The sequence below is a fragment of the Catharus ustulatus genome, chromosome 13, assembly GCF_009819885.2.
Source record: "Catharus ustulatus isolate bCatUst1 chromosome 13, bCatUst1.pri.v2, whole genome shotgun sequence".
NCBI classification, from domain to species: Eukaryota; Metazoa; Chordata; class Aves; order Passeriformes; family Turdidae; genus Catharus; species Catharus ustulatus.
The window spans coordinates 2,194,877-2,473,521 of NC_046233.1; the positions used below are offsets into that span (position 1 = coordinate 2,194,877).

The window sequence follows — 278,645 nt, forward strand, 5'->3', positions numbered from 1 at the left end:
TTTAATGGCAAAATCACCCTTCAGTGTTGTAATAACTTGTTTTTCTCAGGTCTGATTGTGTCACTTCACAAACAGCTGCCAGTTCCAACTCAAAAAACACCAAGTCTGCTGTAACTTATGGGTAAAAACTACAGGGTAAAAAACCCACAGCACCAGGCTACATCATCCAAATTTGCCACAGCAGGATCCTTCACCTATTTTCAGAAACATTTAGTTTTATTTTTTCCTCTCCATCTGACCCTTGCAGCTCAGCATTGGTAATTAGCCCCCTGCTTCTCCCGTAGCTACTAAAAACCAGGGAAAAATAAATGTTTCCATTTGAAACCATTATTGCAAAAGCACTGCCGTGGAACGCTGAGACTCACTCCTGATGGAAGGGAGATTTTCATAAAATGACACTCAGGCATTTGGGGGTTAGCCTTCAGAATTAAGAACAGTATATTTTCTTTTCTTTTTTCTTTTTTTTTTAATGAAAACTTGAGGCAGTGCCATTTCTGTGCTTCAGAGTCTGAACTCAGCTGTTAAAATCTCAGCTTGAGGTGCTTTCATCCTAAAATCCCTAAAAGAAACCTCTCCAATTTGAAATAATAAAAATTACTATCAATGCAAGCAACGAGAAAGTCTTTAGGAACATCATCTCTTCTGCAATGGTACCCAAAGGAAATGGTGTTTATATGGAAGAATGGTCAAACAGTGATTTTCTTTTTAAAATTGTTACTGCAGGAGATCTGCAAAACAATTTCCCATCACACGTGGTCCTAACAGTGCTTGGAGATTTTTGAAGCAGCTCCCTCCCCAAAATACCCTTCCAATTATTCCAACTGCGCCTCTCAGCTCAAGCTCAAAGTTTTAGGATCCAGGAAAAGGCTGGATCAGCTTTCTGCAGACAGATCCAATCAAGCTGAGATTTCATTTTATCATTAAATATCCAAATCAAAGCAGAACTTGCCTCACAGGAAGCATTGCACCTTGCTAGCTCTGAATCTGCCACCCTGCCTCTCGTTCAATCTATGGATTTAAATTTAAATCCTATTTTCTTCCTTCTGCAAGGAGCATATTAGAACAGATGTTATTGACTGAGATCCTAATCCTACAATGGCACTGTGGCCAACTCATCCAATTTTCTTATGAAATTTGATGGTTTTCTTTAAGCTTCAGCTGCTGGTATCAACCACTTGTTTAAGGAGCTCAGCCTTTCTTTCATTTCAAGGGGATTTCTGACAGGCAGGACTGAGAGCTGGGCTTCACACTGAAGGTTTGAAAAGCTCCACGTGTCCAAATATCAAAATCATTGCCTGTTTTGGGTAGTAACTGTGATTTTTTAATGCTTTCACCGTGGGGTGTGTTCAGTGCTTGCTGAGGAGCCCAGCACAGCCCTGACAGCCAAAGATGGGTTTAATTCTTGGAGGAGACTGAAACAACAACCAGAAAATCATGATGGAGCAATTCTCCAGTGAGGAAAGGCTGGCACAGCTGGCATTGTTCACCTGCACAGGAGAAGCTTTGGGCTGAGCTCAGGGTGGCCTGGAAAGGGACACAGGAAAGATGGAGAGAGAGAATTGAGAAGGGATGGAGGGACAGGACACAGGGAATGGCTTCAGACTGACAGAGAGTGGGTTTGGATGGGATTTTGGGCAGGAATTGTTCCCTGGCAGGGTGGGCAGGGCTGGCACAAGTGCCCAGAGCAGCTGTGGCTGCCCCTGGATCCCTGGAATACCCAAGGCCAGGCTGGACATTGGGGATGGGACACCCTGGGACTGTGGAAGTGTCCCTGCCATGGAACTGGAATGGGCTTTAAGGTCCCTCCCAACCCAAACAATGCCACAATCCCATAATTTTCCAGTTTCCATGGCTTAGCTTGAAGACTCCAGTCCCCCCATTTCTCTATTCTTCACTTTAGAGGATCAGAGACAAACCAGAACCAACATCTGTGTGTGTGTTTTATCCAGTTCCCCTTTTCCCATAAAGGTTTTATTTACTCCACTCCTGACTCTTTGCCTCAGAAACTCTCCTCAACTTTGACTTTTCTTGCAGCACAAAGGCAGCAGGAGAGCCCCTAAAGACATCATCAAAATCTTTATTTCCATGCCTCCCAAAGCCCCTGGAAATAGATAGTACACATCATTGTAAATAGTATTTCTCTTAATGCAATGATCTCGTTCTAATCTTGCAGTGGTGTGAATACGCTTAGAGAGATGGATGCTAAATAAATTAAAATGAGCTAAGAGAAGATGCTTCATAACCCTGGAAATATTGCAAGCATTATTTAAAGTAGTTAATATTTTTACTGCCTCGTGAATGCTAATCTCTGAGAAATCTCAGGTACCAAATATAGTTTTAATTCTCAATTTTAGTTCTCACAAACTGGAACTGTAAATTAATTTCAACACTATAAAAAGTAATAGAGACGTTTATTTTCTTAAGCAATCTGCCTCATTCAGCTGCAGACTGGATCTGAATTAATGGTCCTGGCATGCTGAATACAAAATCAGTGATAATGTGAAATGCACCTAATGATAATATCTGCTGCAAGAGTTATAATGCTGGGGTCCACATTTTCTCTCATTAATCCTCTCCATTACTATTAAAAAAAATGATACTGAGCATCCTCTCTGGCACTTGAGTGCTTTTATGTGTTTTTGGGTTTTTTTATAAGAAGTGTTTTGTTTTGCAGGATGAACATAACCCAAGTGTGCTTCAATCTTTTGGGGATGTTTTAAGTGTAGAATTAAGGTGCCTGTTGCATTTCCATAATCCAATGTCAGGAAAAGACAAAACTTTGGAGAAGTCACTGGATGTGACTCCAAAGTTCAGCCTGGAGAAAGAAAAGGAGTTGCCAAACACATTCTTTTACTCAGGAAAATTGGAAAGAGCAGGGATCCACAGCAAAGCCTCAGTGACAGCACCCACCTTCCCTGTCCCAAAAACTCCTTGGGCTACAGACAGGGTTTACATGGATCTGCAGAATGTTTGAGGATGGGCCAGACAAGAGGTGAGAAACATGAGGAGACTGAAAATGTGCTCAGGAAAGGAAGTGAAGAGAATGAGAGGCTGTGGGAAATACATGGGAAGAAAAAGTGGCTGGCAGCGATCCTGTTGTGCACCAGAAACCAAATAAAACCTTTTATTTCCTCTATTCTATTCTATTCTATTCTATTCTATTCTATTCTATTCTGTTCTATTCTATTCTATTCTATTCTATTCTATTCTATTCTATTCTATTCTATTCTATTCTATTCTATTCCATTCATATCTCTATTCTATTCTATTCTATTCTATTCTATTCTATTCTATTCTATTCTATTCTATTCTATTCTATTCTATTCTTTTTGTCTTATATTTCCTGTGAATGATAGGACATTACCAAAGAGTTTGAGTGCTTGTTTTCTGCCCCTAGCAGGAGCACAAAGCTTCCACTGTCCCTTGGAATGGAATGTTTATTGGAGATTATGTTTATTAATGAGTTTTTCTGCAATCCTGGGGTTTATCCCAATGGACAGTGTCCAGGTGGGCTTGGGAGATGTTGGACCTTGCAGACCTGGTGGAGGGGTGGGATCAGAGCCCAGATCCCCCCAGGATGGGCTCAGTCCATGGTGCCTCTCCATCCCCCTCGTGCTCCAGGGTTATTTGGGAGCTCTTCCAAAGCCAGGCTGTGAATAACTCAGTGCTTGTGGCATTAAACAAAACTCAGAGCAAATAGCCAAGCAAGAACAAACTTCTGCTCCGGCATGAGCAGTGAGCTGCTCTAGGCTGAGATGTGCAGAAGATCCCAGGGTCACTGAGGCTGGAAAAGCCCCCCAGGGTCACCCAGTCCAGCCTGTGCCCAATCCTTGGGCTCTGAGTGCAGGAATTCCTTGGACACCTGCAGGGATGGGCACTCCAAACTCCTTGCAGTGCCTGAACACCCTTTCCATGGGAAATCCCTGCTGGTGTCCAACCTGAGCCTCCCCTGGTGCAGCCTGGGGCCATTTCCCCTTATCCTGACCCTGTTCCCTGAGAGCAGAGACTAATCCTCATTTTCTTGAATTTTTTTCTTGCTGTGGGAGCAACTGATAGCCCAGAAAAAATCCAGGGATGATGCTGGGGACAGACTGGGTTGGAGGTGGGGACAGCTCCTGATGCAGTGCCTAGAACACAGTGCCTTCCAAGGGTTTTGTACCTTTTGTGGTGAAAGTGAAATGTTTTGTGCTCAGCAGCGTTTATTTTGTTTTCTTTCCTTTGGTCTAACGAGCCCGAGTCAGGAAACCATGCAGGGAAAATCAGTATGCAGAGTGTAAGCATCAATTTAAATCTACAAAGTTGCAGTGGGCTATATAAAGATTTATTAATCAAAACATTTGCAAAATATTGACTGTGAGTGTATGCTGTGAGGCCTGAGAGATCATCTGCAAAGCAAAGCTTGAATTAATCACTTCTTCTCAACCATTAATCTTTAAAGAATTAAAAAATTATGTAGCAGATATTTGTGAACTAATTTCATTCTCTAATTTCAAATTATTTTCTCTCAACAGTTGTCGTGTAGAGGGAGGAAACAACAGCTCAGAGCAATCAGGTAAATTTTGGCTCCCAGAAGGTTCTTGTTGGATCCTACCCATCCTGAGGGGACAAATCCAGAGCCCAAATTCCTGAGACACAAAGCACAACCACAGCATCACACCAAGAGCATTTTGGTGCCTCTTTTGGCTTGAACAGCTCTGGAAAACACAGATCTGGGGAAATCTGGTCAGAAGAATTTGGCAACCTCTGTTGGTTGCAAAAATAGATGTATTACAAGGAAAAACCAGAAGAAAATGTGGTTTGGTTGGAGAAAAAAGCCCTCATGTTTCACCAATGGATTCACAGTCATCATCCTGCCCACTCTGAATGATGCTGAGAGCTTTGCCAGCCAGTGGGAATCACAGTGGTTTAAACCCAAAGCTAGAATTTGGGCTGGGCTCTTTAATTCCCTGAAATGCCCAGGTAGGTACCAGCAAAGCCCAGAGTGCCCATGAATCAATAAATGCTGGCAGGCTTATTTTACTGAAAGTTCTGAAGTGCCACAAAGCAGCCCTGTTGTAGTTGATGGTTTTAATTTAAAGAAAGTAATCAATTTGTAGGGCTGGCATGATGGGGAGCAATGGCCATGATTTTATTTCAGATGTTTCTCTGAGTGGGTTTATGAAGATGTTTTATAAACAAGGCTTGAAAGTGCAAGGCATGTTGTTATTTTATTTCCTCCAACAGCTAATAAGTGAGAGAGGCAGGGCTGTATTTATAGCAGGATGGGTTTATGGAGGAAATCTTGCAGTGGAGGAAGGAACAAACATCCCCTAATGCAGAGGGATGATTGGGAGCTCCTGCTTAGGAATGTGGTGCCAGAGCTGAATTAGAAAAATTATTCTGGGCCCTGCCTGCTAGTGCAGGATCCTCCTGTGATTCCCTTTCTCAGGCACGAGGGAAAATCAGAAATGTGCTGCTGTTTTCATCACACAGCTGCCTATTTCCTGCTCCTCATGTGTATATGCACATTTCTGAGTTTGCATATATCTCTATTTCATATATATATATATATGAAAGATCACTTATTTACCAAGTTTATTTTTAATTTTATGTTTTTATTCTGAATTTCCTTTTTGCTGAGTGTACTCACTGCCCTGTGTGGGCAGAGCTGGAGGTGGCTGTGCCCCACAGCTTGCCCCAGAGCTGTGCATTCATTCCCTGGGGACAGAAATTCCTCCTGAGCAGAGCACTGGGAATGAAAATCCATAATCCCAGACCATCCCCTGCTTTAAATCCATTGCTTGGTGGAATAAACTTCACTTTTTGCCAAAATTACAACAACAGAGCACAGTTCTCTCTTCTAACTTGTGATGCTGGGATATTGGGAGAGAGGTCTGTGCATATCAAATAGGAGAAAAGGTTTAGTTAACAACTCAGAATTTAAGAGAAATTTTAAAAGCCTTGTGAAACTAAATGGCCTGGAAGAACTTTTCTGTTAGAATTTCTGAGCTGCAGCAGTGTGGGTTTCATGATGTTTTCTGTAGTAGCTTTTTATCAATGCATGCTAATTTTATTTTACATATTTCACTAGAAAATGCAAACACACAAATATGTAAATATTAAAAACATTAATGTAGCAATACTGACTTGTGAGCAGAAAGCAGCACAGATGACTTGAAATAAAAATGTTTCACCCTCTAGACAGGGAGTTGGGATATTTGAAGGGCTGGGGGGAGGATGGAGCTCTGCACCCTGGTACTTGTTAAAAACTGGAATTTCCTTGGCCTGATGGAGCAGCTCCACCAGGAGAGCAGCTCAGAGCTGATGTGATTTAACAGCCAAAAGCTCCTCACTTGGGGCTGGACTTAGCCCAGGCTGGGTCATTCCAGAGGGGTTAAGCCTTGGAACTTCTTTCCTCTGCTCTGCAGCAGCATTTGTCTCCTACTTTTCTCTGCTGGAAGCAGGAATACAAAAAAAAGAAAAAAAAAGTAGTACTTCTAGCTCAGCCAGTGGATGATTTTTATCAGCTCATTTTAGTCAATAAAGAAAGAAGTCAATCACTCCTGGAAAATAGCACTTTCCAGTGCTGTATAAACCTGGCCACTACAATTGCAGAATAAATCAATAACTGCATTAATCAATACGATGTAAACTGCTGATCTCTGTGGATAAATTGTACTGGTGTAAGAAGGCTTTCAAATAAATTCTAAACCCACTCAAACTGCACAGGCTTTGAATCTGCTGAGGGCACTGGGACCCAGGGAAGATTTGTGCTGTTTCTCTGTTAAAGTCCCTGGGACAGCAGGGCTGCAGGATAATGTAATTAAATCATGGTAGCAGTGCTCCCCCAGACCACTGAGAGCTCCAGGAGAGATCCCTTCACTCAAATTTGCCAGGAAAAGGAGATTTCAGGGTGGAAAGGGTGGGCAGGGCTGGCACAGCTGTGGATCCCTGGATCCCTGGAATTATCCAAGGCCAGGTTGGACATTGGGACAGTGGGAGGTGTCCCTGCCATGGATGGGTGGCTCTGGGTGGGATTTAAGATCCCTCCAACCCAAACCATTGCATGATTTCCATGTTTTTCTGTGATTCTAAGAACAGCACAGAGAAGGGAAGGCTGCTCCTGACAGCCCCAAGAGCTGCAGGAGGTTTGGCCTCTCAATTTTTTATAAAACCCTGCATTCAAGCACCACAGTTTTTATTTTACTTCTTACCAGTAACCCAAAGCAAGGCTACTGGCAGAGCTTTGGATGCTTTATAAGGGGAAAAATTGGATTATAGGTGAGGGGATGGGAGCCAAGGGGCAGAGTGGTTGGAGCAGAGGGATGGCACTGGGAATGTGGCTGGAAAACACAAGGAGACAAACAGGCACATGAATGAGGAAAGTTTGTGTTGGACATTTCACTGAAGGCAATCTGGAATAAACAACTGTTAGGAGGTGATGACTCAAGTTCAACAATTCCATTTATCTTATTGAACACACCTTACCAAAAAAACTTCTGCTCTTCTGGGATCCCTCAGCATTTCAGAATTAATCCAGTTCATTCCACAAAGATGACAAACATTTTGTAGCTGCTTTTCACTACTGAAATATATTGGTGTCTATAAAATAGGTTAAGAAACAATGCACAGCAGTATGATTAATATGACATTTTAATTGCTACATCAGACCTATTTTCAAGTATTTAGTGCTAGGAACTGACAAAAGAAGTTCCCAATAAAAAGGCCTGAATGATTGAAGCTATTTAGAAACCCTCATTGTACTGTGCTGTCAAAATGTCCAACTGACCTTTTCCTCATGGTAAATTTTTCCAAGGAAGATTTTATACAGGCTATTTTAATAATGCTGATCCCCACCCTCTCCCCCAGTTTTTAGATTAGATAATGGTCAGAGCGAGAGAAATGTCAAATCCTTTCCTAGACTCTGGATTTGGCCAGGGGCATTCAATGTGAAGTCTGTGGAAGCTAATTTAAATTTTGAGGTGGGTATTTCTGAATGCATCATTTGCCATTATTTTATATTTTCGGTTCAGAGCCATCCTGGAAGTGTTGTCCCTCCCATCAATTCAGAGAGGAGCAGAAGGAAGATATGGAAAATAGCTCAGGGGAGAGGGGCTGGGATAGTCCTTGGCAGGAGCAATGCACAGAGAGTGCTGGGAGAGATCATCATCCTCTGGGGACAAGTGTGAGTGCCACCAGACCCCAACCCACCCATTGCAGGGCCAGCCTGGACAGGGCTTGGGGCTCCCTGGGACAGTGGAAGGTGTCCAGGGGTGGCACTGGGTGCTCTTTAAGGTCCCTCCCAACCCAAACCATTCTGGGATTCTGTGCTTCCATGACATTGTGGTTGCACCTATAGAGGCATCCCAAAAAAATTCCTCATTTTTGGGAGCACTGAGATGCAGCAACATCCAGGGCAATTTTGGGGGATGGTGTTTTGGAAATAGTGCTGGAGGGCAATAAATACATTGGTTTATCCCAGCTCTGACATCTTTTGAGCAGGGAAGGCAAACACGTTGGTTTATTCAAGTTCTCACATTTTTGTGCCCCCTGAGCAGACAAAAATCCATGGAGGGGGGCACAGAGGGAGCCAGGATCCCCTGACACCACCCAGAGCACCCCAGAGCAGATTAATCCTCCCTCCTGTGGGCCCTGCAAACCACTGAGGGGAATTCTGCACGGCTGAGGCACAGGCAGAAATTAATAAAACCTTTTTTGCACATTTACAACACATTTGTTCATGGCTGTGATTTAGAGCTCGGTGTCAAGGCGTCACCAGGGCTGCATTCCAACAACCCACAGAAAACAAGGAGTTTCTGCACTCCAGGATAATGTTGATTTAGGGGCTGCTACAATAACACACATGGGCTATTTTATTTCATTTCTTGGCATTCCTATTCAAAAATTGCCCTATAAAGAAGGGAGAAGATGTTAAATAAAGTTTAAATGCTCGTAAATCACAAAGAAACATTGTGCTTGGAGTGAACAGAAACATTTGGAGAGGCTCAAAATTGCTTTTTTCATGGAGAAATATTTTGTTGATGTGTTAAATTCAAAATGAAAATCCCTGACTGTGAGTCTCTTTCATGTTGTGCTACTTTGCTTAGGTTATCAAAAGAAAATAGGTATTATTTTTTTCAACTGTCTGAAAACTTTGGCTGGTCTGTGATTTTCTCTAAAATCTGCTAAGTCTGGGCCCAAAATTCCCTTTACTGAGCACCTTTAAATAGGGTTTTCAATTCAGGTTCTTGGCTGTTAAAAACCAGGAGCACTGCAGAGTTTTTCTGTTGTTTTCATTTCAACTCTGATTTTAGGGGATTTGTGCTGTTCCTATTTCCAAAGTTTTTCCTGCAACTCTAAGTGACAAAATTCTTTTTTGACCCTTTCTCTTTTCTTTTTAATGAAAGCTGCCAGCCATGTGAACTCTTTCCATTCCAGCATCAGCTGCTTTAATAACATTTCCACATAAAAAGAGCTGGACTTGCAGTGCTTTGGGCTGCTCAGACTCAATTTGTCCTGGTGAAACACAAAAAAAAAAAAAAAATGGGGAGCTGGAGAGGAGAAAATGAACCTGCACAAGTTCTGCAGTGATTTAGGGAGGATGGGAGGAGCTGGATTTCAAGTTATTCTCCTTTGGCTGCTTAGTTCTGCTCCTGAGGCAGAATATTCACCCTGGAATGTCCAGCTCCAAGGGAATTCTGCAAGGGAACAGAGTCATTCATAATCCTGGGGTTCCTCACTTGTCCCTTTTTTAAAAGAGCTGCTGCCATGGCAGTGACAAAATGGAGAAATGCTGAGCTTGAGGATCCCGATTTGGATCTTTACAGCAAGAAAAGAACATCAGTGCTGCACAAAGACCAGCAGAAATCTGAAGTGACTCATTGTTTACTCCCACCACAAAGAAAAATGTTTTTACTTCATTAAGGTATTATCAGGATTTTTAATAGCATGTTCATTTCTTTCTGAACCATTCTCCTCTTCTGAAAGCTGTGCTAAACCTCTTCCTAATAACTGCTGTGATTAGGAACTTTGTAGAAATCCCAGAGGACAGAATTCTAAAAGTGACATTTTATTTCCAGAGCCTCCCTGTAATTAAACATCTCTCAGACCTTCTATGGAGCTGTAACTGCTCTGCAGAAAATCTCTTTTCACTTGAATAAAAAGATGTTTTGGGTAAAGTCAGCAAAGAATCACATTTATGTTATGAAGTGGAAGAATTTCAGATTCAGTTTAATGAAGGGAAATAAAAGGTACCTGTTGTTTAATGGGCACAGAAGGGCTGGGAGGGAGCAGAGGTGCTGCTGGACACCTGCTGGGAAGGGATGATGCAAAAAGCTCTTCCAAAACCAAATGGGAGTGACCTCTATAAAGTATTTTATCAAACTGAGTGTGGGGTTATTAAATATCACCAGCTGTAGGAGATCTTTAATGTCCCTTTCAGCCCAAACCATTCCCTGATTCTGTGAAGAGCAATTTTCTTGGACACCAATCTCTACCATGTGGTTTTGCAATTATTTTCTGATTTTTTAGTTCATTTTCTGCCAGACCAGCCCGTGGCCTCTGTGAGGAATCAGAGAAAGGTTTGGCTTGGCAGGGACCTTGAGGAGGTACCCAAGTTTTGGAGCATCCTCTGTGAATTCCCACTCCCCCATGGATAACAAACAGGGTTTAATGGGATCTTTGAAGGATTTCCATGCACAACTGAATTTCTTTTACTCATTCATGTGCTGACACATCCTCACCCCCTTTCCAACAGTGCCCTTTTTTTAAAAAATATTTGGGGTATTTGGTTATCTTGCAGTTATAAATATTCACAAAGATGGCACAACATGGATGTGACAGTGGGGAAAAAAAAAAATAAACTTCAGAGCAAAGTGAGAAGGAAGAAAAGATTTCCCGATAATGACACCAGGAAAAAAAAATCCTTTTATCAGATGTAGTTCAAGCTGGCAATAGAGTGGCTTCAAGTGTTGAGCTGCATCTCCTGACTTGAAAGCCAAGCTCTGGTGTTTAATTTGTCATTCTGAAGACTCAGGAGATGGAAGGGCTTAATTAGCTGCTTTTATTTCTATTTCAAGACTATGAAAATCAATGTTCTTCTCATTTACCTGCACACCCAACCCACAGATGAACCTACACTTTCAAGCCACAGCAAAGAATAACAAAATCAGGAGAGAAAAAGTGATCCTGCCTAATGACAGATTTCAATCTTCCCTCACAAAATATTCAGTATTCAGGTTTGTTGACCAGAACATCAGAACATGGAAAATCCTTTAAAAGGGATTTGAAAATATGTAAAGTAGCTGATGGAACAAAAGGTGCTGCTGTCTCAGGTCTGGTTCAAGGCTTGCTGATGCCACCAAAAGGTTGTTTGTTTTTTTTTTAAATAGAATTCACTGGGCTTTGTGTTGGCCCATAGGAGACTCCTTTTATTTAAGTTCCCTTTTTCTGCAGAAAATAGAATAGGACATCTTGAATAATGTGTTTAATGACCTCTCCTCTAATACAGACAAGTGCAAAAAGTAAACAAATAGCTTTTATTTAATTGAAAGTGAGTTTTTTTCAGCAGGATACATTGAAGAACATGAGATAAATAATATCCACACCACAAGAGTTTCAAACTTCTTCTCCCCTCCCTGACAGCAGCTTGCACAGGTTGGCATTCCATTAAAATGATGCTCCAACTACTTGGAAAAAATGTGAGGCCACCCACGTGTCAATCCCAAATTAGGTTGGCACCACTCTGTTTAATTAATGCATGTTGATTTATCTGTTCATTTCCAAGCCTATTTTTAAAAATTCATGGAATATTGACACCTAACATTTTCTTAATGACAGACCACTTCTGCCTTCCTCCCCTCCCCAGTGCTGCTTTTTCTGTGTTGTTGGTTCTGGTGAAGGATTAAAATAAAATCTACACTTTTTATTTTTGAAAGTCCATGGCAGGGCATTGGTGGAACCAGCAAGGAAAAGGGTTTAGAAGAACAGAACTCAACAGCAGGATCCCAGATGTCAATGTATGATTTATCCTTTGGGATAATTTCATTGCTCCAGAACTTAAACCTGTGAAAACATAAACAGACAGAGGTGAATCTGTGTCAAAAAATAGTTTTTCTTTACATTTTAGCTTAACAGCAATTTCAGTTCTGTTTTCAAGGTGAAACATATCCACAAATGTTATTTCTGTTTATTTGTTCATTAAGTTGTAGTGGCCATTTTGTGGAGTAGGGTTTTGGATCAACATCCCACCTTTCCTGCGAGTATCTTCTTTAACAGGGTTTTGACTATTTTGTTACCAAACAAACTATGATATATAAATATAAAAATGCTTTTTTTCCCCATGAATAATAAGTTGTTTGGTATTTTTATTTATTTTATTTTATTTTTTTTTCTGCACCATGGGCCACCCCAGCCCAGCCATGGCACAGGGCTGAGATCTCTGTCCCAGCAGAATCTCCAGAGCAAATTTGGGGTCACATCATGTGTAAGAACTTTGACTTTCCCAAGAAATCTTATTCCTGTGTCCTTCCCTGAGCTCTGCATGCCAGGGCAGTGGAGACCTGCACTAAAAATGAGGTGTGGAGCAAAACACTTTCTCCTCTAATGAATGTGAGAATATCAGAGACAAATTTACAGGAGCCAGCACCAAACAGCTCCAGGAGGGAGGACACCTATGGCAAGGGAGAAGCTGGGAATCTGTTGTGCTTAGAGGCACAGATTTCTTCTTATGCAACAGCATTCAGAGGGGGGGGAACAAAATCTCTCACTTACTGGATATTTTTGGAATCCTGATTTCCTCACTGCTGCTGCCATCGCCACCATCGCTGACGGTTCTTATCTCGATGAGATAATCTTCTTCAAACGGGACCAGAAGTTCAGCTGAAGTGTTGTTTGTCTCCAGGATATGGGCTTTGCTGTGCCTGTTCTGTCTGTACAGAATCTAAGGGATTGGGAAATTCATTTCATTTTAATGGATTTTTTTTTGGGGGGGGTGCTGACAGATTCTTCTCTTGTGCCCCAGAGTTTTCAGAGCACTCTCAACATTATGCAGGGTGTTAAAAGCAATTTAAAACAGGGGAATAAATCCTGATTTTGGGGTGGGTACCACAGCAGGTGGTTTCCTAGAACCCAAGGATAACCAAATAATTCTCCGCTGCAACCAAATGTTAAAATAAATTTGTATTTCCTTTAAAAGTAGATTTATGGGAGTGCTTTTTGGTTCATTCACATAGATCTTGGTGTGAGTATCTTCCAGTCTCTTTTTTAAAGGTACACTTATGAACTGCCTGAGAGTGAGAATGTTTTAAATGTGGTTTATGACTGCCTTTAATGCTTAAAAGACTGTTCTCTATTTCTTATATATTTGTGAAACTCCTTCCCTGGAGGTGTGAAAGCAAGAAACTTTAGGTAAATAAGATTACAAGGGACAAGAATTACTGGGGACAGAAAATCCCTCTGTTGGGATAAAGAATGAATATTTGTACAAACATCAGCCAAAAATCCCAATAAATCCAGAAAATTCAGTGTTCCAGGTAATGAACATTCACCTTCTACCAAACCTCTGTACCTGTACTGTAACCAAATTTCTGAATACTGAGATAAAGAAATAACTTACTTTGTAGCCCAACACCTCAGACTCATTCTCCATTGTTTTCACATGCTCCCAGTTCAGGCAGATTTTGGAATTTGTCAGCTTCCAGGCAATGTTCGCTGGAGGTTGACTTGGTGCTTTAAAAAAAAAAAAATTAAAAAAAATTAAAAAGGGTAATGATAATAATGAGATAAACTGAATATTAATTTTCATGGTATAGTTGAGTGAGCTGCTGATATGGGAGCAGCAAATGCTTGGGTGATTCAAACCTAAAAGAGGAAAAAAAAAAAAAAATTTCCAGTCCATCATTGGTCTGGTATTAGTCAGAATAAAAATCTATTCATAGCACAGAACCTCTTACTGTGAGACTTCATTTGCAAAATTAGGCACAGCCTGACAGTGTCTGACAGCTCAAGTTATATTTGAGAGATTTTGTGGAAGGAAAATGTTGTTCCTCTCAGTATTTCCATGTCCTAGAGGATGTTTTGCTGTCTGGATCTCAGAAAAAGCCAAAACTGAGAGCAAACTACAGAAGCCAAGATTTCCATCAGCCAGGACAGGTTCCAAAGAGCTGCACATGAAAGTCTCCATGTGATCCACCATGAAACATTGTAGGATTTTAGAAATTCTCGTCACAATAGGCTGAGAGCAGCTTTTTCAAAGGCTTTTTTATGCCTAAGTGTGAGCACTTTGAAAATTTGCCTACGAGTGAGTGGAACTGAATCCTGTGTGAACATGTGAGGGTGGAGTTGTGCCTTTGAACTGGAGCTCAGATTCAGGCCAGCACATTCTCTCCTGCTCCATGCACATCCTCCCAGGCCCTGCTGGGTGGTACCACAGGAAAGATGGACTGAAACAGGTAAAAATGAGGAAAGATTTGGAGGAACACATTCCAGCCCTGTTTAACTCTGTGATCCTTCTCTTCCCTTCTATGTGTTGGTGATTGATGGATGTCATTTGGAAGGAACAGTTGATTTGGTGACAATTTCTTTCATTTCTCACAGAGATTAAACAATGTTTTATCTCTAATGTTTCATATCCATCTGCCTCATGGCTTTGGAGAAGTTTAATCCATCCCTCTGGTGGGGAATGAGGTGTTGGTGGAGCTCCCAGGTGAATATCCAGGGATGTCCTTCCATCAGCCACACTGTCAGTGTTGGACAAGATTCATTTCATTATGGAACATTTATCTCCTCTCACATACATCAAACTGAAAATTTACTTAAATATGGCTTGAAAGCTCTTTGCTGCTTTTAGGAAACATTTTATGTAAGGAATTGGATAACAAAATAGTCACAAGAGGCAAAGCATGTCAAATACTTCATTGGCTGTGCACTCTGAAGAGGTTTGAAATCACTCAGAAATGGGTGAATTACCGCCTTGTCCAAAGCTTTTTGACACAGAAACTTAAAGTCATCTTGATTCATGATCTTGGGGCTGGAAACACACCACAGGAGGATTTGCAAAACAAAATTATCTGGGGTTATTTTCAGCCAGAAACCAGATTAAGTGGTAAGAGCATCCACAGGAAAATCTTCAAACAAAATCAAGCAGTTCCAGTTTAAGATTGGCAGATTATTTCCTCAATTAATTTCTTGTAATCAACACACTTAAGAATAATAGAAATCCTAAATATCTGCTCAGGTTTACTGAGGAGCTGCTGTTATTGTCATGGTTTAGGTAACACTTGGCTTTGTTGCTGCACTGAGCTGAGGTCCAGCCATGCAAGTATTTCTAATATATATGTGTAATATTGATATATTCTGTGTGTATATGTATCTATTTGTAAGGGAAAAAGAAGGAGAAGATGAAAAAATAAAAAGAAAAGGAAGAGGAAGAGGAAATTCTGAAATCCATGCCATGTAATTAAAGAAGAGAACATTCCTTATGGAGCCTTGTCCATGGTTTGAGAATATCAATTCCAGTTTTAACTTAAACCAGGATGTCACCTTTGACCCTACATCGATCTTAGAGAAGAAGACTTCAATCAGAATTGCACCTCTTTGGCAGCAGGATCATTTCAGCTTTGCTGAGTCCCTGCAATAATGGGATGAGCTGCAGGAACCCTGGATGCTGAGCAGCAAGACAGAGTTATTACTTTGGAGCTCCATCTCCTGCTCCAGATGCACATTGTTTATATTCTCTTGACATATTGTCTCTTCTCTTATTGCAAGAGCTTGCATCTTCCACAGACAGAGCTTGAAATTTTAATCTATATATTTAAATATTAAAAAGGTTATTTTGACTTTAATTTTTAAATGAGCCATTAGCACAATCCTGAATTTGACAGAAGATAAAGTAGATGTAAAACAAAAGCAAATTTATTCCTTCTGTGTTTTGTCATTTGACTGCCATGTCTTTAACTTGTCTTTCATATTGATGCACATAGGAACAGAGGGAAGAATTACCAGAGATGAATCTATTTTCCATTTAAAAATGGACTACAAGAAAAGTTGTGGAATCACAGAATGGTTTGGGTTGGAATAGCACTTAAATTTAATTTAATTCAGCCCCCTGCCATGGGCACAGACACCTTCCACCATCCCAGGCTTCTCCAAGCCTTGTCCAACCTGGTCTTGGACACTCCCAGGGATGGGTCCTGTTTGAGCCCTTCAGAAATATCTTCTCTGGCTTTATTTTTGATTGTTTTATTTACAATAAATACTGGTTTTGTGGCAATTAAAAATCAGTTAACTCATTCTGCAAGTTGTTCCTATCTTGCACTTGGAGTGCAACATGGAACAGCATATGAGAAAAGAGAGAAACTGCTGAAACTCAGGAGAAATATTTCCCTTTTATGCTAAAGGGCAGATACTGGGAAAATAGAGTCTGAGGTAAACAAATCAGCAGGGAGCTTTACTTTTAGTATTAAATAAAAAAATAAATAAAAATTGCATTTATATTTATGCATCCCTTACACTGCCCTCTGCAGTGCAAAGTTCAGAGGCCTCAAAACCCCTGTGTATTTGGTGCATTCAACATCTTCCTCTAAAACCCCCAAACCAACTCAGCCTCACCCCAAAATCTCTTGTTTGACCTGTGGGACATTCTTCCTCTATTGACTCTGCATCTCCAAAATCCCCTGAAAGCAGAGGGCTGCTGTCCCAAGGGAAACAGAAATCCTTCCTCATGGGCTCTGGACAAGAGGAAGTTTCTCAGTGACAGATTTTGTTGTCTGATTTATGAAGAAATTCAGGATTTAGGGGTTTTTTTTTTTCTATTGAAGCATTAGACACGGTGAGCTGGATTGTGCCTGTCCCAGCTGGGAATTTGGAACACTTGTTGTACCAAATCCAATACTCACGGGATTTTTTGGTGGTGACATTCACCGGGGTGCTGGAGGGCCCTGTCCCCGCAGTGTTGTAGGCTCGCACTGTTGCAAAATACACGGTGTTGGCTCTCAGGCCTGTGATGTTCTTGGCTGTCACATTGCCACTGACTCTGACCTTCCCAGCTGTGCTTTCCTTGGGATCATCTATCCAATATAAAATCTAAAAAGCGAGAACAAAGAACAGGCAATTCATTGTGTTCCAGAAATTAGAGGCTTGGCTGGGAAGCAGACATGCTGACAAGGAATATTTCGAGGAATACAGGATTTTTTTTTGTACTCCCATCTAGCAGGATGTAAACCCAGGCATGAATATTTATAGAGAAGCAATAACATTTCAGAGACTGAATCCCAATTAAGGAACTAAATGAAATCCTTAAATTTACAGATGTCCAGAAGGAAACCTTTGATAAGGTAAGGAATGATAAAAGCTTTGTTGGTTTTATGGTTGAACACAATGAAAGAAAACCTTAGGAGATACATTTATTTCAACCATCTAAAAGGTTTTTAATTATTTTGTATCCTGGCTCTAGTTTTGTTTCAGTGACACCTATTTAGACCTGCTGGTTTTTTAAGTGAGTAATTGATTTAGGAAGGTTTGTGGACTTCACATGACTCTTATTACCTCCATTTGTACATTGCAATGATAGAGCAAAATTTAAAGTATTTTTGACTTGTTTTCCTCTTATCTACAAATTAAAAAAAAAAAAAAAAAAAAAAAAAAGATATTGCTTCACTGTGCAAGTAAAATGACCAGGAATGATAGCTGACATTACTTAATCCTAAAATCACAGAATCATTTAGGTTGGGAAATATCTTTAAGTCCAACCACTAACTCATCAATGCCAAGGCCAGCACTAAACCACGTCCCCAAGTGCCACATCCACATGGCTTTTAAATCCCTACAGGGATGGAGGCGCCACCACTGCCCTCTTCAAATGCTTGAGTTAATGCTTGGACCTGATGGTCTTAAAGGTCTTTTCCAGCCTAAATGATTTTATGATTCTAAAGGGAGAGAGAAGTTAAAAGCCTTTCAATGCATCACAGCACAAGCTCAGGGTAGAACATTTATCCTGCCCTGTTCTGTCAGCAGTGCCACGTGTGCCTGTCCCCAAATCTGAGCCCAAAAACCCTGGGAAGGAGCTGCAGTTCTGGGCTGTAAATCCTCCTGATGACCTCGGGTGGGTTTCTGTTGATGAGAGCAGGGTGGGAGTGCCACGCTCTGCTGCCGTGGTTCAGTGGGAGAGGAAACACAAAGCCAAAAGGGTTCTGGATGGGAAAGGGACATCTCCAAGTGTCAGAGCCCCTCACCTCATAGCCCAGAGCCTCATCTCATAGCCCGGGGCCTCATCTCATAGCCCAGGGCCTCACCTCATAGCCCAGGCCCTCACCTCATAGCCCAGAGCCTCACCTTGTAGCCCAGGGCCTCACCTGGTAGCCCAGGGCCTCACCTCATAGCCCAGGCCCTCACCTCATAGCCCAGGGCCTCACCTCATAGCCCAGGGCTTCATCTCATAGCCCAGGGCCTCACCTCATAGCCCAGGGCCTCACCTCATAGCCCAGGGCCTAACCTGGTAGCCCAGGGCCTCACCTCATAGCCCAGGACCTCATCTCATAGCCCAGGGCCTCATCTCATAGCCCAGGGCCTAACCTGGTAGCCCAGCCCGTCACCTGGTAGCCCAGCCCCTCACCTGGTAGCCCAGGGCTCACCTGGTAGCCCAGCCCCTCACCTGGTAGCCCAGGGCTCACTTCACATCCCAGCCCCTCCCCTGGTAGCCCAGGGCTCACCTCGTAGCCCAGGGCCTCATCTCATAGCCCAGGGCCTCACCTTGTAGCCCAGGGCCTCACCTCATAGCCCAGGGCCTCACCTCGTAGCCCAGCCCTTCACCTCACATCCCAGCCCCTCCCCTGGTAGCCCAGGGCTCACCTCGTAGCCCAGCACCCTGCCCGTGTGGCGGTTCCAGGGGATGGGCAGCCAGGACACTTGCACCGCCGCCGCCGACACGCTCAGCGCCGAGGCTCCGGCCGGGGCCATCTGTGGCTCTGGGACAGGAGAGCAGAGCTGGGACACGGTGTGGGCACGGGGCAGGGCAGGGGAGCAGCAGGGAGAGCCCCTGGGGTGGCCATGAGCTTTACTCTCCACTTATGGTGGAACGCCAGCAAAGCCTTCTTTTCAAAATGAGTCATTCCCCGTCTGCTGGAGCAGATTTTTGGGGATTGGCTGCACTGAGTGGTCTGGGGAGCCAAACCCTCTGAGAGCAACACCTTTGAGTGTCTCCCAGTTTTCCCAACACACTCAGCAAGAGCATCCTGGGGACAAAGTGTCCCTCTGCTGAAAATCATTCTGAAAACTTTGCCCCTTGCTATTTTTACTTCAGTTTCCCATCTCCAGACATGAGTCTGTTATAAATATCCAATGAGCAGGTTTGAGCAGGGTCCTTAAAAGCCCTGAGAGGTCTGCCAGCTCACATCAGTCACCTCTTGCTGCTACACACCCCTTACTACCAGGAGTAACTTGTGTTACCATCCTCTCCTGAGTAGATGATGGAAATGGAGCTCAGGGTCCCTTCTCCTTCGTTGTTGTAGACACCAACTTTGACCTCGAAAGGAGAGAGGGGTGTGATACTCTCATTCCTATAAACGTATTTGCTGGATTCCACCGAGGCCACCACAGCTTTGGTCCAGGTTGTTGAGCCAAGGGGACGGAACATGACGATGTAGCCAAAACCTTCCCCGTTCTGGAGCTCTTCTGACACAGGCTGTGGTGACAAGGCAGTCAATAAAGGTTTGCATGTACCCACAGTTTTAATTGAATCTTCATTCCCTGACTATATTTTAGTGGTATTGATTTAGTTGGCTGTGCCTTGGAGAAGATAATAATGTTTGCCCCATCCGTCAATGTAATATTGAAATAAAAATCAAAATAATAAATCTATCAGGGCAATCAATTCGGAAACTAAAGATCTGATCAGCTCCATTAAAGTTGTCTCTTTCAGGCATGAAGTCTGCAAAATTAAAAGCATTTCACTCAGTACAAGTTGTAGCTTGTAGTTTGTTTTTTTTTTTTTCCCAAAGGGGCATAGGAATGCTAATTTTAAATAAATGATTTTAAAGGAAAAAATGAGTTGGGAAGGAACAAATGTACACAAAGAAATGTGTGTCAGCTGTATAATTGCCTGCCTCTGAGTACAGTACTGATGTACTTTTTTTCAGCAAGGAGAAAGCCTCAAGTGCATGAACATATTCTTATTTAAGTTCTCAGAACAGAAATGTTCCTGCAAGTCAACATGGCAAAATTAATGTTTCTATTAATAAAAACTCATGTCAAGATACGTATGAAAGGCTCAAACTGAAAAGGCAATTACAGTAACACCGTGTCCAGCATGAAGTTTGGTTTTTCATGGGATAAAAATACTTCTACATTCTCAAAGCAAGAGGACATTTATGAAACAAAAACAGGATTAAATGGAGAAAGAAAGTGTTTTTCAGTAAAATTGCATTTCTTTCAGAGGCTTGCATCAAAGGAAGGAGCATGGAAAATTAGACATGGAAATGGAAAAGGGACACAAAAAGGGTCAGGACCTGAGTCCTGGCTTCAACCTCTCCTCCTTCAAACTTGGGAGCACAGTGTGAGACAATAGAGGAGAATCTGGGAACACTTCAGAAGATTTCAGGGCACTTATGTTATATTTATGATAAATTCCTTCTAATTCTAATCATAAAAATAAAGATAATAAGCCTGGCCTGGCATTTTGAACCCTTGTCTTTTCTTCAGTGCTTTACAAACACCCAATATTCCCCTGTCCACCTCTTTTCCAGTCCTGAGAGAGTTAAATGTGAGAGATGATGGCTCACTGGGGATTTATAGGAGTTCAAGCTACTTTCTAGAGCATTTAATTTGTTTTTGAGGCTTCTGTGACCTCAGATTTAATCAAGACACTTAGTGGGTTCATCACAGAAAGCCGCAGAGTCGTGTTCAGTGTTGTTAGCTGGCCATAATTAGGATTTCTTCTGATTGTTTTTTGGGATGCACCATGGAGTCCAACAGGATAATTTGATTGAGATATCTCAGGTTGTTTTCTATTTTCATGTTCTTCTGCTCCCAATGAAACAAAAGAGGGAAAGGTGTAGATGGAAAGTCGAATTTGCAGCGTGGGGAGGGGAAAACATCAGCGGGTTTATTTATCTAGTGGGGATTCTTTTTTTTTTTTGACCTGATTTTTCATTTTTTGACCAAGCAACTGCCCCATCACTTCCCAGGCTTTGCCAGAGCTGCCTGCCTTCATCCCAGAGTCTGTGGGAAGTTGCTGGGAGGCTGGAAATGAGGTTCCTTCCCACAGCACTCACACTCTACTCTCTGAAATGACCTGCACTCACCCTTTGCAACTTGTCTGGCATTAACTGCTCTGAAAATGTGTATTCTCTGCTCTTGCTGGAGTGCTGGAGAATTAAAGGGCTCATCTCCTTTAACGCATAATAGGATATGTCTTGTCAGCACAGTGTTCCAGAATGGAAAACATGTAAACAAAAGTAGGAAAAATGTAAATGCAGAAAATGGCCAAGCAGATTAGTGTGTTAAGCACCTCCTGTACAATGGAGATAAGAGGGTTATGCAGACTTCTAAACATCTTTACAACACGCCTCTTAAACTGTTTATTTTTATAAATTGTTCCCTACAACACAGAAAACTTGCTGTATATCTTACAGGCTGTTTGCTCTCCACATCCAGGGTGAAATCCAGGCTCAACCAAAGCTGGTGACCAAAAGCCTTTGGATTTCAGCAGGGCTGTGATTTCACCCATCCCCGTTAGACCTCAATCAGAGGCGAATTGAGCTCAGAATTACCTCCCAGGTGATGACCAGCTCCGAGCGGCTCCCTCCTCCTCCGCTGATGTTCGTTGGGGCCACCACAGGAACTGGAGAAGAAAAAGTGTTGGTGCTTCCATCTGCTTCCCCAGGGCTCAGTCCAGGGGTCTGTTCAGTGCCTGTATGGCTGATGTGGGATCAGGGCACCCTCAGGAGTTCAGATGCACCCACTGGGGTGGGAGTGTGCATCTGCTGGAGGGCTCTGCAGAGGGATCTGCGCAGGCTGGACCCTTGGGCTGGGCTCAGTGGTGTGAGGTTCAACAAGGGGAAGGGTAAGGTCCTGCTCTTGTGTCACAACAGCTCCATGGAGCACTCCAAGATGGGGGAAGAGTGGTTGGGAGGTGGCCCAGCAACAAAGGACCTGGCGGTGCTGGTGACAGCTACAGGTGTGCCCAGGTGGGCAAGAAGGACGAGGTCACCTGGCCTGGGTCAGCAATAGCCACAGGAGCAGGGCAGGGATTGTCCCCCTGCGCTGGGCACTGCTGAGGCCACACCTCGAGTGCTGTGTCCAGTTCTGGACAAAGCTGTGATTGGCCAAAGCTCAGACTCACTGATCCTGGAGCCTTTCCAAGAGGGTGATCCGAGCATTTCCTACCTCACCTGCAGCCATTCCACCCTCAGCAGGTGGAACAGGGGTTACACTGCACAGCAGCCTGTTTGAAATGAGCTGAAATGATGTTTACACGTTTTCTAAGGCTGAAGCCATAGATGCATTTGATACATCAGTAACCTGGTTCAAAAAATTAATTAAAGAACTGGGAGCATCAAGTATCTGACATTATTATGCCTCATCAACTAATTGGCAAAATGATGTTCCATTCAGACTGTAGCTGCAACACTACTGATTTACTAATTATGCATTTGTTCAGTAAACATGTTGTTGGAGCAATATATTAATTTTTTTAATTGGTTGTATGCTTTTCTTAGAAAATTCAAAACTCACAATTTGCTTTTCTCCTTCTCCCAAGATTGGAAGTGTCCAAAAGTTGTTTGATTAGAGCTGGATTTTCCAGCATTCCACAGGTGTGTGGCACAGAGGCAGAGGATTGAGATCAGGGAGCTTTGTTGAGGTTGAAGGGGCTCATGGTGGAGAGGCAAAGAAAATATTAGCATTTACTGCCTCTTGCTTTATATTTCTTCTTTAAGGTCCCTTTCAACCCAAACCATTCTATGGTTCTATGATGTAACGTTCTTTTTCAGTTGCTGGAGAAGAGTAAGGGAAGAGGACATCCCTGGAATGGGCAGGTACAGAAACCCTCTACAGGACATCTGCTGGTGCCATCTCCAAACCCTGCCTTCACAAATTTCAACATTGTTTTGTCATTGTCTTCATTCAGCTGTCTGGAAAGATGGTGTGTAGGGTGAGGAATGGATGGGATGTTTACATCTCAGAAGCTTTTTTTTTTTTGAGAGATTTTGGGCAAGTTTTGCCATATCTGCTTGTCCTTCCCATTAATCCAGCACGCGGGGTGCCAATAAAAGTGCTTAAAGTTCACAAAAAATTATGTCAACCCATAATAATTTCCAGATTCTAGTCCACCTATAAATATTTATCTGATTTCATCCTCTAGAATTTCAGGATAATTTTGCTGTGCAGCCTTAAGAGTGAGTGCAAGTGCAAGGAGCCCGGGCTCTTCTGGAGGGTTTGACAGAGCTGTTCATTTTTGTCACCCACAATCAATGTCTTTGGGCACATCAGAGGCAAATGATCTCAGACTGACAAAAACTGCATGGAAATGGCAAAACAAACTTTCAAGCCTGGTGTTTCAGTGTTTCATGAACCAAGAGATGCTCAATTAGCTCATGTGTTAAATGTGTTTGGTACTTACTACATTTGCACGGTGAAAATTTTGTGCTGCAGCTCAGCAGAGCCTCAACTGGGTCAGAGTTGAGAAACAGATGAAAATTTACAGCTGAGTGCACCAACAGAGGCTCAATTAATTCTCAGCTCCATTTTAATGAAATGAACAGTGGCTCATTTGCATCCACAAATCTACTAATGCTCAGATTTCAGCTGGCAAAATAGTTATTACAAGCAGCAGAGCTCAAATTCACCCTTTCCTGGCCAGGTATTTGCTGTCCACCCTGCCCTGCTGATTACAGTTTCCTATTCTGATTTAAAAATTAGGATAAAGTTGGTATTTTCCCACTGCACTGGAACAGGAATTATACAGCAGTGAAGGAGTTAAGCAGCTAAAACCTGAAGTGAGTTTTCTGTCTCTTTTGTTAAACTTCAGACACAGCTACACTGTAAGGAAATAATCTTCCTTGTGTTATTGCCATGATAAATAACAATAATTTTATTGTTTCTTTCTCCTCGTCGCCCCAGTCTGGTGAATCCCTCTAACAAATAAATAAATAAAAGTTTTAAAAGATGAAAGCTTTCACTGCCTGTCTGGTATTAAATATCCCACTTTACAAAGCCCCACGGTGGTAACAGCAACAAAAACCTTCTCAAGATTAATTCAGTCTTTGTGATCAATCATGCAATGGAGAATATTCATTTGAGATATTCTACTGGGAAATTTTAAAAATCTGATCTCCTCTGGAAGGTGCTGGGAGTTGGAACTAGATGATCTTTAAGGTCCCTACAAATCCAAACCATTCTGGGATTCTATTCCCAGAAACAAATGGATTCCATGTTCTAAAAGAAATGTATTTTCTTCTGTATAATGTGCAATACTGTATTTTGAGTTCTGTCCTGAAATGCAGCTGGCCAAACTTCAGAGCTTGGTAAATGAGATAAACAGAGAAGACAAAGTGGATTGTAAAAGCTGCTTCCATTTTACTGCTTTCCATCCTATAAACACTGATTTTATAGGTGGGAGAGAGTTGATAAGCAGGGGGCTGGGAGGAACATAAAACAAACCAAAGGTTTGGGCTGCAAATAAATGGTGCCAAACTGAGCAGGTCAAAGGGCTGGCAGTGTTGGTCACGCAAGAATGAGGCAGCTTCCCATGAGGTTCCAAGATCCCAGGAGATAAAAGAGTAAAGGTCAGACAGACAGACAGACAGACAGACAGAAAGGGTTCCACTCTGGAGTCAGTAGAAGCTGTTGGTTTCACTGGGCTTTGGATACTGCCATTTATTTCCTCCAATATCTGAAGTTAAAATTATCTTATTCCTCCTGATACTCAGGTATCAAACACCTCTGCAGCCAAGGGACTTTCAGAGAGTGGAATTATCATTTCAAGAGCAAGTCCCTGAGCAGGGTAAAAACTTGGATTTAACTGGGGGAACAACAATTTTTCTCCCCAGTTGCTTGAGTGAAAGGTTGGTTGGGACACACCAAAGCGAGGAACATAGGTTATCTCCTGCTTTTATCATGGAATGCCAGAATGGTTTGGGTTGGGACCTTGAAGGCCGTGGGCAGGGACACCTTCCACTATCCCAGGTGCTCCAAGCCCCATCTGCCGGCTGGGAACCAAGAAAGCAGCCAGGATTTTTCTCAGGCTGCTCGAGCTTTGCTCTCAGGCTTCTCAAGGATGAGAACTCAAAACAAAGATTAAACATGTACCTGACTCTATTCACAGAGTGTGTTTCCAAAGGGGTGTCCACTCCTCTGCACAATGAACTGTCTGTAAATTGTTTTGCACCATGTATACTATTTAAACCTATGACTTCCTTGAATAAATGCTCTTTCTTGCTCTTGTAAGAGAGTGCCATGTTACTGTGACCATCACCACTCTAGGAACCACACACAGTAACACCCATCCAGTGACGTGTCCATGTGGAACACATTGATTCCCTGCCTGTGCAACCGAGCCAACAACCCTGTAGGAATGAGTGGCTCTGCTGCAGTGACATTCCAAGAGTTGAGAGCTGGGAACAGTGTCAGAAGCAAGGCCTTACCTGCAGCTTTGGTTCTCAGCAGAGCCGAGGGGCTGCTGGGCTCCCCGATCCCAACGCTGTTGCTGGCCACCACCCGGAACTCGTACTCAACCCAGGGGCTCAGATCCACCACGGTGGCCCTGTGAGTCCTGCCATTAATGACCTCGGGAGCTGGAGGCAAACATGACACCAACAATGGATTTTTGAGGTAATTGGTGATATGACAAAATAGAAAATCCGAGGCAAGTCTCAAATTGCTCACCTGTGGCCACCGCCTGCCATCCCACCGAGAAGGGAGTCCTGGTCTGGACACTGTAGATCTGCACTGGGCTGTTGTTATCTGCTCCAGGCTTCCAGGATAGCCCAGCAGTCGTGCTAGAAACATGTTCAACTTTAACATCTTCTGGTGGACCTGGGGGGCCTGACACGATCAGCATTTTCAGAGGAAGGCATTGGGAAGAGAAGATTCACGCTGGAATGGGTTGGGCAACTCTTACTTTGTCAAGGCAGAGGAATTATTCATGAAGCTGCAGTGTCATAAAAGCTGCACAATCCCTAAATGATGGCTCCATGCCTGGATTACATTTTTATGAGTCAGGAAAATTAATGTCTTGATGTTGCTAACATGGAAACTACAAACAAAGGAATGATTTCTTTTTTTGTGTCTGACAAAGAAAGGCACCCAATGCTGTCTTGTGTTGAACCATTGAACATTCTGAGAATTCCTACTGAATTCAATCAAAACTGAGGTTCACTAAGAATGCAGGATGGTGCACTACACAGATTTCTGATTTCTCTTAGGGTTTACAGATCTGCTCCCATGACAGCATTTCCTCACTGCTGGCAGTAAAAAGCTGAGTTAGAAAATATTATTTCATATTATCTCCAAATAGGGGAAAGGAATGAGGTCTTTTGATTTTCCCAGCCTGCACAGTGACCCAGAGATGCCTGAAGGAAATAACAACACTGCTGAGATTAGAAGATTTCCCTCAGATCTGTGTGGCCCAAATTTTTTGCCAAAGAGAGCAGGGCAGAACTGCAGAGGTTTCCCTGGGCTGGCAGAGCACCAGGATCATGCTGGCCACAATTTTGGGGCTTAGAGTAAAAGAAAGAAAACATTTCACTATTGAGATATGGAATTGACATCCTAGGAACCATTTAAACAACAGCTGATGTTAAGAATTCCTAATTCCTCTAGAAGATGTGTGTGTCTCCCTCGCAGACATACCTCTCACAATTACATCTGCTGCTGCAGATTGACTGTCCAAAGAAGTTTGCACCATGCACGTGTATTTCCCAGAATGATGCAGCTGAATATTTCTTATCATCAAATCCCCAGCAGATTCCTGGAGAGACAAAAAAAAATTAAAAAACCAAACAACACAAAACTAATCACTCACAACATGCTTTCCATACTGGGCATTTTTATAAATTGCTCAATATTAATAAAAAATTCAGCTTTTAAATTAAAATATTCATAGCTATCATCAGTTTCTTTCATGGGGACATTTTTATTATGGCTTCACAAATAACTCAAGTGCCTTTATGAAATTTAGGGAAGAAAAATAAATGGTTGCAGCCCTTGTAAAGAAACAGTGATTTGCCAGGCATCTCAACAGAATTATGATAAACATTTGCATCATGTAAAGACTGTGGCAGGGTTTCACTGAGGAGTTTGGGAAACTCACCCTTCCAATCCTTTCAAAGTGATGGATTCCTCTGCTGAAATCAATTCTCTGGCCATTGAATGACCAGGAGAACAGCACGTCCAGGGAGGGGTCGTGGGACACCTGGCATGGCAGGACAATGCTCTCTCCAACTGTGGCATCTGTGTCACAGGGGGGAATAGTGATCACAGTCCTTTCTGAGGAGACAGAAAAATGAGATCTTTTTAATTAAAATGCTTATAAAAATAGCAGTTATTGTACCATTTGGGAAATTATTTCAAATTGGTCCAAATGCTCTGTAATAAAGGGAATTCTCTCTAATGTAGTGGCAGCACCAGCCCCACGACCATGTTGTGTGCCTGAGAGTGAGCAGATGTGAGAGGAACACCCTCAATTAATTTATATTTGTATTTATATTTATATTTGTACATGTATTTGCAGTTATATTTATATTTGTATTTTTATTTAATTATTTATACTAGGAACACCCTAAATTAGTTTATATATTTTTTATTTTTATATTTATTTATTTTTATTTTTATTTTTATTTTTATTTTTTATTTTTATTTTTGTTTTTATTTTTGTTTTTATTTTTATATTATTTATATAAGGAACACCCTAAATCGTATTACTTCATAAAACCCATAATCAATAGTTATGATTTCAGTCAAAGGTACAGATTCCTCTTAAAATCATGCTTGTGGTTCTTCAAACTTGAAGAATTCTCTCCAAAAACTGGAGGAAAAGCAAAATTGCTGTTCATCTCCACTTACTTTAGGCATCAACATGTTTAATCTACATTAATGTCAGTGGTACTTTACCCCACAGCACTACCCAAGTTGCATCTTCAAAGAAGTTCCCAGGCAGGAAAATTATTTATTTGATAATTTTTAACCCATGAGATGGAGACCCAAACTTGCAGCTCTTCTGAAGGGAAGGAAATGGGTTTCTGTGGCTCCAGTTCTGTTGATGTGAGTGGCAGACAGATTAGAGATAACAACCACCTTGTTGTGAGCAATTCCCTTGAATAAAGCTTTTGTGCATGGAAGTGTTATCAAGTGGTGAGGACTTAGACACATGTAGAAAATGAGAGCAGAATCTCTTCAACAATATTAATGTGATCTAAAAATAATGGGGGAGGAGGAGAAGGAAACGTGCATGAGCTGGGTTAGCTCAATGCTCATCACAGCTTCACTCCAGAATTTAAGTGATTCTTAAATCACAGAGTTCTGGAATGGTTTGGGTTGGAAGGGACCTTAAATCCCACCCAGAGCCACCCCTGCCATGGCAGGGACACCTCCCACTGTCCCAGGCTGCTCCTGGCCTTGGACACTGCTTTCAGCATCAGAAACCTCCTTTACTATTGGCCTGAACCTGTTTATCTCCACCAAATAAATATTGAAAACTGTCCTTTTGGGAATTACACTGGGTTTGGGCATGAGGTGTGTTTTTTAGTAGTGATAACAAAAAATAAATGAATTTATTATGGTATTCCCATCCTTTTGCACATCTTGTTGTATCCTCCTCATCCCCACTAATGCAGAATGTTCACTTGGGTGATATCTTTTAAATTCTTTTATGGGCTTGTGCTCAAAACTTCTACCTCAAATACTTTTAAAAGCTTCTTAAAGGCTCTTGGTTCTGCCTTATCCATCTATCTTGCTTAGCAAACATGCATTATATGGCAAACCCCATTCCAGAGGAGAAAAGAGGGGAGATGTGAGTGCTGGAGGTGTAATAAAGACTTCTCCCACAAAAAATAAACAACTCAATGAGCAGCAATAAACTTAATTTGCACATTAGCTATGCTTTCCCAAGTTCTGACATTTCAGTTGAAAATAATGCTGAAGCAATGAGGCCTATAATTGAACAGCCCAAACTTCTCCAGAGGGGAAACAAAAACAAATGTTCCCTGCAAACAAGATCATTTTTATACCATGTTGTTACTCGGTGCTTTAATAAACTTCATAAATGCCAAACGCAATAATTTTTTTCCCATGTTTTAATGGGGTTTTCCCGTATTGCCACAATGTCTGGGACATGTGAAAGGGGGCAGGAGCTTGATGAAGTCAGAGCTGCTGGAACCCTGAATTCTTGGTGTTCTGTTGCTGGCTGTGCTGCAGCACCAGCTCAGGCCACACTTGGAGCTGTATCAGTGCTAATTGCTAATTGCTCTGTCAGAGAGTGAATATTAAAAAGATTTTTTTGCCAGATGCAAAGTTAAGGAGGAGGTCACACTGCAGGCTACAGAAACCATTCTGATAGTGCTGAAAAAAAGAGTTACAAAATCAGAAAAATCAGAGAATCTTGGGTTGGAAGGGTCTTTAAAGCTCCACAAAAGAAGGAAATTCTGAAATACCTTTCACAATCAGGTTCCCTGAGTTCCTGGCAGTTCCAAACTGGTTTGTGGCTACACAGGTGTAAACCCCAGCATCCACCCTGGAGATGTTGGAGATCCTGAGGCTGCCATCCTCCAGGAGCATCACCCTGGGGGAACACAAACAAAATGGAATCCCAGAACCCCAGAATGGTTTGGGTTTTTGTTAAAGCTCATCCCACACCCTGCTGTGGACTGGGACACCTTTCACCATCCCCAAACTCCATCCAACCTGGCTTGGAAACTTCCAGGGACGGGGAATCCACAGCTTTCCTGGGCAACAATAGAAAAACAAATAAAACAGACTTCTGGCAGAGGAATAGTAACAGAAAGGCAGTGCTACTTTTAATATTTAAATGTTTCCATTCTGGTTTTTCTCTTCTACAGCAAACTGAATGTGTGTTAACCAATTTTCACCTCTACTGCTTAGCAATTTCTATATTAGAAATGTTTTATTGGGGATCATTCACTTTTCCAGGTGACTTTCTTACAGCAAAATCTGGAAACTCAAGAAAAAGTCGAAAAACTCAACTTGCTACTTATTTGTGTTCTATTTTACTGGGGTTTTTTTTGTTTGTTTTTTTTTTTAACAGATCCCAGTGCTCCTAAGCCAAGCTGAGGTCATGTGTGAGCCCAGCTGCCTGTGGAGCTCTGTCAGGATTATTAAAAGATATTATCAGCCTGGCTGAGATGCTCAAATGCCACCTCACGAGCTAAGGAGCCAAATCAAATCCATCACTGTCTCACAGGGCCCTCAAACCACCCTGGAGTCCCTGAGTTGTTTATACCAGTTTGCAAAGGATTGGGGAAATTGCACTTAATGGTAATTTCAGGACCACTCCTGGGTTTTATGGACAAAACTAATTTTTAGGCTTGTTAATATTTTTTTTTTAATCTTAATGAGGTGCTTTGGGATGTAAGTCAGGACAAGGATTGGATATTATTTCCTTGGATAAGCCCTCACTCTGTGCCTGGCACCCTTCTGCTGTCACATACAAGGCCAGGACTTCAGGATTCTACAGAATCACACAGAACACACATCTAAAAGTGGAGGATTTTCAAATCAAAGCTGAACTAGCAATGAACTTTAGCACAGAAATTATTATTCTGTAATATTTTTTTTTTTTTTTTTCCCAGTTCTTCAACTTCCACCTGCTGTACCTGGTAAATGTGGGACTTGAAAACGGTTTTTTTTTTCTGAGTTTAGAAGAAAATGTAAGACATTAAGGTCCTGGAAGTTTCATAAAAATGGGGTCACGGTCTCTATGTACATCTCCTCTTGCCACTAAGCTCAGTCTTCAATAGGCTTCAGAGAATCTGTACCCAAATGCCACATTTCCTTACACAAAAAAAAATTCAGTGTAAGCCACAACTCCACAGGAAACCAGGCTCCATTCATTCACAGCAGCACTGCATCATTTTTTACATCCCTCATTTAATTGACATTTAACTCTGATACAAGGCTCCTTTCATAAAATAGAAAATATCTAATTCATGCATCACAGCTTGGGTATTTAATATTTATTACTAACAACATAAGATTGGGTGATGTACTGAATTATTAAAGGAAATGAACAATCACAAGAGCAGAAGCTGGAGCTGGCAGTAGCATCAGAACCATTAAACACACAAAAAAAACCCATCACAGTGTGTTTCTGTTTGCCATTCTGGCATTTGTACATTTGTAACTGCAAGTGGAACACGCATCAGACCCCGTCCTGCTCCTGTCACACCCTCCCAGCATCTCAGCTGGGAAGGAGAGGCACTAAAATTGGATTTATGGTGATCTTCTCACTCCTACCCCCCTAATTTCATGTGTCCCACATTCATCTGAGCTTTCCCTGCACACAGATCTGCTCCTGAGCAGGGCAAGGTGGGTTCAGGGCTGAGCAGAGATGTCCCTGTGGTGCTGGGCACACTTCATGGGGAAGGGATTCAGTGAAAAATCTTTGTTTCCTTGGCAATGATCACCAGGTGCTGCAGCACTCTGGGTTTGCCACTCGTGGTACAGTGAGGAAACAGGTTCAGGTTTAATAATCCATGGTTCTGAACCACAGCAGAGCACAACAGGGAGAAGCAAAGTCCCCTCCTCAATACAGTGATGTACCAGCTGAAGGATGTTTTTTGGATAAGGAAGGATGAATGGTTGTACCAGGGGAGGGTCAGGTTGGATTTTTGGGAAGGGTTCTTCCCCCAGAGGGTGCTGGCACTGCCCAGGCTCCCCAGGGAATGGGAACATTCCCGAGGCTGCCACAGCTCCAGGAGAGTTTGGAAAATCCTCCCAGGGATGTCCAGGGTGGGATTTGGGGTGTTTGTGCAGGGCAGGGGGTGGATCTTGGCACCTGAGGCAGCGTTTCTGATCCTTGTGGGTCCCTTCCAGCTCAGGATATTCCATGAATCTGTGATCCCAGGAGCTAAGCTGGTGTCACCCCTGTGCATCAACACAGGAGCCCTGGGTCCTCTCCCTCTGTGTGGGGACACACCTGTGACTGCTCCAAAGGCAGCTTTGAACATGAAGAAACATTTCCAAGTATTCCCCTTATGCCTCTGCAATATTTTTGGCATTAATGATGCGTTTCCTCCCATCAGCTTCCACCAACTACCAGACAAAGTGATAAAACAGGGGATGCAAGTGGCTGGGTAACACATGGTGTCCATCAAACAGTATCCAAAGAGATTCCAGTGTGAATCAGCAAACATTCATCAATTTGGTACCTGAATAATAATTCATAACAAGCCACCTCAGTGCCTTTCTCTCCATCAAATATTGATGACCTGTTACTTTTACTGCAGTTGCACCTACAGGTTTTTCGGTGCAAATTAAAATCCAGAAGTGGCATGAAGCAAAAAAAAAAATAAAAAAGAAAATCTCCATCCACAAAGGCTTCAATGTAGGTAAATACACAAGGAAAAAAAACAGTCTGTAAAATACAGAATAGCAACGGGGAGAAGCTTTGAAAGCTCAATCTTAACCTCTGTGGATTGTGGTTACAGCTTTTTCACTGAAGTTTGGTCATGCCTCAGATTTTTCATCCCTGTATTCTTCAGGATGAATTGAGACCTTGATAATTCCCATCTCTCTCATTTAGCAACTAAGAGGGGTTTGTACCCACTCAGGAGCTGACAGTGTCACGTTTGATCTGAAGAAAAGCTGTTCTGAAACAATATTTCAATGGGTGGGCAGGCTGAGGATGGAATGGCTCTTTCAATGGATCAAAACAGAGCTCAGCAGAGAGAAAATCTGCTAAATAAAAGCTCCTGAGCTGTTTGAAACAGGTCAGGCTACCTAACAACAATTAGAGCGAGCAGTAAATAAGATACTCAGGCAGAATTTGTGTAAGAGACAAAGGACTCCAGAGTGGTTTAGTGGGGAAGGGAATTTAAAAAAGGAGAAATTTCCAGCTGTCCTGAAGTCATTGTCAGGAGAGGGATGGGAAGACAGCAGAAAATCAAGATGATGTGTTTCAAATGCAAGAAGAGAAACAACAATGCCCTGTGAAATGGTGCCCCAGGTGCCAAGAACAGCAAAGGTGCCCTGAACTCCCCAGAGGCACAGCTCTGTGCCCTGGCTGGGTCCAGAGGGGCTGCACTTGGTCCTCTCCCATTTCTCTCTCAAAGCAGGGAGCTGTGATGCACAAGGCAATGGGAATATTGCCTTTAGTGGGCTCGGGATCAAGCTCTGACAAATGGCTTAAAAAGAAGCTGTGAAAGGCACGTCTCACCTGCTGAAAGGCTCGCTGGAAACCATTCCTTTTCACAACATTTGAGGCTGTGTGAAGGCTATAGATAATAATTCTTAGCAGCTGCACCACAAGACAAGGCAGTTCCAAGTGCTGTGATGAGACAGAAAAGTTTAACTTGTCCAACACAATGCAAGGAGAATATTTTGTCTGCCAGGAAAGCTGGACTTCTCTCAATAAGTAAATAAGTGCCTGTCAAAGGACCAAGAGCACAAGATCTGAAGCAGATCTGATAAATGCAGTGCTGTGGAAGGAGGAGGAGAAGGAAGGACTCAGGACCCAGATGTTCATAAAACTTTGAGCAGCAAGGGATTGCTTAAGCACAGGCCTAACTTTAGGCTCGCATCTCCAACTTACAGAATGCTTAAATCCTGATCAGATCCTGCTGCCTCCAGATGAAAATCCCGTTCCTATTCATGCAAACTAGGAATACTCAGAAATATTATTGCACATAGAATCATGGAATGGGTTTGGTTGGGTTGAGTTGGGTTGGGTTTGGTTGGGTTGGGTTGGGTTGGATTGTGTTGGAAGGGGTTTTAAACACCCAATTCCATGGCCAGGGACACCTTCTAACATCCCAGGCTGCTCCAAGCTCCATCCAGCCTGGCTTTGGGCACTGCCAGGGATCCAGGGGCAGCCACAGCTGCTCTGAGCACCCTGTGCCACTGTTTTGTCACAGCAATGTAAAATATTTCTTCCTCATTCCTAATCTAACATGATCCTCTTTAACTTTAAAGCCATCAGATATAAATATTGAAGTTCCCCTCTGAGTGAGTCCATCAGATGAGATGAGCACCATGTGCAGGAAGGGAAAACAAACATTTCTGCTGGAGGCAGAGCTCCGTGTGATGTTCAAAAAGAAGAGTTTGCAAAGTTTGTGCAGGAGCCACGAGGCTGTGGGGAAGAGGTGAGAGCTCATTAAAATTGTCACACATACTTTTTAAGTAAAGAACTTGAGAAATCAAGCAGGGATGATAGGTACAGCTTTTAATTAACCAGGCCAAACAAACCAGCTCCGAACGTGTTGTCTCATGTGAACAAAAGATTGTTGATGGCTATTTGCTTTGATCTTAAGAGCATGAAAGAATAATATGTATTTAACAAGGCTGATAGAAGAAATAAAATCTGAGAAAAGAAAGAGGTGTCAAGTCATTAGATTTAAAAGTGCAGAGCTTTGTGCACAGCTGCATTGTTCAGCCAGTGTGTTTTGTGGGAGGGGGGGATGTTAATTCATGGATATGAAATGCACAGATTCAAACACCAAAGGGCTTTGAAATCCCCATCAAAATCTTGAGCTGGCTCAGTGTAAAACTGGGTGAATTCTGCAGGTTTCAGCACTGCCAGAAGGGCAGCTCTCCCTTCAAGGGTGTAATTCTTCTCCAAATAAAGTAACCCTGATACTTCATAAAGATTCCCTCTCCTTGTCTCCTGTCTGCCTCTAACATCTGACACCTCCCAGAGTTACTGAAGCCTCATCAGGCTCTGTGCTGATAAAAAGGGAGGAATCTGGATCTGATGAAATCAGAGGCAAAGTAATTTTTATTATCTGAGAAATCCGATTTGAAACCATGTCTGCCCAGCCTCCCTTTGCTGCTCAGGCACAAACCCCTCTTCATTTCCAGGCTGTGCAAAGATATATTGTTTATAAATTTCTCCAGACATGCTGCCAGACACTGAGACAATATCTGACTCCTCTAATTTTACCAAGATTGAGGAGCAGGAGAGGCTGCATTAAAAACTACAAAGGGAAGTGAGTGAGGGGCAGAAAGATGAGCACAACTCTCGGGTGACTGGGAATTAGCAGTGATTTATGCAGATGGAAATGTGAGCAAAGTTTGGCTGAGTGAATGACTTGTCCCTGCTGCTGACAGCCCTGGTATTTTTGAAAAGGTCCCACTGAATCCCATCTGAGATCTGACTGTCTGTATCATATGTTAATGATCTTTGTACCTGTTTATTCTATTCTGAGCATAATTTGTATGCTAATGGTGTTGCCATTTAATAAACTGTGCTTAAAAGATTTTCCTTATCTGCATGCTGATATAAATGAGCTTCAGGGTTGACTGACAATTAACTGGAAATCAAATAAATGCCATTATAATATTTTAACTATTTGGATCAAAACAAAATTACACAATCCAGCTGAATAGTCTTATTAAAATATTGCAGAAAAAAATATTATTAGAAATTGCAAAACGTGATGCTACAACTCTTCCATCCTATTTCTTAATATTCTATTTCTTAAAATTCTCCTCACTTCCTAAAAATAGAATTATTTTTGCATCAAATCCCTGCAATTGGGACCACAAATATTTATTTATGCAAATATATACAGCCATCCAAACTGAGCTATACTCCATCCTAGAGATTCCAGAGAAAACACAGGATTTTCAGGAGCTGCTACTGCCTTTAACACAAAATAGCAAAAATTGTTTTACCCTGTCTGTAACGCACTCAAGGATTAAATGTGAGGCAGATGTTCCTCTGTGATGGCCAAAGAAAAAAGTGACAAAAACACCCTGTGCCCAAATGTCTCGTGGAGATACATCCCAGAACTGGCAGCCAGGGAACACTGGGCAACAGCACCTCTGTGTGTATGGCAAAGAAAAGCAGAAAAGGAACAGAACTGCCAAATGAAACAGCTGCCAACTTCTTTATCCTCCAAGTTCTGCTGGTTTTATGAAATCTTTGTAGCTCCACCACATCAGACAAAAGCTCTTTCAGCACAGGATGGCATGGCCACACTGCCACTATTCTAATCCCAGCATTAATCATCATTTTTATGATCCAGACACTATCAGGAGCTCTGACTCAGCCCTTCACACAACTAAATTCACTCCAGATGTAGAACTAAGCCCTTAATATGGGATTTAGCAGAATTTAAGCAGTACAGAAGGCCCTGAGTTGCCCTCTGTGTGGGAGTTTCATTCACTTGCAGGAAGCTGCTTCCCTCTCTGCTTGTCAGAACACATTTCAGAGGCACAAGAGCAATAAAACCTGCTGGGAACCTTAGAGAATTCTGTCCAGACACCAAGCAGCTGACACCAGCATGGCCTTGGTTGGATTTCAGAAACCCTGGAATGGAATCAGAGACCAAATAACCCCAAAAATAGAACCAGAGAATGCCAGGATGGTTTGGAGTGGAAGGAAACTCAAAGCTGATCCCACTCCACCCCCTGCCATGGGCAGGGATAATTTCCACTGCCTCAGGTTGCTCCAATCCCCATCCAGCCAAGGTCTCATCACCTCTAATTTCTTGTGCTGTTTGGACCTGCACAAGCTGGACAATCCTCCTGGGCTGGTGAATTTGAGCCCAGTTTGAGTGACAATGCTGGGGGCTGGGTGTGGTTCACTGAGGCTCCAGTCCCACATCCCTGCTCCAAATAGCACAGAGCAGAGGAAGTTTCTGTCTTTTTGATGTGTTAGTCACATTCTGTCACTTGTTTGTCCCTTCAGCTTTTCCTTTCCTTTTCCAGATTTCCCTTTCACTGAAAATCTGAGATTTTTAGCTCTTGTGGAAAAGGAGCAGCATTCCTCTGTCCCAAAATCCCATGGCTAAACCAGAGCTGTTTGTGGCCTCCTAAAATCTTTCATGGCCGAGGATCAGCCACGTTTCCAATGTGCTCTCACTCACATGAACATTCCCACTCCAAATGGTCCCAGAAATCCCTCCCTGGAAGATTCTTTGCTCATCATGCCTGGAAATTGCCACAATTGTCCTGTGCAGGGCCAGCACTTGGACCTTGATGCTCCTCATGGATCCTTTCCAATCTGGACACTCTGTGATTGCTTTTTAATCAATCTGACTTTATATCACCTCTCCAACACACCTTGATCTATTCCCTCTAAGGTTACACCTGCTCTGAGAACTCTCTGGGGACCAGAATCTTTGATTTGGTGCCTGTGCAGCAAATTTGGAGTAGATTTTCCAAATTTAGTGAAGGTTTTTCAAATCTGATGCATGCTTTCCAAATTTGGTGCAGGTTTTCCAAATTTAGTGAAGGTTTTTCAAATTTGGTGCAGGTTTTCCAAATTTGGGCCATGTTTTCTAAATCTGGAGCTGGCTTTACAAATTCAGTGAATTTTTTTGAATCTGATATATGTTTTCCAATTTCGGACCATGTTTTCCAAATTTAGTGCATGCTTTCCAAATCTGGTGCAGGTTTTCCAAATTTAGGACTTGTTTTCTAAATTTGTAGCAGGTTTTCTAAATTTGGTGCATGCTTTCCAAATTTGGGAGATATTTTCCAATCTTGGTGCATGTTTTCCAAATTTGCTGCATGCTTTCCGAATCTGATGCATGCTTTCCAAATTTACTGCATGTTTTCTAAATTTTATGCAGTTTTCCAAATTTGGTGCCTATTTTCCAAATCTGGTGCATGTTTTCCACATTTGGAGCATGTTTTCCACCCACATTGGCATTTTGGATGCTGCAGCAATGCTCCCAGCAGCAGCAATGTGCATGGCAGCACATTGGACTGGAAGAGAAGCACTCAAGGTTGCATCCTCTCATTACTTTTTTTTTTCCCCTGCAAGCTTCTAACTAGGAATCCTGATTCCCAGCCTGCTCTGTGGAAAATTGCAGTGAGAATATCTGGATTTGGATGGAGCCCTGAACACCCAGCAGGAAATGTGCAGGGAGCAGGGACAGGCAGGAGCACTCAGTGGGGTTTGGATTATTGCAATTCCTGGGGCAGGGAGGAGTGCCAGATTTCCTGCAGGACAGCCCCTTGGAAAGGCTCCCCTGGACAAGGCTGCTGTGACTTGAGTGGGAACAATTTCAAATTGCATTAGAGAGGTGTCCTGCAGAGGGGAGCTGTAATAAATCCTTCTCTTTTTTCACGTGAGAACATCTGCTTCATTTATTTCCTCCATGTTCAAATTATCTGGTGTGCTAAACCCTGGCACTGAGCACTCAGCAGTACAGGGTGGAATTGGGTTTATTGGCTTGTGAAGCTCTCCAGGAAGAGAGAAAAGAAAGGAAAAGCCCTTTTTTGCTGTTTTTTTCCTGCACCAAAATCCTCTGGCTGCTGCCTGGGTCAGGTAGCAATGGGGGTCCCCTCCTGCCTCCTCCTGCAGTGCCTTGACTTCAAATGGAAACAAAACAGAGACACAAGAAAGGGAAAAAACAAAGGAAAATGAGATAAAGAAGGAAAAATAAGGCATTTCTTTTTTTCTTCCCATCACCTGTGCTCGTTCTTCCTTCTCCTTATCTCCCTCCTCATCTTTCAGTGAAGTTTTCAATTCCCCTGCCTCCATCCTCAGAGTGGGGAACAAGAACAAGATACCCAGAAAGGTGAAGAAGGAAAGGCTGAAGGTACTTCAGGAGAGTTTGGGGTGTTTGCTGACAGCCCTGTGGCTGTAAAAATTCCCTGAGGCCAATATCAGCCTTTGGTGATTCCTGTGGGCACTGCTGTGATGTTCCTGTTCAGGGGGCAGCTCTGGAAAATTCCTACAACCAACACCAAAACCAGACAAACCCCAAACCAGACAAACTTCCCTGCTGAGAGCAAATAAATCCTCAGTGAACACATTGGAGCTGCCTCTCCCAGTTCTCTGCAGTTCCCTTCTCTTTTCTCTCTGAAACCAGGAGCACTGTGGTGCCAGCATTGGATATTTTTAGTTATAAAATTCTTGCTGCAGCTCTCAGCATTCCCTGAGGAGTGGTGTGGTGGTGGGGTTTGTCTGGTTAGCACCAAATGTGCTGTGACTGGGGCTCCAGAGATAAAAACCACTTGTAAACAGCAACCCCAGGACTTGTGGGAGTTTTCATGTCTTAAAGAGTAACTTCAGACCAAACTCTGAAAGCAGGGGGTAAATCTGTGCTTTTGGTTCCTGTCAATCTGTTTGTAAGCAAGGAAAGGGGCTGAAGTGATTAATCAAATTTAGCAGAGGTGGAATCAATCCCATTGGTTCTCCAGGCAAAAGTGGGATTTCATCAACAGATAAGCTTCATTTGTATTCGTGTTGACTTTCAGCAGTGGTGGCTGAGATAGCTGGAATTGCTCTGATTGCTGATGCCCACACTTCAAGTGCCCTATTTAAATACTAAAATAGGAAATGAACTTCTTTACAAGCACACAGACACTGATAAGATAGAAGGGTTAAGGCATCTCATCAAAGTTATGCAAAGCTCCTCGTGGTAGAGGAGCAAGGAGGATAAAAACAGACACACACTTAATCCAGGCTTCAAAAACCAGCCTTAAAAAATAAAATAATAGCAAAATTAATATCCCATTGCTATTCACCCAGCTGCATTGCTGTAGAAAGCTGGGGATAGAATAGTAAGTTCTGGAATATCTTAAGAAAAATAGATTTTATATGGAACTTGGTACCTGTTAAAATACCTGGGGTGTTTTATGTACAAGTGAGGAAAGCAGGGTGGTTTGTGGCACTAAGCAGCCTGACAAGCAGAACTCCTCTTTGCCTGTGCTACTCATCTGCTTTGACTTCAAGGCAGCTGAAGAGTTTTTTTCAGGCACTGTGGATGGGTTTCATTCCCTCAGCTTTACTCATCTAAGTTTGGTGTCTCATTTGAGAGGGAGGCACCTGCCAAGAACAAGTAAATAACTCCCTTAGGCTGCATATTGACTTCAGCTAAAGAATAGTCAAGTGCCATCAATCTCCTCCTTTGTTAGCAGACTTGTGCAAATTTCTGAATTTTCTGTCCATTTGGTCTTGATTCCTCCCCAAGCAGATTTTTTTTTTTATTTTCAAGGATAACGGATATTGTGAAGCTGAACCAACAGCGTTGACATTCTGGTAATTGAAATGTTTCCCTGAAGTTTGCTGAACTGTCCTGACACATTTCTGCTCAAATCGCTTGGAGCTGAGACTCATTGTTTCACAGACAATGCATTTTGTGTGCTGTATTTGATCAGGGGATGGAGGGAGGACTTCTCCTGTTCACCAAACCATCCCAGGAGAAGCTGGGCTGGGAGGGATCAAAAGCATCAGAGTCCAACCCCAACAATCCCCCCTGAGCATCCCAAAATTCCTGGAGCTCTGGCAGCCTCAGGGCTGTGCCCATTCCCTGGGGAGCCTGGGGGAAGAACCTTTCCCAAAAATCCATCCCAAACCTGCCCTGGAACATCTCCAGCTGTTCCCTGTCACAGAGAACAGAGATTGGAGCTGCTGACTTTTGATCTCCCTGTTTGTCTAATTCCATCCACAGACACAAAACAATCTAAAAATAACAACAACAAAAAAAAGTTTAAATGTGTTAAAATGCTGGTGGTTTTGGAATGTGGCTGTGAGAGTGGAGGAGCAGAAGGGAAGCACAGGCTGGGGGTGGCCCAGGGGGCTCAGAGGGCGGTGGGAGAGCAGATCCTAAGGAAACCTGCAGGGTCCTGGTGTTCCCTGGCAGCAGGAGAACCCCTGGGCTCCCAGGGGCAGCTCCAAGAGCTCAGCACTTCCCAGGTAATCCCCCCACCCAGCCACAAGCTCTGCTCTGCTCTCTCTCCCCAGTGTTGATGAAGAACAGCTTCCCACCTCGTGGTTTCTCACATTTCCTCTGAGCAATGGTAATAACCTGAGTGCAAACCACCAAAACCAGGTGTGCCACAGGACACAGCATTCACAGCTTTATTTATGGCAGAGGATCCCTCCCCATCCCTCCCATATCTGGGACTGAACTGCATCCTACAAGCAAGACTTGGATCCAACAAGTATTGAGCATATTTTATGATCTCTAAATGTACTTCTTTCCTGGGCCCCCAAAAACAATTTAAATTATGAATATTTGCTTATTACTGATTATTAATGCATGGAAAGTGCTGTATATGACTAATGCATTCTTCCAGCCTACCTCATTTCTCAGTTTTCCCTCAGCTCTGCTCATTGAAATTCCGAGTGAAGTGAATCCCATATGTTTCCATGCATTCAGTGCAGTGCTTGGGGATGCTCAGCCCAGGCTGGGGGAATAGCACCTCTCTCTGGCAAAGCAAAACCAGGCCCAATTCCCTTTCATTAAAATGCTTCCATCAAAAGGAATTTTTATAAAATAAGTTCTCAATGTGCGTCTCAAATCTGAATTCACTGAAGGCACAAAGAGACGTTTGTGATGAGGTCGGTGTCTAGACTTGGAAATTTGTTTTATTTAATATATGAATTGCTCCTTTCTTCTTGTTTCCTCAGTTGGATACAAGGGGACAGAAGTGAGAAGTGAGATGAAGAAAACTCCTGCTGCCTGCACTGAGGATGTGACACACATGGAAATGGCTGGGATCTGTGTCAGGCTCCACGGGGAGGGAGTTTGGAGCATAAAGCTTGGGTTTGGTTTTTGGTTAGCAGTGTTTCACTGCTACACTGAGCTCAAACCCACAGCACATGCACAGAAAAGTCTTTTATTCCTTGGAGAAGTGGCACTGCTCCCCAAACCCCATTGCTCCAGATTTTGACCCATAGAAGAAGGAAAATTGCCCAAGAGAGCACCTGGAGCTGAACTGGTGGATAGCACATGAGGAGGGAGCAGGGAAAACCAGCCAGGATGAGCCAGCTGTGGGATTCCCTCTGGATTCCTGCAGCTGAGAACCTCGAATTCCCTCTCTCAGACACCAGCAGCATCCAGGACCATGGATAAATCCCATTGCTCAGTGCCTAAGCCCTGCCAGCAAGGGTGGAATGGAGTGATTTCTGAAAATCTGGAAGGGAAAAACCCAATGGAGAGGGCTGGGAACAATAAACAGATCTGGTACTAGCATGTTCAGGCTTTATTTCATCATCTAATGAAAAAAAAATATAATTTGGCATTTTCTGCAGGATTTACATGTGTGCTTCAAGTGCAATAAAGTGTTTTACAGAAATGAGAGCAGAGAAGCTGCTGAAGAGCTGAGCTGTGGGTTTGAGCCACAGAAAGGATGGGAAAGACAAGTGGGGCTGGAGGAAACCCTGCCCTGAAAAGGGGGCTGGGGGCTGAGGAACCTCCCTGCTGAACCTTGGCAAGAGATGCAGAAAATTACCCTTCAAAAAATTCTAAGATATCTTTCAGATATCAGGGGCCCAAGTACTGCAGTTTTGTAAACTTTAAAATAACCTCAAGAACTCAGAGGAAGTCCAATTATAAATATTGAATTGTGCATCCATTAAAATGATAAATCTAATAATTAGTGGTCCTATTTAGCACACTTCTCTTTACACACTTACAGACTAAATTTAATACAAAAGGAAATTCTCTCGTGGTATCAAAAGTTCAGCTGATCAGAGAGAGTGATTACCACATATTCAGGATATCAGGAATAAAAAGTGAAAGAAAAAAGGTGAAAAGGAATATTCTTTCCCCTTTGGGCAGAATAGGTCTGGCTTCACTATTTCTTTAACAAAAGATTAAATTTATCTAAACAATTTAAAAGCAGCTGTGTGATCTGACTTATTTAGGAATGAGCCCATCACAGTCTGGCTGACAGAACTGGACAGGATTGGTATTTCCGTTTTTTTAGCAGCTATAGCCCTACAAAATATTTTTAAAAAGGCAAATGAAAGAGCCCATAAAGGTTATAATTGCAGCACGATAAATGGGAGCAGAAATAAGACTGTGTCAGGGTTTAACATATCTGTGGAGAAAGTCAGACTGTGTTCTCTCTCTTTTTATGTGTAATTCCAGCACTTTAATTAGCCATGTACTTACAGCCACACAAACCCTTATTTCATTTTGTTTTCTGTCAGCGAGATCTCTGGACTAACACTGGACTGATGATTTATTCCCCATCCTTTTAAACCACGGCATCAGCCAGTTTGTCATTTAATAATCAAACAGCCTCATAAATTCCACTTTGCAGCACTGGCCACTCTGGCAATAATGTGCATGCAGAGAGTTTAAACTCTGTCTCCTTTGTAAATCCTGCTCCTGTTATTTGCTCCTGCCCAGCAGCAGGAGCCTTCTGGGACAGTCAGAAATTACAGTGTGCTCAGAATTATTGTTAGTAAATTAATACAGAAGCACAAGTAAATACTGGACGGGGTGTGTAAATATTTCTTTTATCAGTAAATCAGGTGGGGAATATCAGAGTTGTGGAACCTCAAGATCCAGGCTTAGTTCAGCCTCTGGAACAGGCAATAAAACCAAAATACAATCAGAAGACAAATAAAGGTTTGGTTAAACACTGGTTAGAAAAGTATTTTTTATCGTGAGCAGTTAAAATGAAAATAAAATTGCCACTTCTAAAAGGGGGAAAAGTCAGTGGGAAGCTCTCTGTGGCCATGGGATGGATTGCTCACCCAAATTTCTCTGTTCCATTGCCTGCACCTGTGTAAAATTCTCAGATTTGCACCTTCTTCCATGAATACTCCAGTGATTTATGTCTATTGTGCATCCCTGCAGTGTGCCATAGGAAACAGTGTGGCACAGTTTGGGATAATGTTCTAAAGAATTATCATCATTTTAAGTCAGATGTGACCCAGAGCAACTTCCTTGAGCAAGTGGTCCTGTGTGAAAATCTGTGCTCAGTTTCCAGATTTTTATGAATTACTGATTATGGATTTCAAAGGCTGACAACAGAATGTGACAAAAGAGGGTTGCTGTTATATTTGTGAGTTGAAAGATGCTGAGAAGGACTCTCAGACATTCCCAGCACTTCTGAAAACACTGCTGCCCATTTCATCCATCTGTCTCCATTTGTGTATGGAAATATCCTCAGGGCTGTTTGTTGCATACAATATCCCTCATTTCTCTCAGTAAGACCCTTTGAATTTAATATTCCACCACTGAATTACCATTGGTGTGGAATTTTACAATGATGGAAAAGCCTGAGCTGGGAGCTCTCATTTCTATTCCTCCTTCAGATCCTACATTCAAAGATCTTTCTGCTATACACACACATCTGTGAGACCTTCCTGTCAAATCCTTATCCTTCCCAACACCCATGGAACCCCACAGCCACTCCAAACACACAAAAAAATCCATCAATGCAGTGCCAGAAGCAACCCTGAGCCAGCTGTGCTTCAATGAGCTCTAAATGATGTTAAAATAGAGAAAATTCAGTGACCCAGGCTGGTGCTGCCCGTACCTTTTGTTCTGGGGCAGAACCTCCGAGCCCTTTCTCCAGGAAACAACAGCTCTGGGAGATGCACTGGGTTTACAACCAATTGTAACTTCCCCTCCAACCTGAACAACAGACAGCTTCTTCACAGGATTCCTGGAAAAATCAGGGGCTGCAGCTAAGGGAGAAGGGAGAAGGAAGAAGAGTCGTTACTAAATGAACTTGCCAAATTCTTCTCTTTGACTTCAGACAGAGAGTCTGAAAAACCAATTTTGGTTTTTAGATTTCTTCAGAAGTAAATCTAAATCTAGCATTAAAAATTTATCAACTACCAAAGAATTCTACTTCCAAAGCTGTCTACCTAGAGCTGTGTGCTCTGACAAATTTTCCTGAGGAATTCTGGGGACTGGGAGAACTGGTCTATCCCTGCTGGAAGACAAGATTCCTGTGCAGGATAAACTTCACACTCCTGATCCAGCCACACATATTCACCTGTAGAGTATTCTGTCACATGCACAGTTCTTCTGGCCTTCTTTTCATAGACCTACCCTGCTTTCTGAAAATATATTCATTTTTCCAGCAGCTTATATGAAAATTCACCCTTGGAGAAGGAGAAAGCACAAGACTTTGGGTGCTCCTGAAGTCTGTGTTTTCTGGTTTCACTGATATTTGGCTGTTGAGCAAACTCTACATTTTAAAGTCTAGAACAAAATATTTTTTATAATATATGAGCAAATTCCATTCATGTTCATCTCTGGTTATCATTAATGAGATTCCTATTCCATATTATTTGTTTATGTCCATATTTGCCATATGCTCTTTGTTTATAGCTCAAACTCTTTCTCCTGCTTTCTGAAATAACTTTAAAAACCTGCAGAATAACTATTAATAACTCAAACTAAGCAAGAAACAGCATTCATTAAACAGGTGTATATGTGATAATAAAAAAAGACCACACATGGATTAGATTCTTCCCCCAAACAAGCCATGAAATTAAACTAAAAAAACACATTTCCACGTGGATGAAAACCAAAGAAAAATCAGGTTTGAACTGCCAGGTTTCATCTTCTTTTTTCTTAAATTCAGTTTTTTGTCCATGAGTCCTTTTTACTGGTGCTTGCACATTTTAGTGACATTTACTCACCAATCACCCTCAGCTCAGCATTGGCATAAATGGTGTCATATTTATTTTCTGCCACGCACTGATAGAGGCCTGAGTCTGACAGATTCAACATGGGGATGAGCAGAGTCCCATTTTCTATTTGAATTCTTTCCTGATAAGAGAAAAAACAAGGAAAAACACTGACAGAGCCGATGAGTGAACAAATAAAAGTTTTTTTTTTTTAGTACAGCGCTGATGCACCTGATGAGGATTCAGAAGCAGAAATGTTTTCTTGGGAGCAATGGGGACGGATACATCAGGAATGGGATGTGCACCTCACTGTGTGGTGGTGATGTTATTTCTGGACCTCTGAGCTCTTCCAGCTTTTCAGGAAATCCAGACATGCTGCAGTAGTGGCTTTGGGCAGGTTTGTCCAGGTTTTCCATGCACTGCTGAGCTGGGGATGTGTTTATCCTTCTCCACAAAGGATAACCTGAGGGAGTGCCCTGCGTGGAGCATCTTCCAGCTGGATCCTGACAGGATCTCATCCCTGGCTGGTGCAGCATCACTCCATCATCCCATCGGATTAATATCAGATAAAAATCACATAAATCTGGTGCTGATAATCCCAGGAGATCAGAAAAGCTCCACAGGAGATAGAGGTGCTCCAATAACAGAAACATTTTGAACATCATCACAGCCTTAGTCACAGAAAAATGGAAAAGCTCCACTGGAAAAGCTCCACTGAAAGGCAACACTTAAATTCTGCTTGGAAAGCCCCAGGCAGCTGCTCAGAGCACAGAGAGAGTGTTTCCCTCCAGGTCTGGATTTCTACACACACCAACTTTCTTCAGCAATTCTGCTGAAATAGAGGAAGCTGCTCTGTGTGTATATTTGGACCAGAGCTTGGAATTCAGTGTATTAAAGGAAGTTTTACTTGCTCTGCTTTGGAAAGCAGAAAAAAGCCTGTTTCATGCTGCAATCATAACTTAAAGCTAAATATCTTGTGATTTTACAATTACTACCCTCTGGAGACAATAATAGCTGCACTGCAAAGTGGAGCACTGAGGAGGAGAAAAAAAAACATTCCCCCAAACAGATGAGTTTGGAAGATACCCACGGGGAATATAAATACTGTCACCAAGTGCAGTCTTGAACAAGAGATATCACTGGGAGGATGCTGCTGCTCATTTAGCCTGGCTCTCCTGCCTCTGGAGCAGGAATGGAAGAGTTTGGAGTGCACAGTCAGGGGATGCACTCCAGTGCTTGATGAACAGCCACAAGCATCTCAAATGTGTTTGTGAAGTGCTAAACGTCTGTCAGAGAATCCTAGAATGGGTTGGAGGGATCATAAAGCTTATCCTCTTCCACCCCCTGCCATGGGATCACCTCCCACTGTCCCAGGTGCTCCAGCCCCAAAGTCCAACCTGGCCTGGGACATTCCAGGGGTTGCTCTGGGCACCTGTGCCAGCCCTGCCCACCCTCCCAGAGAACAATTCCTGCCCTAAATCCCATCCAAACCCACTCTCTGTCAGTCTGAAGCCATTCCCTGTGTCCTGTCCCTCCATCCCTTCTCAATTCTCTCTCTCCATCTTTCCTGTGTCCCTTTCCAGGCCACCCTGAGCTCAGCCCAAAGCTTCTCCTGTGCAGGTGAACAATGCCAGCTGTGCCAGCCTTTCCTCCCAGCAGAGCTGCTCCATCCTCTGCTCACCCTGGAGCCTCCTCTGGGCTCTCTGCAGCAGCTCCAGCTCCTCCTGTGCTGGGCAGGGCTGGGGCAGCTCTGCAGGTGGGGTCTCACCTGAGAGGGGCACAATCCCCCTTTCCTGCTGAGGGGCTCTGGGGTCAGCACACACATCCTGGACGTGTTTTCCAACATCCCAGCTTTTCCTTGGAGGTCTCCCAACCACAAACTGGCCCAGCCCAAGCTTGTTCAGCTTAGAAATGTGATGGGAGCACAGCCTGGGGCTGCCAGGCTGGTGTGTGGCAAACTAATTAACAGCATTACATTACATTACATTACTTAGCCACTGATCATTTTTTCCGAGGCACTCGCTACAGATATCTTTTGCATACTTAGTTTTACCTCCGGGCTGTTTGCTATCCTCTCAATGCATTCTATTTTTACAAACATCCTTTGAATACAAAACCCCTCTCTGAAGCCAGGCTCGTGTCCCATCCTTATCCCAAATTCCCCACTGTTCCCTGCCGGCCCTTTTGAGCCATGCAGACAAAGGGAAGAATAAAGCACACGGTGTACAGGAGCAGGCAGAAAGCAGGGATGGCCAGCCAGGTGCTCGGGCTGAGAGGTTTGACAAAGAGGAGACAATCAGAACCAGCCCCAGGGTGAAAAGCATCTGGATGTTTTTCTTCCTGGGAGAACCCTGACATGCAGGGCGCTGCGACAAACTGAATATTTTATTACATCTCCCTTGTACTTTCCCCTCCAAAGTGTCCATTCTGTCCATTGAGCAATAACATCCAGCACTTTGTTGCCTGAAGAATTGCATTTACAGCTCACTGTAAGTGCTGTGAAAATGCTGGTTGAAAATGTGTCTGTCAAGTGTTTCATTCCTCTTTATTGAAACGGTGCAATCCAAGAGTGACAGACTCTAAATATTGCTGCCTTCCAAGAGGGAGAAACAAGATAATCTTGCTCAGAAAAAGGTGACAATGACTACAATGAGCAGGTTCAGAAAAATTGCAGTCCTGGTAAATTCTGACTATTTTCCCCAGATGCAGGTTGGGTCTGTTTAGAACTGATCCAGCAGAAAATTATATAGAAGATTGGAGCCCACTCCAACTACTTTAAATAAGTACAACTAAATCAAATAAATGCTGGTTCTGCAGCCCAGCAGGTGCTAATTTAGCCCATATGTTTTGGAAATTCTCCTGTATGTGCTCTTGCTAGGCAGGAATTAATCACAGAATTCTTTTTTTTCCCATCCAAGTTAAAATGCCTCGCAGATGAGCCTCTGTGTGCCCCAGAGATGCTGGATAGATGCTCCATAAAAAAAAAAAAAAAAAAAAAAGGAAATTTGGCCTCAGCACCTCCCTCTTCCTTTCCACTTGGTCCTCTCAAGTGACATTTTGCACTTACCCAGCTCTTCCTTTTACCTTTACATGGCTTTCTTTGGGTTATCCTTCTACAAAGCACAGAAAATACTTCCCTCAAAATTAGCTGATTAATTAAGGTAAAGGATTATTCAGCAGGAGAGCAACCCCTCTGAACAGACCCACCCTGCTCTGATTTGGAGCAGGAACAGAAGAAAAGGGCAATTCAACGCTGAGCATTTTGCAATTCCAGCTCTGGAATCCTCTTCCAGTCCTTTGGCCTCCTACCAGCTCCCCAAACTGCAGATTATGGCTACAAATGTATTTAGTGTTTCTTTCACCAATTATAATTTATATTTTTATGCCCTTCTATCCCTGCAGCCATATCTTGTAGCAATTGGATAATTCACATGAAGAAATTGGTGTTTTTCTCTCTCTCTAAACTCCAATTTCATACATTTCCAATAAAGATGAAGTCCAAGAATTCAGGCTCTGTGTTGCAAAGAGTTTGCTCTATTATATTTATTTTGATTTATTAATCTTTACCCATTTTTTAAAATGTAATGAATATATTGTGAAGTTAATATAATGACTAAATAGTAGGGAAAAAAATAAAAAAAAAAACAACAAAAAGATGAGGAAGAAATCAAAATCTTACCTCTGACATGAGGGGCTGGCCATTTTTTAACCAGCTGTAGGAAGGGCTTGGTTTTCCTCTTGCCTTACATTCCCAAAATAAACTGTCATAGAGAGACAGAAAGGCATTTTGGATTTTTTTATCCCATTCAGGGGGTGCTGAAAAGAATATTGAAAGCATTTTAAACAAAAATTATTTTGCTTGAGGTATGCTGCCATTAATTAATGATCTGAGCAGGGCTAATTAATATCTGTTCAACACATTTCTATTGTACTGCAAGTGAATTCTGTACAGCAATTCCCTGGCATGAAACTTCGGGGCAAGCTTGGGAAGATGTTAGAAATCAAGTGGTTCATGGGTAGGGAGTCTGGTTGAGATTTCATCTGTTTTTGTGGCCCAAATGTTCAGAAATGGTGATTTTGGAAGCCTGAAATCCAGGAAAGCAGCAGGACAGCGAAATTCTGCAAAGTATTTATCTGAAGAATTCCCTGGGGAGTAAAAGCAGAATTTGCAGGGATCACCCAGGAGCTCTGTACCCAGCTGAGCCCAAGGACTGAGCTGAGCAGGTGACATTGTCACCTTGGGGCAGGTGACATTTAGAGCAGTGTCAGGATGGAGGTGACACCTGGGCAGAACAAATCACATCTCACCCAGGGCAGGGACACCTCCCATGCCCCAGGCTGCCTCAATTCCAACCCTGGGCACTGCCAGGGATCCAGGGCAGCCACAGCAGCTCTGGGAATTCCATCCCCACCCTCCCCACCTCCCAAAATCCCACCCAGCCCTGCCCTCTGGCAGTGGGAGCCATTCCCTGTGTCCTGACCTTCCATCCCTTATCCAAAATCCCTTCTGAGCCCCTTTAGGTGCTCAAAGCTCCTCTAAGGAGAGTCCACCCTGCTTAAAAACATTTCTAATTACTGTAATTTTTGCTGCTCTCAGGGCCTGAAGCCTGGGCTGGAGGGATCACACACCAAGCAGGGTCCAGGAATGAATCCCTGTTTTTTGGGGACAACCTTCATCCAGAAGAAAATCCCCCAGAGAAGAGAAAAGGAGCAAGAGGAAATCAATTACAGAGATAATTCACCAGCACACTCCTAATATGACAAAAAAACCTCATGCCAAGGCTTCGTGAGTGCTGTTTATACATTGCACTATGAACAGCTATTAATTAATGTACAAAGCACAGTTAATAAGCACATTGTTTTAGATTGAATTAACTGATCATAATTTTATAATTGCCTGTGCTGTTATCAATCACAGCCAGGTAATCTACTGAACTTAATTTTAATGAAACTGCTTGATTGACGTGGTGAAAAGAAAAAAAAAAAAAACCAAAACATAGTGAGCAATGAGAGCAAAAACGACCCCCTGAAAGTGAGGAAATAATGAAATATTTAAACCAGCAGCAGACTGTTCTATTCCTGGCATATATCTTGATATTGGCCATGGCTGCAGGAGCCTGGTAGCTTATCAGCAAAGTCTGCATCTCTTCATTAGAAGAGATTTACTTAAAAAAAAAAGGAAAATACTTGCCAGAGTCTTCTCAACAGATGTTAACTGCAGGTTCAGTCTCGCTTGCTGTGATTTTTTTTTCTCCTTACTGTTATGTTTCTTTTTTTTAGAATTTTTTTTGTTTTCTCCTTTGAAAGATTTATGAGGTAAAGAAAAGATCTCTCCTCTTATTCCTGTCAGAATGTGTTTCTTTCCCTGGGTGTTAACAATTCCACTAAAGAGCCATAATTCACCCTGGCTCTGAGGGACCATCCTGTGCCTGGAAGCAATGCAGGGAGGGACAGGGAAGGGAGAACATTCCCAGATTCCAGATTATTCCACACTTTTAGCCAGGCTGGAAGGAGAGGCAGGAATGGGATGAGCTCCCCCTGCTTTGTCCTCATCTGTTTGTGGAACAGAGGAAATCACTGAATCCTTCCCTGCCTTAGTGCTCCTCACTCATGTTCAGGGATTCCTCTTGGCCTTTCCTCAACAGTTCCACCTTCCCACACTCCCAATCCCAGCTCTGATGGAAAATATCTTTATTTGCTGAGGCTCCAGCTCAGTGAGGGTCACTGAGAGCTCCCCATCACTTTTTAATCAGCTGAACTTTCAACCTGCAGGGAGGGGCTGAGAGATTTCATCTGCACAATACAGCTGAACATCATCATTAAAAAATCAAAATTCAATTAATCTGCTTACCATAGACGAATAATTGACCTCTTGCAATGTTTATTCCTCGAGTGTTTCCTGCCATGCACTCGTAGGAACCTTCATCTTCCTGCTCAACGTTGGGGATTTCCAGAACTCCTCTGGTCCCATTGAGTTGGATTTTCTTTGCCAAGGAGGTTCCATCAGATCTCTTCCAGCTAATACTTGGGACAGGACTAAAGAATTGAAATGATTGGGGAAAAAGACACAGTATTGGTTACAGCAGAGGAAAAAGAATGTAAAATCCTTTCTTGAGAGCAGCAATATTTTAAAAGAATAAATAATTTCTAAGCATGACATACAGAGGTTCATATTAGACTGAGATTTTACAGCATGTCCAATTTATTTAGGAGCACAGGTCCAAAGTGGGATGAAATTCTCAGTCAATTCTATGATTTTTCCTTAGGCCAATTTGCATTTTCCCCTTAGTAACTCTTGCTTGGGGCTCAAACTTGTTTTTAAACCCTGTGACACTGAAGCAATGACATTGAAAGTCCACATAAACACCACAGAAATACTGAATTATTGACTGGTCCTCCCAGCAAACAAATTCCCTGTAGCACTAAAGGTATTTTCATACCCCAAAATAGGAAATATTGGCCAAGATTTCAAAAGATCTAAAAATACCAATAAATCTAAATATAAAAAATGGGAGCCAAGGTAGAAGAGAGCAGACAGAGAATTGAGTGAGGAAAGAACAAAACATTGAGGCTGGAAGGAGATAGGGATAAAAAAGGAATATTTATTTTTTTCATGTTTTTGAAGCTTTCTATCATTTTCATTTATATTTGGATCAATGTATCCCATAGAACACAAAACAGTGAAGTGTGAAGGCAGCTATAAATACAGCTTGGATTTCTGGTAATATCACAAACCATAGGAGCCTCACTTTCATGATCTATTATGTCACCAAAACACTTTGAAATATTAATAGTCATGGATTTCACAGTTGTTTGTTGTTTCTGCAAACTGAAGTAAGTTGCTTTTTCTAACAAATTCAGTTTTGAGCTTTTTACAGAGGCTTTTGCTAAGTGCTGACTTCTTTTCCACTGGAAGCAGCATCCACAGCAGCTGAAAACACAACTTTTATGGAAATTACCAGTCCTTGTTTCCAATCTCCAAGGTCTCTGCCTGCAGGGCTGACTTAGGAAGGATTTATTCCTTTTTAGCAGAGACTCTAACTGTTCACACCTGAAATTATTCAAGTTCAAGTCCTTGTTTATTGAACAAAGAAATCAAGTCACAAATACAGAATGGATTAATTTCTTAATAATTCAGAAAGTTTGGGTCTTATTTCTGCATTTTGAGTCCGTGTGTCTGTGATGTTCACCCTCCCCTCTAAACAACAAGAACCAGGATTTGGGAGAAATGTGATTCTCTGAACAATTTCCTACAAATGGGAGTGACTGGGACATGTCAGATATTATTAACCAATGAAAGGGCTGCAAAATAAATTTGACATTTTATTCTTCTTTTCCCCAATTTGGTTCAAGTTGTAAAAAATTCCAAATCTTTCTGGACAACTGCCACCACCACCTTTATGACCTGTCCTTTCCAACAAGACCTGAAGCCATTGCAGATGTTGTTTAACACCATTCCTTCTAGGGAATTTATACAGGTTTGTTTTTCCTGAGTGAATGGTTAAAAGGTGCTGTCTCCTCCAGAAACCCTGGCACAGAATCACAGCATCATTGAGGCTGGAAAAGCCCTCCAAGATCACCAAGTGGAACTTCCACCTGCTCAGCAAACCATCCCAGGATCCACATCCACCACATCCCCTCGTGGTACCTCCACCACATCCCTGGGCAGCTCTTCCCAAAGTTTCTCACTTTTTCTATGAACCAATTTTTCTTAAAATGAAATCCAAACCCAGCTTGAGGCATTTTCATGTCAGAAGAGCCCATCCCCACCTGGCTCAGGCTCCCTTCAGGTGTTTGGACACAGCAATGATGCTCCCAAATTCTTTCCTCCAGACTAACCTTGCACGTCAGCATTCCTGCAGGATTTCTCCATAGCAAGTTAGTTTCAGTTATTTATTCTGGTATTTATTCAGTTATTTATTCAGTTATTTATTCAGGTGTTTATTCAGGTATTTATTCAGGTATTATTTATTCAGGTATTATAAAGCAAGGTGCTTTCAGCTGTTTAAAGGAGCACAGCTCTAGTGCAGACCAGGCTGGCTCAGGACTGCCATGCTCCAGGCAGGAAAGGAGCCAGGGGAGCTCCCCAGCCTGGTTTGGGTTTGATCCACAGGAAGGAGAGCACGGTTGGCTCTTCAAATCCCAAATCCTCCTGCATATTCAACACTGGGTGAGCAGCAACTGTGCAACAGCAGAACGCCAGCAGCGTTTAACTGCTTGCTTTAAGGGCATCTCTTCTGCATTTAATTTTTTTTTGTTTGTTTTTTTTAATAACAAAGAGATTAAAGGGAACCAACAGCCATATGGGGGAAGGAAACAATAATTAAATGCATTCTGACACCTGAAAGAGCTTCATCTCCATATTTCCTATTCCCTCAGCCATTTGTTCTCTCTCAGTGCTGGCTGTTCATGGACGAGGGAATTCTGTGCTGACACCAAGGGCAGAGAGAAAAGGCCCCTCCTGTCAACTTGGCCAAGGTTTGAGCAGAAAGTTCTCCCCTGTTCTCCTTCTCCACTTGTAATCACATCCTTGGGGATGTTTCAAGGCAAGCTGAGCTCATTTTTGGCCAAACATGAGGGTGTTTGAAACTCACTCCTGATGTCAGCTGAGCAGGAGGACAGAGAAAGGAGCTCATCAGCTTTGGTGTGGGTAAAGACAATAAAGAGTTAACAGCCCTTGGTTCTCCTGCCAGGAGCCTGGATTTTATCAGGAGAAGGAATTCCTGTGTCAGACAGCAGCTCCACCTGAGCTACAGGCACAGGAGCAGAATCTGGGAGGATCCATAACTCAGCCAGTTCCATGGGATGGACCTTCCTGGAGAATATCTGCATTTCTTCATTGATACCTCATTGAATTCCCAGCATCTTCAGTCACTGTATTTTGCTGAAAATAGGATTTTTTTTTATGGTTTCACTTTTTTCTGCTGCTAGTTTCCATCTTTATAACCAAATCTCTTAACAGCAGCTCTTACTCAGGTCATGTGAAGCCTTTCAAAGTTTAAAAAAAATAAAACCAGTTTGATTAAATTGGGTTTTGGAACAAATAATCTCTTTAGAAATTGATGCTTTAAGGACTGAAACTTTCTTTTAGATGTAGGTAACTTTGTATAAAACCTAGTCCAATAAATACAGCCTTGTGAATGTTTGTGGGATTATTTTGCATGTTCATATTCCTTGGAATGCAGCTTTGGGGTGGCCCTGCCTCTCATGGGTTTTCCTGCCATTCAGTCCCTTCCAATAACCAGATTAAAAACAATAACTGCTTAGGCCTAAAAAGTTTTGGAATTCATAAAGAAACAATGAGTGCACTTCCCAAATTTATTACACTTCATGGACAAAGTCTGGCTCTCCTGAGTAAATAAGAAAACAGTGCATAAATATGAGAGTGTCTTAGTACATAAATCTGTAGTTTATTTGAAACCTTCAGAGCATCCAGGAGCACTAATTTAATTTATATTCCACCATACAGGCAGCAGAATCACAAAACCATAAGTTACTAACTGGGAAAGAAAAGGAGATGGAAAATATTTTGTGGTGGGTGACAAGTTCTTGTCACGGCGAGCGCAGAATTAATTTGTCTGCAGAATTAGAACCCACACCAGGAGGGAGGCTTCACCTATTTCAGCAAAGATGATGCATTGGGACCGTGCCTCATCTTTTGTCCTGTGCATCTGGGGGCCCTTCCAAGGGGAATCCAATCTGCATTTGGGATAATGAAGCCCGTGGTTTGTTAGACAAATGAGCCCGAGCTGGCTCGGAAAGCCGCGTCACCGCTGACACCAGGAAGAATTGGATCTGAGGAGCACCATAATTAAAGTATTTAATTTTGGATCCTCCTGATGGATTACCTGAAAACAGCGATTTTTCTGCAGGGTGTTGAGTCTCACTGTCCTGGAGGCACAACCTGGACTGTGGGAGAGGAGATCTCTCATCCCTGGAAGGAAAATCCCTGCTCTGATCAGCGATGGGGGCTGGCAGCTTCACCTGGGGTGCCAAAAGTCATCCCCACATCTGGGATTTCTGTAACTGACCTTTCAAAGCCTCCTACTTAAACAACTTGAGAATGTGCCGGAGGTGAAGCCTGGGATTTTTATGTAAATGTAGTAAAAATGGTTATTTTGGAGGTGTGGGATTATCTACTTATTCCAAGGGCTGCTAGAAAAAATCCTTCTGTGAATACATTTAGAGGAATAGGTGGGATCTTCCCATGAAAAATGAATATTCTGGGGTGAAAGAAATCCTGGTTTATGTTATTCACATATGCTTTTTACAACCTCAGCTGGCAACAGCCCATCTGCAGGGATTGTGAACTGATTATTTCCCTTTCTTTGAGAAGGGAATGAAGAAAAATATAAACCACAGACAGAGTTTAATAAATATGTGCAGCAGACATGGAAACCACTTTGCTTGTTTTCATTCCAGGGATTATTCTTATTTGTGCAACAGAAAAAGAAAAAAAAAAAGTTATTTTGAGAGAAATCTACAGAAAGCAGCACAGTGTAACTCAGCTGAACATAATTCTTTCCATGGTGCTCAATCCCCTGAAAGACAGGGAACAATAATTTGGATATATGGCATGATTAATAGAGCTTGATCCAAACCAGGACTTTTAATCCTGGCATAATATTAAATACTGTCATTGTAATGAATATTGGTGCAGAACACAAAGTCTCATCTCTTCTATTAAACTGCCACAAGCTGCAGGATTTGAAATAGTGGAGCCACTATTTCATATTTCAGTTTTCCCTCCTTCAAAGGATTGAGTATAAGGTGCAGTTTTTTGCCTGTTTAGATTCATCAGAGAGCTGCACTTTTCCTTGTATTTCCATCACAGCAAGCACAAATTTGCTTTTCAAAATCTTCCATTTGTGGTGTCTGCTCTATAAAATAAGGTTCAAAGTCAAGGACTGGCCTGAGATCCTTTGTCCATTTGGGATCCATCCCTCCAAACCCTCTTTGCAGGGAGAAATTCTTATTTAACCCCTTATTTTCCTCAGAGCAAGAAGAATTTCTGGAGCTGGCAGATGATTTGTAGAAATCAGCAGTGATATTTTAATGTGAAGTGCAAAAAGAGCTTTGCAGCAGTTCTATGTGGAATGTACCTACCCCAGGGTGCCCTACAGGAGCACATTTGGGTGACTTTGAGCTCCCCCATATTAAAAAAGGCATTTTTAAGACATTTTAAACCTAGTTCTAACCTCAGCCATGAGTAGCTGTGTTTGAACTGTGGAGGTGCCTTTTGAGCCAGGCCCAATTGGTGTGATTTGCTGTTCCACACAGAAAAAAAAGAGATGCTATTTCTCTAAATACCACAAAACTACTTTCATTTAAGACTTTTTGCAGACCAAAACCCCAGCAGGTTGCCTATGATCTGCCTCCAGCGTGAAAGATTTCTGTTATTCACAGTGCCCAGGCAGCAGCGGCCTAACAGTGTGAATATAGAAAATTATGGATAATGGGAAAGCAGTTCTGAAACCCGAGCGAGATAATAACCACCGGTGCTTGTGGCAGATCAGAGGTACAGCTCAACAAATGCTGGGCTGAATTGATTTTAACATAAACAGACAATAGCAGGGGCCAGGGTTTTAGTGGAATTTGGGAAGCTGAAGGTGCTGCTGCATTTAGATGGTTCTGCCTGCAGCTGTAAACAGCTGGAGGCAGGAAACTTCCAGCTTTTCACAATGCCACTAATCACCTGCATGCCTCCAGAAATCTGGCCTTATCTCATAAGTTAAGAGTGTTTCACCTGCAATCTGTGGTTTGCTGTATTCACATCTAAGTGCCAGCTCTGAAATAAAGTTTTTTTCACTGATGGACATGTTGGTGAAAAGGTGGTTTAAGGCTCTGTTTTGGGAGAAAAAAAACAACAACACAGACTGAAACCTGTGCAGTTCTGTACAAGACATTGAACTTCTGAAAATAGAATTTAAGAGGAGAAATTCTGAGCAATTCTCCAGTATCACCCTGCAAGGACCTTGCTCCCAAGCATCACCTCCAGCAGGGGTGCACAGCAGCAGTGTGTGTGGAAAATGGATTTTGGCCCGTGGATCCCTGGTATTTAGGCAGGATAACTCCAGGGAAGTCTGGCAGCTCTGATTTCAGCTGCAGGCCTGCACATGAAGGAGAAAATCTACATTAAAGCTGCATTAACCCTCTCAGCCATTCCTAAGCACTGCATAGAAGGGTCTCCCTGAGGGATCTCATTATCCATTCATCCTTTCAGTCCCCTTTATTCTCCTTAAAATGCTCTTAAAATGGCAAAATCTGTTCCTCACATCAACATGACCCATCCTCATCCCTTCACTGAGATGTCAGTGCTTTGTACATCTCATTTCCTGGCTTTTCTCTATCATTGTTCAGTGCTTTCCATGCAACAGATGGAAATAAGAAATGACAACTTGAGATGTAAAGCCTGCACAGACTAGCACACAATTAAGGAGTTATTTAAAGAGAAGTAGCTTGACAGTATTTGGGAAAGAAAATCAGCTTTACCAAGAGTGCTAAAGTCTGGTAGTGCTTTTTGGCCAAAAAAAAGTGCATATACCTTTAATAAAAATTAGCTCTAGTATTAGTTTGTATAGAAATCTCATCTGAAAGGCAAGGCCATTTCAATCTTATTAACTTTTTATTTGCTTTATTTTTCTACTTGCCAGCATAGGTTCCAGAGGAACATTTGATTAATTTGTGCTGTCTGCAAGTCAGGCTTTTAACCTCTGGGAAAGCTCTAAACACTTTAAAAGCTTGCAGCCTTAAAATGGATTGTCAAAGTGAACTTCAACTAAATAGAGGTCAACAATCTAAGGGTTATTTGGGCTTTTCCAGGGAAAATGATGCTCATTGGAAGGACTGGGGTTTGTGGGTTGGTTACAGTGATTCAGTCCCTGAATGCAGAGCAGCTGCCTGAGCCAGCACTGCAGCTGGGAACAGCCACAGCAGTGCAAGAAAAAACATGGAAAAATGCAGGAAAATGGGGTTTTGGAAGGACTGCTGCTGGAGCTTCCCAGGGCTCCTCATTGCTTTTCAAACAGAACCTGATTCCCTACGTTTGATTTTTAATGATGGGAGAGCCCAGAGGAGGCTCCAGGGTGAGCAGAGGATGGAGCAGCTCTGCTGGGAGGAAAGGCTGGCACAGCTGGCATTGTTCACTTGCACAGGAGAAGCTTTGGGCTGAGCTCAGGGTGGCCTGGAAAGGGACACAGGAAAGATGGAGAGAGAGAATTGAGAAGGGATGGAGGGACAGGACACAGGGAATGGCTTCAGACTGACAGAGAGTGGGTTTGGATGGGATTTTGGGCAGGAATTGTTCCCTGGCAGGGTGGGCAGGGCTGGCACAGGTGCCCAGAGCAGCTGTGGCTGCCCCTGGATCCCTGGAATTGTCCAGGGCCAGCTTGGACAGGGCTTGGAGACACCTGGGACAGTGGAATGTGTTCTTGCTGAGGGCAGGGGGTTGAAATTTGATGAACTGGCTGAGCTTTAAGGTCCTTTCCAACCCAACCCAGTCTGTGATTCTGTGATGTCACACAAATAAAAAAAACCAAAATCATTCCTACTGTGCTGTCAGGTGTGAGTGTGCAGTTACACTGAGCACTGTCCCCTGGAGTCAGGTCTCATCTCAGAGTCAAAACCACTCTCTAGGAAGAAAATCTTTGTTCCAGTTTTCCCCTCTCCCCACATTCCCCCCTACTTTGAGCTGCACCTAAGTGAGCTTCAGATACAGCACAGAGTTCTCTCTCATCTCCTTGGGAACACATGGCACAGAAACAATCAAAGCAAGGTCAAGAAAGCCATAAGATTCACAAATCCTGCTCTGACCAGAATGATTCTAACAGGAATTATTATTCTAACACGGAAAGGAGCAGTGTTAAGCCCCACATTTAACAAAAACAAAGCTCTTACTTTCCCAGGGCAAAGCATTCCAGTCTGACAGAGGAGCCCTTGGCTGCGTAGGTTGTTTCTGGAAAACGCACCTCAATCTTTGGCTCATACTCCCCCATCACACCTGTGGAAGATCAAAACATCTCAGTCCAGCTTGTACAACACAACTTCAGGGTGAAAGGAAAGGTGGCAGAACCACTCCAGAGCCTCATGTGTGAGCAGCACATGATGGAGCAGGTTTAACCTCCTGGGTGGAGTTCAACCCTGGGCTGAGAATTCTGTGAAATCTCTCCATTTAGGAGTTGAAGAGGGTGACTTTATACAAGTTTTACATCACAAGTCTGCTGTGCATCAAGGTTTTTGAGATAATTTTGGGTTCACATCTCTTATCAAGCAAAGTTTTTGCCACTAGTCACTCTCAGGGCACTGCGTTGATCCTATGTGCAAGAAAATTAGAGATTTCCATGTCCAAACTGCTTGCAAAACACTTAAAATTTCTTTAAAATATTCAAATATGAGCTGCAGACTTGAGGAAGGCCAATGTAATTAGATGAAATTATCATATTTGAAAATCTGGCTGAACATCTGATAAATCTCAGATAATCCAGTATTAATTTAGGGCATTTAATTTTGCAGCAGGTTTGGGATTGATTTAGGAAAAGAAACTTCTAGCTGAACTTCTTAAATATCTTTTTATGTGTCTGACAGTGAAACTCATTCCAGCCACAGGGATGAACATAAATCAGATATTTTCCTGATTTGCCCCAGAAAATGAACCAATTTTGTTTTATATTTAGCAGGCATCTGGATAATATTGCACATGCAACTTCCACTGCTGCCCCAGAGGCTGCCAGTGCTGGAGCCAATCCAGAGGCCACCAGAGAGAATGGGAGAAGATAAAGACACTGATAGAAGGAGTCTGAGAAAAGGAATAGCATGATGGAAAGGCAAAAAGGAATCAGAAAAGATATTAAGCATTTGCAATCAGAGTTGGTGCCAAATTATCAATGCTGGAGCTGAGGAAGTGCAGGTTTGCTTTGTGGGATCTGCTGATGTTATTGAGCATCACAGCCTCGCAGTGAAAGCGTTTTTCCTGTTTATCCTCCAAACCCAACTCTGCACAGACTTTTGTCACTGATTGTCACCACTGCTCACAAAACAAACTTTGTGTACAGATTTGTGTACTTTTCCCCATGAGCATTTAATTACAAATGTTACCAGGAAGGTGTTTGAATGGAAGCAGCTCTCTGGATTTGATATTTGAGCTATACTTAGATGACAAATTTGGAAAGATTTGTTGGATTTAAACCTTAACATGGGCACAAGATGGAAAATATTAGTGTTCCACATGACATTCTCTTGTTGTTCAGTGACATTGAGAACTTTGTGTGTTCATCTCATCCCTGTCCCTGACAGCTCAAAGGTCACTGATGCCTTAGGAGTTTAACTTTTATATTTTCATGTATTTGTAATCCTGCAGTTCTTCAGTGTATAACTGCAAACTCCACATTCAGTGTTGGTGCTGCTCTCCCATTTTGGGCAGACACAACAATTCCTCTCCAGGCTGGGAATCAAGGACACCTCACTGCCTCAGGCCCCCAGAGATGGAAACAAAAGTGAATTTGGGGGAGCAAACTTGGGGTAAATGACTTCATTACCTGGAGCTGTAATTGGAAGATTAACCCCCAAAATGAAAATGATAAACTTATAAAAGTGTGAAAAATTGGGGTCCATTTTGGGTGTAGCACATGGGGGGCTTTGTCTGCCCTAAATGTACCTAGAGGCCCTTCAATAAATAGAACAGCTTTTTATTCCCTTAATTCTGTCTGTTTTAAGTAGCCCCAAAGTCATCACCACAGCAGGGCCGTGTCCTGATTCACAACCTTCCCTGGGGCAGCTTTCTCTCCATGGGGGTGAGCTCCCAGCCCCTGGAGCAGGAGCAGTGGGGTGTTCTGGAGCAGTGGGGTGTTTGTTCTGGAGCAGTGGGGTGCTCTGGAGCAGTAGGGTGTTCAGGAGCAGTGGGGTGTTCAGGAGCAGTGGGGTGTTGTGGAGCAGTGGGGTGTTCTGGAGCAGTGGGGTGTTGAGGAGCAGTGGGGTGCTCAGGAGCAGTGGGGTGTTTGTTCTGGAGCAGTGGGGTGTTTGTTCAGGAGCAGTGGGGTGCTCTGGAGCAGTGGGGTGCTCAGGAGCACTGGGGTGTTGTGGAGCAGTGGGGTGTTTGTTCTGAAGCAGTGGGGTGCTCAGGAGCAGTGGGGTGCTCTGGCCCAGCCCAGCCCTGCCTGGACTCACCATCCCCTCGCAGGGTGAGCGCAGTGGGTGGCCCCCAGACGCGGCGCCGCGCCCCGGCGCTGCTCACGGCACAGGTGTAATTCCCAACGTCCCACGGCTCCACCTTGGCCAGGTACAGGTTTCCCGTGGCCTGGGACACGAAGCGCCGGCTGTCCTCCTGGAGATCCAGGGTGCTGTTGTTGAAGATCCACGTGTAGGACAAGGCTGGAAAACACCAGACACGCGTCAGGCATCCCTTCCAGAATGCGCTCATGGAGAGCTGTGGGCCACAGAGGGTTAATGAATAAATATTTCTGAAAGGAATCCTATCAAGGCTGTTGGCCTGGAGACCAAGAAGAGAAGAAGAAGAAGAAGAAGGAGATAAATGGGAAAGAAAACCTGCAGTTGGGAAAAGTATTTTTAGAAAAGTTTTGTGAAAAACACAGGTGGAGATGTTCTTACACCAATGAATGTTATGTTGATTTTTTGCAACCAATGAACAAAATATAAACTTTGTAGAGGGTATAAACGACAGTGTACTGTTGTAATAATTGGGATTTTAGCCTTCTGAAATGTGGTGTGTCCTTTCATATGTCACATGCACCCCAACAGCAACACCCACTCCCCAGCAGGAACAACGAGGGAAAACCACTGCAGGGAAAACCACAAATTAGCACAGGACACATTGCTCAAGTTTTCAACTCATTTCAAGCCACTTCAGGAGGTCACAGCAGTTTCTGTCCCATTTTCCTGCTTAGCCTGCTCCTGGGCAGGAATGGCAGCGCTGCAGTGGCGTGGGAAAGCTGCTTTAGTAAATAATTTCTGTTTCTGGCACTTTCTCTCTGAAAATTCAGAGGGCAAACTGCTGCTTGGTGCTACAGCTCCTTTCTTCACTGTCAATATTGGGAAAATAAACTGGTTACATGCAGCTTGATCACTGGATTTTCATGGAGTATTTCATGGAGTATTTTGGAGACCACTTAAAATTTGCACATTTAATAATGAACATCTCCTTATCTTCCATACTTCTTGCCCCATTCTCACTTCCTGCCCCTTTTCTGCCCCCTTTTTCCACATGGTGCTCCACAATGCAAATCTTGATAATGTAGATCTATAAGACCAGGCAACTTAAAACTGAATTATTTGACCAGCCCACCCTGGAAAAACAGATATCCTTAGGAGTTTAATATTTTCTGGTTTTGGCAAAGACTTTTGGGCCAAGGCTTGGTCACTGAGGAGCAGGTTCAGCTCTGATCCCCTCGTGTGGGGTCACCCAGGGTGTCCTGCCAGCCCCTCTCTGCAGCTGCTCCACACCCCACAGCAGGAGCAGGACTCAAACCCTGTCTTTTACAAGCCACAGTAAATCAGAACTTCCCAAATCTACCAGTTTAGCTCCCCTTAATTAAATGCATAATTCATAAGCTAACAGTGTTCTGCCAACAGCTTCATTTTTACACATTTCCCCCATCAACAACCCCATTCCAAAAAGATTATTTACGTTGCTTTCCCCCCTCAGCTCCAGCTTGGGAGCAGTATGGTAATAAGTCTGCAAACTCCAGTAGTTTTGTGGAGTTTTATGTTATCAGCTTCCAGCATTTTAGGACTCTCATTAGAAATGATGCATCTCCAGGGAGCAATCAATGACACTTTCTATACTTGGCTAAATCCTGCAACAGGCTCCGTTTTACTGCAGATAATGCGAAACTTTCCCGTGCTCTGCAGTAAACCTGGGAGATGCAGCAATTAATTCTCAGTGTTGCACAAGGTCCATGTGCTCACCCACAAGATTAAAGCCCCATGTTGGCACCTTTACCTGCCCATGGACTTTGAGGTGCCTTAAAGCATCTCTTCCCTGAGGAAAATCTGGGGATGGAGGGGTTTTCCTACGGGAAGGATCAGAAATGAGGGATGCAGCCGTGACGTGATCTGTCTTGCAGAGATGCACAGACTGTTTCCCTGTCTCAGGCACAGCTTTTGCTGACTGCAGACTGTCTGGGCAAGCAGACCAAAGTGTGCAAAATTCTGATTCCAATTCGTTTTTTGGAGGTTTCTAAGCTGCGAGATGGGGACTCTACAGAAAATGCTGAAGATTTGCAAAGTAAGTATTTTAATCTACACTCAATTAAATGTTATCCATATATTTGTGGGAGAAATGTCTTGAATCTGCCCTCTCCCCAGATTTCCCAAAGCACTGAGGGCTGGTACCCCATTGTGCTTTTCCTGCCAGCTGGAATTCTTGCTTTCCTCCTTACTCAGACCTGCACCAAGGCACCTCTGGGCAATAAAACCTCTCTGAGTGGCTGAAGCTGACATTTGGATGCCCAGATTTCCATGCCAGGCCAGTGTATCCAAGAGAATCTGGAAATAATTTAAAGAATGAGTAATAGGAAAAAACAGTTTGGAATTTCTCTGCCAAAGTTCTGGTGGTGGCAATTACAGAGCTGAAAAAAGCCCTGACCCCCTCTAAGGGCATCCCTGTACCTGCCAAGACTCCAAAAGGATTCCCAGGAAGGATCTTTAAAACATTTTATGGCATGGAACCAAAATCCAGACTCCAGCCATGGAGCTGAATTCTCAGAATAAAGACAGAATTCTTCTCAGAAATAAAACAGAATAAAATAAAACTCTATTAAAGCCAACTTTGTGCTACACAGACATTCTCCAGGAGGTCAATCTGTGAATTAATTAATCACTAAAAGAGAACCAGACCTTTTCTGTCCTGATTCCTGTTCTCAGGGGGCTCCAGCTGACTTCATTCTCTGAAGTTTCTCCCTGTCTGCTCCCCACCATTGCTTCAGGGACTATTGATGAATTTTCCCATTAACTGGGAACGAGCACAGGCCCCTCTTAGTCATATTGAAATCCCTTTTCCCCCCAGTATGAGGGATATAAACACCCCCCCTCTCCTAACTGCAGGTTCATCATCACCCATCTCCAGGCCATCCTTGCCTAGAGCCTAATCCAGCTCCACTAAACTCTGTAGAAACCCTAATTTTAATTGACTTCAGTGGGAGCTGGATGAAATCTCAAGAGGAAAGAGCCAAACTTTGGAGATTGAACTTTTTTCATGCTTTTAAGGCATAATACCAGCAATCTATTCCCTTACTCAGTATCTTTTCTTGGCAAGTTGCTACAGCAACAGGTAATAGAGTAGAAAATACAGAACTGTGTTATGAAATATTCCATTTTGGGTCACTTGGCATAAAACAGATGAGCAGATCCACTGAATGAGTCAAAAAAAGGAGCAAAAGCCCTTTGCTCTCACTTTTCTGGCAAAGCAGGAGTTATTTTATAGTGCTGCAATATTAGGGTGTGTTTTTTAATCCAAGGGAAGTGATTGTGGTGTCTCTTCTCACCCCAGAGACCCCAAAAGCTGCTCAATCCACTTCACCTTCCAGGTGGGCAATTCCTGAGCTTGGCCAGGCTGGAGAGCATCTCCCACCTCTGCCAGTCCTGAGAGTTTTCCTTCAGAGTTTGGCTGGGAAAGAGGAGCAGCTGCTAACCATCCCTGGAGTACTGCTCTGGGGAACTGAACAGTTTGAATTGAAATCTGCAAAACTGGAGCTGCCCCAAAAGCCATTTGTATTGTCATTGATAGAAAAGGTCAGGGTGAGAAAGACTCACCTTACTTCCTCCTTCTAGGACCCCTCCCCACAAAAACGACCCCAGACTTAATTCAAGGAGCCAACCATGCTGCTTAATTGCCATTCCAGCTAATTACCATGGGCAGTGGGGATGGGAGGGGCTGGTGTTATGAATATGGATTTGTTTGAACCTTTTGTCAATAAACAGACTCTGTGACCAGCTGTGATTGTGCAGTGTGTGTTAGAGGGTTACCTCACACTGCTGCCCAGTGCTGAATAAACATTCACTTTGGAACTTTAAATTGTTAGAGAGGCTTTGGTCTGTCACAGCTGAGTATTGGTATTAGACCAATATTCATATTTTGGTAAAGTAAGTGCTTCCCTCCAAAGCAAATCCAAAACAAATCCAAAGCCAATCCAAAGCAAGGCTGCTGGGTGTGCAGCACAGCAGCTCCAGGCTGGGCTCAGAGAGGGGCTCTCCCTCCCTCTGGAGCTGTGGGAAAGCTGGATTAAAGATTCCCAGGAGCAGAGAAAAAGGGACTCTCAGAGAGAGTCACTTCAAACCCTCCCTTTCTGATCGTGCACTTTCTCAAGTGCAGCATTTAATAGGAAATGCAGAAATCCAAGATCATCTCATCCCATCCTCTGCTTCACATTTCACCTCCTTCTCCAGCCTTCTGTAGTTCGAGAATTAGGAATTTTTACCCCTGCAGAGCAGGTCCACAGGGCTCCTCCATCCTTAGGGGTGTTTTGGGGTTAATTCAGCCTCCCTGCAGCAATGTCAGCAGGAGGAAAGCCCAGAGCCTCCGTCCCACTCCCAGCCCTGGCAGCTCTTCCTCATAAATAAATGCAAATGCAGAGTGATCCTGCTGCTCCTAACAAGATTAGCAACTTCCTTAAAGCTCTGCAGGGAGCCAGCTCGGAGGAAACAGCCTTTAGATCAGGCTTCACTTCTAAGGAAATAAATGAGCAACAGTCCACCCCACAGTCCTGTGTCAAGTATTACCATTTAGGCAGCAGCTTCTTCAGCACAGGCAGGTCAAGCTCATGTGTAGCTGCAGAAATTAAAGCTTCTCCCAACTTCCTCCCTCCATGCCTTTCCCCACCTCACAGCTCTCTATAAACTGCTTTTTTTCACTAGTAAAAGATGACTCTGTGTTGATTACACGGGGAAAAAGGCTGCCCTAGAGAACTGAAGGCAGAGATGGGGTGAGGTTCAGGAAAAAGCTCAGCTCACCTGATCCCCCTGCCCTGCTGAGCCTCAGGAAACACAGAGGGATGGCAGAGCTGAGCTGTGCAAGGGGTGGTAATGAGAATCATAAATAACAACAGAGACACCAGTGCAGAAATTAGTGAGCAGGGGCAGGCTGAGGGAATGAAGGGTTTGGGGTGGGTCAGGTAACCTGGGGAGCCCTGCTCCTGCTTTAAAAACTAATTGCAGGCTGTGATTTATTTTTGTCTGTTAACTGTAATTTTTAATGTCCTAATTGATCCAAGATATAAACTTGGGTGGGTGTTTTTTTTTTTCTTTCATGGTTGTGTTTGATCAATCCTGAAAGTCCTAATATTAGTTCACAGCAATAGGGAATTCTCTTTTTGTTCTCTGAGATGGTTTAATGCTGATGTGAAAGCTGCTGGAGCAGGTTTTTGTACATTTGTTTGTTTGCTTGGTGGGGTTTGTTTGTTTGCTTTTGGTTTATAGCTGACTAATATATTTTTGTCCTCTATTTAAATGAATCACTCCTTTCTCTTGTACAAAAATAGGTTAGCAGTGTTCTCAGTTATTAAACCAGTACACAAAAAATGAAGCAGCACATCTTTTCTTGTCAACTGTATTGGAAAATTAAGTTTAATTCCAATTGAGCTCTAAATATTTTAAATATTTTGACCATGGACTAACACTTTTGCTGTCTGATAAGCAGCTGAGTGTCCTGATAGCTCTACAGAGTTTTCTGTGAGCAATTTTAACTCCAGTGCTGGGGTGTAGGACCAGACAAACTTTGCAAAGTTTGAGGGGCAGAAAGAGAAGTGAGATGCTTCCCTAGAGACCACGGGTGGCAGAAACATTTCTGCAGCTCTCATTCCATCTTCTCCATGTTCTATGGGAGGAATTGAATTAATGAACCCTCCTTGTTTTCCATTCTATTATTTCTATTCCTCTTCTTGTATTGTTATCCTGACTTTTAGAGGTTGGCAGGAGGTTTTACCCAGTGCTTCCTGTTTCAAATTTCCTATATTAATAGCAGCTGCTTCAAACAACTGCTGTACAGAGGGTTCCTGTCCTCCTTCAAGTCATTACATCACAGGAAAGGCAACTCTTTCCCTGCTGGTAGGGCTTATCTTCCAAATTCCTTGACATCTCTCTAATTCCTGACACATTTAAAGTGCTGCACAGAACTCTTGTGATGTGAGCTGGGAGCACAGTTTGTAATCCTTCCTCCTGTAGGCATTGTGAGGTGGAGGCAAGGGTTTCAATTTAAAAAGACCTAAATATACAATCCTTTGCCACAAAAACAACTTCCCAAGCATTTTCAAATAGTCTCTGACTTCTCGTGGCTCACACCATGTACTTCATCCCCGTGGTACATAATTGTGGATCCTAAACAGAATGCTTAGGGATGACAAAAGGACTCAGGCTCTGTTCTCTGGGGACTTGTTATGGCAGGGAATGGATTTTCCAGGCTGGTCCCAGCCCCAGCTGCAGGAACACTCTGGGAAAGGCTCTGCTCGTGGATACCATTTTGTCAGTTCAATTAATCTGGGGGGAACTCACCTGGCAACTCTTTATTTGTCCTGAATGTTTTCTTCTCCTCCTTCCTATTTGTCAAATCATAATTTTACCCTGCAGCAGGAGGGAAATAGATAGTTCACTGGCTGCAGGATGGATGTGTTGTCTTTCTGCCTGTCCCACTGATCCATTTGAGGAACTCTTTGAAGCCTTTCGTGCCCTTAAGGAGCAGGTTTCACTTCGTCTCCTTGATTATATCCTCCTTTCACATGGCTGTAAACACCCAGTGAGCTGACACTTCCTCCTAAAGGACTGGAGGGGTTCCCATTGATTGATGGGTTTTTCTCCCTCTCTGAAATACTGCATCCTCTTCCTACATCACTATTTACCTTCTCCTGGGAGCTTGGCTTATAACTCTGTTTCTTTAAGAAGGATTGAGGATTGCTGGGAGCAGGGAAACTGCAGCTCCTGTGGATGTGTGGCCAAGAGCAGGATGTGAGTCATCCAAGAGCTGCTCAGTCTTTAAGTCCAGAACAAGACAATTTGGTAACTATGTCATTGATATTTCCCCTCTATTAATAAATATTTGCTTTACCCGGGCAAAATTTTCACCTGGATTTATCCCACGCAGAAAGGAAGATCCCTAAGGGGTTTTATGGTGAGTACCCCCAAATAATTCATCAGAAAACTCCTTTTCACTCCCCATATGAAGCTCTGACAATTACTATGATCTAGGCAGTTCCCCTCCCCAGAACCCCCTTTCACTCTAAATTATTCTCTGATTATCAGGAAGGAATAAAAGCAGGGACTCAAGAGCAGAAGCCAAACTTTCACGACAAATCCAAAGTGTGAGATGCAGGATTCGAATGAGGGCACTGCAGCAGCAAGAACTAAAAGGGAAGGAGCCACTCCAGGCAGACCTGGAGCAGTTTTGGTGTAGGAGGAATTGCTGAGGGCTGCTTTTCTGCCATTCCACCAGGACCAAAGCTCTGGGATAACCAGGAATGCCAGCAGAGAGTCTTGGAGACCTTGCTGCATCCCAAGGAACGACAGCTTCTACTCCCTAACAAAATAATAAAAAAACAGCCCTAAAAAAATGTCTTTTGAAGAACCAAAACCCAAATTTGCTGCAAGCCCAGGTAATTGATGCACAAGCAAATTCCAGTGCCAATCCCACAGGGATCTGTGCTTCTCCTGAGGCTGTCCCCATCGTACCTCCGTGGTGGGGGGGAGTTCCACAGAGCAGGACCACTCCTTGTCCTTCTCTCACTGACACCGGGCTCCTCGCTCTCGTCTCGAAGTTCTCCAGGTCTTGAGGGAGAAGGAGAAAACAAGGCCTGGTTATTTTCCATCAGATTGATTCCTGACTGCATCCCAATTTATCATCTCCAATCTATTAACTCAAGAACAGTCACGTCTTGGACAGCAGAATTTAATTTCATTGAGAAATTGTATGCAAAAATAGCTCTTCCAACCTGGCATCATGGAATTACAGGAGCATTACAGATCTCCCAAAGACCTCCCAGATCATCCAGTCCAACCATCCTGAGTCCTTTGGCATTCACAAAATATTTATTCCTACAGCAGTTCCACTGCAGCTCTGGGAATTTGCATTTACAATTTATATTTGCAAAGCCAGTCTATTATTCCACAACTTTTTCCAGCATCATATTTTTGGAACTTGCAAGACTTAAATCTACATGAGTTGGGGAAAGGAAAAAAAAAATGCATTTTTTAGTGTTTCCTTTTCTATAGAAATAGAGAACAGCTGTGTTCTATATATACAAGTGATAATTAAAGATCAGCAGGACTCCCACAGAGTGTAGGTTTAAATAATGATAAAAATATGTTGTTTTCTTTAAGATTCTGGTCTGGCCTAAACTGGCTGCAGTGCTTGGATATGTGTTGATTGCCATGAGCTTTTTTGAAGGGGAAGAAGAGGAGACTTTCAGTGGGAAATTTGTCCATGCCCATCTCCCACAGGTGATTTTTATGGCTCTTTATGTCTATTTTTCACCACATCTAGCACCACACTCAATCTGCTGCTTCCTCATGTTTCACTGAGATGTTGAAGAATTATCAGCCTGATTCCAGTTAATTCAATTACAAAACATGACACAGTCAATGTGCTTTAAAAAAAAAAAAAAATTACTTTTTTGATCCAGCTCTCATCCTAATGAGAAGCCTTCCCATTTTCTCAGAGCCATTTGGGAAATGATTGCTCAAACCACATTCAAAATACGCTGTAATACAATAAATATCAGCTTCCCCTTAAACCTCTTTATACCACAGAGCTGTAAACTGCCTGCCCTAAGCTCATTTTATTTACCTTGCTACAGATTCTTGTTTCAAACAATTGTTCCATTTTTCATCAGCTGAACACCAACCTGAGCCAGAGTTCAATAGAGAGAAACAGCCCTCGTTGGTCAGAGCAATAACGATTACTACCTGTACAGCCTCAGCTATTTATGTCAATATATCAATTTTCTCCCCCTTAGCTGAACTTTACACAGTTAATTTTTCTTTTCCTCCTCTTCATCTCCTGGATATTGGTCTCCTATGAAGACATTGTCTGCTCAGAGGGGGCTGGATTGAATTAAGCACCTGTAGCACCTCCTCGTGCTGTCATAGCACAATGGATGGGGCCTGTCAATACACAGGGAAAAGGTTTTAAACTCTGATGTTCTTTTAATTGCCTGCTGGCTTCAGCTCTGCCTTGGATTATGGGTAGTCCAAGGAGGGAGAAAACACAGGAAAGGCCAAGAAAAATAGAAAAAAAAAAATTTAGTTGTATTCAATCTTGTAATTCTGAAGAAAAGACAAAATAGTAGATGGGTGCAATATGATTAATTAGAGTCCAGTCTCTGAATTTGTGGATTTATTTACTCGCTTTGAAAAGTCCATCTGAGAAAATTTACCCCCTTTTCTTTCTTTCCTGAAAATTGTTTTCTGAGAAGAAAAAGTCCAGCACCAAATATTTGTGTGGAAAAGTGGTCCCTGGAATTCCTGTCAAGATTTGCTTGGGATGCCTGGTCTGAGGCTTTGTGCCCTGGGACAAGAGGAAAAAATTCCCTTATTTATTTATTTATTTAATGCTAGAAAGGTGCAAAAATTCAGATTTTTTTTTAGGATTCAGGCACTAACAACAAAAATTATCACAGTTCCCTTTCCTATCTCTTTCCCTCAGCTGCTAATACGAAACAAACTGCAATTTCTACTTAATAATGGAGTTAGCTCCCCCAAAAAAAAACCTCTGGGGCAGAATGGAAAAGTAATTTTTCCCAATATTTTCACTGTGGGAAATCAGCTCTAAGTTGTTGGTTTTTTTTTTTGTTTTGTTTTGTTTTTTGTTTTTTGTTTTTTTTTTTTCTGGGAACAGAATTTCAGTTTTTATGAGAAAGGAAGCGCAGTGCAGCAGCAGGAAAAGGTTTTCCTGACAATTGAGAATTAACTGCATAATACCTTGCTCTGAAATGGGAATGGATTTTGGGGAGTAATGAGCTGCTAGTAGCAATTTTTAGTTTAATGACACAATATGTCATGTTATCAGTTTTACTCTCGTTTTAGGTGCTGTGTCACCTGTCCATGTCTCTCCATTAAAACCATGACAGGAGTCCCTGACTTGAATAATTAAAAGCAGGAGGATGAGATGTCTTGGGGACCCAGTGTTTATAGGGAGCAGGGACATTTTTGGCTGTGTAATGGAATTATGGAGTGGTTTGGGTTGGGAGGGACCTTGAAGCTCATCCAGCCCCACCCTGGGACAATTCCTCCCCACCCTCCCAGGGAAACAATTTTTTCCCAACATCCCATCTAAACCCACTCCCTTTCAGTTGAATCCATGTGTGGAAGAAGCTGGCTGTGCCTTTTCAATCTCCACTTTTCACCCTTGAGGATCAAAATCCGTTGGCAGGAGTTTGGGCTCTCTGCTGGCGTGTTTGTACTTTTGTTACACAAAGCAACTCGGATTTTCCAGTGTGCAAGAGATTTCCATCCCTTTATGCTTATTAATCATAGGTATAAAAAAGCAGCTGTGGAGGCACATAAATCATCATTTAATCTCTTCATCTCACCCATGACAGGGACAAATCTGCAATGTCCTTATTTAACCCATTTTTTAAAGACCTTTAGGAAAAGACATTTTCTTTAAAGGATCCATTCCACTGCTTAACTCTGAGATCTACATCACTCTGCATCCTTTAGAAACTCTCACCTCCCCAAAATTTCACAGGCCAAACCAGAAATGATCTTTTGCTTTGATTGGTTTTGATAGATAATTGCACAAAGTGAATTTATTCGGTGCCTCTCTCTGTAATAAAGAATCATTGAAGAACAAAAGAACCCCAAATCTCTGAAAGAGCAAACCAAGGCAAAATAGATGAAGAGAATTCATTACTAGAGTTGGTGCTGCTTCTGTTTTCATCCTTATTTGACTCTTCCTCCAGGCAGGCAGCATCTCCCATGGAATATTGTGACACCTCATTCAAATGGGTTCAAAAATGAGCTATAAAATAATCTACTTTTGCTTTGCAGTCCAGGTGGATGACAGAGGGAAGAGGTGGCCCCTCAGAAATGATGTTTGTCTTTGCCACAAAGATTTCTCCATCTATTTCCCAACCTATGGGATTTTATTTTCAATGATTTATTGCAATTTGAAATGTGTTAAGTGTATGTATGTATATATATATAGAAGGAAAAAAAATTACCTGAGGATAAAAATACAGATATTCTACTTTGTTCTCGTTATTCTGAAATTCTGGCTGCTGTCAAAACCCCTTCTCCTTGCCCTGGGTGTTCATTTACACCGAGAGAGCACAAGCACTGTGTTCTTCCAGCTCCTGTTCCCTAGCACAGCTCTATAACGTAACATGACATAACCTAATAAAGCAGAATGTTGCTTGTCAAAAAGAGTATCAACTAAGAAGGCTAAGATCAGGTGTTTGGCACACATTTAGACTGCTAATATGCACTTAGGAATAAGATGACTATTTAACAGATGGTATATTTGCTAACTTCAGTGTTTCTGCAGAGATCTATAAATAAATTATCACCTAGTTCCTACATAATTCCTTTCATTCTTTGTCTGTATTTATCTCACTTGAAGAACAACGAGTTCCCTCACACTCCATTGCTCTCTCAGCTGCGAGTTCTAACAAAAAAATCACTTTTTTTTTTCCCTGGATCTGTGCATGTTGGCAGACTGCTCTTGGTGGACCACGATTAATCAGTTGGATGTGATAATGAGGTCGTGGAGGCCAAGCAAGATGCTCAGATGCACAAGTGCTCCTTCCCAGGGAGGAGTGGGGATGCATGGACTCAGCGTGGGGCTGGGAAAGTGGCAGAGCTCACAACACCCCAACATATGGCATTGTGTGGGGTGCACTTAGGGAATGGCACTTAGGGAATGGCACTGATTTCTCCATGCTGCTGGATCACACAAACCTGGGGTTTTGAGTGATGGAGTTCAAATCACAAGTGTGTGGTTAAACAGAAGTGTGTGATTTCACATGGTGAAGGGTTTTAAAATTTAGGTTTTTATAATATAGAGATAGGTATGGACAAGATGGAGAATTTTGGGTGGTGTCTCTTTGGGTGCTCATCTTCCTCCTTCTTCATGGTTTCAGGTTGTAATTTCTGGTTGGAAGGGGCCCTAAAGCCCATCCTGTTCCACTCCCTTCACCTTGGATCAGGATGCTCCATTTGCTGACTGCCCATTAATATATTTATTCTAATTTCCCCACCATCTATTACCCACACATCTGGGCTTTTTGTTTGCTTTATTTTAATATAAAAGTGCCTTAGAGGTGGTAGAGTATCAGATTTAACTAAACAACAGAGTGAGAGGTCAGTTTTCCTGGGATTAGGGATCTGCTTCTTAAAAATGTTGGATAGGAACAAAAACTGAATCACAGAGAGCAACTCACTCATTTCAACCTCCCAATCATTGGAAATTCCTGAATGGGCTCAGGGACATTCCACCCAAACCCATCCATTCCAAACCAGTCCATCTGAAGAAGGAGAATAGAACTTCTCCAAGGAAACCAAGGAAACTTGGGAGTTTTAATATATGAAATTGTTACAGACAATTAGAGAAACTCCAATTTATCACCTTGCATAATTACCACAGCTCATCTGAATTAATGTGATTTCATGCTTTCTTGAACTTTTGATTTTTTTTTCCCCCTCATAAATGTTTTGTCATTACATAATCCCAAATATAATGGTTGTAATTACTTGGTATTGAAATGTGCAATGAATGTTAAGGCATGAGGAGTAAGAGCTCCTTACAAATTAGCCACGCTCCTGAGGACAAATCAATACAATTCCTCACATTTCCATGTGCCTGTGTCAAATTGTGATAGATCACTTCTGTTCCCTTTTTTCCCTGTGTCTCTTTCTGCCTGTGATGTATTGCAATAGCAGAGGTGGTCCTGCAGTGCTGCAGCACAGCAGGAATTTCCTCACAGGGAAATGGGGTACAAAGGACAAGCTCAGCACTTTTGCAAGGAAACTCCTGGTTATGATTTGTTGGGAGTATTTCCAGAACCTGTAAATACTAATAATTAGTTACCTTCCTTTGCTGTGGCTGTAATAAATTAGGGTCCTCATTTGGGTCTGAATTTGGAGCCTGAATCAGAGAATTTAGGTCTGTTAAAACTACAAGTAATAAACATGAAGACTATGGGATATTTTAAATTCTCTCAAATTCTGGATAGCCCCATACTTCCAGATTTTTTTTTTTTTTTCTTCTCTCACATAAAGGAACTCCCAAAATATTTGGGGTTAAAGCCCTTTTAGCTGCAGGCTGTGCCTATCCAGACCACCCCAGACCCCTCCTGGACATCACTCACTGTTTTTGCTTCTCTTCAGTATTTTTGGACTGAATTGCCTCGCAGGAGATGAGCTCCAATCCCTGCAGCCTGGATACTACAGGGTGTGTTATGGAGATATCCTTCTTTCTCCAAGTGTCTCCCAAAGGAATGGCTAATCTCCTTCCCTGCAACTTCCACTGCAAAGTAAACTCTCTTTTTCAGCTTTCCAAACTGCACTAAACTTGCTGAACAAACCCTCTGACAGTTCCTTTGTCTTGATAATACTGTCAATGCATTAATCTTTTCCCGTTAGCATCTAATCTCAATTTTTTAAATGTTCTAATTGATTTTCTATGAATTCAATTCTGAGATTAAGAGCGGTGTTATCTCTAATTAAGGTGTCTGAAAGCTGCTTAGTATTTCCCATTTCCTGCCTTTGAAATACTTGGATTTTCTCCTCAGCACCTGCTGAGTTCTCCTGCTCCATTTGAAGCACTCCTGAGCATTTTACACCTCAGGTCTGGAAGATTTGGAGCTGAGTCAGCCTGGGGCAGCCTGGGCAATGTCCCAATGTCTCCTTTCAACAGGACAGGTTAAAAATTCCCTGGAATTTTGTTCTCACTGCATCCCAGAGTGGGTAAAAGGAAAGATTCCTGTCCCCCAAAACTCCCTGATGGAATTGCTTGTCAAAAAGAGAAGGAAAACCTCAATCACTGGGTCCTGTCCTTTTTCAAAGCTATGTAATCATCCAAAGACCTTCATCAGTGCTTCCTTCTTTAATTAAATTACTTTGGAGCTTCCAAGGGAAAGGAGCTGTAATTTACACTTCAGGATGCAACACAGGCCCTGGGTCCTCAATTCGGCTTAAAAGATCTGAATGGCCAATCCAGGCACTAATTTTCGAGGTGGGGAGCAATAATTTCTGCCACAGCCTGATTGTCTTATTCAATTAAAGAGAGAAAATGCCCTTTACGAAGTAATATCAAGCTTCTCTAGAGGAAAAAAGTGGAAGGTCACAATTAAATTAAAGAGGGAGGGTGAGGTGAGGGGGGGAAAGAGCCTGAGCTGGCTTGATTTTTGTTCATGCACCAACAAACCCAGAGCACAGAAAACATGTGCAAGGAGCTGTAGAGCTGGTCTGCATCTGGCCTTTGTTATTTTCCCCCTGCTTTTACAGAGTTAGCAGCATGAAATATTAAATTTCTCTTTGGAGCTGAGCACAGGACTTGCTCTGAGCAGTGAGTGTTGGCACAGCCTCGGGGCTCCTGCTCCAGAGCCCATCTGCAGGACAGAGGAGCTGCCCCTCTCCCAGGGAGGGGCACTCTGGGAGTATTTGTTTAATATTTTATATTCCTCGACGGTTTTCTCACTTGTCAGGCACAGTTCATTTGTCACCTGTCATCACCAGAGTCACTTTGCTGTCTGCAGGAGTTTTCTCCAGATTGGAGACGGATTTCTCTTGCTGGCTGAACCTCAAGGGTTGGGTTTGTCCCTGCCACAGCTGCACTGGGCTAGCACAGGAGATGGCCCTGGCTGCTGTGGCAAATGTCCTTTTGGCAGGGGTTAATTCTCATCCAAACCCTCTTCTCCTTCAGATTTCCCACTGCTCTCCATGTTTGTAACTGCGTGGAGATGGTTCAGGAGCTTCTCCCTCCCTGGCTGTTGGGGACACGTGGCTGTGCCCTGGTCCTGCAGGAAGGACCTGGTGCATCCCTGTCCTGGGCTCTGATGGATGCACTTCAGGCCACTAATGCTTTTTTCTACCAACAAAATAATAATCCAGGCTCATACATTCAATAAAAGTGGCAAGGAAGAGAGGAAAAACTTCAAAGAAGAAAGAACTCTCACACACTGCTGACAGCATCCTGTTTCCTTCCCAAATTCCTGCCAAGCCCTTTGGAATCTCGATCCAGCTCAGAATTCTTGTGGAATTACCCTGAGTTACCCCCAGCTCCTTCTTTACCTGCCTCATTCCAGCTGCAAAGCCCTCAAAGGATTCCTTCCAATGGGAATGTCAGGATTTACCCCAGTGATTGGTATGGGGGATTTTGGGATGTGAATCTTGTCTGGGATTTCGGGTGCAGGTTACATTATTTGTTCTTGCTGTAGCATTTAGAAATGGATGTTTACAGCTCAGTGCATTCTCTGTGCCAGATGTGCTTTTCCTGTTGAGAAAAGCAACGCCTGTGACCTCATTCCTTCACTCCATGAAAAGTCCAAATGTTACACACTGTTCCTCCTCCAATATCAGTTACAGAACAAAGTTTATTTGCTACCTTAAAACATTAAACAGGATCAACCTTCACTGCAAAAAGAACTGATCAATTAATTTAGTTATTTTTATTTATTCCAAATATTTTGTTTTTTCCCTTGCAAACCTCCACCATAACTTTTTTGTCATGCCAGAAAAACCAAGAATCTCATGTGAACATCATGGATATTTCACTCAATAATTTATTGGAATTTACATCATCTTCTCTGTAATGAAAGGAGAGCAGATAAAATAGCAAATCACCCAGACTGCAAACAGAGACTGGTTTTGTCCTTCCCAAGTATTAAATTTTATCAATCAGAATCTATCAGCTCCAGGACCTGTGGATGCTTTGTTTCCCCACCATATCTCAATCACATATATTGCTTTTCCAATACAACTGGCAAGGGGTTGATTTAGGATAAACACTTTTAAAGGACCTAAAGAAGAGTAAGTAATATAGAACTAAAAGATAATCTTCAAATACTTCTGTGTTCCCTATTACTACATTATCTGCCTGATTCACTGCCTGTAATGCTGCTTACAACCTCTCTGCAATGTAGATCTCTGCTTCACAGATAAAAAAACTCCTTTTATAATAAAAGTCTAAGGAACTAACCTGGAATAAAGCAGCTTTAACCAAGTGCTGATAGAGCAGAGTGGTTGAGCACTCTGAGAGATGTTTAAACCATTGGAGGGGCAGAAAAGTGGAATTTCTGATGTGCCTGGTCTGTTACTACATAAAATAAGCAGGGAGTGTTGCTCCCATCAGCTTCAGGATGTGTTTAACAGGAGGGAGGAGGCTGTGACAGCACTTGGTGTCAGTGGACATCACACAGAATGCAGAGGAGACTGAAAGAGGGAAGGATGGAGAAAGCAAATCCCCTTCCTCATGGAGATAAACCCATATGGTTTTAGGATTCCAGGCTGTTCTTTGTGTCTTCAGGAGATTTGCATAATCCTATTCTTGTGATATCAGAGCTTTAAAATAGAAGTTCTGTTCTCACCCTGCCTCGTCCTGTCAGCAAGCAGGTGAAAAACCCTGCCAGGCTTCCTGTTCATCACTGCTGAGGGGTGGCTCCTGCTTTTCCTGCAGCCTGTGAGAGGCTCTGTGTGCACAGAACCCTGCGAAGAAATCATCACTGGGAAGCTCAGTGTGGGGGGATGAGATGAGTGAGGTGAAATTGCATCTTTAGAGGCTTCTCTGCATGTGTTCTTCTCAAAGTGGCCCTGAAGGATGGCCAGTGCCCCAGTTTGGGGTGGGTAGAGCAGGACTGTGACCCTCTAGAGACCCTTCCCTGCTGGAACCAGCCCAGAGGGGGCTGATCCCAGGGCTGGAGCACCTCTCCTGTGAGCACAGCTGGGAGAATGGGGGCTCTTATTCCTGGAAATGTCATATCCCTTACAACAATGGCTCTCACCAGGTTTTTCCTGAGTTTCTGAAGTAAAGGACAAAAAAGAAAACATGCCTGAGGCTGCTGGGTGTGCTGCATGGAGAGCATCCATTAAGCAGAGGCCTTGGTGTGGTCTCCTGCCACGGGAGCTGCTGCAGAGAGCTGGAGCATTGGCACAGAGTGTCCATAACAATCAGAAGTGATAAATGAAAGTTCTCTTTCTTTTCACTCCAAGCAGCATTTTGACAAAACACAGGGTTTATTTGCTGTAACTCATTCTGCTGAGCAGCTGGCCCTCAGCTCCCCACACCAGGGAGAGTGGCTGCTGCTGCTGCAGTGATATTGGATTCTACCTGTGCTTAGAAGTCCAAAAGACAATTTGGAGCTGTGAGGCTGTTTAGTGACATATGGAAGAGATGACAGCAGCACTTCCATCCTCCAGGCAGCATCGATCCACAGCAGTGTTCCCACTGCAGGCTGGGTGTGCTCCTCCTCACTGCAGGGAAGGTGCTGCAGGGTCACTAGAGGGCTGGGCTGAGTTTTATGGGGAGAATTTTATGGCTGATTCTCCACATATCTGCTGTGAGATGTGTTTCTGCATCAGAGGAAGGTGTTCCTGCCTGTGGATGTGGGGTTGGGGTGAGATGAGCTTTAAGGTCCCTCCCAAACCATTCCAGGATTATATGAAAAATCACCTTTTAAAACAGAGAGGGGTCAGTGCATTACCCAGTGCAGGGCAGAGAGTGGAGCTGGAATGAGGATAGAGACTGAGAGATTTGGGATTATTCAGCCTGGAGAGGAGAAGCTTTTAGGTAACTTCACTGTGGCCTTCCAGGGCCTGAAAGAGCTACAAGAGAGAGAATATGGAAAGGTCCTGGAGGGACAAAACAGGGGAATGGCTTCAAACTGACAGAGGGTCAGATGGGGTATTGGGAATAAATTCCTCCCAGTGAGGGTGGGGAGGCTTTCCTTGGATCCCTGGAATTGTCCAGGGTCAGACTGGACAGGACTTGGAGCAGCCTGGGACAGTGAAGGTGGCAGAGAGGGAACTGGATGATCTTTAACATCCTTTCCAACCAGACCATTCCACGATTCTCTCTGGATATTGACAAGTCTGTGGCTTTACCTGGTACGTCCCTAAAGAGGAAAATGGAATTTAGCAAAGCAAGTCTCAAACTTTTGGGGCTGTATTTTTGGTGATGACCTTTTCCTGAGCTCTTCCTCCCTCCTGCTCCTCAGTTATCAGCTGCTCATCCCTGAGTGCCTGCACTGAGCAGGTCATGGTTCCTTTGGAGGAAGAAAGGCCCTGCCAGAATTCCTGCAATCCAGCTGCCAGGGAGCCTGATCAGTATTCCAGCCCTCATGTGCTGTGATGAATTAACAATCAGCTTAAAGACCCAGAGAGCTTTACTCCAGGTAGTAGTTACAACAGCTAGCACACCTTTTAATCAAATACAATTGTTACACAGGGATTTCTGGACACACACAGCACCACAACACAACCCAGCCAGAAGTGCAGGTGCCATTTAGCCTTAAATTCATGCATGTCCAGACTTTGCAAATTCAGCCTATCTGATCCAAGCCTATTGATTTTTCCATTTTCTGTTTGAAAGCATACACTGCCAGTGAAAAGGGTTATGACATCCTGAGGCTGCTGGATTGCTTTGTGATGTTTCTGTAATTTGTGTGCACTCGAAAGTAAATAACACGATGAAGTAATCAGATGAGAAGTGGGTTTTCAGCTGGCTGAGCATCTCCCAGCCCCTCCAACAGGGCTCTGCCAAAGCCCAGCCTGCCACCACCCAGCAAATATTAAAGGGGTCTGATTGGGTTTCATCTGTTCCTCCTTGAAATGGTTAAATGCCAATGATGGGTTGTTATTCCTGTGCTTCAGAATGGCACAAAACCCAGTCCAGCAGGAATCGTTGCCTCTAATTTGTTATTTCAGCCAAACTGTGTCTTCTGTCTCTGACAAAATGCACGTGGAAGCTCCTGGGAGCTGCAGATTTCGTTCCAGGTGCTCCAGCCACGCTCAGCCCCACTGCTGGGAGCACTGGCCAAGGATGGGGAAACGCTGCTGAGAATGAGCACCAAGCAAAACCCCACCCTGAAAACCAGGAGAAGGTGGTTGGAGCCCAAAAACCCCAAGGAGAAATCCTGCCTGGGTCTGTAGCATTGTAAGGAATTTTGAAATATGGGGTCTGATGGCTGCACTGGGTCCTCTCCTGTGTGGCTCAGGGCAAAGTGACCAATTCTAGGCACGAAATTTGATTGTTGTCATTGTTTCTCAGAGTTTCAGGTCTGAGAAAGCTGCAAGCATCATGACTTTTATCATCAAGGGTAGAATAACTTGACTAAGAATCTGATTTAAGATCCCTAAGAAACAAAATGCTTTCAATTTATACTGAATTTTCTGAGTTTATGCCCTGAATAATTATGAATTAGGTTCACATTTGATTATTTTTCATTGTGAAGTCCTTTTTTATTCTAGTTTGTTTAATTTTCACTTCTGATTTCTCCTGCATATCCCTTAATGCCTCTGCTATAGATGTGTTTGAGAACTAAAAGAACAAGTAACAGGCCTGGACAGGCTGTTTCATGCAGCCTGTTATGGGGATTTCCCTCAAGACCAGTTGTTTGCACACAGTTATTTTTGCTTAAAACTGAGGAAATAATTAAAGCAAATCCCCTGTGTGCCTTAGGAGAAACTTCTGGTTGAAGCCATACTGAAGCAGTTTTCCCTAGCAGGTTTTTAGTTTGTCTTTTTTTTTAAGGCATGAAACGCCTCAAATAAAAATGCCTTAGGAAAAATTTCATCACTGGAAGAGTGGCCAAACCTTGGAACTGGCTGCTCGTGGAAGTGGTGGAGTCTCCATCCCTGGAAGTGTTCAAAAAATGAGAAATGTGGCATTTTGTGATGTTTTTATGAGCAGGGGCTGGAACTGATGATCTCAAAGGTCTATTCTAGCCCTGTTAATTCTGTGATTTTGTGATTCAAGATGGAAAAGAACTCCAGCCTGTGACCTAACACCACCTCATGGCTGCACCATGGCTCTGAGTGCCTCATCCAGGCTCTTTTAAACACTTATGAAGAACATTTTCCCAAAGTCCAGCCTAAACTTCCCCTGGTGCAGCTTAAATCTGTGTCCTGTGCTGATTCTGTGAGTCTAAGCTGTGGAAAAGCTGAAGGAAAAGCTCTCAGGTCCTCATCTCTTCCTTCAAACCTCAGGGCTGCTTCCAAGCTGAACTTCCCAAGCCTTGGACTCCCTTTAGGCTGAGCTCAAGAGCTCCAGGTGACCTTGTGCTGGATGTCACCACTGCCCTGGAAGGGGAGGGACAGGACATTGATGCCTGGAGGAGAGGCAGAGTTACAGGAATAAAGCAAGGATTTATTAAAACTTTTCAAAGGATTCACCTTGGGCAGTGCCAGAGCCTGGCCATGGCTGCACCCAGGATGGACCCTGAGTCAGGAGTTTCACACTTTTATCAGTTCTGTTCCATTCCCATTTTGGGTTCATTGTCCCATTCCAGCCCCAGGCTCTGCAGTCCCACCCTCCCAGATTCTCTCCTCCATTCCCTGTTTGCACTTTTTGGGGCTGGAGCTGCAGAGTGTCCTTGGTTCTGGGCTGAGAAAGGATTGTTGTGTGTGCCTGAGCTGGGAGAGAGCCTGGAACACTTTGTGTGGAGTTCAGAGTCACCAATGCAGTGCAGAATCTGGGAAATATGAAATCTAAAATTGAGGCATCACCATGACTCCAGCCTGGACAAGGACCCTGCTCCAAGGCCTGACACCAAAACTTCACAACAACTTCCACCTCAACAACTCCAGCAAAACACTGCTCCACATGTGCTGCTGGCAGGGCAGCAGGAGGTGTGCAGGATTTGTAGGGAGCTTTCAGGTTTATTTATGACAAAACAAGCCTTGTGCAGGAAGTGGGGATGCCAAGGGCCTGCCATCCTCGTGTCCCACTAATGCATTCATGTTCTCCCTCTCCCTGATGCTGTCTCTCATTTTCAGCTTGTAGCTTTAATAATCTATGCCACTGCCTTCTGTACAATATTCCTCCTGCAGCTTTCCTTTGACAGCTCTGGTTTTAACAGAGGATAAGCACCGAACTCCAGCTGAATCTGAAGACATATTTCTAATCTCATCCCGCATTTATTTTCCTTCTCGGAGAACTTTCTATCTTGAACGGAGCAAAAAAGTATTTTTCACATATTAAGTTGACAAGTTGGATAGGTGTCTGGAGGTACCATTAATTCAAACTCCAACTCAGAGTTAGTTACCTTGTGGTAAAGAGACAAATACACACAAACCCTGGTAGCTGGATAATAGGTTTGATTCAATTCTTTATCAGGGAGATTGCAATAATGTGCCAGGCATTCCAGTCCAGGGAAGAATCCCATTTTGTGAGGTGCTGAATGAAAATGTCATAACAGCAACGTGCCTGCCTGCCTGGATTTTAAGATATAGCCTGAAGTATTGGTTGAAACAAAGGAGTAAATTGGATGGCAACATGAAAATAAGAAACAAGGAAATGTTGACTGTGAAATAAGTGTTTCAAGGTAATTTGTTCCACTATTCTCATCAGGTCCTTGTGACGTTTGCCATGTACTGTGGGGTTTTTTTCCCTATTGTAAGACAACTTAAAACTCCCAGTTCTGCAGTGATGCCACTAAATTGAAGCATTTTCCTGTAAATTTGTGCTTGTCAGTGTAAATAACAGCCTTTGATTTGTCTGTCCTCTCTCTTCTCCATGGGGAAGGATGTAAATATCTGTCACCACTCCTGGCAAAGTGGTGTAGTGCTTGCTGATGGGATAAATTGAGCATTCTGTGCTGCTGTTAGGGCTGGGGAAAAACCAGAGCCTGCTCTGGGATCTGCTGCCTGCAGGAGCTTTGGGGAGTGTTTGGGTGGGGAAATAAAGCTTAAATAAAGGAACTGCTTGGTAGAAAATGCTGAATAATCACCAGAGCCTTCTATCTTTCACAGATATTCTGTTTTTCCTTTCTCCCCCTTGCTTCTTTTTTTTTTTTTCCAAATTTTTTTTTTTTTTTAATATCTATTTTATTCCTTCATTTAAGGACATTCACTTTCCTCAGGTTTTTTCTCAGCTCCCTTCCTGGCCTGCCTTGGTTCCTCAGGGATTACAGACTCCATGGGCAATTCTGAGGTGGCTGTCTATTCCTGCTCCTTTCTAAAATGGAATTTGTTCTGTCACTAAACAACTTTCACCTTCAAATATGAAAAAAAAAAAATTCCACAGGGGAAGTCTGGCTTGAAAAAAAATGTTTCAGCAGAAACAAGTGGTAAAATAATGAATCAATTTTTTTATTCTTTTTACATTTGACCAGCTCTTGGAAATCAAAGGTGTTTGAGAAATTCAGGGTAAAACATTATTAAATGAGGTACCAGTGATACACCTTTTGATCAGCTCTGCTGAAAGAGACTCTGTGAACCAGCCTGACCTCTGATGTCTCCTTTGTGTAACCCCTGTGACACCAGGTTTGCTCTGAGAAATGGAACAAGATTAATAATTAATCCGTTTGCTGGTGTCTGAAATGGTGACACAAGGTTGGCTTTAGTCACATGTTTTATTAATGAGCTTTGAAAACAATTGCTTTCTCCCAGCAACAGACTGCTCTGAGCTTTAGACTGAAAAAAAATAATAAAAAAGAAGGGCTGGAGGGAATATCTGGAGTTTTTTGGTTGTCACTGTTGTTCTCCCCCCTCCCCAGGGCATTCACAGAACTCGGTCACCGTGTCCAAACCTTGTGAAAAAGGTTGTGAAGTTGTGAAGGAGTGAAACAGGGAGCAAAGATGAAATAAATTTTAAATCATCTCAAGACAGACAACGTGCTCGACCTGAGGGAGCTGAAATGTGAAATATTTCAGAGAGCAGCTCACACTTTTCCACATTGTGTGAGGAAAAAAAGTGTTTCTTTGGTAATGTAAAAACCAAAAAATCTGTGTGCCAATTAGGGGAACAATATTTTTGTGTCTCAATTGGACCTCATTAGCTACAGAAAACTCAAAGCCTGAATTTTTTGCAACAATTTCCCCCCAGCTACCTGTGGGATAACAACAAAACCACTGTCCTGAAAAGTGAAAACACCTTTGTTAAGTGAAGATAATTGTGCTCATCTTCCTTGACCTTTCAATTTCCTGATTTTTATTCTGGCTCCCAAGGGCAGCAGCCATCAGATGTCTGGTTTTGTTATTAATATTTACTAGGAACATTTTGATTTTTTTTAGGAATAAGCAGTGCTGAAGGAAGTCAAACCTTTTGGACAGACTCCCCAATGACCCTTTAATTACCCAATAAATTACAGTCCATGTGCAGAATTAATAGGAAAATAATGCTCTAATAAATATGATCTTCCCAACTTACATGCAAATTGAAGCTTTGCCTTCCTGCTCAGAATTGTTCCAAATGAATTTGTGGCCAAACACTGGTATGTTCCAATATCCTGATTTTTATGTGGGTTATTGATTGCCAAGCTGCCTCCAACCAACCTGTAGTGATAACTCATGGTAAGATCAATATCTGTGCCATTTTGCTTCCACCTTTGAGGGGAAAAAAATCAAATTATGCTTATAATTTACAGAGCCTATTCATATTTATCTTAAATAGTGTGCTGTAGCATACCTGTAATGATAAAAATGTAGTTAAATATCACAAAATTACATCATTTTTCACACACGACTGCTTCTTACATCAATCTTAATGATAGCAATAATGGTATTCTTTGGAAAATCTTTACTTGAGTCACCAGTGTTCACCCAAATGTCCACAAAAAGTAATTATAACTTATTCACACAAAGTTACCCATTCACTCAGGAGGGGGTTTACACCTTGTCTACAGCTGCATTATTTTCTATAATATGAATGATGCCTGAATGTGCTTTACAGTCCTGGCAAATGATTAATCATGAATTTGGCAACAGGAATGCTTTGGAGATGTAGATCAGGAAGGATTGCACTTCAGAGGGCAGAACAAAAGCTGAGAAGGAAATTTTCCCACAACAAGTCTGGGACTGATCACTCCATGATGAGAACGCTGCTGTTTGAAATCATCATTTGTCCCTGTTAGCCCACTAAGCAGAAAATGGATTGTGTCTGCAACATTACCCAGCTGTTTACAGATGTCAAAATACAATTTCTCTTCCAAAGAAAATAAATATTATGTGTTTCAGGGAAGGAATTTTTGTGGCTTTGCCATTATCCATGCTAGGGTTGAATTTTCCTTGCTCATGTGAGGGCCAAAGGAAGGATAAAGGACTCAGCCACTGAGGCTGCATGTTTGGGGTTTGGTAATGCCACGTTTTAGGTGGTGGCAATCCTAAAACTGCACCACCAGCTGTGTTCTTCTCCTGATTTTATGTCAGAGCCACCTCCTCAGCCTTTATCCGTTCTGTTGATCTCTGGGTGTGATTCCAAGCCCTCCATGGGATGGGAGGTCCATACAAAAAATGCCAGTGGCTCACTCTGGGTTCCAAACCAAGGGGAATAATTTCCTGGACTCCCTCCATGGGATGGAAGGTCCATACAAAAAATGTCAGTGGCTCACTTTGGGTTCTAAACCAGGGCAATCATCTCCTGGATTCCCTCCATGGGATGGAAGGTTCATACAGAAATACCCAGTGGCTCACTCTGGGTTCCAAACCAACGGGAATAATCTCCTGAATTCCCTCTATGGGATAGAATGTTCATACAAAAATTCCCAGTGGCTCACTCTGGTTTCCAAACCAAGGGGAATAATTTCCTGGATTCCCTCTATGGGATGGAAGGTTCATACAAAAATTCCCAGTGGCTCACTCTGGGTTCCAAACCACGGGCAATCATCTCCTGGATTCCCTCCATGGGATGGGAGGTTCATACAAAAATTCCCAGTGGCTCACTCTGGTTTCCAAACCAAGGCAATCATCTCCTGGAGGATCACAGCACCACAATTATCCATTCCTGCTTATTTGCACAGTTCCTGGCAGTGAGGGCATTTCCCCAGCTAACAATAGAAGCAAACTCACACTTTATCCCTGGACTCAGAGCTCAGGATTTTGTCCTTGCCCTCCCAGGGCTCTCCCCACACACCCACACTGCTCAGGAGCTGGTTTTGTGCTGGAGGATTTCCACCCTGGGCTCTGAAATGCAATTCTGGGCTCCAAGGGGAAGCTCCACAAGTGCAGGGAAAGCCCAACCCTGACCTTCAAGGGAACACTTGTGGTTTTGAACAACAACAACTGATTAAATATGGAATCAATAGAATTCTGTGAGCACATTCTAATAACATGAAATAATTTCTTTGTGTTGCTGTCTCCCCTTTCATCCACACTTAACTCTCAGGAATTGTTCCTGCAAATTCCAGCTGATTTTTGGTGGTTTTGTACCTCTCCTCAATTCCTTTTGAATGTTTGCTTTAGCTGGTCTAGGTTTTGCTGTTATTTTTGAGAATTAGCATTAGCATTTTGCCATATTTCAGGATTTGCATATGCTCCAAGTTGTCTAAAGCTTTCCATTTTCTAATCTAAGATATTCTGGTATTTAATTTGCCAGTTCTCTTTAATTTCAGAATCAATCACTGAAATAACTGCTGTCATCATTGCATGGCTCCCAATTAAGATCTATAATTGTTTTTCCAAACAAATGCGAAGACATTGGCTTAGTTGCTGCAAATGAATTCTTCACAGTATCCCCATAATCATTCTAATCACCATGGTACAATGATTATTAAACTTTGCATATAGATCAGGGGTTCAGCTCCTGGTGTGGGCTTTTTCCCTAATTAATATGTTTACATCACTGAAGGAAGCAAATTAATGAATTCATGTGGTAGACAATGATTTAATGGCTTTGTGTCTTCTGCAGTGTATTAATACACAGAAATCTGGATAATTATTTTAGGGAGTTTTTAACATAAGCCCATTAAGGCAGAGATCATCTATGTATTTTTGTGATTTTTTTTTTCATGCAACCATTGGAAAATATTTTTCTTCAATTATGGGAAATACATCCTGGATTTTTTTTTTCCCACCAATTGTTTCAGAACCTAAACTTTAAAAAATTTGCTATATTCTGATGCTGAATTGATCAGTTCCCCAGGAGCCCAAGGACTGTGAGTGGGTTTATGCCCACGTGGTTTAATAAATTATCTTTTCAGCCTGCTGCTACAATAAAAATATCAATATTTTTATGACTTCATTGTGCTCTATATTTCTTAGAATATTTGCATTCAAATGGAAATGTCCTGCCAAGCCACCTGAGGCTTTCTTGTAATTGGGGAAAGGATTTGCCAAACCACCCTTCTTGTACAACATTTCCAGAGAAGAAAAAGGGAAGTTTAAAAATTCTTTCCTGTGAAACAAGACAGCAGAGGGTGAAGGAATTTTTAATCCCACCCCACTTTGGAGGCAGAATCTGCACTAAGCCAAGAACATCCCAGGGAACAAGGACATGAGAGCAGGGCTGCAATTCCTTCGTCAAGGGTGGATTTTTGGGATTACTGGGAATTGTTCTCTAGCTTGATGCAATGATTATGAACATATTTGTCATTTGCAATCCTTGTAGCCTTTGTGCTCTGTTCCCTCCCTTTCATTTGTGTGTTCCAGTTATCCTCGTGCTGCTTGGATTTGGATTGGATTTGAATCTCTTTATCTCCTTTTGGTGCAGCACTCTGTGTTGGGCTGAAATATTAAAATGTTGTTCTAACAAATGCTGCTTATGCTGCCCTTGGGTTTATTTATTTATTGGTTCCATTGTCTCCTCTCTGAGAGGATTATTGAGGGGAAAACACCCTCAATTTCCAGCTTGTGTAAAAAAGAGAGCACCTGAAACCAAGCAAAAAATGTCAAAACACTGCTGGAAACACTGCAGGGTGTTCATGGATAGGCTGGAAGTAAAAAAAAAAAAAAAAAAAAAAAAAAAAAAAAAAAAGTAAAATTCATTTGTGATAAACCCTCTGGTGACTACAACCAAAAAAGCTGAAGTACCAAAATTTATAACTGTACTTTGAAAATTTGTCTTTGTTTACCACTGACATCACACCAGGAAACACCTGGAATAATGTACCTGACATTACAGATAATCCTGACTTTAAAAAAAAAAAGACACAAGAGATAAAATTATATTTATCAGAACATTTATATAGATTTCTTAATGGTTTCAGAGATGCTTCCATCCATATTTTTGTTTCCAGTGTAATCTGTGCTCTCTGCTACTTCCAAAGGGAAAATTGTGTCTCATTTTTATTGCTCAGCCCTTCCACCTACAGTTCTACACAATTCTTGCACTGTGCTTCTCAGACAAGCAATATTTTGAGGAGGAATTGCAAAAAATTATCACTTTATTTGACAAGTCTATAAGAATAAAAGAGTACCTTGTAAAATAAAACTTCTAGGGAATGCTAAGCATTTTTTATTTCAAGAAAAGACATTTATCAGCATATTTTTGATGTAAAAAAAATGCTAAATAGCAAATTAACTCGTATCTAACTTTCTTCCTGTTGGAGTGGTTCTGTATTTCTGAATCAAAGAGAAACCTCCAGCAGTCCTTGCTGTTCTTTGCCATCACTCAGCAAAGGAGATGATTAAAATTTCATACTGGGCTTGATTTATCTAAAATTGTTGGAACTTTAAATATATGGGCTCAATCCTTATCTGACAAAGCCAGCATTAGCTGTAGTGAAATCAAAGTGAAAATTTCCTGTTCCCTCTAAATTGTGGTGTAATTGCAGCAGTGATTGTCTGATAACTTTTAATTGACCTCAGGGCTCCAGGATCCAGCCCCAGATGTTGATCTCGTGTCCCTGGAGCCACTGAGGCTTTGGGGAAAAAATGAGAATGGTGAAAAAAAAAAAACCCAGGGGATTTAATTAATGGGTGGGTAGAAAAAAATAAAGATAAAATATGGATGTGGAATGTGGGATGGGGGAGACTGCCCAGATCTCCTGCCTGGTGGGAGCTGCTGCCTCTGCTCCTTGTGGATGTGGGGAGCCCATGGGGGATGCAAGAGTCCAGGACTTTTGTATTGAGCTGCTTAAATATGAGACAGAAGGGTGGAAAGACTTGAAATTGGCTTGGAAAATACAGGAGGGTTTCTACTCATAGGGGGAGAAGCTGCACTGAGAAAAGGAAATTGAGGGTTCCTTTCATAAAGGAAATTAAAGAAATTAAGGGTTCCTTTCAGCACTCAGTGTCTGGGGACAAATCAGGCCATGATTCTCAGATATTTTCCAGGGAAGGCTGTGGTGGGAGCAGTTAAAATCTCTTCAATAAATATTCTCTAGGAATTTGATAGGACATGATTTTCTTTCATACCTTGCATGAATGATTTATTTTTTATATAAAATTTTCCTTTACCTCAACCATTACTTTCCCTATTATTTTCCTGAAGAAAGCACAGTGTCTTTTTTTGGTTCTTTTTTTTGGTTTTTTGGTTTTTTTCCTAGATTCCCAGCTTTTCCTCTTATCCAACTTGGATTTCCAGATCCTTGGGGCAACAAGTTCTCCTGGAAATGATGAGCCCACAGTTACCTAATAAACAAAAACCCCTCTGTATGAATTTATTGAGTGACTCTTGCAAGGTACTGGAGCTGTTTCTCTAAACAAGCACCATAAATATGCACAGGAAATGCTGGAATTAGAAAAGGGGAAGGATGTTGTTCTTCTGCTTTCCAAGCATTTATTAATGTATGGAAAGTTTTATCAAGTACAGATGCTCAGTGCTTCCATTTCCCCATTTTTCACAGCTATTCTGTGGATTCACAATTAATTCTGTATATTTTTAAATACTTTGGGGATGACTTTCAATTATTTTCTTTTCCCGTGTTAATTTTCTTTACAGCAAAGCAACAAAAATATTTTTCCTTCATTCCTCAAATTTACTCTAAGCTTTGTATATTCCTGCTGTGAGCACTCAACACATTTTGGGGTGTTTATTTCTGGTGGTGCAGTGACTAAAACACAACTCAGAGAATCCCATGAGACAGAATTTCCCCCAGGCTGATTCACCTGTAGTATGGCAGTGGATATCCTTTGGCTGTGCAGTTCAGGAGGATCTCTGCATTTGCTGAGCCCATGGAATAAGTGATATCATATGGCTCTTGGATAAAAATAGGCCCATGGAGGGTTTCCTCCCCTGTGAAAGAAAAACAAGAATTTAAGATTAGATGTCTTCAGCATGTCCTTCCACATAAAATTGTCCTTTGGAGTCCTTTGCTTTCAGCTGCAAGTTAAGATCTGCTATTATATTCAACAGAGAAGCCACCTCCAGACATTGGACTATTAAGGAGGAAATATTTCAAGGCTGATTGATAATAAAATCGCAGAGCTCAGGTGCTGCTGATTTATTTTGCAGGTGACAGTGAAGCTTCTTTGCATATTGCCCATGGAAGCTCTGTGGCAGCTGTTAAATGTGCCCATGCCCCTCATCCCTGGGCTGTGGAAAGGATGGCAGCAGGAAAGGATGGAATTGTGGGGTTAATTGTGGAATTGTGGGACTGTGGAATTGTGGAACTGTGGAATTGTGGAATTGTGGAATTGTGGATTTGTGGAATGGGGGAATTGTGGGACTGTGGAATTGTGGAATTGTGGAATTGTAGAATTGTGGAATTGTGCAGTTGTGGAATTGTGGAATTGTGGAATTGTGGAATTGTAGAATTGTGCAGTTGTGGAATTGTGGAACTGTGGAATTGTGGAACTGTGGAATTGTGGGACTGTGGAATTGTGGAATTGTGCAGTTGTGGAATTGTGGAATTGTGGAACTGTGGAATTGTGCAATTGTGCAATTGTGGAATTGTGCAGTTATGGAATTGTGGAATTGAGCAGTTGTGGAATTGTGGAACTGTGGAATTGTGGAATTGTGGAATTCTGGAATTCTGGAATTGTGGAATCGTGCAATTGTGCAATTGTGGAACTGTGGAATTGTGCAGTTGTGGAATTGTGGAATTCTGAAATTCTGGAATTGTGGAACTGTGGAATTGTAGAACTGTGCAGTTGTAGAATTGTGGAACTGTGGAATTGTGTTTGGTGCTCCCTGGTCACAGCACAGTCCAAGGCAATCATTCACCTCCTTCCTGAGATAATATTTTTGTATATTTTATGTGCACTTTTTATATACTGGCCTGGGTTGTTGATGGGGTTTTTGCTTGCTTGGTTTTTTTGGTGTTTTGGGGTTTTTCCCTCTCTCCTTTTTCAATCCTTTTAAAACAGGAGTAGCATTACATAATCAACCTTTATTTCCTACCCAAAGTGAAATGATTGAGTGCAAGGCAAACCAGAACTGTTCTGTATTTTATGGTGATCTTCCTTGTTCTGGGGAGGAGTGGACAAGAAAATTTGTTCAGAAAACCATGAGGGCAAGGCAGAGCAGCTCTCTGGGATGGTGCCTGGCTCTGTTTAAATAATCCTTGTTTCTTGTCCTGCCACTCTTCTGGGTTTAGTCCCTTGACAAATTTGAAGACTTCATTTTTCACTGTTTCTACAATTGACCCTTTGACTTGTCTTTTCTTTGGGAGGAATTTTCTTCCCTTCTGGGTTCATTTCCTCAGTCCTTGTTACCTTCCCAGAACTGCCAGAGAGTTTTTCTGAAGCCACAAAATGACCCAGGGATCACTGTTCTGCATTTTAAATCCCTGTACCTGCCTGGACCAGTGGTGAACTACCTGATGTACATAAAAACCCCCAATTCACCTCATCAAAATGTAAATATTTTGGTAAACCTGTGATTCATTTCCCATGTTTTTTCTAAATGGAATTTAGACTCATTTGTCTTTTGCAGACTATTGAATATCTTAATTTTACATCCCCTTCCCATGTCCTTAATGCAGCAGGGCCTTCAGGTGTAGAATAAGAACACAATATTTTACTCCTTTCCAGTGGGCATGTCACAGTCCCTGTCACAAAAATACTGCCCATGAATTTTAGTAAAGGCAGCTTCTTGCTGTTGTTTTGTTTTCTCTTTAATATCCTTTCCTTGCTGGCTGATCTGCAGCAGAGAATAACATCAAATTTGTGAGAAATGATGTGCACTCTCAGAGCCAATGGTGTCCTAGGAGTCCATCTCTTATTTATAGAAAAGGTCAGGCTGGTCATTTCTAATTTCCTGATGCATCCTTTTGTGTTTCCTATAGAGAATGACCATATATTTCTTCTCCATCCTCCAGGTTCAATGCAATCACCATGATTTCTCCAGAGATACACATGACAAATGCATTTTCGTGGGGCTGTTTGCTTTTGTTAAGATTTAAATAGTTCAGATTCTTTTTTAAAAAATCAATTGGAATATGAAAATTTGATTAAATGTATTGTTTCTGTACATAAAAATGGTGTGTGAATCCTCAGCATGGTGCTGGAAAGGAAATACAAACCCTTGTTATGGAATGTTTGATAAGAAGTTAAAATGTATTTCTTTATGATGCCAAATCAGTTTGATCTCCATAAAGACCATAATTATGGCAGCCTGAATTCAAAGCTAAAGCAGGAAAATGAATCATCATTCCTTCTTTCATTACATGATATTGTCTTCAGCCAACCCAGGGATTTACACAGTGCTAATGGAAGAGGAGAACCCTGGATTTTCCATAATTAGGGAAGGAGCAGGGAGGGTCCCAGTGCTTCCCAGTCACTGCTTTATGGGCTGGGGGTGGGTCTGTCACACCCTGATGCTCCTGTCAAATGGAGTTAAAGAGGCTTTACTCAGCCATAATAAATATTCAAATATTTATGCTCCAGACAAAGGGCAAGAAGCACAAATCTGGAGTTCACACTTAATCAGTTTAATTTCCAGCCAAGTCCTGCTCCTGACTCTGGCTGGCCTCAGATTCAGCTCCTTGTGAGGTCTCTGCCCAGCTGGAAATGCAGAAAACATTCCAAGAGCAGTTCAGGCTGGCCCAGGCCCAGGCTGGGATGTGAGTGTGGATAAACCAGGAGCCCAATATTGTAAATTAGATGAATTTTATCCCTTTGCTATACAGATCTTCCTTCCCATTAGGATTTTTTGCAAAGTGGAAGTGGAATTACCATCACTCCAAGCTGCTTGGTGACAGCAGATAAAATCTGTTTGGTGAAACTCAGCAGTGGCCCAGAAATATTGTGATTTATTTGCAAGGAAAGAGTTTAGGTTTGCCTGGGAGAAAAACCAAATTCCAGAGGATTCACTGCTCCAGGAGCAGGGATGGGGAATTCTGGTGGCTGGGAGCACAGAGAAGCTGTGGCTGCCCCTGGAGCCCTGGAAATTTCCAAGATTTGGAGAAGATTTTGGATCCTTACGAAAGATCATGAGAAGCTTCCAAATGCAAAACTGCCATAATTCACATCAGCAAACCAGATAAGGAGGAATTTATCCAGGCTATTAAGTTGCAGGAAGGCTGTAAATTCCAGGGGTAGTGAGTTTCTAATGAATCTTCCTTAATGTGCCTTAGATGGAGCTTCATATCTGATCCAAAACATTAATATGACTTTATGGGCCAAAGCTGACACCTGATTAAGAGGCGTCTTTTAAATCAGTGTGATAGTAAAACACCTGCCAGCTCCACAAAAGGGATGGGACAGGTGAATCAGACACTTCCCCCTTCTAATGACAGCAGAAAAATCAACTTACTCAAAATCTGTCTAATTTTTCAGCTGAAGACAATGGGTGATTTTTAATTGGAAGATGGGGAGTTTATGGGCCCACAGATTTTTAAATGCCATGGAGTGTTTCCCTGCAGAGACCACTAAGGATGGGATTTTGTCAGAAGCAGAATGAAATTATCATTTCTCTCCTCAAAGGTCTGGACCAGGGAGCTCACAGTCTTTAAAAGGAGCCTGACAGATGCAAAATCAGAGGTAAGGGATGAGACACTGCTTGTACCACCAAGTAACACCCATCCCTTCCAGGAGTCGGATTTTACACTGCAAGAGAAGATGGGAAAAGAGGAGGCAGGAAAATGGCCATGAAAAATTTCAATTTCTGTGGAAAGCAAAGCACTTGTCAGGAGCACAGGCAGGATTCCCTCTGTCCCCCCAGCTCTCTGAGAGTGGAGCAGCCACACACACAAAGGCAGGTCTGATCTCACAGGTTTGAGCAGGAAGAAGCAACCCAAGACCTGCAGGATTTTCCCAACTTTGATGTGTTTTCTCCCTTCAGATGCTGCTGTGCAGAGCTCCAGAGACTCAGGGCTCCTTTCAAGTCCCAGCTTCTGTTGAAAGAGTCAAATTGGGAGAACTGGTGGAATTCCACAGTGTCTCTTAGCAGACACCAAAGCAGGGAGCAGTTTATCTCCCTGTGATGTTGGGACAGTGATGAAGCACAGGGGGAAAGTCCTGGCACTGCTGAAGTCAGAAAAACTCTCAGTAGTGATGGGGAATTTGGCACTCGGGGTTCATGGATGAAAATGTCTTTAAAAACACAGCCAAGAGTGCTAGGCTTCCCTTTCACAGAATCCTGGGTTGATTGCAGAAGGAAAGCTTCCAAAGCAACAAACTCCACATCCTCAAGTGTCACATCCACACCTTTTTTGAACCCTTCCAATGCTGGTGACGCCTCCATGCCCTGGGCAGCCTGGTCCAATCCTTTGGAGCCCTTTCCATAGAGAAATTTCCTCTAACAGCCAATCCAAACCTCTCCTGGTTCAACTTGAGGTCATTCCATCTGGGAAAATTGTGCCCCTTCCTTGAGATTTGAAAAATGGTGAGGGCAAGCAGATGGAAGGAGGCTCAGGGGGAATTTGGCATTTCCCAGGAGCTGGCACTCCAAGTGTCCCCTCCTTTGTCCCCTTGTCCCACATGTGATGGATGGATGCTGCCTGAGCCCCACTCTTGATTGGAGTTTGGAGCTATAACTTTTATTTAATCAGGGCTCCTCCAGCCCTAACTGGCACAAAAAATTGGAAATTTTTTCAGTAAGTTGGTTCTGCACCCTGTCAATTTTATTCCTTGAGAAATGAGTCAAACATCCCAATATTTTTCCTGTAATTTAAACAGGATCTCTGTGGTGGGGCAGGTAGGGTGAGCTGAGGCTGGTGTGGCAAACAACATGTTCAGGTTCTGCACTGGCTGCAGTTTTCCTTGGGTGTGAAAACAAACAATCAAGCTATAAAATACAAATTTAATTCCTAATATAACTGTTATTGTCAGAACCTAGCATAGAAAATTAGGGTGTAATATATCACAGGTGATAATTAAGGAAGGATAATGCAAAAACTGTCATAGTCATGAGAATTATGAGCCTTTTTCAATTAAATATATATAGTGACAAAAGATTTTGTCAAAATGGGATACTCCCAACATTTTTTTAAAGTTCTATAATAACCAGTATTGCTTCAACACTTTCTAGGAATATATTTGTGTAGCAGTGAATTTATTACCCATCTAACAGATACACACATTCTAATCTCAAAATAATTTAGGATGGATCCCTAAATGCCAAAATATGACATTTTCTCCTGGCATCACCCAGTACAGCAATCAAACCTCAGATTTGTGCTCCATACAAACCCCCAAATATTCCCTGAAGATTCCAGAGTAGGAGTTCAAGTTGCAGAGAAGGAAAATTGCTCCTAATGGATGGGTTGTGGAGAGCATTCAGTGGAGCTGCACTGATTTAAGCTTTCGGCTGGAGATGAGCACAGATTTATGAACAATTCATTGTGGGGATGTGTGGAAAGATGCTCCAGCAGAGGGGCCATAAATACACAATGTGTCACCTGTATTAATAATGGAATATTTTACTGGAAAATAAACAAACCTGTGAGCAACAGTGCTGAAATTCCTCCCTGGGCCTGACTTTTTTTGGCTTTACAAAAAGACTTTGTGCTATTGTGGGAGGTGTAGATGAGTGAAGAGGTGAAAATCTCCTTTTCATCAGCGTGGGTGATTTGTTTGGTGTCATGAACTTGGGCATGTCCTTCAGATGGAGAGCTCTGGTGGGACAGACATAAATTATGGAGACAGATATCCCTGATGGGGTTGGAGGGATGTGCCTTTCTGATGGATACCAATCCTGACATGCCCCCTTCTCAAGGAAACTTCATCAGGTTTTTGTGTTACTGGGCAAGATGAATAAATAATAATGAACCTTTTCCAATCTAGTGCATGGCCATTTTGTTCACTGTAATTTCAGTTCTAAGGGAGCCCCAGATCCAATGACACATTCTGTTTGCTGCATTGTACTCCTGTAATATTCATTTGGCACTGCTGCCAAGCTGACTGAAGGCTTAATTCAATAATTTATACTACAGGAAAAGATAACAGCTATATCATTTAATATCCTGCCACTTAAATAAAGCCAGCACTTTGTTTCTCTCAAACTTTTCTCTGTGCTTTGCTCTCTCAGAGGATGGGGAGTAACTAAGCTCAGATGATTTTTATCACTGGAATTTTGTGTGATGACTCCCAAATTCCATTGATAGATTGTGGGAGAGACATGGATTTCTGGACATTAAATTAATACAATTATGCAGAAGTTGATTTATTGTTTAAATTTAGTTTTAATTATATACTTTAAGACTACTATTTATGTGATTACATATTATTTGATTGGAGATTTTTTTTTTTTTTTATAATGCATTTTGTACAAGGCCCCCACGTATTCTGATTGGTTACTGTTTAGGTTTTTGTTATTTACTTTTAATTTAGTTTTTTTAATTTTGGCATCCTGGGGTTTTTTTGTTGTTTTGTTTTTTGTGGATTTTTTGGGTTTTTTTTGTTTGTTTGGTTGTTTTGTTTTGGTTTGTTTGTTTTTTGTTTTTGTTTTTTTTTAATTTAGTATAGTTTATGTTTTAGTAACTTTGAAGGGTCTCAAAACAACTTACAGAAAAATTCTCCAAAACTGTCTCCCCCCTGCACCTGCTATAAATATGATTCTAAACCAAGAAATACACAAAAACAGCCAAGCATGAGAAAGTACAGCACAGTACAGGGAAAAGCATCTAAATAGCAAAATATGAAGAACAATAACTAAATAGAGATTGGTTGGTGCACACAACCCAAACCATGGCCTGGACTTGCCCAGACACATCCAAGGCCCAGACTTGCCCAATATTAGTACAATAATATCAATGTCTTATCAATGTGAGAGAGCAAAACATTGACTTGAATAAGCACAAAACAACACAAGAAACTTCAGTTCTGCTTATACAGAACAAGAGGGAAAAATACAGGAATTTGGGGAAAATTCAGACCCATTTGGGGAAATTTCAGACCCATTTGTGTCTTTGGAGCCCTGCACTCCCACCCAGACTCTGGGGACAAGGGAGAATTTCTGCACTCAAAGATCCAGCCCCAATGGAATGGAGAGAATCATGGAAAAGTTCACAAATACTTTGAATTTACTACAGCAGAGATTCACCTTGGTTTCAAGAGGCCACACTTGGTAATTCCCATTTATGCCCAATAGGAAAATTGTGTTAATGTGAACTTGTATTTTGGTTCTGCAACACTGAGAGCCCCAGACCTTGCAGAAATCCAAATACAATCTCCATTCTACAGCACTGTAATGCAGGTGGGTGTTTAAACTGCTTGTACAAGTTATTTAAATTTGGTTTATTTGTTTTGAATAACTGGAACAAAATGGCTCCTTCCCAGATGCTTGTTTTTCTCACTAGGGCTGAAGTGAGAGGCATGAATTAAACCAGCCAGGAATTAGCTGTAAGACCCTGCCATCAGCAATGATTTTAAAGGTTTATATCCTGTGATAACACTTAGAAATAATTGAGATCATGAAGATAATAGAAAAACCATGTGGAGACCATTTATTTTTGTAGCCCAAATTACTGCCACGGCAAAAATTCCTCGGGACACAGAAAGATCTGATCTAGAAATTTCAGGCTGCCACCTACTTCTTGCTTTCAGATGATTGATAGCTCAGGAAGAAAATCTTGGGATATAAATCATCTCAAGCAATGATCCAGGCAAGATTAAAAAACTCTTTATTTTCTTACATATAATTGAAGAGGAATGCAAGGGATATTTAAAACATTTTAAACCTAAGGCAGGTCCTGATTTAAATTAGATTAATCAGGCAGAATATTATCAAAATATTTATTATGTTGACTGACTGCTTTGCATGCATTTGTCATCACAGTGCTGGCATCCATTTGAAGGACTAAAACTAAATTTGGAACTTAAACTTTTAGGGGGAAAATGGTCTTTCTTAACCAAAAATCAGGTCACAAAATGGACAATTGGCCAGTGAAGATCTGCCTGAGATAAATCAGACCTGGTGTAGCTTTGTTGTGGCTGTTTGGGTATGAATTTTCCTGGCCAGCAGCACCTGCAGATGTTCCTCATCTTGAAGATATTTATGTTTAATTCTTATTTTGGCATCCTGGGTGAAAAAATAAATAAATAAAAAAAAAATCCCAACTATCATGAGCTGCAGAAGGGAAATAGAGATTTAAACAGCAAAATGTAGTTGGGATTTCACAGGCCATGGTTTTATCCTTTGATTCCTGCATTCCAGAAACCTGCTAAAAACGGAGGTACAATCACTCCCCAGGAAAAGGCAGCATCATCCTCTGCTGTGGAAAATATCAGGCAAGGAAAATATAATTAGCATTGTATATTCTGTTATTGTGTCTAGCACGCTGAAAGCTCCCAGGCACTTTCAAAATAAATAGAATAAACAGAGATGAATGAAACTGAACTCTGCTAAATATCATCAATGAGGATCTGCTTTATTACTGGCAATTAAGAAGGGAAAGTCAAAACACAAGCTCTCATTATCACTCATTGATTAAAACCCAGTTAGAACATTGCAGTCCCGAGCAGCCCACTGCTCTGCTCAGAAAACAGCACAATATTTCAGAAATAATTAGGAACACGGAGTTAGTGATCAGCCTTAATGTTCCCCAATAAAATTGCCAAAGCAAATGATTATGGATCAGCCAAAAGACACTATTTGAAGCCATCATCTTTTGTGGCTGTTTAATACCTCCATGATGATCTTTTCTTTTTTTTTTTTTTTTTTTGAGCAAAAGCAAATGAAGTTAAAATCCTTCCAGTGATGGCACCCTGGAATTTAGCAGAAGTCATAAACATAACTTTGCAAATGCTCTTTTTTTTTGGGTAAATGACTGCCAGCCATTGAGTTGCTCAGGCAATTTTAGTCTCTGCTTTCTATTTTAAAGGAGCTAATATCAACATTTCTGATGTAGAGCAAGCTGGGAATGTCTCACTGTTAAAATGACTGTGCTTTTCCATTCAAGGAAAAATGACCTTTACCTGATGTATTCTTTAAAAAAAAGAAAAAAAAAAAGACACTATAAACAACAAAACCCAGCTGAAAGGAGATGGGAAATGCAGGCTTTACCTATTCTATCATAATTTTTTTTTTTTTTTTACAAACCCATTTTTTTCCAGCTGGGATTTACATTGATCCCTCTACACTTTGGTTTCTACCCTTGCCCATTATTTCAATTCAAGTCCCTGGTTTTTAAAAAGCTCTAAAAAAATAATTTATGTCTTTTTACCCACCTGGAAACACTGGAGAGTGCAGGAGAAAAAGTGAGTCCAGGTTTAGGACTTCTCAGTCCATTGAGTGCTCTGTGATTTTGTAGAATTTTGCTGCTTGGGTTGGAAACAGAAATAAAAACCAGACGATCTACACTCAGAACGGCCTGATGGGAGCTTTAGCACCGGGCCAATAATGAAATGCAGGGAAAACATTTCATATCTATTACTTTGGGGTAATTTTTCTCTAATCCAAAAATCACAAAACCACTGTAATTCTGCGGAAATCTCCCATACTTGGCTGGCATATTTTCCCCAGCTCTAGGAGGAACTGATAACAGGCTGCTGAATTACTGCTTAATAAAGCACTAAATGAGTGCCATCCAAGATAACGGGGCATTAAATGACGGCTATTCAGGGAAAAAGTAGAAGTGCAGAGAGAAATGCAGGAGGACTCTTTGCATAGAGGGAAATTGGATTAGTCATCTCATCTCTGCCAGTGGTGGAATTCAAACTGCAGCAGATTGGGGAAAAAAAAATTAAAAAAAAATAAAATAAAAAAGGGGAAGTGTTTTGATGCCAAAGAAAGGAGGACACTCGATGTAGGGGCTGCTTGTCATCCCCTGAGCTGGGACAGAATGTTTAAATGGTGGGGAAATGTGAGCAGTGAAATGGAATAAATGCAAAGACAAAATAAAATAAAATGCAAATAAGGAATAAAAAATAATAATAATAATAATATATGGAAGAGATTACAAAGCAAAAGAAATAAAGATATATAGAGGTGGTAGAGAATTTCAGTATGTGAAGACAGAAGGGCAGTGTTGAATTCAGACTGGATCAAGGAATCACTGAACACAGAATGGGTTGGAAGGACCTTAAATCCCATCCTGTCCCACCCCTGCCATGGCAGGGACACCTCCAGTGCCCCAGGCTGCTCCAAACCAATGTCCAACCTGGCCTTGGGCACTTCCCATGGGATTTCAGAGCTGAGACACCTCCAATGCCCCAGCCTGCTCCAAACCAATGTCCAACCTGGCCTTGGGCACTTCCCATGGGATTTCAGAGCTGAGACACCTCCAGTTCCCCAGGCTGCTCCAACCCTGTCCAACCTGGCCTTGGGCACTTCCCATGGGATTTCAGAGCTGAAGTGCCACTCCTCCCCTAGGGATGAAACCCTGCAGACAGCACAGAGGGGTGTGAGGAGCTGCCCTGTCCCTGCCATCCATCAGAGCCTGGTGCCATCCATCTCCAGCAGGACGTGTCCCACAAGGCTGCTGAGAACACATTTGCTTGACTTGTGCTCCTTGGGAAATTGTCTCCTCCTGACTGATGGTCGCCGTGCCCACGGCGCAGCATCTCCAGCAGAGTTATGACAAATCTGCTCAAGGCCATATTTCTGGGCACTGACATAATCAGTGATGGATTCAGCTCTAATTTCAGGAGATTTAGGCTGCAGGGTTTTAAAGCACAGAGAGGAGGGGGCTCCGTGCTCCCCCTCCTCAATAATTGCATCCGACTGAATTTACAGCACGTCCTGGCTCACCACATTCATTTTCTGCCTGTTTGTGTTTTCACTTCCCTAATAGCTTAAAAACTATGCAGACATTTGGGTAAAATGTCAGTGCAATACAATAAATGTTTCTTTGATTATTTTGACTGGCAGTGGACATCCACCTTTGGGCTGCCAACAATTCTCTTGTCTCAATTTCTCCTATAAATTAGTTGTGTATATGCACAAGCACTTTACTCATATCAAACTGGGACTGAAATCTTGATTCAGGTTTGGTTTCCTTAAAGTTTGCATGTTGATCATGTGGTTCAGATTTTTATTCAAAACTCTAACCCAAGTTATTTCAAGGCACAAAATGCGAATCAGGCTGGATTCTGTTCATAGGATTTTGTTCTTTTCCATACAAATTCTAAGTGCTCACCTTTCAGGTCACTCTTAATCTGTAAATGTTTACTTTAAGTGAAGAATGGGCATTTCTCTGGGAAGGAGAGGTTTAATAATACTTAGATATTTCTGCTCTTAGTTTTGTGTGATTACACTTACATCTCTGAAGAAAAGACATTGTTGCTCCCTGCCAGTGAGCACTGAAAGTCAGTGGCATCACTGGCAATAAAACCATTTTAATTTGCAGTCAGGCTGGTGGGATATTAATGAGGTTTACCTTTCTTTAAGGCAAATTTGTGGAGTACATGAGCAGCACCATTTTAATTGCAGCACCAGATAATTCTGTGTATCGCCAACTTATCTCCTGGAGACGCTGGGGGTTAATTGAGTGAATAAAATAAATGTAGACTAATTAGAAGATGACAAGTTATAGCTGATAAGGTCACTTGTCAGGCAAATATGAATTCAGTATCTATTGCATTAATGGTTACATTTTCTCTGGCCTAGAGCAAACTATTTGTGTTTTGCAAACTCACAAATGTACAAGGAAGACACAGAGAAATATCTTTTATTTCTGCCATATTCAGTGCAAATCAGAATAAATCTGAATAGAAAGAGCAATTGGAGGTATCACATTATACTCTGATTTAAGTTGCATTATACCATCAGTGATTTTAGCAGCTTTAGACTAGTATGACTGAAATATGAATCTGACTAATGCTCAGTAAGTTACTAGAGATTAACCCCTACAGTTTTGTTGACATTGTATTGATACTCATTTTTTTTTTATAAGCTGTAGGAAAAGTAATAAATCATCAGGAACGATTTGGCATAAGTGTATGAAGTGAGACAACGTTAGAGGATGAAGAAATTGCATTCCATAAATCACACTGGGGCTGGGGGGAAAGGCCTTCTGAGCCAAAGTTTGGGTGGATTTTACTCTGAAGTGCTCTGCATTTTCCAGGGTGAGCTCAGGGCTCTGGGACAGAGCCTGGCCAAGGTTTGGGAGGGAGGAGTGGCAGCCTGGTATCTGCTGGGCAGTGACACAAAACCAACCCCAGCGTGGGCACCCAGCGATTCCACAAAGGACAAATCAGTCCCAAGGCACAAAATGCTCTGAATTCATCACAGGTTTCATTTTCCCAAACATTCTCCCAAATGATAATGGGCTTTACATCCCCTTTTAAGGAAATTCTGTGGCAAACAACCCACCCAGACTGGAGATCAAAGCACAGAAATAACCTGCCATGGAATTAATCTTCCTAAATGACCTTCCCTGGGATTCAGGGATGCTGCCCTGGATCCCTGGAGTGTCCAAGGCTGGACACTGGGGCTGGAGCAGCCTGGGACAGTGTGAGGTGTCCCTGCCATGGCAGGGAGTGGCTCTGGATGGGTTTAAAATCTCTCCCAACCCAAAGCATTCCATCACTCTGTGATTCCATGACCAGAGAAAGGTGCAGCTGCTGCAGGTGTGTGCAGAACAGCTGCAGCACAAACATCTGCACCTTTTACACCTTTTCTTGCACTCCCCTAAAATGGCTGCAGAAAGAATTGCACAGAAATAAACCCTTTTTCCCCCTGCTTTTCCTCAAGCTGCTGCAATATTCAGGATATGTCAAGGTTCTGTCCCTGAGACTGAGTCCTGCTAATGCCACACACACCCTGGCCATTAATGTGGATTTTCACCCGTGACCTTTGTGTGTCTCCTGTTTATCTGGCAACCAGAGTGAGCAAAGTTCCCAGGCAAATAACCAAGTGATGTTGCTTCTCCAGAGGAAATATTAGCCCAGCAAACAGTGTGACAGATCTGATCTCACAGATGTTCTGTGCAGAGAAGACAATTTAAAGCTGCGGCGATTTCCTTGCTGATACCTTGAAGAGTTGGAATTTTTCAGTCATCTTTCACTTCTACCTCAGAACCCTCCTGCTATTGTGCTTGGGAGCATTGAGGACAATTATTCTGTTTCTAAGGAGCTCGGGGGCTGCAGTGAAAGGTGCATTTGTCATTAAAATATCTTTGTCCATTTTCTTTTTCATTCCCACCAAGAGCAGCTCCCACCACGGCAAAGCTCAAAGGAGTTTGATTAAAATCCTGATTTCTAAGTTGAAATGAATGAGTTACAGGTAATTAGAGCAGGCTGAAAAGCAGGACGATGATGTTTGGAGCTAAACAATGTCACACACAGTGCCTTAATTAGCAGCAAAAGTGATTTAGCAAAGTAATATTCTAATTCCAATCCAATGGCTACAAATTATTAATAACAATAAGCATGGAATAACCAAGATCCACTAACAATGAGATGCAATATCTGTCACAGGAAAATATAGGGTCCCTTTCATAATGAGATTGTAATTAGAATAGAACAATAAAGCAGATATTAATATTGAGCACAGGACAAAATTCTGGTTACGCTGTGCAGAAGGGGAAAAGTGCTGGCACTAAAATTCTACAAGGGCCCAAAAATCAAATATACCAAAATAACACTGCTTTTAATTTTTAATTCTTTTTAAGAGTTTGATCCTAAATATTAATGGAGTAATAGAGAAAATTAAAATTAAAAAAAAATATTAAAAAGCTCTTTGTGTATTTTTTTGCTTTGTTTTGTTGTGGTTTTTGTTTGTATGTTTGTTTTGGGTTTTTTTGTTTTTTGTATTTTTTATTCTTGTTTTTTTAGGTTTTTTGTTTTGTTTTGTTTTTGGGGGTGTTTTTTGGGGGGTTTTTTTTGGTGGTGTTTTTTTTTTTTTTTTTTTTTTTTTCTGCCAGGACCCCAGAGGAGACAACACCGATTTTTGAAACCCCCAATTGGAGTGGGATTGTGGCAGCAAGGTTTCCCCAGGAATGCCAAGTAGGTGTGAATGCCGTGAATTCCAAGAAGTTTTCAATGTTAATTCCTGCTCAACACAAAACACACACATAAACAGCGATCAATAGGCGCTAAATGAAAAAGAAGTCGCCAATCAATAACCCCAGACGTTTTATTTTCCAGCTTCTGCAAACAATGGGAGGGATGAGTAGCCTGTGATTGCGGGGAAGTCACAGATATTGCTGCAGCACTTCAAAGTTTGTGAGCAAGGTCTTCACCCGTGTCAGGGTGTGCAGAGTTTTATTAAACAGCAGGGGAGTCAAAATAAAGGAGAGTTAATTTTTTTCTTATTTTAATTTTTTTTTCATTTTTTCTTTTCTTTTTTTTTTTTTTTTTCATTTTCAAGGTCTGAATTCTGGAAATTTGTTATTTATTTATTTATTTATTCTCATTTCTGCTAGTGGAAAATTCGACTTCAGCTGTTTTTCTCTCTGTTTCATGTAGGATGTAGATAATCCTTGAGGTCCCTTCCAACCCAAACCCTTCAGTGATTCCATGATTTTATGGCCATCATTGCCTCCACAATTAAATTTAGGATTTCAAGTGTCAGTTTTTTAATAAAAAGGGAGTGGATTTGGCTCTTAAACTCCAAAACATCCGTGTTGGTAACTCTGAAATGGGAAATCTCAAAATTCTGGGCAACCTGTGCCAGGGCCTCAAACATTTTTAGGGAACAATTTATCTCTAAAATCTCATCTAAACCTACTCTTTGTTTAAGTAATTACGTAAAACCAGAAGAAATCCTTGAAAATGTTGTGCTCCAATAAACTGTTTAAGTAATATATTATTGTGCCTTCTTAAGTTTAATTCCTTTCTACTTAAATTTGCCATTGTTGACAATAGAAAATGCTCAAAATATTTGAAGTGCTTAATCACCTGCTAATTTCAACTTCTTGGCAGTGATAATAAAGTAAAATTGAATTGTCTTTGAAGCTGTTGCAACAAAAAAAGTGAAAAAAAATCACTTCAAAAGTATCAGGATGTTATTTTACAAAGTTAATGAGCCTTTTGTGCTGGGAGATGAAATGGTTTGATATGAAACAGGAAATCATGTAAAATTTAAATAAAAGGGGAAAAAATAATGTAAAGTAACTAATTGAAAAGATTGGGAAGCAATAATTATTTAAACCAGCATAAAAACAGAAAAGGCCTTTCAGACTGGAGAATTTAGCCACTAGAGCCAGAGAGAAAACCTAAAAGTCTGGTGGATGCACACCCATGAATCCCAGCATCTCCACAGGAGCTGTAAATAACATTTCCTGACAGTGAAATCAATGCAGCTCCAATCTCAAAGTGCACCCTCAAAGCAGCCCCTGAGCTCCACCACGTCTGGGCACTCAGGGCAACCCCAAAAAGGTTTTTTTGTACTGAGAGATGAAGCACAATGAGGGGAATTCTTCTGTAGAGTGAGGCTAGCCCGTGGTGGGGAATATTAAACAGAATTCCCCAGGTTTGGGGTGGTGTGGAGTCCTTGGGGAATGTGAGAGTGGCTCTGGTGTCCCCCAGGGCACAGATTTGAGGTGGGTTTGTGCAAAAGGAACCACCTCAAGTGAGGCTGGATAAAGCTGTTCATGTTAAACTCCTTGTGTTCTCCTGATTCACAACCTCTCCTATGTTTCATCATTTTTCTTTAAATTCTAAACTGCCAGATTTTCGTTAAGGTATGGGTTAAGGATTTAATTACTGGATTGTGGACTACACAAACAGCTTTATCCAGCCCCACTTGAGGTGGTTCCCTTTGCAGGTTTATGTTTGGAAACCCTCAAACTCTTTCACATTCCCTAAATGCAATAATGCATCTCCAGGGCATGGGGCTCCTTTTTCAGGCTTTTTTGCACCAGGGATGGTTGTGGTTCCCTAATGCTGAACCTCCTGGCTCCCCACAGCATGGAAACAAAAGTTTTCAAACATCACTGCTGCCTCTCCTGGGAAGTCACTGTAGCATCAGCCATGTGCTGCCACAGCCTTTAAAATCCAGTTTTTATTTCCCAAACCATGAAAACCTCCATGCTAAGGGACACCTAATTATTATTATCAGGGTCTGACTCATCCAAATGCCTCTGGTTGTTCAGGGAAGCCTTAACATTTCCAGGCTGGACTAGTTCATCTCCACATTTTGCTGTTAGAAATAGCAAAGATGTCACTTGTCTTAAAATATATGGTCTGCTGTTCCATCCCTAAAGGTGCTGTTATGCCAACAATAAATCTGTGAGACACTGCAGGCAGAGTGTGGGCTGTGATGTATTCAATATTCATCCTGCTGTGACCCAGAGGAGGATCAGGACACTTTACATCAGGAAAAGTCTCTCTCTAATTTAGCAGTTTCAAAGTGATGGGTCAGAAATCCAGCCTGGGAGGTTGTGGTTGCATCTCCAATTGATTTGGAGGCAAGAAGCCAAAGGGCTCTGTAAAAATACAGTTGATGCCTCACTTCCAAAATGCAGGCCAGACTGGCTTGGGCTGTTTCTCTTGTCCACAGCCTGATAGAATTCATTGCCATTCTGCTTTTTCCTTGTCTTTAATCCTGGAAATCCCCTTTGCTTCCACGGTGGGGACAAGACCACCAGCAGGACAGGGGACAGTGACAAAGGCCACCTCTCTGTGCCTCTGAAGGGATTTATTTGAAGGGAATCAAACAGCTGCCATTTCCCTTGAGGAATGGGAGGGACAAAACATTTGGATCAGGAGGAAGACACTTGAAATAATCAGAAGGTAATTCCTTATTGACAGAGGAGAGAATGGAGGGACCAGAGACAGAGAGGAGGAAATTTCCTCCAACCTGATGGAAAACCTGACCTGGCATCCACACCCAAGCAACAGCCTGAGGTGCATCTGATGGGCACTAAGGACAGAAATAGGATATTAAAAATTAAAAATAAAATTTTCCCTCGTTAAAATATTCTTGGCAACCTGCTCCAGAGGAAGCAGCTCAATCCAGGAGCAGCCATAGGAAGAAAATGTGAGAGAGTTTTGGTGAGCAGAGACAATTATTTCATTTTATTCAGCACTTTGGACAGGTCTGTTCATTACAACTTCCCAAAATCCTGTCTACATCTTTAATCCAGAAAGTGAAGGCTCTTTCTTAACTTGTTCATATCAAATAATGTTTAAATTTCAACGGTGTCAGGAGATGGTTGTTGTACATCCCTATAGCAAGTACACAGAATTTAAAGTAATGATCTCTGAGTTTATCTTCATCACCCTTCTTGCCTCTGGTGCTCTGCTTAGATCAGATTATCTCATTTAAATAGCAATGGGCTAGGAAAAAAAAAATCTAATCTGCTCCCTCGCTGTGTCACTGTGCATGCATTACTTTATTTTATTTTGTCCCCTAAGGCACTGCAAGAAAACCCTAAAGACCCTCGTTGAGACACATAAAAAAGCTCTGCTGGAAAATAAGAGTTGGAGAGAACATTATTCTTGCCACGATTTTTGCCTATAAAGAGAATATAGAGGGCAGTTTGATTTTTGAGTAATTGAATTGCCATTTTGAGGGGTAATAATATACAGCTCTTCCGCACAGCACATTTAATCCTGAGATTTAAAATTAATTTAGAGGTCAAAATCATTTTCATTCTACATGTCAGGTAGAAGTGAGGTAGAAACAAGGAGGAAATGAGTGACCAATGCCATCCAACATGAATTAACTTTCCATCCCCAGCTCACAAAACTGCTCAGCACCAGGACTGGGTCCTCATCTTCCTCATTTCTGTGATTGCTGAATTGATGAGAGCTTTCCATGTGATAAAGCAGAGAAGTTTTGCCATAAGTGCAGCTTGCCTGTTACCATCAGGAGTGTTTCAGAATGTCATGGAGTGAAAATCAGCTCAGCTCTGCTGAAATCAATGGAGCTCATTAATACCCAGGTATAAATAAACTTATCCCAGAGAAGTCAGGGGAGCTTTTGCTGCTCCTTTAATTGAGAGCAGGACAAAGGGGCTGTTGTGAGCTACTCTTGGTGCCTGGCAATGTGGAACATTCACATTTTTAGCTGTTTTTAAGTCTAAAAGCTGAACGTGTTCACCTAAAACTGAGCTCCCAGTACCTTTAAACTCAGGTTTAAAGCCTGGGACTGGGCTTGTTAAAGATGATCCTCTGGCAAAAATGGTGAAGATGACAAAAAGTTTCGAGAAGTAAAGCCTGGGGGAAAGAAAGAAGGAAAGAAAGGAGAAAAGAAAGGAAGGAAGGAAGGAAGGAAGGAAGGAAGGAAGGAAGGAAGGAAGGAAGGAAGGAAGGAAGGAAGGAAGGAAGGAAGGAAAAGAAAGAAAAAGAAAGAAAGAAAGAAAGAAAGAAAGAAAGGAAGGAAGAAAGAAAAAGAAAGAAAGAAAGAAAGAAAAAGAAAGAAAGAAAGAAAGAAAGAAAGAAAGAAAGAAGGAAAGAAGGAAAGAAAGAAGGAAAGAAAGAAGGAAAGAAAGAAAAAAAGAGGAAAATGTTCTTTTTGGAGATTTTTGAAATCCCCACAAGAATATCTTGTTCCTAACACAGCTGACCTTCACCTCCAGCAGTTCAGACTCCAGGACCACCAACTATTTCCCAAGAAACCAAGGAATTACAAGGGAATCCAGAGCTCTGAAAGGCTGGTGCAAGTGCTTTACTCAGAGTAGTAAGGAAGGGAATGATCTGTGAGAGGTACCCAAGGGGGCAGTGGGGAATTAAAGGGAAGATTTGGGTCCTAAACACAGGATTGTTGAGATTAGTTCAGCAAAGCTGGGTTTAAATGAGCAACTGCTCACTTGAAATATTTTATATATCACAATATTTTATATATTCCATGTTTTTTGGTCCTTAACATGCTGGTTGTTTGTTACTGAAATAGCAACTTTGTATTGATTTAACAGAAAGTCTGATCCTAAGATTTTTTTTTATCCTGAGGTTTACATTTCACATTTAGATAAAATAGCTTTGAGTTTCATTTAAATTGTATTTTAAAATGCTACTGAAGTCTGCCCTGTGCTCTGTTTCTTCACTTCAAACAGCTGCTGACTCATGCACTACATAATTAATTTAAGTATCATTTGAGGTTACTTTAATACAATTTCCTTGTAAGTACATGAGTAATATCCTGGCTATTTAGAGTTCAATACATTAATTGGAGACAAAAGTCAGTTGTCATGGTTTCTATCACAGCCAAGTGTGAGGGGTCAGTCCATCCCCAAATTCATTACAACCTCAGAGAGTTCAGCTCCCATTCAGTGCCTGTTAGGAGATGAGGCTGTAATGAACCACACGAGTTAATCCCATTTTTATGGCTTTATGAAGCAGGATTGTCAAGTTATATGCTTTTAATTAGAAGAAAGGTTCAGGGCTGGAATGAACTCAGAATACCAAACCCTCACTGTGAGCAATGCCCAGCCAGGCAGAAAAGAACATTTTACCTCACAATATGTTACAAACTGTTGATATTTTAATTAAGCACGAGGGATACTCAGGAAGGAGAAGGAGGGGATGCAATCCTGCTTCCTCCAACCCCACTTTGGCCAGGATGCCCAGGGTGGGATGAGGGTCCATCATCCCTCCAGCAGGAGCAAAGGAGGAATTATTGCATTTGCTTTGGCCTCTAAGCAAGATTTTCTTTCCCTTTTTTGTGTATTTATAGTGATAGTCCTTATGATTCTCACCCATTTTTGGACTTCATAAATAAATACTCTCATTTTCCTTTCAGTTCACAGTGATTTAAAGACACTTCACTCATATGGAAGCACTTGAAGGGTGAGAGATGAAATGTGGAATCAAACCCATTAAATCAGTGCTCCCAAACTGGTCTGGATTTCAATCCAGCCTCATTTGCTGATCGTGGGGCCAAGAAATGTTTTCATGGTGTTGTCACCCAAGTACCAATTGTTTTTCTTTCTCACTGTTACAGCTTGGACTATTTTTTTAAGCTGTTACCTGGATTCCAGCTCTTTTATGATCTTGAAAAGTGTTTTCCTGGTTCAAAGGCAGCACCTGGAGTTGTTTAAAATTAAAGTGTGTCCTAATGAAAAGCTCCTTAGTCACTTGTTCATAGAAAAAAGAGCTGTTAATTTTGGTAATTGCTTCTTCCTTCTCCAAGAATGATGACACTGATAGAGATTTATCAATCACAAACACTAATAGTGGAACATTTTACCTGTGCTGCAGCTCATGAATGGCAGCAGACTTATTAGTTTCCATAGCAACACCATCTCCACTTTCCAAGGTCAAAAATTCCTCCCATCCAATCAGTGGAAGAAAGTAAAGTGTGTCTTCCTGTGACTACCTGGATGTTCTGCAAAAAACAGGAAGAGATATTGGGCAATTAAAGCACAGAATCCAAAGAAACATCCCAAATTTCCCCAGGTACGTCCTACTGCACCATTTGGGGACTCAGACACTACAAATGATATAGGATAGCATCATCTTGGCACAAAAATAATTCCAAAACAACACAAAGTTGGAATGAAAATCCAATAATGTTGGGGTTCCTCCCATCCTCTCCACGTGGCACAGAGATCTCTTGGCTGGGAGGGCGTTTCTCCAAGTAGGAAAGAAAAAATCTGCCTGTTCCCTGTGCCAGACAGTGCTGGGATGGAAGAAAAGGTGTTTGGAACAGTGAGCTTTTCCCAGCTCCTAAGTGTTCAGATATTTCTTGTTCCATCACAGGGAGCCACTCTGGAGCCAGGCTGGGACAGCTGGGGGTGATCACCTGGGGAGGAAAAGCTCCAGGAAGAGCTCAGAGCCCTGCCAGGACCTGGGGGTGCTCACCTGGGGAGGAGAAGGATCCAGGGAGAGCTCAGAGCCCTGCCAGGACCTGAAGGGGCTCCAGGAGAGCTGCAGAGGGACTGGGGACAAGGGATGGAGGGACAGGACACAGGGAATGGCTTCAGACTGACAGAGGGCAGGGATGGATGAGATTTTGGGATGGAATTCCCAGAGCATCCCCTGGATCCCTGGCAGTGCTCAAGCCCAGGTTGGACATTGGGGACAGTGGAAGTGTCCCTGCCCAGGGGATGAGACAATCTTCAAAGTCCCTTCCAACCCAAGAAATGTCATAATTCTACAATCTCATCTCTAAATTCACTTTGGAAATCTTGGTGTGCTGGGTTTCCTGCAGGAGTTAAAACTCCAGAGCAGTGCTCAGGGGAACCTCTGGTCTGGGACAGTGGAGGTGTCCCTGCCATGGCAGGGCTGGAATGGATCTTTAAGGTTTCTCCCAACCCAAACCAGTCTGGAATTCCAGGATTCCACAGTGAAACCCAGCCAGAATCCTTTGGAAAGTGCTGTAACATCAGCAGGTCCTGATGCAAAATGATTGATCTCCCACGGGAGGAGAAGGGATCACAATGTCACACACACCCTGTGTAAAAAGAAAAAAAACCAACAAAACCTTTTCTGTGTGAAATTTTATCCTTCAGAAATGAACCATCCGCCTGTGAGGATTTACATAACAATTTCCTCTAATTTCCTTTGACATTTCAGTCAACAGATGATGAATTAAGCCAGGAAAAAGTATCTGTTTGGCCTATACTCCCAAAGGGCACACGAGTGATTTACTGCTGGGGATCAGTTCATAAAGCAGCTGAAACCAGAAATCACTTAATAAAATGAGTTTACAAAATTGTAAAATCATTCCAAACCTTTTAAGTGCTGAAAATTTTCCACTGAGAAATTACAATTATGAGCCACACTTATGGATCCATATTCTCTTCTCACTCGTCTCATTTTTCACAGCAGTGTGAAAAAACTCACCCAGGGTTGCCCTGGAACTTATTGCTGATAGGAGTGAGAGAGATGGGTTTTTTTTAGAAAATTAAGAAATCCAAATCTCCTGGAAGCCATCCCACTTCTCTAAGAGACTTAATTTTGTTAATATTTTCTATAAACTGCACCTAAAAATTGCAGGTGGTCTCAGGGGAGACACTTAAAAACCCGAGGAATGATCAAAACTTGACAAGCTTCTAAGTTGTGGGAAAAAAGGATGGAAAAACCCCAGAGTTTCTTTTAGCCTTTCATGATGTCCTACTTCGCACACAGCTGTGATCTGCTGAAGAACATTTGCAAAATTTATAAGTGTTTGAAAGGAAAAGGATTAAAACCACTAAATTATAATTCTGTCCAAGTAGAAACAGAGAAAGATGAGCTGGGTTGTGCCTTTACACATCAACCCTGCCCCAAGCTGCAGTGACTGCACCTGAATACCCTCAATCAATATTTCCTTTATTTTTTTAATATTTTTGGGTGCTTTTTCAGTGCTTTACCTTCAGTTCAGGTTCCCCTCCAGCCCCTCCTTTAAGCACCTGTCCATACTGAAGGTAGGCATTGATTATTTGTGCTTCAGTGGAAAACAACCTGGTGCTTTTCCTTATTGAATCACATCATATTTATTTCACAGCCTTTCTCCTGCTTGTCAATATTTGTCTCGAAGCTCGTGTACATATCTGTGGTATCTGAGACACAAAAAAATAAAAATAATAAAAAAACCAACAAAACTTTAAATTTGTTTTCCTGTGTCCTTCCTGAACAGAAAGCATCCCTTCAGATTAAAAACCATAAGTTAGGATTTTAATTAATTACTTAGATGTCATGGTACTCCTGTGCTAATTTTTGACTTTGCCTGTCCCAGTTTTAGCTTTTTCCCCTGGAGATTCTCCAGGCAGCCAGGACCTGTGTGCAGCAGGGTGAGGAGGCTCCAATTGTCCATTTGCTGACAAATCGTCCTGGTGGATGCCAAGCTGGCTGTCAGCAGATAACAACCAGCGTTTGTCTGCAATTTATCCCCTTTTGCTGAAGCTATTGCTGCGAATTTTGCACATTCCCAGGTGTTGGTTTTTCTGTTTGGATTCCCTTCCCCTGCTGGGTATTTTTCTGTGCTTGTTTTTTTGGACAGGAAGCACTTCCCAGTGCTGGTCCCACCCAGCTCCTTTTCCTCAAAATCTCTCAAATACATCCAGTTTCTGGTCCTTCCACATTGGCTGTGTGAGTTATTTAGTGAAGAAACCTCTCCTAAAGGTGCAAGAGTTGACAAAGAAAATTGGGAACGGACTTAGACCATTCTAGAGTTATTCACGTGCTTCCTGATATTGCAAACAAAAATTATTCCAAACAAAAAACAGCCAATAAAGACCCAATAACTGGCCAGACCCTGCCTTTTCCAAGAGAAGAGATAATTTTTTTTTTTTTTTCCAAGGAAATTTCCTTCTGAAACCCTCCCTGCTTTCTATTCTCCTCTCTTTGGGTTATGGGTGAATCTTTTGGATCCCTGAAACAAGAACCTGCAGCTGCCAATATCCAGAATACACAACCCAAACTCTTTGTGTTCATACAAGGTATTGATCAATCCTCAGAACTGTAATTCTTCTGCTCCTAGGACTGCAAATTATGGTGCATTACTGTAAACACACACACACATATTTCCTTAAAGTTACCCAGCTGTTTTACTCCCTTCCCTTTGACAAACACAAGGACTGAACTGGTGAGCAGGCACTTAATAATTTTTACAACATCTTTCCAACAGCAGCTTCCATGGGATTATTTACTGTCAAACTAAATCAAGAATAAATGAAAAAACTGAAATATTTATAGCATAAGAAAAATCTGGTTCAGACCAGAAATCCCAGACTGGCATTAAATCAAGAAATGTAACAAGATAAATTCTGCCATCATACCCTTTGTTTTCTGGATGTGCTGCTATCACTTATTCTAATTGTTATGCCACAGTTTGAGCAGAGAGATGGATGGAAAACAAAATATGTTAAATATGATCATGGGGGAAACATTACATTTCCCCCTAAAATCCTGATTGCATGTCCATTTGTCAGCAGGATGTAATTTATACAAATATGTTTGTTACAGAAGTAGGCAACATCATTTTTTGTTGTTTTCCCATTAGAGAAAACAAGTGCATAGGAAGGAACTCGGTCCTCAGATATTTTATATTTGTCATTTTCTCTTCTTATCGGTGGGGGGAAGGAGAAATATCTGCTCCTGAGACATCCAAATGTGTGGGACACCCAGGGATGTACAGGAGTGAATAAATGGAAAAAAAGGGGGATAAAATACCCAGGGTGGATGAGCTGTGCAGCACCTGCTTCTCCTTGCAGACACTCTGGGAAATATCACTGGAAAGAAAATACACAAAGATGGTGCTGCCATCAAACATTCCCTCCTGGCCACCTGGGAGATTGAAAAATTCAGGTTAAAAGTGGGATTGGAGTGTTGACTTGGCATTTAGCACACGGAGGGGAAGGCTGGCTTGTTGTGTGGCTGAAGGCTGCAGTGGTACAGATGTTTTCCTTGGAATTTAGAGGGGAATAGGCTGTGGATTCATTCATTAATTAAAAAAAAAAAAAAAATCTGACATATGTTTAACACAATTAAAGTAAGGGTCCATGTCTTGTTCTTTATTGAGCCCAGCCTGTTGCCAAGGCTTTGGTTTTCAAGACCCTTAATTTCTACAACCACTTATTTTTTGAGCAACTAAACATCTACAAGACCAAATCTGTGACAAAAGACAAAACACTCTTCTGGTGTCATCTGAATTCTCATGGAAATAGTCCCCATTTCCCACCTCTGCCACAGTTTTCTGTTAGGTTTTCTGAAAGTAAAAGTTGGTTCAGGTGGTGATGTGACATTGTGGGGTAAAACCTGTCAGGCCCAGGGAATGATGAGATTTTGCTCTCAGCTAAATTCCAGCAAATTGACATTTTTACCCATGGCAAAATGTAGCTGTGCTTGCAGAAACAGCAACTTTTTGACCTGATGGAAGAAAGAAAATGTTTAAGAACAGGGATTTGGGGCCAGATTCCCCAGTGGTGCTGCACTGGTTTATTGGTGCCAGAACCCATGGAATGAGACCTGCAGGTGTGGGAGAAGAAAGGAATGGAAATGTGCAGAGAAAGGCTCAACCCAGGCAGAGCATGCACAGCCTCCTCATTCTGCAGCCTCAGCTTTCCCTCCCACCAGCTTCCACACATCTATATTATCTTTAGAATTTGGCCTTCCACCTTTTTTTTTTTTATTTTTTTATCCCTCATGTGCCAGGAAACGAGCGGAGTCTGTCACAGCCAGGCTTGCATTCCTGGCACACCATTGCTCCTGATCTCTCTTTTGTCTCCTGAGCTCCTGATTCCAAGGCATCTAATGTGAATTTTCTCATGAATGCCAATGATATACAGCTACATTTTTCTTTTCAAACTTTTTACCCCTGAGGCGCTTTCTGCACTCAAACTATTTTCCAGATATCCATAACAGAGTGAATAGCAAACACTTGCAACTACCAGAAAGGAGCAGGAGCCACCAGTTTTCCAGGCTGCAACAAGATTTACGTATGCTGTTGGAGTACTTGCTGCTTATTTAGAATTATTGAACCATATTTTGAGGGAGAAAAGCACCCCGTGCTATTTAACAAAGGTTTCCGATACTGATCACTCCTATTTTTCCTCTTTCACAAAAGGACTTGGCTTTTCATTTGGTTTTCACTCCTGACTGCTATTGCTTACTTTTCCTAGGGAAAAGGAAAATATTGTGGCTCATTTGCAATTCAAATTCAGTGCATAAAGCCTTCGGGGAGGGTTTAAATCTTGTGTTTTCAAAACATTTTCCTAAATCCGAGCAAACAGCTCGTTGTGTTTCAGGTGACATTGAGATCCCACGTGGTGGGACACCACAGAGACTTTTGTTGTCTTAAACTCCCCAAATTAAGATATTTGAGGAGAGATGGGATGGGCTGGACTCTGATGAAATCTCACTGCCCATCCCAGATGGACTCAGCAGCACTGAAATGGCCCTGGCACAGGGAATTTGTGGATGCCCAGCTCTGGAATGTCCAAGGACAGGTTGGATATTGGGCTGGATATTGGAGGTGTCCCTGCCATGGCTGGGGGGCCACTGGGTGATTTTTAGAGTCCTTTCCAACCCAAACCATTCCACAATTCTAAGCATCCTTGTAAGGATTCACACTTTCTTTAACAATCAAGTACAGGACACAGTAGGATTTAAAAAAATAATAATAATAATTTTTTTTTATTATTTTTCCCCCCACATTTTTATTTTCACAGTAACACTTAGGCAGCTTAAAGCAGGATGCTGAGAGAGAAACCCTCCTCTGCCATCAGGGCACTGCAGAAGTGTCCATGTGCTTCAGGATCCCACTGGAATGGCTGGAAAGCTCCCTGGGAGTGCCACTCTTTCCTTCACTGTTCCATCAGGATGGGAACTGGTTCAGAGCAGCAGCCAAACTTTGTGGGGCATTCCCAGCTGGAAATAACCCTGTCTCTGCAGGCAGTCAGAGAATTTGCTGTATTTATCCCAAAGACTGAAAGATGGAAACCCCAGTGGGTTGTGCTGTTGACAAACCAGCATTAAAATGTCTTTCATCAGTTTAAATTACAATGAATTTAACAGAGTGAAACCAATCCCAGTCCTGGTGCTGAACCCAGGTGCAGTTATCTCATACAACCACTTTTGGAGCTGCATTTTGACACCCTTTTAAAAAATTTATACACTGTGCAATGCCAGGAATCAGCCTGAAGGGGCTGATTGCTCATTCTTTGGCTAGAACAGTGCTGCTCTCATTTAAATTCCTAAATATGTGGGAATGGACCTCCAGCACCTGTGTGAAATCTGTCCTGGAAGTGTTGGTGGGATGAAAACATCAGTCCAGTCCTCTGAATCTGGGGGGACTACAGAAGAGAATGGGAATTAGAATTTAGAAGTTTTCATCATAAAGATAATTTCCAACAACAAGAATATTCTCTCCTAATCATTTAATACAGTCTGCAGCAATTACTGAGCAAACATTGAGATGGAAAAAGCCTGATAAAAAGGCTTCCAAGGCCTGGCTGAAATGTAAGTGTGGATCAATTTTCAATTCAATACATTATGAAATGTAGTTTTTGAAGAGATCTGAAGGTGTTAAATTTACCAAATCTGACAATGCCACTTAAAAACCAATTATCACATTTCTTCTAACACATTCACAAACACTAAAGCTGCAGGTCTTGGTGGCACCCAAACCCTGGGAATGAAGAGCACACATTGTTCTTCCCAGGTAAAAAGTTTAATATCCACTTCATATCTATGAGTAAGAGCTGAAGAAAACCTCCTTCCAGATATTATCAGTGTAATAATGATATAAGAATTGATGCTGTTTCAACTGAAGGCAGCAGCAAAGTTCTCATTTCTTCAGTAAAAAGAGGATCAAAATTAGAATATCATCAAAAGACAGTGTGCAGGTTTCTTCAAAGACACAGAGGTTAATAAAGGAATTGTTGATAAACTTTTACAATGATATCTTAAGACTTCATCTCTTTCAAGATCTCATGCAGCAGTTGTTTCTCTATGAGCCTGGTATCCCAGCAATGCTTTCATTTCTGCCACCCTAAAGTCCCTTATTGGGTGTTTGCAGTTTAATCTTTTGCTTCTTCACATTCAATATCCCAGATCTTTTCATTAAAATCCATATTAAAGGCATTGTGATATCTTTATGGAGCTCTCCTTTCCAATAAAACAACATCTTTAGTATTTATTATTTTGCTGCTGCATTCCTTACACATCTGGTCCTCCAGCTGCTGGCTTCCACAACACTTTTACAAATAAGAAAAGGCAATTTCTTTGCACTCTGGACACAGAGAATCCACCAAATTTTATCCCCAGAGGGAATGTGGAGCGGAGCAAAACATCCCTGGAGTTTTGGAGTTGGAGCAGTGCTCTTTGGAACCAGGAGCTTCAGGGCTTGGACCAACACCTGCAGAAGGGGAGCAGGGCATCCACCTGCCACTCTGCCTCAGAAATTTCTGGATCAGGGGCTAAGATTTGCAAAAATCCAAAAAAAATTATAGATGAGAAACTGAAGCTAATTTTAGAGAAGAACCTGGAAATCTGCCAGATTATTAACAACTGGCTCTCAGCCTGTCAGGAAGCATTAATAGCACCATGAAAGGAAATTATGAACTGTAGATTTCCCCCGAGAGCTGTCAGGAAATATTTGGATTTTTTAATAGCCCTATACTGCAGTGCAGCAATAAATGAAGTGGCCAGGACTAGTCCTGGGCTGACCTGGGTGGCCACAGATTTAAACCACGATTAGGTGGAATTCTAAACAACATAAATAGGAACAAGCAAGGCTGCAATTCCAGGGTGACTTTCAGATTAGCTGAACCATCCATGACCATTATTTTTGGCCAAGATGAAGCCTGTAATCATTTTATTTGCATTTGTGCATGCAGGGGTGTCAGGAGGGAAAGTTAATTTCAAGGCTTATTGTTTAACAAGTAAATGATTCAGTGTGAAATGAGGATCCATCCCATTCCCTTCTTCCTTGGTGATGCTGTTGCTATCATTTAGAATCTCTTGGATAATGAGGAGAAGGGAGAAAATAATCAGTTGGTTTCTGGATGAAATTGGACTTAATTCAGCATAATCTATATATTTTAAGATTGGGGATACAGCCAAGTGGAATAATCAGTGCAGTAAACAGATTGCTTTAATGTCTAGACAGGTTTCAAGATGATCTGGAGATGGGAAGAGGAATACAAATGATTTATTTCTGCTGGTGGAATGCAGGAGAGGAAGAGGAGGGAGTCCTTTAAACAGCCAAGGGGAAAAGCTGGAATTTCCACTGCCCTCCACTAAAACTATTGAGTCATTATATTAACTATTAGCTATCTTAACTATAAAACTATTGAGTTATTATATTAACTATTAGCTATCTTAACTATAAAACTATTGAGTTATTATATTAACTATATTAACTATGCAACTATTGAGTTATTTATATTAAATAGCCATGTCTTTCTTTAACAACTTAACTCTAGCCACTGTTTTGATTTTGAGATGATGGCTGTGTTTCAAGTCAGGGAATAACTTATAGACTTGTTTTGTATTTAAACTGGCAATTTGAGAAGAAAACTTGATTATGAGCTGTGTATTTGAGTATATTGGAGAAGAACATGTCAATGTGAGCTAAACAGAGAATGACTTTAGAGATTCATTTTATTACAGAGAATGTTTTGGTTGCATTTAAAACAAGACTTATCTATTTTTCCCTTTTTATACATTAAATATGTTTTTATTTTTGCTCCAATTTCCATGTGAACATCTAAATTCCCTCAAAGCCACTTCAAAATCAGTTCACATGACACAGATAATTGCATCAAGTTTTTTGAAAATCATGATGCAATCCTAGGCCTAAATGAATTGATTTGTGATTATTTGTTGTTTATTAATTAATTTCCTCTGCAGTTCATGCTCTTTCCTATGAGCTGTTTTTACCAGTGGGTAAAAGAAAGAGATAGAGAGAAACATGAATCCATTTTATGACTTTAATTACTATTAGAGTCCTGCTTTGCACATGGCAGATGATTTGTTAGAAATTGATTTTATTCCTGGATAATTGCCCTGCACTCCAAACAAGTCACACTTGCAGGGATTGATGCATTTACATCTGCTGGATGTGCTGCAGACAATTCCTACAAACTCAGAACAGGTTAGAAAAGCAAAATGTTAGCTGGAATAGTAATCAGGATTTAGGAATGTTTTCCTTTCCTGGGTACACTAAAGAACTTGAACTTGCTATTCTGGAGATGTTCTGGGTTTTTAGCAGGTAAACAGGGTTGGCTACTCCAGGGTGAGAGTAAGAGAACTTTGACCTTCATGGAAAAATGCAAATTTGCACCAGCTGGGAGCCAGGACCAAATATATTTGGAAGAAGAACTCTTTAAATTTATCTGGTTTGTGATAAGAATAATAATTTTACTTAGAGTCTCCTAATACACAGAGAGGTATATTTAGGATGCACTTATTTATGTATGCAGTTATTTAAAATAAATCAATGCTAAAATTCAAAAATGTGAAGGGCAGTGAAAGGCCAGGACTGGATATAAATATTTAGCAAGAGATTTTTCCTGGCAGTGCATTTTTTTTTTCAAGAGGTAAAACTTCCTTTTCATTTGTGCTTTGTTTCCTCATCCATTAAACAGGACATGGAAATCTAACAGGACTTTCACCTGTTGTTTCACCTCTTTTATCCCCTTCTACTCAGTGCTTTCATTTCCACTCTCTTTATCCAAAATGTGTTGTTGGGAATCACAGAGAATAATTGAGAGGAGACAATGCCAAGCAATCTGTTACCATACAGAAAATAAAAAGTGAATTAAGCACTGCTGTCTCACCAAGGCCATTCTGAGGAGAACTCACTTGGTCAAGCCCTGATGCAAATGGTTTTGCTGATTAAGTGCCGAAATTACAATGGAGTGCTGGGAATTATTCCCATCCCTCACCACCCCATGAGCACCTTTTAGGTTTGTGTGTCTGGCTCAAAAAAATAGATAAAACATAAAATAAAGGTCGTATCTGCTCCAAAGTTTTGCTCCTTTGCTGTGAAATTACAGCAGGAAAAATGATGTTGTGTACAGGTCAGAGGATAGTGCAAAGAGAAAAGTTGTATTAGAGAAAGAACAACTTAGTCATGAGCACAAGGAACTGCAGGGAATTTCCTCACTAGGGTGGGGATCCTTCATCCTCAGAGCTTTTCCAGGGCAAACTCACAATTCCCAGAGAAACCTCCAGAGTGAAAAATTCTCAGGGTTTCAATATTGTTATTGTGCCAACCAAAGGGAGCTGGTGAAAATCCACCTCCATGTTTGGCTGCTTTTCCTCCCCTTTTCATCCTCTGCTCTGTGTTTTCCATTCCACTTTTACATCCTGTTTCTGTGCACTTCCCAAGCAGTTCCTGCATCCTTAATCCATCCCTGGCTGTGTTGTTGTGGTGGCACAAAAAGTGAAATTTCTCTGGTTTCATTCCTGCATCCCATTGTTTGTTGTAAACTCTTACAGTTGTTGGATCAGCAGAATTTAATATCAAAATCTGTCTTTCCATACCAAGGGGATCTTTCCCCATCCTCTTATCATTCCTTCCTCCCTTATCAAAAGCAACTTTGGAGTTTCTACTAAAGCACATTTTCACCAAACCTCTTACAAAGGTTGCCCTTTGTTTTAACCCAAAACCACTACATTTGCAACATGAAAAAACCCAAAATTCTGTTCCAAGAAATTCGTGAGTGCATTCGCTCTCAAGGAATCCCACTTTCATTTTCCACATCAATACAAACAAAACGAGTCAGCATCCCAAATTCCCCTTTCATTTTTGAGGGTGCCCAAGATGAATTGCCTTCAAAACTGGAGGCTGGCAATTTAACACTGCTAAAATTCCAGAGGAAAACAAGGATTTATTCAAGGAAAACATTGAATTTAAGGGGTCTTTGGAATTTAAGCTCCTGTTTCAGGCTCTGTCTAATGCCAGGTTTGTGGAATGGCTGCTCCATAGCAGAAATTGATAATTTACATTTTCAGGTTCATTCTTTGCTATAGGATCACTCTCATATCAACTGCAAGAGATGGATTTAGGTGTTTTGCTGAATTTGGGCTACATATTAAAAGGAAAAAAAAAATAAATCCTTTGGGTTTGATTGGTAAACCTGAACAGTGAAACCCCCATGGTTACATCTTTCCTCCCCCTTTGGTGTTTCCATGGGACAAAGATCTGAAATATTTAATATTGAAGTCATTCTTTAACCACTCAGGAAGCTGTGCTGGTTATGTCCCATTCCAGGAAGGTTCAGACCAGTTTCACACCAGTTCAGAGCCACCTTTGGAGCCTTGGCCAGCCCCAACCTGGTGCTTGCCCTGGGCTATCAAATCCATCCCAACAACTGCAGAAAAAACATTGTCAGAGCCTCATTTTCAGCCTCACATCCCTGCAAAGCTGTTCCATCAACGAGTTTCTACACATTTCCTTGGAACTGCAGTGCTAAAACCCCAAAATAGAGTTTCTCTAATGGGCTTAAAAGTGCTTCTGGTTTTGAGGCAGAGATTTTGAGGAGGATACCAAAGTGAAGTGTCTGCACTTTGTCAAGCTCATCACACCTTCCCTGGAGTTCTGCTCTTAATAATGCAGATTGTTTCCTGGGATACTGCAGCTCTTCCCCAACTTCTTGTCATGCCCGTGTCTGATTGTGCTCATAAATTCCTCTAATAACTCCTCTGGTGTCACTCTGTGTCACTCTGAGCCCTGGCTCGCTCCCTCTCTCGCAGCCCAGCCTCTCTTACAGGTTCAGCAGGAGTTTAGGAGATTGAGTGGAGATGATAAGAAGGAGATGGCCTCGCTTTTCAGTCTTAAAAACATCCATTTACTGGTGCTGATCTGAATAATGGACTATTTCTCTTTTTTGCTTGACACATAAAACAATGTTGTTACCTCACAGTGACACAAATCCATTTTTTTTCCCACCAGTTCTATGCTAAGAGCAGCACACAAATTGTTTCTATTCCTCTCTTGGTCTGCTCCTCTCACAAAAATCTGTCATCCTTTAAGGGAAATGGCAAGTTTGGGGTCTGAAGGGATCTGCCTTTAGCTTTTCTTTCTTTAATAGGCAAATCAGTCCTCATCAGAGTGCAAGTTCATCACCAGGCATTTCAATCCCTGCACCCAGGCAAATCTCTCAGCCACAATTGCATTGTGTGGAGGGGAAATCACCCAGGAATTAATGGAGATAATAAACAGCATGCAAGGGCTGAGCCAGGCCTGGGAAAGGGAAGCACATCCTACTGATTTCAGATTTAAGAAAGATTTAAATCAGCTTTCCAAAGACTTGGAGCTTCACTTAACTCGTGACACAGCCTCAAATAAGCTCTTACTCTGTGTGTGTCTCCAGGTCAGTCTCTCATACCTCAAGCGGAACCCACTGAGTAAAAGCTCCTTTTATGTTTGTGTGTCTGGCTCAAAAAATAGATAAAACATAAAAAAGAAAGGTCGTATCTGCTCCAGAGTTTTGCTCCTTTGCTGTGAAATTACACCAGGAAAAAATGATGTTGTGTACAGGTCAAAGGATATTGCAAAGAGAAAAGTTGTATTGGAGAAAGAACAATTCAGTCATTGCAGGGAATTTCCTCACTAGGGTGGGGATCCTTCATCCTCAGAGCTTTTCCAGCCCTCCTGAGCCAAATCACCAAAGCCATGATGATCTTGATTTGAGCAGCCCTTCTCTTCCCTCCACTCCTCACACCCAGCAGGAAATTCCTGCCAGGAAATAAACAGTGTGCAGCCACACCTGAACATCCCTTCTGCACTCATTCCCTGTCCCAAGCTTTATATCCTCATCATTTCCTTGGATTATTTTTATTATATTGTCTGATATTATCAACTGTGACATCCTTGTGGCCAATCTGGGAAGCTACAGGCTTGAAGGAAATAAAAGTTGTCCCTTCAAGAAAATTCTGGGTTTGTTTTTGTTTCCTTTGGTCTCATTAGGCTGCCACCACAAGATAAATGGTTTGGGTTAAGAGTAATTTAGTTTATGGCACAATAGGTATGAAAGGTTATTCCTTCTTATGCCCTTCTCACATAAAATCTCCCTTAAAAAAAGCAAAGTCTTTATGTCTCAATAAACAGAAGCCACAGAGAAATTGTGTAACAAACTACATATTGGATAACCATCTATAAAATTTTATTGGCTTATGAGGTTTGCATTGATTTGAATTTTACCCAAAGCATTACTGCTCCTCCAAAACACTGAGATAAAAGCAAAACAGAAACATCCATTATAGGGTTTTTTAACAGTATAGCCACGAGGAACATCTCTGAAGAATGTAAATTCCTGTAAAGCCCCTTGTCCCTTTCCTGTGTGTGACTCAGAGAGATCAGCTCTTCCTTCCACTCTCTCTGATGCCTGGAGAGGCTGGGCAGGAATAAAGGAATAAAGCAGGGATTTATTAAAAACTTTTCAAAGGATTCACCTTGGGCAGTGCCAGAGCCTGGCCATGGCTGCACCCAGGATGGACCCTGAGTCAGGAGTTTCACACTTTTATCAGTTCTGTTCCATTCCCATTTTGGGTTCATTGTCCCATTCCAGCTCCAGGCTCTGCAGTCCCACCCTCCCAGATTCTCTCCTCCATTCCCTGTTTGCACTTTTTGGGGCTGGAGCTGCAGCGTGTCCTTGGTTCTGGGCTGGGAAAGGATTGTTGTGTGTGCCTGAGCTGGGAGAGAGCCTGGAACACTTTGTGTGGAGTTCAGAGTCACCAATGCAGTGCAGAATGTGGGAAATATAAAACTAAAACTTGAGGCATCACCCCAGGCTGTTCCAAGCCCTGCCCAGCCTGTAAGCACAGAGTTAGGCAGGGCTTCAGGGGAAAGCAAGGGTTAAACCCAGAGCCCTGGGGGGATTGGTGCAGCATCTCCTGAGACCTTTCTGGAGACTCTCTTGCTCCTTTTGCTGACTGTCCATGGTCAGCCCAGGCAGCCTCGGGTACAGCAGCTGGGGACTAACCCAAATTCGCACAGTGACAGGAGAAACAACCCCTCAAATGGCCCAAAACTCGAGAGTGGCAGCACTACAGTGACCTGAGCACCTCCCTGACCCCTCCTGCACTCATGCAGAGCGAGGTTAATTTTCAGTCTCTCATACCAGGTCAACAACCACGACCTAAATAGATTATAGCTTTATTTCTGATTATTTTTACACATATTTTAGTGTCTTTTTTTATTTTGCATTTAATAGCTGTATAGCCCATTACAAATGCTCTGTTACCTGTCACACCCTTCATCCCAGCTCATTTATTCTGAGCCATCCCAACCCTGGGCTGTAATTCATCAGAGCCAGACACTGATTATTGAAGTGGGTAATTGCACAGGCTGTGGCCTGGTGATCAACCATGGGAAAAGCCTGGGCTGGGCTGGGCTGGGCTCAAACACAAGGAATGGGACTGCAGAGAAGCTTTGTGCTCCTTCTGCCATGCTCCATCCATCACCAGGCACACAGAGGGTTAAATATTGCTGCCTCAGCCTCACCTGCCCACAGGTGTGCAGATGCTGCTGCTCCAAACTGCCCTGCAGCCACAACAGCTGGAATGGTTTCAGTGGGACATCAAAATTCCTCTGGTTGCACCCCTGCCCTGGCAGGGACCCCTCCCACTGTCCCAGGCTGCTCCAGCCCTGCCCAGCCTGGCCTTGGCCACTTCTGGATGGAATAATGTTAATTAACATTAGGTTAATTAACATGAGGTTTGTGCCTCACCTCCTTGCTTTGAGGGTCAGGAGTTTTTATTGGAGATCTCTGCACAGAATAAACACGACTGCAGAACTTACACTTTATAAAGTTCTACTTTCTATATATATATATAAACATATATTTGTATAAATTCAGTCAGACATAAAGCTGTGAATCCAGCTGTGAATCCAGCTGTGAATCCAGCTGTGAATCCAGCTGTGAATCCAGCCCAGGGTCCCCCTCTGGATGGAGCCATCCTGCCCCTGGCTAAGGAGGGGTCAGGGGGACTTTGTGCAAAAGGGAAAGTCAGGACAAGGGGAAGGGCTTAAGCTGAAGGATGGCAGAGTTAGATGGGATATTGGGGAGAAATTCTTCCCTGTGAGGCTGTTCCTGGATCCCTGGCAGTGCCCAAGGATGGACACTGGGGCAGTGGGAGGTGTCCCCATGGCAGGGTGGCACTGGCTGATCCCCAAGCTCCCCCCACTCTGCTCTCTGCTGTTATGATCTCACAAACACTTCCTCACCTTTTTATCCTCTCACAGTATTGCTTCTGCCTCTGTGGATTCAAGTGAGAGGTTTTATGACTTATTTCAGTGAACCCAACAGGGCCCCCTGGTTAGTCAGGGCTGGGGGTTTATTTTTGGGTATTGCTGCTGCTTCCCTGGCTGCTCAACCCACCCCCTCAGCATCCTCCAGCAAAGCAGTTTCCTGCTAATTCCTTTCAGGGCTTAGCTGGATTTGGAATCAATCTTGCTGAGAAAGTCAGCCAGACAAAGAGGTAAAATCGTGACAGGCTTAGTCATTTTTATTTTGCCTGAATCAGTGAGAAAGGTGCTTTTTTTTTCTCAGTTTCTTGCACTTCAAATGTAACTTTTACTCTGCTAATTTTTGACAGAAGTTTGATTTTGGGGATGTCTCACCTATGTCTTCCAAATCAATCCCCTGAATCCCCAACCCAAAGTTGAATATCATCCATTATTCAACACCTTTGGTAAGACTAACTTGAAAATGAGTAATCTCTGAGTAAAGCCGTGCAATTAATGCTGAAATACCTCAAGCAGAGAATAATTCCAAATAGCACGCCCCACAGCTTTCCTCAGAGCATCCCAAAATTCCTCTGAAATCTCTTGTTATCAAAATTTCTCTAAGATTCAATAGTAGATCCTGGCTCACCTTAGTGGGCATTTTGCATTAAAGTGAAAAAATCTTTTTTTTTCCTGCATATTTCATTCAATACCAGCTCTTCCACTGAGCTTTGTCCACTTTGCTCTGTCATTTTTATCACTGTTTAATGAATTATTGCATGGGTGCTGCTCCCTGTGGTGCCCAGCACCAACCCCAGCCTCACCCTCACTGTGCAAGGGATTTATTCACACTGGAGTTTCCCTTCCCCTTGAGGCACTTTTTGGGCTGCCTTTGGACAAATCTTTCATTTTGGCAACTTTTTCACTCTTTGCAGCTTTGACAGTCCGTGTTTTATTTGGAAACATTGCATTTACTGCAATCTAAAGTGTTTTATTTGGAAACATTGCATTTACTGCAATCTAAAGTGTTTTATTTGGAAACACTGCATTTACTGCAGTCTAAAGTGTTTTATTTGGAAACATTGCATTTCCTGCAGTCTAAAGTGGTCATTCCTGTTCCCCACTGCTCTCCTCTCCCTCCCCTCTCTCCCCAGCTGCTTTCCCAAGTTTCCCAGTGTCCTTTCACTCAGCCTGCACTGCATTCAGCACAGCTATGCTCCTTCCCCCAAGCTCAGAGTCCTCAGAGGAGTATTTAGGCTAAGAACAGTTTATTCCTGGCTGGAACTGCAGCAATTGTGAGCAGGTTCATAACCAGGATTCTGCTTTGCTCCAGGCAGCTGAGCAGAGCTGAGCTGATGTCTCAGATGGAATCAGAGCTGGAGAGGGGCAGCAGAGGGGGATGGAGCAGCACAGGAACCAGAGCTGAGTCGTGTTTGGGGCACAGCAGAGAATCTTTTGGATGGGAAAAAACATGGAGCAATGGCCAAATGTGCATGAGACCTGCTCAGTAGACAGAAAGGGCTGTGTGACACCTGAGCTCAGGTGCTGAACACTCAGGGTCAGCCCCACCTGAGCAGGGGACACCTCACACCATCCCAGATCCCTGAGCTGGGAAAAGCCCCGAGACATCGAGCCCAGAGCCCTCAGTGCCACCTCCAGCCCTTCCCAGACACCCCAGGGCGGGGGGAGCCTCACCTTCCTCATCTTCCTCATCTTCCTAATCTTCCTCACCTTCCTCACCTCCCTCACCTTCCTCATCTTCCTCATCTTCTTCACCTTCCTCACCTCCCTTACCTTCCTCACCTTCCTCATCTCCCTCACCTTCCTCACCCTCCACACCTCCCTCACCTCCCTCACCTTCCTCATCTTCCTCATCTTCCTCACCTCCCTCACCTTCCTCACCTGCAGCCTGGGGCAGGAGAATTCTGAATTCCTGGCAATGTGAGCTCAGGTACCAGCCTGACTTTATCGTGCCCAAAAGCTGCCTGGGACTCAAACAGCAACAACAAATATTTTGTGTGCATTCATCTCTACAGGAATTCTCTCCTTGAAAAAGGAGTCTGGTGGGTTTTGTTTTTTGTTTTGTTTTGTTTTGTTTTTTGTTTGGTTTTTTTTGTTTTTTGGGGTTTTTTGTTTGTTGTTTGTTTTGTTTTTGTTTTGTTTTTGGTTTTTTTTTGTAAAGTTTTTTTCAGAGAATCACAGAACTCTTTGAATTGGAAAATTAAGATAATCTTGTCCCACATCCCTGCCATGGGCAGGGACATCTTCCACCAGCCCAGGCTTTTGCAATCCAAATAGTTTGGTGATTCTCTGAAAAACTTCACCTAAAAAAACCACAAAAAAAAAAAAAAAAAAAACCACAAAAAATAAAAAAACCCCCAAAAACCAAAACAGACTCCTTTTAGACTCCTTTTTCAAGGGGAGCTGAATGCACATGAAATATTTGTTGTTGCTGTTTGAGTGGATAACTGTTGGATAACTGTTCCCATTCCTACATCAAAAGATTTTCCTTGTAAGTAGAAGATCCCTCTGAGAAGTCTCTCCCCTGTGGCTCTGCCCTCACAGACAGATGGGAATGCAGCTCCAGGCATTGGAGTTTTATACCAAATATTGGTATTTGTTTGGATTTTGGGGTGGGAAAAAATTGAGCCAGGACTGAAAATACAAACCTAACTCACGGATTTGGTGGAACTGAGGGACCAGAGTGTGTTCAGGGCAGAAATTTGACTTTCACCTCCAGAGGTTTTGGAGTAACACAGGAAAGGAGAGGGTTAAATATAATATTTATGGCTTTTAGCTCTGTGTGATAGCTGCAGAAAGGGCTGGGTGACCTCTGTGGAGAGGCTGCAGCAATGTGTCACCACTAATGATATCAGTGCTGAGGAAAGGTGACAGTTTAAGTGACTCTAACAGGGGTAAAACCTCCAACCTGCTGTGCAGCCCAAGTGCTCCTGCTAAACCAGCAGACAAAACAATTTCTGGGAGAGAAATTCCCTGGCTGGGGACTGCAGAGCTCCCCTGCTTTTCTCAGCTGAAGGAAAACAAACCCATCTGGGGCTAAATTACAGAAATTAGCAGAATTCCATCAGTGTGAGGAGAGTCTGGATGCTGCAGCAGCAGGGACAAGTGGCAGTGCCATGGGTAAAACATCTCCCAGCCCTCACCAGGCTGGGCTGTCCCACTTAAAACAGCTGGAACAGCTGGATGAGACATCAGAGAGGGGAAACTGAGGCACAAGGGAGGGAATTTTGGAGAATTTTAGTTTTGTTTTTCTTTCCTTGAAGGGCAAACTCCTGGGACAGGCAGGGATGCAGGGATGCACACCAGCCCAAATTCTGTCCTGGCTGAGGGGTGGGACACTGGGGACTCCATGTGACACAGCTCTCATTTAGCTGATAGGGATCTCCACCTTATCTGGCTCCCTGTACAAATGGAGGGAGCACAATTTCACAATTTCCAGGGAGGTTTGCTCTGGTCCCGCTGGTTTTGTAATTTCATGGTAGGATTATCAGAAACTGCTCCAAGAGATGAAGGTGCAGGAACTTCTGTGCTTTTAATCCCCATTTCTCTCTCTCCAAAGGCACCACTCGTGTTCTGCACACTCCAAACTCGCTGAGGGAATGTCTGGGAGAAATGGATTTGTGTTGCTGAAGTGCACCAGGGTTGCTGAAACAGCACCAAGCATTTTGGGATCCAGGCAGATCCATTCCTGGATCCCTACAATGACCAGGCCATGGGATGTGGTGAAACCTCAAATAAACACATGAGGAGAAGGTGTGTTTGGGGCAGAAATAATCACTAAATATCTGAAAATTCATTCATTTCAGTGAGAAACTTGGTGCAGAACTTCATCCCAGGCAGGTTCCACATTCCCAGTGTGAATCACAGGGATGGGAATTAAACCAGGTGCTGCTCAGAGGTACACACTTGATATTTACACTGTTTTTTACAGCACAGGATCCTTGTTTTCCAGCCAGTCTTCCCCTATTTAATAAGGGATAACTTTAATAAGAGAATTTTAATAAAAGATTCCTTGCAGGCATCACCACAAAGAGAGATTTGGGATCCTCATGCTTTGGTTGCAGCCATGGGAGAGCTGAATTCATTACTAAATATAAAGCTAAATATAAAGCAATTGTTTGTTTGTTTTCTGAAGAATCTTATTTTAAAAAAACAAAAAACAAACAAAAAAAAAGGATCGTATTGGTGATCACATCAGGATGTCCTGAAGAGAAATGAGGATTTATTGTAGGAAAAGTAGGCAGAATGTTTTTATTTGTTTGAGCTGCCTCTGGTGGGATCTGGGCAGAGCCCTGGGGAGGTTTTTGTGTGCCTGAGTCACTTGTGTTTGGATTTCCCAATAAAATCAGCGACTGGAGACCAGTTACACTCCTTTCCTTATCACGATGTTGTGCAGAGAGCAAGAACAGAACACAGCCTCTCTCATCTTTCTGATGTTTCCATCTCTTTTAACAAGAGCATTACAGCAGAAGCTGTCAGGAATTTTAATAAAACAAACTGCCTTTCTGACTCACTTGTTCCATTCCTTCTGCTCTTTAGAGGCTCAAAATGCATCCAGGGTCTAAGTGAGGGAAATGACTCCTGTCCCCAGCTCCTTGCTCCCCATCCCTCTCTCTCAGAGGTTCCCCTGGAGTTTTAACTCCTGGAGGAAACCCAGAACACCAAGATTTCCAAAATTAATTTAGAGATGAGATTGTAGAATAATGGAAGGGACTTTGAAGATTGTCTCATCCCCTGGGCAGGGACACTTCCACTGTCCCCAATGTCCAACCTGGCCTTGGGCACTGCCAGGGATCCAGGGGATGCTCTGGGAATTCCATCCCAGCTCCTCCCCACCCTCCATGGAATAATTCCATCCCAATATCCATCCATCCCTGCCCTGGGACAGTTTGAAACCATTCCCTGTGTCCTGTCCCTCCATCCCTTGTCCCAAACCCCTCTCCAGCTCTCCTGGATCCCCTTTAGGCACTGGAAGGCTTCAATGAGACACATCAATCATTTTTTGTGGTCCCAAAAATTTGGGAAGAAGCCCCAAGAGCAAAAGCAGCAGGAGGTGCTGCCCTGCTGCACTTTCCCAGCTCCAGTAGGGTTTCTATAGCTCTGATGCTCTGTCTCACACCTGTGTGTGGTTTTTTCCTCCAAAAGATGAACTGTTAAGTGCAGTGCCCTGATCTGTTTTGATTGGGGTTGTTTGCTGAGATCAGGGCACTTTTCTCTTCTTTGTTCTCTTTTTAAGGTGTGAATTTTTTCTTTCATACCCCGAACTTTGTGTAAATAAGAGATTTGTGGGACCTGATCGTTTTTGGATGTAAATAATGTCACCTAATCACCTAAATTCTGCTGTGTCTGGGGTTCTTTGTGTCCCAGGGATGGTTTTTACCACTCAGGGAGTTGTAGCTGTAAAACTGAATTTCTTTGTGTCCCCATCTCCCCTGGAGAGATTCCCTCCTGCACAAACCCAAGCACAGAGCTGTGACCAGCTCTGAGTGCAGCCTTTGGGAAGAAGGAATAAATGACTTTTTGGGCCAGATTTTCTGGTTTTCCTCCTCTGCAAGAGCCTGCCCAGAGACAGTGTGAGAGGCTGGGGACGAGCAGGGCACCATTAAGATGATTTTTATGTCTCTTTGTCCCTGAGGAAGGTGAGCAGAGGCCAATCTGTGGCAATCTTCTGCAGGAAACTCATTTTTTTAGCAGAAGAAATATTGTAGTAACACGCAGCTAACACAGTTTTTGAGGGGAAATACAAATTTACTCCTGTTTTGTAGAGCTGATCTATTCCCACATACTCACAAAATATCTCCTAATGAGAATTCTCAGTTCCAACACAAATAAAAAAAAACTTTGTGTTTTAAGGGCCCTTGGGCACACTGGCACCTTGTTCTGTAAGGGAAATTCTTGCTTCAATGGCAAGAAATTAATTTTAGGGTAGCTTATTATGCACCACAAACCTTTTTAATAGTGGTCATAAAGCTGGAAGCAAAGGAAAAGAGACATGGCTCCTGCTTGATTTAAAGCACTTAAATTGTTCTGGATTATTTATAATTTTATCCTCAGCATGGAAGGTAAAACTTGTAATCCATGGCCAGTATCTGAAACCCAGCATTGGGGGGGTTTATTTTTCTTTTTTTTACACAATAAAACGTGATCTATGGTTGTTGCTAACTTCATAGAGGTACTGATTTGGGACTTTTTAGTGTCATAAAGCCTGTGGAGCAGAGACTTCTGGAATGTGAAACACTGACACAGTGCCTCTGGAGCAGCACAGGCAGAGAGGGGTTATTTGTGGGGATGTGGTGCCTGGAATTACAAACACTGCAGGATTCAGAAAAATTCTCTGAACTTTCAGAACTTTGTGTGGATGTCACAAGCCTCCCCTCTTTGAGAGAGAAAAATAAGAGGGGAGGTGGAAATGCTGCTTCAGAGGAGTAAATATTTGGATTTTCACTCACAATATTTATCTGCAGAGGGTTGCAGTGCTGATAAAGGGACAAGTAATTGTTATTTACAGAGTGTTTGCATCTTGCTTGATCATTCAGCTCCATAAGTGCTGCAGGAAATTGTCAGCTTGGAGCATCCTGCTCGTTCCAAAGCTGCTGGAGGAGCCCCTTTCCACATGCAGCAGCTGTCAGAATCCAAGGATTCACCCCGAAAGCACCATGGGAATATCTGATTTACCAGAAAGTTCTCATCAGCCACTTGCTTCTGGAAGCACAGACTTCCCAAACTTTATTGATGAAGTCTCATACCCTTTAAAGCTGTGTCATGCAGTGTAAATAAATAACAGCATCCAAACTAACCCTGCTGCAGGTCTCTGGATGCAGACCCAAAGTTCAGAACAGGCTGGGAACTCACTTTATATCCCCCTCTGATGATTCAAACGAGCAACAGGGAAAAACTTTCCATTTAGGACTCACCTACATTTTCCTGCAGATTGATGTTTATTGCTTTTCCACCTTCAGCTGGCAGAAATGAGGTTAGGCTCTCATTACCCATTTCAGCTTTTTAATATGCTGTAGAAAGTCACCTGGAAGTGCCAGAATGAGCACTGTCATGCTCTGTGCTGCCCGTGGCACTGCAGCAGGGAGCTGTGATAGCCTCAACCATGGGCTGAGCTTAGTGGCCAGCACCGCCTGGGCTCTGCTCGCCCCAGCCTTCACATTCATACAAATCCACCCTACATCTCCTTTTCTGCCCAGGACGCACACGTTGGCAGCACCAGCCATTTCCAGACACGCAGCAGAAAATAAAGTAGCAGAATTTTCCCCCTTCTCTCCCCCTTATGCAAATGAAAACGAGCGAGGAAGGATAAAAAGCCAGCCCGGCAAGCAGCATCCACACTGCAGCAGCCAGCAGGGTTCTGTACTTACAGCTCCCAGCACGGAGATGTCTCAGGATCTCTACAATTTCCTGCAGGACTCTTTGGAGCTCTCAGCAAGGCAGAGTGTTCAGCCAGGCAGAACGGAGCCGTATGGAAGGTCTGTGCAGCTGGGAGATAATGGAACTGTTTTCCCAGCTGGGACCAGGAGCCTTTATCCGCTGAGCGTTGCGTGTCTCTTCCCTGGTGTTGAGCGTGAAATGCGCTGCCTTCCCCAGGCTGCTCCAGCCAGGACCCACACAATTAGTGCCTCAATCAGATAAACAGCTCCTACAGTTTGTGCATATCCCTGTCTGGAAATTTGGGATGTGTAAAAACCAGCCCTGCCTCGCTCATCCTTCAAGAAAGCTGAGCGAGCGAAAGCGCAGCTGTCAGAGCGGAGCATGAAAGATTAAATGTGCTCTTGCTGTTCCTCTCGTACAAATATGAGCTCCTGACAGGTAATCACAAACCTCTCTCCTCAAAAACTGGGTCACTGCACGGGATTAGGTTTAGAACAGGAGTGGGAATAGTTTTGTTTAGCCCTGGTCCCCACGGTCAGGTCTGTAGGGTTGAGCGTGTGGGGTGGGGGCTGTCACTGAATCACATCCCAGCCCTGAGTGACCTCTTAAACACTCAGCTGCCCCTTCCTGTGGTACATATTTAAAATGTACTATAAAAAAATAAAAGGGAGATTTGCTTGTCTAAAGCAGCACAGCCATAAATTCTGATTGAGCTTCAAACCTTCATGGATTTCCATTTTCCCTCGTGGGATTGAGGCAGAGAAAAGGCAGAGTCAGGACGGGAGTGTCCTTCTCTCAGTGGGAAAAGTTACTTGAATTTATCATAGAATCCCAGAGTGGTTTGGCTTGGAAGGAGCTTTAAACTCGCCCAGTGCCACCCCTGCAATGGCAGGGACACTTCCACTGTCCCAATGTCCAGCCTGGCCTTGGGCACTTCCAGGGATCCAGGGTGTGAAAAACACGGACAACAAGGGGCAGCCAGAGCAGCTCTGAGAATTCCATCCTGGCCCCTCCCCACCCTCCCAGCCAGGAATTCCATCCCAAAATCCCATCCATCCCTGTGCCTTCTGTCATTTTGAAGCCATTCCCTGTGCCATGTCCCCATCCCTGTGCCCTGTCCCTCCATCCCTGTCCCCATCCCTGTGCCCTGTCCCTCCATCCCCTGTCCCCATCCCTGTGCCCTGTCCCTCCCTGCCCTGTCCCCATCCCTGTGCCCTGTCCCTCCATCCCTGTCCCCATCCCTGTGCCCTGTCCCTCCATCTCCTGCCCCCATCCCTGTGTCCTGTCCCCATCCCTGTGCCCTGTCCCTCCATCCCCTGTCCCCATCCCTGTGCCCTGTCCCCATCCCTGTGCCCTGTCCCTCCATCCCCTGTCCCCATCCCTGTGCCCTGTCCCCATCCCTGTGCCCTGTCCCTCCCTGCCCTGTCCCCATCCCTGTGCCCTGTCCTTCATCTCCTGTCCCCATCCCTGTGCCCTGTCCCTCCATCCCCTGTCCCCATCCCTGTGCCTTGTCCCCATCCCTGTGCCCTGTCCCTCCATCCCCGTCCCCATCCCTGTGCCCTGTCCCCATCCCTGTGCCCTGTCCCTCCATGCCCTGTCCCTCCATCCCCTGTCCCCATCCCTGTGCCCTGTCCCTCCCTGCCCTGTCCCCATCCCTGTGCCCTGTCCCTGATCCCTGTCCCCATTCCCTGTGCCCTGTCCCTCCATCCTCTGTCCCCATCCCTGTGCCCTGTCCCTGATCCCTGTCCCCATTCCTGTGCCCTGTCCCTCCATCCCCTGTCCCCATCCCTGTGCCCTGTCCCTGATCCCTGTCCCCATCCCTGTGCCCTGTCCCTGATCCCTGTCCCCATTCCCTGTGCCCATCCCTCCATGCCCTGTCCCCATCCCTCTCCATCTCTCCTGGAAAAGTCTCTGATGACATTGGCAGCCCCTCAGCTGTCCTGGTCTGCTCTTGGGCTGGGAAATGGGGACAGCAGGACGTGGCACCCCTGGCATGTGCCCACAGTGCCCAGCAGCCCCTGCCAGCCCCATCCAGAGCTCTCCTCCTGATTAACATCAACAATTCTGCACTTCCATCCCGTGAGCTCCTCCAATGAGCTTTACCAACAATTAATTAAGCCTTGCAGCACCTTCTAAAGGAGATAGGCATTATAATTAGCAGCTCCATTTTTAATTAGGAATAAAATTTTAAATGGAATTTTTGGTATTTCCTCATTAAAATTTTCTTTTAAATAATTACGGGGCTTTTTCTAAGTGGTATCAAGAGTAAATAGACTACAAGTTGCTTGCAACAGATTAACCCAGGATTCTTGTAGCCAATTTTGAAAGTTTATTAAAAAATTTAGCCTTTTCTATGTCAAAATAAAAGAATTTCCTTATGCATTTCTTGTCAAACAAGACTGGGAACAGAATTTTTCAGTTGCTGAGGAAATTAATGCTTTTAAAACTTTGCAATTCCAACTAAGAATGGAAAAAATATTTTAGAAATATCTCTTCAAAAGGTTAATTGTTCACTTCAAGGTGTCCCTGTCCATGGCAGGGGTGGCAATGGATGAAATTTAAGGTCACTCCCAACCCAAACCTTGCTATGGCTTTTTTTTTTTTTTTTTTTCTTTTCAGTCAACAAAGACTTTAACACTTCAGTGGCTGAATTTTCAACTTCTGAACATCTGAAATTTTCTTTTTATTAGAACTTGTAAAGTTCTGATTTAGATTTTTCTGAACTATCTTATACCCTATTAAAGATTCCACCCGTATCTTTGAGAAGTGACACAGAAAGTGATGATAAATCTGAATATTAAACAACTCTTTCCCTGGAGGTCAGGATAAAACATTTGCATGTTACCCAAATGTTGTGGCTCTGCCTGATACCCTGTCAAAACAAAAATTCATTGAGATCAACATTTATTTGTCAAATATTTTGCTTTTGAAGAATTGCGATATTCTATCAGAATAATAATAAAAAAAAAAAAACAAAAAACAAACAACCCACATTAAAAAAACCTTAAGAAACAAAACTGAAGGAAATATTGATGATAAAAAAAAAAAAAAAAGAAACAAAAAAAAAAAATTGTGTTGTTTCCAGCTGTCAGAAACCACTTTTTTTTTTTCTACTGTTAAGGAAGGGCTGCTCCTCTTGGAGTTTTGACAGTGTCAGAGCAAAGACAACTCCTGCAAACTGGGCCAAGCTCAGCAGCCTGGGATGGGCCTCCAGTCACTCAAAAGTTGGCTCTGCAGTGACAGAAGTTTCCCTGTCTCAGGATGAAGAGCACGATGCCCTTGTGTAGCTGCTGTAGGCTAAAAATACCTGGGAGATGGGATCTGGTCTGCAAAGCAGACAGGAGAGCATCAGGAGCAAGGCTGGGAGACAGGAGGGAATTAGAACTTGAGCCAAGGTGTCTCTTGCAAAAACTCAGCCTGGAGACACTTTCTCCTCTGTTTGGAAATTGGAGATGCTCGGGGTGACACTCGTGGGGTTTTGTCACTGTGCCTTCAGGAGCTTCCAGCTCCCCGTGGCTCTGTCAGCATTTCTATCTCCTTTAGACAGAAGAGATAAACCCAGGATGTCTTTATCAACTTTTTAACTGAATTAGATCAAGGACTAGCAGGATCTAAACTTTCCAGTTGAGTGGAACAAGCATCAACTTGTTCAAGGGCAAATCTCTCTGACCACAAAGGCAAAATTTAAGGCTTGAGATTTTTTTTTGTTTTGTTTTTTTGTTGTTTTTTTTTTTAACCAAAGGAATATGATCCCATCCCATGAGGTGCTTTACTCAGTCAGTGCCACCTTCTGCTCTGACATTCCATTCCATCCATTAACCCATCTGAATCACTGTTTGGTGTTAACTCTGTGCAGAGGGTTTTGGTTACTCTAAAATTCTAAATCACAGAATTGCAGAATGGTTTGGGTTGGAAAGGACCTCAGATATCTTCTCCAACCTTGTGCCATGGGCAGGGACATCTTCACCTATCCCAAATTGCTCCTCTTTATGAATCCAGGGCACTGCTCAAGTAAGATTGAATTAATTAATTTTACAGTGCTAATCAGCAAACACTTCCCAAATCATTGGCTTTATTTCCCCTCAGTCTTGTTAGACACGTCCTAAAGTACATTTCAACACAATTTTCATGAATGCAACCTTGCAATTGTTTTTCAATACAGAGATGATGCAATTTCAGATTCATGGAGCTGCACCTTGTGAATATTCCTTGAAGTCTTGTCAGAGATATTGGAAACCCAAGAGCAAAAATCCATCATAATTCACTTGCACTGTAAGAATTAAAATGTACTGTGAATAAAATTGAGCTGCAGGACAGGCTGGGTAATTGAACAGGCATTGGGGAATGATCTGCTCTTGCATAAAAGAGGTCTTGAAATCCCACAAGAATGGATTATTGCACTCTGAATTCCCAAAAACTCTTCTGCTGGGGCAGAGAAACCAAGAGAATCAAACCAAACCAATCTGAATTCTTGATGACTTCTGGACAAGTGACCACCACGAGGAAGGGAGTTGGTACGACCACTCCAGCAGTGAAGCTCCAGGAAAAGGATCCTTCCTCCTGCATCCTTTATTATCATTATTATCATTATCATTATTTTTTATTATTATTATTTTTAAATCCTTATTTTCTCTTACCCTGCAGTTTGAGAGAACACTAAGTGTTTTAGCACTGTGAGTTCTAGTGAAGAGTATTAATAAAGAAAAAAATAATCCAAATTATAGGAAATATGCTTTCATATAGAATACCTGTTTCTTCTGTAGTTTTTTGTTGATTTGATTTTATTTGGAACACACACATATGATGGAGACATGACTTTGAAAATAAAGAGGTCTGCAGGTTTGACAGATAAATGTTCAAACAGATTTTCTGCTGAGTGTAAAAAGATACAATTCAAAGTATGAAGCTTATTGCTCTTCTTTTTCACACTAGATCCATCAAAGAACCAGAATTAGGCTGCTCTAGCCCTTGTTTGTATTCCACAAAGCCTTTTCCTCTGCCTGAACTTCAGGCTTTGTCTCCACGTGGTTTGTTCAGGGCTCCATTTTAGAGTCACAGACAACTCCAATCAGAGGTTCTGCTTTGATAACAAGGGGATTAATTAGTTCCCAGCTCCACAAATAAACCAGAAAACAAACCCTCTGAACTGCTGCCTCTGTCCCCCTCCCAAAGATGATTAAAGAGCAAAAGAAGCAGCTCAGGGATGTTGTTAGTCCTGTGCTAAAGTGCCCCATTGATCTCCGTCTTTGGAATAAATGCCAAGGTTTAGTGGGTGTTAATCCTTGCAAAATGTGCGGCTTATTAATGATCCCCCCAGCAAAGGTGACCTCTGGAGCCAGGAATGCTGCTCTGAGAGGAGCCTGAACAGTTCCTCTGCTCCCAGCAGGGAAACAGCTTTGAGATCTGTGTCCTGGCTCTGGGTGGGCAATGCTCTGATCAATAACTGCACCTTCGTCTAGAATTAACTGGAAGCTCTTTAACACCAGGACAGCCCCCACTGGAAAAGACTGGACAAGGAAATTTAAAAAGTATAAGCAAAAAGGGGTGTGAGGGCTTTTACTGGAGTTATTTCTGCTACAGCTGGTGGTGTTATTGGACGTGGTTTGTGTTTTGAAGCGCAATCACTGTCGAACAACCTTTGCTCTCCAGACAATCACAGTGACCTTAGTGAGACTTTCTAATGGCTTTGTGGCTAATCCTCCCATCATCTTTCACTCATAAAATGTGGGGAGCTTGCTTATCTCTTTGTTTCTTCAGGGTTTTTGTGTGAGATGTGGTTTTTTTGCTTTTATTTTTACGCCTGCGTTTCTTTTGCTATTTTTAAAATTTATTTTTCAAAGAGAAAAAACTGTCTGAGAAAACACCAGCTGTGCGTTTCCAGATTTCCAGGGTTGTGCTCACGCTTGTACCTTCCTGCATGTGAAATATCTGATAAGTGGCTCACATTTAGCATTGATTTTCCTCAAGGGAGAGAAAACTTGGAGCAGGGAGCCTGGGAACTGCAGCATCCTTTCATTACTTCCCCTCCCAGTTGTGCTAAATGGTCACTGGATCCATGTCCAGCACCTGTGCCCAGTGGAGGAGGAGACCACAGAGGCATCACTGGTGCAGTCCAGGGCTCCAGATGTCACCTAAGGGGTGTCAGATGACAGAGGGAGGGCTCAGAAACCCTCTGGAACAAAAAAATGCACAAACCCTCTTTGTTTACAGAAACCAGAACACAGAAAAGGGTGTAGCTACAAGCCAAGCTGCTCCTCTCTTCTATCTGACATCTCCAGAGGGGACAGGAGGAGAGAGAACAGCTCAGGCTGGGCCAGGGCAGGCTCAGGGGGGACAGCAGCAGGAATTTAATCATGGAAAGGATGCTCAGGGATTGGATCCCCATCCCTGGAGGTGTCACCTGGAGGTGGCATTCAGAGCTCTGGGCTGGGGATGTTAGCTAGAAACACATCACAGGATGAGTATGAGCAGGTGATTTTATTGCAGAGCTCTGGGAGTCAGGGGTACAAACCCAAATCTGACTGCACATGGATTCCAGAGGGACAGGTTTTTATGCCCTTTTCATTATGTGACTATAGAATAATTACTAAACCCATGTTCAGTTGTGTACATTGATCTTATCCAAGCAGGGATTCTTGTGATTTCCATCAGGTCCCCAAACATCCTTTCTCATGATTCTTGTTACCATTACATCGCTTCTCATGGTTCTTATTGTCATCAAACAATAATATATTGAATTTACCAAACAATTATTACATTTAACAATCATATTATTGATCACATGATGATTACTCAGGTGCAGTTTCACATGATCCAATGAAAACAAAACTCAACATTCATTCCAGGGCCTGGTTCCCTTTCCCAGCCCTGCCAGACCCAACCTTTCTTTCCACCCCTGAATCTGTTGCACACAACTCCCATGATTTTAGAAATATTTTTAACCCTGTGCTATCAGGGACAAGGTGGGGATGGGACTGGATGGTCTCAGAGAGCTTTTCCAAGCTCAGTGATCCTGGGGTTCTGTAGCTACACTAGCCCAGGTAAATCCCTCAGTATTACAGTTAATGGTAAGGCATTAGGAATTCAAATCTTTAAATGCTGCATCACAGGCACAGTTCTCATAGAGATGGATAAAAAGTGGATTAAAACCAGCAAATGTGTTCAATTTTCTCTGTGATTTGTGCATCCTTTAAAGACATGAGTCTCACTGCTTAGTACGTTTCAGACCTGCAAGAAAATGCTGGGTGTAAAATTAAAAAAAAAAAAAAACAAAAACAAAACAAAACAACAAAACAATCCAGTTTTGATCTAAAAGAAAGAAAGAAAAAATATGGATATTTCATCAGGAACTGTAGGGATAGGATAAGGAGAATGGCTTCAAACTGAGAGAGTGCAGATTTAGATTTGGGATATTGGGAGGAAGTTGTTCCCCATGATGGTGATGAGCCCTGGGATGGATTTTGTGTCTGAGAGCAGATGTGTCTGCCCCTGGATCCCTGGAATTGTCCAAGGCCAGGTTGGACACTGGGGTTTGGAGCAGCCTGGACAGTGGGAGCTGTCACTGCCATGGCAGGGGTGGGACTGGATGGGATTTAAGGTCCTTCCAACCCACATTATTCTGAGATTTTGTGATAATGATTTCAGAAATTTATACAAAAACCCTACAAGTGCCATTGCTCCCTCCTGGTTCCTCTGGTTCCTCCATTCCCAGCCAGGTGCTCGTTCCAGTGGGATCAGACCCATGGGAGAGGGAATTCCACCAGCTTTTTTTCCAGCCAGCCTTCCCGGGGCTCACCAGGACGATCTTTGAGCATCTCTGCCCTCGCCACAATTTGAATTAAAAACATGAACAGTGCAGTGTCCCTGGGCTGACAGTGCCTGTAGCACCAGCCCTTCTTTTAGGGAACAAGTCTATAAAATCCACTTATTAAAAATGTATACATGAGAAGAGTGAGTGGAATTTTATAGATCTGGCTTTACTGCAGAAAATGTAGTTATTTGGGGCTCACAAAAGCTGTAAAGTTGTACCTAGGTTTTTACAGCACCGAGTGAGCTCAGATGAATTAAAACACAACATTTTGCTGCATCCTTCTCTGGATTATGTTTGAGGACCTTTTTCATTCCGGTTATTTTTTTTTTTTTTTTAATTTCCAATGGCAAACAGAAAATATTCCTCTTTCCAGCTGTGGATAGATTTAATGAGGAATATAATATTCAGACAGGGATCGTCTGTATGAAGTCACTTGCTGGATGCTTTGTACAGAAATATCCTCGTGTTTTGACACACTGATTTCTTGTTCTCTGACAGGGCTATAATTTGCTCTAAGAATTGTTTCAGTCGTTTCCCAAATATTTTTCATGCTGCGTTGGGAAGAAATAATTGAATTTGGTAAAGTTATCCCAACTTTCATTACGCTGAAAAAGAGCTCTCTTTATGTAATCCCATCAACTTCCTCCTCTAAGATCAGCTTAATTAAAACTCCACTCTCTTAAAACAGACCATTGCTTATGATTATAATGAAGTTGAATGGAAACTAATGAAAATTAACTAATGCAGGTCAGTTTTTGTATCTCACAGGATGATTTTGTATTGCTGCTGCCTTGTAGGACTGTAATAAGAGGGGCTGTACCCAAGGATCAGCCTGGCTTTGTGTTTTAATACCCAATATATTTCAGGGGTGCATAAAAGCCTCCAAGGATAAACCTTACAAAGGAGGCAGCTTAGTGAGAGGCAAAGCTCAGCTCAGGAAGGGTTTTATTTGCTCAGAATCTTCCCAAAAACGTTGGGGAAACCTCCAGGAGGTTTTCTCTGGATGCTCCTTGTCCTGTTTGGAGATGTTTATGGGGCTGATATCAATAGAGAACAAACCTGACAAAGAACAGCTTTACTGGAGCCAGATCCTTCCGTATTTTCCACAGAAGCATAGGACAATTAAGGATGGAAAAGACCTCTGAGATCAGCAAGTCCCACCTTAGCCCAAACACCACCGTCCCCATACACCATATCACCAAGAGTATTCCTGGAATGTGCTTTTGCACAGCTTTAGAACCCACTTTTAGAGTGAATCTTTCACAATCTGTTTTTCTTAAAATGAGAGTATTTAGCCCCTTCTATTTAGCCCTTACTCAAACAGTTCCCAGCAGCTCCACACCCCATCTCCCTTCCCATAAAACCATCATCCTATAAATCTTTCTAGGGAGAGTCCTCTCCACTGTCCAAATCTTTGTGCATCTTTCACCCATGCAAGGGATTTTATCAGACTGTTAAAAATAAATTATGCAGGCTTTGTGCCACACAATCAAATCTGTGCTTGTTAAGCATTTAGTGCCAGTGATCAAACTCCCTAAATGTCAGCGAGGTCAGAGCTTGGTTGTGTTCTCTGCATAAAAGAAAAGCTTGGCTGACGTGCATTGTCCTGTACAGAAATGTACTGGATAAAACAATTTGTGAAGCATTCCCTTGGAAATTCTGGTGCTTCCATAAATTTGCAGCTTCAACTATTGGGCAAAATGTGTGAGGAGATGTTGGGCTTGATAATCTTGATTTTTTCAGACCTTAAAGGTTCTGTTAAATGATGGAATTTCAGAGGATTATTTTATTCCGGAGACTGAGTCTAGAGACCTTTCCTTTTGGTTCCAGCACTGAAATCTGAAGGAATCCATGTCCTCAAATAAACTGCCTTGAGCCTGTGCCACTGCTATTCTGACAAGTTGTTCCCCACATTTCTGCCTGATTTAATGAAATTTTACATTTTGGGGAAGCCAGCTCTGCACCTGCTCTATTAAAAATAATTGCAACTTCAGCCTGCAATGTTGAAGAGCCCCTTGATGTGGTTTGGAGCACCTGGGATAGTGGGAGATGTCCCTGCCCATGTGGAGGGCTGGAACTGGGGGGATCTTTAAGGTCTCTTCCAACCCAAGCCAATCCATCACTGTGAAATGGCACGAGGAGTTATTACCCGCACTTGAACCCCAAAAACATTGATTTAACTTCTACCAGTGCATTAATCCTGGATGAAATCTCCCAGCTCTTCAGCCTACTTCTGCAAGAGAAGTCAGGAATGATTTCCCAGATCCTTTTCCACACAGATCTCCCTGTTATCTCCTGAATTCCAGTTATTTCAACTCGCTTATGAAAATTGTTCCACCAATTTTTCTCCTCTTGGTGCTGAAAAAACAAACATCTCAAATTAACTTCACAGTAGCTCATTTTAATTTTGTCTTGTGCTATGAGAGAGCTGATAACCTAAATCAGCCTGATTGTTGTTTCAGCTGGTAAACAGCATATTTTATCCTCTGTGTATCCCTGCTAATAGCTGGTGCTCAATCCTTAGGATCTGTGTATTCATCTAATTATTAATTTATTCATATCACCCTGGTGGAAACTCCAGGAATGCTTTGGGCTGGAAAAGACCTTAAAGTCCATCTTGTCCCACACCTTCCCCTATCCCAGGGTGCTCCAAGCCCTGTCCAGCCTTGGACATTCCAGGGATGGGGGTACCAAGTGGAGGGAGGACAAGAAGAGTCACTTTACATCTCCTGTGACAAAATCCCTCATTAAGAACACCCCAGAGGACTGCAATTAGCTCAGGGGTAATGATTACTCAGGCTATCATTGGGTACAACCCCTTACTTAAACCCTTTATTTGCACTTGGTGATGTCTTAGAGTGAAATAAAGTAATATAAGATTAGAATTAATTGAGGAAAGAGTTTTTATTGTGAACTTTCAGCTGGAAAACACTCATTAAACACAGAACCCAACAGTGTGGTTTGGGGTATGGTGTGGGAAGGGAAGAATCACCAGTTAGGACTGGTGATGCTGGTGTGGAAGATTTTGGGTGATACTGGTGTGGAAGATTTTGGGTTATCCAGTCCAAGCTGGAACATGAAGGGACAGGAGGGAGGAACTGTGTGGCTGTGTTATTGCCATGGTCATGGAATTAAATTCCTTATCCTTATTCTGAGGAATAAACCTGTTTAAACATCAGACCTGTGCCCAGGTCAGCCATCAGCACCAGGCAGGACTAAATCCTGGGAAATATCCCACCAAGGACAGGAGATGGAGCTTTTTGTGAGTGCTGTGTGTGCCAGCCCTGCAGCTGCAGCTGCACAAAGAGCTTCCCATATGGAGCCACATTGTTCCTCAAGTGCTTGCCATGAATAGGTTTTATCACTCTCAATCCCACAGAGGGGAAAAACACCGGAATGTGTGTGCTGAAAAGCTGTTTTCCATGCAGTTGGTCTGGCTGGAGCTCCCAGCAGCTGAGGGGTGGCTGCCAGGGACTCTCAGGGATGGCTTTTCCCTTTTCCTGGGCTCCACATCCCCAGTTCTCACTGGGATCATCCCCAGGGTAGAGCACCCCACCCTGCTGCAGCTTCCTTTGGGGGCAGCTGTGTGCACTAATCCAGATGTGGGGCCAAACCCACGGCAGCTGTGCTGGCTCTGTCCTGCCATGGGTGTTGGGTGGAGGTGCCAGCCCTGGAAAAGCCCTCAGGGATCTGGATTCACTCAGGTTGGAAAAGGCATCATGGAGCCCAACCATGGAATGAATGCATACCAGAATATCCGAGCCCCTAGATCTGCTTTCTCTGCAAAACAGAACTATCAAAGATGGAAAAGGGACATTGGCCATGACCCTCATCCTTCTTGAAGTGTGGGAAGGATGTGGAGGCAGCCAGAGAAGACCTGTTGGGATTATTATGCCTTGGGATCATCCCTTGGGGTCATCCCTTGGGATCATTATTCCTTGGGATCATTATGCCTTGGGATCATCCCACTGCCCCTTGGTGAATCCTTATGAACTGAAACAACACTGCCACAGGATCCCCCAGCGCCCAGACCTGCTCTCACTTCTGTCACTGACAAATCTGATGAATTCAGAGGTTTCAAGGTCAAAATACTGAATAAAAACCCGAACTCTGAGCCTCATACACTGCCCAGGATTTTCCAATCTCGGAGCAGTGCCTTTTGGGATCATTGACAAAGCTGTGGTCTTAGGGAGGTCACGACTACTTGTGAAATGTTGATTAAAAAGTTGATTAGTTGGCTAATTAGATGTGAGGTTTAGATGTGGATTATATTTAAGGATCAGCAGCAGTTAAGAGAAATTTATAGCACGTCCTAAGCACCTCAGTCATAGCAGCTAATGATATTTTAGCCATAAAACCTTCCTTTCAGGTGACAGTCCTCACCATTAGAACAAAAGTAGAATCAAAGGATTTAAGACTCTTTCTTCTTGGTTTACAATCTTCAATTCTCTTTTTCCCCTCTGGAAGCCTTAAAAAGAACTGCAGGAAATATAAATTTTAGGAAAGGAAATCAAGCTCCAGTTTGAATCCCAATGAAATTACTGACAGCAATCCACAGACTTTATCCATGAGAACATCAAAACACCTTGCAAGTGTTATTTATCTTCACAATAAAATGAAATAGCAATCTTCCATTTTTACAGGTAAATCCTGGCTCTTCCAGGTGAAAGACTCGAGATCTGGATCTTTAGGAGGTTATTTTTTTTTTCTTTTTTGTTCCAAACTAACCAGGGAAAAGTGTAATGAGGCAATGAAGCATCAACATTCAACCAATCCTATTATTTGATTTAGTTAAACCCAGTTTTTACTTTAGTAAAGCATCATTTCCCTCTCAATAATGTCAAATAAGGTACCAGCACATCCAAATATCTGTTTCCTTGTGGAATAATAATTTATTAGTGCAAATGGTGCACAGTGCTGATTTGGAGTGTCCTGGTAGGCAAAAACTCACTTTAGTTCTTTTATTGTAAATCTAAATTTCCCTTTTTTAGTGTTGCAGGATTGTATAACTTTGTTACTTGCAGCTGAGAGCTGTGGGATGCACCAGGAGCTGAATTCTTCTGTATTTGACATTACAAATGCCACCTATATTTGTTTCTTTTTTTCCTATTATTTTATTTCAGCTATAAGTCTTTTTCTACCTGCATAATCCATGGCTCCAAATAGAATTACATGAACATTTTTGCAATAGCACTTAATCCCCTCTATACCTTAAAGGAGATATTTGATCTTGAGAAGGATTTGTTTCTTGAGACAACTACAGGAGTATTTAATTATTCCTGTTTAAAATCAAGCAAACTTCATAGACAACATTTTTTAATGTTAACCTCAGTGGATTTGCTTTTAATAGCATGAAAGAAGTGTGGCTAATGATAAGACTCTTAAATTCTTCTATTTTAATCCTTTTCTGACCTTCTTGTCTTCTGTACTCTTTGGTAACTGCACCCAAAAGAAAAAGTTTCCTCTGTTTCTTCCTCTGTAATGCAGTAAAATCTGCAAAGTTTGATTTTGATCCATAATCTCCCAGGTACCCCTGTTTCTGATTCTGTTCATGTTGGAAATATTGAAATGCTGGAAAATCCAGCCTGGTTGGTGTTGGATCACAGGCAAGACTTGATGCAGAGCACAGTTTGCCCATCACGTCCCATGTGCAGTTATGAAAAAATCCAAATTCATTGGACAACTTTAGGTCTGAATTAGGTCTGAGAGAAGCTGATTTCTGCCCTCACACCTTGCAAAATGAGGAGTTCATTGAGTGCTCTCAGTGATATCCCAGCTTTGGTGTAGCCAAAGTTTCTTGCTGTGCATATTTAAGTTGAAATTGTCTCTTTGTGGTGGAAAAAAAACCCTCCTCACTTATTAATGGTTGTGGGATCATAATGACATGAAATATTTTTTAAATCTTGCCTCCTGCCTTTTAAAATAAGTTATAAATGCCAGTGTAGGGATCCCAGGCACCATGACTTGTTTAAGTACATGTGGGAACAAAGCCAGTATAAAGTGATTTAGGATTGATTCACTATAAAACTTAATTTGGAAAAAAAAAAAAAAGTTTTATTCATTTTTGTGTCATTTCCAGTCACTAGAACATAAACAGGCATAATACACTCCAAAAATCCAATTCTTGAGAACCATCTTCTTTTTCTCTGTTGATTAATTTTTATTCAGACAACTGCCAAAAAAAAATTTTCAGAGAGACAAAAAAAGTACTCAAAGACATCAAAAAAGTGTTCACAAAAAGACACCAAAAAAAGTATTAAGACACCAAAAAAGGTATTCAAAGACACCAAAAAATCAGTAACATTTTATTTCAAACACAGGCAGAAAACAACCCAGGCTGCCGTTCCCAGCCCTTGTTCGTTTTGCTTTGCCTCTTCAAACACACCCTTCCACAAGGGGAAGGAAAAATCCATATTGCCCAATTGTCTTTCCATTAAAACCTGCAACAAACTCATCGTAGAGCTTCCCAGATGAAGGCAGGAATATTTGTCCAGACATTGATCACTCCTGCAGGACGTGTTGCCTTTTCCAGAATCTCCCGTCGTTTCCCATCCCGCGGTTTGTGCTCCCTGCGCGGGAGCAGGTTTGTACTTTTTCCCTGTGTAATTGCTTTGAAGATTTAGGTCTAGATTTTAATCTCAGAAGGGCAATATATCTGGGAGAATCTCAGGAGAAAGAAGGGAAAAAAAAAAAAAAAGTGTGGCTAATGGATATGCAGGGAGCATCACAGCGGCGTTTTCCGTGGAACAAACAAGGCATGACATGGGCCTGAGATTAGGATCTGGCAGCTGTGAAATTTAGATGGAGAACCCTACCAAGAGCTCTTAATTCCACTGCCAGTGGTCAAAATCTGTCATATAATAATCTCAATAATGCTGTAAATATATTTATTTGAGGATCTTCGCATCCAAGTCCAAGTTTTACCTTTATTCCTTCCCCTTAAAATGGGGATTTTTTCCCTTTCCTGAAACAGCAACATTTTAATTACAGAGCCTCTATCTGGAGTTATAATTGCATTATTTTTATTTTAATTTTTTTTTTCCATTTCCTTAGATTTAGCCATGGTCTGGTGGTGCAGTTGAAGGTGTCTTTGCCCTTGGCAGGGATTTGGGATAAAATGGGCTTTAAGTTCCTTCCCACCCTTCATAAGAGTCTATGAAAAAACAAAATTAGAAAAAAGTCCTTAAAATTTTAATTGTGACTCCTCAGAAACAGGATATCTGCCCTCCCCACACCTGCAGCTTAGAAATTTTACAAACTTTGAAGTCACCAGAAGGATTTGTGACCCTCCATTTGAATTTTCACTTTCAGGCCAGATTTTTTTTTTCTATTTTGCTCTTACAATCATTCTGCAGAAACAAGAAAACTCCACTGCTTTTCTTGCAATGATTATTATGATCTAGTCTCTAAATACCTTGTCTTTCCCATTGATTATCAGTTCAATCCATGAGTAATTCACTCCTAATGCCCTGCCTGGTTGAGGTGAAATCCCCTGGGGACTGCCAAGGTTGTGGTTCTCGACTGAAATGGAGCAGAATTTATATTTTTGCCCCTCTAAATGTTTTTGTTGCCTGTAGGGAGTTGCTATTTCAGCTGGAATTTCAGTCCTAGCTTTGGAATTAGCAATGAGTGACACTGCTTTCCTCATGTTTTGGTGCCTTCTTTATTGCATTATTTGTCTTGAAGCCTCTCTGTATCCATATGTGCAATATAATTATCATTAATGTGGTTAAAGCAGAGAACACAGTTGGAGTTGAGGTCTTTTTTGGCATCTTTCAGTGTTCCCCAAAAGGCCACCAAATATTCCACCTCTGGGGCCATGCTCACCTTGCGGGATCCACCAACAACATCCCCAATATCCCAAATCCCAGAATGGTTTGGGTTGGAAAGGAATTTAAAGATCATCTAATCCAACCCCCTGCCATGGCAGGGACACCTCCCACTGTCCCAGGCTGCTCCAAAACCCAATGTCCAGCCTGGCCTTGGACACTCCAGGATCCAGGGGCAGCCACAGATTCTGTGGAATTCCATTCCAGACCCTCACAGGAGAGAATTTCTTGCACATAGCAAACTTCTTTAGGTTGGAACCCATTCCCCCTTGTCCTGCCACTCCAGTTCCTGTCCCTCTTTGGTTTCCTGGTGTACCTCAGGCACTGTGAGGTTTCCAGGTCTCCACAGAATTCCCCTTCCCCAGGCTGAGCATCCCCAGTGTTCTCAGCCTTCCTCCATAGGGGAGATGCTCCAGTCCCCCCAGAGTTCAGGCTGTGTTTGCTCCTGTGCCAAATTCCCCCACGATGTCATATTGCACCTAAAACTGGGAACACAAGCAAAATTCCTAAATTTTCTGTTAACAAGCCTGGAGAAATTTGATAAAACACTTTGGATATTTTGTACCAACACAGAAGCTTTTTCTTCCCCCCAGTTGTTGCCACTGAAGTCAGAATGTTTTTTGAAGATCTGGAACTTTTCTTTTGAGGTAAAAATCTTTGCATCCTGCTCTTTCCCTCATGCTGTGTTGACAAGTTTTCATCAGCTACATCGTGTTACCTCTTCTGCATTAAAGCCTAATCACAGCCCTGGAGTTTGCAGTTAGCAGCTACAAACAGAAAAATTTCTCCCTGTGAGACCAGAGCATTCCTCGAGCAATTTCCCACCTTTATGCAGGGTTTTGTTTCATCGGGGTTGATTTTTTTTTCCCCATGTTGTTCCTTACCATCTGCCTCGCAATTAAGCTGTTTAAGAGCACCCACATCAAAGAAGGGCTCTGGTTGTCTGCAAATAGACCTCTCTGCTGCAGTGCAGAAGAGACAGAAATAATCCACCCGGTTCCATAGTTCATAACCATGAAATCAATATTTTTCTCTGGTATTTTTTAAATGACTTCCAAAAAAAAAAATGCCCAAACCAAAAAAACCACAAAAAACCCCAAAAAAACCACCAAAACCAAAAACAAAACCCACAACAAAAAAAACCACAAAACCAAAAACAGCAACAACAAAAGCTTCCAAACAAACAAAAAACACAATAAAACAAACAAAAAAAAATTGAAAAGTGCATGTTAAATATATCTAAATTAAGCAATTTTTCACTGGAGAAAATCTAACCAGCAACATCTTTAATCTTTATAAGCTTTTCTATGCAAACACAAACGGTATTATAAAATTAATGGTAATTTTTTGTGGTTTTCCCTTTTTTTTTTTTGTAATTAATTTCCTCTATTAAAACCACGATGATAAGATTCCATCCCTACATCACATTTAAAGTTATTTTTTCTGGAAAAAAATAATTGTGGTTCTGAATGTTATTTGTAGTGTTCAGGGTTTATGGAGTGTGGAGAACAGGGAGCTCTGAAGGAAGAGGTGGGAGATAAGGGTCAAAGAGCAAACTTTTACAGTGCTTCACTTTAATTGCTGGTGTAGGGGTGTTGTAGGGATGAGTTCCTCAAAAGATGCAATATTTAAGCAAAAATATAATAATGAGTGTAAAGAAAAAAATGAATTAGAGATGCTGTTTAAAATAAATGGCATTTTATTTTTGTGGCTTTTTTACCCCATTTCATAGAATGAATGGTTTCGGTTGGAAGGAACCTAAAAGTTGATCCAGTTCCAAATTTCTTCCATGGGCAGGGACACCTTCCAAGCTGGCTTTGGACACTTCCAGAAATGGGGAAACCACAGCTATTCAACATAATTTATTATAATTATAATAGAATGAACGCTTATGGAGGAAAAATAAATAGAGAAAATCCACTCTGAGGGAAAAGATTTCCAAAAGTGAAAAAGTGCTGATGGTTTCCATGATGTGACACCAAACCAGCAGATAAAAAGTGGCCAGGACTTGCAGGGAATTGGAGGCAACATTTCAGTGCCCAGGTGGGTGATTGCTCGCAGTGACCTCCCTAAACAGCCTGAAACCAAGCTGAGAAAATGGGATTTTCTCTTGTCTTCCTGGCTGACCTCTGCTGTCAACTCAGAGAGAAAGTAAATTAATCAGAGTGTGTTTGCTTTGTTCAGGGAGCAATGTTTTCTTTTCCACGTGTTGTGTTTTATTTCAGCAGCTAATGGCCCAATTTATTAAGAAAAAGTCGGGAATTTTGCAAATGCCATTTCTCTCATTAGAGCCTGATGAGGAGCCTGAACTGGGCAGCTCCAGCTCCCCTGGCACAGAGGCACAGCCCAGCAGGTTTTTAACCTGATATTCCATTGTCCATTGATATTCCATTGCTCCCTAAGCATTCCACACCAGCTCTGTCTGTAAGCTGCTCCTAAGCTGGGATGAGCTGAGCCTAGAGAGCCAAACCTGGAATTCTTTGCTGTCCCATGCCTCAGAGTGAGTGACAGCACCATTTCCTCCCACTTGGAGATTCCTTTTGGAGTTTTAACCTCCCTTTTTGTTTCTCATTTAAATTCCCCTGGCTGCATTCACACACAGCTCTCCAGAATTTGCCCAGATTTATCTAAAGGAACCAAGGAATTATTTTCCCACAATGGCTTTTTATTTTTTTTCTAGCCAGCAATTAAAATTTCTGCCATCCTTCTGCAAGGCAAGTGCCTTTTGACCCTGAGAGCAAAACTTCAACCTTAGAAGTCATTTAAAACTCTTTCACCTCCCAGACATTTATTTCTTCTCTGCATTTCAAAAACTTCAGCTCTCTTCTGTACCCCTAGGTGGGAATGATGCTCAGCAAAGCCTCACCCCTCTCCCTGCTCCTGGGATTGATCCATCCAGGCTCTCCTTTATGGAAATCACATTTTTCTCCCTTTGCAATGCAGGGAAATTCAGCACGTGGTGTTGGGAGGGATTTTTGCAGCTTTATGCAGCTTTATCCAGCTTCTGGGGATGGTCCCTCACTGCCTCAGCCAGCTGGAATAACATTCCTGAGGATTTCACTCTGTTGGGGATTTCTGTATTTCCGTGGACATTTGAGTCCTGGGTGCCACCAAAACCCTCATCAACCCTGAATCAATTAAAACAGAGGAATTGCAATTTATCACCAGCTTTGCCTTGCTACACTTTCCCCTTTTTACTTTCATTCCAGTGGTTGCAAGCAACCAAATTTCAATTAATTGCCAAATTTCGAGAGGATTGGGCTGAGCGTTTCCAAAGTGATGTCAGGGCTGTGGCAATCAGTTTGCTGAGAAGGTTTGCTGAGGTTTTGTGTGAGAAGCTTCCCTGGGATGCAGCTCCCATGCAAATGCAGGAGGTGGTGTTTGAAGAGCTCTGGGAAGGCTCAGATCAGAGGTGTCGTCTCTGGGCTCTTCTCACTGAATGTCACTTCACAACGAATTTGTTTGCACACATTATTTACCTTTGGATTGCTCCTTTTTTACTCCAGGAATGAGCCAAAGCTCATGTCAGGCAGTAAGAAAAAAATGTGTCAGGTAGGAAAAAATGGTGTTGATTTCAGAGGAGCTTCTCTCTGTGTGAAGGGGAAGGAGTCAGAAATGCTGGTGATGGTTTTCTGTCACATCAACCCACCAGGCTGACCCACAGTGAATTATCCTCCCTCCTCTGAGTTTTCTTCTTCTTAGAAAACCCTCCTAGAGGGGGCTTATGAAGAGAGATGTGTTAATTAGCAAAAAGAAAGATATTGTCACTTTTGTGCTAATAATATTAATAATATTCTCATTTCAAATCAATGGGGATGAAATCTGTGGAGCTGAAAGGGTGGAAGGCAGAGCAGCATTTCCACTACTGCTGCCTGTAATAAATCAAGTTTATCAGGTGAATTTTCATCTCTCCTTCAGCCAAGTTTTACAAAATTATAAGTAAAGGTCGTCAGGATGGGGACCATCAAGTTTAGCGGTTCTGAATAATGTAAATGAATACATATTTTTAAATAACAATATGGCTAAAATCACATAGCATCACTATGGCTCAGTGATATTGATACTGAATTGGTTGATACTGAATATGATACCCATCAAATTCTTGTCAAGAGGGAAGGAATGAAGTTACTCTTCAGAGGAGTCCTCCAGAACTGCATTTATTGCAGGACAGCAGAACGGAGCTGAAAGCCTAAAACTGTAATCAAACCTTGAAATTCACCCCCAAAAAAACTTCTGAGGGGAAATATTCAGAGTGAGCTCTGTGTTACTGTCTGAAAATTACACTTTAATGGCAGGTGTTAATGAGCAACAGCTAAAGCCTGATCTGTTCTCTCAAGAACTGCTTCAGAAATAAAGTCTTTCCACCCAAACAGGGTAAAAAAACCTAAAATTTTGGCTGTTTTGTGGAACTGCTGCCTGTGTGGGGAAGAATAAACCCAGAAAGCTGAACAGATTTAAACAATGTAGAAACCAGGAGGGATCAGGAGAGCTGGGTGCCACAATTCTGCTGAAATTGTCAATGAGTGGAGTGATTGATTTTCAATGAGGGAAACTCAGAGCAGGATCTGAAGGAGACTGGAGTGCCAGGACAGGGAATGGCACAGGGCAGGGTGGGACGGGATTTTGGGAAGGAATTGTTCCCTGTGAAGGTGGGAAGAGCCTGGAATAGAATTCCCAGATTTGCTATGACTGCCCCAAATCCCTGGAATTTCCCAGGCCAGGTTGGAGCACCTGGGACAGTGGAAGTGTCCCTGCCATGGCAGGGGTGGAATGGGTTAAATTTTAGGGTCCTTCCAACCCTTTCCATGATCCTATGATTTATGACTTACCAGAGCTATGTAGATTGTGTTGTTTTGACTTTTCTTTCAAGGTTAATTTTGACTCCAAACACATAAAGAACATTTTCACACAACTCTTTTAAAAATGAACCGCTGCAAATCCCAAATACACGTGGCTCCAGCAGAGCTTGAGCAGGCAGAGCAGCAGCCACAATTCATCATGAAAAGCAGGTGTGAAAGGGAGAGAAAAACTATAATCAAAATGAAAAATGACCAGGGTTTGTTAGGAAAATTCTTATCACTATTTTAATCAAAATATAATATTTTTATGCACATTTTTGGGGGGGTTCTTCTTATTCCCTCTTAAGTAATCTCAATTTTCAGGATACCCCAGTCTGTAGTAATAACAGACATTATATATCTTCCATCTATGTAGTCTCTGTAAAGATTCTCAAGAGATTCATCAACTTTGCAAGGCACATAGAAATGAATCCTACACAAATTACCCATCCCTGGGGTAGCACTGATCACATCCGAGAAAAAAAAATAAATCCCTGCCTTTCCATTAAAAGCAGAAATTTCCCAAAGTAAAAGACCTGCAGGAGTGAAGGGTTAATAAATTCCAGAAAACAAGATTACAGGCAGAGCTGTGAGTGCAGAGCTGTCTCCCTTCCCTGATAATGGAACACACGAGGTGATTTGGGCACCACTAATTGTCAGAGATAAGCAGCAAATGTCGGGCAGGGAGGTGAAGCCGAGCTCTGGCACTCGGAACATGTTCAACACCTTCACCTGCCCAGCCCTGCCAGATCACAGCACACAGATTAAGCCTCATTTGCTTAGCCAAGAACTGTGGAGATGCTTTAGTTTGTAAAACACTCCCAGCCAGGAATGTGCTTCAATAATGCCCCAAAAAAAGGCAGGTTCAATACCCTTCTCCCCAGGGTTTGCCTGTTTGGGAAGAAATCTTTTCCCAGCTCCAGAATAAATCAGAGGGCTGTGTAAATAAAGCCCTCACAAAAGTATGTTTGCTGTCATTAGCCAAACCACTCGTTGTTGCAAGCATTGCTAAGTATTCCCTGGAGAAGCATTTCATGGCAGTGTTTGTGCTCCTCCAGCCTTCCACAAGCACTCACTGAAGTCAACTACCCCAGGAGTTAAGTGGAGTCCGTTTATAAATACATTTATAAATAGAATCGGGGAGTTAAATGCCATTAGTCAGTTTGAAAGTATTGATGGAGTGTCTTATCAGAATGATTAGAGATATTCCTTATCCAGGCATTGGGGGATGGAGCACTCTGCTCAGGAAAGCATTTCCTGGTTTTGATTTAATGCTTTTAATGCCTGCAGGGGTGGCTGCTCCATTTGGGACATCCAGGAATCCCAGGATCACTGAGCTTGGAGAAGATCTCCAAGACCATCAAATCCAAGCTGTCCCCAGCCCAGGGGACACCTCCAGGGATGGGGACTCCAAACCTCCCTGGGCAGCTCCTGCCAAGCCCTGACCACCCTCTCCACCAAGAAATTCTCCTTGAATTTCTCCAGGAAAATGCAGGAGAAGCACTGAATTTGCCTTCACCCTATTTAAACATACTAAAGTTGAAACATTATAAATGATCAATGAGAGAACTGAAAATAATTCCAATTTTTAATGATGTTTCTGACTATTCCAAAGCCAACTGCTGTCAGGCAGGGAGGAAGGGAGCATTTTCCCAGGCAGAATTCTTCCTCAAATGCAATTAAAAGTAGTAGAAGGTTAAAATAAAAGTTATAAGAGAGCACAGCACAGCAGGATCGGGAGGAGCAGGGCAGCAAACAGCAATTCCCTCTGGACTATGAAATGAAAAAGGCTTACTAATTCATAAACTAAAGGTGTCTGAGCTTTAAAAGAGAGAACTTGTGGGACCACAGCTTCGATTTTTCCATTTTATTAACCATATGATGTGCTGTAGGCATGTAATTTTGTGAGTGTGGAATTCACTCACTTGCTCAACTCTGTCTTACAATCCCTGCCAGCACCTTGAAATAAGAGCATTCCACAGCAGCAATATCCACTGGCAGAGCCTCCAGCTGGGGGGAATCCATTTCATGTTCTGCAGGGCTGCCAGGGAGGAGAGCAATGAGAGCAGGGAAAGGGAACAGTGATGAAAAGGGAGGAAATCAGATTTTTCAAAATTATACTACTTTTTTTCTTTTTAAAGAGGTATTCTTATTAACTTTTTGTTGTTATGATTATTGCTGTTATTTTACTGTGTTGTTACAAGGGCAGCATCCTGCCATGATGGTCAAGTAGCTGAATGAGGTGCTCTCCTTCTCTCCATTCATGTTCAATTTCTGTATCCTGAGAACAGGATTTGGAAGTAAAAAAAAAACCAAAACATGAGGAATATAGGAGTTGTTGTCACCTTTTTCCAGGCAGAGCCTCAGAAATGAGTGCAGGGAGGAAAGGTGGGAGCAGCAGGGATCAGCTCCACTCTCCTGGCTCAGTCTGGATTCTTTCCTTGTGACAGCTCCACATGGACAAAATTTGCCAGGGGTGATTTCCAGGAGGAGGAAGGATTATTCTTTACCTGTCAGGTTATTAAATCCTTCCATAATCATCACTGCCACAGAGCAGGATCGTGTTAAACACATCTTTAGCCTGGCCAGCTGTCTGTTCTTGTGCTCTTTATATTCCTTGGGAGTGGCAGCATCAGGAACAAGATATTTCCCTTCTGCTTGAACCCTGGTGAGTTTTTAACCCTGGATGAGCTTATAAACTGTTTCAATTCTGCTCTCTAATTGTACCTGAGCCACCCCTGTGGAATGATGAGTTAAGGACCTGTTGCACAGGTATGACTGGGAAGAGAAGAGCTACAGGTGAGACCTGGGCTCTTCAGCAGGTGATTTATGGAGCCTTCTGGCCAAAGTAGTGTTAGCAGTAAAAAAGCAGCTCTCTGGGGAAGAGTAAAGCCAGAGCAGGGAGTGGGGAATTGAAAGACACAGTAAAGAAAGATTATTTCACTTAATTATTCTCCTCAGTGCTCCTCGTGGCTCCCTCCTGTGATGGAGTGCAGGGAGGGGGACACACACACAGCTCCCTGGGGAGGTGCCTTTAAAAAACGCAGACACAGCTCATCTGAGGACCGGTGAGAATTCCCAGCTTCCTCATTTGTCTCTGCATCCAGATGGTGCCTGAACTCACGGGGGATCCCCGAGGAGCAGCAGGATGGGGCTGCCCAGCCAGGCAGGGAATTTACTGCTGAATGGGGACCAGACCTGGAGAAAATGTGTTTGGGACGTTGCTCCTCCAGGGCTGGAGCCTTTGGGAAAGGTGTGTGGGCACCTAATGGAGAAACCTAATCTGTTTTTTTCCCAGGCTGTTGACTTTTCTCAGCTCCAGCTTGGATCTTTTCCATGCTGGGGATCTTCTCAGAGACAAAACAAAGTAGGAAAGACTCAGTGGTCAAAGAAGGCAACACCTCTTTGAAAACATGCCACCATGGAAAACATCAGCAGGTGTGCAATCATTGTTTTAATTCTTTCTCTCCTGTTTTCTTTGAGCAGCCTGACAAAAGACAAGGCTGCTTTTTCCTTGGCCTCCCCCAGTATCCACAGAGCTGTGCTGTGTCTGGCTGATGTGGGATTTGTCAAGGCTCAAGCAATCCACGAGTGGATTTGTTAAGAGAGGGATGAGTTCTGCACCTGGAGCTGCTCCACAGGGCACATCCTCAGCCAGGGCAGGACCTCTGGGTGTCACCTCTGCCCCCAAAGATGCAGCACCCCCATTTTCAGCCCTTCACACCTCGTTGTCTGCACTTGTGGGGTTGGTTCTAGCTTAAGGATTTGCTTCATAACTAAGGAGTTACCTTGAGGATATTACCTGGCTGATTTCAGATTGGTTCACAGGATGGTTTGGATTTTAGGGGACCTTAAACCTCTCTCATTCCACCCTCAGGCAGGGACACCTTCCACCTTCCCAAGTTGCTCCAACCCTCATCCAACCTGGCCCTGGATTTACACTTTCCTTGGATTTACACTTTTCATTTTGCAAAGTCAAAAAGACAAAGTGTCCAAAGGCACCACAGTTTAGACAATAAGTTAAATAATTGCATTGCCAATTAGAAATATTTTTTTTTAAGCATTTTCACGCGTTGTCTTGCTTGATTAAACTTTGCTGTGACATTTCAAACTGCTAATGTGTGCTGCTTGTAAAAGTTTGCCAGTTAAATGGAAATTGAGACCTTCAGGCTGAATTGTAACTAATTATTCCAAATATTGCTATTAGTAGGCGAGAGTAAATGATATGAAAATGAAAATGTGGCTCAGATGTCTAAATTTTGTGCTGCACAAGTGGAGCTCTCAGAGATTTCCATGCACATGAATTCATAGCAGTCGATATTGCTGGATAAATTGAGATTCCATCCAGGAGATTTTGCAGGAATAACGTTCCTCTTGCTGATAGCAGAGCAGTAATAAACCCCACATATTCCAGGTGCTCAGATTTGACACATAACATCCACTTGGTCAATAAAGGGTGAATTTTATGAGTTCTGCTGGAGTGGGGAGAGAGGAAAAAAGTCTTCATCCTGATTTTATGGGACTGGATCAGTCTTTAAGTACCAGCAAATCTCCTTGCAAGGGTGACCCTAAAAACTTCAGATCAGGGTATGGAAAAAGCATTTTCACTATGAGGAGCAGCTGCAACTTTAATGTAACTTTAAAGCAGCTCTATAGAGATGGATTTACACTATTTGAGACTTGACCTTCAGAGTGTTCATAATCTGCAGCCCTTATTTTCACTCTGTGAACCACAGCCACCTTTCCACTGGCCAACAAATTCATGGCCCAGTGGCTTTGAAAAGGGAAAGCAGCAGAAATTGAAGTCACCAAACATCAAAATTTGGCGAGATTTAACTGAGTTTAGTTTAAAAAAAATAAATATATAAATGTATATATAAGAAGTAACAATCCCAAAGATCTTAACATTTCTAATTCCACTCTCTATAAAGACAGTCCCTGAAACCATTTTGAAATGCTCCTGAAAATATTTAATGAACTGTGAACTCCTCTGTTATAGAGTTTAGGAATTCATCCCTTTTTAACTTTCCTTGTAGAGTTTAGAAATTCATCCCTTTTTAGCTTTCCTTACTTCACATGGGTTTTATTCTGTGTCTATCTAAAAGGGAACAGGGATTTCTGCACAAAGACACAACCCAATATTTATGTGCCAACAGCAAAGGCAGGCTAAGTCTAATTACAAGAGAAATTTGAGTGATTTCCATACCCTAATGGCAAATCCTTGCTTTTTGCAGTGTTGCAAAGCTGATGGAGAAAATGAACTGCCATAATCCAATTACATCTCAGGAGCTGTCTGGTGATTTTAGAAAAACAACATTTACTAATCTGTTAAGTAAGTCACTGATACGATAAAAATTATGCTTAATATGATAAGACTTCATTTTGCATTAAACCACGATCACATCTGGGAATTCCAGTCCCAGTGACATTCTCCAGGAGCTTTGTGATTTAAATGACTTTAGGTTAAGGAAAACAAGAGATGTTTAATGATTTTACAGTGCAGCAGCATTGAGGGTTTCAGTCCAAACCAAATAAAAAGGGACGTGCTCAGGTAAGGAGCAGGGTGGGAGTGATCCAGGTCCAGGAGGATGAGGATGGGATGGGGATAAGGATGAGGATGAGGATGAGGATGAGGATGAGGATGAGGATGGGATGGGATGAGGATGAGGATGGGATGAGGATGAGGATGAGGATGGGATGGGATGGGGATGAGGATGAGGATGAGGATGAGGATGGGATGAAGATGAGGATGGGATGGGGATGGGGATGAGGATGAGGATGAGGATGAGGATGGGATGGGATGAGGATGAGGATGGGATGAGGATGAAGATGAGGATGAGGATGAGGATGGGATGAGGATGGGGATGGGATGAAGATGAGGATGAGGATGAGGATGGGATGGGATGAGGATGAGGATGGGATGAGGATGAGGATGGGATGGGATGAGGATGAGGATGAGGATGAGGATGAGGATGTGGATGGGATGGGAAGGTGTCACTCAGAGCTGGGAGCCCCTCTCTGGACAGCCCTTGACCTTCAGCTCACCCTGTGAGCTGGGATGAATCCCTTACAATGACAAATTGTCCCTCTTGGTTTGAACAGAGCAGATCTGAGGTTTCCTTGCAATGTGGGAATTTTTACAGCCAGGAGGCAGTGCAATAATGTCAGGCTATTAATGGGCAGTTTCTGCTGGTTTCCACACCTGACACATGTCCTGTGCTATGGGCCATGGGTTTGCTGTGGGGACAGCTCCAACTTTTTCCCTGTGTAGATGCAGGAATTCATTCCCTTCACATCCACAGGCTTTCACTTCCACATGTGCTCTTTGATAAGGAGCTGGCACAGGATGCTTTGGAAAGAAATAGATGTGTGGAACATGCCAATTTGGGCTGTTAGGCACTCCATCTTCATTCATAATCATTAACAAGGTGGCTCTAAACCCAGATGAACCAAGCTTCGTGTCTCTTTTAAAATTTCCAGCTAAATATGCTCTAAATTTATGCATGTCTTTCTATTAAAGCACAAAGAGATAAAATGGTATCATTAGAGACTGGCTGCTTCTGCCATCCCTAGCAATGACCAGCTTTTAGAATCCATCTCCACTTTTTGCATCAATTAACTTCTCTAACTAATCAGGCACTCCATGAAAACAGCTCCTTCTCATCCACTTGGGTTAAAGTGGATGGTGTTCAATGATCCCTCATTTGCACAATCTGAGGTGCTGAGAACCTCTCTCAGCCGTTCATTATTTGATATAATGCCTCTGCTTTTTCTGTATCCAAAGTGAACAGCTTTGCTTTTACAAATTCCTAATCTCCCTCATCACACCAAAGTTGTTTCCATAACTAAACCAGAAATACCAGCAAGTGCAAACCTTTATTCCCCACAGTTGCTGGGTTAGTTTTCCAACCAATTTATGACATATTGAAAATTCATGGTGTGCCTTATCTTATATATCCTTCTCATATATGATTCCCAATAAATATCCTGCTGGAGACACGGGGAGGGATAAGACAATTAAAATAATAATAATAATAATAATAATAATAATAATAATAATAATAATAATAATAATGAATGATTAAAGATTAAAGGAGAATTTTGCTTTGAACTCTGACACAAGGGGACCAGAAACACAACCCCAACCCCGAGTGTGAGCAGCTGGAGCTGCCAAATCCTTGGGAGTTTTCCCAGAGCTGGGATCCTGCTGCGCCAACCCAGAGCACCAAAGCAAAGTGAAGCTTATCCAAACTCCAGGCTGGGAAATGCAGAAGCCACACAGCTCTGCCTGTGACACATTCCTTGTCCAACAGAGATGAGCTGTGGGGGTTATGTTGGATTGCAAAGATGAGGTGATCATCACTCTGGCAGGTAAATATCATTATTCCTCCAAGAGAAAGGAGTCTAAGAATAACTCACCATAGGGCTCAGACAGGGAAGTGGTGATGAGGTGATGAATGTGTTTGGGGTCAGCCAGCCCCGGAGCCCCAATCTCTGTGCTCAGGGTGGAGATGCTGCCAAATCATGGAATCACCGAGGCTGGAAAAGTCCTCCAAGATCACCAAGCTTCACTTTCCACCACATTCCCCCATTGCCACTGCCCCAGGCTGTGCAGGGCCACATCTGCTCCTGGTTTGAGTGCTCCCAGTGATGCCTTGTTGGGCTTACCTTAAAACAGAGGCCAGACAGAATTAAGGGAATAAAAAGCTGTCAAAAACCCTTGATGTGCTCCTAGCCAGGAATTTCACACTTGGAAAAACAGAGTGAGGAGTTTGTTGGGAATGCCCTGACCTTGGGCTGGGATAAAGGGGTGCCAGGGAGGAGTGACCTGATGGAAAACCCTTGGGTTCTGTAGTGGTGCCTTTTGGGGCTACCTGGAAACAGAGGGCAGGCAGAATTAAGGGAATAAAAAGCTGTTCTATTTCTTGAAGGGCCTTCAGGCACATTTAGGGTAGACAAAGCCCCCCAGGGGCAGCACACAAAAAAGGATGATGGGTCATGGGATTTCACACTTTTATAAGTTTGGTCCATTTGCAGATTGGGGGTTAATCTTCCAATTACAGCTTCAGGTAATAAAGTCATTTACTCCAAGTTTGCTCCCCCAAATTCACTTTTGTTTCCATCTCTGGGGCCTGAGGCAGTGAGGTGTCCTTGATTCCCAGCCTGGAGAGGAATTGCTGTGTCTGACAGAATGGGAGAGCAGCACCAGCACTGAATGTGGAGTTTGGAGTGACACACTGAAGAACTGCAGGATTACAAATACATGAAAAACATAAAAGTTAAAATCCTAGGGCATCACCAGGGATGGCAATTCCACCACTGCATCCCTGGCACTGGGCACCCCGAGCCACCTCATCCCTCCCTCTGCATTTACTGCAGACAAATCTGGATTGTGCCATTTGTTTACCCTTGGACTCTGCCTCCCTGCCTCGGCATGCATTTTTAATTAGGTGCACTCCAGTTCCTTCCCTGCTTGCTCGCACTTTAATTTGGGAAGCGCAGTTTTCATTAGCTCTGCAAATATCCGCTGCTCTTTGCAAAGTCAAATCTATTACTGCAAAATAACCTTGCTTAGCCCTGGTTATCAGTTATCCCAATAATACTGGGCTCCCTAATTAGTCCAGCTGTTAACTGTTCAAATTCCCAGGGCTTAGCTGCATCAGGCAGCCAGGCATCCACACCATCGATGCTGGCACGTATTTTAGGTGTTTTCTTGCAGGCAGAAGTGGCTTTTCCATGCTTCTGGGAAAAGGACAGCTTTGGGTTGGATTTTTAATTTATTTTTTAAACTTCAGAACGATTTTCTGGTGCAGTTTGCACTTTGCTTTGTAATCCCTGTGTGATGCACTGCCTTCTCCTAATGCCATTAAACCTGCCACCCACAGCTGGGGATTTCCCTGGCTTCGGGACCTCTTCAGAACTCCTCAATTCTGATGGAAAAGCACAAGAGCTGTAATCTTCCAGTCCTGGGCCATGCTCAGAAATGCAGGTGGCTTCACCTCCTGCCAGGAGTTTCCTTCTCCCAGCACTCCATAAGGGCCAGCAGCTCCTGGGGACATTGGGATTTAGGATTTCTGGCCCCCAGAGCAGAACAGGAGCCCATTTCACTGGAAATTTGGGATATCACTGATGAAGGACTCAGTGCACATTTTCCACAATCACAAATTTTTATTGATTAGTTTATATTTTTAACAGCATTCTAAAAAATCAGTTTTTTGTGCTAACTTCTCTACCCTGAGCATCAACAATCAGTGTCACCATTCTTATGGGCCATTGCAGAAAATCTTAGAAACTTTTATTGAACTATTCATTTTTGCCAGGTTTATTCAGTCAAGAGAAACTATGGGGAAAAAATCCCCCAAGAGTAAACCCCAAACCCCAGGTATGTCCAAACTTCCTGCCATAAACCAACATAATTTTAATTCAATATTTACTTCCTAAATGTATTTTCATCTTGTTTGTAGATCCATAAGCATTAATTTGGGTTTTGAAAGGAACATTGTGTTCAACTCCAAGAGAAAGCTTAATTATTATTTTTAAATCTGCCAAAAGCCCAGACAAATTTTCATGTCGTGTTGACAGAGTTTGGTTGTGGGATTTTTTGGTGTGGTTTTTTTTTTTTTTTTTTTTTTTTTGTTGTTGTTGTTGTTTTGTTTTTTGGGTTTTTTTTTTTTAATAAATTGAAAATAAGTGACACAATCTTTTCTAAGACTGTGGCTCCAATTTTTCTTTTTGGTTGGAAATGATATTCAGTGTAAGAGACAGGAGAGCTCCACTTCCCAGAGCTCCTTGTGTGAATTAACTGGGGAAAAGTTAACCCACAACAGAAAACAAATGCACTGGTGCAAGGAGAAATTTTAATTTTTTGAAACAAAACACCTGAGAGCATAAAGGATAATTTTGCACGTTTTCCCACTGAAGTTTTTTCAGATGATGCTCAGCACTGAATGATAAAGGTTTGCCTTGCCTTTGATGTAGCCAGGGAGTCTGACAGAGTTCCCAGGTGATTGGAAAAGGGATCTGATTTGAATTTAAAGCTGAGTCCAGCAGCATCCCCTGGGGATGGAGATTTCACCCAGACTTGGGGAGGTGACCAAGGGACAATTCAGGGCACATTGTTAAACATAATTTTTTTAAGATCATAGTTTCTCCACAGCAATATCTCCCTTTTTTAATTTTAATTTACTGTGACAAGTAAGAAAGAATGAAAATTACTGCAGCAACTTCAATAAAAGTTCTAATACTCACCAGAGACAGGGGAATTCCTGCAGTTTGGGAGAAAACAGGGAAAAGCTGTTTTCAGGGTCTTTCAGGTAAAAAGAGAGGGTTTTTTTGTGGCAGAACAGAGGCCTCTCCTCAGCACTCTTTCCTTTCTCCACAGTGTGGAAGTTCTCATGAAGGTTGGAGCAGCATCACCCAGCCTTTATTTGGGAAAACCCAGATCTCCTGTGTTCCTCTTTCCTAAATTCATCATTGCAGATGATTTAGACAAATCCACATCAGAATTTGGGCCAGATCAAGGCTCTGCATGAGTAGAAATATTTAACATTTTCAGGAAGAAGATGCAGAAATTCTCTGGAGAGAGTCGGATGGAAAATGGCAGTTAAGAAAGCAAATCGTCATAATTCATCTGAGCTACAGCCAGGTGAAAAATAAAAGGTTTGGAGATGAAGAATTTGAGATAAATTGGAGAGAAATTTGTAGGTGGAAATATGGAGAATTTAGGCAAAAGCAAACCCTGCCCAGAGAGAGCAGTGAGTGCATAAATGAGTGCTGAACAGGAAAGAACCTTCCTAATATTCCAGATAATTTATTTATACCAAAATAGCTCAGGCAGCACAGAAGATGCACTATTCATTCTTCAGTCTGGAGAAATTTCTTCAAACACCTTTAATATACAATATTATATACAATACAATATACAATTAATATTATACAATATTAAATCTTCTGAACAGTTCTGGGCAGTGGTTTCTCATCCTTCTTAGCCCACAAAGAGACCTTGGTAGTCCACAGAGACCCCTAAAATTTATTCTGGACAAGGAAGGTCTCCAACACAAACTGTATCAATAATTTGTGTCTACAATCACTAATTGTCCTTCAGGCATTGCTGGAACAACTCCCTGCTCTCAGGATCTGATCCAGCTCTGACAAATCTTCCTGAGGGAGCTCTGCAGAGGGCAGAGAAATCAGGGAATGTCAGTGGCAACTCCACAGAAACACAAAAATGAGAGCTTGGGCAATTCCAGAGCCCCAGTGATCAGCTCAGCTTCAGTATCAAATTAGCAAATGTAAATATCTTTATCTCTTCCTTTGTTAAGTTAACCCTGGGATAATAAATAATGGATGGGATTTACATTTCAGTCTCTTTTTGCACCAGCCCAGGTAGAGAGTAAAGCAATATTTGCTGCAACGTTTTCCTGGAGCTTCCAGAAAGTTATCCTCGCAATAAATAAATAAATAAGGCAATGAATAAATACATATTAATTGGGAAGGCTGATTTTCAGCAGGGACACACTGGCTTGGCAAACAGACATTGTACTCAATCTCAGGGACCATTTAAATCCAGGTTTAGAATTCATTCTCAATTCACCTCATAGAACAAGAAACCAGAAAGAATGAAAACATAATTTTCCAAGATGCAACTTCCATTACCTTGCAAGAACTGTGACCCAGTTAGAGTTCAGATGAATAACTCCTTACCTGAAACCACAAATATATTTTTAAATCCTCTAATACTTCCACCTTAGGTTGGATTCTTAAGGAAAAATCTCACTGAAGAACATCTCAAGAGCCCAGAGAACGTCTCCTCTCCAACAATTTCAATTCATTCCCACTCTTTCCAGGAGTCAAAGTGCTTTATTCCCATTTATTTGACACTGCAAAAGCCTCAGGTGTCATCTCCTGGTATTTCCCACTGGAAAAAGGAGAGATATAAGAACATGTGCTCCCTGCTTTGCTGTCCTTCAGGATCAGAGCTTTGCTGGCTGTGGTTTGGATTGCTGAGCAGGACAGTGATTTATGCATCCGGAAAGCTGGAAATAGGATTTCAATTATTTGTAGGTTGTATATCGATTTTTTTTATGAGTGATCCTAATAAGGCCTTTTTAGCAGTGGACAGGCACAAGTGTGGGTGTTTCTAGCAAGGAAATCAGCTGGGGGAAAGGAAAGGGCTTTGATTGTACCTGGTGGGAGGCAGGAGAGTCAGAATGAGACCAGAAGCTGAATGGCAGATTCTGTTCTTGCTCCCTTCTCTGCCTTGGAGGAGAGACTGCAGAACTGCAAGGATGAAGATCAAGGACAAGGAACAACAGGGCTGTGAGCTGTGTGGAGACAGGCATCAGGAAAATATGTTAAACGAGATAGGAGAAATATGTAAGTTTAATAATGAAGCGTTATTCATTGTTTTGAGCTTTTAAAAGCAAGCATTGTTCAAAACAAGATGTACCTGTGGCTTTATTAATTGGCCTGAGCAAACCTGTCAGATTTTAATATTCTGCTATTGGCTAGAAAGTTGTTAAAAGAGTTTGTAACAAGGAGAATTTTATCTGCTGTGCTGGCAGCTGAAGCTGCTCCATCTCCTTGCCTGGTTCTGTAAATGAGGCTGATGGCTGTGATGGAATAAAGCTTTGAGACAGCTGCTCCAGCATTCCCAAACCTCTGTTTGTGTACATAGATACATGGAAATACAAGAGAAAAAATATCCCAGGAAAACCCAACACAGAGCCACTGTTCTCCCTGGAATCATGGAATGTTTAAGGCTGGAAAAGCCCTGTAAGATGAAATCTAATCATTAACCCAGCACTAACACTAAGGGCCACAGCACAACATCTCCACAGAATTCTTACTGTACAAGAAGAAAGGAGCACCTCAAGGTCGGGGATTCAGTGCAGGAATAACACCAGTGCACGTGCTTGTAGCTCAGAGCATCCTGCACCTGACTGCTCAGCAGGAAAATTCCCAAAATCCCAGGCTCAGCAGATCCACAGAGAAATCTGAGTGCTCAGGCAAAGTTTGAACTGCAGGCTCTGAGACAGCTCCTTCAGGGCTGCAGCAGAGAGGTGCTTGGAGGTGGCCTTGAAGTTCTTTTTCCATCCCAAATGATGCTGTGGAAGCTCCTCCTGGGAAACTTTGGGATTTCTTTAAGCACCAGCTTAAGGTGGGAGCACAAACTTTTTAGCAGGACCTCGTAGGCCAAGGGTTATTTGTTTTAAACGAAAAGAGGGAAGATTTAGATCAGGGATAAGTGGCCATGAGGGTGGTGAGGAACTGTCCAGAGTAGCTGTGGCTGCCCCTGGATCCCTGGCAGTGCCCAAATTCAGGTTGGACAGGTTTGGAGCACCTGGGATAGGGGAAACCATTCCCAGGGCTCCTGCAACCCCAAGAGCTCAGGGGTGTTTGCAACAGACCCAAAGTTCTTCCCACCAATGCTAAACATTCATGGGCTCCTGGGAAAACATTTCCTTGCTGAAATCAGGCTCCAGGATGGAATAAACACTTCCCAAAACTTGGTATCTAGGGCTGGAGCAAGTAAAACACCTCCCTGCAGGATTTGGGGAGCAGCTGTTGGGACTGGGGCTGGACCCACCCCTCCATCAGGCAGAACAGGAGCTGTGCATGACTAAGAACAGCTCCAAGGAGTGAGGGCAGAGATTTTTGTATTTTCAAGATGTGGTTTTGCTCTCCATATCCACCCACACAGAAGCAAAATGCCAGCAGGGATGTATTTCTGGTTTATGTAAGATAGATGCTCCTGTGGTCCTGTTACCTAAACATCCCCTAAATCTGTCATTTCCTTCACAGCTCCACATGGGATGGATATTGAGGACTGTGCATGCACCAAGGGACTGAGCAGCACAAACAAGTCTGCACAGGGGGCCTGGAGCCCACGGAGCAGGGAATTGGTGCTTCATTTTCTTCATTTCCCCATCATCCAAAACCACTTTCCTCTGTATTTTCATCCTTTGCCCAAGATCAGACCAGCTTCTGCAAAAGCACAAATGCTTCCATTTCTTTCTGCTGTGTTCTCTGAAAACTTCACATTTTATCCATGAGCTTCACAAATTTGAAGTTTATTTGCTCTAGAGGGGCAAGATCAAAGGCTTCTTTGTTTATGTACCTCGTGACACAAACACAAAGCATTTTGCTTTGCCTTTAATTTATCACATTGAAATACATCAGTGAAAGCCTGGGAAAAGGTAAATTCCCAAATGCCTTTGCAGACCCCAAGTGACAATGTCCCCAGGGGATAATTCACCTTTACACCACACATTAGTGTCCTCAATTCGGTGCTGTGGTGTGGGAATAGACCTTTCATTTTAGAAACCAGGATCTTTGTGATGTTCTTTGTGTGAGGAAATAGTGGGGACAGTTTTTCCCTGCTGCCCTGGGAAGGTGTCAGAAGGAAAATCCTCTCCAGGCAGCCCTGGTGACAGGTTTGTTTGACAGTGAGTTCATCAGTGAAACAAAGGAATCATTTCCACAGGTGTGATGAACACCCAGCGCTGCACAGAGCTCTCCCTCCACTCCAGCCTTGGTGTTCTGCTCTTTGTCAGTCAACCCAAACCTTCAGTGATCCCATGGTTTTATGGCTTTCATTCTCTCCAAAATAAAGTCTAAGGTTTCACATGCTGGTTCTTTAATTGAGGCATCGGTTGTGGAGATAAAAAGGGAGTGGGTTTGGCTCTTAAACTCCAAGGAAATCCATGCTGGTAACTCTGAAATGAGTGATCTCAAAATCCAGCTGGCAGAATATACCTGGGAGCATCACTGGGTGGGAGTTTAGGAAAAGCTGGGCTTTCTCCATCCAGTTTGGGAGATATTTAACCACCCAGTTTCTTTATTCTGCTCTGCTGAGAGCACAGAGCCCTGCACCCAGCTCCAGACACAGAGAGCAGCCCTGGCAGTCAGAGATGTGCTACAGTGGTGCCACTCAAAGTGCTGGGGAGCTGGAAAAATAAAAAATAAATAAAAAATAAAAAATTAAAAATTAAAAATAAAAAATAAAAATAAAAAAAAAGCAGGAGCAGAGGGGCCCTGAGCATCCTGGGCACAGCTTTAATCCTGGGAGCAGTATTTGCTAGACTCTGTTTGCCTCTAAAAGAGGGGCACAGAGCTGATCTGACAACCCTTCATGGAAACGCTTTAGAAAATATTTCAGGGCAAAAGCCACTTTCATCTGCAGAGTCCATTAGCCTGAGAGGAACTTGCCATGAGGTTTGTTCTTGTCTGGGTAATTTTCTTTCCACTCCCCTAAAGGCAGAACTATTAACCAGCCATGAGATCTTTGTTTTTGTGTCAGGTCTGGAGGAAAGGATCCTGCACAAAACGCTTGTTAAGAGGGAGGCTGCTCTTGTGCTGCTGTGTCAGGGTTTATATTATTTCGTTGTTTCATTTTTATCGAGTTGTTTGTTGTTTATTTTTAATGTAGACTTTGCAGAACATGTTTCTGCAGCTACAGATCTGCTTTTCTCTTGTGTAATCGAATTATGAAGCTGCTCCAGGGTCAGCAGAATGGCTGATTTCTGTTCCAGCCCAAATCCTGGTGTCATCACTCACACTGAGCAGCCCCATACTCAGCATGAGGCCACACTGAAGGATCTGCCTGCAAACTCTGTTCCTGCTGGGAATTACCTTGGTGCTCCCCAATCAATGGAATCACAGCACAGGCTCCAGAAAATCCAAAGGGGTAAAACAGGTCAGGGTGGACGGAAAAAATCCAAGTGCACTTGGCTGTAAATGACCTCAAGCTTTGCTTATTCCAGAAGATCAAACCAAAAAGAAAACACCAAAAAACAGCAGTAAACTTTAGGAAAGCCTCTAATGGATGGGCTGAATTCCTGTGCATTAATAGAATCCCTTTTTCTTTCAAATAGCTGCTGCAAAACTTTTGCCACACAGAATGAAATTGTTCACTTCCTAAAGCTGATTTTTTTTTTTTTTTTCATTTTCCAGTGCTGAAATCTCTTGAAACTTTGTGTGTGCTATAGAAGAAGATTCCCTGCAACACATCAATGTTATATCCTGAGTCTTTCTATATCCTGGCTCTTCTTTATGCTCTGTTCTGCACTGCTTGCCTTAGCAAAAAGAAAAGAAAATTTCAGGCCTGGTTTCTGCAGCCTTTTCTCCACTTATAAAAAAGAGATAATGGTGAAGTAAATCACAGATGTCAGATCGTGTCATTGTGTTACTTTGAGCAGGGAAATGTGGTGTTAACCAGAGAGTTTACAAGTCATACAAGCTAGAGGGCAATTAAGCATGAGGATTGCTAATCAGGCAGTGAGTAATAAAGTAATGAATGAACTGAAGAAGTGTGGGAATGCTGTGTACACTCATCCGGAGCTCCCTGAGAACAGGGGTCTGGCACTGACATCATTGTGTCCCTTTTTAATCTGCATTGCTGGAATTAAAGAGTAGCACTGCCTGCTGTGGGTAGGACTCATTGTAGGGAACATTATCCAGAAAAACAGTGGGACTTGTGCTCCTGACTTGCTCCAGTGTCCCTGGTAGTCCTTGGAAGCAAACAGATCCTCCAAGGGTACAAGAACTATCCTTCTCCACCTAAGTGTCTGCATTTCAGAAGGGAAACCTTTGGAGCCTTTTTCATCTTCCTCTAACCTTGGCATAAATAACACTCAGGGAGCCTGCTCCTTACTCCCAGTTTACATCCTGGAATGGGAATTACACTCTGTGTTAGCCAGGCTGCCTGATGCACCTCTGGCAGGACCCTGGTGATGAACTTCCAGCAGGGCTGGGTTTTCCTGGCAAGCCTCTCACACTGGGAAATGTTGATGTGTCACAAATACCCTCAAAATTTCCATTACTATTATTATTATTATCATTATTAGCATTAGTAATAATAATTATGCTTGCTGCTGGTGGGTTCATTCTCTATTACATCCCAAGGAGAAAGACAAATTATATATATTTATTTTTATTTTTATTTTTTTTAATTTGAAAATGTCTTCTGGATGTAAAAGCTCTTCTCTGCTGTGGTCTCTGTGACTGGGAGCAGCTGGCTGAGGGATATTTCCTGCCCAAGGAGGAATATTTTGGGATGGGTGTCACCCACAACACCCATGAGGTGAGAGGTGTGGCAGTGACTTTTTAAAGAATTCCATCATTTTATTCAAGGCCCAAGCATAAAAGTGTTCTGAGATTCTTGACATCCTCAGAAGGAAATGGACAGAATTCTCACACACAAAAAAAAAAAACAAAAAAAAAAAACACACCAAACCTGCCCAGTGACTTCTTTTCTGATTTCAGAATCTTGCTCTACCTTAAAAATAATTACAGCTTTTCTGTCTCCTGCTGAATTTCCTCCCCATTCAGCCGAGGCACAGCCATGGAAGGAGCAATTAAAGCAAGCTGAGAGGAAGAGCAACGTGGGCTCTGTGTGTGGGATGCTTTCCAGGTGGGATGGCTTTCATAAGTGCCTTAAAAAACATTCTGCCACATGGTTCTTTAGAGGCCTCCCCACAGAAGCAGCTCAATTATTCATTCAGAGCAGAAACTGTTTTATTACATGTCTTGTAGTTCCAATGGTTCCACTGAAATGTGGGACACTCTGCTCTCAACAAGGTTCTGGTATTTGCATTTGTACTTGCACTTGTCCTGTGGAGCAGTAAAAGAGTTGCCAACACCAGCTGGGAGAGAGGAATATCATTAGCACATATTTTGTTTTGTATCTTCAAGGTTAGTACAAATCACAAAATCTCTGCAGCTGAAAGACAGGGAGGGAAGAAAAAGAAAAAAAGAAAAAAAAAAAGAAAAAAAAAAAAAGCAGAGCTCTGGAATGAAACTTATTTTTCAAATCAGTCAGAAAAATTTGAAGATTAGACAGAACATTTGCCTGTGGCCCAGGGGAAGATCACTGTACTATGGCACTGTCTCACTCAGAGTTTGTTCTGAAACTGCAAAATGGCTTTTTCTACCCCAAAATCTGTATTCTCCCCTCTCAGGCTGTCAGAAATGCTGATGAAACTGCACAGCCCCTCCCTGCTGTCCCTCTGTCACCTCTCCCCACCCAGGGGACACTGAGGACCTGCACTAAGGGTCCTGCCTTCTCTCCCATGTTCTACTAGGGTTATGTCCATCTTCTGTTTTATTTATTTTCTATTCAGCTGAGAGGATTTAGACCTGATTTGAGTTTAAAAAAAAAGATGCAAAGAAGAATGAAGTTTCCCACTCCAATGAAGTTTCCCCCTCCATTGAAGTTTCCCCCTCCACATCAGGGAGGAAGTTGTGTAAACCCAAATGAATTTTGTGCTATGAAGGTCCAGGGTTGGATGTGGGGCTGTGAGGTGCCACATTCACTACACGAGCAGTGAATGATTTCCAAAGGTTTTCCTTGAGCTAACATTGACTTAATTGTGTAACACATTCCATATTACCATATGTACACATTACCCAGGCTCTTGATTATTTTCTAATTTGAATTTCTCCAGCGGTTCTCCAAAGGGCACTAATTCAGGATCACTTGAAAGATGGAAGTTACTGAGCACCACGGCTGCCTGGATATCTCCCCATTTATCCATGACTGTGAAGAATGCCCTGTTAATTGTGGTCAGTGTTTACAGAGGCAGTCAGTGTGATTTCAAATTGCTCTGTTCTCTTTTCAAATGGGATTAATTAGGTTATGATTCTTCACAAAGCCTCTGCGTTTGGCCGAGCTCGTTTGTCGACAAACCAGCAAATGAATCATCCCATCAAACACATCCATTAATTTTGCCAGGCCATGTCCTGCAGGGAGCTGAGCCCTTCATCCCAAGGGCAAGGAGTTCCTCCAGGGCATGTGGTGGTCTCCAGCTGGGAGAACACCCAGAAGCAGGGCTGGGTAAGCAAAAACCTGAAGATTGGTTCAATAAACTGTTCAAAAGCTGAGAACTTACAGAGCAGTAGACTTCTATAGTTAAAACTATTCTGTTATTTTTTGTTATTCTTTTCCTTGAAATAATGGCATTCAAGATCCTACATCACTTGGTTTTCAAGGCCATTAATGGTCTCATTCCTTCTACCTCAAATGAAAACCCTAAAACAATCTAACTCTCCCACTAACTGCAATAATTTGAATCAAGATGAACTTAACGTCTTTCTTTCAACCTTATTAAACAAAAAAATGGTGAGATGTTGTAATCCACTATCCAAGATGTATTGAGATGGTCTGTCCCTTGACTCTTGTGACCCCAGTAATACCTGTGGACTGAACCTAACCCCTCTGCAGGATGCCAAAATCCCCCTTCCTGACCTTAGAAAAGATCCCTGTCCTTCCTCTTTGCCTCCTGGAAACCATGAAATAAACGCCAGAACCCCCAGGCAGAAAAGAGCCTCTTTTGTCTCTTTTACCCTTGTTGATGCTGAGGTCTCAGGCTTCCCTGCTTCTGAGCTAACAGGGGTTAAGCCTCAAACAATTGGCAGCTGGGTTTGCTCATTTTATATCCCTGGGAAAAGTTATCCCAGCTCTGAGACAGAACAGCATCTCCCTTCTCCCATGTCTGAGAGGAAATGCAGAATCCCAGGGTCACCACCGTGGCCACTCCTTTATTCCATTCCCCTCCTGCCATCCCACACCAAAGGGATCTGGAGATGTGGGAGGCTGTGCCTATCCTGCTCCATTATTCTGGTTTGTTCTCCAGCGTTTGCCACGAGCACCAAAAGTTTCAGGAGTTCTTCAGGTACCCAAAGAATGAGCAAACAGAGAGAAGAACCAGCTGTAGGAATTCTGCTCAGGTCTGGGCACACAGCACTGCCTGGAGCTCAGCAGCTGTGGCTCTCCGTGACTTGTGAGTCCCAATTTCCAACCTGATCCTGCAAAATCACCTTCCACTCCTGAATCCCAATTTCCAACCTGATCCTGCAAAATCACCTTCCACTCCTGAATCCCAATTTCCAACCTGATCCTGCAAAATCACCTTCCACTCCTGAATCCCAATTTCCAACCTGATCCTGCAAAATCACCTTCCACTCCTGAATCCCAATTTCCAACCTGATCCTGCAAAATCACCTTCCTCTCCTGAATCCCAATCTCCAACCTGATCCTGCAAAATCACCTTCCACTCCTGAATCCCAATCTCCAACCTGATATTCCAAAATCACCTTCCACTCCTGAATCCCAATCTCCAACCTCATCCTCCAAAATCACCTTCCACTCCTGAATCCCAATTTCCAACCTCATCCTCCATAATCACCTTCCACTCCTGAATCCCAATCTCCAACCTGATATTCCAACATCCCCTTCCTCTCCTGAATCCCAATCTCCAACCTGATATTCCAAAATCACCTTCCACTCCTGAATCCCAATCTCCAACCTGATATTCCAACATCCCCTTCCTCTCCTGAATCCCAATCTCCAATCTCATCCTCCATAATCACTTTCCACTCCTGAATCCCGATTTCCAATCTGATCCTCCAAAATCCCCTTCCACTCCCTGATCTGCCAGTGGGATGTCCCTGGCTGGAATTTAGGCTGCAGGTTTATTGGAAAAAGAGAGGTTCCTTGTTCTGCACATCAACTCTGGGGCAATGGGATCTCTGGCACACCCATAAGATAAAATAACAGCAAATTAACACAGGGAGAGTTGAACCTCCATGAATTTTTCAAAGAGTGGCCCGAGGTTTTAATTTTCAATCTATTCCAAGCTCAGCTGAGCTGCAGCTCCACTTTCCTGCCCAGCATGGGAGCAGCACAGCCAGCACCTCGTGGTTAATGAATATGCTAATTGGGGATCTGGGGAGGGAAAGGAAAGGGAGATGGGAAACCTCTGGCTAAAAGCAGCTGGGAATTGAGATGCCCTCTCCTCTGCCTGTGCTGACACAGCTTTCCTGCCACTCCTAGTCTGGACCAACCTCCTGAGAAAGGGAAATCATCATAAGGAAGTAAAATAAGTGTGAATTTCAATGTGGATTAAAAGCTGAGCAGCTTCAGGAGAGTCCAGATCCCAATTCAGATTAAAGGCAGGAGAGTTCCTTAGCTGGGGCAGGTTTCAGCTCCATCCTCCTGCTCTGACCAAACCCCAGCACTGAACAGCCCCTGTTCCTGCCTGGAGCTGCTGAGAACTGTGAAACAGCGAAGGCTCAGAGAATGCATTTCAAATAAAGACAGAAATACATGTACAGCTGGTAACATGATTGTTTGGGGATGGCAGGTCTGGCCTGAACTGATCCCATGAAATGCACAGAGGGAGAATGGCCTGTGGGTGAAATTCCAGGTGCTGGTTTTTTGGGGGAAGAGAACACAATTAGCACAGAGCAAAACCTGGATTTTTGCATGACCAGACATTCCTTGGATGCAAACACACTTGTAGATGTGCACTGGCATTTTTGTGTGCTTTATCACTTTCTTCCTGTCTTATTTTAATGTGTTGTGTCCTGGAATGTTCTCCTGTCACTACAGACAGGGCTCTCTCAGAAAGGCATTCAATTTTTAACCACTCTCCTTGTTTTCAGACAAGTGGTTTTAGACCCTGGTGGATATGAGTTTAAATAATCCAAGTGAAACAGGAATGTTTGGTCTGTAGCACATTCACAGCCCTCAGTGTCTGACGTGAGTTTGTCCAGAGGATTCTGTTCATACATGAGGAATTGTTCTGATCAATCACCACGTACCCAGGGATCAGAAAAACACTGGATTTCATTTCAACCCTTCAGTGAAAGCAGGGGGACACTGCAAGGGAGCTGCTGGATATTCTGCAAGGAGTCCACAACTCATTTTATACATTCCCTTCCTTTTGCATCCCCCAATTCCCCCAAAATTATATAAAAACATCATGTTTGACTTATTGTTTCTTTCCCATTAACTATTCCTGTCTAAGGAATAAATCTGTTGCTTTGTTGTACTTTTTTAAATTTTTTTGCTTAATGAATCTGTATTTTTAGCATTTTTATTTAAAATCACACTGCAGGGACAAGTGGATTCAACCCCCCCTGTCCACAGATGTGTGTCCTCATAAATCTGTCCTGGGGACAGTGTGGGTGACAAAAAGACAGTGCTGGGGAGCAGAAGGCAGAGACAAAACCCAGCTCTGCTTTGAACCCATTGGGACAATTTAGGGAACTCAATTAATGCTGTAACTGTGAGGCAGGAGACGCTCAGCCACATCCCCAGAGTGTGGGCACTGCACCACTCCACAATTAAAATATTTTTAATTTGCAGCTCTGGAAACCAAAAGGGAGGTTGTAACTAACCCCAAATGTCTCATTTTACCTGATCCTTTTTGTCCTTTTTTGTCACAACAGCATCCAGCACCTCAGTCCACCACAGAGAGATGCTCTTGCTATTACTCTGAGCTCAAACACTGATTTTACAGCCAGATACTCCAGAGAAACACATTCCAAAGAATGACTACAAAGTTGTAGAGCGAGGATCCTTCCCTATTTTTTTGTAAAATGTCTCATTTTCCATGTAGCAATTCTCATGGAGGCCATAAAGTGGACAAGAAGAAAACAAGAGAAGGGAATTCTTTGCCACACTTATTTAGAGCTTCCTCCCACGGAGTGGAAGGAGGAAAATCCTGACATGATATCACTCCTGTGGCAGTGCTGATATGGAAATGGAGACATTTCCCAGCAGAGGGATGTAGGATTAACAAGGAGAGAGCTGGAATTGTCTGGGAGAGGCTTTGGGAAGGGAAGGGCTGGAGGATTTATGTTTTCTATCAGGGTTCTCTTCCTTCAGCTGGGTGATGAAATTGTGGCCATAAGGGGCATGTGCAGATTAATTTGGTGTCCCAGGCTGGGTAAAAGTGCTTGGGACCAAGGAAATGGGTGAACTGTCAGCTCTCCAAACGTTCATCACTGCCCTCTCCCAGTGGGTAATTAATCAGGTCATTAATCAGCTCTGGGATCTCCTTACCATGAGCACAGGATTTGTACACAGAGGTACAAATGCAGCAGGGACAAACTCTGATCCCTTGGAAAAATTGGTAACAGGATTCTTTGTACAAAATTCCCAGCTTGTGTAACAGGAATTGGTAAAATTGCCTTGGAAAAATTGCTGGCACAATTCCTCTCACAGGAGCTGGGATTTTTGCAAAAAAAAATTCTGTCAGCAATTTTTCCAAGGGATCAGCTTGGCTTGGAGCTCTGACTTCCTGAGCACAAATCCACCACGTTTAACCTATGGAATTCAGAGTTCCCATCCATTCAGGATTTTTACCTGTTCCTTGAATTGCAGGATCTCACTTTGGGATGTTTCTGACTTCTGACCTGCCGAGGCAGTCTGTGCTCCCTGATCTGCTCATCCCTTCCTGCAAAAGCAGCTCCAGACACAGCAGAGCACATCCAGGTGGATTTGCTGCTGCTGTCCTCTTCCCCTCTGCTCCAGACACTGAGAAACTCAAAAATTTAATCACAGACTGCAATTCATTTGGAAAGACTCCATTTGTTTTATGCATCCCTGCTTTGCCTCCTCAGTTTGGATCACTCAGATCCAGACTGAGGGTTTCCAGGAGCCAGTGGCTCTGGCCAAGCCATTCCCAACCTTCCCCTGGTGCCCAAATTTGCAGCAGGCTCAGAGATTTGAATATTGCCTGACAGCTTTGTGCTGCTCATCAACGATTCATGTAGTACAACTAAACAGGAGAGCTTTTACAAGAAAGAAAACCACAACAGACAAACCCCAAACCCAAATTAACCCCAGAAATGAGCTTTGTGATGTTGTTGGTTGTTTTTTCCAGCTCCCACCCTCTGGTGCTGTGGTGCACACAGACCTGGATTTGCCAACTCCTGAACTGGAAAAAACAGGGATTTGCTGACCAGAGCAGCAGGAGCCATCTGGGTCCTGGATCCTGAGCCAGCCCTGGGTCCATTTGTGCCTCCTGCACATCCCCAGTGTGGCTCCAGTGCTGGGGAGCAGTTGGATAATCTGAATTTCTGGCTGTGGGAGCAGGAGCTCTGTCCAAGGCTGTGATTACCCTGTCATGGGCATGGATTCCCCACTCTCCTTTCCACTTCCAGCCCTTTCCAAAGCTGGAAGCTGCTGTTCCCATGGCTCATAAAACCCTTCAGCCCCCCAAGATGCTCACCAGAGGCTCAGGAGCTCTCACCAAAGGTCCAGTGGCACACGGGGCTGGCAGCTGGGAGGAAAAGGTCAGGGAAATTTGACTTTCACAGATTTAATTCGCCCGTCTCACAACTCAAGCTCTTCAAAGGGGAAAAAACTCACCACAAGTCTTAATTAATATGCCATGAGCTGACTGCTAAACGAAGCACTTTAGGATATTATCTGAACCTAATCACTTAATGGAGCGCCAGGTGAAGAGCAGGGAGCTTCTGGGAGGGAAATTCAGGCTCTTCCATTCCAGAGGTGCTGGTGGCAGCAAGGTCAGGGCTGTTTAACAATTTGCTGGCTCCCAGGGAGATGCTGCATCACTGAACCTTCCTTTGTGGAAATCATTTGAACCCTGATGTCGTTGGTGCTACAATAATGAGATTTTTTATACAGCCATAGCTCAAAATTTTCATAGTTTTGTACTTTTATTGTTTTTTATACTCCTAGTTTTTGCTGTTAAAATTCATTATTTTTATGTACACAAAGCACAATTCCACTTTTCCTTTACATCAAATGGTTTTCACACATATCCCATTCACTTAAAACCCAAAAAATAATCACTGTTGGAGTGTGTGCTCTGTTTGCAGGTGCAAGGACACCTAAGCTTTACACTGTCTATTTGTACCCAATTAAGCAAAAGCCACCAAACAAAAACAACAAAAAAACTCCAAATAATTAAAATAAATAATTAAAATGCTTTGCATTTAAACAACAGAAGCAACACAAAAGTAAAGAATAAAATGAAAAGAAGTAAAAAGGAGGGAGAGGGATTTTTTATGTGGGCAGATGGTGAAACGAGGAGGGCAATGGTTTTAAAGTGTTAGAGGGAAGATTTAAATCAGATTTTGGAAAGAAAATCTTTGCTCAGGGGGTGGGGACACCCTTGCACAAGGTCCCAGAGCAGCTGTGGCTATCCCTGGAATGCCCAAGGCCAGGTTGGACATTGGGATTTGGTGAAATTTGGGACAGTGGGAGGTGTCCCTGCCATGGCAGGGTGGGACTGAATGATCTCAAATGTCCCTCCAACGCAAACCATTCTGTGATTCCATAAAAAATAAAATGTGAACTTTGGGAGGGATCAGAACTGAAACTCAGTGACTGAACAATTTCTGAGGGGTTCAGAGAATTTATTAAAAAGCATATTTGTTAATAGAACTCACAGCTATTATAGAAACTCGTATTAGAAAATAAAATTGCTCAAACAAAATACCTACACTCCACAATGGTGATTTTACTGTGGGCATCAAGTCCTGCAGAGATGATGGATAAATCCATCCCTGCTCCCAGCTCCAAGCTTTGTGTTTGTGTCCCCAGATTAGAGCCCGACCCGAGTGTGCTCCAGGCTCATTTCTGAAGGGCAGCACTTCAGAGGTGTTTGTTTAACAAACACTGCCTGCAAACCATCCCCAACCAGCTCAGCCAGGGATCAGCTCCTGCTTTGCTGCTCCTGCACCAAGGGTGGGACAGGAGCCCCAATTCCTCAGTCTGGGGTGATTTTATCACAAAAAGAGCTTTAATTCTCATTAACTGCTCACATCCTGGTGGGAAAAATCTGAGTTCCCAATGTCAGGCTCGGTTATGGATGCCCATCCACCCCGATTTTAATGGTCAGGAATCAAAAAATCCCTCAAGGAAAACTTTCACCTTCATTATCAGTTTTTGGTTCACACATTGATTAAAAAAGTGTGAACATTAATTAACACCATTAGGTTGATACTCCCATAATTAGGTGAGAGGATTGGCCTAAAGCTGCCCAGAGAACTTTAAGAGTATTTTTTCCCTTTCTCTCATCCCTTATTTCTCCCCTGGGGATGCCCATCCTGAGGATGCAGCGATGGGTGTGTTCCTCTTCCAGTTCCTCTCCCATTGATCAGTTTAAATGTTCTAAAGATTTGGTGGAGTTTTTTTTATTTGGAGTTTTTTTGTTGGTTTTTTGTTTTTGTTTTTTGGGGTTTGTTTTTGTTTTGTTTTTATTTTTGGGGTTTTTTTTGGTGTTTTCTTGTTTTTTGTGGGTTTTTTTGTATGTGTGTGTTTTGTTATTGTTGTTTCTTTTTTTGTATGTGTGTGCTTTGTTGTGGGGTTTTTTGGGGGATTTTGGTTTTGGTTGGGATTTTTTTGTTTGCTTGGTTTGTTTTTTTTTTTTTTTATTTTTCTTTCCCTCAGAAAGTTGCAGCACTGGAATCAGGCAGTGGATGCTGGAGAAATTTGTTTTAAAAAAAATGACCCAAGAAAGATTAACATGGGAACTCGTGAGCAGCCAGCCGTGGGAAAAAAAAAAAAAAGAAAAAAAAAAAGAAAAATACATACTCAAAAATACATCAAAGCCCTTTGGGGTCTGCACTTTTAATTTGGTTTAAAGCAAATTTTCCAGCTGGTGCTGCCTCATTTCCATCCCAGACCCTTCCTGCTCAAAGGCATCGCCCCCAGGAGTAAAACCCCGTCACTGCTGGGATTTCCCTGCTAATCCCGTTTTTCCTTAAGTGAACCCTCCCTAAGGAACATTTGGTATTCCAATAATTCCTGTAATTACCCTGCCAAGTTCCATGGAAGTGACCTTTGTTTGTGTTTTTATCCCGAGATGATGAACTGAATATTGCAATATAAAACCCTGATGTGAGGTGCTTTTATCCTCATGGTATGATTAAATCCATAATGCACTGCCCCCTCTAACCTATTCAGGTTAAAAACAATCAGAGTTCTGCTTCACAAGAATTTTATAGTAAAATGTGCTTAAAGACACGGCCAGGCTCCCAAATCACCTGGAGGAGCTCGGGTTCCGCTCCTGCCGATCCCCCCGGGTTTATTTCTGTGTAAACCTGGTGGAGAAGGGGGCTGTGGATTTTTGGACTGTTTTTCTGGCTCCATTTCACCTGCAATGAGGGGGATGTTTAGGTGGCTGATTTAGTGTGAATCTTTTGTGGATGAAAGATGTTTTACAGGCAGAACCACACAGAATTTACACTATAGCAAAGTTAGACGCTGGGGGAAAGGGGTTGGACACCTGAGTTTGTGTTCTGCAGAGCAATCCAATATTTTGATAATTGAGGGGCTTAATTAGAAAAGGTGAGACTGGATAGCACCATGTACCTTTATATCTTTATTTTCTTTAGGTTGCTCTCAGCATGTTTTGATTACAGAACTTTTGTGACGTTGGCCATGGCCGCGATGTGCGCAGAGCTTGTTGCCAGAGGGATGCTCTAAAGGGTTTTAATTGATGAAAATCATTGCTGTTATCCCTAAAAGCACTCCTGGAGAGGGGATGAATCAGGGACAGGTCTGACATCATGTCCTGTATCATCCTTTCCCCCAAATTCCCTCCTGCGTCATTCAGCCCTTAGTTCTCAATTCAGACTTCAGTTCCCACCAGTTTTCAGGGTGAATGTCTCTGGAAGGTTCACCTGCAGCAGGTTCCTTGTTTTTCCACTCTGGAGGGACAGGACAGAGCTTTCCTGGCCTCTGTGACATCCCAAATTCTGCCCCACACCTCCTGGGATGGCTCATGGCCCCAAATCTGGCTGTGCAAAAACGCAAAACCCCCTTGGCTGCTCTGTCCCGGTATTTTTAGCCGTGTGCTGAAGTGCTGGCTGCATAAATCCTGCTTTAAAATATTTTAGCAAATTAAAACGTCATCTCTGTGTAAGCCTGTTAGGCTGGGCTGTCACTTGTGAGATTAATTATTGCATAAACAGGGGCTGGGCCGGGTTCACCTCGGGCGAGTCAAACCTGAATCGTTAACAAGGACAATGAGTCACAGCATTAATCTGGAGTAAATAACCCTGCTTTAATCCCAGTAAAAGGGAATCTGCACCTTCTCCCCAGCTCTGATGTCACTGCTGGCATCCTGGAGCAAAGATGATTTTGCCAAAACCTCACAGAAGTTGAGAGGTTTGGGGACAATTCATCACGCTCGTTTTTAACTTGGAATTTTGAAGTGCTTTGATTGGAATTCATTGAGATGGAACAAGTTTTACTCCAGACAACTGTGTGATTCTTTTATAACTTGAGATATTACAATAGATCTTACAATAGAGGGAATGTTGCAGTTTTTTAATCAGCATTTCATTCCTTCATTTGGAAAAGTATCCAAGAAAAGAGCAAAATTCCAGCAGCCCAAAGCATTTTGCTGGTAGAGATTCCAAAGGGGCTGAACCCCAGGGATGTTCCTGTTCTGTTGATTTAAAAGAATATATACATATATACATGCACATTTTTATATATATAATTAAACAATTTTTTTTTTCACCAAGGACACAGAAAAAGCACAACTTTGACTGCTCCAAGTTAAAAACAAACAAAACATTAGACAACACATTATTTTAAGGGTTTCTCCTCTGAAGTACAGATGCTATAGCAATAGAAAGGGACCAGAAGGACAATCTTTGTCTTCAAAGGCATTAAATAAAAGATGTTGAATGGCTTTGTTTTTGCTCCCTCCCCATAATTACAGGAAATAATTAAAATTATATCCCACTTGCACATTCTTCTACTCAGCTGCTCTGAAATATATTTGCAGATATGGGAAGGGATCAAAATTTGCCCTTTTAATCTCAAGCCCAGTCAAGCCCAGCTCTCTGTGGCCTCAGTTTAGTTGGGGATTTTGTTTGCAGAGCACAAGGGGCACAAAAGGCACCTCCAAAAAATGGGAACAGGGGATCCCACAGGGCACTTTTATTTAGTTTTTTTGTGTTTTTTGGTATGTGTGTGTTTTGTTATTGTGGTTTTTGGTTTTGTTTTTTTTTTGTATGTGTGTGTTTTGTTGTGGGTTGTTTGGGGGGTTTTGGTTTTGGTTTTGGTTGAGTTTTTTTTTGTTTGTTTGGTTTTTTTTTTTTTAATTTTTATTTTTATTTTTATTTTTCTCAGAAAGTTGCAGGCTGGAGTCCAGGATTGATTCCAACAGCAGCAGCAGCAAGAAACACCCTCAGGTTGGGAATTCTGTGCCTGCAGAAAGGCAACTTCCATGTTGGCACCTGGGTGGGACTGGATTAATTCATAATTAGGAGGCAACTTCCATGGAGGAACCTGGGTGGGACTGGATTAATTTATATTTGGGCTCTCCAGGCCTTGTTTCTTAGGGTGTGTTTGATACTGGAATAACTCAGGGAGCCTGTAGCTGATCACATCATATTAAAACATTATTCCCCTCTAATAAAATCACTGAGGTCAGCTCCCTGCTTCAGGCACAGCTGATAAAACCAGTCACTGGCTTTTAGCTCAAACTTGTCTTTTGATATTTCTTGTGGAAAACAGTTAATTCATGAAAGGAGGGGGAAAACTCTCCTAGTGCAGTAGTCAGGGATTTTCTGGAGCAATTTTGGGGGTCCTGAAAAGCTGTTCAGACACAGATATTTTGGAGCTAAGTGAATAATGTAATGATTACAAAATCCAGTTTAGCTCTTGGCAGCTGTGCCCTGTTGTTATCCTGCCTTCCTTTGTCACACACCCTGAGATCCTGGGAAAGCTCTGATGCTGCTTTATTTATTAAGCATTTATTAAAATGAAGCAGCTTGAAATTTCTGAAGCTCTGTCTAAAAGGAAGATGAGCAGCCTGTGTTTGCAGGAAGGGATGGGATAAAGATGAGCAACAAAGAGGGAATAATCCAATGGAAAGGTTTTGGACAGAATTGTTTCTCTAATTACTGCATTGAGTGTTTACTGCTTCTTTTTTTCCAAATTATTGTGCCCAGCTCTTTCATTGCAGCACAGCTGAGAAGAGCAGACTTGGAAAGAAAAATATTTCCAGAAAGTAAGAGCTGCCCCTTATTGACTTTTATATTTAAATAAAAGTACTCCCACTAATCCGTGGCAAAAAACACAAGCAAACAAACAAACACAAAACCAAGCAAAAAACCCCAAACGTGTTTTCAAACAATGTTTCTATCAAGTAAGAAAACATGATTGTGTCTAGCTCAAGTGAGCTCTTCCTGCTGCTACTTTGATGGCTCAGGCAAAATCTGCTTTACAAATAATGCATTTCTCACAGAAAAAGTTTACATTTTTGTAAATAATGCCATTATTTTTATGCTGGAGAAAACCCCCATTAAGAGAGAAGCAACACAACCCAGCAGGAGGGACAGGCAGGGAGGAGGTAATGGATTCCTTAACTGAAAGAAAACTTCCAGCCTGTGATTCAAGGAATAAAAATAAATAGGAGGCTTTATTTTATCTCACACAGTTGTGGAGAATTGAGCATTTTGACAGGTTTAAAGCAATGTCTCTCCTTATGCTAATACAGAATAATTCCTTTCCTGTACCATGGCCCTGTGGAATTGTTCTTCAGGGAAGTAAGAGAAGGTTTGAACCAGGGGAAGAAAGCCTTTCTGTGCAGAACTAGCACTGAATAAAAGAGTTTTTACAGTGATATTTCTCAGGACAGAGCACAGACAGTCCTGAATCGTGTCCAAGTGACAGAACAGTGCTGGAGCCCTTGGGCTGGTGCTGGTGGGAGCCCCGGGCTCAGGCTCTTGGTAACTTTTCCAGAATCAGCAATTCTGGATAATATGTGATATGAATAATGTAATGATAGTTACACAGAACTTCTAATTCCTAAAACTTCCAGAGCTCAGGGTGAGGAGAAGGAATGAGAACAATGGAGAAATCGCTTATTTTATTTAAAAATAAATAAATAAATTCAACCCTCAGGAAAGTCTTTGGTGACTGGCTGAGCCTGTGAGGTGCCAACATCCAACACATCCTAAAGGAATGGCATCAGCAGGGACTGCAGAGCAGGAATTCCACAGGCTCTTTGGTTTTTTGGACTTGCAGTGATGCCTGGAACAGAGGGAAGGGGCAACTTTTTCTAAACAAGATCTGTTGCTGTAGTAGAGAAATTTCCAGGGAAACAGAGTCCATATTTTGAGACTTACTTAATCCCTTTTTGTAATGTCAGGTATTGCCCTTATTTGTGATAATTCCAAAAACTGCTGAAGATTCAGGGCGGAATCTCTCCACTCTATCTACCCTCAGATATATTTTTTGTTACATATCAATATTCCCCCCTCTAATTTAAAGACCCACTGGAGAATGCTGGTGAACCTTTTAATCTACAAGGAACATCAAATGTCATCTGAGGGTCTGGAAACTCACCATGATGGAAGTGTTCCTGTCTGACTGAAATCTGAATGCATAATTTGGTTTAAAAGATGCTGGGTTGATCATTTCAGTAAATGAAAAATAATAGAACACAGGAATTAACAATTCCTCGTGGCCCTTCACTGTAAGAAACGACATTGACTCTGAAAGCTTCCTCATATTTGAATTTATTTCCTGACAGAACACTGGCAGCATTTAAAAGGTCTGGGGTGCTTTGAATTCCTGATTGGTTTGACAGCTTGACAGGGATCTGTAAACCAAAGGTGTTGGCACAGCTTGTGCTGCTGGCAGAGCAGGGACAAAGTTCAGGCTCCAGACCAGTCCCTGCTGGAGCACAGAGATGAAAAATTGCTCTGAAAAACGTTTGCACTGCGGGAGGACAGAAGGGTCTGCTCCCAAAAATAAGAAGATCTGGTGCAAAAAGGATTCAAACCAATGGAAAGGTTTCTGCTAATTCTGGTGGCTGTTGAATCAATCACTCTTTTGACATATATCCCATTTTATGGCATATTGGGTTGTGTTTGAGGTTTATCCAGAGCTAAAACCCCACGATCTACATCAAAAGGAGAGATTGCACCAACATTAAAGTGGCAGTAATGCTTAACAAGATGAGGCAGGTAGGTAGAGTGATTTATACTCTGTAATCATATAAAACAGGCTGAACATCAAATCCAAGTGGCTTTTTCCCCCTCTTTCTCAAGCTCACGAATTCTTATGTTCTCTTCACACCAAAATCTGAAATTAATTTTACTGGGATTTCTCTTTCACACACCTGAAACACATCTCTCCCTGCACCAGGGCCACTTCAGCTGGCCACATTTGCAATTTCAAAGCAAAGAACCTAATTTCCAAAGATGGCTGGCTCCACAATCTTCTGCTGGGATCTCCACAAACCTAGAAATAATTAAACGGGGCAGCTGAGCATGAAACACCACACCTGCAAAGTTTGTTAGCCATGAAAATTTACAGTTGCTTCCCTTGCAGTGCTGTATTTTACCCATTAAACCAAACCCACATTCCATTATGAAACCATAAATTCCCACGGCGTGCAAACCCGGCAGGTGTGGCGTTCGCGCTCAATTGCGCCGCTTAATTATTCCCGGGATTTCTTTCCCCCCCAGCCTTGCAGGACACTTGGAAACTGCACAAGTGGGCAGTAAAAGGGGGAAATATGAAATATTCCAGTTTAAATCACTTTTTTTTTTTTTTCCCAGTGGTGTATTTTTAGCTAAACTCTGGAATGTTGGCGCCGTGCTCCGCTGGGAGCGCAGGAATCCTTTCCGAATGAAGAGGTGTCAAGAGCCACTCAGGATCTGAGCTGTCTGCTTGGCTTCTGACTCCTGAGAGGTGCCACAACCATCCTCAGCAGCTTCAGGCACCTCTTGCTCTCCGTGTTCTCCTCCTGGAGTGTTTTCTCAGCTTCTCCCTCTCCCAGGGCTGTCCTTGAGAGCTCTCCAGCAGGGAAAGCTGAGCTGGGATGTGCTCCTGGAAGATGCTGCCCAGCCCAAGCACTTCTCAAAAGCATACTCCTAACATTTTGGCTCATGATCAGCTGAATATCCACGTCAAAACACAGCCCAAAATCACCTGGTGAGGTCCCTCCCAGCCTCATTAATTTTTGACACTGTGTCAGAGAGACAGAGAATAAATGTTTTTAGTGTGTGACCCATCTGACACAGTCAAATGCTGACTCCTGATTTTGCTGTGATTGCCAGAGCCTCAGTAACTTCATGTACAGCTTGATCATTTCTTCCTGTATTTTTTTTAAAGTTAATAAAATTTAATTTGCTCTATTTTAGCAGATACAAACAGAGATCCATACCTGTTCTCTCAGCATTAGCTGTGACTCCTCAATTTGTGTCAGTCATGTCCCATTTGATGTGATTTACCCACGAAAAAAGCCACTGGTGCAACTAAAAATAGAATCAGTGTCCTAAATCCCAGCCCTGTCCCTACCCCAAAAGATTCAGGCTCAGGGACAGGATGCTCAGCATTTAAGGACATGGCAAAATCCCAAGTGCAGCCCTGAAAACCAGGGATTTTATGGTGAGGAAAATGGAGAAGGTCACTGGAAACGTGCCATATGGAAAATGCTGTTTGTGTGCCGGGTTCTGCTGCCTCACACATCCCTCAGCTTTGCATTAGGCTAATGCAGAACAATATTAATGAGGGAATCAAGGTGTAATGTTCTTGCAAGGATGCTGACAGGAGGGAGCCTGAGTTTTAAGCAGGGATTGCTTGCTTTAGCATTATCTCCATTGCTGTTAAACATGCTCTACATTTTCTGGGCAAATATCATTTGGAATTAATTGAATGGAAAAGAGGATGTTCAGAAAATGCATCTTCAGAGCTGTTGAAGTATGACTTTCTAATCAAACTGAGTGATTGTAAACATAAATTAGTTCTTGTTCTTCCTGCTGACTTGGAAAGGGAGAAATGTGAACGCTTTGAGGTTAAAATCTTTTTCTCCTGAGCTTGCAGTTTCAAACCTTGTAGATGTTTTGCTGGTCTGGTTGAACCATTATGTAATGATTATTACTGGAATGTTACTTGAAGCACAGACTCTCTGTATATAAATTGATTTTTATTTTTTTTTAAGCTTTTGCTATATTCCATCATTCTCCACGTTCCCAAAATGTCATCTTGTGGCAAAATTCTTCTTGTCCTTCTATCTCCTTCCTCTGGGAGGACATTTAACAACAATTTCTGATCTATTTTCTTCATAAGGAGTGACCTTTTTCTTTAGGACAACAGTGAGCAAAACCACCAAGTGTACAGTTTCTCCATGCAATTTTTATAGGAAGTGAATAAAGCTTTGGAGTCTTGTAGGTCTTCAGCCTCTGTGGAGTTCTGAGAGAGGAAAAGAACATGATGTGGATGTTCTGAGGATCCAACAGTCTAATTAGGTCTAAGCTGTAAAGCTGAATGATCTCATTTAATATCTACTGGAAGGTCTGATTGGAGTTCGGGCTGGAGCTTGATGGGAGCAGAGGGAAATCTGAGCACCAGTGCCTGGGAGGAAGGAGGGAACTGCATCCCTGGCACATTCAGGGATTTTACACTGAAGTGCAGCTCCTTTCATTTGCACAGTCCCAGTTACAGAAAGGGGAATTAAAAGAGCTTAAATACAGAACTGCTGCATTGATAGAACACCACAAAAACCTCTGCAAGGTGTTCAAACTCCTCAGCCTGCAACGCACGGGAGCAAGGTGGGAAATGGCAGTGAATAAAAATAATGGGAAAATCAGACACCATCTCTGGGCAGTTTGAAACGTTTCCCCTGATGGGCCCTGAGTGCCTCGGCATGTGGTGAACACACAGAAATGGCACTTCAAAGGGACCAACAGCACAATTTGGTTTAATAGAAAATACTTTCACTGGAGGTTCAGAGGACCACTCACTCTGAATTTTGATGACGATCGCTGTCTGAAGTTTAAGGGCTTCTTTAAATGTGTAGTTTAGCAATAATTGTTATTCCCAACATAAAAAGACTGTAAAAACATGGTTGAACAAAAGAGAATGACTTTAAAGAGCTGCAAGGGCAGTTTTCCATTTTGTTCTTTAAAAGGGAAAAAAAACCAGATCCTCTTTCCACCCTTCCTAATGCACAAGTCAAATGAGAATGAGCTGGGCAGCAGCTGCAATCCACAGAATTCTCTGTCCACTGCTGAAAAACAAATCAATGCTCTGCTGTCCTGTGCTTGTTGTTTCTGTTTCTGGGCTTGGAGAGATCTGGGGACCCTATTTTCATTCCAGGTCTGTAAGGTGTCTCTCAGTATTCATTAGCAGACTCCAGATGTGCTTCACTTTGTTGCTGCTTTTATTCAGAGTCTTAAAAGATGTGGTTTTCTTTTTGTTCTGGTTTTTAAGCCAATTTTAGAATCAGGTCTTTTTAGGGACTTTAAGAGGGTTCTGAAAGTGCTTCTGACTCATTATTTTATTTCATAGGGGCTCCTAGAGATATCAAAAATAAAAAATGCTCAGGCTGTGGCAAGGGTTCATGTCAAAAACTGCCCAACAAATCCCAGTAGAGGGAAGCAGGAGAAAGTCTTTCACTGACCCTTAGGAATTTAGCAAGAACTGGTGTGACTATTGCAGTACAAAATGTCCTGCTTTAATCATCCACTCCAGGACCTTTCCTCTGCCCAGACACCATCTCTGGGATGCTCTGGGCCATCCTGTTTAAAGTGCTAGAAAATTCTGTCAGAAAAAAAACTGATTTTCTTCTGGTTTGAGCAATGTGCTTAAAATGTGCCTCTCTGGAAATTCGTGTTTGTTTAAAATTCTTAAAATCTGTTTGTGCTTCAGCTTAGTCTTCTTTTTCCTGTTTTAGGAAGATCTGTGTCCCCAAACCCTACTGAAGCAAGCAGAGCATGACCTGATTTTCCAGTAGCTGTGCCATTAAATGCATTAATTGCACTGCAGCACTGAGCTTTATTTATTTATTTTCATTACCTTGACATCAGAGTCACCAGGGCACGATGTGTTCATCGCCTTTCTGACACTGGGTCAGAACTTGTGCCCCTGTTGGGCCTGGCAGTGCTGGGAGAACAGCAGGACTTGAGGATCTTGGGGGGCTTTTCCATCCTGAATGATCCCCTGATTCTGTAATTGCCAGGCTGCACCAGGAATTGGAAATTTTGGAATAACAGAACTGTCTGAGAGCAAAATCTGCTGTGCCCTTTTCCTTTTGGTCTCCCACCATGGTGATTCTCCCCTTCCAAACCATTTTCTGTCCAGCTGGAAAATCCCAAAAGGTCAACCCAGGCCCTTCTGTCTCTCAGAGCTGTGCAGGTCACTTTTTGAGAGTTTTTTTGTGCTGTTTGAAACACAAATCGGTGTCTCTTTATCTCAGTGCCTTTATTCTCATGCAACCACAAGGATATCACTTCCATCAAGGCATTGTCTCCATCTCTTTGTGTCAGGCAGAGTGAAACAAAGCAGAATTTGCTGTTTGCTAACAAGTCAAAACTCTTTATTTTGTCAACAACGAAATCAATGTCATCTCTTGGGCCCTGTTCCTGATAAGAGAATGCAAATGGGGCAGGAACTCAATCGCTGCTTTCCACAGGCATTTTTGATGGATGCAGCTTAGAAACTTCTCAGCTAAAGCTGTTCTGCCCTTTGTAAAGGATGAGTGGTTTAGGACAGTCAATATTGTGTATCCCCAAAAATTTACCCTTAATTCTCCTCCCACCTTCCCTCAACACCTGCAGATGTTGAGATGTGGCAAATGGTAAGGGAAAAAAGCTTTATTTTTCTCCAAAAGAATTCCTCTGTCTCTGCTAATTAATGTGTTTAAATGCCTGGGTAAATGCTGTTGTTTGACCCTCCAGTAGAGGAGCTAAAATCCCATTAACTCTAACAGGAGCTGCAAGGCTAAAGGGCCCATCTAAAGTGAAAGAGATATTGTTAATTCCTTTTCTCCCCTCATTTTAATGGGCACGAACATAAAAGGAAATGAAGCAGAGCTGGAAACTCAGAGAGGGTCTGTCCACAAGAGGAATTGGTGTCAGAGGGTGGAAGGAGAGGGCTGGGGGTGTGGAACAGCACAGCTCTCACAGGGGTGAGGCATGGCTTGAAAACACCAAAGAATTTGGATATTTTGTGGGTGAAATCCTTAAAAATTGGAGAGGATTCACCATTCTCCTGCATCAAAATGAACAGGAAATTGAGTAATTTAGGAGTAAGAGGAGCAAAACAGATTCAGAGGGACTGAGCCAGCTTGAGAACACAGAGACAAACTAAAGAAAAATTCACCTGATAGCACAGAACCAATCAGCCCCCCCTCATTCCTGCTTTCATTATCCCAAATAAATAATTCAGATTGTTTCAAATTCAGGCTATGAGTTTACTTTCAACAATCCCCAGCTTTGCTTTTGGTGGGGGAGATCATCAATTATCCCCTGGACTGTTCATGTCACACAGAGCTAATCAGACATAGAAGCATGTGTGATATATGAAAAGTTCCCCTGTACTGAAATAATGTTAATTATGAGGATTTCATTCATTATTAGCATGGCAATACGTAGTTCTACTGTATAACTGAGATTAATGGACTGTAAATTTTGACAGGTTGCTAACATCATCTTCAGTGGTTCTTAATTAGTCACATGTTGGTTTTTTTTGACTGCTGTGTTTGTGTTACAGACTCTTTATTGCCGTAAATCAGAGCTAGAAGGTCAAAGATCTAAGGACAGAATTAATTCTTTTGTGGAGATCATCTTTCAAAGGCAAGAATTTCTCTTACTTTCACAAAGAGTGAAGCTAACAAAAGTAAGAACAAATTTATTATAATTAAAAAAAATAATAATGTGATTATTGATATTGAATAAAAAATAGTATTTAAAAAATTAAAAAAAAATTCTTTTTAATTCCATGAGTGATTGCTTCAAAGGAAAACTGGAAAACACAGGGAATATGGAAAAGTTATTTGCAAACAGCCAGAGTAGAAAGCAAAATAAACCTGCCTGATTGAATTCCTGTTTGAAACACACTCTGATCTTCTATTTCTACCGCCAATAAAGAGAAAATAATTACAAATTCTGTATGCTATTAGTTCACTAAGGAATGTGGTCCTTTCAAACCCTGATGGGTATGGATATAACTGGAGTTGTGAATTCTCTGGGACTTTGCTTTGGTAGGGAACTCCTAACCCTGGAAGAACAACCAACTCTTCCTCTGCTGTCCTGGTTTTCTAGGGGTATTTTGATTTCTTGGAGAAAAAAAAAAACAAAAACAAAAAACAAAAAAAAAGTCAACTTAGAAAAACCCAGCTCTGCTGTGCTTGGAGCTGAAAACTCTTTATTCCTGGAGCCTTTGGTCACGGAGGACACCTGTGCCTGTAGATTGCTTTGGGGTGGTGAGGGATGAAAATTCCTTCTGTCAAATGCCCCCCTGTGCAATTATAGAAAGAAATCCGTCAGGGGAGAAATGCATCAAAAACTTTTGTGCAAAAGAATGGAGAGTGACAGATGGTCTGAGCCGGGAACATATGGATTTTGTCAGACAACAGGAAAAAAAATCCATAAGATCATGTTGTGGAAAAGTAGGTGTAACCTCTGTGTGTGTCACCTCAGAGGGAAAGGAGGCAGCAGAGTGTTTCAAAACTTATCTTTTTTTTCTTTGACAATGATTTAGAGAAAAGTGGAGGAGAAAATGCTTGGTGCTCCACCTTTGTAAGTTCCCAAGGAACGCTGGTGCCAGGAAAAACAGATGGCACTGGGGTCTGAAATGATCATAATTCCTCTCCTGCCAGGTCGCCCTGGTGTGCACAATCTATGGTGTAAGTCACCACCAGGAAACAAGCCATCGATTAATCACATCTCAGTGCTCAAGGATCAGGCAGCTGAGGGTGCCAGGCCTCCAGGAGACCTGGGCAGAGCAGGAGAGCACAGAGCAGGGCAGGGGAGATGTCAGAGCCCAGGACATCCCTCTGGCTGGCCTGGATGGTTCCAGACCCAGGCAGGGCTCAGGAGCCTGGGCACAGAGCCCAGAACCCCTGTGCCTTGGATTTCAACCCCTGGGAAAAACTACCACCCTTACAAGAAGAATTACAAGTCACAAAAAATAAGTAGAATATAAGTTAGATTATTACAAGGTGAAAAAGTAGTTTTTTAAGATTGTTTATAACAAGGGTCTGGAGTCAGGATGGAGGAACCTGGGCGTGTTCTGTCCTTCTTTTTCCTTCTTCCTGCATCCATCTTCTGGGTGATGTTGGCACTTTTAGATTGGTTTAGAGCAGAACCAGACTGTACAATATAAGTGATAGGTATTGGAAAATAATGTAAATAATGTAAATAGTCTGTAGTATAAAAAGAATTGGTGTGCCTGGGGCTGAGCTGCTGAACGGACCTGGGCTGGGCAGGGAGAGAATTTGTTAGATAAGATAAAATAAACAACTCGGAAACTGCAGGCGACAACTCCTGACTCGACAACTCCTGACTCTTTCTTTGCTTCTTGGGCTGGGCTACAGAGAGTTTTAACATCCCCAGGTGGTCACCTCGAGCTCCTGAGAGGGAGAGATCACCCTCCCATCCCTGCCTGCAGTGCAGGCATCCATCACTACAAGGAACCAAGCCTAAAAGTATTTGTCATCCCCAGGGCATGGAGCAGTTTGAGGTTCAGAGTATAAAGAGAACATCAGTGCAACAACAAAACGATCAGTCAAGTGGAAAAAGAAAAAAAAAAGGTGGAAAAAACAGATAGTAGAATAACAGCAACATTCTAATTAAATCCTTACTGTAATTAAATTCGGTGTGACGAGACAAACAGCACTTGCAGAGTGATTTTTGCTGTTGATGCTTTTGCTGTACAACATTCATTCTTTCTTCATGGCTGTCACTCCTCTGGTGGTGCTCAAGCAGGAGCAGCAATGCCACCTTCGTTTTGCTCCAGGATTTTCAGTGGGTGCAGCTCTCCAGGGCTGTCCAGGGACACCAGGACATGCCCTTCACCAAGGCAGAGACCAAAACACTGCTCCTCATCTTCCCCACTCTGCCACTCATCACTGCAAGCAGAGCTCAGTAGGCTTGGCTGCAAATCAGGAATTTACTAATAACAGCATAATTAAAACGAGAATTCCTTGAAGATCACTTTGAAGGTACCTTTGGCAGTAACTGTTCCTAATTAAATGGAACAAGTCTATTGAAAAGGAGTAGGTTTAGAAGGGATATTAGGAGAAAATTGTTCCCTGTGAGGGTGGGGAGGTTCCCAGAGCAGCTGTGGCTGCTCCTGGAATGTCCCAGGCCAGGTTGGACACTGGGGCTGGAGCACCTGGGACAGAGGGAGGTGTCCCTGCCATGGATAGGGTGAAATGGGATGGGATTTAACATCCTCCAACCCAAACTTTTTTGTGGTTTTATGAACCTCAGGGTGGCTGTGGCAAACAGAACGGGGTTAGAGGAATATTTGTTTCATGGGGAAACAATTCCATGAGTGAGCAGAAATTATTTTCTCTTCATTTTGTTCAGGCTTCACCAGAAATTAAAACGACGGCGAGCACTCAAGAAATATAAGCTCGTTATAATGAACAGATGGCAGCTCAGTGAAGATTGGTGTGAAGAAGATCACCAGTCCTTTTGTTTACAACACATACATGTCCTGTTTTGTTTTAATTATAGTGTTGTTTTTCCACCCAGGCTACTCACTTAACAAAACAGCAAAAGCAGCCCCCTCCACCACTGTGTTTGTGTCAGCACAGCTAATAGGCAATCCACAAACTGGAACGGGGGAAGCAAATGCTCATGAATATTGAAAACTCTCTGATAGATGTGGTGTCTGCCTGGGTTGTTTGGATCCATCCTGACATCCCCTGTGAAGAGGAAGGAAGGAAGGAAGGAAGGAAGGAAGGAAGGAAGGAAGGAAGGAAGGAAGGAAGGAAGGAAGGAAGGAAGGAAGGAAGGAAGGAAGGAAGGAAGGAAGGAAGGAAGGAAAAAGAAAGAAAGAATGAAAGAAAGAAAGAAAGAAAGAAAGAAAGAAAGAAAGAAAGAAAGAAAGAAAGAAAGAAAGAAAAAGAAAGAAAGAAAAAGAAGAAAGAAAGAAAGAAAGAAAGAAAGAAAGAAAGAAAGAAAGAAAGAAAGAAAGAAAGAAAAAGAAAGAAAGAAAGAAAGAAAGAAAGAAAGAAAGAAAGAAAGAAAGAAAGAAAGAAAGAAAGAAAGAAAGAAAGAAAGAAAGAAAGAAAGAAAGAAAGAAAGAAAGAAAGAAAAGAAAGAAAATCATCTTCACTTGCTGTCTGGCCAGGAGCTCAGGGCTTTGCTACCTGGTTTTGTGTTAGGCTTTGTTAAATCCATTTAAGAGTCTCATGTTCATGAGGCTGAACTATAGAAGGGAGGAAAACCCAAATGCTTTCCCTTCTGTCAGAGGCTGGAGGTTTAAGGGAGGATTTAAGCACTTTCTGACTCTTTTATTGTCTTGTACACTTTGCACTGCGAATGGCAGCGTTTAATTACAGGTAATAAAGACAGAAGCCCTTAATAGGATTATCAACAGCTTATTTCAGGGAAAGGGGGAGTGTGTGACTGGAGCCCAGCAGAGGGTCCCAGGCAGGGAAATCACCACGGCTGGGTCTGAAGGGTGTGTGCTTGGCAGAAAGAACCAATCCAGCTATTCAGGGAGCTCGGTTTGTCCTTTGTGAGAGCCTGGTGCTGCTTCCCATGGCTGTGACACCCTCTAGTGACACAGAGCCTGTGATTCAGGGCTTTGTCACTGTGCCAGCAGCTGATGGGACACGGGATGGGGGACATGGGGTCTGTGCCCCTGCCCAGCCCTCTGCCCGCCTGGGGCTGAGCAGAGTCTGACAGCTGGAAAATCAACCCACAGAAACACCTTCAGCAGGCTAAAACCTGCAGTAAATCCGGGAATAAATCAGGTGAGAGCCATACCTTTCCAGAACCTCGGGTTTAGTTTTTTTATTCTTAATACAGTGCCCAGTTAAAAAAACCCAACAAAACAAACCTATCAATCTTCTACTCCATTTCTAACTTTTCTCAGTGTTTTATAATAAACCCCCGAGCTGCTGCAGTCTAGAAATACCCAAATTCTAATAGCCCTGCACCTCAGCTGTCAGCTGCTAATACTCTTCAGTCAGTCAGTATTAAGCAAGGTTTAACAATGTTCTCTCACATAAAAAAAAAAATTACAAAAAACCCCGAGCAAATTACTGGTTATATTTGCCTTAAACCGCCATCCTTGCTGAAACAAAAACGTGGAGACACCAGCGTGATAAACTTGTGGTGGTGCATTTTATATGACTGAAATTAAAATAATTTAATGCTTCAGAGAAGCCCTGGGAGCCTGCAAAGTTGCAGGAGCCGTTCCTGTCAGCATTACTGTCAGCACTATTCCACAGCACCCTGTGCCTGCGCCGTATTTCATGCTGGGCTCTGCTCCCCTCCAGGAAAATGAGGGACAGAGCCCATAAAATTAACAACACTTACTCTAATCTCTGCCTCCAGACCCTGGGCAGGCTGCAATCAAAGCCCAAGTGTGAAATTGTTTGGTTTTTATCACTTTTCTGCTTGGCAGGAGTTTGGGGGAGCACAAGTGCTGACCTTGCTGGGGAAAGGTGCTGGGTGTGGATTCAGAAACTGAGGCACAGATTTTGACACTGATGCCAAAACCATGCTCCAATTCCCACTACCAGTATGGAAGGCCTGTAGAATGATTTTAGGGTTTTTTGTTTTTTTTTTATTTAACATTTCCCAGGGCTGTGGGAATAATTTTAGTGTGCTTCAGCTGCTCTGTTCTGAAATGCAACCTCAGACGTGAAGCTGGAACATGCAAAACACAGGGTTTGTACTAGAGACCATCTTCCACAACTTAGTTCAGAGATTTATTTGTCATCACACAGTTAATCTGAGCTCCTTCAGAGCCAACCTCCCTCCTCCAAAAATCCCCTCTTTTGGGATGTTTGCTCTTAAACCTCATGGCCAAGCATTTCTAACTCCCTGGTTTTGACACTGATTTTAACTTCTCTGGGGTTCATCACACCATCTCTATATCCACAGCTGCAGGGGAAAAGTGCTTTTTCCTCTATACCCCATGAACTCTTAGGACCATGGTGACGGGGAGAGCTGGTGGAGCTGAAGGCAAAGATTCTCTGCTCTTCGTTTTGCAAACAGATTCGTGCTGTAAGAAGCCTTAGCTCACTTGTAGATTACTCCCAAAAATAAGAAATTGATAATTTATAGTGTTGAGAAAATACTATATGTTAAATTATATTTATTATATTATATTATATTATATTATATTATATTATATTATATTAATTATACTATATTATATTAATTATATTATATTATATATTATATTACATTACATTGCATTACGTTATATCATATCATATCAAATCATATTATTTTATATATATATATACACATACTCCACATATATAATGTTGACGAAAAAAACCCAGCAAGTTGCTCTTTATGTTGCAATATTCCTTATAATTCTTATCAAATTGTGGGGGGTAAAAAAAAAGGTTTGGTTGTGAATACTGGATTTTTCTGTCCGTGACTTCCAGTGGACAAGGAAGGATGCACAGTTTTTTTCAGGGAACCATCAGCAAACATTCCTCATCAAAAGCTGTGTTTTTCATCACACCTCAGCCAGTTCCTGGATTCAATCACCCCTGTGCCACTTCCCCAGTGAAGATTTGAAATGAGCTTTGTGCCCGTGGCTCTCCAAGCCTTTGCACACTCCCAGGCTGCTGTTTGCAGGGTCAGATGGACAGAACAAGCTTTGGTGAGGCTGTGTCTCATCGAAGGGCTGGTTTCAGTGAAGGCACACCACTTGACCTGCTTTATTCCTCAGCTGGAATTCCTTTATTCCCCCTCTGGTGTGGGGCCACCACGAGAGGTTTGACAAGAGCAAGGTAGCCTGGCAGATCTTTGTCAAAAATCCCTGAAAATCTTGCTTAGCTCTCTTTCTCCTCAACAGCATCCTGCTCCAGCCCTGTGCTGCTCTGTATTGATTTTTGCCTCAAAATGTGTGAGCTGTGATTTCTCCTTGCCCACCTCACACTCGTGGCTGACCCCACAGAGTGACAGCACCAAAAGTCAGATGAGACTTTTAATAAACTTTTCTGTTTGCTTAGCCAGGCACAATAAATAGCTCCAGGTTTCACACCCTGGGACTTCCAAAAATCCAGATCAAAGTGGCCTTTGAGGTTGCACTGAGGTCCTGCAACTCTCCTGTGAGCATTGCTGCTGTTGGGAGCAGGAGAAATGCTGTTCTAAATGGAAAAAATGAGGAAAACATCATTGCATTTGATTATATATCCCTGTTTCCACCTCAGCTGCTTAAAATATCTGGATCAAGCATGAATTAACGAATAAAGAAGATAAAATATTCATTATTATTAAAGCATTCATTAAAAAAAAAAAGAAGAAGAAAAATCACTGTTTTCCAATGTGGCATGAGGGACATGGGATTAAGTGTGATCTTTTTTTTTATTTTGACATTTGCATAAAACCAACTGAACAGTTGGCTGGGTTAAGCCATGTAACTGTGGCAGCATTGCTGGAGACAACAATAATCACTATGGAGATTAAACCATTTTGTTAGATGAGTGTTTAACCTGCTACAGCCCATTCTGAATTGGTGAATTGAAACAGACTTTATGAGGAGTCATTAGGAAATGAATAAATAGGTCTGGGGAGGCCTCAGGTGCTGCTGCTGCATTGATCCCTGCAGCTGCTGGTCTGATAATGTCACCAAAGCATCGAGGGTAGGTCAGGCTTAACAAACACTGCTCAGCTGGAAAGTGGATGTGGTAAAACGGTGCTAAATGTTCATCACAGAGCCAGAAACTGCTGGGACCTCAAAGCCCTGGCTGGTCCCAGCAGGAAAGGGGGGTTGTGCCCCTCTCAGGTGAGACCCCACCTGCAGAGCTGCCCCAGCCCTGCCCAGCACAGGAGGAGCTGGAGCTGCTGCAGAGAGCCCAGAGGAGGCTCCAGGGTGAGCAGAGGATGGAGCAGCTCTGCTGGGAGGAAAGGCTGGCACAGCTGGCATTGTTCCCCTGCACAGGAGAAGCTTTGGGCTGAGCTCAGGGTGGCCTGGAAAGGGACACAGGAAAGATGGAGAGAGAGAATTGAGAAGGGATGGAGGGGCAGGACACAGGGAATGGCTTCAGACTGACAGAGAGTGGGTTTGGATGGGATTTTGGGCAGGAATTGTTCCCTGGCAGGGAGGGCAGGGCTGGCACAGGTGCCCAGAGCAGCTGGGGCTGCCCCTGGATCCCTGGAATGTCCCAGACCAGGTTGGACAGGATTTGAAGCAGCCTGGGATAGTGGAAGGTGTCCCTGCCATGGATGGGGTTGGAAATAAATGATCTTTAGAGACCCTTCCAACACAAACCATTCTGATTCTGTCATTCCCTGATTCTTCCCACAGCCATTAACACCCAACCTGAAATCCCCAGATAAAGCCCAGACATGAAGGTTGGGTTTTTAAACTTTACTATTAAATTTTGAAAATTGTTAAATAAAAAACCAAATTAATATACTTGGGAAGAATCACTTCTCTACCTCTGCCACTGTGTAAAACCTTGGGGGAGCAAATATAAATCCAGATATGAGCTGGCACAGGTGCCCAGAGCAGCTGTGGCACCCCTGGATCCCTGGAATGTCCAAGGCCAGGCTGGACATTGGGGCTGGAGCAATGAGACAGTGGGAGGTGTCTGGACTGGGTGGGATTTCAGATCCCTGAACCCCAAACCATTCTGGGATTCTGTGGTATCTTGTGAATCAATACCAGGCAGTGCAGCACCACTCTGCCTTTGGTTTATATTCTTGTATTCTGGTGAGATTTTAAGCCCAACAAGTGGTGACACTAAAGAGAGTTTTTTTTTTTTTTTTTTTTGACTGATAAAAATTGGATCAGCACAGCATTTTGGTTTAAGCTGCACCAACACAATTTTTCTGGCACTTCTGGAAAAAATCAGCGTACAATAATGATGGGTTTTATTAAGTGAAGTAATCTGCTTGTGTAGCCCCTCCCACATGAATAACTTTGAATTCATCCAGAGGACATTAAAAGCATATCAATGCATTGTTTTTACTCTGTAAAAAACAGAGAATGCCAAAGGAGACCTGAACTATTTATTTTCATGAATGCACTTTTCCTGCTCTCGGAATGTAGCATTTCACAAACCTCAATTTTCTCCCCAGTCACAAGCAGTAAATAACTTAACTGCATCACATTATAACCATTTAACAAATATTCCCAGACCAGCAGCACCATTTAGCTCTGTGAAATAGATTTGTTCTGGATATAAAGGGGGAGAGCAGGACACACATTCCTTGGCCCTGGTGGGCTGACGTGATGGAGCCGTGTGAGATGCCTTGAATTAAGATGGAACATGTGCAGAACGAGTATCCCCCGGACAGGGATGTTTATACACATTTCCTCCCAACCTCCCCTTTTCCCTCCCTCCCAAATGCAGCTCATTCTGCCTATTTTCCCCCCCTGATAAGTGGATTTTAAAGTTATGTCGCCGTTTTCTCACTCCCGGATAAATGTGTGTAATATATCTCTCATAAAATGTTACTACACAGATGGGACTGAGAAAAGTTTGGGTTTTTTTTTCTTCCCCCAGTTTATGGAGCCACCGTTGGTAATATCTACCACTTATGAATAATAAAAGAAAACGGCCTTTGGCGAGTTTTAGAGTTTTGTTTTGCTTTCTGTGGGAATCCTTGAAGGAAAGGAAAGCTCCAGAATCACAGGATCAAAGGCTGTGCTGCACAATTTCCTCAGGTGCAGTCACAGCCAGCCCTGATTCACATGGGTGATATCCCTGGCACATGCTGCAAATCCTGTTCTTGTCTCCTTTCTTGTTGCAATCACCCTTATAGCAGCAGCAAATCTGTGTTTTTAATGAGTAAACAGAGATAAGCTTGGGTGCCACTTTTATTTGGTGTGATGAATGTGCCATAAATCCTTGTCTCTCTTTGGGTGGCAAGTGAAGGAAGGTATTGCTAATAAATGGGAATCAGCACAATCTGGAGCAAAGACTGGCCAGAGGAAGAGATGATAGAGAGATAAAGTTTCATTTTATTAGGAAATAAATGGTGGTGAAGGGTAATTGTTTCCCATATAACTGGAACTGTAAAAAATGGGGAAATCTGAGTGTTCTGGGCTGGCAGGGGCTGGCAGGGGCTGCCCTGAGCTGCTGTCCTGTTCAAACAGAGTCATACAACATCCTGAGTAGGAAGGGACCCACAGGGATCATCAAATCCAATCCCACCCCAAATCCCACCCTGGGCATCCCTGGGAGGGCTTTCCAAATTTTCCTGGAGCTCTGGCAGCCTTGGGAATGTTCCCATTCCCTGGGGAGCCTGGGCAGTGCCAGCACCTCAAGGGGAAGAACCTTGGAACGTGTAAAGGCTGAAAACATCCTTGGGTATCTCACACTGAGCATTAAAGCTTCACCAGGAAGGAAAATCATAAAGGGACTGGGATTTACATCATAATTCTCAAGAACTGGTAATTTTTTAAGAGCAGGTCAGATGGAGCTCTGGTCCAGCAAAAGGTGTCCCTGCCCATGGCAGATGGAACTGGAGGAACCTCAAGGTCAATTCCAGCCCAAACCATTCCATATTTTTGTAGTTCTTTCAACTGGAAAATTATGAACGGGAATTTTACAAAGAGTGCAAAAACCCAGGAGCCAGGCAGGAATTTCCTGCAGGCTCAGGAGACTTTAGCAAGTTTGAGATTTGGCCCAAAGTCTTCAGTCTCTAAAGAAAAATGAGATATTTGCCTCACTGTGTCTTTGGCAGTGCTCAAAGTTGCTTTTGTTCAGGTTTTGATTTACGGAGCGAGTCTCTATCAGGCATCTGCTGCTGGATGGATTAACAACACACAGTATTTATTTCTCAGCATGTGATGCAAACTTCTCAGCAAAAGGAGAGAGAATAACAGTGACTATAAATTGATGTAGTATTTCAAGTGAGAAAAAAAACCTAAGTTCACTAATCAAACAGTAAATTATTAAAACATTCCTTTCGCTTATCATAACAACAAAGGACAAGTGCAAAATGACATATATTTCTGAAAAAAGAAATATATTTATGTCTATATTTATATTGGCATGTTCTGCTCCTAATTTACTGAGCATTGTCATGGAAGCTGTGAGCAAATCCAAGGCATAACTCTGCAGAGACAGGATCTGCACCTGATTTTAAGCATATGAGTAACATGATTGACTCAAGTGGGCTTACCTGGAGGCTGAAAATCATCTTGTAACTTCTTGTCATAGCTGGAGCCTTATTTTCTTGCTAATCTACAAGTAGATCAAATATCAAGCCTTCATCTAATTTGATTTAATTAGCAAGTGGAGAAATGAATGGTGTCAATATGTGAGGTAAGAGGAGGGAGAGTTAAAAATATGGCACTTGAGACAGAAACCTGAGTGCTCTGACTGAGAATTCGGAGGGGTTTGGAAAAGTGCAGCATGATGCTGCTGACTCCTGATTTGTGTCTTCTTGGGGCTTGTCTGAAATGGTTTTCAGGACCAGGATTTACTCAGTTCTGTCCAGACAGGAAGGAAATCTTAAGCTTCCATTGAATGCAAACAATAAAAATAACTCCCACAGATGGAATTACTTTTGCAAAGTTGGATGCTTGCTGCTGAGTGCTGTCTGATAAGGTAAAGACAATACAAGCCACTTGTTTATGTCATTTTTCTTCCAATAAAAGGAAGTTAAACCTAATAACACCTATTAAATGACTGATGATGCAAAAATGTAGATAATATTTGTATATACACAGGTGGGTGCAGGCAAAGCTCTGCTCTTCGTTCTGAGCTGGTAAAACTCTGACAGTTCCAGAAAAAACACATAATAATGGAAATGGAATGACTTAAATCCTCATCACCCCAAGGACATTTGAACAAAAGATTTTCACACAAGACTCTGGAGAAAGGAGGCTCAGAGAGCCCCTTATCCCTGAGAGGAGCTTGTGGACAGGTGGGGACTGGGCTCTTGTCCCAGGTGAGGAGAGACAGGACAAGGGGAAACAGCCTCAGGCTGCACCACGGGAGTTCAGGATGGATATCAGGAAATAATCCTCGCTGGAATTGTGGTTAAACATTCCCTTGAACAGGGAAGTGCTGAAATCCCCATTCCCAAGTAAATGTGACACTTTGTGATATGGTTTGGTGGCCGTGGGGGTGTTTGGTCAAAGATTGGACTTGATGATTTGGGGTCTTTTCCAGCCTTGATGATTCTGTGATTAATGAAGAGAGTTGGGATGCTGAGCCACCATCAATCATCCTGAATATTTCTAATTATAAATGACACAAAAATGGGGTTAAACTTTCTATCCTGAGCTTTTGTGGGTTGTAACAGTGAAGACCTTGAATGGCAGCAAATGGTTTCATAGGGGAGGCAGAGTTTGGCTCCTGAAGGAGCAATGGACATGATTTTTTTGCTTGAGCTTTCAGTTGTCTAGTCTGTCTTAAAAAACTTAATATGAAATTGGCGAAGTACAACCTCCCTTCTTCTTTACTTGCAAAGCTTTGAAACAAATCCCTGCCAGTCACTCAGTAAATATAAATAACTTTATATTGAAGCTTCAGAACAGCAACTTGCTTTGTTGTTGCTTTCCATATTTACAAACAGCAACCCCAGCCCTGTGTGCTGAGCCTTTCTGAGCCTCTGGCACCCAGGGCAGGAAGATGTTTGATGCAGAATCATCCTGGGCACGCCTGCAGCTATTGATCCATCAAGACTCCAAGGAGGATTCCACCATCAGCTGAATCAAAGCAGTTCAGGCACTCACAAGAGAACTAATTGTGCAGCTTGGGCTGTGTTCTCTCTGCACAGTGTGCAGAGCAGGGAGACTTTGCAGGATTTCTCCTAATCCACCTTCTCCATTCTGCTACCAATGATTTGTAGCAGAACAAAACTGTTTTCAAGAAAGGCTCCTGACATTGTTTCCAGTCAGTCTTTAATCACCTGTAGGTTTCCTGGACGCCTCGATATAAATTTTCAGTCCTCAGAAGATTTATCTACTAAAGGTTCAGAGTTACTTGTATAATGAATTCCCATGTTCTTTAAAACTCCTAATCAATGAAGACACATTTCCAAAATGACTTCCCATAACATATCTTGTGTGCTGCTGGCTCCTGAGAGATCCTGGAGATTTATGGCAAACATCATTTTCAGACTTCACAAACTTCCGAATTTACAGATTGCCTTTGGAGAGAGTTTCTGTTTCCCCCGTTGTGCTGCAGCCTTGTGCCTTTCTTGTGGATAAACATCAGCAGAAAACAGAGAATATTGCACCTGGCTTTGATAAAACCCATTCAAACAGAGCAGTAGTGAAAAGAATAGGAAATTATTGCTTATTTTTTTAATTTCTAGTCCAGCTAATAAGATGCAAATCTTCTTCCCAGAACCTGAATTATTTTGTTACCACAGTAGGGTTTTAGCAGCGTTTCCTTGAAATATTAACCAGAATTTGAACACTCAATTGACACAACAGGTTTTAATTCCAGACTAATTTTAAATTTCAGACCACAGGGATTATTTCTGGAGACAAATCCATTCCTCTAGGTGGGTACAGGTGACCATGAGAGTGACAGGAGAGGAAATGCTTCTCATATCCCATAAAGGAGAATTTTACCATGGAAACTTTTCCTTGACCTTGCACGTCAGCAGTCTTTATTTTAATGGCATTCATCATTACAGTGCCTCATTTTGCTGTTTCTAATTCAATTGAAAAGGCAATTTTCTTTGATGATGCATGTTATTTATTCACTGTAGAAAAGAAAGCAAACAACTATTTTGGGAAGCAGGTAGTTTTCCAAGAAACTGGGCACGAGGGATTAATTTACATGAGCAAAACAAATCTACTTTTGAAAGAGAAGTAAGAGTAACTTCCCATAATTTTCTCAAAACAGTGCTGCTAAATTTAGTTCTGAAGACTTTTAAATTTCTGGAACTTTCAAAGCCAGGGATTTCATTTTATCATGAAGGGTCTTCAAGATCTATTCAAGGCAGAGTTAATTGCATCCTGCTTTTGTTTGTCACTGTGGAGAAGAGGGTTTTTACAGGACATTTACAGGACATTTAAGGTTTTTATTCTGTACCAGAGAGTAGAGATCAGTGCCAATTAGAGTGAGTGAAAGAACTTTTTGTTCATCAAAGTCCAAATGCTTCATCCCAACACGTTCTATTAAATTATTTATCGTCTAACCGATATTAAAGCCCTGCAGGTTTCTGGCTGCTCTGCAGTTGGAATTCTTCTCTCTTGTGGTCTCAGGACCAGCACAGCCAGAATTCCCAAGGATGCAGCTCCTTTTGGAGAGAGCCAGGGCTTTGTTTTTCAGTGCAAGCAGCGCAGAACTTCAGTGTGCCAGTGGGGATCACCCAGCTCCTGGAAAAATAAAAGATATTCACTGGAGAGAATGACCTGCGGGATGCACTGATTCCCAGGCACTGCCTCACAGTGCTGGTTTCTGTTCCTCACTCTGTGTGTGTGGTTGGACAGCTCCTGCTCAGAGAACAACTTGGAGCCGTGTAAAACCAGCAGGTTTTTAATCTTAGCCCAACAACAACAACTTTAATGTGTAAAACTTGAACTGCACGGAACTGAAATGCTGAAATCAGCGTGTGCTGCTTGGAAAGGTGTCTCATGATTTCATAGAATCCCAGAAGGAAGGACCCTAAATCCCATCCATGGCAGGGACACCTCCACTGTCCAAGCCCCAGTGTCCAACCTGGTCTTGGGCACTTCAGGGATCCAGGGACAGCCACAGCAAATCTGGGAATTCTATTCCAGGGCCTGCCCACCCTCTCAGAGAAGGTTTTTTCCCTAATATCTCATCTAAACATAGTGTTTTTCAGTTTTAAGCCAGTTTCAGAGCATCCTGCATTCCAGGTGTTGGCAACACTGCAGATCCATTAACCTCCCTTCATCCCTCCTCCCTCTGGTCTCCACCCAGGTCTAGCAATGGAATTAAAGGTCAAACAAAGCTTTTTTTTCCAACTCTGGAAGATACATACCATGGGAAAGTTCCTGTCTTTTCCCCCCATGCATTACCTCAAAGATCCACTTACCTCCAGCCTCGTAATATTGATAACAAAAGATCCAACTGGAGCCCACAGGAGCTCCCTGCAGAGGAATTATCTTTGAATCCAGGTGGTGGAATTGGGCCCAGAGGAAAGGCTGAGATCAAACCCTTCTCATGCCTCACAAGCACTTTAAATCCCACCAGTGACTGCAGGTGGAATTTTGCTCCAAAATTCCCTCTCCCACCCCAGGGTGAGTGACAGCCCTGAAGCACAGCAGACCTTGCAGGGCTGGCTTGGGACACCCAGGTGGAAGCAAGAAGGTCATGTTTGATTGAGAAAAGTACAACTCTGAACAGTGTGAGCATATATTAGCAGTCAGGTCAGGGCAGGAGCTGAAGCCTAGGAAGTGAGATGGAAGTGTGATGCTGAGAGCAGCAACAACCCTTCTTTGCAAGCCTAATGAATGCATTAGTGGGAATGATGTGGGATTTTAAGCATGGAGAAACTGGTGCTGGAAGAATTTTCCTGGGGAAAAACACATCTAGAAATACAGTAAATGATGCAATGGTACAGGGGAATTTGCAGGTTAATCCTGTGTGTCATCACTGGCCTTGTGTGTCCAGTTTTATGGACTTAGACTGACTTATAGATTCTATTATCATTGTCAAAATGCCTTTAAAATTCTATTTATTATTTCTCTGTGAATTTCTACTTTAAAATTGGAATTTTGTCATCCCTTTGTGCGATCCATTTTGCTGGAAGTGTTCAATCCCAGCTGGATGGGCCTGACAGGGGGTGGAGCTGGGTGGGCTCTGAGGCCCCATCCAACCCAAACCATTCTGGGATTCTATGGAAAACATTCAAAAAATATAAAACTATATATAAATATATAAAGTATAAAATCCTGTAACAAAGCAATCCCTATAAAGCACCTGAAAAGAAATGTCCTGATTACAAAGATCATCCAAACATTCCTCAGTGCAGCTTTGGAAAGGAGTTTACTGAGATTTAAAATTATTTATTGGTATCATTTTTCATCATCCCAGTTATTTCACATTTAGCCAGCCAAACACTGGTATGTTTAATTAAAACTGTTAATTAAGTTCTTAATAAAAATGTGGCATATGTGGAAATATGCTGATACTTCACTAGTTTGTACTGTTAAAAAAAAATAGCTTTTCATAATTCCCTTCTGAACAGAAATTCTGATTTTTAGTTCTAATCAATATTTACATGTTTTCAAAATCCTTCTTAAATTTATCTAAAGGAGTTGTGGAGGGATTTCTTTCCCAGGTAAAATGGTTAAATATTCAAGATATAAATTTTTCAGCTTTCTTGTGTTGGATTTGGTGCCTTTTGAGGTATTTTCCTTTTGGGAAAAAAAACAAAATATATTCACTACAAAAATATACTCAATTTTAGAAATTGGTTTTATATCAAGGATTTAAAGGGGCTTAATTGAGATTTATGCCAATGAAGGTGAAAGAAGAGCCAAGAGAATCTTTGTCAAAGGATGTAAAAGGCTGAATTCTCCAGATGGGGAATTACACTCCAAGCCCTGCCCTGTGCAGCAGAGAGTGAAGCATTGAACAGAACAGATCATCTTAGGGTGGAACAAATCCCTCTGGAGGGTTTATTCATGTCTTCACCCAGAACAAAAGACTTCCACACTGTGCAGGAAACACATGAGCAGTTTAAGCTCCAGACATGTAATTGAGTGAAGTCAGGTGAAATGAATCCAAGTCATCATCCCCAATCCAAAATCTGCTATTGTCTTGTTTCAGCAATTGATTCTTGGAGTTTCAAATCACAGAATGGTTGAGGCTGGAAAAGAGCTCCAGGATCACTGAATCCAAGCTGTGACTGTTCTCTTTGGAGTTTCAAAGGATCACAGAATGGTTGAGGCTGGAAAAGAGCTCCAGGATCATTGAATTCAATCTGTCACCGTTCTCTTTGAGGTTTCAAAGGGTCACGGGATCACTGAGGCTGGAAAAGAGCTCCAGGATCACTAAATCCAAGCTGGGACCATCCCCTTTGCAGTTTCAAAGGGTCACAGAATGGTTGAGGCTGGAAAAGAGCTCCAGGATCATCCAGTCCAAGCTGTGACTGTTCTCTTTGGAGTTTCAGAGGGTCACAGGATCACTGAGGTTGGAAAAGAGCTCCAGGATCACTAAATCCAAGCTGTGACCATTCTCTTTGGAGTTTCATAGGATCACAGAATGATTGAGGCTGAAAAAGAGCTCCAGGATCTTTGAATCCAAGTTGTGACCGTTCTCTTTGGAGTTTCAAAAGGTCACAGGACCATTGAGGCTGGAAAAGAGCTCCAGGATCATCCAGTTCAAGGTGTGACCGTTCTCTTTGGAGTTTCAAAGGATCACAGAACAATTGAGGCTGAAAAAGAGCTCCAGGATCATTGAATCCAAGCTGTGACCATTCTCTTTGGAGTTTCAAAGGATCACAGAATGATTGAGACTGGAAATTGAACCCAAGCTGTGACCATCCCCTTTGGTGTTTCAGAGGGTCACAGGATCACTGAGGCTCGAAAAGAGCTCCAGAATCGTCCAGTCCAAACTGTGACCATTCCCTTTGGAGTTTCAAAGGAACACTGAATGATTGAGACTGGAAATTGAATTCAAGCTGTATCCATATCTTTGGAGTTTCAGAGGGTCACAGAATGATTGAGGCTGAAAAAGAGCTCCAGGATCACTGAATCCAAGCTGTGACCATTCTCTTTGGAGTTTCAAAGGATCACAGAATGGTTGAGACTGGAAATTGAATCCAAGCTGTGATCATCTCCTTTGGAGTTTCAGAGGGTCACAGGATCACTGAGGCTGGAAAAGCCCTCCCAGCCCCTGGATTCCCAGCTGTGCCCCATCCCCACCTTGTCCCCAGCCCAGAGCTCTGGGTGTCACCTCCAGGGACACTCCAGGGATGGGCACTCCCAGCAGGACTCTGCTGTTACTCCCTTGATTTCAGGCTTTACCCCTTGCCTGCATCCAGACCCAGCAGAAGGAATCCAACCCCACCTTTCCAGCAGATCTTTCATCTGCTCAATCTGACCTTTAGCTTCAGTTTTTCCAGCTTCTCTTATCTCTGTGTTGAATTACAGGTTTGTGATTAGAGGACAACACAAATGTCCAGGGAAATAGAAGCACTGGCTCAAACCTTTGGGGGTACCAAGAGGTTTTTTAGACTTCAGATGTTCTGTGACCAGTTTTAGAGGAGAATTCCTACCTAAAATACTTATTAAAGTTTGAATAAACAGCTAGTTTGCAAAAAAAATCTTCAAAAAAGCCTGGACCCTGGGAAATCTTCCCATCCCTAATTGGGATTCAGCAGTTCCTTCACTGTCAAACGTGTGATAAATGCCAAAGCAGCAAGAGCACGTTCTGCTCAGTGTGAAGTTAAAGGCATGTTTGCCTTTAGACCTCAGAATTTAATACACAACTTTCATAGCCAGCCCTATTCTTCCTGCCTTGGTCTGAGAGAAAAATATCAAGATTTTATTTTTTCCCTTTTTTCTCCCCACACACTATTAGCCTGGCTGCTGGGAACAAAAGCACAGCTTGTACACAAAGTGGAAAAAATATCATTTTTGCTACCCTAAAGTGTGGATTTTTAATAACACAGTATTAAAAGTTCAATGTCAGCAGCATTTATTCTCCAGATGATCGAAAATTCAAACAATGCACTGCACCTATTTGCATATATAACTGACAAAAATGTCATCTGTCCCAACAAAGGAAATGAAAGATTTCAACATTAATTTGTATTTTTTGAAAATGAAAAAAAAAATCTTCTGTGGTGCTCCCATTAATACGCAGAAAATGAAGAACTGAAGTTTTCCAGCTTTTTATTCACCTTTTCTCTTCTTTTTTGAAGCCAAAGAATATTGTGAAAATAAAATGAGAACATCAGAGGCTGATCTCCAGGTACTTAAACTTTTGTTATCTCTTATTCACCTTGTTAGAGGCAGCAAGAAGTAAAAAGAAAGACACAGATTCTCTTGTGTGAGTGCCCTTCCTGCATTTATTTTTCTGGGCATTTGTGCTCCTGTAGGAGACCCTCTGGTCAAAGAGAGAGAGTCCTCCCCAAATGCTCAGGAACAAAAGGTTACAGGGGGACAGGGTTCAAATCCGGGCTTTGTTAGTGGTGGAAGAGATTTCACCTTGAATATTCTCCATCTCAGGCAAGGAAAACTTGAGGTTTTCGGGGTTTTATACAAAAAACATGAGGTTTTTATAGTTTTGTACAAAAAAATCATGAGGTTTTCAAGGTTTTATACAAAAATATGGGGTTTTCAGGTTTTGTACAAAAACATGAGGTTTTTCAGGTTTTTAAAGAAAAACATGAATTTTTCAGGTTTTATAAGAAGAAACATGAGGTTTTCAAGGTTTTGAACAAAAAATGTGAGGTTTTCAGGTTTTGTAAGAAGAAACATGAGGTTTTCAGGTTTTTAAAGAAAAACGTGAATTTTTCAGGGTTTTTATAAGAAGAAACATGAGGTTTTCAAGGTTTTGTACAAAAAACATGAGGTTTTCAAGGTTTTGCAAAAAAAAAAATGAGGTTTTCAGGGTTTTGTACAAAAAACCCGAGATTTTCAGGGTTTTGTATGAAAAACATGAGGTTTTCAAGGTTTGTACACAAAAAATGAGGTTTTCAAGGTTTGTACAAAAAAATGAGGTTTTCAGGTTTTGTACAAAAAACATGAGGTTTTCAACTCACCAGCCTTGCTGATATAAACCTCACTATTCCCTTTCTCCATTTTTGCCCCATATTTTAAGAACATGTGCAAAATAAATTCTCATTTTGTTGGCAAAAGGAGTGCACTTCAAAGCTACCAACACTTTACGACCACAATCAATAACTCCTGCTTACCTTGAAACATCTGGTTTGAGAAACTCTGGGGAAAAAAATGCAATTTTGAGTCTGAAAATCTCAGAGGAGCAGCGTGCTTAGGAGATGTTCTGTGTTTGGTGTGTTTGGTGTTGATCAGTCACTGCCAGCACTGCTGAGCAATTCAGGGCTGGGTAACCTCAGCCAAGGTGTTCCCTCAGTGCAGGTACCCCAAAACCCCAATTTTTATTCAAATTAAGAATGAAGACTGATTTCTACGGACTTGTAGCAATTAAAAACTTAATTGAGGTCTTGACTGGCCTTAAGCCACAGGAGTTGTGAGTTATTAACCCTGGCCATAAAATTATGGAATTGTTTGGGTGGAAATCCTCACCACCTCCCCATCATCCATCCCTTTCCCTTTTTTTGTCCCTGCTCCACCTCTGCTTTGCCAGAGGAAGCTGTTTTCACCTTGAATTGTGGTGCGATGCCAGCTGTTATCTGTGCCTGGATTTCACCCTTAAAACCCTCAGTGATTAGAGAAGTTAAATGTCACAGACAGGTTTGGAGAGTGTTTTGGAGATAAGAATGAGATAAGCTGCTAACTACCCAGCAGATTAATAGCCTGAGCTCTTGGGAAAGCAGATATTCTACAAAGTGCCAGCTGATTTGCAGGCCATTCTCTGTTTTAAGGTATTTAGGAAATTTACTGCTTAAGTGGGGCTTAAGCTGCTCTAGATTTTCTAGTGGGGAAAGTTCTTATTGGCTCTTGATAGATTTTGTGAAGATCTAGGGGAAAAGTAGTTTTATGTTTGTTTGGTTGGTTTTTTTCTCTCTTTTTGGGTTTCACTGGACCAGTCACTTCCATCCTGACCCGAGGTGATGCTGGGACCGAGGGTGATCACTGGAATTCTTTTATTCTTTTCCCTCTGGGAATTCTTTTATTTTTCCCATCCAAAGAAGTTTTCTTGCCTCAGCTGACTCCCTGGAAGTTTAACTTTGCTGCAGACCAGAATCAATTCATGGATTCAATAACACAGCACAAACCAAACAGGCTGACACTCAAACGTGCACTTACATGAGCCCAAAATCCCCATTTTCCTGTATTTTTTTCCCTCTGTCACAAGTATAAAAGCCTAAGGAGGCAGATGAGATGCAGGAGAGGATGCTGGAGGTGAAGAGCTCAGCAGGAACAGAAATGCAGGTTATTAAGGGAAGGGCAGGGTTGGTGCCAGCCTCCCCCAAAAGTGTCACCTGGGTCCCCTGGGCTGAGCTGGCTGATAAAGCAGACACATGCTCTGCTCCTGCTGAGGGAAAAGCAAGGAATGGGAAGTTTGCCTCCTCTGATTCCCTGAGAAACTCTACAGAGCAGTGTTAGCAGGTTCAGAAATAATCTACAGAGAGGGGAAACATCCTGGCTGTGGGCAGTGCGCATTTTCCTCACCTGATCCTCTGATATTTCTGCTCCTTTACACAAAGCACTTTCAACAACAGAGGAGTGAAAATACAACTAACAGCACCTCCATAAACCTGATAAATAGTTTATTAGAATCATTGAATCATAGAACCATGAAATGGTTTGAGTTGGAAGGGAACTTAAAGCTCATCCAGTGCCACTCTGTACCATGGGCAGGGACACCTCCCACTGTGCCAGGCTGCTCCCAGCCCCGTCCAGCCTTGTCTTGGGCACTGCCAGGGATCAGGGGCACCCTGTGCCACTCCACAATCCCATCTCTGCCCAAGTTCCAAGCATTTCTAACAATTCCCTGCAGCTCAGTTGTGTTATCACCTCTCTTCCCTGCAGCTCAAGGAATCTGCCTCACATGGCCCCAACACTTCATTAATAAATGAGAAATTAGATAATTTTATTTTAGTTCCAAGCAGGAAAGAAACATCCAAAACCTTTGCACAGCTTGCAGACCAAACTTCCTCAGGCAGTGTGGAAAGCAGAGAGAGGAATGTCCTTTGTGTCCAGGATTAACCCTGGGCACAGCCCCAGCTGAGGGCAGACAGAATTCAGCCCCACAAGGGGCTGGAAAGAGGGTGGGTGGTGGGGTTGGGTTCTTCAAGGAATTGGGGTTCTGTTTGGCTTTTGGGGCCTGTTGTAAGAATTAAATTTCAGTTTTGGACTCTGGTCACTGTTGAATAGGGGGCTGTGCCATGCTTTGTATTCCCGTGTGCTTTTCTTCTGCACTGGGTAGCAATTCTAATTCCCCCGAGGTTAAAAACTCTGCCAATTCTCTTTTATAAGGTAATGAGAGAAAATGTAGCCACAGGAAGCAGTATCCTGGTTATTTTCCTCTGGGATTAATGACCCCAGTGACAATATCTGGAAAGGCACAGCACGCAGGAATTAGAATTGTAGGAGCAATGAAACCTTAGGTTACCTTTAGCTCTGAATTCCTGCCTTCCCTGCAACTGCCTCCTTCTTTATAATCTCTAAAAATTTCGTTATCTACTCCAAGTTCTGTCAGCAGCACGTTCACAACCACAAAATGCCACAATTATGTGGATTCTGCACTGCCTTTACCCTTTACATGTTTAAGGAGAATGCAGTAAGTTGTTTAAGCAGTCTCAGAAATCAGAGTTAATACCACTTGACCCAGCTGGCACAGGCATAAAGGACTATGGGAAGCATGTACTGAAAAAAAAATTAAAAAATAAAAAAATGGGCTGCTTGCTAAAGAGTTTGCTTTGAATCCTAAAAGGCTGTGAAGAATTTTGTGTGTGTGGCTGCAAATCTCAGGGACTGGTTTGTGTTCAGTGCTGTGGTCAGCTCAGAGCAGCCCAGGCTCTCAATTCTGCCAGGAGAACTTGCACTTTTTGCTTTCTGCTGAGGATTGTTCCCTTCCCCGCGGTGCCTGAGAAGCAGGGATGGTCAGGAGGGGTTTTTGGAGAGCTCAGGGGCTCTCTGGAGCTGTGAGGAAATGATGATGAGAGGGGACAGGTCCCAAGTGTGAGCTCCTGGTGGAAGGGCTGGAGCTGAGCCTGCCCAGCTCTGGGTCAGAGGTTCTGTCCTGATGGGTCACTGGGAGAAATCTGGGAGCAAGGTTGGGTTTGTCTTTACAAACAAGCTGTGGGTCTGCTGGTAGATAAAACCAGCACTGAGAGAGAAAGAAACAATGGGATTGATTCACTGATTGATGAATGGAAAAAGATATTTGCCTTTACAAACTAACTGTAGGTTTGCTGATAAATTAAATTGGATATTGAAAGATGAAAGAAGCAGTGGGAGAAAAACCATGAATTCCATAAGAATTAAAAATTAAAAGGGAGGGTTGTGCATTAGAGGGGAATTTCAGGTATCAGAGTTTGGGAAGTCTGAACCTCTCAAGTACCTCAGCAATGGGGAAAGAGAGAGGGAAATTGGGATAAAAAAAAGGCTGAGCCTCCAAAAATCTGAGAGAGCCCAGGGGATGCCCCATGGCCTCTCCCTTTATTCGGATAAACCAAAAGGACTCCTCTGGCTCCTTTTTGGACACAAACCTCTGCTGTTTGTGGATGAATTTCCCATCCTAAATCCCCTCTGAGCTCTCAGGAGCTGCCCCAGCACAGGGAATAGCAGGGACTGAGCCCTGCAGCCTGCCACAGCCACCTGCTCTCAACTGCATCCAGATTTGCTCAAAACTCAGTGAAAAAACTCCATCCCCTTCGTGCCACTAAATCAAGTTTCAATTTGCAAAGAGACCTGACAGCAGCTGAATTTTATCTTGTTTTATATTTGATTTCATCTTAACTTCAAGATTCTGCTTGCTGCACCATTCAGTTTTGAAAGAACCATCAAACACCTCTTGCAAATAATTCAATAGAGCAGAGCCACACGCGAAAAGATCTCAGCAGACATATTTAACCTTGTGAATCAGTTTCATTTCCTACATGTTTAGTGCTTTATGAAAATTCATGTTTTTATCTGCATCTCGCAAATTCTTCATTGTATCGAGGCTTTTTCATTGAAAAAAAAAAAAGTTCAAAAAGCTTGACTGATATTCTAATGAGCCCTTCTGCTGAATGCTGATCAGCATTAATGGGCAGACATTCCTTGTAGCTGCTGTTTGACTTGAATGCTGTCAAAATAATCGAGGTTGTTACTCCTGCACCTCCAATTTACTCTCTAATGGTGCTTTAGTTGTTTCTGAAGTCATCCTTCAAAGATGATTTTAAGTGACATCTGTGTAGGCCTAAAGACCTGAATTGCCTTCTAAATCATATCCACTTGTGCCCAGGGATTTAATTAAAATATTTTGAAATACAGAAAGAGGGGAAAAAAGCTTTGGAAGAGCTGGAAATAAGATTTCCCCCTACCCCCAGTCGGCAGCAGCGCTTGGAGAACAGGGGACTGCTCATAAATATGCTCTAATTGCCTTAATGAAGTACATAATCACACGATATTGGAAAAATGGGATGGAGGTGATGTTTAATGGGATGAAAGAGTCTTTGCTAGTTCTAATTACAAGCTACATTTCCAGGCTCGCATATCTGTCCTGAAACTTGTGAATTCTGGGTGTAGGGCTGACGTTTTGTACCTCTGGGTTTCGCTGTTTAATAAAACACACAGGCAACTCAGCAGGGTTTTACCCCTTTTAAACAATCCCCAACTCCGTTGCCAAGGCAGATTATTTGGATTTAGAGGAGAAATAAGGGACAATTAGACAAGTGCTGGTGTGGGTTAGGAATTTAACACAGCTCAGAACTTTACTGTCCTATAAACTCAACCTCACATTGACCAGAATGTGCTTTTTGTTATTTAAGAGCTATTTAAGGGCTATTTAAAAGCTATTTCAAGGCTATTTAAAAGGAGAACGACGCTGTTTAGTGGCAGTGGTGCCATTCACGGAAGGTTGGACTTGGTGATCTTGGAGCTCTTTCCAAACCTTGACGAGTCTGTGAAAATAAAAGTGAGTCAAGATGCAGGACTGGGTTCTTAATTAACCCTTGCTGGGTTAAGGGCAACAAATACTGAATCGGTGTGACTGTGGAAACTCTTCTTGGAGAGATCAAGCTCAGAGCAGAACCTTCCCACTGCAGTCCCGAATTGCCCAAAATTTGCATGATTAAGGAAGGAAAAGTCCTTAAGAGATTGTTGCCAGGGGAACCAGCACCTTCTCATCCCCCTGGTGAGAACAAATGTGTCCTTTTTATTCCAGACTAATGTGATGAATCAATCGAAGACCAAGTTCTGCTTGGAATATTGCATTCTCCATGGCAGGAAATAATGGGAATGGCCTCACGGTGTTTTTAGAAGTAGAGAAGATAAATTCGAGGTAAACAATGAAAAAAAAAATTCTTTCTGTATTTACATGCCATTCTTGGGGGTTGTTGTTCATCCTTCATTCCAGGTGAAATATCTTTAGAAGTTTCCAAGGAAAATATTAATGTTGTGCACTGAGCTGGAACCTCTGCAAAGGACCTGTCTGCTCCAGCCCCTCATTTCATGTTCTTTGCTTTAAACTCCAGTGAATGGAGAAATTGTAGCTGAATTCTCTTGAAGTTCTTAAATTTCAAGTTGTTCCTTAAAATTCTGTATAATTTCAGTTTTCTTCTTATCCCTTCACTTGGTTTTGCTTTGATTTCTTTTTTTTTTTTTTGTGGGAGTTTTTTGGGTTTTTTTTTTTTTTTGCGGTTGAAGAACTTTTCATCATGTTCTTCCTGGTCACTGTAGATGTAATGGACAGATCACATCCAGGAACAGCTGGACAATGTCTGAGTGAAACTTGTGGGGAAGTGACAAAAATATTCAGCTGTATGGAGGAAATAAAAAAAACAAACAAAAATTACAAACAAACAAATAAAAACACAACAAGGAAACCCAAACTAAGAACAATCCAACCCCCAAAACCCTTTCCTAAACATTCCCTTCTTCCTTTCCTTTAGGAGACACCTCATGGATATCCTTCTGTGTCACAGCATCCACTGGTGGCTGTAGCCTGTAAAAACTCTTTTCTCTGCTGTTTGACAAAGAAATCAGAAGGAAAAATGCAAACCATTTTTCTTTGTACTCTCATCACTTTTCCAAGATTACATCTGCCCCATTCCTTTTTTCTTCTCTAATGGTCTCGAGCACTAAAACTTCCATGGTTCTGTTTTTCAGGCTCTAACTATTGGTTTAACAGAAGTACTCACAGGGTATTATATTTCTGAAATATGTATTTTAACCCATATCCATATAACAACATTAAATTTTAAAAAGTTTGGATGTTCATCTTATCAGAGAAGTGCTTGAAATAAAAAAAAGAATAAAAGATTCAAGCTTGAGATACAGAACACTTTTTGTAGAATGTGGGACAAAGAAGGATATTAATGTTTGAAGTGATTTTAGCTTTCCTGAACTCTTTGTGTGTCTTTTAGCATTCTCTGCTCTCTCTAATCTCCACTGCATCACTCAGTTCTTTTAATCCTTTGTGCTGCACTTTCTGGGTATCGAATGTGCTTTTTGATGCTCAAAACCCTTCACTCTCAGACATTTGCTCTTCAACGGAACAGTTTTGATACACGGATAGGGAACAAGAATAAAGAAGTGCAAACAGTGTAAGGAAAGTCAGGAGTGAAGGCAGAAGAAAGGGGCTCTAATGAGAAAGACGGTGAAGGTGCAGTGCTGGCATTGAGGGAAGATAAAAGTCTCTGCAAAGCTGAAATCACAAAGTGTTTGTTGTTCTGAGGAGCTCAGTGTCTAATGGCAAGCAGTGGTCCTGGAGCCCTCCAAGGCCCACCCCCAGCATTTCAATTCCTTCTCATCTCCTTAAGAAGGCAATGATTTGCTTGAGCAGAGCTGTCAACGTGTCCCAGCATGGTCTGAGGTTCAAACTCTGCATCCAAACCTGCTCTGGCCCTCTGGCTCTGCTCTGGGATGATGGGCACTCACTCCAGGCACCTTGGAGTTCCCTTGGAATCTCCATGGAATCCCAAAAGGGTTTGGGTGGAAGGGACCTTCAAAACCATCTCATTCCACCCCCTGCCATGGGCAGGGACCTTCCACATCCCAGGGTGCTCAACATCCCACCCAGGCTGGCCCTGACTGACTCTCCAGCTCTGGTTACTCTCAACAAAGCCAAGTTTTACAAAGCCTGGTCTTACATCCCTCCCTTAATAGAGGGAGTCTCATAATCAGGGGAGCAGCAGGTTTTACCCTGAATCCCTTCCCTTGTTTCTGAGGTGACCTCCAGGGATTCTTCCTGTCCTAAAGTAGCTTTGGTATCTTTGGAGACTTAACACCTAAATAACTGAATAGCTTTTGAATAACTTTTGACTGCACAGTCCAGCAGTGGCTGACTGCAAGCTCCCTGTGAGGTGTGAAATGCATGTAACCTCCAGACTGGGATAAAAGTGGGAATTCCAGAATATCATGAGCTGGAATGGACCCACAAGGATCAGAGTCCCTGCACACCCCCCAAATCCCACCCTGGGCATCCCTGGGAGGGTTTTCCAAACTCTCCTGGAGCTGTGGCAGCCTTGGGAATGTTCCCATTCCCTGGGGAGCCTGGGCAGCGCCAGCACCCTCTGGGGGAAGAACCTTTCCCAAAAATCCACCCCAAACCTGCTGTGCCACAGCTCCAGCCATCTATGAGTGGCACCTCACAACATGAACATTTTGTTAATTCAATCACAGAAACACTGCTGTCTCTGTGGGTATTTCTAACTTGAAAAGCCGACATCTCTCTTGCAAATAATCTTTTCTAGAAGGCAGACCTGAAATTAAGATCTTAGGGAACTTTTAGGGACCTCATTAGGGGCCCCAGAAAAGGTGAATCAACTGGATTATAAAGCTGATCGTGCTAGTGGTACAAGGAGAAAATCTGAATTAACTGAGGGAGCTATAGTTTTTAATTGTACTTTTTATCACTCAGAAGACTCATTAAAGAAGTCATAAAGACTGTAAAAACCATTCCAGGAGATTTAACTTTTTAAAATTGAAAAAGGAGCAAGACATGGGGAACAAAAAAAAAAAGCCAATGAAACTCTTTTTTTGTCTGAGCTTGTTATCTGCAGGTAAATTTTTTACTGGGCTCATTTCACTTTTAATTCTTAATCTATATTCAAGCCTAAATGTAATAGCAAGTGGAAAAGAGGGGAATCATGGAAGATATGTCTTTGGGAAAAAAAAAAAAGCCACTTGGTGGATTTTTTTTCCTCCTCATCTGGAGTGAGAATTTGTCCATAAACCAAAAGAGTTTCTAAACCTTTGGATTAAATTTGATGTCAGATTTTATGATATGTATAAAATAAAGCAATGATATAGGGAATGTGTTGTAATAACACAATTATTTATTTTTATATATAATAATGTAATAATAATGTTGTAGAAAGCAAGAGGAGCAGAGGAATTTTTTCCTCTTCCAGGAACAGAGAATGATCCTAAATGGAACAACCACTGGCAAAAAGGCAGTCAGTTGATTCCCAGGGCCAGGGTGGGAGGGATCCCATCCTGGGAGGGATTTCTTGGAGCAGGAAGGTTGGAGGAGCAGCTGCAGAGGGCAGGGGGGTCACAGCAGGACAGACAGACACCCCTGCAGGAGGGGATCGAGGGCTGGGTGCACTCCTGGTGATTCCAGCAGCACTTGGAGAGGATTTCTAAACTGCTGAGCATCACTCAAGGCGAGCAAAGAGCTTTGGGCATCCTGGAGCTGGGTTTAATGTGTGACACAGAGGTCCTGCCAGCCCTAAACAACACAATGATTCTCCCCAGAAGCAGCAAACAGGTTGTTCTTGATTGTGCATCATCCTTCTGTTCATCCATGGACCTGGGGGAAGTGCAGGTGTGGGGTTTGCAGTGAAATTATGCCCAGCAGCATCCTCAGAGTGTTGGGTATTACAGAGGGAATTTATTCTCTCCAGTCAGCCAAGAGCTGCTTCCTTTCCAAGCATTCTGCTGTAATGTGAAGGAGTTTTGTGGATGAGGATTCAATTAACCAGAGCCTTTCAAAATCCAGCAAGGCTTGAAGTCAATTCTAATCAAAGTTCTTGCACTTGGGGCGTTTTTAGTTGGTTCTGCTCAGAGTGGCTGGAAATAGAGAGGAGCTTTGTGCTCTGAGATGTGGTGGTGAGGATTTTGTGCAAATACCTCACCCAGCGTAAAAAAAAAAGTCAGAAAATTATTTCTTACAGGAAAAACATGGGAATATTCTTATTCATGGTATCATCATGGAATCCTGGAATGGCTTGGGTTGGAGAGGAGCTTAAAGAACATCTCATTCCAGTCCCCCACCATGGGAAGGGTCACCTCCCACCAGGCCAGCTTGCTCAGAAAAGCCAAAAGAGAAAAACCATGTTGGTTCCTCAAGGGGAATATCAACTTGAGTATTAAGTCAGTAAAAACTTCTAGGTGTTGTCAGATGTTAACAAAACTTTCTGGAAAAGAGAGTACTGTTTTTATATTAATAAAAGCAAGGGATAATTGGAAATTCCTTTGATGTTTTGCTTGCTGATCATTAAAATAAGGCACTCCAGGAAAGACTATCCTGCTGAAAGTCCAACCTGTTGCATAAACAAGAACATTCCTGCTGTTTTCCAGACGCTGACATTCCCCATTCCTTCACATTTCTGCTTTTGTTCACAGAACAAAAAGAAAATTGCAAGCTGATTCATAAAGGGCTGGGTTTTCTACCCATGAGCAGCTGTGTTAATTGACTGCACTGGGATTGCTCTTGGTGCCAAAGACTTTGTGTGTGCAAAGGAAATTGTTCAAGGAGAAAGTTACTCTTGACATGTTTGCCTATATGTTGTGTTGCAGTATTTTGTCAACAGCTGGTTAAAAATACTTTAGGAATAAATATTTTAAATGAGCAAGATTGATACCCTTTCATTGTGGAGGTAAATTTAAAAGGATCGAGGTTTTCACTTGCTTTAGGAGCTTCCAGATCACAATATTCAGCATTAAAATGTATGAGAAATAAACAGACAGAGAGCTTTAAATCATTATTGTTTATTTTCTATTTTACGCCAATAATTCAATAGTGATAATAGTTTTATCTTTTTTATTTACTACTGGTGCAAAGAGACATCAGAGGATTTTCTAGAAGCATTCATGAAGGTTGATTCTCTGTAACCATTATCAGCTGCTCAGAGATGATCCCAAATGTATGTTACACCGATTTTTTGGATATTGCTTTTGCTACTCAGACTCCTCCTTCCTCTCTCTGTTCATTTTTCCAGTGTGCCTGAAACCAAAGCAGCAAGCAGTACCCAAAGTTTGTTCTTCCTGCATAAAGAAAAAAGCAAAGGGCTGCAGATTTCACAGGAAACTTCTCTACTTTGCAACCTGGGAATATGTAGGAAGGTATTTGAAACCATAGCTCAAGGCAAGGAGGAGCAGGATTTCAGTCTGCTCACAATCCCTTCTGAGTGTCAGGCTGGGCTTGAGATGTGTTTTCATCCTGGGCTCTCAAATATGCAAAATCACCACCTCGTGGAGCAAAATAATGATGAATAAACAGAAATTAATGTGCTGGAACTTAAAATCTTGTAGCTGGCTAAGCTGCCTAGAGTGAATTGGCTGCTGTTGGTTTCCACACCTATAGGATGGCAAGATTTGAAACTTAAAAAATAAAATTCAAAGCAGGGACATAACCAGAAACTCCAGTGCAGAGAGTGAATTAAGAATATGTTACAAGTTGGAATCTGAGGGGTAGATCAAGAAGTAAATCCTACTTATGGCCCACCAGATGATACTTAAATTCTGTTTTTCCCAGTATCCACTGATCCCTCCAAGCAGATTTTGTGTCTCCAGGTCTGTCTTGGTGCAGTATTTGAGTGGAGATTCCAAACTTTGTCCTTTGGCTGGGTGTGGTGTGCAGTGCTTTGTGTGCTGCTGACAAGGGACTCTTCCTCCTTCTGCAGTGGAATAGAACAGGTATTAAGTTGATAGGAATTGAATTATTAACCCAGCAGTGCAGTCGTCAGTGAAAAGTGAATGTGTTATTGTGCCCCTGGAGCTGCTGGATAAATGGGCATTTTTAAATTAATTTGTGTCCATCTGCTCTGCCCTGTGCCCTTTGCTCTGTGGCTTTTGTGCCTTAAGGAGGCAGGGCCCTAATGCTGGAAAATTCCCTGTATAGAAGGGACTGTGTTATCACCTTAATTTCTGATTAAACAGAAGTAAAACTGCACAGCTGGTAAATTTGAGATGTTTTTGAACTATGTAAGTATTTTCTGCTTGTTGACAGTCTGTTCTATCAGGCTTATCCAAGCGGGGTTTGGGTGTGGCTCTCACTATTATAAAAAAATGTAACATTTCTCCAGGATAGGCTCAAATATCTGAATGATTTTTTAGATCATGGAATCATTAAGGTTAGAAAAGACCTTCAAGACTGAGTTCAACCCTTAAACCACAATAAAACCATGGCTCTAAGAACCATATCCACACCTTGAACACTTCCAGGGGTGTGACCTGGGCAGTTCCAATGCCTGACCACCCCTTCAGTGAGAAATTTCCTTAATATCCAATCTCAACCTCCCCTGGCTCAACTTCAGACTATTCCCTCTTGCCCCGTTCCTTACTGAGTGGGATTTTTTCTTGGGGCTGTGGAAGGTTTTCTTTGCAGTTTTAAGAACCAGCAGATCCAGACCAAGACCGTAAATTCAGATGCTCCCATTTCTTAGGGAACATGTTTAAAAAGCCAGTGTCTTTTCCACTCACTGCTGCAGGTGCCCTGTGCCCATGGGAAGTGTTTTCCCCAGCTCTGATCCTGCTGAAGAGGTTAAATTTAGCTGATGGTAGACTGTTTGTTCTTAAGGACTTTTTTCCTTTCCACCCACCTTGTTGTGTAGGCTCATGGTACAAAATTGAACACGACTGTTTTCTAGTGCTTTAACAAGTTCCTGCTCGCCAGCTGAGCTCCTCTGCCTGACTCTGCAAGGGCTGGGAGCTCCACTTCACTGAGCAATAAATGCACACCCTAAACCCTCTCTGGCCATTTCACCTCCCCATTGCACTGCTGGGCAAGTACTGGCCATGGGGTGAGTAAAGGCAGCTCAGCCAACTGTGTGGAATCCTTTCTATTTATTAATTTTTTTTTTTTTTTTTTTTTTTTTTTGGTGGGGGAAGAAGTGTTTTCTTTTTGCAAATTAGCATTTTTTGCTTCTAACTGAATCCGGAGTGCTGAGAAATCCAGATGCAGTTGCTAGAAGAATGTAGGCAGCTGGCATCTGAGCTCTGACACCAACAGCTCTGCTCCATATGGCTCAGCTTCAGCACCAGAGAATTTTAACAAGTGAGGAGAACAAACAATCCATCAAGCCTAAGTACTGTTCATTTCTTATTTTTTAAGGGAAGCAATTTGTACAGCATCAAGACACATTGTTGTTCCCAGTGACTTCTCCTCAGGAGCATTTCTTCCAGCCTGACTTGCAGCAGAAGCACTGTTATTTTTTTTGCAAAACATTCAGAGTTCTGCTGGGACAACAAATCCTTGAAGACTTCTCCATTTTGGATAGAATGCACAAATTAACCCCATGGTTCAGTGAGCAGTGGGGGCTCACTGGGGCTGGTGCAGCTCCAGCACAGCAGCTCAGGTGCTCAAGGCAAAATGTCCTGATAAGGGGCTATGCAGGGAAGGGTCAGGTTGGATATCAGGAGGAATTTCTTCATTGATTTCCTAGTTTGGAGGACAGGTGTCTGCTGAGAAAGGCAGGAGCTTGTCTTTGAAATGGAGAATGTAAACCCCCTCCCTCCAAATTATTATAATTTTGAAATCAAGGGGCTCTCAGGCAAAGATATGGGAATTAGGAATAACAGTTGTTTTCTAGAGAAATTAAAATAGAAATACAGCACTACAAAGAACAAACCCCAAACCCTGACACAGTCAGAGTACAACCTGACACCCGTCAGGCAGGGTGTTGGCAGCAGTCCCATCCCATGGTGGCTGCATCCTCCTGCAGTGACAGATGTGGCTCAGTTGGAGCAGTGCTCCTGTACAAGGTGCAGTTTCCCTCCGGAGGTCCAGTGGTGATGTGGAGAAATCCGGTTTTCCTCTGGAGTCCAGTGGAGAAAGGGGCTCCCTTAGTGTCCCAAACCCTCTGTTTTTGTCTTGGTAAGAAATGTTGGGCTCTTCCCCCTGGCTGGAGCAACTCCCAATGGGATGCAGTAATTTTATCAGTGCCACAGTGGGACTCAATGGCCATGAGCAGAAAATGACTGGCTGGAGGAAGGATGGGCTGTGAAAAGATAAAGAACAATGCCCTGCCTGGTTTCAATGGATGCCCATTAGCAGGATATCTCCCAATGGAGATCAGGATCACTGCCCCACCCGGTCTCAACAGATGGTGATAGAATAGATACCTTTTATCACACTCTGTATTGGAACCCAAGGCAATGGAAAGCATTGGCAGGGGCTGTCCAGGGAGGTTTGGAGTGCCCATCCCTGCAGGTGTCCAAGGAAGGACTGGATGTGGCACTGGGCTGGGGACAAGGTGAGGATCAGGCACACTTTATCATTTCTCTATCCCACCGAAATAAAACCAGCCAGTCTGATGTGGAACACCTGATAAAGAGTCTGGAATTTGCCACAAGTGATTTTTGCTTCCCTGCCCCAAGGTACAGGCATTAAAAACAAACACACAAACAAAAACATAAAACACCCAACCAACAGCAACAAAAGCATCAACAAAAACAAAAATCTCACAACTAAACCTGTGAAAATCCTTGGGTTTTTTGAGCCTTCCTTAAGCCAAAAGCATAAATTCTTTACAAAATTGAGATTAATTATTAAATCTAAAAGTCCTGTCATGATTTGTATGTGGGAGCTCTCATTGCTTGACTGATCTCTCTTCTGACTGCTTTTTGAAAGACAAAGTTGTTGTTTTGGGCATTTCCTTTATCCTTCTAAAACCCTGCTTGAACGTTCTCTTAACTACTAAGGAGACAAACTCTACAATGCAAATTTGTCCTGAATCGACAGATGGAAAACAGAGTTTGAAGCTCCCAAATTAAGCAGCATCCCTTCAACAGCAATAGCACAAAGAAAGTGTTATTGTGTGAGAGAATCTATGTTCTGTAATTTACAATAACTGAGTAATGATGTGGTAAGGATGCAATTAGATCTCATTTGCTTATGTAAGTGAGCTGAATAAAAAAGATCAATATTCAGTCTACACCTAGTGTGAAAAACAATTAGTTTAATTGACAAAAAAACTTCAGCTTCAGCTAATTACATAAAAATGACCTAATACTCATGCAAATTAAGATTATTAATAGTACATTAGTATTTTTAATTACATGAATCATCTTACCTGTGATGTGATATTTTCTCTGTAAACTTAAGGATTTTAATTTTAGGAAAATTACACTTATCCTTGTTTTCAAAAAGTTCTATATTGCTTCTAAATTAGAAACAAAGCCACTTCTCTCATACTGAAGTGCTGTGGGAATGGTGGAGCATCAAAATTTACTGTTCTGACCATCCAGGTAATAATTAATCCAGAAACAAAGAGGACAAGCAAATCTAATGTCCTGAGATGCTTGATGTGGATGACATGGAAAATTTCCCATTATTGCCTGAGCACAAAGTGATGGGAAGGGGGACAGGGTTCCTTCACTGAAAATTCAGAGCACAAAAATTAGATTTCTGTTCTGAGTTATCTCTGAAGGAAACTCTTGAATGAGAGGAGACACCTTAATTTGTGAATTTTATCTCTAATGAGGCAGTGCTAGCCTGTCCATAGCACGATGGAGTGTCAGGATGTGGCTTTAAATTATTTTCTAATTTAAAGATAACTGCCCCACTTTGCCTGGCCATATTTGAAGTTGAGCACACGGAGGTACAACTCTGAACTCCTCATGACAGGAGGACAAGGATGGAGCTTTACCCTGCCAGGTGTTGTGTGGAGTTCAGAAATGCATCCCTCATCCAGAGCTGCTGGAGCAGCCACTGCTGGCCCTCCCATCTCTGCTGATGGCCACTTCTCTAGTGCAAGGAAGGGCTCCTCATGGGATCTTTGGTTTGGAGGGACCTTCAGGATCATCCGTTTCCATCCTCTGCCACCTCCCACTGTCCCAGGCTGCTCCAGCCCCAGTGTCCAGCCTGGCTTGGACACTGCCAGGGATCCAGGGGCAGCCACAGCTGCTCTGGGCACCCTGTGCCAGTTCTCCCCAGCTTCTGGCCATGAGGAATAGATATTTGAGCCCCCATCATCAGCTGAGAAATTAATTAATTAGTGATGGCACCCATCCAGTGCCATGAGTGAAGGTCTGGGCAAAGCTGAGGCAGAGTGGGACTGTTCCATCCATGTTCCATCCCTGTTCCATCTCTGTTCCATCCTCACTTCTGAGGATGAGGGGCAAGGAGAGAGCACCAGGCTCAAGGCAGAGGGAATTCAAGGTGGCTGGACTTTGGGGAATGTCCCTTTGCCATGGGGGAGCAGTGCTGCTGCTCCCTGAGTGCTCAGGGCACAGCTTGGAGTGGGAGATGCTGCAGCTCTGAGAGGCAGCAGAAGTGAGGATTTAACCTTTTGCAGGTTAAATTCATCAGTCCAGTGAGAATTAGAAAAGGAGTGCTGCTCTAAGCCCTTCCCAATCCCTGCTAAATGTCACTGGTGTGAGCAGAGGATGCAGAGCTTGGGAGGGCATTGATTAAATCTCTGCAGAATCAGGGCTCTGGGTGACCCTTGAGCTGAGACCTTGCTTGGGATATAAAAGGGTTTGGAGTAAGTGCCAGTCTCTAATTCCCACCTTATCACCCTCTTTCATGGGCACAGTGTATAGATTTCAGGAAGTGATGGTAATATGGAACAGTGCAATAATTCTGATCATTACACACACATTTCTAGGAGCGCTCAGACCTTTGCACCAAGAAATACAGAAATGCAGGAATGTATCTTAAATTTTGTTCCATTTTCCCATCCCTTTCTCAGCTCAGTTCCTGAGTACCAGGTAACCTATCCCTGGAATAAGGGACTTCATAAAACTCCTGTAACCCTTCCAAATCCACCCTCATCCACTGATCCCTGCTCTGCAACTCCAACAGAGTTCAGCCTCCAAGCTCTCCCAATCCTGCAATCCACCAGTGTATTCTTTTTAAATAATATATATATATACATACAGGTCTGAATGCAGTTAATAGATTTTTTACCCCGCAGAGAACAAAATCCTCTGCAGAACAGTTGGTATTTTCTGGCTTTCAGCACTGTATGGTAATGTAAATGTCAGGACAGCATAAGGTAATAATTATGAAATCATATTTTGCTGCTTTAAGGAACTAAAAGGTTTCTAAAAAGTAAATAAAACTTGTCTTTTCCACTGCAAGCTCTCTCAGCCAGTGACTCTATTTTCATGTGTTTGTGGACATTATTTAGTGCTGTCTGAATGCAAATGGTATTTATTGGAATAATAAAAGCTGTTTCCTAGTTATCCTCTCATAAAAGCTTACAGTGTTCACTACCTACAGCATTCCAGCTTCCCAGCAGGACAAAAGAAGCAGCTCTGGATGCAATGTGTGTCTCATAAAATCATCATAGAATCACAGAGTGCTTTGGGCTGGAAGAACCTTAAATCCCATCCCATTCATCCCTGCCATGGGCAGGGACACATTCCACTGTCCCAGGCTGCTCCAAGCTCTGTCCAACCTTGTCTGGGCCTCACCATCCTCACAGGGAAGGATTTCTTCTTCATATCTATGTGTCTAATACCTCAGCATCATATATATATATATATATATATATATATATATATATATATATATATATATATATATGAATGTATGTATATATTAAATAGTTCAATATGCCAGATTACTTAACTTACTCTTCTGAGCCAGGTAGTTAAATTCTCCTCTGTCTTGCAGTGGATTGAATGTAATTTACAGCATTTTCACCTTTTATTAAAGGCCAGCAGTACTTTACAGCTTAATATCTCCCCAAAAAAAAGACAAAAATGGTGAATCTCTTCCAACACTGTTTGTTTGTCATATTAGATTAGACCAAGAAATACAGGTAGAAAGGTTAGATGAATGTAAGAGGTAAGAATTCAGGCAAGTCTGGTCTTTAAGTCCTGTTGCTTGTATTTTATATGCTGGGGACATTGTCCATCATCGTCACTACCATACAAATGAGAAAACCTTGAAATCAGAGCCATCCCTGCAGAGTTACATGGGGTCTGCACTGCTGCAGAAACTGCTGTTACCATCCACCAACATTTTTGTGATCACAGGCAGGTGAAAGGATCTTTCCTTACATTTCAGCTCCTCATTTTTCCTCTTGATCATCCAAAAATATCTTACTCAGTGCCATCCATCTCTTCTGCATGCAGCACATCGTTAGCATGCAGGGGAGATCAGGAGCACATTCCCACAAATTACAGGAAGGCGCCGAGCATGAATCTCACAATGCCCAAGTGCCTCCCCAGCAGCTCCAGAGCCAACGTGAGCTCTGCCAGGTTCTTGTTCTGGAGAGCTGCTCCTGGGAGAGGGGGGAGGAAATTCTGGGCTGTCAAAAAATCCTTGATGTGCTCCTAGCCAGAAATTTCACACTTGGAAAAACAGAGTGAGAAGTTTGTTGGGAATGCCCTGACCTTGGGCTGGGATAAAGGGGTGCCAGGGAGGAGTGACCTGATGGAAAACCCTTGGGTTCTGTAGTGGTGCCTTTTGGGGCTACCTGAAAACTGAGGGCAGGCAGAATTAAGGGAATAAAAAGCTGTTCTATTTATTGAAGGGCCTCCAGGTACATTTAGGGCAGACAAAGCCCCCCAGGGGCTGCACACAAAAATGAACAATGGGTCATGGGATTTCACACTTTTATAAGTTTGGTCCATTTGCAGATTGGGGGTTAATCCTCCAATTTTATCTTCAGGTAATGAAGTCCTTTACCCCAAGTTTGCTCCCCCAAATTCACTTTTGTTTGCATCTCTGGGGCCCTGAGGCAGTGAGGTGTCCTTGATTCCCAGCCTGGAGAGGAATTGTTGTGTCTGTCCAAAATGGGAGAGCAGCACCAGCACTGAATGTGGAGTTTGGAGTGACACACTAAAGAACTGCAGGATTACATATACATGAAAATATAAAGCTGAAATCCTAAGGCATCAGTTGAACCTTGAGGAGATGAGCAAAGCAATGCCACAGAGGTGTCTCACCAGTATCAAACACCTTTTCTGCAGCTCAGCAAGCTGTGGTACCATTCAGGTTTTAATTCCTCCTCCTGTTTATGGTAAATATTTTTCCCATACCTGCCAGCCTCCCAAATATTTACACACTTTGAAGTGCATTTGAGTCATTCCCCTGTCAGTGCCGTGGAGCTGTGACCTGATGCACTCCCTTGCAGGGCTGTCTCTGGGGAGGCTGCATTTGTCTGACGAATCCAAGCCCTCTTTCAGCTGCTCTGCAGGCTCCAGGCTCTGAAAATTCCCAGCTTCTCTTCCCCCTGGGGTTGTAAAGCTTCCTCTTGATGTGGAGCCATGCAGGGGTTTGGGGGTTAAAGTTGGCACTCAGAATTAAACCTGTGCCCAATTAATGGGGCAAACATTGTGTCCTGCCTTTCCCAACATCTGGAACATCAATAGCAGTGACACCTTCCCTGTCCCCATCACTAATTGTGTTTGCTTGGATTTTTCAATGTCTGCATCTCTAAAACACTTTTAACTGCCTAGCCACGGGTTCTTTGTGTCATTGGTGGGGAAAAAATGTCACAAATGTGTGACCACTGGCAGGAGGCTGGAGTGAGGGACAGGACAAAACTGAGTCAAGTCGTGCCAAGGGAGGTTCAGATTGGATACCAGGGAAAAAAAACCAAAAACTCCTCATGGAAAGTTGTCAAGCTCTGGAACAGCTGCCCAGGGAAGTGCTCAGACAAGGTCTGATGATGCCCCTTGAGGAGAAGGTTTAGTGATGAACATCCTGGTGCTGCTGGGTTGCCAGCTGGACTCTCTAATCTTCCAGGTCTTTTCCAGCCTTGATGGGTTTTGGTTGTCCTGTTTCCCCCTTTCCTCCCTCATGCCATCTGTGTGGGGTCAGGGATGGGCAGCAGGGGCTTGTGGCTGCTCCTTGGAGCTGTGCCTTGAGGCAGAGCAGTCACTGATCACTGCTGATCATTAAAAACATCACAAAGCTCTTCACAAGCAATGGCTCGTCCAAATTCTGAGCCAGGGATATCCTGATTATCTCCCAAGCATGAAAGCAAATTCCCTCAGCTGTTTAAAAAGACAAAGTATTCACATGTTTCATACCCAGAGGGAGTTTCTGGCACTTGGCATTTGGATTCAAGGCTGGAGATGAACCTGTGCAAATGCTCTGGGCAGTGAAATCTGCTTTGCTCTTCTGTGAGCACTTTCAAGCTGTAACATAACTGGAGGAGTCATTAATCTGTGCTTTGAACCCCTCAATTAATTGTGCACACAAATAAAAAAAAAAGAAAACCAAAAACACTTTAAAATGCAAGCCAGACTGAATTCAAAGGTGTAAGAATATCTTGACTTATTGAGGTGAAAATATCAGGAAGATTCTGGCCAAGGTGTTTTGCCATGCAGAGTTGAGGGGTTTTTGAAGCAATGAGGGGGGAGATTTTGTGTGAATGGGGAAGGGGTGGCCTCTAAAAAATTTCTAGAGCCTGCAAAGAGTGAATCAGAATTAATGACTCTGCTTGTTGATGGGGAGCTGCATTTTTTTATGTCTGTAAATAAGAACAGATGTGTTGTTGCTTGGAATGGTTTTGATGAGGGATTTCCTAAACATAATCTATATTTGTGGGTATGTTGGTCTTGAGAAAACAGTATTTTCTGTCAAATCAAGAATTGTCAGATCTGTGTGCTGCCTTGCTCATCACTAACATGGAAAATGCAGATTTCACATGCATTTAAAAAGAAAATGAAATTATTAAGGAAATACATTAGTCACTTAAAAAAAAAAAAGGCAGAGCAGGTCAGAGTAACACTTAATTGCTCTTATTCATTAAAAAGATGTTTAGTCAACGGAAATGTTTGATTGAATTATCTTCTTATCTTCCAGAGCTACTATTCTTCCTTTATGGTTTCATCCATCAGGGCTCTGTTCTGACAAATAACTGTTCTCTGCACAGAAATACCCAAAACTCAACCTTGCTTACTGAAAACTTTAAAATTGTGGCCAAATTCCCAGTCAGCATAAAGTATGAGCTGCTGTGTGCCTGATTTTCCTGACTTCACCTCTGAAGTCACATTTGGACCTTTGGGATTTGTGGAATCTTTTGAGAATAGCTGCTAGGTAATTAGATATTAACATATTGAGTATTAGTGAGATTAGCAATAGTGGATATGAATAAAAAATACCTCTAAGCTTCCTTTTTCATGCTGGAAGTTTGGCCTGGAAAAGGGGAATTTTAGGACAGAAGTGGGAACTGCAGGATGCTGCTCCCCTGTTGCTGAGTCCATCCTGAAGTTCTCTGCAGCTCATGTTCCCCTCTTCTCCTTCCCTTGCTCCTTAAAGGTTCTTGAAACAGAGTTTGGGGCTGAGTTTCAGAGCTCAGCCTGCAGTCAGCTGTCCCTGTGTGGATCAGCATGCAGCTCACATCAGCCTTTCCACATGGATTGGCAAATTGAGAAAATTATCAAAGTGAGAAAAGAGAACGTTGTTGTGAGCAGATCAGGAAGGACTTGGGAAGGTGCTGAATGCCAGCTTGGGAACTCACTGCACAGATTATTGGTTTACAGGGGATGAATTGGACAAATGTGGGTTTGGATTGTTCCACCAGCCCAAGCTGAAGATGTGGGGATGTGGATTTGGGGATGGGGTTTAATGGGAGGCTTGGCTGTGGTTGGACTCGATGCCTTCAAGGTCTTTTCCACCCTAAATGGTTCTGTGGTTCCATGAGCGTGTTCAGGGTGGGAGCTGGCACATCTCAGAGGGGATGCTCAGGGGTTTTTACTGGGCTGATCCCTCTTGGAGACCATTTCCCATCCCCACTGCTCCTGGGAAGCACCTGAGTTCAAGCTGTGTCACAGAAAACACTGGGAGCGTTCCAACAAGAGAAAAATTCAGTTTTGTTGGCTCACGAGGAGTTCAGTGCAAACCTCTCCCCAAAAATCCTTGTTTTTTCATGGCCTGTGGGCTGTGTTTGTCTCTGATATGATGGAAGCTTTGGAAAATTGTGCACAGGCTAAAATCCAATCTGTGGACATGTGCATTCCTTATTGATGAACTTGATGGGATTAGGAAGAAATTCTTCCCGGTGAGGGTGGTGAGGCCCTGAAGCTCTTTCCATTCCCTTTCATAATAATCACCCTGAAAATACCAAGGAAACATTTCTTAATCCTTTTTAAAAATATAATAAAAAATAGAATGTTTTATTTTATGGATTTCTCTTTAGTAGAGATAACAAAAAAAAAATCTAAAATTTGCATTTTGGATTTTCATCAGAATGAAAATAATCAGTTTCTATTCCATGGTAATTTTTAAAGATTTGAACTATTATTTTTTTAACAAAACTCTCCAAATGTTTTCTTTTCAATTAGTTTTATATGCAAATTGGTCAAGCTCAGTGGAAATGACTGTCATAGGACACAAAGCTTTTGGCAGCAGTCACAAATAAAAGGCTTAAATTCATTTAAAATGGATACCTTTCAATGAAAACAGATCTGTTCTTTTGAAATCTCCTGGCCAATGTGGCATGGGAATGTACAATGACAATTCCCTTTACCCAGAGGGAATTCTGCTCATCCATTACAGTGCATTTCCAGAGGATTTATGCTTTTTTTCTTAATTTTTATTACTGAACTGATCTGCATGAGAACAGGGCCTTTGTTCCGTGGGGATTCATTGGATCCAGATGTTTGCCATAATTTCATTTGTGACATTGCATTGGTGACAAAGACAGGATTATCACTTCTGCAAGGGATAAACTGAGAGATCCCAGTAAAACAATGGCCTTGATTCCCTGCAAATTTGTTCTCTAATAGGAAATTCTGCATAGTGGGTGAGAGAATGAAACCAGAACTAAGAGTTTGTGCAGAGAGAACAGAGCAGAGCTGAGCTGCAGAAACCTCTCTGCTGCTTGGTGGGTCCTTGCCACCCACTCAGCTTTTCCAGACTTCTCATCCCAAGCTCATCCACTCTGGGAAGTTTGTTCCCAGAGCTGTGGCCTCTCCCAGTGCCCTTCCAGGGGCTCCTTTCCAAAGTCCAGCTCAACCCTTCTGCTTCCCATCCAGATCTGGGCAGATTTTATCATTCAGTCCCATTCCTGTTATCCCAGGTCTGGATTCTCACCTCTGTTTTGGAGGAATTGATGTATGGGATGTTCTGGGAGGCACACAGGGATGAGTTTTGAGGGATCTTTGCCTGTTCTCTCAGGAGTGTTACCAGCAAGACCTTTCATTATTCCCTGGATTCCTTGCAGACATCTCCAGGAATGTTGAACCAGAATTAAAACATTTTTTCCCTTTCCTTGAGGATTTTCCTGGTTCAACTGGGACAAACCTTTTTCCCCTAATAAAGCAAACAAATTCCCCATGAATTTTAGTAGGAAGGGGGAATTCTCTTCATATCCATGTGGTCCTAAATAACAGAAAGCTGTTTCTTCATGGATTCTTTTCAGGGTTTGTTGAGACACAGGATCTTAGTAAAAAAAATGAGACTCTGGATTCTTGAATGATTCCAACCTATTTTGTTTTCCAATGCTGCAGCATTACAGAATTAGTAAAAATATGAGTTTGTGCAATTTTAATTAATTTTTAGCCTTTAAAAGTGTTTGCAGTAGCTGTTAGTTTGGGCACAAGACCATGCTTAGAGTTGATCAAGGCAGCTTAGTTCAGCACCATTATGTTGAAGATAAATCTTGGGGTGCATGGTATAATTTAGAATCCTGGATATTTCATCTTTATTAGGTTTAATGATATCAGATATTCTGATTGTTTTAACAAGTTTGGTCAAATGCCAAATCTAGTTAGCATCATTTATCAATAAATTTAATTTTTTTGCCTCCAGCTTTGGACTGGCAATTTTACATGTGTTCATGTCTGTGTATAACTTAGAGAGATTCATTGGGAGCTGTAGAGGAACAGAGATTGAGGTTTTTACATATAAAATAAGAAATCACACTCTACAGAAGGCTGGAGGGAATGTTAGAAACAAGGAGCATTTGTCACTTACAAGCTGAAGCAAAGTGGTTATAAATACATGGCTCACATTAACATCCCCCTTCCTTTTGGGTACACTGCACAAAGGCTTGGAGAGAATTGAAATGGAGAAACCAAAGGAGCAGGAACAGCAGAATTGGGAAGGAGTTTTTAGGGAGTACCAGACTTTGGGTGATTGTCACTGCACAAATATAAAATCCTGCCCAAAGAGGAGGCTGAGAGCTCACACTCCATAAACAAAGCAAATAATGAAGTGAATAAAAACATCACCTTAACTGCATATTTTTATAAATATAAGAGGCCAGGAGGATGATTTTTTGTTGTTGTTTTGTTTTGTTTTTTGTTCTCAGCCACTTTTTTCTTCCTAAACCTTTGGGATAATTATGGCAGGAAAATGAATGGAATCTGATGAATGGAATCTAATGCTCAAGGGGCATTAAATCAGCCCCACCTCATATTTCTCCTGCACTGCTGTCCCTGAAAAAGCTCATAAAATACCTTAAAGGGAGCTCTCCAGTGCTGAATGATTCAGGAAATAAATCTGTAAGTATCACCCCTGATGCTGGAATGTGGAAAGCTGAGGAATGTGTTTTAGGAAGGGTTCAGGAATCGTTGGAATCTCAGTTTCTTGGAGCAGTGATCTGCTCTGGGCTGAGAGAATCCTGCCTCAAACCCCAGCACCCACTTGGCTCCTGCACAGATCAATGTCAGGGCATCCTCAGCCTTCCCCAACTTCAAACACAAAAGTAACCCTGACTCTTTTAATCCTCCATCAGGTCCAGAATGATTAACATTTATTATGGAGCCACTTAATAGCCAGTGGCCATCCAGTCAGAGGAGATTTATATCTCCTTACAACAGCTAAATGTGGACTTATGCTCCCCCAGGGCCCCTTGTCCAGCTGAGTGGCCAAAATGAACATGTTCAGAACTCTCCTACTCTCAGCAAACTCCAGACCCAGTGGCTACTTGCACATTTTAATCTGATTTATCTTGTCAAGGAGAACTGCAATGCCAAACTGAGCTGCAGCAGCAATTCTTGTGCAGGGTCCTGCCTGCCAGAGGCTCAGCTTGCAGGGGCTGCCCTGAGCTGTCAGAGCTGGTGGCTCTGCTGTGCTGAGCTCTTCTGACACTGGGTTAACATCCTGGTGCAAAATGAAGCAGATCTCTGTCAAACTTTGGCTTTGGGGCATTAGTGAGCAGCACTCTCTGTTCTCTTTTAGGGTTAGGAAATATTGAACAGAAAACCTTCGGGTGTCTTTGTGTGGAGCCCAAATTCAGAGCCCTGAGAATCTGAGGTGAAGAATAATGTTGGCATTGGGTGTACAGGATATGTAATTGTTGTTTTATGCTAAGTATAAATTCACAAAGATTTGAGTCTAAGTCCAGAGGTAAGAGCTGAGCATCGCAGCAACACAGCATGGCAAATAATGCAGCTGAAGTGAGTGTGCTTCAAGAAACCAGCCAGAGAACATTTTCTTCAAGCCCTACTCTGAGAGTCTCTGTATTTGCTTCTTTTTACACTCTTTACAACGAGGGAATCATCCTTAATTATGATGGAAACATTCTTCACCCAAAACTTTTAATTTTTCATGGTTATGTAGCTACTCCATCCTGGAAAAAGAGCCACTAAAGATATTCTAGGTTTCTTTTTCTGGATCAGCTAAGCAATGTTTTCTCTTTTGCTCAGAAGACAGGGAAGCAATCTCTACTTCCTTGGGCAAACAAGCAGATGAAAGTTTCCTTCCTTCTGCTGTCTTTGGCTTGTTCTTGGGCAGCAAAGGGTGAATGTGATCCTTCCCCAGGAGCTCTGTGACTGAGGGGTGATTCCCAAATCATTCCCTTGCCCTGCTTCACCTTTCTCAGCAGATGAGGTGACTGCTCCTGCATTTAGATTATCCAGAAATGCTTCTCTGCTCTTTGCCTGCTCTCCTGCATGCACTGCAGAGGAGAATCTCTTGAAATCCTTGCAGAAGTTTCCTGTTCCATCAGGTCTTGGCTGCAGCCAAGTTTCCTGTGGAATTATTTGAATCCCAAGCCTTTCTAATTAGTGCAGCCTAATCAGCAGGACTCTTGGCTCCCTCATTTTGCTTCTCCATTGTCCCACAAATTTCCTTGCCTTCCCCAGCAGTCAGGGGAAGCTGTGGCAGCTCCACCTGAGTTGTTTTTTTTTTGGGAAATAGAAATTTCCAAAGCACCTATTCCTGCCACCCGGAGCAGAGCTATTTCAATGTGAAGCATAAATGACATTAAGTTGTATTAAAAAAAAAAAAAAAAAGCAGGAGCTGTCCTGGTTCTGCACATAAGTGAATGTGTTGAGCCTCAGTGCTCAGAAGGAAAAGAGAGTTTATTTGTGCCCATAATCAGCGTGTTTCCAGCAGCCTGGCAAATGGTTATGATATTATTCACAACCGTTGCACCATCAGGAGCAGTCCTGCATTTCAACTTAATTGAGCCACTGCTATGACACAGCCAAGCTTTTCAAGTGGCAAAATTGTAATTACAGAGAGTGCTTCTCTGGCATTTTCCATGGCGTAGCTGCTTGCAAAATATGAAGCCCTCAGAATACATCTGTGAGGAAGATTTTCCTGGGGAGAGTTTGCGTTCGTGTTTCCAGTGCCGAGCTCCTGGCTCCTTAGGAGGGATGGCTGGGGGTTGGACTTGATGGCCTTGGAGTTATTTCCCAATTTCAGTGATTCTCTGTGCCGTGAGCTGGAGCATTCTTACCCCATTTCCCCCTTTCCAACCACAATTCAAGGGATGGGTTATCCCAGGAGCTCAGAGCTGAAGTGACACCCCTGTATTCCTGGCGCAGGGGAAAGTGGAAAACCTGTGGAAAATTTGTCATGGGCTCACTTTTCTCTGATATAATAGACCCTTGAGCAGCCAGTTATGGAGTGTGGCACTTTCTGAACCTTAGTGATTCACATTGAACTGAGATAGAGCAGCACAGAGCTGGCAGTGGGGCTGGAGCTGCAGTTCATTGTGGATCTGTCCAGGAAAGGTGCACTCAGCCAAAGGGCACAATTCACAGCTAGCACTGGTGGATTCTGCAGAATCTGTCCATCAGCCACAGCGTTCAGGGGGAGGCAGAGTGGCTCAGGTGCCTGTTTGCATCAGGAAATATGGGCTGAAAATGGAAATGAGTGGTTTGTATCCCTGCCTGCTGCACTGAGAGCTGGGTGCAGGCTGGGAGAGGGCAGAGGTGAAACGATGAGAACAGGGAGAAGGAGCAGGCAGAGTAAGCAGGGATCTCCTTCCTTTGCTTCATCACTTTGTGCTGGGGAACAGAACCTTTGGGCAAGCTTGGATTTCCTGGAACACCTGGATTTCCTGAGCTCCTCAGATCTCATGGACTGACACCCAAACCAGCTGCCTCCTCTTTGCCCCCACATGACAATCCCACCTCTCCTGCTCAAATACTCCAGCTTTTGTTGTTTGGGTGTGGATTTTGATGCTGGTTGCTTTTTCCCTCTCCACCTTCAGCTGCTGCTGCTCCATGTTGTGAAAAGCTCTGGGATATCACCTGACACACTCACTGCTGCTGCTGCTCCCATGCAAATCTCTGCTGGCTCTGCCTGCCTTTCATCCCAGACAGTCTGGCACTATAATTGCTTGGTTCTAATATTTCCTCTCCCAAGGCTATCAATTTGTTTTCAATTTCTCCACCTGTTGGGTTGGCTCAGGTATCCCACAGGGTTTTGTCCTAGGCATCCACTCCTTCATTTATTATGCTCCCAGCTCTGGAACACGGGCACCCTGAAGCATTTTTACAAGCAGGATCCTATTACGGGGTTGTTTTGTTTGCCAGAGATTTTGGCAGGGACACAGGAGGGTTTTCATCTTTATTTGCTCCATGCAAGCCTTGCTGTGGAGTTGGTTATTGCTGCACTGCATAAATCTGAATTCTTTGCTCAGTTTTGTGGTCAGGAGTGTGCTGTGAGTGTCCAGTGCCACAGCACATGCTGAGCAAATGGCCAAGGTGGGGGAGGGCACCTGAAAAAAGGGCTTTGAAGGTGATGGATTTTACATAATTCACCTGCCTTTCCTGTGGTTAACCTTGAAAATTACTTTGGGACATGATGGGAAGAGGCCAGATTTCAAAAAGCAGAATTTAACTCAGGGGCAAATAAGCTGGAATCACATGGATAAAGACAGCAGGAGAAAAAATTCTGTGCTGTTAGCCAGGGCTCAGGGGCTGCTGCTGTGCTGCCCTGGACTGCAATGGGAATTTAGGAAAATAACATTGAGTCCCTTCTGTGCTTGGCATTTGAGGCTTTTTTAGCCATGCATCTGAAATATCCATCTAAAATATCATATAAATGAGTGTTCTAAAGGTTGGTATGGCAGCTGCTGGCTGGAGAAGCCCTGAAAACTTGGAAGGGATAAAATCCAGGGGCAGGAGAGGCACACAGCTGCTTTTCCAGCCTGTCCAACGTGCTGAGTGAGAGATTTTCCCTATTTTGCACAGGAGGTAAGGTGTGCTCTGCATTGGGTTCTCTCAGGACATTTCTCCAGCAGAGGGGCAGGAGCTGGTGGTGTCATCCTTGAACAATTTTAAACATCCACAACAGAGTTCCAAACTTTCTTCTGAGCTCTGTGTAGGTGTTTAATTGTTTGGATGAACCATTTAAGGAGAAATTTTACTCCCTGTGGGTTTAATAAGGACTGAAAAGGGGTTTTAGGGCAGCCTTTAATCCCTAGTTATGAGTATGGGTAAGCACAGCAAAGGTGGATAAGCAGCAAAAACTGTGTTTGTATAAAAACAGTGAAAAAAAAACCCAAAATCCCCACCCTTTTCAGGGTGTGCTCCACTGTCTCTTGGTAAAAAAGTTAAGAAAATCACTTCTATATAAGACAAATCTCAGTCACCTTGGTGACAGGGGCTGCTGCTAAATTGCACTCTGCATAACCTACAACTTCTTACTCTTTCAACTCTGATATATTAATACTAAAATATTGATTAATACTTTGTCTTATCTATCTTCCCTTTCTTCCAGCAGACAGAGAAAGTAAAAATAGCTGGAGCAGAGGGTTTTCTGTTCCTGCTGTGGTTCAGGCAATTCAGGCTTTGATTTGTGTGACCCAGCAATGTTTGGGGCAGGAGGGCTGAGTAAGAGAGGGAGTGAAAGCAAACCTTAAATCTCTTAGTAAAATGCTTGTTCTGCTCTTTCTGCTGAGGGGGATAAAGGAGGAAAAAAAAAAAAAAAAAAAAAGATAAACAGCAGAGCCATTACAAGTTGGCCTGAGTCCAATCCCTTAGTTACATCTATGCCTTCAACTCTGCCTGAGAAAGTCATTTTAAAGAAATACAGTTATTACATGCATTAGTCCTCGCATCCTGGGAGGTACATCTGTACTCTTCAATCTTTCTGGATTACCTCAAATGTTTCCTGAAGGCTTTTAAATCCAGGGAAGACCAATCTGAGAGAAGTCTCTCTGCAATCCTTTTCTTTTTCTGGCTCTGCAGGCAGGAAAAAATCTGCAAGAGGCTCACAAACTATGTTAAAAAAAAAAAAAAAAAAAAAAAAGACAAAAAACCAGGAAAACTGAGAGAGGAAATTCAAAATGGTGTGTAAAAACACCGCAGGCAGGGAATTGGACAGGAGCAGAGCTGCTCCCCAGAACAAAGTGTGATTAACTTCCCAGCCTCTGTTCTCTAATCAGTGCTTTCTGAGAGTACAGGCCATGGGCTCAGCTGGGCAGAATTGCTGTGGCTTGCCTGATTTCAGTGGGAATGTCCCAGTTTACTGCTGCTGAAAATGGCACTGAGCAGGATCAGTGTGCACAGCCTTCAAAACACACCCTGCACCAGCCACTTGATTCTGATTAATGCCTTATTAGTGTTCTACTGATGAAACTCAGTGCTGCTGCTCCCACTTTCCATCAATGAGAGCTGAGACAGAAGCAAGTCCAGCATCACTAATCACTTGGAGTCTGGTTTTGGGCATAGGGCTGCAGTGTGATCACAGATAATTGCCCAGTGTTTGGTGCTCTGAGGTTCAAAATAAGCTAAAATGGAACTCTTTGTCCTAAAACATTTCTCAGCAAACGCCTCTCTATTTGCTTGGACTCAAAACAAGACCCCAATTATGTTTTGGAATGTGATTAATCCAAAGGCCACTTGTCAGCTGGTGCTGCTGGTCCTGCTGGAATGTCTCTGGACCTGCTCCATGTGTCTTCCCCTGCTCCTGGTGCTGGGATTCCAGCTCTGGGCCCTGTGAATGTGCCATCCATCTGTCTGTCCTCTGGCCTGGCTCCTCTCTTTGCCAGGGAGAGGCAGATAATGAGCAGGGCTGGAGATGGCCAGTTGGCCCCTGGAGGAGGTGTCAGGCCACCAGGTTCCTCCCCTGGCCACAGAGCTGTGCCCTCATCCAAGGCAGACCTCCAGGCAGATGGTTTGCCTCAATTAGTGGGGAAATGTGAATTAAAACACAGCCCTTGGAGCGTTATAAATGGAAGGAATGAGGAGATCCATAAAGTTGCTTGTTGTGGTAAATATTGAGTTTGTTTTTTGTGTTCAGTACTCCCCCAAAAGAGCTGTGAGGGACTGGAATCATGGAATTGATATGGTTGGAAAAGGACTTTAGGATCATCAAATTCAGCACTAAAAAGTCACCAGGAAGAAGTTCACCTGCAGGATAAGAACTTTTCAAGAGTTCATTCCTGACTCTTCTTTCTTTAATTAACACTAAATATTCATTGTAGTAAATAAAATTCATAAGTCACAGTGTTTTCTTTTGGAGGATTCCTTCAACCCAGCATTGACCATTCCATGAGAAAAATCCCTGGCATTGATGTGTCTGTTGTGTGAGTCCTGGAAACTCAGTGAGAGCTGCAGTGTGTTCATGTGTGAAAATTGTTCCAGCACCAGGATCAGTCACTGCAGCTCATCTGTGTGGGATACACAGAAATGAAAACCTCAAACAACAAAAGAATGATGGAATTTATTGTGTGTGGCTTCCCTGCTATTAATTTGAACTTTTTAGCTTTACAGACAACTTCTCTTATGATGCCAGCATGGAGATTTACCTGCTTTGGTTTAGTTTATGTGCCAGGCAAAAAAGAACAAAAAAAACCCCAAAGAAACCCAAACAAACAAACAAACAAAAAAAAAAACCCAACAAAAAAACTGGGTTTTTTTGTTTTTTCTTTTTTTTTCTCTTATGAATTGTCCAATTCCAAGGTCAGTAGGGGAATCATGTACCACAACTCACTTCCCATGTCACCCAGAGCTCAAGGCCACATGTTTAATGTGATCTCTAAGCCCTTCTGAACACATTTAGGACATACCTGTAATACATCAGCGCTTTCCTTTCAGACTCAGCTCCAACCCAGACCACAGCAGGAAGCTGATTGCCACTCCTGGACGGATCTGGCTGGCTGGGCATGATCTACAGCCACAAAAACCCAGGCAGAGGCAGGATGATGAACAGGAGAAGTTTTGTCTGTGGCCACACCTGCTCTCATTAGAGTACAACCTGCTTTCCCAGGCTGAAGAAAAGCTCAGCTGGGCAGCCAGAGCTGAGCTCATTTGCAGAGCAGAGCCGGGCACTGTTTGCTTCCCTTTGTGCACACAGGCACAGATCTGCAGTGCTGGAAGTCAGGATCAAAACTGCCTTCCCTTTCCAGAGGCCAGAACATCCCTGCCTGTGCTTGCTTTAATAATTGCTCAAATTGAGAGAGATCTTTGCCACGACCTCGGTGTGTCTGGCACGTTTGGCTGTGAAACGATTTATTTACTAATTGCTACCATGGGATCTTAGTTAAAAGGGGAAACTTACTCTGCTGGGCTAACTGCTGCTGGAACTTGGTAGTGAAATCACCCCTTGGGGTAAATAAGTGCTAAACTCACCCACAGCTCTGCCTGGGATGTGAGTTCTCTGTTGTAAATTCTGTAGGAGCCCGTGAGTCAATCATAGCCCAATGACACTGAAACAGGATGATCAAATCCTTCAGTAGTTCATCATTATGCTCAGCTATTCCTGCTTCTCTTAGGAAGAACTATTTTTTAGTTCTGACAGATCCCATTTGTCCCCTAAGCCACAGCTCAGGTATTCAGCAGCAGCACAGGAACAGGAATGTTTCTGGCAGACGTTGTTAAATCTGCAGGAATTATCTGGCACAACCAAAACTGTAAACTAACAATGGCATATATTCCTCCTAAAATTGTCTCCAAATAGCAATAATTTTATGGAGTATAAATAACTTCAGATTATCTCATCCTTTCTAGTGGCAGCTGATGTCACCCTGCACAGAGTTTTGTGCAGATGTCTGCCTTAACTTACTATTTTTAAATGTTCCCTCACTATTAAATGTCTTTATGTCCTTTCCCAATCATTATTTGCTATTCATGTTTAGTTTTCCACCACTTCATCATCTGAATTTTGCTACACAAAGGAACTGTTAAAAATAAACATCCTAAATTAATCCTGTTTGTGGAACTCATAAAATGATCTAAAAGGTGTTTGCAGGAATCATTTTAAATTCTTGCCCTGAGAGAACTTATTTTTTTTATCATCTTGTGGGTTTTAACCCACTCCAGAGCTTCTACTTTTGAGATTATTTAAATAACAGCTCTTAGCTGTTTTCCTCACAAGTGCTGATTGATTTAGTTGTTAACATGCTCTTAGAAAAAAAACAGTTTATTTTTGCAGGTGGACCTTTCTTGTTTACCTGATACACAAGACACCATTATAAATCCAAATGTAATTCTGTCTTGTCTACAGCCTTCCCATGGGAGTGCTGAGGCACATCTAAGAAACCCTCCCAGAATTATGGATTTCAAATATTTTATTTAGCTCAGGTTATCAGCTGAGACAACAAGGCCCAGCCCTGTTTGTTTTGGCTTTTTCTTGGAATATTTGCAATGTGCAGACAGAACAGGGTAAGTCCATGAAAGTGGATAAACTTTTGTCCTACAACACTTCCAGTAGAGAATCTGGAAAGATCCCATCCCTGGAAATATCCAGGACCAGGCTGGGTGGGGATTGGAGCAGCCTGGGACAGTTGAAGGTGTCCCTGCCATGCCAGGGATGGTACTTTAAGGTTTTTTCCAACCCAAACCTTTCTGGGATTCCAAGATTATCCAACGTGGCAGAGAGGAATCCAACTTTTATGCAGTGGGAATACATTTCCCTGGTGGACAGAAGAATCCATTTGAGGAGTTCAACTTTTCTGTTCTCTGACCAAGCACAATTTTAGGTCTTGGGAGTCTGAGAAAATACCTTTATCCTCTCTGTATGGAGCTGAGATCAGACTGAGCTCCTCCACTGGGAATATTTTTTCTTGGGATCGCATATTCAAAGCTTCCCCAAAACCCTGGTGTGAATCTCTCCTAAACCTCAGGATTCCAATTTTCTTGTAGCATGACAAATCCTCCCGTTTACAAAACAAAATCATGTTTGTGGAACCTGTTAAACTGTAAGGAGAGATTTTTTTTTGTTGTTGTTTTGAGAGGCAAAACGATGGCATTAACAGAGGAGAAAATAGAGATGTTAGAGGTGGGCCCATTCTGCTGAAATGAAAAGGCTCTTGGCTAAGTTTGCACAGAAGAATGTTCCCTCATGGAGGAGCTGCTTGTGCCAAACCCATCCACTGCTTCAAGCTCTGTTTCATCATTTATGCTCTGTTTTCTGCTCTGCCTTTGTACTGTCAGCTCAGCCTCTTCCAGGAGCTGACTGGAGGGCTTGGAAATCTTGTTAGGAACATAAAATCCTGTATAAATTGTCAGTGAGGAAATATTATTTGTTTATTTAAGCATGAAAGTCCTCTCAGCCAGGCAGCCCAGCAGAACCCACTGCAGCAGCCTTTAAAGCCCTTTTACCCTCTGTCACTGGTAGAGCTGCACCTTTCTGCCCTTGCTTTGACTGCATCTCTGACAAGTCTGGAAATGAAAGATGAGCAGAAACCTGCTCCTGGTTGCAGGTGTCACACTGAGTTTCTAATTATGGTGGGTGTTTTATGGCTCTGGCTCTGTTCTAAACCCACTTTTTCCCTTTGCTGATGAAACTGCTGTGGAGCTGGAGCTGGTAGGGATGAAGCCCAGCTTTGCTCTGGGTTAGAAACCAGAGCTGAGCACTAAAACCTCTCTTTGCTTCCCAGTCCTTCCAGTGAGTGACTCAGACTCTGTGTTTCCAGAACCCTCACTAATATCTCATGTTTATTTTCCTTCTGGCTAAAGCACAACCTTTCAAATCCCAGGGCTCTGCAAGGAAATTGGAGAAAACTGTTTTTTCTGGAGTGCCACAGGTCGTTTGTTCTCCCCAGACAGGTCTATTCAGCATCTTGTAGCCCTTAACTATCAATTATTTAAGAGCTGATGTACCAAAACCATTCTCTGGTGTCCTTAGCATAAGAACCATGAGGCCCAATACAATAAAAGGGAGTCATAAGACAGTAGAGAGAGTCACAAGATATAAGAGTGTAGGTAGTTCATAAAAGCACAATGGAATTCATAAATCACGTTCAGACAAGTCCCCCCAACTCGTCACACAGCCAAACACTGCTAAATGAGATTTTTATATTGGCTTGGGGGACTGGAGTTGGGAGCTTCAAAGGAGGAGGTGTTTTCTGCTGTCACTGCTGACCTGAATACTCATTAATAATGAATACTGCATGAGGGCCTTGATGGTTCTGAAGTTGTTGTTGCTTTCCTTAGAAATAAACATTGATTTCAGCCAAATTGGGTGTTTTCCTGTGATAGGAGACAGGCATCAGCCTGAATTTGGGGAGACTGTGTTTTTTCATCTTGGAATTAACTCAGTATTACCCCTGATGCAAAATGAGAGAAGAAGGAATAGAATATCTATTCCAGGAATGAACTCATCCAAAAATTTTTATCTCTCTCTTTAGAGTGGTAACCAGGCAGTTTGGAGTTCAGGACAGAAGGTTGTCCCAGAACACCAAAAATTTCTTCAGAGTGGAGCCTCCCAAGAGAGCAAGAACTCACAAAACACAAGTGCCCAGCCCAGGATGGTGCCCACAGAGCAGCCAGGCAGTGCTGGAGGCACTGGTACAACCTTCCTGTGGGACTGGCAAAGGAAACAGGGCTGCTGGAAGGCTGCTAAAGAAAAACCCCCAAACCAGCCAGCTAAATTGTGTCTCAAAATGGGAGTGAGCCTGCATCATAATTTGAATTTTTTATCCCTTGACAGCTCCAGCCAGAGCTCAGAGCAAGGCAGAATGAACTAAAATATGTAGAAAATGCAGCAGTGCCCTCAGCATCCTTTTGGCCAAAGAACCAGAGCTGCTGCTTGGGGATGAGGCAGAAGAGGAAGAGCCTGTGCAGAGAAATGGAGAAAATTCAGCTTTGCAGAGCTCAGTGCTAGGAGGAAATAAAGGCAAGACAGTTTCACCTTTAGCTATTCACCCCCTTCACCTGGAGCTCCCTTCTTGCAGACCAATTCCTTCAATTAACTCAGGAACCAAAAAATTCTTATTCAATGTGATCTGAGATGCTTTTGGAACAGGGAAGGAATCTGTTGGAGAGATTTTTTCCTTGGAAAGAGGCAGTTCCTCTCCAGCAGGAGAGATTGGGCCACAAGGAATGTGTCTGACTGCGAATTTCCTTCTCCTTCAGCAGCACTTTTCTCTTTTTCACAGAGCCAGTCAATTCTATTGGCATTTGGCTGTGGAAATGCTTTGGTTTTTCCTTTTGTTGTCATGTGTCTGCCATAGGGAGCAGAGGGGTGTGAGGCCAGCCCTGGGCTTGAAGGCTTTGCAAAATTCTGCAAAAAATTCACTTGAGTTTGCATTGCATGATGTGGTGTCACAGCTAAGAAATGGAATCCATCAGAGTCCCTAGAGGAGTGTGCAGAGAAGGGGGAGAGTGGCACATTAAACCTGGGGGGAGTGGAGGTCTCACCTCAAGGGATGTGATTCAAAATGTGCCATGCACGTGGTGTCAGGTGTTATCTGTAAGTATTGCTGTGGAAAAAACCCTGAAATAATTTAAAAAAAGAAACACAGCATGGCCAAAAGCCTTCTCTGTCATTTATTTAATGAGCATGTTAAAATGAAACTTGCATTTCTATTCTTTCAACTTCCTTCATCCCAAGCCTGAGCTAAAAGTCGAGCTTTAAACCTCATGCAAATGGAAAAAAACTCAGTTTTCCCGAGGTGGATATTGAAATTGGGAATTGGGTGAGCTTTTCTTCCAGTCCCCCCTGGTTACAGCATGTGCCACGAGCCTCATCACAGCAAACCTGGTGATGCTGGTTCTGTTGTGTTTGCCTTGCACAGGAAGGATTTTTGGAGAGAAAAAAACCCTGAATTTGGGGAAAACACCCTGGATTTGGGGTGGGCCCACAATCTAAGGGATTTTGGGGGGTCCTGAGGGGGTTTGGGGGAATTTTGGAGGGATTTTTGGGGATGTTTTGGGAGGTTTGGGGACTTTCAGAGGGGAAGGATGGATGGAGCAGGTTTTTGTAGGCTGGTTTGTGTCAGGTTTGGTTTCCTGTGCTTTGGCTGCACCAGGACTCTCCCTGTGACCGTGGTAAAAGTGATGCTGCTGCTGACCTGGGCAGGGCAATCCACCCTGAGACCTGATCTCTAAATCACACCCTGCCTCATAATCATCAAGTGTTCTCCTTGAGGGAACCTGAAAGAGGGAGGGAATGAAAATCCTGGCTTTAAGTTATGATTCCTTAAAGAGCAGTGGGTGCAGAATGTGCAGTCAGGCTGCAGATGTGATATAGGGATAATGTTGCTTTTTTATTTTTTTCAAGCAGCAGAATTAACTACCGAGTGCCATCATTTTAAGACTATAAACCAGTGTAACCTATAAAAGATTTACTGGGAATCTAACTCTTCTTTTCGATATCCTAGTGAAAGAAATAAACATAAAACCAAAATCAGATGCTTTAGGATTTATGAGGCTGATTCATTTTTTTTTTTTCTTAGTGACTGTTTTAACAGCCTATTAACATCTTCCCCACAGCAAATATATAACAAAATTGATATTACAGAATCAAGTTGGGATGAGTCCCATGAGTGTACTTAAATATACCGTAAACATCTAGAGCTATTCATCTGTATTATGGACTGGGTGTATAAAGTACATCTCTATAAATTCTCCTCAAGCAAATTCTTCCGAGTTCCTTTTGCAGAATAAAAAATTAAAGCTGTGATTCTGCGGAGGGTTGAGTGCTCCTGCTAAATTCCCAGCTCCCTTGTAAAAGGATGGTTCTTGCTCAGTGCTCTCAGGGCTGCTCACAAAAGACTAATTTTCTCCCTTGCAAGCTGAAATCAGTTGTCACCGTGTTAAAAAGTCTTTTTACAGATGATTTGTGTCGCGCTAATTTCTTAAGTGTCAGACAGGAGCGCCTCTAATTCATGGCAAAAAGTGGCAGGGCCATTAAATGTTGCTAATAAAAGGAACATGAAGGGTGCCCAGCGTTGCTTGGCATTTATCAGCATCCTGCCAGCTCCTGGGTGACAGCGTGGGCTCACTGGGTGGATCAAGCTTTAATCATTCCTGTTGGGTTTGTGCCTCATCCCCCAAAAAGGAAGGAGCAGATTTTTAATTTGGTAACTCAGGACCTAGAAAACTGCTTTTTTTAAAAGTTCTTGCTGGAATTTGAAGAGGTTAAGCTTAGGGAGAGTGTGTTAAAACCATGCCAAGCTGTTGTTTGGATCAGCAGATGATTCAGCGCTCCTTTACCTCCTCTGTTTGCTCTGGTACCTTTTTCTGAGCTAAAGAGAAAACAACCAGAGAGCCCCAGAGCTGCTTGGAATAGAAAGAGCTGTGCTGTATCCAGAGTGGCCCAGTCGAGTGTTTGGAGGAGAGGATTTGTACAAAGGATTTAGCTTGGCTTAGCTAACGCTGGCATTTCCAAACAGCATCTTGATTATTGTACAATTAAGGCAGGATAACTCTTGAATCCTTTGTATGATGATGTCTCAGTTCCATTTCATAACTAAAACCGAACTGGATGATTGAAGGTTTCTAAACTTGTGCAACAAAGCTGAAAAACTCCAGGCCTTTCTCTGAATGTGAATTCTGAATGGGAACCTTTCCCTGTAGCCAAAGTAATTCCATTAATTTCTTCAAGTGTTTTTCTGTAATACTCTGTTTAATCTGAGCATGGCCTTCCAATGAATTCCTTGCAGTTCATCTCTGATCCATTGACCATAACAGTGAATTTTGAGACAAGATTAATTTGATTTGACAGAGTAAATTAGTGACTCAGTTGGCACTAAAGTCTATAAAGCACCCAATGAGGTGATTTTTTTTCTGTGTAGAGTAAGTGTAACTATTCTTGCAGCTTCAAACAGCGAGAGAAAGACACTACTACTTAAATAGAAATTGATTTATTCACTTAGGGCAAAAAATTGGAGCCTAAAAGCTCCATACTCAGAATAAATTGAGATTTATTCTGGGTTTTGAAGTGAAAACACATGGTATTTAAAACCTGGGGACTTGAGGGAAGTGTTTATAATGAATAGGGTAGAGTGAAGTGTATTGACAGCAAAGAGTGCATCCAGTGGGGAAAGGCTGCAGGCCATGGATCTTTCATCACTTCTATCCTCATGCCTGGTCCCGTGTGGAGTTTCCTCATGATGTTCAGCCAGCTATGAAAAGGTCAAGCAAATCAGAGGGAAAAAAAAAATAAAAAAGCTGAAAAGCTGAAAAGCTCCAGCTGTTTGCTGTCTCATTCTTTTTGGGTTTTAAGCAGAGTTGTAGAGAACTGAGTAGTGGGACTGGACTGGCAGCTCCTCACATCCTTCTGTACCGTGAATATTTGGGTATATTTTGGCAAAATTATCACAGGAGATTCTGTGAATTTAGTTTAAACCACATGATTTACCCTCAGTAAGGTTTGGATCAAGCACAGGAGCTTGGAAAAGGACTTGTATGAGATTATACGGCACAGAAAAGTTACAACAAACCACTCCAGCAAAATATTTTAAAGTAATTCTCCAGGTATTGATGCCACAATTTTTTTCTGCCTGCAGCTGATGCTTTAGCTGCACCTGTCCTATTTTCCAAATGCAAATGTTCATGCCATTGCCTCAGAGTGATGTTATTTTTCAGAGTCTAAAAATATTGTGATGTCTCAGTATTCACTGCAGCACAAAACACCCCAAATTAAAATAGCAGCAAAATGGAGATAATAGCTCAGATTTGACTATTCTCAGTGCTTGAGAATGTCAGAATAAATGAAAATTCCAGTAACAGACACAACCTGTGATTGGATTGAATTTCCCCTATTCAAAATGTTCGGGTGTTTTATTTTGGCAGTGATCACATTCACACACCATTGCACTCTGGTTAGCACAAGATGCTTTGGTTTCCAAGCATGTTCACAAAATCACAGAACCATTAAAGACCTCGAAGATCACTGAGTCCAACCATGAGCCACTGTGTCCCAAATCGTGTCCCCAGGTGCCACATTCAGGGATGGTGACTCCACCACCTCCCTGATCTGTTCCAGTGCCTGAGCACCCTTTCAGGGAGAAAATATTTCCTAATTTCTGATCTAAGAAAAAAAAAAACCTTCACAGGAAGGGTGGTCAGGCTTTTGAGGCTTTGAGATGCTCCTGGGGTTTGATGGTAGCTGGACTGTGGCAGGAAGGGAATCCCAGGCTGTCCACAGGAGGTTTTGGGAGATGCAGAAGCTCTGGAGAGACCTGATAAATCCCTCTCCAAACTCCTGCTCTGCAGCAAATGTGGAATCACTCCCAAGCACTTGATCTGCCCTTCACTCCATCCCATGGATCATTTCTCAGAAGCCTGGGAGATCCTTCACAGTGTAAAAATCTGGGACCATTAATGATCTGCCTGCACTGGCCATTTCCACTCCCCTCGACCAACTGAGGCTGTGTAATTTGGGATTACAAGACCCAAAAATAGATTGCTCCCAGGCAAACCAATCTATCTGCAGCTTGTACTGCAATCCTCCTGGCAGGGGAGGGGAGTTGCAGCAGATGGCTCTGAACCTGCTCCTGGATTCACCCTGGATTGCAAAACCACCTCAAGGTCACCAAACGAGTCCTTCCCAAAAGGTAACGAAGGATTTGCCTCCTCCACCCTACAACATTTATGTGCAGGAGCAGCCCTCGGGGATTTGGGGCTGCAGGGGGAGGCAGAGGGGGATTTAAGCTTTGGGAAGGCAAATGTCCAAGGGATTAATCCCTCATAACCATCCCTTGTTATCCCTGATCTCTCACTGGCTGTCTCAAAGCAAAGTCTGGGGGAGATCTGGGGGGATCCAAGGTTGGGACTGGTTTGTCCTTGTTCCAAAGACTTTGACATCTTCAGTTCATGCTCTTGTGGCCAGCAGGACAACTTGGAAAAGTCTTCACTGGCTCACTTGGAGAAGACAAGGGAGCAGAGCTGCTCCAGCAGCTGGAGCTGTGTCAGCAGTGCAGGAAGGACACAGGTGGTTAAAATAATTATTTTACTGATATTAGAGAAGAAAGGGCCTGACTGAAATTCATTCTATTAAAAACATAAATTCTTATTTAGATTTAAATATTTTACATTGCAATATGCCAGATTTGGCAGAGAAATGAAACCATTCCCATTCAGAAAAAGCTTCCAGTTCTTCCCAGTTTTCTAAAGTCTGTGATATCAATTCTTAATTTCTTAGAATTACACAAACCCTAACACAGTAAAGTTTTCATTTCTGCTGTCTTGTTTCTGGTCTTTTCAGAACACACCTTTTACTCTGTCTGAGCATGGCTCAGTCTTTACATGTATTAATTTTTACAACAGTCAGGGATTATCTTTATTTCACAGAGAAGTCCATGGAAACACCTAAGAGCTGCATTTCCAAAATAATCATCGACCTGAACATAAAGAGCTGTCAGCTGGAAATTTCAAAGGAGCTCTGGTGCATGACACCTGTCTAGAGCCCTGCAATGACATTTATTTGCATATGTGGTTGCCTGTGTATCTTCAATTATTTAAGCTTTATTACTTAAATAAAAGCACTGATGCTAAAATGAGTTACTCAGGGAGCTCCTTTGAAAGTCCTTTTTGCATTTCCAGTGCCAGGATTCCTTGGAAGATTAGGCTCAGATGATTGCTTTGAATAGAGGTGACAGAGTCCAGCTTGTTGGAATACGTGGAGGGAATTCAAGTCCCATGCAGAGCTGCATTTGAATGTTTGATGTGCTTTATGCTAAAAATTAAGGCTCAGATTTTTTTCCCTCCAAAATTTCTAAATTATTTCAGGCAAAAGGAAATAGCTGATAGGAAATGGAAAGCCTCAGTGATGTTACCAGGAACGTTTCTACACTGTGGATTAAAGGGTTATTTGTTGTTTATCTCATGGAATTGTAGAATCCCAGAAAGGTTTGGGATTCTACAAAATCCCAAACCTTAAAGCTCATCCTGTCCAACCTCCTACAACCATCCTTGTTTTAGCAGCACATTGATTGATAAAGCACATTCCAAAGATACCTTGGCAAATTCCAGTTAAATTCATAGTGGTTCTTATTAGATTTTTCTAAAAAAAAAAAACAAACCCCAAAACTTTTCATTATTTCTCATTAGATTTACCATTGATTCAATTGAAAAAATAAATTCTGCTCCTCTTAATAAGCTTCAGTACCTTCTTGGAAATGATATCACCATCAAATGGGCTTTATTTCTTCTGAGTAAAGGAGAATGCTTTCTGGAAGGAATCATAAATCCCACAGGCACATTCCTGGTTTCCAGAATGGCTGTGTTGTGAGTCCAGGACAACATGTTAAATCTTTAATCACTGACTGCTTTCCATGGCTGTAACTGCCTCACTTTATTGTCAGTGCTTCCTGAAATTGTTGTTTTGGAGTGTCATAAGCTGCTTCATCCTAATTTCAGTTAATAAATCTTGGGAGTTCTGTTCTGTTTGGATATTTATCACAGTTCTACCTGGATGGAGCCTTGGAACAGCACAGAACTCTGGTTTAGATCACTTTGAAGCACACACTGAGATCACTTATGAAGAAAACTTGAACTGGAAATCAGGAAAATTTCTTCACAGAAGGGATGGTAGTGGAGTCACAGCCCTGGAAGTGTTCAAAAATCTGAGTAGATGCAACACTTTTTGATATGGTCTAGTGGAGTGGGGGGTGTTTGGTCCAAGGTTGGGCTTGATGATCTTGGAGATTTTCCCCAACCTTAAGGATTCTAAGAACTTGTGTATAAAAGCTTTTAGTCAAGGTTAACCTGAGCAGCCTGAAGGGCAGAATCAGATCTTTAATTTGTTAATTATTTTCAGTGAATTTCAGCTTAGCAGACGTGATTTTATTTGGGCCATAACCCCTCAACCCCAGCTCTCCTGTCCAGGGCTTGTTCCACACCCTCTGCCAGCTCCTTGGGTTGTTTCCCCTGCTTTGGGATGGAAGTTTTTCCTAAATCAGGGCAGCTTTTGTTGGAGTAGCAGTGAGATGGCCATGACAAAACATTCCTTGGTGTTGAGGAGAGACTTAAAGGGGTGATTGATGAGAAATGTGCAAGCTTGATCAGTTCAGCTAAAGACCGAGGGGAAAGTTTTGGGGATGGTTTTCAGGAATATTGAAAGATTAGCCAGATGAAACTTGTAATCGTTTTAAAGGCTGTTTCCACTTGCTAAAACAAACCCAGTAAGTGGAGCATGTGAGGAGAGCTGCGATTCATCTGCCTAAAAGGTGATAATGAATTTTTCTGCTGTGGTGAGCCTGCTGTCCTTCATTAACCTGCCATAATCCTCGTGTCAGTCATCACCGTGTCCATCACCGTGTCAGCCATCAGATTTTCTGAGCAGGTAACTGTCCATCATCTTCCCAATCTATCAGACAACTCATCCTTTGGATTGACAAAGATTGTCTCATGTCTGGTTTTTCATAAGGCTCCAGTTTTTGAGGGACTTGGGGCAAATTCCAGTCCTTGGAGAGCTCTTCCCTGCTCTGCCGCTGCTGTGACACTCCCTGCCTGCTGCTGGGGAGGCTCCCACTGCAAATAATCAATGAAAAACAAAGAATTAATCAATAAAAACCAAAGAATTAATCAATAAATGCACCATTTCCCAGGAAGATGTGGCTGCCCCATCCCTGGAAGTGTCCAAGGCTGGGTTTGGAGCAGCCTGGGGTGGTGGAAGATGTCCCATGACAAGGATTTGGGACTGAAAGGTCCCTCCCAACCCCCAGAATTCTCTGATTCTGTGGAAAATGCTTGGGCAGCAATGAAGAGTTTGTGTTTTCCCCCCAGAACAAAGCTCCTGGTGGCAAAAATTATTCAAGTTGAGCTTGTAAAATCAGAGTAATTGCAGTTTATGTGAGCTGAAGATGTGGTACATAAAGAATGGAAATTGGAAAACTGGAGGCAATTTTAAAAGATCTTCCTTTCTAGTGGAAGGTGTCCCTGCCCATGGCAAGGGGATTGAGACTCGATGATCTCTAAGGTTCCTTCCAACCCAAACCACTCTGGGATTCCTCTGGAAAAGGAAGCAGAACAGGCCTGGAACATTTTGATGTAAAACCTGTAACAGCCACTGTAGTCACAGCTCATTTATAAAGAGCTGCAAGGCTGAGCACACCCTCTAACATATAAACCATTTAATTTTATTTATGAATTAATCTTTTGATCTATAAAACAACCATGTTCAACCCACGTTTTGTGTGCCTGAAATACAGAAATACAGGCACTACTGTTTGGAATGTACTTGCCTTTATCTGAATAAAGAACAGGATTGCTGACAAATCCCCATGTAGTTAGGGTAGTAATTAGCAAAAATACATGTAATTTAGTTACCTTTATTTACCCAACTGATTGGTGTGAGTGCTTCTAACATATTTTGCTTTTTAATCTGGATCCAATTAGATGGAAAACAATGCATAAAGCACAGCTGAACACAAAAGAAAGGTTTTAAGTTATCTTTTCCTTTCCAATCTCCCATCTCTCCTGCAGAATTTGGGATTTTGCCCTGTTTTTTGAACTTGTTTGTGCCAGATTCATCCAAACCTTTCTGAAATTCATTGCACAGTTGAAGTTATAGAATCATAGGATGATTTGGGGTGGAAGGGATGTTAAATTCCACCCAGTCCCACCCCATCCATCCCACTGTCCCAGGGTCCAAGCCCCAATGTCCAACCTGGCCTGGGATAATTCAAGGATCCAGGGGCAGCCACAGCTAAATCTACTGACACTGTGGAGCAACAAAAAAATGTAATTTTTGGGCCAGGGAATAGATCCAGGATTAAACCAACTTCAAAATTAAGATGTGGACACCAATCCCTGGAAAACCAGGACTTGGAAATAACTCTCTTTGCTCTGTGGGAATGGTCACAGGTCATGGGGATTGTACAGAATCACAGGAGGAATTAATCAGATTTTCTTCCAGATTCATCTTCTAGAGCCATCTTCCAAGCACAGAAATCAATACTTTTAAATTTGGGGAAAATCTTACCTCTTTCCCCAACATTTTAGACAAAACACCTTAGAAAATGGCATGGAAAATCACAAACATACTATTTCCCCTCCAGATTATAAATATCTTACTTCCATTAAGTTGCAGGGGTTCAGGGCAGAATTCTTTGCCAATTGCTACTTTTGTTTGCTCATTTTTCTTAAATCCGACAAAATTACCAAAGCCACACTCAGCAGTTTATTTGTTTATTGTTGTTGGTTTTTTTTTTTTTTTTTCCCTAGCAAAGTCAATGAGAAGGAATTTAACAAGTAAAATTAAAAAGTTTTATCATCTCATGTGTGGCTTGGATGTAGGCAGCTGCATTTCTCCTTGCTGAGCACAACTTTCTAATTTAATATATCTTTATGTTGTTAAAAAAGTGCTCCAGTTGTTCAGGGTGAAATGCTCCTGGAGGAAACAAGTCCCTTTTTCCAAGGACAAGGAGAAGAGAGAGCAGTAATCTGTAAATGCACACGCTGCAGGTCTTATCTCTGCTGTGGGAAATTGGCCAAAGAATCAGGTGGAAAAACTAATTTCCTCAAATATTTTTTTGGGATTGGAGGCAGCTCTGGGAGTATCCATAAAGAAAGGAGACAAGTCTTGCTCCTGGAGTGGGTCCAAGGCTCCTGGATTGTTTTATTTACACCTGATATTAAGGTGCTTTCCTGTGAAGAGCTCTCAGCTCTGCTGAAATCTCTGTAATTAATTCCTTCCACCCTAGCACACGGGTGGGAAGTTCAAGCAGCAGGAAGAAAAGGCATTTAGAGGTGTCCTGATCTTGTGGGGAAGGCAGGATTCTCCACCAGGCTGCTGCTGCCTCCCTGTGCCCTGTCTGGGGGACAAACACACACATTTTCCAAAAATATTATGGCACTGCCTAAGCCATGACTGAATTGGAGACTCTGCTTAGACAGCCAAACCCCTGCCCACTGAAGTTTTCCAAATTTTTAACACCCTGTTCACCCTGTTTTCCTATTCTCTTATGGCAGAGGATTTTACATCATGTTTTTTTTTCCCTTGGGTATTGCAGCTCTGGGAATTTTGTCCAAATAAGATAGAGCTGAATGTGGTTATTTAGAAATCCAGAATATCCTGAGCTGGAGGTGATCCACAAGGATCATGGAGCCCAACTCTTGGCACTATTTAGTGCTCTGCATTTCAGGAGGTAATGCCTTAAATTAAAAACTCTTAAACTCATGGGTTTTTTTGGTTGTTGTTGTTTTGTTTTGGGGGTTTTTTTTTGTTTTTTTTGAATTTTTTTTTTGTTTTTTTCCCTTCCCTGAGCAGTGGAAAAGTGAGGTAAGAGGCAGTGTGGGCTTGGAACAGGAGGGAAAATCTGGATCCTGGAGGGAGATACAGACCTGTGATGGCAGGGCTGGGGCTGCCAGCTCAGGCTCCAAACCCTCTTTGTCCAAACCTCTCTGCAGAGGAACTGGGACACGATCTAAAATATGAATGACAACAATATCTCTGACATGGAGCCCCAGCACTCACACCAAAGCAAAATTCTGTGTTCTGTCCAGCCCATTTAACAAAGTTACTGAATGTGTCAGGGTTTCACACTCCCCAAAGAGCTGGGAGCCCCTTGGGAGGGTGGCCATGGCATTTTTTGGGTGGCTGTGACCCACACCTGTGAGCCCTGTGACCTGCACCAGCCCCTTTTTGAGTGACTTTGTAGCTTTTCAGCCCTCATGCTGGTAAATCTGAGCTCAGTGATGAGTCCCTGCATCCCTGCAGGTCCCACTGGATATTCTGACTATTTAGACAGACAAAATGTTTTGTTACAACACTTATTAAGGATAATCCTGATCTTTCTTTTGCCCATTACACGGAGTAGCCAAGTCATAATAATGCTTTTAGGCTCAGGAACATAATTTGTAAAAACCTTTTGTGAAGCTTGCAGAGGGCTGTGGGGTAACTGCATGATCAGCATCATATAAATGTTGGTCATTAAGCCAAAGAATCATCATAATGATCAGCAGTAAAATAACAATTAGCTGTTCCCTGGCTCCCTGGATGCTGTGGTACCTACAGAGCACTCATCTCCAATGAGCTGGGGATGGGACAATGGCTGAGGCTTTGTCTGATCAATAATGGGAGCAAAGCAATCGCTTTCATTGACTGCTGCAGGTAATTTGTGTTCATGGGGCACTGCTGCTGCATCTGAGCATGGCAAGCAGCAAACAGATAAAAGTGGCAGCACATCAATTCCTGCTGCTGGTTGGGGCCAATTACTGGAATGAAAATAACCCCTTTCAGACTGCAGCAAGATGAGCTGTTGACCCTGCTGGCCTAATGCAGTTACTATTACACTTATTATTGTCATCAGTGCCTTTGCTGCCTGCGCTGCTGAGTCTCTGCCATTGAAGGCACGAGCTCTTGTGTTTATTTTTTGTGATGCAGCCACATTGCAGGGAGTTGAGAAGTGCCAGGAACTCTTTGTTGACGGGCTGGAGGACGTTAGTGCACAAAACAAAGATATCAGCTCAGGATTTCGTGGATAGAGGTGGAAGGCTGCACTCATTGGGCAACTTCAGTGAGTACAGAAGTGCAAAAACCTGAATAATGTCTGTGTTATCTGAGGCTTAATTGATCTCCTTTAGCATATATAATTCTCTGTTAGTAACACTTTCTCTTCCTGCTCCTACTGATGCGCATGGAACTGCTGAAATGGAACAGAAACCATTGGAAACCCTGCAGAACCAGTGTTGATCCATGTTCCACCTGAGGAGTGGGAAATCCATGAGAATGAAACCCCTCTGGGATTTCCTGACAAGAATGGATTTCTGCAGAGATGTTTTCCCAGCAGGAGTGTAAAAACCTTTTAGAAAAAAAAAATCATAGCAAATAATATATTTTTTCTGACTAGCATATAATTTTTTCTGTTTCCAACCTCTTTTAAAAAATTGCATTTAGATGAAAAGCTGTAATTAATTCTAACACAGAATCAGCATTGTGATTTGTAAAAGAGGGTCATGCACTTCTAGCAACTTTATCCTGGAGTATTATTTCTTGAGGGAGATTCCCTGAGAAGATGAAATGGAGCTGTTGGGGCTACAGAAATGTAAATCCAGCCTGAGTCAGGGCTGGCACTGCAGCCTGAGCTGCCGTGGCTGCGTGGAGTGTGTGACAGAACAGCTACTGAGGAAAATAAAGAAGATGAACTATGCAGAACAAGCAGATGAGATTAAGAGTACAAGGTCAAATTTCATGAAATAACTCAAGTCAGGCATAATAAAAAGGAAAGACAGAGAGCATAAAATGCTTTGGAGGGACAGGATGCTGGAGATGCTGGGTGTGTGCTAAGCAGAAACCCAATAAACCCAATTACTCTGGTTATTACTGCCTTCCCCACTGCTGGAGAGCAGCTCAGTGCCTCATTAGTCATTCCTAGCAGAATTATCATCTATCATGGCCTCATCTTTTCCTTTCTCTCTTGGGAAGGCAGGAAGGAAAACAAATCCATAAGCTGTCCCCTCCCTGTGTCCCCCAACGAGCTCTAGGAAAGCTTCCTCATCCTTCAGAAGAACAATCAATATTAACCATCTTTTACTTTGCCAACGATTGATTCTGTCTCATTTCCCATTGCTCATAAAAAAAAGGGACATTTGGGCTGGATTTTTATTTGTATTTAAGGGATGACAGGGATGCAGGTAGCTGAAAAATTCATGGAAATTTCCCTGGTGTTTCCTGTAGAGCTTTGGCAGCAACCTAGAGGGACAGGAGTGCCCCAAGAATGAAAACTTCTCTCCCAGGTCATCTCTAAAGGCCATGAAAACAAATAAATGTGGCAAGAGTTAAAACTCTCAGGGAAATGCTTCTTGGACAGAACGTTGCATTTATTCTACCTGTAGAATTTTTGGGTTGAAATCTTATTATCTCTAAAAGTATTGCTTAAAAAAAAAAACTTTTTGGTTAAAAATAAGTAAGGAGTCTTGTCTTTTTATTCAGATTTTTTATTTTAATCAGTACTGAAGCAACACTTGAAGCAGATTCAAGCTGAAATCAGGGGGATTTTCAGATGGTTGTTGTGTTGGTATCAGCCCAACAAACACTGTCTAAAAAAAAACTCCCTCCATTCCAATTAATCTGATTTTTAAAATTCCTACCCCTTGGATAAGCCACAGAGCTGAACAGAGCTGTGTACAACTCCTGGATAATTTCAGGAGCTTGACAAAAGATGTTTAGTTCAGAATATGTCCAGAGTCAGCAGAATCCTCCTCAGTGTTGTTGAGTAATGTCAAAACCTTTGGTAAATGCTGACAAATGCCACCATAATTTGTCACAGGAACAAGAGAACTCCACAATATCAAAATTCCCTGCTCAGGCAATCCTGTAAATTCTAAGGAGTAAACTGTACCTTGCTGTTGAAAAGAAAACAAAGAGCTTTGAGACAAACTCTGCTTTTCTGTCTTGAGAGGAAATTTCATCTTCGAGCAGCAATAATAAAGATAATAAAGCAGGATAAGCAGCCTGCTTTTATTGAACTGCTTCAGAACAGTCCTTAACAACATGTTTCCTTCTATCCTGTGATTTCTTCTGACTGTAATAAAGTTAAATCAGAGGATCTGGAATATTGTGCTGGGGATGTTCAATTAGTTCCAGAGTGTCCGTGTGAGTTAATGCCATTTGAGGGAAGCAGCACTTGAGCGCTCGCAGAAGATTTGTGTTCAGATCTGTTAATTCAGACACATCCTAGCAGATGTCTGATTAGACTAATTTAAAATTAAATGGCAAGGAAAGGGAAAAAAAAAAAAAAAAAAAGAAAAAGTTTGCATTCATTGAAAATGATTGAACAAAAGATGAAAACTCTGTGTCTCTTTGTTTGCTGAGCCTGGAGTGTGTCTGGAATAGCTGAGCTCAGATCCCTGCCATCCCCTGCTCCCCACTCAGCAAACCCACCCAGACACCAGGCTGCACAGAGATTTATTTGGAATAAGCAAACACTCCCAGTTAAACAAACATTTGGTGAACGCAGCACTCTGGGATAATCAGAGCAATTGAAAATAAGGAGGCAAAGACACTTTGCTCATCCTCCACAGCTGGAATTCCAGCTGCTCCAGCAGCATCACAAGTCCTGCCTTGTATTTTGAAGCCCTTCCATGTGTTTTGAAGGAAATGAGGATCTGTATTTCCTGATGTTGTAGCTAATCCTTTTCTGGAAGGTGTTTGCATGACTTGGAATTGTTCGTGCACTACTGGGGGTTTTATTTTTCTTTAGTGTTGAACAGGGCTGGGTTTGGACAAGTTGTGTCCAATAAAGGGTCAAAATGAGCTGGGGAAGATGCTTGGAGTTCTTCTCTATGGATTTGCCTCTTCAAAGAAAAAGGAAAAGCACAGGAAGTAACATTCTAGTCAGGGTAGATATTCTGGATAATTTAAAAAATACCTCAGAGTTGGAGTTGGGTTGGATGATGATTATTATTTATTTGAAGGTATTCATGTGTATGCTAAAAAATGTGCATTTTCCAAAGTTCTTTAAAAATTCAGCAAATTAATTGTGTCATTGAGCACTAAGTTCAGGAATTGGTTTTAGGAGGATAATTCCCACTGGAAATCAAGTCCTCCTGGGCGATGTGCAGAGGGTGGAAAGGTGAAATTCTTTGTGTCAAGGCCTGGATCATTGATTTGATTCAGCAGTGATTGGTGTGAGAAGAATTGGGGCTGGAGAGCTGCCCCAGCCTGTCTGTGTGCAGAAATCCTCGGGGTGTGCCAGGGAGGAGCTCTGCATTTCCCTGCAGGTTCCTTGACTGCTCCTTTTCCCACCTCAGCCCTCTGTGCCCCGGGTTAGGATGGGCACAAATTGTTCCCCTGCTTGAGAGAGACCCAAAAATGAATTTACAGGGGGAGCCAAGGTGAGCAGAGTGCCCAGTCTGAACTGAGGGATGTGAAATCATTTCTGGTCAGAGGGAATGTGGCTCTGGCTTTCCACACTTCCTTGGGCTCTGGGGAATTTTGGTCTCCTGAAACCCTGATTTTGGACACCTTGGTGTTTGCAGAAAGGCACACAGGAAAATAAGGGCAGTCATTACTCCCCACCAAATTTCCAGCTCTTTTGGCACAGGACTGGAATTCTGATTATTTTTAGCCGAATTTTACAATTTTTTGGAAGTGCTCACGCAACCAACCTCCTTCACCACGTGAGATAGAGAGGTGGAGCTGTCCCATTTAAATGTTTGGACACATTTGGGTTTTTTAAAATGTTTTTGAAGCAAAATATCTGATTATTTTCCAAGCACCCATATTGCAACCTCAAAAATCCTTCTATTTTTAATCTGATGTCTGACTGTCAAAGGTGAACACAATAATGGTTTTGTGACAGCCCATATGCTTCCAATGTATTTCCTACAACTAAAACTTTGGAAATTCCCTGTCAACAGGCCCAAATCCATTGGAGTTTCACCCAATAGACAAAAGTTTGGAGTTTTCTAATCTGCTTTCCCACAGTTACCTCTGGAAGTTTCTTGGAGCAGAATTAAATGGCTGCTCCATGCTCTCAATATATTGCAGGGAATATTAAAGATCTACCTGCAGTACCTAAGGCTACAAACATAATGTATGCAATTAAACTCTAGATAATAACTTTTTAAACTTGCCTTTAATATCCAACGAGTTTCAAATTAAAATGGAATTTTAGCCAGTATAGCCTAATTTAATATATTAAAAAGTTCTGCTGTATTTTCGTTTTTTACTGTAACAGATGCACATCTCAGCTCTTATTTCATACCAAAGGTGCTGTGGTTCTGTGAGAAAAACAGGGTTTTTAGAAAGCAGATGTTTGCTTTGATTGCTTCATGGCTGCTGGAGGAATTATGGATGATCAGCAGCTCCAGTTCTTGTGTTGGAAAATTCCTGTGTGAATGCAGAGGGGTGAACTCTTCTCTGCATTTTCTCTCCTTTGCTACCTGTTTTATCCAAAAAAAGGGATTTAGGTTCCTGGTTCTCCAGCTCTGCTGGTGAACTGGGGTCATTCTACACGAGGGATTTGAGGAAAAATAGGAATGTTGTCATCAGAAGCACAAACCAAGGAGAGGGAGGCTTTGAGAGTGAAACTCTATTTGGAGATAACTTCCAAGAGATGAGGAAGGGCAGGATTTGTGTTTTCTATAGATTCATTTCCTCCAGGTTAATTCTGGGCTGGGATCCTCAGGGTCTCCTGATCCAGATGTGGCAGCAGGCTCCTGCTTTGCCTTTTCTCCTTTTCCCTAAAGGAGAATAATGGCACAGCTCAAATCCACTAATCCTCGTGCTCCTCACCAAGCAGTGCAGATCCTGCTCCACGTGTGGCTAACCTCAGCACATAACCCAGCTGACATTTTCCTGGGGAGACAGAGTTTATGGATCAACTCTGCAAACTTCTCACCCTCTTCCATCAGGTTTGTGGGTGCTGGAGGAGAGGAGTTGCTGGATCAGGAACAGCTGGATTTGGGGAAGATGGGAGTGATGATGTTGAAGAAGGAAAAGTGTTTGGAGCAGCACCCGGGTTCTGATCCTTGGGTGCTCTGGAGGATTAGGTGGCACCAGGTTGGATAAATGCATTCCAGCAAAGTTTCTCCTCTTCTTTCAGGTTGGATCTCTGCACAAACACCCACAAATTCATCATCTCCAGCCTTCACCCAGCACTTCTGGCCACCAGGTGTAATTTGCTCCTGGTTCCTGCAGGCCCAGCTCCACACACACTCACATCCACATGCCTGAGGAGAAATTGAGATTTTCAGTCAGGCTTTCCATGAAGCTCTGAGATAATTCCATGTGACACAGTTTGGGAATCCCTCCTTGGGAGCAACAGCAGAACAATAAACTGGACAGGAGGCACAAACAGTGAAATGGAGCTGCTTGCACAGGAAACAAGAACACTGCTCCACTCTGTCCTGGGACAATCTGTGCTTTTGTCTTTGAGGCTCCTGCAAAGCCAGGAAGGAGATTTTAAGTCTGAATGGCTAAAAGCAAACAGGGAGGGGGTAAATGTTCCTTCAGCTGCCTTCCTTCTGCTCCCCTCTCTTGTAAAAACAAGGCATCAAAGCTGAAATGAGCCCCCAGGCCCCCAGTTTTTAATGCTGTGGGACAACTGGTGCCTGGAGAAGACAGATCTGGATGGCAGCAACAGTGATGATTTTTAGTTTGCATTTCAGTGCTCAGGTTATTGCATGTATAAAACTTCAATTATAACTTTAAAAGGCTGTTTGGATGGGATCCAGCAGGAGGAGAGGGAACAGCCCTTGCCCCAATCCTGCTCATGCTGCAGGTGCTGCTCTCCCTCAGGGACCAGCAGGAGGCAAATTTTGGTGTTATTGGGATTTTGGGATCAGATGTTGACACCTTGTGTGTTTTACAGAAGAAGGAAGTGTTGCTACCCAAAAGAGGAGGAGGAGATTTCCACTTTGCACTTCAATGCAGGATTTGCCTTTCCAAGGTGGCCTCAGCAGGGATAAAGCAGTTTTTCTTTTCTTTATTCCCCAATGTCATTTGTTTCCATGTGGTCTGATTTTGATATTATAAATACCTCTATCTCCCCTTCCCCTTTGCTGGGATTGGATTCTAATTTGAGATAAGTGGATAACAGTGAGACCTTCTTCTTCTTAAAGGCTTAGTGAATCCATTCGTGGGTATCTCAGCTTTCCAGCACATCCTCCAGCATATCTGATGGACAGATATGTTATTTTCCAGAAAAACAGGGAGCAGGGAAAACATCTTCCAGTGGTGGTTGTGGCACTGAACACTGATATTCACTGAAATAATGTTGTTTGGAATTGAAATATTTCTATTAAATGGAGGAACATCACAAGGTTTGTGGGATTTTCAAAGCTGATTTTTTTTTTTCTAAAAGGCTTTTTGTTTTGTTCTGCCACATGTGTCTCAGATTTCACAGATTTTATGCAGCACTAAAATCACAAAACTCCACACTGTTGCAAATACCACCTCAATGAATAACTCATGGGGTAATTAATGCAATTAGGATTTTTCATGAGGCAAAGCAAGACTAAAACTTGATGCTAAAGAAGGTGAGGAAATTTTTATTTAGACTAGAACTGTAGGAAAAGAAACTACTAAAATTTAAGAAATTAAAAAAAAAAAAAAAAATGGAAGGAGGGAGGGATTAAGATGGTAATTTCATTTTATGTTTGATTAGCAGGAAGACCTGGAGTGATTTATGTTCTGATTGAAGCTCATTTTGTGAGTTGACCATCAGAAGTTCATGGAGTTGTTTTTATCATTATCACCACTAAATTTTCACTGTTCCTTCAGAACCTGAGGCAGGATTGAGTTGGGACTTCCCCCCTTTTATACAGAATATAGCATTTTATTTGTCATTTAAAAATCATATGAAGCAAAGCTGAGATGACCAAAACTCATGGCCAGATGCAAGTTGCATTTAAAATTTAATATTTTAGTTGTATCTACTACGTCCATTTAATTCCTGAGTCCATGTCTTTGAGCAGGGAGGGTGTAAAATATCTAATTTTTGTGCTGGAAGTAATTATTGGGTTGAAATTTGAACATAACTATCCAATACACAGTTATGTTGTGTAATTAGTACTGCAAAGAGGCAGGGTGCAAATCTGCTAATTAGGAGTGAGGCTAAAAAACATCCCAGGCTGGAACTGGAACCAAAAGAGAGCATATTTCATATTTTTTCACTTTTATACTGAGCTAATTAATAAAGAAATTTATTAATGGAACATTATTATGAAAGACAGGAAAGGCAGAAAATACTGTGATTTACAGCAGTGACACACAGTGTCTATTTTTTAAAAAATATATTTAAAAATTAATTTCTGGTTGATAGTGGCATATTCCCCTGTCAGAAGGTGTTTGTGTACTCCAAGTCTGTGACACACAAGTGGAGGTTGATGTGTCAAAATGATTCATTAATAAAAATTATCTTGTCCGTGGGTACAAATTGAGGCTTTTTGCAGGCATCTCTAAACAATCCCCATCTGCCCAAATGGCTGCAAATGTGGCTGTGAACAGAACTTCAACCTTCAGCACCCAAATCACAGGCTGGAAAATTCCACATTTCCACATTTAATGGACTTGGAGCAGATGGGAAACTTTTCCAAGTTGTGCTCTTCAAGACATCCCTGTGGAATGCACTTTTCTGGATATTTTTTTTCCTCTACAGATAAATGGCAAAATTGGCTTTTGAGAAGCCCAGCTCAGCAACAGTTCTGTTTATCAATGTAGCAGCAAAGTGAACACAATCAGAGCTCTCACAGATGTTTTTCCTGAAGGGCAACAATGATGGAACTGCCATACCTGGGAGCTTGAAATATCCTTCCAGAAAATCTCCTCAGCTGTGCCACAAGTACTGTGGCACCTCTGCCAAAAGACAAATATAAAGAGAAAATATAGGAACACAAAGCAGGGACTTTTTCAGTGAATTCTGGGGCAAATTCAACATTTGAAGCTTATTCCATCCCCTGCCCAACTGGATCCCTGACCTTTGGTTTGTGTAGGGGCTGTGCTGATGGGAAAAAGGGAATCTGATCACTTATTTTACCTTTTCCCTGTTTTTTTTGTTTTTTCCCCCAGATTGCCACCCTCTGCTCTGCTAATTGAAAGCAGTGAGATGTTTTGAGGGTAAGATGAGGGTTTGTTCCATGTCACCTCTGGCCTGATCTTTGGAGCATGGTGGTTTTTTTTTTTGCAAATTTATTTTTGCAAATAGCTTTGCTCACCTGTGTGTTTGGGGAGGGGATTTCTGTTGGTTTATTTGTATTTTAGGTGTTTAAACCATCTGTTGGCAATGACCACAACTTCCCAAAGGATGCTCCTTCTCCAATCAGCCACAATAAAAAACCAAAATGTGCACGAGGTGGGGACCAGGCTTTTGGCACCTGGAATAATTCCCTCCATTTGCTGGAAAGGAGCAAGCCAGCAATATCCAGGTTTTTCCCAGATTATCCACTGCTGTGGTAATTCCTGAGGCAATGCAATTCCTAATGAATATCACAGAGCTGAGCAGTTTGGTGGCTGCTCTCAGCCACCCCCAGGCTCCAAAAGTGGAGGCTCTGGCACAGGAGATGTTTTTTGCTGGAATGAGACAAATGCAGGTGGCCAGGAGAGTTAATTATGTAACAGTGGGAATGTGAGAGCTCCTAAAGGATTTGAGCATTTTCCAGTGATCCTGATGTGCTTGGGAGCAAGTAGCACCTGTGAGGGAACATTTCACAGGAAAATGGATTGGAGAATTGGAGATGTGCGTGGCCTTGTCCCAGAATTTCTTTTTCTGTGCTGAATTTGAGCATGAAAAGGGGGAGAAAACAGCTGGACAAGGACTCTACAAAAAGTGATAACACAGAGAAAAGCATAGAAGCCTTTATGTGTACAGGAAATAATCTAAAATCCATCCCTGGAGGTGCCCAAGGCCAGGCTGGAAAGGGCTGGAGCAGCCTGGGACAGTGGGAGCTGGCTGGGATTTAAGGTCCCTTCCAAGCCAAACCTTCTGGGATTCACCTCAGCAGCTACAGAATCAGTGCTCCAAGAGAAATAATTCATGTTAAAACAGTAAAAAAATAATTTTCGTGTGTGCAACCTTGATAAGCAAGAGCCAAAGGTGATCAGAAAACAGCAGCTGGCTTTTGGTGCAGGTAACAGAAGGGTGGTTCCACCTCTGGAAATGGAAAACACCTGGAAGTTTGAAACACTGACAGAAAAAAAAACAACAAAAAAACAACAAAAAAAACCCTCTTGTGCCTGCTGGCTGTCAATGCCCTGAGGTGTTCAGGGTCACTGCAGTGTCCTCACCTCCAGCACTCACTCCCTAAATTCTGAGCAGTGTTTTATGGTCCCCAGCTCTGCCCTGGCAGTGGCTGTATATATCTGCAGCATATTTAGAGCCCTGGGCAGCTGATAAATGTGTGTTTTAGCAGCTGATAAATGGGTGCCAGCAGGACCCTGTGCAGGCTGGGGGTCAGCCCTGCTGGAAGGCAGCCCCTGAATTATCCTGCATTTCTGCACCTCTGGCACATTCTGCTGCACTCCTGCTTATTCCACCTGCCTGCAGATCTCAAACCTTCTCTTCTGGCTGCTGCTTCTGGCAAAATCTCCACGAGGATATGAAAATGCAGGCAGAGGAGGGCAGTGGGATGGTGGCTGCTGGACAGAGCTGTAGTGGACAATGTCACAGTGGGCTCAGTGCTTCTGTCACCTGCCAGGGGAGGACTGCTGATATTTCTCATAGGATAATTGGCTGATTTCTGCTTTGCCAGTACATAATAATGAGGGAAAAGTTACTTTTTTGCATTATTTTTTTCGTTCTGGTAAAGCACTGCTTCTGTTGCCTCAGTCTGTAGATTACAGTGTGGCACATAAATCAGTTTTTGACTTCCACAAAAGAACCATCTTGGGGTGCAGAGATAGAAATTAGAATAGAATAGAATAGAATAGAATAGAATAGAATAGAATAGAATAGAATAGAATAGAATAGAATAGAATAGATTGAATTTTAACTCTTTTATCATAGAGATACACTTATTTTTTCAACGCAAATTTTTCTTTTCCAAAAACCATCCCCGTTTTGGCACCCATTTCTTGTGCTGGAAGGAAGAGTGGTGCCAGCTGAAAGGTAGTGTAAAGGCACAGCTCAAAAATGGTTCTGCCTCCTGTTCAAAGGGTCCTGAGAGTCAAAAATCTTCCCAAGAGCTCTTCCTGTTTTTAAAACACTCTTTTGAAAAGCTGTTGAAATCCACAGTGTTTTTCCTTGGACAGCCCCATGTCATACCCACTGGGGAGATGGAGCAGGCTCTTAGTGGTGTTAATTTTATTGCCAGGACTCAAAATGTACTAAAATCACAGAATCATTAAGGTTGGAGAAGCTCTCCAAGATCATTAAATCCAAACACCATCATTCCCACCCAGATTGGGAGCACAGGAATTCCAGGATGAGTTCTGCCCTGTTGTTACCTCCTCTGACCTGTTGTTTTTGAGGTGCACAAAATAAGGACAGAGGGGAGCAGCACTGAAAATCCACAGCCTGTGCTCAGCTCCTCCTACAGGTACCTCACACTGAATTAGGTTTTTGATATAGTCGCATTTTCCTCAAAACTTGATTTTACTTTTGGATCAAATGAGTAATTTGCATTTCCTGGAAGCTTTTTGAAAGCTCGTGATGACTGCAGCCCTTTGGGAAGCCAAAATCTCCATGCAGCCTGTGCAGAGGCAATTCCAGCAGCACTCTGCCCTCACTCATGAGATTTCTTCCAGTTGGATTGTTCTCCCATTTTCACACTGAAAGAACATCCTTCAGCTGGTTTCCCAAATGTCTTAAAATGAAAAAAAAAGAATATTTTGGTGATGTTTCTAAAAGTCTGAGAGTGGGAAACATCCAAACTGATGTAGTTTTAAATGGGGTAAAATAAATTTTGCTCCAACAGTGCTTATTGGTGGCACATTGTGAGGTCAGGACCCCCAAAGGTCACAGATAAGAAGTGGGGGACACCTCCCTGAATCCACAGAGCCAAATGTGCAGTGATAAATATTAAATGATGTTGCTGGCTAGAAGATGATTTGTATTCCACAACTGCATTTCTTGTCTTCGAGACAGAGAAGTGAATTTGTATCCCATGGAGATGTTTTATTTATGCTTTCTTATTTTCAAACTTGATAAACACAGACTCCAAACTCAGAAACACAGAACTCCTCTTAGTTAATCCAGCTTTTAATGTAATTTTGCTAGAATTTAATAGTTGAAGATAAAAATAGGAAAGAACAATCCCCAACTCCTTTAACTTGCCATGGTTTGGGACTGGAAATCTGCGGGGATTTTTTGCATCCTCTAAAGACCAGACAAACAACTGGAAAGTCCAGGAGAATTTTTAAAATTCTACATTGTAGAGAAATGGAGAAAACCTTCAATAGAAATGAGTTTCCTCACAGATTTTGGGTTCATTGCAACCCAAAAAAATCTCAGTGGGCTTAACCCTGTTTTACCATTTTGCAGTTAAAACACATGAAAACAGCTGGGTGTGCTCACTGGATGTGCTCTTGCTTTAAAGGACATCTCTGTCTATGATGTGTTCATGGACATGATGCTCATCCTTGGTTTCCAGGGAATTCCTGGGCAATATTATTCCCAGTCCAGCCTAACCACAACATCTGGCAACATCTGGCCTGGTCTTTGGAGCATTGTGGTGCTCAAGTTATTCTGAGAATTTTTTCAAATAATTTTGCTCACCTGGGAGTTTGGAGAGGGGATTTCTGTTTGCTTGTTTGTGTTTGGGGCGTTTAAATCATCTATGGGGAATGAGCACAACAGGACAGGGATGTGTCTGGTCCCAGTTTAACCTGCTCCACTGGTTCTATATAATAGAAGTGTTCAAGATGGACCTGAACAGTGGAAGGTGTTCCTGTCCCTGGCAGGGGAATTAGGAGATCTTTAAGATCTTTTCCCTCCCAAAGCATTCTGTAATTCTGTGATATGGAGAGTGTTTAAATGATTTCCTGCAGTTGTAAAGCTGTTCCTGGTGTTTGGGGGTGAATAATGTGAAATAATATCACTGGGAAAGAGGCTGGGAGCTCAGGGAAGGAATGCTAGCAGAGGCTGGAGCAGAAAAACCTGGTGCTTTTGTTTTTTAGACCTCAGATTTGGAGATCTGGCACCCATCAGTTGCTGGTACCCACAGAACCAGCTCTTCCACACTGCAGTTCTCCTGCAGAGTGCACCAAGCATGGCCTGAGTGCCTCCAGGTTCCATGGGCTGGCTCAGAGCTCCCTTGGCTGCAGGGAGAAGTCGTGGCTGGGACTCAGCTGGCTCTGTCTGCCTGCAGGTGCTCGTTTTCCAAAATATCCTTGGATCTGGAGCCTGCACACATCTGCCTGATGCTTCCCCATTACAAGCTCCCAGCTCCAGTGATGCTCTTTGGGTTTGCAGTCCAAGGTGAGGATGTGGACAAGTTGTTGGGAGGCTGGCTGGGCACAGAATGGAGATTACTTGGAAAATGTTGAACCATTGGTCATCTGGAATCCATTCCATTCCTGCCAGGGAAAGGCAGAACAGAGAGCTCCAATTAGCTGCTGCTCATTTGCAACCATGTCAGTTAATCAGCTGAAGACTGACCAGATGGGGAAGGATTTCTCACAGAGCTTTCAGAGACACTTCTTGGTGCCCAGTTTCGAGCATTTGGGATTTTAATTTTAATTTTTTTCCATTTTTCCAGGAGGCTGAACACAGGAAGGGAAATTGCACTCTCAAACCTGTATGAGAAGGGTTGGGTTCTTCTTAGGATTCAGTTTGCAGGACCCTGATGCAATCCAGGTGACTTTGTGTCCGCAAAGACCCAGCTCTGCTCTCTGTCACCATGGGTGGGAACTGGGGATGGATGGGAATGGAGTCAGGCCATGGATGGGAACTGGGAATGGATTCAGGCCGTGGGTGGGAACTGGGAATGGAGTCAGGCCATGGATGGGAACTGGGAATGCAGTCAGGCCATGGATGGGAACTGGGGATGGAGTCAGGCCATGGATGGGAACTGGGAATGGAGTCAGGCCATGGATAGGAACTGGGAATGGAGTCAGGCCATGGATGGGAACTGGGAATGGAGTCAGGCCATGGATGGGAACTGGGAATGGATGGGAATGGAGTCAGGCCATGGATGGGAACTGGGAATGGATTGGAATGGAGTCAGGCTGTGGATGGGAACTGGGAATGGAGTCAGGCTATGGATGGGAACTGGAATGAAGCCATGTCAGCCTCTGCCCACTGCCCTGCTGATCCCAGAGCCAAAGGCACAGACACAAGCAGACAAATCCTTTCTCCAAGCTGACTGGAGGGTCCTTGTGCATTCCAGAGCTCCTCTGTGGTGCAGGTGGGTTGGAGCTGACCAGCAGCACTGGGGAGGGATCTGGGAATTGCAGAAACAGTTGGAAATCTGTCTCCTCTTTCCTGTTCCAGCACAGCTACCAGAATCTTGGTGAAATGGTTATCGTGGACTGTGGATGCACCCAGGTGAGTCCATCTCCTAAATGATGATGATCAAATGTCCCATTTGGCAGTGCCACCCATTCTGATAGGAGCACCTGTCTCCAAGAGCACTGATCAGGGCTTGGCCCCGTGGCAGAGACTCATCTGCACCTTCCTTCCCCATATTTACACTTTTAGAGAGCTGTTTCCCACAGTCTGTGCCCTGCCTCCCCAGACTCTTCTCCGTGCCTCCCCAGTTCAGGCTCCTCCACAATCCCTCTCTTCCTTTGACATTTCCTTTATTGCTCTCCCGTGCACCAGCTCACAGTAACACATGTTAGAACAGCAGCATCTTTTTGTAGCACTGGTTTTAATTAGTCTGCACCTTCCCCAGGGATGGATGTTTGCTCCAAAGCTTTCTGCAGGTGCCTTTCTGTGCTCTGTGACTGCATTACCTGCAGGTGATACAATACAGGAGGTGCTTGTGTTTTAGGTGGCTCCAAAATCCTCCCCAGCGTGCAGAATTCTCTGATCTTGGCTGATGAAAATCACTGGCAATGTGGAGGAATATTTTTAATGATGAGGGAAGGGAAAGATGAAGGTGGGCAAAGCTGCTCCTGTGGGTTTGGTGTTCAGAGCCCCCTTGTTTGAAAGGGAGCCAGGGTCTGAGTGCCATCCGTGTCTTTCAAGGAGTCTTTGTTTGAAAATGTGTTAAGAACAGGGCTGGAGGAGCAGTTTACAGGATCAATAAAGCAGGTGCTGATACAGTGCCAGTGGGCTGCTTTATGCACGTTTTGCTGTGCTTACAATGACTAATCCCAGGAGCAATGCGATGAAGTTGTGTGAGTTGTGCTACCAGGGCCTGCACTTCTCTCTCTGAATCTGCCACGCCACATTTTCCTATTATCATACCCTGCACAGAGCCTTTGATAACTTCACAGTTCCCTGTGTTTCGCTGGTAGGCTCCATAAACCCTGACTAATTATTTTTACATCCTACATCTCCTCATTACAGCGTTTGCCCGGCTCTCAGTGCCGCGCTGCTCACAGCCAGTTTTGTGAAACACATCAGATCATCAGCAGCTCTGCTTCTCCAGGCCATGGAAAATCTAAAACCTGGCAATTCTTTCTCACTTTGCTTTCTAACACCTGGGATCTTGACTTTGCTTTTGTGAGCTGCATCTTGGCCCATTTAATTATTCTTCTGTTTGATAATCAGCTTTACTCAGAGTGTTTATTACAAGTGATCATTTACCTCAATTCTGTGCAGGATCCCAGAATGGTTTGGGTGGAAAAGGACCTTAAATCCCACCCAGAGCCACCCATCCATGGCAGGGACCCCTCCCACTGTCCCAGGTGCTCCAGCCCCAATGTCCAACCTGTCCTGGGACATTCCAGGGATCCAGGGGCAGCCACAGCTGCTCTGGGAATTCCATCCCAGCCCTTCCCTACCCTCACAGGGAAGGATTTTTCTCAATATCCAAACCTACTCTTTCAATTTAGAGCATACTGGGCTGCTTTTCATTGCCCCTGTGCCATTCTTCTCTCCAGATTCATGTTTAGATGAGGACAGACTTTCTGCAGTGAGCATGTGGGGAGTGTGGCTGAGCTGTCTCTAACAGAGCTTGAGTTGTTTCTAAGACAGAGCCACAATGGGATATTCCATGTTCCATTGAATTATTGCCTTAGTGAAGATTAATGGTGGTTTGAGACCAGAGTGCAATCTTGGTTTATTTCTTGTTTAATTCATAATTTACTTTTCTCTTCTTGCCTGGTGGTGCCTGCTCTGATCTCTTGTTGCTTCCATGAAAACCAGATGTGAAACCAAAACCTGAGACTGGAATTTGAGTCTTCACTGCTGCTCCTCTCAGCATTATTGATCATTTCAATTAATGCTGTTCCAGGAATGAAATGCTGCTCCTGGAAAGGCTCAGAGCAGCAGCAGGGATGCAGAAATTCCTGTCCCCAATCCAGGAGCAGGGCTTTTGTCCTGCCCTCCTCCAGGGGAAGGAATCTGTGCCACACATCACCTGGGGGATGTGGGTTGAGTTTTACCTGCACAAGTGCACCTGGGAGAGGCTCAAACCATCAGGAAAATCTGCATTTTAAGACATTGATTTCTGAACCTGCACTCTCTGACAGATTATTGACTTTGGATATATACACAACCTTTTTAAACCATTGATAACCCCCCAGAGGACAGACTGTGCTTTGGGCTGGATTGGGGTGCAGGAAGGTGGTGAAATTTGGGATAAAACAGAAACACCAACACTTTCCCTACAGCCTGCAGTGTGGAAGTGATTGTGGCAGAGCTCCTGATCCCAGCCTGGCTCTCCTGGCTCAGCTAAAGCTGCACTGTGTGTCCCCTGCACAGAACTGAAGAGAGAAAAGGCTGAAAAAAGAGGAGACAAAGAATTAAACAAAGAATTAAACGGTTGTGTCATTAAGCCTTCAGCATTTGCAGACAGGGCTTTGGCACAGCTTGACTTCCCAGTGCTAAGCACTTCGTGTGGTTTTGGTCATTTAGTGCCTTATTAAAGCCCTCAAAGCTTTCCCAGGATTTCTTCTTTTGTTAACTTCTGTTGCACAATGTGTTTTTAATGCTTTTCTCTCTCTTCCCGTATTATAGCCCTGCAATATTCAAATTAGGAGAGTGGAAAGAGCGGTGATTTAATTATGAATGTGGAAAAGGAGTTTGCAGGAGTTCCCAGTGACACTCACAGTAATTTTCATGAGTTGAACACTAGCAAATCTCCTGTTATATTTTGCTATATTAAGAGGTACCCAAACCTTTTCAGCTCAGGGAACCTCCTCAGCTCAGCTCCACAATCGTTTTTGTGGGAGATAATCTGTAATTTGAAAACCTTGCAAGGGGAAATTAGTCCACAATAACCCACCCTGTCCAAAGCAGCTCTGTGGCTTTTTGAAATACACTGAACAGGCTCCTGTGTGGAAAGAACATTTTAACTCTTTCTGTTGTGGGAATTGGTGTCTTTGGGACAGTGTCCATGTTATTATTTTCTTTTTTTTTCATTCAGACAATTAAACACCAGTTTGCTGGGACAAAAGTGTAGCTAAAAGACTTAACTGGTGCTTCAGTGATCTTCATTAATAAATGCAGCTGGAATTGGGCTGTGAGGGAGGTGAGAGCTCCTCAAGAGCAGGAACTTTGCTTTTCTGAGTAGAGAGGGAGCAAAGCCACACCACAGGAGGGCTGCAGGGAATGGAGAAACTCTTATTCTGAAATTTCCACCATAAAAAGGTTTGCTGCACCAGCTTTGCTGTCTCCAGGTGAGGAGGGATGATCCCAGGCAGGGCTGGGGATGTGTCAGATGGGTTATCCCTGCTCAGCACTGCCTGGATCCTGCTCCTCCCTGATTCTTACTTTGCTGGGACATTGCAGCCACGTCCCTGTCACTGCCCCAGCTCCAGAGGAGGGATTGTGGCCACCAGCACCAGACCAAAACAGCCAAGGATGTCTTTGGAGCATCACTCTGCTGGTTTAATGAGAATATTTTACAGATCTTATTCTGTGGTCTGCAGCAAGCAGAAAAAAAAAAATACACATAATAAGTCCAGAAATATTATATCCTAGGTGTTTTAATTAAAATTTTTATTTATGTTATTTTAGTCCATTTGAAATGTTGAGAATAGCTCTGGATTTAATGCAGGAAGGATTTTTTTTTAATCTACATATTAAAAGAAAAAGGAAAAGGAGCATGGTTGTTCTAACATTTTAAGTGCATTTATACCAAGTATAAACTGGAATCCTGGATTTTATTTCTTAATGAAACTTAATTCAGCCTAGTTAGGAAACCAATAACCATATTTCCTAATTCAGTTTATTAAAGTAATAAACACAGCTATTCCAGGAAATGAAAACATTTCAGGGGATGAAATACAGAGCTCTCTGAAGATACTCAACATTTCACAACTGCTCTGGTACTAATCAGAGTTCTCTGTTTCTAAAGATGCTGGGGGTCACCTGCTCTCACTGTTAGAGATTCTCAGCATTTTGAGAACTCCTCTGGCTTATTTGGATGTGTAAGGTGGATTTACATGTCAGATTTTAAGCAATGAGACCTCCAGGTGCTTGTCTTGGGCCCTGACTTTCAAAGACAGCATCAGCTGCATTAAGCCTGACAAGACAGAGCTGGAATTATCTTTGATACTGGACTAAACTTTTGCCAGGCTGCAGAGCAGGAATACCAAACAGAGCAGAGTCAGCAGGAGAGGCATCAGTCACTGCAGCAGTGTTTGCTCTTCATCCTCATCATTCCTGGAGATGGAAGAAAGAACAAAGTGGAAAACACAAGAATTGCTCTTTTGCCATCAAGCTGGAATAGGAATGTCTGGTTTCCTTCTTATAAACCTGAAATCACACAATGGTTTGGGTTGGAAGGGACCTTAAAAATCATCCAGTTCACCTCCCACTGTCCCAGGATGTTCCAAACAATGAGGGAATGAGCAGCTCTTGCCACAAGGCAGCCAAATCTGTCCTGGCAATGCAGGGCAGCACAAGAAACCTTTCCCAGCTGCAGCCAGCAGAACTATTCAGCAGAGCTATGGGAAAACAAAACAAGGAGATTTCCAGTCATTTCCAGAGTCCTGCTACCAGCCAAGGTGTTTTCAAGGCAATATTTAGGAATTCAGCCACTTTCTGTCCCCCTGCAGGCAGAGCAGATCCCTTGAGTGTCTGGGGAGGAGCACTGGGAGTGGGGGCAGAGGCATCAGGAGGAGCAGGCACTTGGAGAAAGGATTCAGAGAGAGCTGCCAGGAGAAATCCTGATAAGGATAAGGATTCCTGCTAAGGGATCAGCAGCTGCTGGGTGGCACAGCCCTGCTGCCCTGCCACAGAGCTGTGCTCAGCAGTGTCACTCCTGTGAAGGGGGGCTCTGCTCCCAGGAGCAGCACTTGGATTGCATCAGGAATTTCATCTGGATCTGTTTAGTCCTAACCTGGGAGCTGAGCTTTGGTTTTTAACCCCAGAACTTTTCTAAACACCCATCTGAGGTTGTTCCTTGTTTGTGTTTCTGGCAGTTCGTGTTCTAACAAACAGCATTAACGTGCTGCAATGCATTGGGATAAAAGTGCTTTATTTCCTTCTGGAATTTCATGCTGCTTGTGGATTTATGAATTGGATTTCCAAGGGACAGTGCTAAGCTCAGAGACGTTTTCAAAGGGGCAGAGAGAAAGTCATTAGCAACACTTTGATAATAAATTCTTCCTGTTCTGCATCAGTGAGATTTGTGATCCCCTTTACATATATTTTATTATGATTATTCACTGGTTATCTTTCTGGCACTATTAAAGTAATCATGAAAAGTATGCATATTATGAGCACTACTTTTATTATAGCAGGCTTCTAAGTAGGAACACAGGAACACTGAAAGGGAAATAGAAGAGGGAAAAGATCTCCTGGGTTGGCATATCCTGTCTCCTACTGGCACATCACATCACATAATTCCTGCCATAAATACAAGTAATCTAAAACTCTACGTTTTGTTCCGTTTGAAAAGAAAATGTTTTCCTAGTGTGTCTAAAGAAGATTAAAACAAGCCAATTATAAATGTAATTATAGTGAGTTATAAAAGAGAACAAGATTTTAGCCCTGTGGTTGTTTCATTTGGGGGTTTGGGGAGGAGGAGTTGGTTTTATGCTGTTTGGGGTTATTTCTTTCTCTGGGAGGGCTTTGCTGGAGAAGCTGCAGTAATTTGGATGATTTTCTCTGGCACAGCCTCACCCACAGCCAGGCTGGCTCCTGGGGCACTCAGGCTCCTGCCTGACTCCTCCCTGAGCTCCAGCCCAGGAAAAATTGAGTTTCTTAGGGAAGAACTTTTCCTGTGGCTGCCCCTGGATCCCTGGGAATGTCCCAGGCCAGGCTGGACAGGCTTGGAGCCACCTGGGGTAGTGGCAGGGAGTTGGAATAGGATGGGCTTGAGGGTCCCTTCCAACCCAAACCATTTTGGGATTCTATTTTTCTCTCTCTTTCCTGTTTTCTGAGATTATTTTTTAATCCAGAAGCACAGGTGATGTTGTTTATTACCAAACAGGCATTTTTTGCTATGACATATTAGAGATGTTAATAAAATTATTTATAATTTTAATTTGATGTGCCCCAACACCTCATTTTCATCCAAGGACATAACTTTTTTTCATTTTCTAAGCAAAACTCAGGTGCTGCCCTCTAAGCAGCATCCCATCAGGAAGCTGAAATATTCTGTACAATTCTGTACAAGTCTGAATGGCACCAGGCAGGCTGAATTCATTGTGTCCCCACACAATGCACAACACCATCTTTTAGCTTTTCACAAACCTGATGAATCCTTCACAAACCAGCCCAAAATAGAAGCAGTGAGAGAATTCTCTGAAGTTGTCAGCAAGATTTCTTGAATGAATTTTAACACATCTCCCCTCCAGGGAAAGGTTTCTGCAGCAAAGGTTTCTGCAGCAAATTCCAACTTTCCACTGCTTATTAAAAACAGCTTGCAAATATGTGTATTTATTTATACACACACTCCTACATTTACATGTAATTGTTGAGTAATGCACTTTTTGTCTCTTTGTTTGAGCAGCTTGCACTTAAAAAGCCAATCCCAATCCAAACACAGAAATTCAGGAGGTGAAGAGTTACTGAAAATATCAGTTGAATTAATATTTTTCACATAACATTAACTCCAGCTGTTGGTTAGCATTTAAAAAAGAGGTTTCTGAACAGCCAAATGCTCAGACACACAGATAAGCACATGAATAATTCTGGTGGTTGCAATAAGGAAACTAATTAAGGATGCCCAAATCCAGGATGTAACAAGCTGGAGCAGGAGTGATCATTATTAAATTAGCATTGCTTGATGGGGTTACAAATAACTGAGTGGTCACCCTCCACAAAACACAAAGGGAGACAGAAAATTCTAAAAGGAAATTAGGCCAAAATGAGGGATTTTCTTTTTTTTTTTTTCTTTCTGGATTGCTGCTATAAGTAAGATTTGGTAAATATGAGCTCCAAAAAGTCATGGAATGTGTATGGAATGTTTGGGGATTTTGTACTCCTTGGTTTCAGAGTTTTTTGGGATCAAAGAGCTGCTGGTTGCTCAGAGCAAAGGCAGGGTTGTTCTTGGTTTGTCTCTGCCCATCTTGGAAGCACCTTCAGCCTCCAAACCTAAAGGAACTCAGGCAAATCAAACTGATGGAGGATTTTAAAATACAATTAAATGAAATTGTGAAAAACACGTTTTATTGTTTTGGTAAATTTTAAAAGGTTTAATAAAAAGATAATAGGAGGTATACATAAAGTAAAGGGTTAAAATTGTTGGGTGTTTGGTAAGTTGTTAAAAGTACATGGTTGTTTGGGGAACGTTTTTTTAAATACACTTTATAATATATTAACTTGTTGTATATTTATAGTTTTTTAAGTATATTAAAAAATCTTTGGGAACTGCTTAGTATGATTATTTTTTGGGGTTGCTTTTTTAGAGTATGTGTGTTTTTTGGCTTGTGATTTTAATTTTTTTTTTAATTATTTTTTAATTTGGGTGGTGGTTTTGGTTTTTTGTAGTTGGTGAGTGCTGATAATTGTTGTGTCAGCTGCAGGGTTTTATTACACGTTTACAGGCTGTTATTTTAATTAGGCAGGTAGTTTAAGTATATTTTAAGAAAACCTATGTTTAACTTTTGCTATTGGAAGAAAAGAAAAAACCTTATATTTATATAGAAAAGTTATTTTAGAATTATACATATAGTATTTATTTTAATAGTTGTGAAAAGCCAACAATATGTTATGCACTTATAATAATACAAAAGATGAATTTCCTTAGTGCAAAGAAGAATCAGCCAACATAGCATTAGGAACAATATTTTAAGTTCCTTTTCCATCAGCTGCCTCACACTTCAGCACAGTTCAGACACACAAAACCCACCAGGGATTGTTCTGGGCTCACAAATTGGGTGCTGTGTTTTTCCTGCTGCAGCTGGAACTTGAACTGCTTCAATCACTTGGTGAGTAACCTCAATATTGGGAGTGACAGAGTCCTTTAATGGTTTAATGGCTCAGAGGAGCCCTGGTTTGGAGTGAAGTTCAGAAAAGTGCTGGAGAGTTAGAGAAGTTCTCTCCAGATGAATCCAGGCCATAGCCTTGAAGGATAAGGAAAGGCAGCTTAAACAGGGAGAATCTCTGGAGAAATAAAGTTTTGCTTGGGATTGTTTGTGTTATCACAGCCCCAGATGCATTGCTGCTCACAACAGATCTATTCCAACCTGATACTGAATTAGTTTGGCTTTTCATGCTATCAGAGGATTCAGAAAACTGCTACCATCAGAAAAAATGCATTTCTATCCCCATGTGTGAGCGTCTGTGTGTGTGTGTACTCAAAACTCTGAGTAAGGATGAAAGGACATTTTCTGAGTCTGCATTTCTCAGCATTATATATTATTTAATTTATAAATTATGCAGTGTCTGGGTATTTTGAGGATGTTGCTACTGGTCCCATGGCACAGGGAGAATGTTCATGGCACAGGCACGTTGGGGTGGGAGGGACCTTAAAATTCATCCCATCCCACCCTGCCATGGCAGGGACACTTCCACTGTCCCCAGTGTCCAGCCTGGCCTTGGGCACTGCCAGGGATCCAGGGGCAGCCCCAACTGCTCGAAGGATTTTTCTCAATATCCAAACCTACTCTTCCAATTTACAGCATTCTGGGCTGGTTTTCATTGCCCCTGTGCCATTCTTCTCTCCAGATCCATGTTTAAGTTCTTTTTAAATCTCATCTTCCCAGGCTATGCCTGGTGTCCAGACAAGTGATGATGATCGTGTTTAAATAATAAATGCAATTTCTCAGTTCAAATAAAACCCTTCACCTCTATTTTCCCACGTTACTGTTCC

At 42.5% G+C, this 278,645-nt stretch overlaps 1 protein-coding gene across 2 annotated transcripts; it reads right to left on the bottom strand.

Moving 5' to 3' along the window:
- Positions 1 to 11,502: 11,502 nt before the first annotated feature.
- Positions 11,503 to 134,150, bottom strand: LOC117002510 (contactin-6-like). 2 transcript variants are annotated; one of them, XM_033071692.2, is made up of 23 exons: positions 133,496 to 134,150; positions 110,694 to 110,831; positions 90,404 to 90,530; positions 84,789 to 84,913; positions 69,155 to 69,250; positions 61,649 to 61,852; positions 59,384 to 59,486; positions 51,339 to 51,523; positions 49,167 to 49,303; positions 45,500 to 45,629; positions 44,383 to 44,533; positions 29,622 to 29,749; positions 27,284 to 27,459; positions 26,824 to 26,941; positions 25,858 to 26,016; positions 25,617 to 25,766; positions 21,744 to 21,814; positions 19,423 to 19,657; positions 18,826 to 18,941; positions 16,875 to 17,061; positions 13,595 to 13,707; positions 12,751 to 12,919; positions 11,503 to 12,042 (listed from the first exon to the last, which is right to left on the bottom strand). In XM_033071692.2, exons 2-23 carry the CDS (start codon positions 110,746 to 110,748, stop codon positions 11,903 to 11,905), a joined length of 3,075 nt encoding a protein of 1,024 aa, XP_032927583.1. In that variant the 5' UTR covers positions 110,749 to 110,831; positions 133,496 to 134,150; the 3' UTR covers positions 11,503 to 11,902. The 2 variants fall into 2 exon arrangements, with proteins under 2 accessions (XP_032927583.1, XP_032927582.1); XM_033071691.2 differs by having other exon boundaries at positions 84,789 to 84,964; positions 133,496 to 134,149.
- Between the last annotated feature and the right edge of the window lie 144,495 nt (positions 134,151 to 278,645).

What these genes read in the sequence shown, in the direction of transcription:
- LOC117002510 (XM_033071691.2), bottom strand. Translation starts at nt 110,748, where the DNA reads ATGGTGTTGCTATGGAAACTAATAAGTCTGCTGCCATTCATGAGCTGC. An exon ending in GAATGCTTTGCCCTGGGAAA is followed by an intron (nt 51,524 to 59,383) that starts GTAAGAGCTTTG and finishes TCAATTCTTTAG; the next exon opens with TCCTGTCCCAAGTATTAGCT. An exon ending in TGCTGAGCTGAGGGTGATTG is followed by an intron (nt 44,534 to 45,499) that starts GTGAGTAAATGT and finishes CTTCTCCCTTAG; the next exon opens with CTGCAGCCCCTGATTTTTCC.